At 38.3% G+C, this 288358-nt stretch overlaps 14 protein-coding genes, 4 long non-coding RNA genes and 4 other non-coding genes across 26 annotated transcripts; 14 read left to right on the top strand and 8 right to left on the bottom strand.

The window, feature by feature from the left end:
* The first annotated feature begins 7786 nt into the window (after positions 1-7786).
* On the top strand, positions 7787-14666 carry LOC120464188 (uncharacterized). The gene is made up of 3 exons (XM_039653543.2): positions 7787-7874; positions 9894-11261; positions 11480-14666. Exons 2-3 carry the CDS (start codon positions 10179-10181, stop codon positions 11774-11776), a joined length of 1380 nt encoding a protein of 459 aa, XP_039509477.2. The 5' UTR covers positions 7787-7874; positions 9894-10178; the 3' UTR covers positions 11777-14666.
* Positions 14667-16946: 2280 nt separating this feature from the next.
* Positions 16947-32019, bottom strand: bmp7a (bone morphogenetic protein 7a). The gene is made up of 7 exons (XM_039653623.2): positions 31440-32019; positions 26911-27103; positions 23163-23305; positions 22304-22519; positions 22046-22122; positions 21846-21956; positions 16947-19673 (listed from the first exon to the last, which is right to left on the bottom strand). The coding sequence occupies exons 1-7, from the start codon at positions 31834-31836 to the stop codon at positions 19524-19526; spliced, it is 1287 nt and encodes a 428-aa protein (XP_039509557.2). The 5' UTR covers positions 31837-32019; the 3' UTR covers positions 16947-19523.
* A 3778-nt stretch (positions 32020-35797) lies between these two features.
* LOC120464247 (uncharacterized) lies at positions 35798-37573 on the top strand. Its single transcript, XR_005618650.2, has 7 exons — positions 35798-35874; positions 36148-36199; positions 36402-36474; positions 36686-36756; positions 36966-37034; positions 37254-37323; positions 37415-37573. It is a non-coding gene; the product is annotated as an uncharacterized LOC120464247 (long non-coding RNA).
* On the top strand, positions 36237-36332 carry LOC120464263 (small nucleolar SNORD12/SNORD106). Its single transcript, XR_005618656.2, has one exon. It is a non-coding gene; the product is annotated as a small nucleolar SNORD12/SNORD106 (small nucleolar RNA).
* LOC148970106 (uncharacterized) lies at positions 36392-36939 on the bottom strand. Its single transcript, XR_016148549.1, has 2 exons — positions 36803-36939; positions 36392-36522 (listed from the first exon to the last, which is right to left on the bottom strand). It is a non-coding gene; the product is annotated as an uncharacterized LOC148970106 (long non-coding RNA).
* On the top strand, positions 36522-36610 carry LOC120464261 (small nucleolar SNORD12/SNORD106). Its single transcript, XR_005618654.1, has one exon. It is a non-coding gene; the product is annotated as a small nucleolar SNORD12/SNORD106 (small nucleolar RNA).
* LOC120464262 (small nucleolar SNORD12/SNORD106) lies at positions 36802-36899 on the top strand. The gene has a single exon (XR_005618655.2). It is a non-coding gene; the product is annotated as a small nucleolar SNORD12/SNORD106 (small nucleolar RNA).
* LOC120464260 (small nucleolar SNORD12/SNORD106) lies at positions 37083-37174 on the top strand. The gene has a single exon (XR_005618653.2). It is a non-coding gene; the product is annotated as a small nucleolar SNORD12/SNORD106 (small nucleolar RNA).
* Positions 37574-39068: 1495 nt separating the features above from the next.
* smim7 (small integral membrane protein 7) lies at positions 39069-40267 on the bottom strand. The gene is made up of 5 exons (XM_039653624.2): positions 40143-40267; positions 39958-39999; positions 39817-39875; positions 39417-39507; positions 39069-39300 (listed from the first exon to the last, which is right to left on the bottom strand). The coding sequence occupies exons 1-5, from the start codon at positions 40166-40168 to the stop codon at positions 39285-39287; spliced, it is 234 nt and encodes a 77-aa protein (XP_039509558.1). The 5' UTR covers positions 40169-40267; the 3' UTR covers positions 39069-39284.
* Positions 40268-43021: 2754 nt separating this feature from the next.
* On the top strand, positions 43022-70850 carry tmem38a (transmembrane protein 38A). Its single transcript, XM_039653500.2, has 6 exons — positions 43022-43330; positions 49788-49944; positions 50788-50972; positions 51100-51187; positions 51440-51557; positions 69532-70850. Exons 1-6 carry the CDS (start codon positions 43207-43209, stop codon positions 69736-69738), a joined length of 879 nt encoding a protein of 292 aa, XP_039509434.1. The 5' UTR covers positions 43022-43206; the 3' UTR covers positions 69739-70850.
* LOC120470387 (uncharacterized) lies at positions 55808-62930 on the top strand. Its single transcript, XM_089125150.1, has 2 exons — positions 55808-58237; positions 60219-62930. The coding sequence occupies exons 1-2, from the start codon at positions 58163-58165 to the stop codon at positions 62115-62117; spliced, it is 1974 nt and encodes a 657-aa protein (XP_088981276.1). The 5' UTR covers positions 55808-58162; the 3' UTR covers positions 62118-62930.
* Positions 64166-67248, bottom strand: LOC120483749 (uncharacterized). The gene is made up of 4 exons (XR_016148488.1): positions 65860-67248; positions 65311-65689; positions 65101-65205; positions 64166-64837 (listed from the first exon to the last, which is right to left on the bottom strand). It is a non-coding gene; the product is annotated as an uncharacterized LOC120483749 (long non-coding RNA).
* Positions 70851-71596: 746 nt separating the features above from the next.
* Positions 71597-95387, top strand: thop1 (thimet oligopeptidase 1). Its single transcript, XM_039653622.2, has 13 exons — positions 71597-71727; positions 72803-73009; positions 75015-75163; positions 75452-75559; positions 75655-75757; positions 77233-77393; positions 78461-78596; positions 81230-81596; positions 91504-91705; positions 91793-91979; positions 94263-94391; positions 94843-94979; positions 95063-95387. Exons 1-13 carry the CDS (start codon positions 71715-71717, stop codon positions 95222-95224), a joined length of 2061 nt encoding a protein of 686 aa, XP_039509556.1. The 5' UTR covers positions 71597-71714; the 3' UTR covers positions 95225-95387.
* A 142-nt stretch (positions 95388-95529) lies between these two features.
* nwd1 (NACHT and WD repeat domain containing 1) lies at positions 95530-124280 on the top strand. Its single transcript, XM_039653616.2, has 19 exons — positions 95530-97397; positions 97961-98046; positions 99916-100032; positions 101342-101696; positions 103114-104380; positions 110187-110390; positions 110701-110860; positions 110970-111087; positions 111798-111962; positions 112535-112732; positions 112858-112980; positions 113701-113903; positions 114223-114483; positions 114559-114649; positions 115691-115839; positions 115908-116181; positions 118339-118892; positions 122827-122932; positions 123418-124280. Exons 1-19 carry the CDS (start codon positions 97280-97282, stop codon positions 123726-123728), a joined length of 4860 nt encoding a protein of 1619 aa, XP_039509550.2. The 5' UTR covers positions 95530-97279; the 3' UTR covers positions 123729-124280.
* A 441-nt stretch (positions 124281-124721) lies between these two features.
* On the bottom strand, positions 124722-133304 carry LOC120464242 (tetraspanin-33). Of its 3 annotated transcripts, none has more exons than XM_089125253.1 (8): positions 133183-133304; positions 130683-130740; positions 129868-129992; positions 129481-129555; positions 129279-129374; positions 127258-127386; positions 126294-126455; positions 124722-124932 (listed from the first exon to the last, which is right to left on the bottom strand). In XM_089125253.1, the coding sequence occupies exons 1-8, from the start codon at positions 133240-133242 to the stop codon at positions 124822-124824; spliced, it is 816 nt and encodes a 271-aa protein (XP_088981379.1). In that variant the 5' UTR covers positions 133243-133304; the 3' UTR covers positions 124722-124821. The 3 variants fall into 3 exon arrangements, with proteins under 3 accessions (XP_088981379.1, XP_039509553.2, XP_039509552.1); XM_039653619.2 differs by lacking the exon at positions 133183-133304 and adding an exon at positions 131410-131511; XM_039653618.2 differs by lacking the exon at positions 133183-133304 and adding an exon at positions 130943-131151.
* On the top strand, positions 131487-138048 carry reep6 (receptor accessory protein 6). Its single transcript, XM_039653620.2, has 7 exons — positions 131487-131763; positions 132503-132596; positions 132756-132894; positions 133220-133388; positions 137206-137282; positions 137397-137420; positions 137654-138048. Exons 1-6 carry the CDS (start codon positions 131637-131639, stop codon positions 137415-137417), a joined length of 627 nt encoding a protein of 208 aa, XP_039509554.1. The 5' UTR covers positions 131487-131636; the 3' UTR covers positions 137418-137420; positions 137654-138048.
* A 1162-nt stretch (positions 138049-139210) lies between these two features.
* c21h19orf25 (chromosome 21 C19orf25 homolog) lies at positions 139211-151536 on the top strand. Of its 2 annotated transcripts, none has more exons than XM_039653579.2 (2): positions 139211-139541; positions 151004-151536. In XM_039653579.2, the coding sequence occupies exons 1-2, from the start codon at positions 139400-139402 to the stop codon at positions 151204-151206; spliced, it is 345 nt and encodes a 114-aa protein (XP_039509513.2). In that variant the 5' UTR covers positions 139211-139399; the 3' UTR covers positions 151207-151536. The 2 variants fall into 2 exon arrangements, with proteins under 2 accessions (XP_039509513.2, XP_039509514.2); XM_039653580.2 differs by having other exon boundaries at positions 139213-139541; positions 151019-151536.
* Positions 151537-152339: 803 nt separating this feature from the next.
* Positions 152340-207031, bottom strand: apc2 (APC regulator of WNT signaling pathway 2). The gene is made up of 15 exons (XM_039653578.2): positions 206931-207031; positions 193186-193344; positions 181963-182053; positions 174452-174716; positions 171855-171963; positions 171227-171340; positions 170768-170863; positions 163151-163240; positions 161782-162163; positions 161588-161686; positions 161362-161501; positions 160985-161062; positions 159776-159892; positions 159424-159638; positions 152340-159340 (listed from the first exon to the last, which is right to left on the bottom strand). Exons 2-15 carry the CDS (start codon positions 193327-193329, stop codon positions 153754-153756), a joined length of 7527 nt encoding a protein of 2508 aa, XP_039509512.2. The 5' UTR covers positions 193330-193344; positions 206931-207031; the 3' UTR covers positions 152340-153753.
* Positions 207032-210510: 3479 nt separating this feature from the next.
* Positions 210511-221440, top strand: diras1a (DIRAS family GTPase 1a). Of its 2 annotated transcripts, none has more exons than XM_089124875.1 (2): positions 210511-210713; positions 219319-221440. In XM_089124875.1, the coding sequence occupies exon 2, from the start codon at positions 219366-219368 to the stop codon at positions 219951-219953; it is 588 nt and encodes a 195-aa protein (XP_088981001.1). In that variant the 5' UTR covers positions 210511-210713; positions 219319-219365; the 3' UTR covers positions 219954-221440. The 2 variants fall into 2 exon arrangements, with proteins under 2 accessions (XP_088981001.1, XP_039509561.1); XM_039653627.2 differs by having other exon boundaries at positions 210517-210800.
* A 2689-nt stretch (positions 221441-224129) lies between these two features.
* On the top strand, positions 224130-228137 carry LOC120486654 (uncharacterized). The gene is made up of 4 exons (XR_016148380.1): positions 224130-224582; positions 225186-225254; positions 225636-225736; positions 226420-228137. It is a non-coding gene; the product is annotated as an uncharacterized LOC120486654 (long non-coding RNA).
* Positions 228138-253051: 24914 nt separating this feature from the next.
* On the bottom strand, positions 253052-259790 carry ifi30b (IFI30 lysosomal thiol reductase b). The gene is made up of 7 exons (XM_039653626.2): positions 259632-259790; positions 258574-258762; positions 258429-258497; positions 253891-253980; positions 253414-253566; positions 253244-253312; positions 253052-253140 (listed from the first exon to the last, which is right to left on the bottom strand). The coding sequence occupies exons 1-7, from the start codon at positions 259770-259772 to the stop codon at positions 253081-253083; spliced, it is 771 nt and encodes a 256-aa protein (XP_039509560.2). The 5' UTR covers positions 259773-259790; the 3' UTR covers positions 253052-253080.
* A 4450-nt stretch (positions 259791-264240) lies between these two features.
* Positions 264241-286346, bottom strand: vtg3 (vitellogenin 3, phosvitinless). The gene is made up of 27 exons (XM_039653628.2): positions 286289-286346; positions 286056-286076; positions 285705-285856; positions 285310-285561; positions 285053-285214; positions 284810-284958; positions 284575-284725; positions 284332-284489; positions 284090-284255; positions 283881-284006; positions 283550-283768; positions 275846-276063; positions 275661-275758; positions 273282-273403; positions 273118-273201; positions 272917-273033; positions 272617-272806; positions 272440-272527; positions 269132-269317; positions 268906-269041; positions 268648-268801; positions 268444-268550; positions 267719-267928; positions 267490-267635; positions 265204-265342; positions 265010-265090; positions 264241-264927 (listed from the first exon to the last, which is right to left on the bottom strand). Exons 1-26 carry the CDS (start codon positions 286326-286328, stop codon positions 265013-265015), a joined length of 3669 nt encoding a protein of 1222 aa, XP_039509562.2. The 5' UTR covers positions 286329-286346; the 3' UTR covers positions 264241-264927; positions 265010-265012.
* Positions 286347-288358: the final 2012 nt, after the last annotated feature.

The following is a 288358-nucleotide window of genomic DNA, read 5'->3' on the forward strand; positions in this document are numbered from 1 at the left end:
CTCCAGCATCTTTTATTCACCTTGATCCATTCTATGACTTCCTCCCTTGTGAACTTCTGAATGGCTGGGCACTTGTTCAAGAAATGTTCCGAACTTTCACAATATGGGCAATACTGCTTTATCTTGCCTCTCCCTTTGAGATCTGAGGGACTCCGACCTTCTCGCTTTGTGGTCTTACTATCTCCAAAGCTCTCCACCCCATGTAACACGGTAGCCGATGATCTATTGTGTCGCTTCTCAGCTTTGTGGCTCAGTGACCCGTGGACTCGGGTCTCAGATGAGACGTCATAACTCTGACACCACGACTCATACTGGAGCCACTCTGCCAAGTCAAGCAGAGTATGAGTACAGCCAGGTCGGTGGAACATCTGACGGCAGAAATTTGCCCTCGATTCAGGCGGAAGTTTCGAGAGTAGCCGTGCAACGTGTGAGCCGCATCTTAGCTCAACTTCTCCATCAGAGCCCAGGGTCTTTAACATGCCCACTAGTGACTGAACATGCAAAGCAAACTTCTCGAATGCTGCTGTATCTCCCCGTCTGACCTCTGGTGAGCCTATGACAGCAGCAATTCTCTTTAAGGCGACCTGATGTGGCTGACCGAACTTCTCATTCAATGCGGCCATTGTATCGGAGAACGGCATCGGCGAATTGATGTACGAGTCAGCTATAAGGCAGGCCTCCTCCAACCTCAGATGATCCACAAGAACCTGATATTTGAAGAGCTCAGTGGCATCCATAGGCAACAGATTTTTTAGGGCGAGCTTCAGGCGGGAGAATTCCATGGGGTCCCTGTGGATGAAGAGGGGAATTTACGGGGTTGGCCCATGGTATTCCTTTTCCTTCTCCATAGCTAATGAAGGCCGATAGGGTGCATCCTGAGAGGGGGTACGATGTCTCATATGAGGCCTTGGTATGTATTTAGATGGAGGCCCAGATTTAGCCGAGTCCATGACAGGAGGAGAGTTGATCCCTGGTGAGTAATATTGCGACCAGTGAGTTGGAGGCTGAGTATCATGAAGCTTCCAAGCTAGTGGTCTCTTAGGGGTTGAAGACAGATGACTTCTAGTTGCTGAGTTAGATGCAGCACTGTCTCGGAGTAGTTGGAGTTCCTTCATAATTTTATCTATCATAGTGACCATCTGTGTCTCCTCACCCTCCGGAGGCATTGGCGGTGGTTCAGCAGATGGCCATGGTGGAGGAGGTAGCCAGTTGTCATCCTCTTGGTTGGAAAGTGATCCTTTAGAGGAGGGGGTGGCACTGGCTACAATTCTTGTCGTGTCCTCTGCAGTGTCTTGACTGGGGCCACAGGCGAATGTGTTTCCCTCTGGATCCCCCAAAGCTGTGCACGACCGATCTGCCTGCTATCTTCTGGTCGGCATAATGATGTATTCTCTCTACGCATCTCATTCAGCTCATTTCCATCCTCTGCATAGGGTGTTAGAGTGTCTGTCCACTCCACACGTCGGCCAGTTGAACGCGTATCATAGCTGGGAGAATACTCTTCATCATGCTCACTAATATCTGTGTCCCATTGAACCTGACGAGGGGACTTTGTGACATGTGCATTTTCCTCAGGCGTCATCATAACTGCTCCCTCATGATGAGAGCTCCACCCCTCTAGCCCATGCATATGCTGTAACAAACTTGTACGAGGTGGAACACGTTCAAACAAACAAACAAATAAAAGATATGCTCTAACAAACAATGCTTTTCATTATCTCAATCACATTCATGACAACATAAATAGCATTAAAACTACTGGCTTCCCTCAAACTTCAACACAGTGTTTCCTTTAAATACAGTAGAACATAAACCATAAAGCTACACAGCTTACATGATTACACTTTACTGGATGATAACTCAAATACTGCTATACTTCACATTAGCATCCATTTGTGTGTCGTCACTCTCTTAACTTCTCTATTCAGTAAACAACAATCAACTTAACTCGAGTAACATAGTGAAATTTACAAACTCACTTTCTCTCTGGACGCACACAACTTCATCACTCGAAGGAACACAACGACGATCTTAAAACGGCATTCAGTAAGGGAATTTCACTGCTCGTTCTCACTGAAGATAATGGTTGATACCAGACTGAATCACACGCACACTGCGCTCTGAGGTAATTCACCGAACGAGCTGCATTCCGCCAAAATAAGAGTCCCCGCGAACGGGAAGAGAGCGCTCTTATATATTCACGTCAGAAATTAGTGTCATTAGTGAGACTTTCTCTGAGGCCTTTTACCCCACCCACACACAGGGCAAAAGGCTGGGGGTAAAAAGCACACAGTGTTTATACAAATACTAGCTAAAATAATGTTTTTAGTGATGTCTAAGCTAAAGCTAAAACTAACAAAGTTTGTACTATTTTCGGTTTATTTTGGTAAATAAAATAATAAATTTGTGTTTAATAATTATACTGTAATTAAAATTGTTAATATAAAAATATATTATTTAGTCTCATAATCATTTAATTCAGATTTATAGTAGTAACATTCAATTACATTTTATTATGTGAAATGATTCATATAAATAGGGTGATTATCTCTATAAAGGGGACATACAACTTGATATTTGCAACTTGATATTTGCCTGATTTTTACCGTCTGATTCTAACCATGTCATGTCAACAAATGGATAAGTCAGCCAACTGTTTATTATCATGTTGATTATTGTGCCTTTAGCTCCAACCCTTTTACCCCAAATACCATACTTTTACATATTCTTCTGTTATTGAAAAACTGTTGCTTTAATTATCTTGAAAAAAAAAATCATTAACAACCCAGATAGCAAACTGACATTGAATCAACGTGGAAATATGACATTGAAACAACGTTGATCTGACATTGTTTTGCTCATCGAATTAACGTTGAACCAACGTCAGACGCGTCATTCTTTCAAAACTAACGGAAAATCAACTTGAAATCAACGCGTTGTTTCAACGTTATGAAAGCAAACCAATTTTCGATTTTCATTTAGCTTTGAAGAATGCCGCGTCTGACGTTGGTTCAACGTTAATTCGAGGAGCAAAATCAACGTTGTTTCAATGTCATGAGAGACGTCGTTTCCACGTTGATTCAATGTCAGTTTGCTGTCTGGGAAGACTAATCATTTCCATTGGAGGAAAACAAAATCAAAAGAGCCTTTAGCCCTGTTGAGCTACCTATGTGTTTCCTGTGCTTTAAACCTTGACTGGGCCTGTAAGCAACTACCAAGTAAGCATCTACTTGGCAACCACCAAGAACTTCCTGGCAATCGCATTAGCAATTGCTTAAAACACCTGCCATATAGCAACATGCTAATAACTACTGCGATCACCCTCACAATCACACAGCAACATCCTGGAAACCACCCAGAAACAGCATATCCACATAATAAACAAGCATTCACAACACCTTATCAAGTGCATAGCAACACCCTTGTACTGACACACAAAACCCTAGCAACCAGATAGCAAACTGCTAACACCAATTCAAAACAGCTTAGCAACTGTATATAGTGGTGGGCAGATCAAGGCTTCGTGAAGCAAAGAAACAGTTGAACCAAATGTGCCATATTATGTCGAGGCTTTGAATTGAACATTATTGTTTTATAGAGCTGCTTTTCCTCAGAATTGAATTCTGTTTGCATAATTGATCATCACCTGTTTGCTTGTTACCGTAGAGCTACTTTATGAAACAATTTACAATACTGTATAACAATGTAGTACCACTTTACTTGAAGGGGTGTTCATAAGACTGACATGACACCTTCATTACCATGACATAACATATGTCTTGAATATGTCTTTTTTTGATAGGTTTATGCATGTTTATGACAACTGACATTAGGTGTCTTTCGCTCAATAATGACATTTTGAATGTAAATATGACACTGTTTAAGATGTCTTTTGTTATGACATCTTGACATAAACCAATACACCATAACCTGTCAGTGGGATTATCGGGTGATGAACGCTTGCCAGTCTGTTAGTATGAAAGAGCCAACAACGCATCACAGACGCTCGCAGACGCCTCGCAGACCCAGAAAAAATCTAGCATGCTAGATATCCAGAGCTGTCGCACGCCTCAACCTCATGTGATGTCATGAGCTACAGCCAATCAGAGCAAGGCATGGGTTGAGGTCACCGGGTAAATTTTATTTATTAATTTATTTTTTGCGTTTTTTTCTCAGAGCAAATAATCCCGCAAACAGTTTGCAGCACTAGTTTCTGACGTCAATATTCGCGTGTTGTAATCTTCGACTTCTTCACTGCGGGTATTGGCGCTCGTGCTGTTTCGCGTCATTTCCGGTTCGTTTTATCGCGTGATTTTTCATGACAAAATGTGGTTTGTAGACGAGATAGAATTGTTGACAGAGTAGTGCATTACCTCCTGTTGCGGATCAATCATGTTGTGTTGTGTGGTGTGAACAGCTCAACAACTTGAACACTCCTGATTCCACAGAGAGCAAGTCATGTAGTGTTAACTGCACAGTTCGGCTCGACGTTTTAAAATCATGTAGTGTGAACTAGGCTTTAAGCGGTTCAGTGCACATTATTAACGAGAAGAAACTCGTTTACTCCAACCACTGCTCTGCATTCTGCTACTTTTTTCTTTTCTTTAAATTTGTTCTGCCATGTCTGTGTAAATCAGTTGAGGCAGCCGACTAAAACCAGAGACTATTTATATAGAGACATGCCACTTCCTCAATGCTTAATACAAATGTAGAAAACCCGTAACACCAAAGATGGCAGTTGTATGCACATGTCCCGCCCCTCCCGCTGGACAGCCAATCGTCTGCTTTTAACAGTCAAGCCGGGAAACATTTATCTATATAAATGTTTGCCTTTATATAGATATTTATCTATATAAATTATTTATTTATTTATTTATTTATTTAGAACAGGGACAGTGCATATTCATAAACATTTCTGTCAATATGCCAGAATTAGCCTAAAGGCTATTTTTCATCCGCAGTCCCTAGACAGTTGGTAAGAGTCACCCTAAAAAAAGAAAATAAATTACATAGTTCATAGCACTAAATAAAAATTAAAATACATTTAGTAAAATATCTATTATGTTAGCATATATACTCTCAACACATCAAAACAACAATCGGACAAACATCACGTAAAAAAACACGACAACACATAAGGAAAAAAGTCAACAGTGTGCAACGAGAGCATGTGTAGAAATAGGCTAATGTTGGCAGATCTGATGATCAATAAGCCATTTTCTTAACTGAATTTTAAATGAACTATACGTGTTTATATTTCTGATAGTTATGGGGGTGAGGTTCCACTCAGCAGCAGCTTGAACAGAAAAAGCAGTATGACCAAATACACTTTTCCTAAAGGGAATGATACAATCTCCCCTAGCTGCACCTCTGGTCCTGCGGGAATCAGCTGTTCGAGTATTGACAAACTGTTGGAGGGGAGGGGAAGATAAACCATGAATAATTTTATAAATAAGGCATAGATTTGAGTATTTAACCAAATTATCCCAACTGAGCAATCTATATTTTTGTAATATTGGACAATGATGAGAAATACATGGCTTCTTATCCAGAGTTTTAACAGTTCGTTTGTAAAGTGATTGCAGAGATTTCAAAGATGTACTACTAGCTTGTGGCTACGGGTAGACAGTAAGTGATGTGTGAGAAAATCATAGAATGCATGTACATTTTTGCTGCCTGTGTGGACATTTGATGACGAATGTGTCTAAAGTTACTGAGACTTAATTCTATTACAGACCATTTTTACATGTGATGAGAATGATAACTTTGAATCAATTAAAACTCCCAGATATTTGTATTCTGACACAATCTGCAATTTTTCCCCTGAAACAAAAATGTCTGGCTCAACACTGAAGTTTTTGTGGGACTTAGTAAAAAACATTGCTACTGTTTTTGATGTATTCAGCTGCAGGCAGGAGTGTTTCAACCAAGCTGTGGTGCTATCCATGGCGTTAGTGAGCTTCTCTACCACCTGAGCGATATTCCTACCGTGTGCATAAACTACGGTGTCATCAGCATACATCTGCACAAAAACATCAGGACAAGCAAGTGGGAGGTCATATAAATGGAGAATAACAGGGGCCCTAAATTAGATCCCTGAGGTAGACCGGTGGACAGACTCAAGGCCGTCGATTTAGATGATTGAACTCTGACACATTGGGAACGGTCAGTGAGACTCAACCCATTTGAGTGCATCTGAGGAAAAATTCAAATTACATAGTTTTGTCAGTAATATTTTATAGTTAACGGTATCAAAAGCCTCCCTGAGATCCAGAAATACTGCTCCAACAACCCCACCTTGATCTAACAGAGCTCTTATATTTTCAGTAAAAAAACAAGTCGCAGTCTCAGTGGAGTATTTTGCTCTAAAGCCAAACTGCATAGGGTGGAGAGCATAGGGAGTGGTGTTTAGATGGTTAATAATTTGTTTTGCAATCAGTTTCTCGGCAATCTTAGACACTGTGGGCAATATACTTATGGGCCTGTAGTTTGACATGGAATGAGGATCTCCACTTTTAAAAACTGGAATAACAACAGCTGGTTTCCACATGCTTGGGAACAGATTTTGAGAAATGGACAGATTAATAATTTTGGTGATGGGGGGTGTAACTGACGCACTTAAAGCCTTGAGCATCACCGTATCCATATCAAAAATATCTTTGCAACTTGATGGTCTGAGCGATTTAATGGTCTGTGATACTTCTTGTTCTGTTATATTAAATATATTAAAAACTGATTGACTTGTGTCTATTGGCGGAGTTAATACGTTCTCAGGTGTAAAACAGCTTGCTATGTTAGCCACAGAATCAATAAAATGGTGATTAGAATCACAGAATCAGTAAAATGGAGCGAGCGGGCGCGCGCACACACTGTGTTTCAAACTGTGCAGCGCGCGACAGAGAGGGAGAGAACCCTTGCGCATGCGTAGTAAAAGTATAGCCTGTGGGAAAAAACGGCATTTTAAACCTTATTTTAGGGCAAAGTCATCAAACTTTTTCAGCGATTTTTATCATATTTTACTTCTGTTTCTATACATGCTGTTTTATGTCACGGTGACCAGTGGAAGTGCAGTTCTGACTCTCTGCCCATTCATTTACAACGCATTCTCACCCCAAGGCGTCACCTTTGACCATGCTTCAATATTTGACATTTTAGGCGCCCTTTAGCGTCACTTACATGACGCGATCCTACGGCGTCATCTAACTGACGCTAAAGGAAAGCGTCTGTTAGAGGACGCGGTTAGGTTTAGGTGTGGGGTGGGGGTAGGGTACACGCGATCCTAGGGCGTCATCTAACTGACGCTAAAGGGCGCCTAAAGCGTCAGATATTGAAGCATGTCCAAATGCTTCCCAAGGCGTCAGTTAAGTGACGCCTTGGGGGTGAGAATGGGCTGTCATTTAGATAGGAGCCTGGTCTTGTTTGTCCGAAATAGCTGCCTGGATGCGTTGCCAAGATGGCGGCTGGGTGGCATGACTTGCCTAAAAGGACTTTGCTAAAACTATTCCTTATTCTTCACAACAGCTTTTAGGCTGCTATCTTAATCGTTATCAAACTTTTTGATTATGTACCATAAGTCTGTATTGCAATTAAACTCGTATGTCATTCATACTATGACAAGGAAAAAAAAACTGCTCTAAAGAGAACTAATGCCTCCCACCCAACATTCATGCTTTAAAAATGTATTTTGGAGAGAGAGAGCGAGAGAGAGAGAGCAAGCTTCAGCGTCAGACAGAGATGAGAGGAGAGTGGGAGAGACTGAGAGAGAGTAGGAGGAATGAAAATAAGAGTTTATATGCAAGTCAGCATCACAACTGGGTGCACAGCATTTCATCAGCACAAGCCCTTCTGTTACGTAAAGCAAGGGGTGTCTAGAGGTAAGATAAATCTTTAATAATGTTGTTTTGGCTGCAGTGGTACTTCTTTTATTCATGAGAAATCATTATATACAGTCAGAAATTAGCACTGTAAAATGTTGTTTCGTAAAAGTTAATTTGAATTTGCAGTAATATAAATATATTTAAGCACAAGTTGTTGTTTTAAACTATTTTAGAAAAATGTTTTAATTTAATTTAATTTAATTTTTCATATCATTTCATAACACTTTTGGTTTCATAAGTCAGCCTACATTATTTAATTTGCATTTAACGCACAGTTGCATGTTTAGCTTTACAAAAGCAAGGGTATATTTTGGTTGTGTGCTGTCCTTGCTATGTAGATGGGACACCTTAAATATCTATACATATATTTTACAGATACTCTAGAATTCCTCTTGAACTGTTTGAAATCAGCATAGAATATATAAATAATGCTGTAGATAAATGACAGAACTGATAAAGATTATTTTAGATCATTCAGTTGTTTATGTAATTCTGAATATTTTTTAGCACCATTTCCATGATACATATTCACTTTTGCATGTAAAAATCAGCTGTTAGTTGTCCTATCCCGTAATGAGCAATTCCTGTATTTGCATATCCCTCATTCAAATAAGCTCTTTGGTGCTGATGTTTTGTATAGTATTGCCTGAGAGAGTGTAATTGAAAAATGGTCTCTTTATGTGTTAAAGTATATGTATAGATTGAGGGTTATAAATATTGAATGACAGTATTAGTCATTTCATTTGAATATAGCTATTTGAATAGGTAAATACCTCTTTCAACAGTTCATTCATCAGGTGATAATATGTGGTAAGTATAATGTCTTTCTGACCGTGTGGGAATTGAAACCTTTCATAAGTTCAACATTTGGGTTCAAAATCAAAGGAAAAGGACCGATTGTATCCCATTCAGAAATTAGATCAAACAAATATTTAGTTGTTCTTGATTCATTTCATACCAAAACAAGTATGTGTTTTTAAACCTTAGTTGTCAGTTATTTCACTTTTAACTCTTGCAGCAGTCCAACAATTATGGAAAATGTGTTGCCATAGAAAAGCCCTGACGGGGGGGCAGACAGAAGTTTGTAGGCTAAAAGCTGGTGTGAGGATCGTCTGGTGCTGAATGCTGTTATTAGTGTACCATTAAGTTTTCACATTGTTAGTGAAGAGGCACTTGTAAAGTATAGAGCACTGTTTCCACAGCGTTACACTTGGATAAAAAAAGAAATTATCTTTACAGTTAAAGGAGGTAGAAACATTAAGACGGAGCCATGCAATAGAGTAGTTTTGTTTTCTAATCAAAACCATGAAGTAATATAATGCACTTTTTAACTAATCTGATGTATTTCTGAGTTAAACAGGATGTTCAGAGATAGAATAATGTAAGAAAATGTTCTTAAATGATTAAATAATGAAAAATAGTTGGGAGTCTGGTGTTTGGAGGGAGGAATTACAAAATAAACTGTAGTTACTCAATCTTTTAGAGGAAGATCTAGTTATTACATTTTAATAAAAGTCGAGAAAAGTCATTTTTAATTTGAACTAACATGCTCTGATGAATCATGAGACGATGCATTAAGACAGTAAAAAGGGTCACATTTGATTGTATATTGAATTTAAAGTCATTTTTGTTTGTTTTCATTTGCTGATATAACATTGGTCTTCTTAGACTTTATACTGACATACAGTATATTGACGTGAATGCGACATTACACAAAATCAAAAATTGCCATTGTCATTGCTATTGTAGAAAATGTGCTAATCGCATGCGTATAATAATGCGACGAATAAAGTGTGTATTTAGTAAACGTGGGGTGCCCATTTGGTTATCTTAATGTTAAATGTAAACTTTGAAAAGAATGTGCCTCCTAAAATTATAAGATAGAAAACTTCACAATGTACTGCATATTTAAGTTTAAAAAGGTTATTTACAGAGGTTTAAAAAAAATAAAAAAAAATTAAGACATGTATCTGTTGCCTAAATATGTTTTTTTTTTTGGTTGTTTTGTTTTTTCAGAAATTTCAGAAAAACAGTTCTCCAGTCAGTGTGATGCCATAAGTCTCCTTTAATAACTAAATCAATGTACCCATCACAACAACACAAAGAACTATCAAAACGTTGAATGCTAAAGGCTGATGCCCCAAGATTCTGAAAACATCTTCCCCATAAGAAAATTTACACCAAACAATTTGGAAACCAAGTTAATTTCTCCACAACCACTAATCAAGACATTTAAAGAGAGAAAGAGGAGGACAACAGATCATTTATTTTGAATGTGATACTGCAATCTTTGTTGTGCTCATGGCAAGAAATACAAGTTCCTCCTCAGTGTTAGGTAAATGGAATTCTGTTCCAAATTCCAATGAACAGTCATCTGAACACGTTTTTAAAACCCCCTCACCCTTTTGGAATCAGGAATTACTATTCAGAAGACCTAGACATGTACGGGAATCCACACCTGACATTGTCACAGATGCATTTAACTTGTATAATTACAGGTGTGATTTAGGCTCTGTGACTCCTGACCTCTCCTGTGTTATTGGCGCGAATCAGATCCACTCTTCACTGAGTCAGAACTCTACTAGCAGCAGATATCTGCCGCCTTCATCACAATTACTCGTGACTGACCCAAATACGCTGCATAGTATTGGAAGGGATACTTCATACTGGACTTATTTAACTCCAGGAGTAAGACATGGACTTGTCAAAGGTTTCAGTAAGCTGCCTAATCCACAAGTCGACCCATTGGCTTCATATTTATGTACAGGGGTTGTTAGGGACGTTCTAAGAAGAGACATTTCAAATGAGGAAGTCAAACTGTGCATGCAAAATGAGAGATCAAAGTATTCACATTGGTACCACGAACCACAAAGTCAAAGAATCTGCTCTAAAAGAGACAGTGAAAGACATTATGTGAAAAACAACCCACGTCTAGGTTCGCTACTGTACACAGATTCGAATAAAAAATATCTTAAACAAAACACAGAGTACAACCATCATCAACCGCTTGATTTGAACTGTTCTACTCATGTGGCGCTTGAGGGATCAAAGTGGCAAGGAGAAAGTCAAACAAGAGAGGAGCTCCCCCTACTGGTCTGGAGAGGAGATGCAGAAAAACACAATCCCCTATCGAACACCATCACACACTCTACATCCTCCTCTTCTGCCCTATGCATTCTCCGTCGCTTCATAGAAGGCTCTTTGGTGGAGCTTGAGGGTGGTCGACTGAAGCGGGTGGAGGATTTAAGGACAGAAGATTTGGAGCAGTGTGCTCAATTACATCCTGAGCTGATGCTGAAACGTTTCACTGTGTTAAAGATCACACCTTCACACACACCTGCGCTGTCTTTTTTGCATGTGGAAATTGAGCATGACCACTTGCAGGTAAGCACACACATGGAGAGAAAATATTCCTGATATGCTGAACATTAAGTCTTACTTTTCCAACCGATTTCTCTGAAACACAAAATATGTGTTCTGCCAAGGATCTCTTTTTTTAGAACAATAAAATGAAAAGACATAAGGAGTAAAATATTATATTTCATTATAATGTCCTTTTCAGGTGAACTATTCTTTAAAATATATTTAAAACATGTCTGCAGTTGTCTCTGGAGGTGAGTGAAGGGCTGCCTTTCTTCGTGTGTGGGCAAGGCTGGTCCTCCTGTAACCCTCAACACACAAGTCAATCCTGCAGACTACAATGCCGCCAACTACGGGTGGGTGACGTTTGCTTGGCATTGACACATATGCCCGCCTCTTCACCGCAACCTACCAATCAGGGCGTAACTGAAGGGGGTGGAAATCATGTCCCGAAGTGTAATGCCGAAAAGAAGCCCACATCAAGAAAGAGACACTTCACAGCTCCTGAGCTCAGAGAAATTTCCAAAATCAAAGATTGAGCACCTAAAGTCTGAATTATATATTATTGAATAATAACAAAGTTTTTTTTTGTTGTTGTTTTCAAAATTACAGACTTATAGTCAAATTTACATTTGGCAGATGCTTTTATCCAAAGTAACTTACATTGCATTTCAAAGCACACATTTTCACATTCCTATCACTTCTCAGTTCTTGCTTTCCCTGGGAATCAAACCCATGACCTTGGTGTTGCAAACGCCAAGTTTTTACTGTTTGAGCTACAGTATATACACAGAAACTAATGCTACCAAATCAAATACTACCAAACAAAAGTTTGGCGTCAGTAAGATTTATGGCCACACTTTATATGACGTTTACTATAAATTTATATATATATATATATATATATATATATATATATATATATAAAAAGATTGAGTTCATGCTGTATAGCAAAACGCAAACGCTTTTACATAGCGTAAGGTTAGGGACAGGTTTGGTTTGGGTGGGTTTAAAGTGTCTTTCTGTCCCTCCATTGAAAATGTATGTATGGTATACTGTCCTTGTCCAGACAGGAAATAGTCAAAATGACATCATCAAAGTAGTCCATGTGACTACAGTGGGTTAGTTAGAATTTTTTGAAGCATCGAAAATTCATTTTGGTTCAAAAATAACAAAAACTATACGACTTTATTCAGCATTGTACTGTTTTCCGGTTCTGTTGTCAAGCCGTGTTCAGTGACGCTTCTGACGTGTATCTGCGCCCAAGCTTCTTTTAGCTGAGGGACACGCACACTGTAAACAAAATCTTCACAAACATGTGTAAGGATTTCGACACAGAGAAAGACTTGCATTTTATTGCCCAGCCATTTTTTTAACCCAAAAACACGGACGCACCAGACACACGTCACTCCATACTCGTGAACGCGGATTGACAACAGAACTGGAAGACAATACAATGCTGAATAAAGTCATAGTTTTTGTTATTTTTGGACCAAAATGTATTTTCGATGCTTCAAAACATTCTAACTAACCCAATGGTGGTGTCACATGGACTACTGTTCATGTTCCGAAGATGAACAGAGGTCTTACAGACTTCGAACGACATGAGGGTGAGTCATTATGACATAAATTTAATTTTTTGGGTGAACTTACCCTTTAAGAGTGGGGTAAGGGTTAAGGGAAGGGTCAACAGTGTAATTATAGCAAGGCTGTAACCATGTCTTAAAATGTTTTGCATTAAAGGGTACATATCATGCTTTTAAATCATTCATTTTTATATATAAATCATACCGTTGTGGTCTATATAAAACATAACTGCAATGCTTGGGTCTGAATTCCTCATTATTATAGCTCCACAAGCCCCTTTTCTACCCCTTTTCTGATGTGCGTCTTTGAGCGACCCGTTTCAAAGCGGCCCCTTTAAATAAAAATGAGATGCGTCATACCCCGCCCGCTCTCCAGGTCGATGAGTTCACGGTCGGTTCAACTCCCCCGTTCGGCCATTATTGTAGTTTGATTAGAGATATACGATTATATACGATACCTTCAAAGAACATTTTTATTCACACGTTAATAAAATGTCAACAACAGAAGACTTGTCCATCAAGCCTTACATATTCGAGCCAGAGCGAGCGAGTTGATAAAGACGACGACGAACCTGCAGAACAACCTCTTCATCATACGGATGTATTGGTATGTGAGTTAACTGTTTTGTGTTATTAGTGAAAGTCGACTATTTCTCTTGTTAAAACAAGCACACGGACAAGATAAATGACTACGGTCTAATCTTACCACAAAAAAAATCTGTATTGACAATATGATACGTTTAGAAAAGCATCAGAAAACAACGCAGCTAAATGACCATTGATGAAACTCAAGAACAATAATACTGCAGACGTGTAACGTTACTTCAAAACAAAAACAAAGAAAGACAAAGGTACTGCTAAACCATGACCACCATGTGTTTTGAGAAAGTAAAGTACTTTATTTTTATCGAAATGCTCTGTTCGTCATCTCCAAAAATAGAAGGAATTTACCTCTCATTCAGATGAAGTCAATTGGCAAATCCTTCTTTATACTGGCGGAGGTTGTTGAAGTGGGAATCCTTGAAGTGCTTCAGCTCACCCAACAACCGAACATTTTGACTAGCCCTCTCGTAACTTCCGCATCATTGAGCTCGGACTACAAAATCGGAGCGAGAAATAATAATGGCGGATTGCTCGAAGTTTTGGACCGGTAGTCAATGTCCTTATTTGTCAGTTCTGCTGCAAATACGGTGACGTGATAATTCAAAAAACGTCATAGAAAACAGAAAAATCTGAACAGGTTGAAATATATGACCAAAACAGAATATAAAGATATAAACAAAGCACCTGAAGAGAATAATTTCATCTTTTCTGTACTTATTAACACTCCAAATATACAACAAAATGCATTTAAGGGCTAAAAAAGTGGATTTTGCATGATATGTCCCCTTTAAAATAGTAAAAGATTTATTTTCTCTTCACATTAATTTAGGAATTATATAAATAAAAAACATTTTCCATTCAAAACAGTCATATTTGTGAAAATCACTGGATGTCACTGTCAGTTGTTTAACATTTCAATCATAAACCAGTTGACATGTATTAAATAATTTTCTATTTACATATTAAATTTACTCTTTTTTGAGACTTCTTGCTGTAAACTCCACCTACTTTGATTTGATTGGCCATTTCAAACATTTTGTCATTGATGAACACTGAGGCAGACAAACTATAAATGTACCATTTAAACCTTTGTCATCATAACAACATACAGAGTGCTGCGCAATGGAGTGCAGCAGAGCAGAGCAAGAATTTCAAATATTGGATAATAAAAAGAAACGTTTTCTTGAGCCAAATCAGCATATTAGAAATTAGAGTTGTGGCTGCTAAAAATTTATCCCAGGGATGAAGTACAATTTAAAGAATACTATAGAACATATATTTTTTTTTTCACAATATTTCACAATATTTTGTGAGCATATACTTCTTTCAACAAAGATTTAAAAAAAGAAAATCTTATCAATCCCAAAAGTTTTGAGCTGTAGTGTATTTAGTTAGGCAACGACACGCAAATCGGACCTTCTTACAACTACCACAGTACAATAACAAAGTAGGGTATTACAATAGTTATTTTTATGTTTTGCAGTGTATCATTTCTCATAAGCTCATTGGTATAAAGGGTATCTTAAAAAAGGGAAAAAATCAAAGAGTCCAATATCAGATGTCACAGTTTTTTAAGATGCATTGGTAGATGCATTTTTAACATTGGTATAAAGGGCATCTTAAAAAAAACTGCGATATCTGATATTGGACTCTTTGATTTTTCCCTTTTTTTATATTGGACTTAATTTATTAGCTTATAAATGTGTTAGCTTGGTGGTAATATGCTGGTGTACTCCTAAAAGCCGACCAAATAAACTGCATATTTAAGCATACGCACAAATATTTCAACAGTGTATACATTGTTTTTTATTTTATTTTTTTGTGCACAATAAAATGCTCAGAATGGGATCCTTTCTGCATTTTATAGCATGTATATATATGCAACCCACAGATGTTTATAATAACATGGGGAAAACTATCTGTTATCTTTTCCGTTCAGACACACAACTTCACAAGATAACTGGATGCCACTTGCTGAATTAAAATTGCAATATAATGAGGGCATGGAACAATATAGTAGCATACTGCCGTTTGAAAGATTGGCATAATGCTTGTACACACTTTAGTTGTATACACTAAAGATAGGTAGAAAATAGGTGTATGGAATATACTTGTGTTCCTTTCTGAGCAAAGGAGTCCATATAATTCCTAATGCCTAATACCCCATCAGTAGAATCCCTCTGATAAAACATCTGATTTCATATTTACATTTACATTGTTTGATTAATGTGAAGTTACTTTGTGATTTTTTTTGTATTGCAATTTTCATAATGATAAAACATATTTCCTGAACAACATTAAAAAAAATAAAAATATGGCATATAAAATGTATTTCAGTTCTCCGAACATCTGGTTTCGAAAGTCATCTTTTCCATCACTGGAGACTCTCTTTAACGAACCGCTACAATGTAGTATTGTATCGAGGTTATTAAGAACAGCTGCACGGGTCACATTTTCATCTGCCAAAATCTATCACACCTGCTCCTCTTTAGACAGTTTTATTCATTTCATTTTATCATTTGATTTATTCCGAATGTTCAGATCATAACCAAATGCTCTCCCCTGATACCGCCCACCTGCTGGCTTGGCCACTCTTCACAGAAGAGGACGAGCTAAGTGATGACTCGGATACTGCAGGTGGACACATCCTGCAATGCTGACACATGAGTCACATGAGTTGCCAGACATACACACACACACATGCGCACACTATCTTTGGTGGGACTCTCCATAGATGTAATGGTTTTTATACTGCACAAACTGTATATTCTGTACCCTTACACTAGACTAACTCCTAGACCCATCACACAACACTTTCTGCATTTTTACATTTTCAAAAAACACTCATTCTGTATGATATACTATAAGCATGTTTGAGACAAACACGAGTCTATGTGGACATCATATGCATAATTGTTTTTATCCTAAGCTAATGAGTCTTTCTATTATTAATCATCATTAGGTTATCATAAGGTATTTATTGTGGTTCAACGTGTTAATGAGTTGGTGTTGTGCAAGATCTTATCAGAAATCTATCCCCGATGACCCCAAAAAAGCTTCCCTCCAACTGTTTTTTTTATGTGCATTCTATTTAATTTCTAGAAATTACATTTACCTTTTTATTCTTAATTAAGATATTTTGGCTAATGAATGTGTTTTAGATGACATTTTCTAGAACTATTTTATATTCTATCATTTTTAAATCAGTGTACAATGTATGATGAGCAAGCACATTGAAAAAAGCAAATGCATGACTTAAAAGAAATTATAAAAATTATATAAATGTAGCTATAACTGTTATGCATAGGTCTTAATGAGTCTAAATAGTAATACTTAAAAAGTATAGTAGAGCTATAATTCATTATAAGCATGGTCTTCATATAAAGTGTTACCAACATTTCCTTTTCTTTGTTAGCCTTTGGCCTACTTGCTTAGCATAGAGCCCTAACTGGTTAAGAAAAGTCCTTTTGTTTAGCCAATTCAAGAGATTGTGATAATGTGCTAATATTTTTATTCAGGTATATTGAGAGGATCTTGATTGACGCTCTTATGACACTGGATTCATCAACAACAGGATGAGGGTCAGAACAAAACAAATACACATATTGAGACAGAAATTTAGCATGAGAACCTATTCTATGCTCAAAGTCATTTAAAGGGGGGGTTGACTGCTTTTTTGATTTTAAATAGTGTGTAATGTTGCTGTTGGTGCATGAACAGAATCTGCAAAGTTGCAGCGCTGAAAGTTCAGTGTAAGCAGAGATATCGTCTTTCAAAAATCAGGAAGTATATTGCCTACAAAAACGACTCGATTGGGACTACAGCTGGGTTATGGTACGTCACTAACCCACACATTTGCATCAACCCCTCCCTCAGAATATGCAGAAAATGGCATGCGCATATTTCTGAGGCACGTCGACTCGTCGAGTGTGTTGTTCACGCAGCTGTCAGGTCTTCTGTGTTTCGTGCTTCCCATGGACGCTATACTTCCTCAACAATGGATACAATTTATGTTTGATTATGTTCCTGAAAATGACGATCGTAATCTAGCTCTCTGTGCTGCGCATTTTACGGAAGACAGCCTCCAGAATCTCCACGAGTTCAACACCGGATTCAACAAGAAACTGTTACTAAAACATGAAGCAGTTCCAACTTTAAAACAAGATGCAGCAGTTTTTGGGCCACAACCTGTAAGTAGGCTAAGACTTCATCATTTTAAATGTATTTGCATGTATAATTCCAGGCGTAGCCTTGTGTTTTATTTTTTTCAAATGCCAGCGCTGGCTTTATAGCCACTACTAGTTAGCCTATATGCTATTTTGTGTCTACGACAAACGCGTACAAACATTATGGACCTGAATTTTCTATAAGTACTAATGTTTTAAACGTATTTTTCATGTATATATGCTTTATGACGTTATTTTCGATTTGATCAAGAACGTAAACTTGCCAACGCTGTTTGTGTTTAACATTAGTAGCCAGTCAGTTGCTATTGTTGCCAGTCAGATGCTATTGTGTAAAACAAACGTGTATAAAGTTAAAAAATGTAGCAAATTATCATTCAGAAACGTTTAGTAAGAGCCGTGTGTGGTGAGAGTTTCTGTTTGACTCTCTTCATCGCCGCTTTCTCGGCCTGATTCTGCCTCAAACTGATACTGCAGTTCGATGCATATTTACATCTGGACCGGAGCTCATGACACACATGTTCCGCCCGTAAAGGTAATGGGCGTTAACCTTGCGGACAACAGTTTAGCCAATCACAACACACCGGACCAAACTAACCAATCTGAGCCCACTACGTGTTTCTGAGGGAGTGTTTTCATAGACTCAGGAAGTCAACCGCTCGTTCAAGGACAGATGAGAGCGCGGCTGACAATAAAGGTGAAGTTTATGAAAAATAAGACTTTTAAAAAAAGAAAAACCACGAATACATGTTATATTGCACCCCATAAATACAATCATGCAAAGAAAAAAAGCAGTCAACCCCCCCTTTAAATATATTCACTCGAAATCAATTGCCAGTGGAGTTAAAATATGAAAATATGAGCTTGACTGAAGCACCTAAAAGGCCAAATCAGGGCACATTTTTTTAATGACAGGAACTGATAACTGCTGAGAGAAAACATGTGTTGTTTCATGTATGCGATGAAACCAAAGTGACTCCAAGTCAAAATTGAATTTCATATTTTCCGCAGTCCTGTTTAATTGAGTGCTGAACATATGGTTTGTTGAGTGTCCTGAAATAGTGCAATTGTGTGAAGAGTGAAAATATTGCTTTGTCTCATTGTAACAGACACCCAGAACTTATATTTCTAACTCAACTATCTTGTGCTGAAATACAGTGGAGGCTAAAAGACTGCGACCACAAGGAATTTCTGTGAATTAACATCTCATTTAAACTGAGTTTTGATGTAGAATTAAAAATAAATATTTAAGATTTAAGCACACTTTTTCAAATCATGCCGAAAGAGTTTTTCATTCAACTTTTTACTCACATTGTTATGCTTTTAATATATTTTTTAAAGAAAATGAAACATTAAAAAATAAAATCATTTTCATTTCACCAAAACACAAACATTTTCACTAGTGGTCTCAGATATTTTGATAAGGTTAGTCATGGCAGGATTTTTGCAGAAATTACTTAAGTGAATTATATACACAAAACATACCAAAGCGTGTAAAAGTGTTTTTTTTTTTTTTTTTTTTTTTTGTATTTACAACTGTATAGAGCAATGTGCTTAAATCAATTGCATCTTCCCTGATCAGTCTGGTTAAATCTGCGAGGCCAGTTTTTTTTCTCTGTATCCGCTCATGTCCTCTTTGATACTCCAAACTTGGCTTTCTATACAGAAATGAAAGCCAGAAGGCCCCACACTTGACTCAGCTTTGGTCAACCTCAAACAATTCCAGGAGTTTTGAGTCTTACATGAAAATGAATGCTTTGAGTCTTCTAACAGAAAAGTCCAGAAAGTTTTGATCCAGTAATGAGTCTCTTTCCTCACTGGGCACCTGATAGTCTCAACAAAAAAAACCAAGTATTTGCGTCCTGTTTTTTTCCATACTTTATGAATCCCTCCGGCATGGGCAGAAGTAGTGATTAGTGGCATCCACAGGCTCTGACGACCATGTTGCGGTACTTTTTCAATATTACATTGGAACTGTCATCGAAGTACAAAACGGAAATTCCGTGCAGCTGAGTTGGAGCGCAGCAGGGCTTCGGGACTGTTTCTGGGTTTATGAAATGGACCTAGAAAGACCAGAGAAATTAATTATTTTAAGTGTTTTTGTTTTTTTATAATAACTGCAGAGCATAAGTATAGAAATGTTTAAAATAATAAATGAATAAAATTTTTATTAATAATGTCCATCTCCTATACAGAGCTCCAAAGAGAGCTCTGCAAAGTTAAAGGAGTAGTTCATTAAAAAAAAAAAAAAAAAAAAAAAAAACTTTTGCTGATAATTTACTCACCCCCATGTCATCCAAGATGTCCATGTCTTTCTTTCTTCTGTCGAAAAGAAATTAAGGTTTTTGATGAAATCATTCCAGGATTTTCTCCATATAATGGACTTCAATGGGAACCAAATGGTTCAAGGTCCAAATGAGAGTTTCAGTGCAGCTTCAAAGGGCTTTAAACAACACCAGACTATGAATAAGGGTCTTATCTAGCAAAACGATCGCTCATTTAAAAAATAAATGAAAAAGTTTAAGTTTAATAAGCTCACATGCTCGCCTTGCTCTGTTCTGTGATGAGGGTTCGTAACTCTCCTGTTCAAACTCGTTCATCAAAATGAACAAATCTTTTTTCGAGTCATGACTCGAAGGGTCCTAGACAAGACCCTTATTCATCGTCTGGTGTCGTTTAAAGCCCTTTGAAACTCTCATTTGGACCTTGAATGTCCAAAGTCCATTATATGGAGAAAATCCTGAAATGTTTTCATCAAAAACCTCAATTTCTTTTCGACTGAAGAAAGAAAGACATGGACATCTTGGATGACATGGGGGTGAGTTAATTATCAGCAAAAGTTTTTTTTAAAAAGTGAACTACTCCTTTAAGGGCTTAATTAAAGCAGCACTATGCAGGATTTCCGTTTTTGGGGGTGGGGGTGGAGAAGCCCAACATTCAACCTGAAAATAGTCATATAACCATTGCAATAACTACGAAGCTATTCAGTTAAGGTAAAAAAAAATGCATAGTGCTGCTTTAAGGGCACTGCTCTTAACCCCAAGTCATTGTCATTCTAAACCCCACTTTTAACCTCAGGTAGAGGAATGTTTCACACTTGTAATTTAGAAGTAGGGTTAACACCACTTTTTACCTGGAGTTATGAAACACTGCTCCAGAGCAGGGAGCTGCTTCGTCCAATCAATGACACTGATACATCAAATATGCAAATCAGAATGTTCACCCAAGGTTTAGGATTTTACAGTGTGAAATCATGCCATTAAGATTAATTATTAACCCTGGGTTAATTGTGAGCAGTGTGGAACGTGAAGCAAGATAACCCATGATTCCGTTTAACTGGGGTTTAGAACTATTTGAAGTGTGAAACGCCCTTTAGAATACCTTGGCTCACAAATTTTCTACTAGTGAGGTTTGATGTTATTGACGTGTCTCCATATTTTAGTTCAGCTTTATGTACTTGAGTTGATCGTTTGATTTGAGAGTGAATAACCACTTAAATTTTGGCTCAGATTCGGACCCTATTGATTCTCATTGTATGGACAAAAACAGCCGAAACATTCGAAAATCATCATGTAAGACAGACAATTATATGCGACTGAAATAACACCAATGTTGTAGTCGAGACCACCTCACTCGAGTCCGAGTCGAGACCGAGACCAGAGAGAGTCGAGTCCGAGTCAAGACCGAGTCCATAGAGAGTCGAGTCCGAGTCGAGTCCGAGACCAGAGACAGTCGAGTTCGAGTCGAGACCAGTGAGGGTTTATTACCTAATTTACTTTTAAATTTACTTAGAGTTTAAAAAATATGATCAGTTTAGGATAAAAAGGCCACATAGTAGGTGGTGTTAAAAGTAATTTTATTACAATTTGTTATGCGCAGTTGCGCACTAGAAAATCACAAATCACTGGGCGTGTCAATCAATTTAAAGAAATATTTTATTAACATACATTAATAATCATGAAAAATATTTTTGAATTGAACTCGAGTGGACTCGGGAATAAGTCCGAGTCCTAAAAAAAATTTTTTTCGAGTACGAGTCAATTCCGAGTCCAAATGCACACCAGAGTCCATGACAAGACCAAGACCATTAAAATGGTCTCGAGACCGAGTCCGAGACGAGTCCGAGTCTCGAGTACTACAACACTGAATAACACGTTGATCATTAAATGATGACATAATGTTTGGGTTAACCATTCATTTAAAAAAAAAAAAAAAAAGATGATTGTGGGACTTACCAGTGTCTGTACAATAGCATGGTTTGTGGCGTTCATATAAGAGTTCAAAGGAAACACACATTCTCCTTCACAGTAGTACGCAGCATAACCCTCTGGAGCAATGATCCAGTCCTGGAAATGCAAGAAAGATGAGAAAAATTTAGATGAGACAAAGGCATACAATAAAAGAGTAGTCTGAAACACTTAGCTCATCACACTACCTGCCATCCCAGATCTCTGAAGCTCACATAGAGTTCATGCTTTTTGCAGCCTTGTTTGGGATCTACGCTGGCACCGTCTGCATAGAACAGGAGGAAGGATAATTAAATGTAGCACATTTGTGTGTTAATAAACAGGGCTAGGTAGTATGATGGTATACTGTATGTTGGATGGTAGAAATAAATTAATAAAATGCATAAGGCTGAAAAATGACAACAATGAACAAACACAAGATAACATTTTATTGTAAAAAGTGTCACCTGTGGCTTCAGCTGTCTTTAAAGCCACCTGGCTGGGTGCAACACCAGGTTTGGGGTTTTTAGAACGGTGGTTACCCCTCGGTTTGTTTCCTGATGCTGAGCGAACACTACGGAGATGGATTCCTGACGCTTTCAAAAACGCCACCAAAAATGGCTGTTTATTCTGAGGTCCACTGCTGCCCACCAGACCTGCTCTCCTTGGATTCATTCTCTCACCTACAGAGGGCGAAATGAGTTGCATAATGACTTTAAGATACATATGCTTATGAGTTCTCATGTTACAATATTCTGTTTTGGTTGTTCAGAACAACACCCTGATGTTTTCAGACATTTATTTTTTAAAATATCTTCGTTTGTCTTTCACAGCTGAAAGAAATGCGTACAGGTTTGGTTTGACATGATGGTGAATAAATGACAGCTTATGCAACTACCACTTTCAAGCCCCAGAAAGGTAGAAAAGACATTGGAGATTAAGACAAGAAATTGGAGATGATTTTTTTGTAAATAAAATGGTGAATTATTTATGTTTTATTGCGCAAGCAATACACTCATATCGCTTCATAAAATTGAGGTTAAAATACTGGAGTCAAATGGATTCCTTTTTTGATGCCCTTACTACCTTTCTGTGGATTGAAAGTGATATTTGCATAGGAAATTGAAGATATTTCTCAGATTTCATTACAAAGATCTTACAATGGTTTGAAACAACATGAGGGTGATTATTAACAACAGGACAATCATTAATGACAGAATTTTCCTTTTTTGATCAACCATCCCTTTAATTGCCATTCATGGTAGGGTGGTAGTTTGGCAGGTTATGTTATATACTCCTATGCTATAAATATTTGAAGTTACCTACCATATGCACTTTCCAGAGAAAGCTGCAGTCCCAAGTTTTGACCAGGTTTTATGACCCAGTGGTTACTGGTGACTGTGAGGTCAAATACCAGCCATCCTTCTTCTGCCGCCCATACGACTCGCGAGTCCAGCAGGTACAGCTCCCTAAGCAGGGTCAAAAGAGGTCATCTATGAGTCAATAGTTCTATACTACGATTGAAAAAAGTATAAATGATGACTGAAACAATAAAAAAACACATGTTGCTATGCAGCTTCTAGAATGTTCTGGGCAGTCCAAGTCTTCAAGACCCCATATATGACATATAGGGAGAAAAATAAGAAATTGTGGCTTTGAATTAATAATTTGTTCCTATAACTAATTAATTTGTTTCCTTATTTTAGATAAATTGTGGCTTCTAAGGGCCCTTTCACACCTACCTTGTTTGGTCCGGACTTTCAGACTTTTCAGTTTGGTCCGAAATCCAAATCAAAATTACAGGTGTGAAACCTACCCCACACCATGGTCCAACCAAACAGATGAAATTTAGTCCAACGAAAAGAGGTAGTCTCAGTCCGGATCAAACAGAACAAAGGTTTGGTTTGTTTCTAGTGTGAAAGCATTTCTGTGTGGTTCGGACGGTCAGACCTTTTACAGGAAGTTCTGGTGGTTCCCACATAGCCGGAAAAATGAGCTGTGGTAGCACATGGGGACTTGGGGAGAGGAGGAGATGAGGTTTTTAATTGAAGTATGGTCTGATGACATAAAAAGTCAACTTGAAGTCTTCTCCACCTTTGCTGCCGGAGACAATAAAATGGACGTTCATCTGGCGAATATGAACTAGCGTTGTGTAAAGTTGGTGTTGCAGGTATTTGTGCCATAAAAATAACAATATAGTTGCAACGATATGCGTCTGTTCATTCATGTTGTCAAAGTTACCTACCGAATTACAAAACCAATCAATGTCAAGATGCAGCCCACATAGATGATGATGACAGGACGCAAGTATGTTGAGTAATGTTCTTAAGTGCGCTCACATAATTGCAGTGTGAAACCAAACCAAAATTTTCTGAAAGTTTAAAATGTATCAAAACGTGAACTTTGGTGCGGACTTTCAGGTGTGAAAACGCAATAATTTGTAGCCACAATATCTTTTTTTGTCATGCGATGGGCGCTGTCAGTAGTAGTAATCCACCCCCAAATTTCCCCCTAGTCCCTAGATATGACTTGAATCTGGCCCCTCGTTCAGTAATAGTCTATGGGAGTATTCGTCTGTTTGATTGTCTGCCAGGTGAAAATTAAAAGTCAGAATTTTTAGTATTAGTAGTAGTAGTAGTAAAGTAGCACACCAATTCTCAACAAGTCACATGAAGTTTAATCTTTATGAGTAAGTTTTTTGAAATTACTAACCCATATTAAGACCAATCACCACTAACTACAGACATAGAATGATTAGACCTTCTAATTTATGTAGTGGATTTAAATTGTCTATATTTATAGTAAAGGTGGGGTTACATAAGTGAAATTTCACAGGCAAAATAGGCCCATTCATTGTCTACAGTCAATAGCGTACCCTGCCAAATATTACACAGCCCATTCTCACCCCCAAGGCGTCACTTAACTGACGCCTTGGGAAGCATTTGGACATGCTTCAATATCTGACGCTTTAGGCGCCCTTTAGCGTCATTAAGATGACGCCCTAGGATCGCGTGTACCCTACCCCCACCCCACACCTAAACCTAATCGCGTCCTCTAACAGACGCTTTCCTTTAGCGTCAGTTAGATGACGCCGTAGGATCGCGTCATGTAAGTGACACTAAAGGGCGCCTAAAACGTCAAATATTGAAGCATGGTCAAAGGTGACGCCTTGGGGTGAGAATGCGTTGTATTACAGCATAAACCCAGCATAAATTCCATGTTAGTCCATATTTATTCTGAGTAGAGCTGGTAGCGCTGATCTAGGACCAGCATAGTCATGTTGTTCTCAAGCAAAACTGAGCTGGTGTAGCTGGTCAACAGGTACTCCTGCTTTCCTCTGCTGTTGACCAGCAAACCAGCATCACATGCAGGTCCTAGCATGCAAAACAAACCTTATGCTGGTGACAAGAAATGCTGGATTTTTCAGTGCGGTAGAAATGTGCGAAGCATAACCCACACACAGGTAACTTTAAAACCATGCAGCTTCATAGAGCGAATCTGCGAGACCATTCAACCGTTATGAAATCTGCCCGAAATTTGCCAGACGATGGTAAATGGGGCCACACCTTAAATATCTCAATGAGACTGTCACAGCGGTGTAGTTTAAATGTAAAGCATGATTCATAATGTAGTCGAATAGGAGCATCATTAGCATTAATATCATGATTCCTTCATGAGGTTTTCTTTGCAGACAAGGAATGAGGACCTGAAATGCCATCTCATGCCAGAACTTGTTATCCTTCTCAAATAAAGATAACACAAAATAAGCTCTATTACATGAGATAAGACCTTGAGGTCTGGCTCATATGACCCATAAATTCAAAAACAACAGACGCTGCACAGGCAACAACATGTTTCCAAGACAGCTCAAAGTTCTCTCTTATTAAATGTGGCGTTCCTTAAAAGACATCAGATTGTCCTCTGGTGATGAAAACAGGGTGCTTCTGGATGGATCTTCTGAACAATGACTTGACTTACAGGTAGGATTTCAGACCTTGAGGGCATCAGGAGACTAGGTGTCTAGTCGCCTTGCTGTCTGCGCGCATCAACGAGGTGAACCGTCTCTGCATAACAATGGGAGAGGTGCAGGAAGGATGATTCACAATGGGTGGTCTACACAGGGAATGTGTGCATCGGGGGTGGATAATGCTTCAGTGTGCATGTAATTTAGGACAAGCAATGGAGATCTCAAGAGAGAGAGAGTCTGTCTGAGCATGTCTCACCTGGAGGACCTCTTTAGGTTTGTTACTTTATGGACACAATCAGAACTTTCCATAGAGGTGTGATCAAGGATGAGGGAATGAAGGGGAAATCATTTTGAGGAATGGGGTGTTTCTCCAGATGTCTGAGGCGAAGAACCTCCCCTCCACCGAGGACTTTGCATCTCGATAATTGACAGTAATAGCTTTGTAATGGCGGGGGCCCTCACTGCTTGTTAGTGGCCACACCGTAAATCAGATAGAGGAATTCTGTGGGAGCCCTGGCACTAGACATGTACCGTTGGGCAGACAAATCAGTGTGTGTGTGTGTGTGTGTGCGCGTAGGTCCATTCCTCCCACATTTAGGCTTAAAAAGTGTGAGTGGTGGCATATGTTCAATTTCAGACATTTCACTGTATTTTTTATTATGACTAGAGGCCGTAAGACACTGCCCAATTAAAAACCCAACCAACTTCAACATAGCATTTGCTTTCACATGTCTGAAGAATTATATCCTTTCCTCATAACTGACACAATAAATAACAAAACCATTAAAGGCCCAGGGAAAACAGATGCACATCCAAATTGCCCATTTTACTTCCAATATATTTTACAATAGAACAGATTTTCAATAAAAGAACGAGACGTGACATTATCCATTGGTAATTGATTGGATCATGTAAGTGAGTGTTACATTCCACAATGGAACAGAAAGTTGGAGGAATTTGTAAAGTCAGTCGAAAAAGAAAGCAGTTTGAAAGAAGGAGCATTTTGAAATATCACGCACTGTTGAATCATGCACAATTGAACAAGGAATGTTCTAGGCAATGTCATGGACTGAATGGCCAAATACAATGTGTTTTATAGTTACATACCTTTTGGGCTGCTGCCGAAGCACCTGGAACACACTGACACGGAATGTCTCATTTTCATAACGCTCGTGCACAAAGTCCTTGTAGATGCGGAACTCTGCAGCAGTCAGGGTTTCTCCCGCCGGGATGCGGGAGAGGTCAAAGCGGAACTCTCTACGGTGCTGATGATATAAATGGAGGTCTTCATCTTCATCCACTTCAGAAAGAGGGAGATGATTGAGTAAATGGAAGTTAATTTTGTATGAAATGTAATTTAACTGTCCTTCAAGATCAAAAAAGCAATTCTATTTTAATTTAGCTGCACAAAAAACATACAATAATCTGTTATTAATATTATCTATTTTAAGACAATAAAAAAGTCACAGTTAGGTGGATATAAATATTATTTGAAACAAAAAACATTATCTAATTGGTCAACTTCTATTTGTCACAGTCCACATTCATTTCAGTAATGTTATTAACCGATATTTTGCATAGAATATATCTATGTAAAACGTCAAAATCTGTCCTGAGTTGGTAAAAACTCAAGTTGGTTTGGTCTCAATGCAAACTACAGGCTTTTGTCTCATTCGACTTCACAGTGCCGCTGCCCACTAATGAGTACACACACTCACACCACAGCATAAGTCACCATACCCAGACTTCATTCTGTCAGAAACACAGTCGAGTCACACTGAACGCTTACACTTGATTGCCTCAGCCACATCACTGTGTCCAAAAAAGAAATGTTTGCTTCCATAAGCCAGTGATTGATCTGGGCGCTGGGTACCCTGGGGAGTGAAGCTGGGGGAGAAACCACATGCCCTGCACCCACCCACCATAGACTTCAATCACACACATGTGCCAACCACAAGAAAAGCTCTGTTAAGAGCCTGGCCCGGAAACCAACGGTGCCCCACATATACATATACGTAATGGATACACATGCACGTTCAGATGGTGTATTGGTGGCTCAGATGGAGACTCCTTGGCATGCTAACCTGAGAGACCTGTTAACTGTGGTAAATTAATCTAATTCCGGATAAGGAAGAGGTCTTGTGGAGCATCTGGCTTGTTCCAAATATTCTAGACATGGTTGACCACATCTGGGACAAGGTTGTTACTATCCTGTTGAAAAGACCACCATATCACCAGCATATGTTGGGTTGTGGAAGCTGGAATCAAATCGCTTCACCAAATTTGATTCCTGGTCACCATTCCAGCATAACCTACAATTCAGTTCCAAGCTAAAATTTTCAGTGGGGTAGGCATTTTCTTCTTTTGTTGGCAATTGTCATCTGAATAAAAATCATATGAATTAAGTCTTAACGCCTGTGTTGTTTCCTCCCAGCCCAAACTCAGCTGAGGCCATCCACAGAATTTCCAGTCTGATGGTGGCATGAGCAGAACATTTCCTGGAGGTATTGTGGTGTTTTTACAATGCTAACCAATTTTGTCATCCTTGATTACCGCCCCTCCACTAACTCCAAGGTTTTTAAGTGACCTCCAGCAGGTATGTAGGGAATAAGTCATGATGATTCCTCATCTTTTCATGCACATCCTGTCTGTGAGTTTGTGAAGCTTTTGAAGCATTTGTGTCTTTACATCTCACTATTTTGCAAGAGCACAGTTACTGGTAAAGCACTCTGAGAGGAAGAACTCTGAGCTATGTGCATAATCAAAATAGCGAGTCATTTGGTTTACCGCCATTAAACAGTGGAAAGAAAAACATGGGTATTTTATGGAGGTAATAATTGCTTGTATAAGGCTTGGTGCATTTATGTGAAATACCATATGATGCAATGATCTGCTCTCAGATATACATGCTGCACCATGTGCTGTGTTCTGAGCACATGAATAAGGGCCAATTCACTTGGCAGAACAAACCGTTTTAATTGTTATAATCTCTGTTGAGCAAAAACAATTACACTTGCGGATGCAGATGCAAACCTTTTCAGTTGTGGGATATGTGCGCTATCAATCAGTTAAAGGTTTAATCAAATGTATACATGACAATCAATCACAATTAAAAGATGATTAAATTATTGCATAAACTTTACAAACAGTGGCTTTAGAAGTTAACAAGAGAACATTCTATTGTCTCAATACTAGGCTAAATGCTAAATATCAGACAATGACAAATGTGTTTTCTTCTGAGATGGCTGAAAAACTAATTGGGGGTTTAATCGGCTTTTTGATACCGTGGCAAAAAAATCTGAGGTAAGATCTGCTTACTTTCTTCAAAATCAGCTTATGAACATAAACAGGTGGATTTGTCCGCTGCTTGTTGTACGAGCTTCTACGGTGCAGGGAATTTGGATTAACAATTCCCATAACGGACAACTGTTCATTTTTGTTTGGTTATGATAATCTTGGTCAACTTTTTATATTAAATATAAACTGACTAGGTGTCTGCTGTCAAACAGTTAATTTAATGACATTTTGGCTTAAAAAACATGCCAGTCTAAATGTACCAGGCCAAATAAGTGCTAAAGATCTTATTTTGTTAAGAAAGGTTGGGGAGGATTTTTACATTTTCATTAGGAGCATCACTGTCTGCGTCAAACTTCCAAGTGAAACACGCAAACATGGAAAATGGGAGTCATTTTAACCACAAGCTGCTCTATGAGGTCACAGCCAGGTTGCTGGAAAACCACAAGTTCTTTGTAAATTAAAACTAGAAATAGAACGTTTGGAAAGCAAACTTTGATGTTAGCTTGACAACGCATTGTAACTTATAGATTTTTAGCTTGTATTTTATTGCTTTTTATTAGGCCCATTCCAACCAGTTTTACAAGACAGACAAGAACAGAAGAGTGTCCGAATTATCAACACATTCATATTTTAGATAGTTGGATTAAACATTGTGCAGTTTGAAGATAGGTGTGAAGTTTGAAGGTTGTTATACAATCCTTGTGTGCTTATACTCTTTGGTAGTTTGAAGAGAGATTTCAGGTTTGAAGGGATGCATGTCTAGGGAGGTTGTGGTTACTTGACAGGCTGTTTGCTTAGTAGTTGCCAGGGCCTTTAAAGGTGTTTCCTAGGGTGATTCCTAGGTAGTTGCAAAGATTGCTGCATGGCTGCTAAAAGGTGCTCTGAGTAGTTGCTAAGGTGTTCTGGGTGGGTACCAGGGTGAAATTATTCTTTAGAAAGAAAACGCCATGTGCTACACCAGCCCGATCTCCCCGTCCAACGCTGATTCCAAAAACATCATACACCTGCCCACTCAATAAATGTCATTGTAAATTGAAATTAATTTAATGAAATTCTAGCACATTGGAATACTGTTTCCCTTGTCCAAGGGAAACAAAGACACGAATTGGGTTTAAGAAATGTTCAAGGAAGTCCCTGACCGGATCTTGCCCTTTTGGCCTTTATAAATACACGATCGGCAAATACATCAATTCACACAACTGCATTAATGCCCACATCTCGGATTAAAATTAAAGCCCTGCATTTCAAGTATTCAGCATCTCTTTCGACCACACACATACACACTTTTCACACAAACTAAGAGGTCTAGTCTTGAAAGCAAGAGTGTTTAGATGATGTATGTGACCCTCCATGTCTACTGCCCTCAGCACTCTCCAAAAAATGCCTCCCTAAATCCTAGTCATGCGAAACAAAGCCCCATTAAACCCCATGTCTCAGAGCTTTGAGAATATTCTGTGGAAATTGGATATGCGGTTGCTGCCGTACATTTAACTGATGAATAAGTCAAGAAAGTAAAAAAAATGTTACTACATTTACTTACTATATTAATAACAGCACATTTTGCATAATTACAAGTAACTAACCATAAACCAACCCCTAACCATATATCTATAGTAAGTACAGGTAGTTAATTCATTTCACGGAGTACGAACAATGTAAATACCTTAACATAAAGAGTCTCCCCCAAATAATTATCTCTCTGAAATGGAATTATTGCATAACACATTATTTGTATGAAAAATGAAAGCTGCTATCCCAGATTTGGGCATTCATTTGCTGAGCACATTAAATATTGAGAATATTTAAGACATTTAAGATTTGAACTAAACACATAGGCCAATGTATATCTAAATATAGTTTAGAATATGAAAATTAAATTAATTAAATTAAATTAAATTATAGTATTTTCGCAACAAATGATCAAATAATCCCTTTTTTTTTTTTTTTTTTTTTACAATTTTTACTATAAAACACGTTCAGGTTCAAAGAAAAACAACTTTTTTGTCATCTCTACAGAGTTTTCACGAACCCACTACAACCAAAATGGTTCTTGATATAAAAAGGGGTTCTTTGTTTGACCTAAAAAAAACATAAAAAATAAAAATAAACAGTAAATTATGGAATCAGCAATAATCAGAACCCTAAGAATCCTCTTTTCTAAACTGATTAAATTACAATATGATAACTGATGTGATATTTACTCTACTAAGTTACAGGATTTGTGTTTTGCTATCAAATTCCTTTAGCAATCCATAGGCACTTTAAAAAAAACAAACAAAAAAAAAACATGTTTTTAATAAGTTATGTGTCTTAAAGATGATGTATCATAAGATGCTTACCCAGATTGACAAAGCTCATCACCATGTCGGCATCACTGAGAAAACGACTGTCCTGTTGGGTCATCATCGGGGGTCCCGGGGTCGTGTACGCCGGCTCATAAGAGTACGCAATCCCGCTGCGTCGATCTCCGTCCTCCAGGATGGCGTTATACAAATCCAGCATGAACATGGGAGCTGCGGTGTGTCTCTCGAGCAGGAGCGGACGGGGCCGGTGCGGCAGCCCGAGGATGGAGAGAATCTCCCGCTGCATCTCTCTGCGCTCCTGGCTCTTCAGCCGCCGCTGGATGAAGCTGGACTGAATGTCATTCTCCAGGGTGAAGTTAGCTTGCATTGCGTCCGCGAGCACACTGCAACCACACGCCACTATCAAAGTGTAGATCAGCTGCACTGGAATCATAGTGAATAACTTCTCCTTGAATATAATGAATAATAAGGTTGACTTGAAGTCTTGCTACTTCAATCGATTAGGCTATATCATAAAGTTGAATTGATTTTAATTCTGAATGTGTTGAATAATCCAGACGGAGATAAATCCAACATGATCTGTAATGTTGCATTGATGGTCTCTGCTGATGTCTACAGGCTTTAAATAGCCCGCTGAAGCTCGTGGGTGGGGCGCGCTCACATGGGCTGTCTTTTAGTAAACAACATCATAAACATAAGAATACTATACTTTGGTGAAAATGAAGTCCTCCTGATTAGTACAGGCACATTTCTATAGCCAATACGTTGTTATAATTAGGGTACGCTTGCCCTCCATAAAAAGCAATCAAACAATTAAAATAGCCTAAATGTCTTTTGGTTTGTTTTTGTTTTTTTTTAAAGAAAAATGCTCTGCTTATGTGACTATTTTCCCAACCTAAAAAAAGCAACTTTGTATAAAATATTTGGCTAACCCAAAATTCTGTAATAATTTACTCACCTTCAAGTTGTTCTAAACCTGTGTCAAGTTCTTTCTTCTGCTGAATGTGGGTAACCAATTTCTTGTCCCAACTTTCCCATTGACTTGTATAGAAAAAAAAGTCAGTGGGGGAGATTTTCAAAATATCTCATGTAGTGTTCAGCAGAAGAAAGAACTTCATGTGGGTTTAGAACAACTTGAGGTTGTGTAAATAATGTCAGAATTCTCGTTTTTGGCAGAACTATCCCTTTAACAATAGTTGGGTGGAGGATGTATCTTAATAAGTACCTTTTTTTGCTCACCGATACAAACTGCTGGCCTTTGATTTGCTGTTGACAACTCTTTGTATAATCATTTTTTTCCTTTAGACCCAAAAAAACTAAATGTGGTTCACAAATGTGTCACAAGTAATGGGATTTAGTTAATATGGAGAACTCGGCAACCATTGATTTCTTCAAAATACCAGTACATTTATTGTTACAATAAAACTGTTTATTATTTCACAGTGGTAACCACAGCTGTGGTATTTTATTGGAAAGGAAACTATTTGTAAATGTAGCTATCGCTTGCTCAGTGCCATAACAGAATTCTGCTTTATTTATTTCCTCGAGGTTAATAATTGCAGCCATGTCCATCTGAGCACACACTTACCACCTGACCTGCTCAATGAAAACACCCAGCACATCCTTGACTGTAGCCTGCCACAGGGCACGATGTTACATTCCGTCCGCCTTAATCTCTGTCCGATTAGGGAACGAGTCATGACTGGACCCTGTTGGGGATTCTGAACGTCTGAATGACAGCTTCAGCATGGTGATCTGCCGTATTGCTGACCACCTGCTGTGGTCCGGGCCTCTTTTCCCTATGAGCAGCCCGGAGACACCAGTCTGGCAACCAGCACCACCCTCCTGCTGTGTTTCCAGTCTGCGTGCACCCGCCAGCCTGAGCCAAAAGGTCAAACGAGTCCCACACCCTGGTTAGCTCATTCGTGCACTGCCCATGCTGAAAGGCACCAGTGATCTCACCAGCAACTCTCTTTGTCCTACGATTAGTCCTTCCCAGACACTTTTCCTCAGCAGACCTGGGTGAGAGATGATGGTTGGGGGGGCTTGTGATGAGGGTGGCCCCCTAAGGTTAGCCTACTCATTGAGCCCCAGAAAAGAACAGGCCAACCCATACAAATTGCTGCAGACATCCATGATTTTTTCACTGTAAAAAACAAATCTGTCTCTCTTTGAAGCTGCCTCTCCTCTTTTTGGGATCATAATATGTAGTCTATTTAAAGGAGTAGGATCTGCTGTGTGTTTTTTAAATGTAAACTGTCAGGAAACAATTACATTGCTCATTCGGATTCGTCATGAGAATAACAAGACATCGACTTCATTCAACATGATTTAACCCTGTAAATCCTGACATGTGAAATAATAGCCCGAAAATCAGACTGTTTGTTTTTAATTCAATCTTTAGGCCTTTATGACTAGCATAATATAGGAGAATAGAGCTTATACTCATTCATTAGTACATCCATAAGTAGGACAAACACTTTTAGCCGGAGTCACAAACTGAGCAAATATAAACAATTGACTATGATTTTTCTAAAAAATATATGTAGCTGTAGCTATGGATCAAGTAAACCCAAGTAAAAACAGTAAAGATTTCACAGAAAAGAGACACATCATGACCTGATGTCTTTGCAACTAAAAAAGTCTTTTGCTAAAAAAAGTATCATGACAGAAGGCAGAACACATTGTAGGCTATAAAACAGGTTTTTCAGCAAAGTTTAATCATGTTGATGATTGAAAATACAACTAGAGTTTTTGTGAAATGGTTTTTAGTGCTTAAAGTTCAAAGGAATTGAGTAAATTAAATAGCCAGCCACAACATGCATTTTCTTGTTATCTTTTCATTTTGGTCCGTGGTTTTCTTCTGATTCTACCAATTAGCCCTTGGGAGTTTAAGATCTTGATTCCTAAACAAGCCAGAAAGAACATTAAGCTAATAACCCAAAAACGGGAACAAAGAAGCGTACTCAAAGAAAGCAATTGACAGGTGGGTTCTGCTCAAAAAAGCCACTATTCAACTGCAAAAAGCCACTATTTAAACCATTTTAAACATATTTGGAACAGCTATTCAACCTGTTGCACTATTCAATTGATTATGTTAACATAGGCCTATAGTCTACTAGTATTGTTTCATTTTTTTTTTGATTAATCACTTCTGCTTTAAATTGCAAGTTACTTGGATAAACACACGTTTTTTAATCTATATCAAGTGTAAATTAATTTTTTTTTAAATTTTCCTTAGCCTGATTGATCATTTTTAGCAAGACTAAAAGCACACACGTTTTGAAGGGATGTTTTGCACAAGAGACAAATGGGGGAAGGGGTCTTTTAATGTCAGTTGATGATGGGAGATAATCCTACGACTGGTAATTCACGACTTTAGTTTCTTTGTGATTAAACAAAGAGCTAGGGGCCGCTCTATGTATGTACTCAGCTAACAAAACACAAGATATGTGCTAATGTAATCACACAAATAGGCGCTAATTGCCTACAGTGAGCGTGCAGTTTTGTGCGTCTCAAAGTGTGACCGCAATATGCCCACCCCATAGGCTACAATAACATGACGAAATAGGCTAATAATACTGTAATAGCAATAGTAGCCTAATAATAATAAGAATACTATGATAATAAATAAAACATAAAAATACAAAGATCAATATTATTTAAATATAGGTTTATTTATTATTAATACTATAATAATAATGTTGTGAACATCAAAAGGCTCGAAATATTTTTGGGTGAATGTCACTTCGTTTATGTTTAGCATTTTTTTTAAGCTGACATTCTACAATGTAAATGAATATGTATTTTACAGAGTCTGATTTTAGTAACCTCTAATAACCTCATAAGATGGGCACTTTTAAAAGGAAAGCGAATTTACCAATTTAGCCTATACTGCCACCTTCCGGAGAGAATATGGTAAAACAAGGAGATGAGTCGTCAACTAGCCATTTCAAGCCATTTTTTAAATCTAAAGTATGTTTCGAAATATTCCTGGTTGTTCAAAATAATTTTACGTTATCTTGAAATGGGGGGAAATTTGAAAATTAATTTTGTTCTTGTAAGTGACATTTGTGATTTTTATAGAAATCATTTTCAACCATCTAAATTAAAAAGGGATTAAAAAAACTCTTAAAACAAGAGTTGCCTATTATTGCATACTGCAATTCATGATCATGGTCAATCCAATCTAGGGATTATCTTCAGGCATATCTACATGTACATAGGTACATTTATTCTAAAGAAATAACAACACAATGACATGTAAAAAAGGACCCATGTTGTTGTTGTTGTTTTTTTTGTTGTTTTTTTTTTGCGTGTAATGTTATATAAAAATATAGCCTTCGGATTTATCGTTTTTTTTTTATCTTTAAACAGTCTATCACTGCAAAAGTGCGCATGCGCACGACCACTGACTATATAATGCGTGGTCGCCTGCTCGCTCTTCCCAGTTCCTTCTTCTTTCTGCAGGGTAAGCAGTGTACTTCTATTTATCTACGAGTAGTGTTTAAAAAAATGCTAATTTGTATAAAGTTATTGAAAAATACGCGTTGTGCTTGAATTGTATGGGTTTAAAAACGGAAATTAAGGGTTTTTGTATAGTTTAGGCTCTGACCACGTGGCTGGAACACGTGTTGCTAATGTGAGGGCTTCTTATTTTAGTTACTTTGTAGCAGACTATGTGTAATTGCCGAATGACCTATTTCCCCAATATTTGACTCACTTCATTTTGTTTGTTTCACAGTATGTGGGCTGTTGGGAAATTGAGCTTTGTTCCATCGCATACTCCGATCTTGGTGAGTTCAGATTCACCCTAGACTCTTCTTTAAAATCTTTGGTAGCCATGATGACTAATCTTTTTTCCCCAGCAGATCGACTCTGTTGACTTAAAAAATAAAACAATTAAGCCAAATTAACTGAGCAACCAGACTGTTGTAACAACGAGACTAAAGTTTTTGTTATGGTGGTTACTGACCTTTACTACTTCCTTTCCCATAGACCATGCTAAAACCTAATGGATAACCTCCATTCCCCAGGCTTTGTTTCATGAGTCCTACACAATCTCAAATGGGTAAGGTTGAACTTGTTCTTGGGACACTATGTCTGTGTTTGCCATTACCTGGTGCACATGATGACTGATCTTTTTTCCCCAGCAGATCGACTGTGTTGACTTCATTTTAAAAAATAAATAAGCCAAGTGAACTGAGCAACCAGACAGTTACAAGAACAATATATTTAATGTTTATTAAGGCAATTTATCTTTACTCCTCCCTTCTCCACAGATCATGCTTGGACCAAATGGATAACCTTTTGATCTGGCTTAATTTCTTAAGTCCTACACACTCTCAAACAGGTAATGTAATTAGGCTGTACATGTTGTTTGAGTGTTTGTCATTTACCTGGTGTACATGATGACTGATCTTTTTTCCCCAGCAGATCGACTCTGTTGACTTAATTTTATAAGAAAAAATAAGCCAAATTATCTGAGCAACCAGACAGTTTTCAAGAACCATACATTTAATGTTTATTAAGTCAATTCACCTTTACCACTCTTCTCCACAGATCATGATTGGACCAAATGGATGAAACCAGTTGAGCTGTCTTAATTTCACAAGTCCTATACTCAAACAGGTAATGTAAGGCTGAACATGTTCTCAAAACACTGTCTGCTATTTACCTGGTGCACTGTGATGACTGATCTTTTTTCCCCAGCAGATCGATAGTGTTGACCCTTGCTCTAACCTTTAAGCCAATTTGTCTGAAGCTCCACCAGATTTTTTTTTTTTGGCATACAAAGTTCGAGGTGCATTTCTTGTTCTTTATACTTTTTGTTTTTGTCCCTTTCAAAAGCTCAAAGTAGGTAATTCAAGAGGACCTTTACATGAGTGAACTTTGGATGGCAACATGCGAGGCAGTTGAGGTGGGTTTTCCTATAATTTGTTTATGTATATCAAGAGTGGGAAAGAAATGGCTTCAATTTTAGGGTCTTATATTTTCTTGTACTCTTCTAGGGCTTTGAGAGATTTGTACCCCGATGGCCCATCAGTGCCGAACCTACACGGAGAAGTGGGTGAAGTGTGTAATGGCTCTCTCTGCCAAGCAGCCCATGTTTACCATTGAGGGAGGAAAAAAAAAAACCTTTTCACCAATAAACCGGAACCATCAGCTTTGCTTGTTTTTGGTAGACTTTCTCTCATGCTCTTATGAATGTGCCATGTTATAACTGTCAATTGAATGAATTTAATGATTTATGACCTAGAGCACAGGGTCTGTACAAGGTACCTGAATGTTACTTTGAAATTTAAGTCCTTGAAGACTCTTTGGAAATAGCCATATTTATGAAGAGGTGCTTAAAGTGCTACACCTTGTTAAATACTATATATATGAAATGTCATTGTTAGAAAAACATACAATCTTTCATGCAAAATGAACACTACACCCTCCCCAAACCCTTTTCTCAATATGATGTATACCAACCCAACATAATATAAAATATTTGAAGAGTTCAGATGCAAAAGCCTCTAAGTGCCATTTGAAATTTTCCTCTAAAATTATCATTTTTATCAAGCTTATATATTTAAGTTCAGTGATTTCACTTAAATGGCAATGATAATTACCTATTAATTGTTATTTAAGTAAAATTACTGAACTTAAATATATAAGTTTCATAAAAATCATCATTAAAGAAGAAAATTTCAAATGGCATTTAGAGGCTTTTGCATCTGAACTCTTCATTTATTGAACAATGATGGCCATTATACAATTTGTATATAATATATTGAATGTTATATTTAGTTTTCTGTAGTTTGGGTTCTTAAATAAATACTCGTATACTAAAGATGTGGTTTGATAAGTGTGTCTCTGATTATAGTCTTCGAAGAAAAAATTAAAAGTATTTGAAAGTCTATAATTTCTTTTTACACTATTTGTATGAACTCTATGCCACATGTAAGTTTCATGGCCATTACAAGGTAAATACTTTCTAATTGATCCAAATGATGATCAACATGCAATTACATTCTTTGACTGTAAAATGGTATGTAGGCTAAAACTGTATGAAACTGGTAGGAATTCAAAGAGTTCAGTAAGATCCTATGGACTGATGCTTCTGCAAACTAACAGTGTTCACAGTCTGGAATGTGGTTGTTTGTGAAAGGAATTGTGTGTGTTGTGCTGGCTTCGTCACATCATGCTACTTCAACTTCACAATATAGGAACAAAACTTAAATCTACGATTTAATCAATTCTATTGTCATATATGGTCTCATATTTAAAAAATCTTTTAGTGTGGGTCAGTTAACATGATACTCCAGATCAATATTTATTCCTAACCTGAATGCAACGTGCTTCTGCATTTAGCACTGACATTTTCAGAGCAGAATTGAATTTTTTTGTTGGTTTTTAAATTGTTCATTCATATTAATCAAGCAGTAGCTTTTAAGAGGTGTAATTTATTGTTTCAATTCATCATCAGAAAGCCTTTATCTCCCATACAGAGATTTTACATTATTAGACTGCACATTAATTTAAACCTAACTCTTATTGGGTAAAATACCTCTATATAATTATACGTCTATATAATTCTATACCTGACTGTGAGAAGGCTGTTCTAACTCTTCTCTGTAGTGCGCTGCTGTTATAAACTGTACTCTTTTCTTTAACAAACACTAATTACCATGTGCCCTGTCCTCATTTGATTAACGAAAAGTAAAAGCAATAATAATCATACACACTTTTGTACAAAATATACAGATGCCTGGTGAGACTATGTATAATAACTAAAGACATTCTACACCATTACAAAATAACCATTACATGAGATCTGCCCAATAATTATAATTTGTTTGTGTCCGTAGATATCCTCAGTGTAACAGCCATGTATTATGATCCAAATAACCTAAAAAAAATGAAAAGAACACTATTACATAGTAACAACTCTCCAGAAAACAGCTTTTAATTTTGCATAAACATGATTTTTTTTTAACAGCATGAAAGTAGGATGTCGATACTTACACAATCATGCAAAACATGATGAAAATGTTCCAAAGGGCTATGAATATGCGAAAGTACCGCAGACTCAGCAAAAACTCTCTAATGTTGTCACCTAAATACAAAAAATACATGATAAGTCAAACATAATCCAGGGCTACTTGAAAAATAAAAATTATGGAGGCAAAAATGCAGCATTTATCTATTTTAATTTATATCATAATATTCTAGTCTTTACAAGTTGTAAAGACTAGAATATAAATTACAACATGGACCACTCAACACTGTTGTTGTTGTTGTTTAACGTAATTTATACAAAGGGAAATCAATTTAAAAAAAATAAATAAAACTATAGTTGACACTGGATAATGACAAAAAAGGAAGCATTTTAATATCAGTGAATTAATATGGGTTTTGCAGTTACCAGTACTGGATGATCCAGATTCATCGCCAAAGCCTTGAGACTGTGTTTCCCTCTTCTTTCTGCGCAAAGACACCGAACCAAACAGTTACTAAGCAATCCTCGAAACTAAAACTGTCAGATAGCTTTTGTGACTTTACTTACAGTTTAAAGTTGAGCACAGCGCCAGCGTTCATGAGCAGAGTGCTGATAACGTAAGATGTGTGACGTGGACAGGAAAACAAACAGCTGTTACACAGTGACACTCATATACTAGACATATGAACATCACAAATAAATTTCTATTTCATAAAAACGTTTACAGCATTATTAAAACCAGTGACATTTACCCCACAATTAAAAGATCCCCGATCATTTTGGTCGACTATATCCGCCTCGGTTCGTCCCCTTCTTCTTCGATCTTTGTATAAAAGTAGAGTAGAAGTCAGTAGATCATCATCTCCACCTGTCGGCTGAAATAGAACACGACAATTCTGTTCCTGAGCACTCCGATATGCAAAAACTGCATGCATCCTCCTCACCTCAGCCCCTGCCCATGATGAACCTCCTGATGGATAGAGGGTAGTTATATAAACCCTGTTACAAACACCAAAAACGAGCCTATTTTTTTTTTTACAGTCGATTTTAATGTTACTAACAAATTTTTAGGTTTTATGGTTAATAAATCAGCATTTCAATGATGGCAACTCCTGAATAATTTTCATGTTAATGGATTTGTTGGTGGTGGTTGGCAGAAATCAAACTGTGGAAAAAAATCGACCTGGTAACAGGCATACACCTAGATAACACTTTATATGTGATGTTTACATCTTGAAGACATATTTTTAAGAGTGTTTGCTCATCTGCAATACGTCTATAGGACGTTTCCTGTCAGATGTTTAGAAGATGTCAATTTAACATGCATTCTAAATCATTACATCTTAAAGACATCTTCTAAACGTCTATTTGACATCTGACAGGAAAACGTAGACGTATTGTAGATGAGCAAACACTCTTAAAAATATGTCTTCCTGATGTAAACATCACATCAAATAGACTTGTGTTATCTGGGAAGGCTAAATAAATCCCAAAGCAGATCTAGACAGGTGGAGCTGGGGGAGGTGGGGGTTTCAGAGGAGCTCTAACAGCGCGCTGCAGGAGTTTACAGCTGCCACTCAACCAGACTATTTAAAGGAGCTGTATGTAAGATTTTTTTCAAATGATCATAAAATGGCCCTGATATGTCCCTAGACAATAATAAATCATGTTCATTTTAAATACTTATATCACTGACAACAGTAGTCCAGCCAGGATATTGTCATTTAAAGGGTAACTAAACCCCAGCCTGGTCAGAGCCTGACTCCACCCACTGGCAATATTTGAAAAATGCTGAAAATGTGGGCAGACCCCAGCGGAGATAGAGGGGACGAAATAGATGCTAAAACACTCTATCCTGATCGTTTTCAATACTCGCAATTCCAACTTCTGACTCACTACAGTGGTTTTGACGAAACAAGCTGTTTGTTATACTGCCAAGGGCGTAGCTCGTGTCAAGAGGCGGCAGTGGCTCATGTAGATTGTCTACAAACCGAAAGGTTGGTGGTTCAATTCTCAGTTCCACCTGACCAAGTGTCGAGGTGTCCATGAGCAAGACACCTAACCCCAGCTGCTCTCGATGAGCTGGATGGCGCCTTGCATGGCTGACACCGCCGTCAGTGTATGAATGGGTGAATGTGAGGCAATATGTAAAGCGCTTTGGTGGCCATTTCTTTTCTATGAAAGCGCTATATAAATGCAGTCCATTTACCATTTACCAAGAGCGTGGTGAGCTGAAACGTACGAAGAACCGCTAACATCCAATAGGAAAATTCAATTGCAGTAGCCACCGTTCAACCTGAAGAGGGCTGCACTAAGACGTTTTTACCATAGGATCCATATACAGGCTAGATGTCTCATGGCGGAGTCTTTATCGACATCACTGGCGGCCATCTTCTCACAGACAGGCTTTCTGGTGGGCTCTGTGGTATCTGATGTAAGAAATACTCTTATCTCGTTGAAATCTTGACGGATTTACAAACGGTTTGGTTTCTTACAAACGTTATTAACGTGGCTATAATTCTGGATGATTATTTATTTATACACTTATTATTCATACATATGCAGTATCATAACTACATCTCTGACGTTTATAACAAACCAGACCATTTGAAAATCGTTAGAAAATTGAGCAAGTTACGGTGATTTAAAAAGTACATGCACCATTAAAACAATGCTACGAGTGAGCGAGCTGCCTCTGACAAGATGGCCGCCAGGTGCTGACGTCGACCTCCATTGGCCAGCAGCGTGGACGAGATATCTAGCCTTTATATGGATATCTATGGTTTTTACACCTATATAGAAATAAAACACTTTATACACAAATGTCAAAAAGTTACTTGAATCAATGACTGGTATTAATAAAGAGCCATTCTTACAGATCATTAACTAAAAAAGTTGGTTTAGGGTTTAGTTACTCTTTAAAAAGTGAAGTTGCAGCCCTTATCTGGTGTTGTTATGTTGTGTTTTGGTCTGATGCTCCACCCTCCACCTATCTACCAATCACGAAGTCAGTAGTGTTGCGGCATTCGGGTTGCCAGCTCTGCTCTAGTCTGCTCCCACATCTATATGGAATCTGAACCCTAATATTATTTTTCCAAACTGGGGGTTTAAAATTATTATTACATAATGATGAACATCCCTATATCAAATGTTCCCTTTTTAGGCAAATGTTATTAGCTTGTGTCCATCATCTTTAAAAACAATTTTACACCTCACTCTTATATAATTCAGAATAATAAGGACCTACTACAAACATAAATCTCCTTTCTTTGATCGTTGTTTAAAAATTGAAATATTTTTGTAAAGCATGGAATTCCTGCAGTTCCAAGGAGTTCGTGTGCTTTTAAAGGATTTTCTTTTTTTGCCTTTTTGTAACCTCAGTGGATTTGTGTAAGACATTAAATAGTGCCTTAATTCTTCATCCAAATAAAAACAAACAATAAGAATATTCGAGTCTTGTTTCAGGAGGAGTCTGTTTCATCTCATATGTAATTTCTTAATGGCACTTAATCTGGACTGAGAGACTAAAGGACTTGAAATATTAATGTATAATGTATTATGTTATGACAATGATGAAAATGGATGTTAATGTTCTTCCGAAATGGCTTGATAATCGATTCGGCGCGCGCATGTCGCGGTCATCCAGTAAGTGGCAGTACCTCCTCCGCGCGAGCAGTGTCCGTGTGTGTTGATTTCACCTCAACAGTGCGCCTGAGCTTGCTGTGTATTAATAGGCATCTGCGTTTGAGTGAACCCTTTCACTCGTGCACACGGCGAGTCTCTTGAAGATCTGTTCATGCGGTAGGGTCGAACATCATGGAAGTGCTAGATGTCCTTAATCTGGGCGAAATTGCCCAGTATTTCTCGAAAATGGCGATGTTTCCAGTATTTGATCTCGCTTATTATATCGTGTCAATACTCTACCTCAAATATGAAACAGGTAAGTTTAATTGTTGTTTAGAGAAAACAGCAGAATATTGCTCTAGAGCTTTATTATGACGATTTGTTTTATGCATTTACATTAGGCTACTTGGATCAATAGAGCTATGGCATGGACTAATAATGAATTAACAGCGTTAATATGAAACAATTCTCAAGGCTAATTATTGTTTTCAACAGGTGTTACTATGTCTCAGGGTTCATTGTAACTCTGACATTGTTTTTGCAATAGAATGGCATAACAGTCCTGTTCGTCCGTATTCATTTGATCCTTGTCTCTACGTCTCAATCAGTATTTTCTCTATGGTGAAGAGTTGTCCCACTCTCGAAGAGCCTCCTCGAAACACGATAGAGTCCGTGCGCATTCCACTGCGAGTCTCACTGCAATAAATAGAAGCGCCGTAAATAGACAGCAGCAGAGAAGACAGAACGAAGCCCAGTAAATTTGTTAAGCAAATTCATGTTGCTTATGGTCGTTTTACTACGACTTTGTAATTCCTATTATTCTCAATAATGATTCTCTACCTGGACTTAAAAAAGTAGTAATATTTCTGGTAGGCTTAAATAATATTTCATTATGGTAATGAAAATATGTGTTTTATGTTAATAAGAACGTGCTTTGTGGCATTGCAATTATGAGATTTTTTAAGTTTTGAGTTGCATTTTGCATTATGGTAATGAGAATGAGATATTTTTTTATGCGAATTGGGGGAAATGTGCTTAACTGTTATTCATCTTGAGGTGACATTTTGACTAGTGCAGTTAACACATTAGAAACACACCAGTAATAGTTATGGGTGAGATTTATTTTTCCATGCCTCAATATAATGATGAAAACAGAGTAGCCTAATAGTCGATCAGTGATCACCACAACTTGCCATCACTTAAAATGGTATCATATTGTCAGATATACCTGGGTTATATAATATAATGCTCTCATACATGCAATTCACAAACTTGTGATAAAGCACCATAGAATTGCACCATGAAGCAACAGGAAGAATTTGATATATTGTATGCATACAACACCACTTTGTCCATACATTAGCCAGTTGCTAGCTGAAGCCTGTCAGCTGTTTGTGAATGTTGGATGTCATGACGTGAAACAGGCCTGCAGTTTGAGACGAACAAAAAGCTTTAGGCTTCTGTTTATTTTTAGGCCACATTTGAGAGGATCATTTTTCATTCAAAATGCCTGTTGGGTGTGTAACAAGTAACAACCCAAGCTACACCTGTTCTGTGCGATGTGTTCATCCCTGGAGATTAAAGAGGGGTGGTGTGGACCCCAAAGTCTTGATATACAGCATGTCTTAGTGGTGTCAGAAATCATGTGGTAAACCCTGCACTGCTTTAGAGATGAATGTTTTTGATGGGATACACTGTAAAACAATTATTGTAATTTTAATGGTAAAAGATTGTACTCATTTAACAGTAAAAATCTTAGGGATATTTCACCCAAAAATGAAGAATGTTGTTAACCAAACAGTTGATGGGCCCCATTGACTTCCATAGTATTTTTTCCCCATATAATGGAAGTCAGTGGGGCCCATCAACTGTTTGGTTACTGACATTCTTCAAAATATTTTCTTTTGTGAACTATCCCTTTAATCACTTAACAGTAAGTTCTCTTACTCTGTACAGTTAAAATCTGTTATAGACCATATATATGGGAAATTTCATTGAATTTACAGTTGAATTAGTTTTTGGGTGTGAAAAATTACAAATGTTCTTACAATTTTTAGTGAAAAGGTGGTTGTCAGTAATTTGGTATTGTAATATTAATGAAATAACTGTAATTTATATTTAGATAAAGCTTAAAATGTTGCTACTGTATTTTTTATGGTTAAGTTCAGACAACCAAAGCTGCAAATTTGTTATCGTAAATTTAATAGACATTTTGTTTTACATTGACTAAAAGGCTACCTACAGTGGGCTCCCAAAGTCTGAGACTGTTACAAGATGAAGAAGAAAATGAAGATGGACGACACGATTATAAAACATAAATAAGGTTTTATTCAACTAAACTAACACAAATAACAACTGACACATGAACAAGGAGGAACTTAAGTACACAGTGGTGACGAGCTAAATGATGAGCAGCTGAGATGAATGGTTAGTGTCCATGGAAAACGTTGAGTGGGAGGAAACAAAGAAAAAGACAAAGAATGACCCCCCCCCCCCCTCTCCCAGTAGGCGTGACCTTGTGCTGTAATAATAGAAGTTAAGGTGAGATTGAGGGGGCTTTGGAGGTGGCCGAGGTGATGACGCAAGGAAGGAGACGGTGAAGGGATGGTGATATCCGGACATAGACGAGACCCCGGCGGCGATTATGGTAGACGTCTGAAGGAACAGACCCAGAGTCCAGAGACGACAGCCCCCAGCAGAGTGTAGGGAGGAGCCAAGGTGGAATAGAGGCTGCGGGACAACCGACGGAGGCGTAGCCGATGAATCCCTGGGCGAAGACAAAGAGCCGGCACAGGAGGCCTGGGCGATGCCACAGCGACAAGCTTCTGAAGTGGAGCCAGATTACCCAAGGACTGAGGCGGTTCCGGTGTGATGGAGGACCGATGCTGTCAGAAAAAAAGGTACGAAAGCTGTCACTGGGACGGTACCTTTTCAAAAGGTACACTTTTGTACCTAAAGGGTGCACATTGGTACCTTCATGGTACACTTTTGTACCTAAAGGGTGCATATTGGTACCTTCATGGTACAATATGCACCCCTTTGGTACAAAAGTGTACCTTTTTGAAAAGGTACCGCCCCAGTGACAGCTTTCGTACCTTTTTTTCTGACAGTGTACCTTCAGGAAAGGAGCATAGTGGTGGATGCTTAGTGGTGGAGGAACAGGGCATAGTGGACGATCCTTAAGTCTGTGGTGGAGGTGGAGTGACAACTGACCAATGGGGAGCCGGTGGGACGAGGGAACCCAGTGGAGCCAAGGTGGAGCCGACAGATCGAAGGAACGAGGTGATCAGAAGCTGGAGACGGAGCCACAAGATCCACTTGCTCAGGCATTAATGGTGGTTGCTCGACCTGAGGCTCGACGTTACAGCATGGAATTCCACGATATAGCGAAAAGCTGCAACCCTCCAGCAGAGGTGGGGCTGTAGGATTGTCTGAGAAAGTCGGTGACAGAGGCAAAGACAAACCTGTCAAGTATCCTGTTTTGGCCGGGAAAGTCCCGTATTTACCCTTCTTTCCCGCCGTCCTCCCGTATTAGTATTTTCCTGTAAATCTCCCGTATATTAACCTGCGTTATTAAAATATAATAATACCCCGGGCGAAGTAAAAAAAAAAACATTCCCAATCTGAGCTCTGTCACTAGTCTTGCGATAACTTCAGGTACTGTAGGTGACGGTTGTCGCGAGGTCAGATGAGTGACAATGTGGGGGAAACAAAGAGGAGCAGGGTGGGGGACAGTCACGCGTTTTGTAACTGCGCCTTTAGCATCTCACACGGGGGAAGGAATGTATGTTACCACGAGAAAGGGTGTTTAGCATGGTAGCCTACGAAAGATTGTTACCGAGAATAGGATGACGCTAGACAACAGAACTGTTTGCTCTACTCTCATGTAAAATGAACCACTGTGGCCCAGCCCACACACTCCTTCCAAAACAGTCTTAAAGAATGCAAAGTCTGCAACAAATTTGTACAATAACTCACTAAAAGAGTAAAGAAAAGTTATGTGAAATGAAAAGAAAAACTGTAAAAGAAAAGCAATATGAAATGAAAAGAATGTGTGGAATGAAAATAAAATGTAAATGTAAAGAGTAAAGACAAGCAATGTTAAATGAAAAGAAAATGTGCAAATAAGCATTTAACCCTCTGGGGTTGTTGGTTGTTCCAAGAGTCACACTCGGGGTGTTTGGGTCCAAATGGACCCAAGGTGGGATTCATATTAAAAAAAAAAAATCATATAATATTTTATAATATTTTTTCTTTTCTTTTTTGGTGTTTTGAGAAAATTTCAAAAATAAAAAAAATATTTAATTAGTATTAATGCAATAATTATGACAAAATTTCCCCCCATTGAACATAATAGAAAAAAATATGAAATATATATATATATATATATATATATATATATATATATATATATATATATATATATATATAATTTTTTTAAAAGCTGTATTTCATTTTAGAGTCAAGCCTAGGCCTCATAAAAGCAATTTTTGAAATGAGATGGATGCCAACTGGTGGACAAACTGAGCATTTTAAAAATGCAAAACACATGTATAATCAGATTTTTTTGGTGTGTTTGTGTATAAAAGTGTGTTTGTGTATATCTGGATGTGTCTGTTTTGCACTCTTGATGTTTTATAGATTCACTGTTCTGCCCTACAAAGCAAAAAGGCAGTAACTGCAGTTTTGGAAAAGCATTAATTATTACAATTTTTATGACATTCAAGGCATCCCTTGTTATGTGACAAAACATCTTATCTTAAATGTGTCTCGTTTTAGAGAAAAATGGTAGTCGTTTGTACAATAACTGCAAAAAGCCCTAGCAAAAGTCATTTTTCTCAGTTCTGCACTCTGCGTAGTTACTGCCTTTTTGCTTTGTAGGGCAGTAGTTCTGTTATGTGCTTTTTTCAAGATCGTGGCTGATTTGTAGATTGTATGCACAAAAAAACTCACTATTTTCACATTTTTGCCAATTTCCCATTCATTTTACATAAATGGACCCGAACACCCCAAGTGTGACTATTTTTTTTTTTTACAACCACTTAGACTATTCACATCCTGTGCCTAATTTTTTTGGGTGTTCAAATACCAAATACCAACAAAGTCACCAAATTTCGGACCATTCCGAGGAAGCTGTGATTTAAAAAAAAAAATATTTAAATTCTTCGGGTCCATTTGGGCCGAACAACCCCAGAGGGTTAAATAAATGCTCTTCATAGGCTCTATAGGCTACCCTCATATATACCATATATATATATAGTATGTGTGTGTGTGTGTGTTTTCATTTAGGCTATAACACCTTAAAATGTAAGGGATACTAGAGCTTGGTTGGGCTGGTGGGACTGCTCGCAGTGGGCGCCGGAAAATTTCCCTAATTTTCAAAACCAAAAATTGACAGGTATGCTTTAAGAGTTTGAAGGTAATATATAGTCCAGGCAGGTTCTTGTGCAATAGTGACGAGGGTTCAGGGCAAATTGATAAATCACAGTTCACATATTTCATAGTGCTGTCTAGAAACAGCGATGATGCGTCGTGGTGGGCGGTATCTCTCCGTCTACGGGGGGCTCACACTATTCCTCCGTGTTTGCCGGCTGTGTTTTGGACCGAGGGTAGACACTCTGTATGGGACAGACAGATGATGGTGTCCCTCCAGTTTAGTCCAGGGGTATCTGGGAGGTCTATGGGGTGGTAATAGTTAGACCCCATCCAGAGTAAAGACTCTGGTCTTGTCGCTGAAGGGGCTGGTGATGGCAAGACGACAGAAGTGTTCAGTAAAATTTAAAAGATACAGGCTCTCTCGAGCAATCACAGCGAATTTGGCTGCATCATCCATTTTTAGTCAGTTGTTATGTTACAAGATGAAAAAGAAAGATGAATGATGAACGACAGGATTATAAAACATAAATAAGGTTTTATTAAACTATAGGCAGCAGGCGTAACAGTGTGCACTAACACAAATAACAACTGACAACTGAAGCGTGAACAAGGAGGAACTTAAGTACACAGTGGTGACAAACTAAACGATAAGCAGCTGAGATGAACGTTTAGCCGAACGGGTCCAGCAGATATCTCTGACGGAGACCACTGAAACACTACAATTTTTCATTTTTCTCATTTCTAATCAAAACCATATATTTTTAATATACGTTATTAGCTATAAACAATTTGAATGAAGTGTTATTTTCTAAGAATTTTTATGTATTCTGATGGATTTTCTAAAACTCTTTGGTTTGTTTGTGTATCAACTTCATACGTTTATTCAAAACCTGATCGATGTTATCCAAAATGTATTGATTTTTTGTGAGAAGTTCACCCCAAAATTAAATTGTTCTCTTTATTTACTCACACTCATGGTGTTTTTAAATCTTTTTTGGAGTATGGTGAACTTTTCGGTGCAATTACAGAACTGTGAACAGGGTCTGAGACTTCCAGGCTCTAATAAGAACAAAGTATCCTAAAAGTATCATAAGTCAATTTTTTTTGATGAATCAGTTAATGCAGTTTTTTTTTTTTTTTTTTGGCTCAACTGATCCATTGATCCAGTTCACTGCAAGGGAAAGTTTTCACTGAATAACTATCAATTTGGGTCTGTTCACAGAAAACTATAACTTGGCAAACAAGTCATATGACCCCTTTTATAAAGTTTTTCTTTCACTTTTTAAATTAAAGTCAAAAGAGTTTTAGACTTGGACCTTACTATATATAAATGAATACATGTTAAGTGCTGAAAAGTGAAAGTGTGAAATTCATATGTCATGGTCTGTGTTGATCAGGTGCTGTGGAAGTGTCCCGTAGAAGCCCAGTGGCCTCATGGCTTTGTGCAATGCTCTACTGTTTTGGGAGCTACATACTTGCAGACATCATGCTTGGTGTGTCTCCCATCGACTATTTCCATAACAACAGTCACATCCTCCTGGCCTCAGCTGTGTGGTGAGGATCTTTGAAATGGTTCAGTGCATGTCCACTTTGAAGTTACCTCGAAGATCATTTCAAGAACGTTAAGACAGACCTTGATATAAAATTAAAATTGTGCTTTTGCATCATTAACATGTTAACAACTTATTTTAAACGTCAAAACTCATTGTAATAAGTTATCTTACAGAATCTTACATCACAATATGCATACTTTTAAATTGTAGTATTTCACAAAATTGTTGGAAATGTAACAAAAATGTTATCATTGACTAAAATTATAAGTTTTATTTTTTTTTTACCATGTCTATTTTTGATAACCCAATGAATGAAATATCTGATTTGATATTAACTTTTCAAAGTGCTAAGAGAAAATATAATTTTATCAAACAAATAGTCCTTACTATACATTCTGATTGGATTAGACACAACTGACACACACTTACACTCTATATTAATGTGCTAAATTGCCAAGAATCTGTAAACAACTAAACTCCTTTGATTTACATCCTTTAATAACTGCTTTGTCCACATCTTGACTTATTTGGGATATGTCCCACTCTATTATTTCCACATTTACTCCATGTTTCTTCATTGATAACATGTGCAAGTAACGAAAAGCAGGTCTATAGACTAATAGCTGCATGAATATATTAAAATATATAGCAAAACATTGACCAGCTAACACTTTTCTTCCAGTTCCATGGCAAGATATATACCATCATACCGCACAACCCCATTCACTACCTAGTTCATACTTTTATGAAATCCTCTTGCCAACATGAGAAACTGTAAACAACAGGGTTGTTGTGTGAGTATCTATTTATCAGAACGTGTTTTTTTATCTCTCTCTTTTTTCAGGTACTTGATTTTCTTCTGCCCTCTTAACCTGTTCTACAAATGTGTGGCGTTTCTGCCTGTGAAACTCGTGCTGGTGGCCTTGAAAGAAGTGGTCCGGACTCGCAAAATCGCTGCTGGAGTCCATCACGCTCACCATGCGTATCACCATGGCTGGCTGATCATGGTCATTACTGGTTATGTCAAGGGTAAGTATCTTATATCTCCAGAGGGATTTATTTTTGGGGGTCACATAACACTTCCATAAGACCCGTTAAAAACTCTTGCTTGGGAGATCTGTGGCGCTCTGCTGATTGTTTCTGTTAATACTCACAGGGTCAGGGGTCGCTCTCATGTCCAATTTCGAGCAGCTGTTGCGAGGAGTCTGGAAGCCAGAGACCAATGAAGTTCTCAACATGTCATTGTGAGTGGTCTGTTCACTAGTGGAAACCTTTGGTGGTACACAAAAGAGAGTGTTTGGAAAGTCATCTCTTTCTACTGACTTGTTATAGTGAGCATATGTGTTTCAACGAAATTTTGTTTTAATAAAACAGAATAAAGGTAGTTCATATGCCTTTTTAAGTCATCATTCCAGGTCAATGAAATTATGAGAAAGAGCTGTTTATGTTTTAAATGAATGATTAGTATAAAAGTTGTATTATCTTGTATTTTTCAGCCCTACCAAGGCCAGTCTTTATGGAGCCATTCTGTTCACACTTCAGGAGGCTAACTTACTCCCTGTGTCAAAGAGCATGCTCATCTGCCTCTTCACACTCTTCATGGCCACATCCAAGGTAATATTCAGCCTCTTTAAGAGAAATTCAGTCAATGAGACAGAACATTGTCAATACCCGCACAGCCAAAGACTATAGATATCCAAAGACGGTGCACTTATTGGCGGAATGCACCCCTCCTTCTAAATGCATCATTGCGTTAGAAGCTCTGGTTCCTATAGAGACCGGAGACTCGCGCTAAGAACTGCATGTGCGCATTGGCTGGTCTAGGCTGAAGACCAGCCAATGTCTCTTTTTTTTACGCAATTTGAGCTTCAGAAATAGGGATGGGACGATAACCGGTTTCGCGATAAACCACGATAAAATATACTGAAGGTTAGTATTATCGTTTAAAATGTAATTATCATTAAAACCGTGTTTGATTATCGCGATTTTAATAACTCACTGTAACCTGTCGGCCAGTCTGACGCAGCCACGCGCTGCACGCAATGTTTACTATTCGAGAAGGAATGGCGGAAGGCAGTGACCGTGCTTGGAAGATTCAGCCTTTTAAGAGGACCAAATCTGGAGTTTGGTCATATTTAGGCTTTTACAAAAGTCCTGAGGGAAACTTGATCGAGGATAGTCACCCTGTCACCCTGAAACACTTAAAATCTGCCGAGCCGTCTTCTTGTGTAACCATCACCCGCTGTTGTATAGCGAACGCAAGGCAAGTTAACTTTGACTTCAATACCGAAACTAGGTTTGGGAAACAATTGGGCACGAAATGTTGTTTTGAGTTTAAACATTTTATGTCACTCACTTGAAATAGAAGTGAAGCTTCCGCAAAGAAAATTTTGCAGCAAGTGTCTTTGAGCCGACGAACGAACATCTTCAAATAAAATTATTATTAAGAGTGACGTTTTAAGGGATAGCAATGTATAGATACATAACGTATTACACCGATTTTATTTTTACCACATAATTACGGTGACATATTGAATTGATAATGAGTTTAGCTAATGTTTTAAATCTTACCCGTTTATAAATTCATTTAGTAAAACAATCGTCCAGACAAGATGATCACACCAATATTATCAAACTCTGTAAACAATAAATCAACTCTGATTTCATTTTCAAAACAATCAAAAACTGGAGACGCAAGACGGCCGCCAAGTTGTATTTGAATGAAACGAGCGCGTGTCCGTTGTGATATTGATGTGCGCTGTGTAATAATGCGTTGCTATTGACGACGGGCATCAGGGCCTGAAATTAACTTTTTCGGCCACCGGCCACTGTGGCAGGTGGATTTAAAAATTCACCTGCCACAGAGACTTTTTACCAGCCACTTTTTTTTTTTGCCTCATACTTTGCCTCAGCCAAAAAATGGCTGGTAAAAAGAACAATATTGTGAAATTCCTGTTTTATTTTTTTCACCTTTATATAAAGTATATATATTATTTCAAAATTTCACAATATTGTTCTTTCACTTGTAAGAATACACATTTAAGTGCTGTCAAGTAATAATAATAACTCTAAGAACATACATTTAAAAAAAAAAATCTTTTTATTCATTGATTTTGATACTCACACAACATATAGGCCTATAGGCTATATAGTATATAACCTACTCAACAGATAGACCTACCGCAGCTCGTATGTAAACAAATCACACGCGGCTGTGTTGATGGCTGATTTAGTCACGTAGACAGATCCTGACAGCTTTTAGTTACAGCGTTCAGGAACCGTTAACTATGAACTAAATTCATATTGTTATTACTGGTAAAGTTACCGGGTACCGGATATTTTCTCACTGGTTCCCAACTCCCAACATGCACAGTTGCACACCCACACACACATCTGTGCAACTGTCATTGTACTGAAGGCTACGTCAGCGTTACATTATCTCATCCCATCTCACCAACAGTTTAATACTCGCACATCCAAACGTAGTCAGAAAAGGACCTCGTCTTCTTCTGATCGCATGAACGTTCCGAAACAACAGTCGCTGTCATAAATCAGCCGCTCACGAACCTTGCCATTGCCGCCAATTGTCCACTTGTATTAAAATGTCTTCTTTTACTTTTCTTTTTCTCATCCTCATATTTTTGTTGGTTGTTTGTTTCAGCTGGCCTCTTTACCCCAGTAATGTGCCACCACATTTTAGCTAAAGTCAAACGCAATGGCGAACTTAGTTGAAATGTAAAAATCCTAATGAATCACTCAATTCTCATTGGCTACCTGCCAATGTGGCAGGTAGATTGACAGTGTTACCCGCCAATAGAAAAATTCACCCGCATTTGGCAGGTGGTCGGGTGTTAATTTCAGGCCCTGACGGGCATTATAAAGAAGGAAATGCCATAGAATAGAATCTTGCTTAAAAAAAAACTGCATAGAGCTGCTTGTTTATTTGTTGTTTGTTGATTTTCATTCATAAAACTTGTTGAAATGTTTTCAGTGTGAGCATCAGTTCTTTTTTAACACTTTATATTTATATTTTATATTTTTACACTTTATATTTTGAACACTTTATATCTAAATTTAAGAAAACCGTGATAATATTGATAATCGCGATAATTTTGGACACTATAATCGTGATATGAAGTTTTCATACCGTCCTATCCCTATTTAGAAACAACATCTGTTGGACAGTTCATGTCAGATTTTGCTGATGATTTCAAATATGTTATTTAATTGGGAGTTCAGCAAGCAGTTTTTGAGATTTCAGGATTCCCCCATTCAAATTGATCTTGGATTGGTCTTGGTTGCCTGAAATAGCTGCCCGGAGGCATTGCAAATATGGCCGCTAAGTGAACAGACTTTCCCTGAAAGGGACTTTTGCCCACTCATTCAATTTGGTTAAATAGATGCAGTATATTTAAGTATATTGTTGAAATCCATCTTCTAAAAAACGAATAAAGAAAAGCAACAATTTTTTAGTCCTCTGAACTATTATCCTAAGCTACTCTACTCTTTGAATTTGAATCTAAATTCCTTTATTCACCGAATGCCAATAGATGGTCAAGGCAAATGTCTTGTTCGGCAGTTTAATCTGTCATTATTATCGTTTTTTATTTATCATACTGTTGTATTGTACTTAATATGAAATGAACTCTGCTTTGCAAAATAGTCTCTCGCATAGATGGGAAGTCAGTTGTTCCAAACTATATGCTGATATTTTTTGAATGGAACGTAAAAAGAAACAATTTGTTGCAGCTCTTTTCCGTAAAATGAGGAGAACGTTTTTTTTCTCTTTTTCTTTTTTTCTATATTGATTTTCATTTATTACATACAAACACACACCAGAACCCCCTCGAGCGTAAGTGACGAAGAAAAAGCATATATCAGGGCTCAACAATAAGAAGTGCCTGATGGCCCAGGGCCAGAGTAAACATTGTTAAACATTAAAACTGTTAAGTGGGAAAAGTCAGTTAAATGAAAAAAAAATTACAAATTCACAGATTTTTTTGAATTTGGGCTCTGCGTTTTCAAAATGCGATGTCATCCCTAGACACTGCAAAAGATACAAGACACAAGCGCAACGGTTAAAGACGTCCGTCTAGCATGTGTTTAGGTGAACAACAATGGAAAAGTAGCGCAACAGTATGTTGGATTAGGTCTTAAAGTGACAGCAGCCTAATATTCCTGTGTTTTTCAAACAACAAGACAAAGAAAAAAATTGCTCACTGCTCTTGACTGAATATCTTTTGTAACTTTAATAAGGATTAATCCATATTTAATTTATACAGACTATGCAGTGTTATTTTACATTTGATTACTTTATACAATTTTTGTACCTGAAAACTATTAAACAATCTTGAAAAACTTGAAAAGCACTTTTGATTTAATTTATGTTTGTTCTTTTACTTTTGATTTAATTTATGTTTGTTCTTTTGTATTTATTATATTATATTATATTATATCTTATATTATATAATAAGAATATTTTAAATAAATAAGTTAGAATAGATATTCTTTGTGCCACCTTATTTATTAAGGTTATGGGTCAAAAACACCCAAAATAAATAAATAACTATTTTATTTAATTTTCTTTAGCACTTTTTTTTTGTGGTGGTGCCGCTGGCCCAGTAGAAAAAAATCCTTACTATCAAGTCCTATATATGAAGAGTTCAGATGCAAAAGCCTCTAAATGCCATTTGAAATTTTCTTCTTTGATGATGATTTTTATCAAACTTGTATATTTAAGTTCAGTAATTTCACTTGAATAACAATTAATAGGTAATTATCATTGCCATTTAAGTGAAATTACTGAACTTAAATATACAAGCTTGATAAAAATGATCATTCTAGAAGAAAATTTCAAATGGCACTTAGAGGCTTTTGCATCTAAACTCTTCATATATACCCCAGGTAGCCAAAACGATCCGATAATGGCCTATATACGGAAGAAATAACTCGGCCCGGTTGTGTTTGCCAGACTCGGGGTGGACGCAGGATGAATGACACCCCAGAATCATCCCAAATACACTGGCCCAGGTCCTGGTGCCAAAACTGCAAGCAGTGGGCCACAATCAGGCCAACAAGAATTGAACACTTTCCTCAGTACAGGCCGGAGTCTGGGAACTAATGCTGCGTTCACGTGCTATGGAAAATAGGATATTTTCCACTTGTGAACTGGTATTTACCAGTGTGTTGCGTTCAAGTGCTTTTGTTGTCATAATGTGGTAAAAAGATGGAGATCCAGACCTGTTATTTAGCTAAAACTATTTTAGATTGCTTAAGTCATCTGCAACAGAAAGAAAATGATTTATCGAAACTCAAAAGGTAAATAATATGCTAATATATTTTCTAGATCATGAATAGTATATATTTTTACCATTCACGACTCTCGCGGTGGTCTCCGCCTTTTTGAAAAGTTCAAAGGTTATCTCATCTCGGCAACTCGTCCATCAAAATATTCTACGAGTTGCCCAGTGGAAAATACCACATGAGGGGGTGTTCATGTGCATTTTCCACGTCGGCTTTTGGTATTTACCATAATTACCATAGCACATGAACGCAGCATAAAACTGAGTTAACACCGCTGGCATTGGGACACAATCACGTCTGCAAAAATGGCACACTAAGCCGGAACTGGTCAGAGACTGGATACTGAAACTCATGGGCGAGGCTAGCCCCTTTTTAGGGGTGCTTCAGCACCCCTAAAAAGGAGCTCAGCACCCCTAAAACTTGGAGCAAGAAATGTTGTTATTCTAAAAATTTTGTTCGTCTTTGACACGGTTAAATAATGTCCAAAACATACTCAGTAGTTTGTGGTTTAAAATGAAATGAAAATGAAAATATTTCTCTTCTTCTATGTTACTTATTTGTACCTGCACCGCTCAGCACGGCCGTCATCCAGCGCGAAACACACGCAGAGTTATGAGAAGAATCCGGGCCTTAGGTAGTTTTGTGAATCAACTGAGACGCTCCAGAGCTGTGTCTCACACTTTTTTTCCTTTCAGTTGTTCCGATTCCGAAACCATGTCGGTGAGTACTGGAGTCAGCATCCTGAATCACCATGGTACAACTATAAGTGTTTATTTTCGGACTGTTTTAGTCTAGCGGGCCGGTCGGAAAAAATCTATACATTGCAAGTTCGCCATGCGCCCAAGTATGGAAGCTTGTTTCCGCCACTGAATAAAAAAATAAAATAAATAATTGCGACTTTTTATCTCACAATTCTGACTTTTTTTCTCACAATTGCGAGATAAAAAGTCCGAATTGCGTGATATAAAGTCGCAATTGCGAGTTATAAAGTCAGAATTGCGAGATATAAAGTCAGAATTGCGAGATATAAAGTCAGAATTGCGTGATATAAAGTCAGAATTGCGAGATATAAAGTCAGAATTGTGAGATATAAAGTCAGAATTGCGTGATATAAAGTCGCAATTGCGAGATAAAAAGTCCGAATTGCGAGATATAAAGTCGCAATTGCGAGTTATAAAGTCAGAATTGCGTGATATAAAGTCAGAATTGCGAGATATAAAGTCAGAATTGTGTGATATAAAGTCAGAATTGCGAGATATAAAGTCGCAATTGCGAGATAAAAAGTCCGAATTGCGAGATATAAAGTCGCAATTGCGAGTTATAAAGTCAGAATTGCGAGATATAAAGTCAGAATTGCGTGATATAAAGTCGCAATTGCGAGATTTAAACTCACAATTCTGACTTTTTTTTGGCGCAATTGATATAAACTTTGACCTTTCTCGTAATTGGGATGGAAGTATGCCACGAGTTGAGACCACCAGAGTCTTCCGTTTCATCGTCAAAGACAGAGCATGGATGGACATTTTCCGATGACAAGGTACGATCATACTCTTTGACATGATAGTCATTTAAGATGTTTATCATGTGTTAATAAAATACGTTGGGCAAGTATAAAATGTGACTTTTCGTAACGTGCACGTGCTAAGGTTGTCTATTACGTTTAGCCTTCTTTTGCATTTTAGTGTTGGTTTTATGTTTACAAATAGTTATTTAATATCCTGTATTTGTCATTGTACCAAAACTGTTTTGCATCAGGACAGGAGCTTTTTGCTTTGTCATGCACAGCACATTTTGACCATAGAGATCGCCTACAGATTGGTTTTATGGCTTACATACATGGTTTAGGCTAATGTTGGCCTAACTTGCCAGCCTCAGTTTGCTCTCATTATTCATTTCTGTTAAACTATCATAACAGGATGGACGATTTTATCATTTTTCTGAGGGAGAGGAACATTCCAGAAACCACCATACAAAGGCTGGAGGAGGACAAGGTAATATTTAACCAAGAAATGAATAAATTAAAGGAATAGTTTACCCCAAAATGAAAATTCTCAGTATTTAGAGGAAGTGACCATTTTAAGCCCATTTAGGCCTACTTACAGGATTATTTCTTTCTTAGATTATTTAATGTTTATTTTATTTTAAAAAAAAATGTGTATTTTTTTTTACATTTAAATGTGTATACCATATATTTTTTCGGGTGTTCAGATTAACAAAAGTGATTCTAGATGTGTGAATTAATCACCATTAATCTAATCGTTCAATATACAATTATACCTTGTAGGAAATAAAATGTTAAAATATCTGTCATTCGTTTACGATGTGGCAGCTCTTTACTACTTTATTAGCCTTTGACCTGACCCATTTAATGACCCCTTTAATACCTAATTCAGTAAATGGTAAAACTACTTGTACTAGAAATCTGTTTGTTTATGATAATTAGTTAAAATAAAATGGTAACACTTTTACAATAAGGTTCATTAGTTAACATTAGTAAATGCATTAGCTAACATGAACTAACGATGAGCAATGCATTAGTTACAGTGTTTATAAATCTTTGTTAATGTTAGTTAATACAAATACAGCTGTTCATTGTGTGTTCATGTTAGTTCACAGTCCATTAACTAATGTTAACTAATACAACCTTTGATTTTAATAACGTATTAGTAAATGTTGGAATTAATATTAACTAAGATTAATAAATGCTGAAGAAGTATTGTTCACATATTGAACATGTTAACTAATGTAGTTAACTAATGTTAACTAATGAACCTTTTTGTAAAGTGTTACCAATAAAATGATTGTAAATACCAGTTTGCTATGTCAAGCTTTATGACATACTGTTTTTGTACAGCTAAAATAACTGGAAATGGAAGACTCAACACATCAAATTTACTAAAGGCAGAGCCGTTCTTGCATTTAAAATAATGTGGATACTACTGTGGGGAAGTTAATCTATTGTAAAAGCACTGAAAAGCACCTAAAAACATGCTAGAACAAACCTATGATGATTTTTTTTTTCTACTGATACTAACAAGCCTATAGCATTTTCTGCTCAGAAAGGCTTAAATGCTCAATTGTGTGTGAGATGACATAATGACAAAATGGCAAATGCAAAAATGGCTCAGACTGTTTTTTTGTTTGTTTTTTTTTTTAGTAAAATGTTCCGTTTGTACAAACAATTTCTTGAATGCAGGGATAATACAAGTATGATTAACCCAGACCTAAGCTGCTTACTTGCCATTAACATGCGGTCTCCGTGATCTGATCAGGCAGATCGGATCATTAGCCAGTCAGGACATGCCACGTTTTTTCACATAAGTAACCTCTGTATCTGGATATCTGATCGGATTTCTGTTTCCGGCATAATATCTAAATTAGGTCTGTGGCATGACACCAGGTTAAGAGTAAAGATGATACAAATGTACCAATTGCTTTCACTCACTCACTTTACTTTCCTGCGCAATCTCCAGTCTTAGATCAAATTAAGTTTTTTAATGAAGGAATAGAGTTTAACTTGATCATACAAAAATAACTGATCATGTTAATCATCATCTGGGTTTAAGGTTATAGCCTGCAATGACTATATTGACAGAAATGGGAGATTGATAAACATGCTGAAACAATACAAACATTCAACATTTAAAACATAAAAAAATTCAGATTTCGATTATTCATCTGGCATGCAGCTCTTCATTAAGATCTCATGACTGACTGATTCTGCAGGCGATCACCTCGTTCAGATAATGTTGCACAATTAAATTGAAAAATGACACCCATAGTATCATGTAAGTCCAATAAACTGAGATCCGATCACAATGCGTCCTCGACTACTTCCGAACCTGGACACGCTGATAACACTTGTCTTTTCAATGTAAACGCAGCCCTAGATGCTTGTATGAATTGTATGAATATAAGCAACATTTTGTTTTGTTTATTGTACTGAATACTGAAAAATGTGTTTATTTGCAGATTGATGTCAGTGTCCTACTGCTAATGACTGATGACCAGATGAGAAGCTATTTTCCTTCATATGGAGACAGACTGGCAGTTTTGGGATTTTGTAGGAGGAAAGAAACTGAGCCAACTTGCAGGAAGTCAAAGCTGTTTGAGCGCCTCAAATCAAAACTTAGCAAAAGACAAAAAATTGACAATTCACAAACTGAAAACCATGCAACTAGAACAAACATCTCTCAGCGTACTGAAAGAAAAGTTGAGATTGGGTGGATGCACTATGATGGACAGGGCTTTGTTCAAATGAGAGCAAAAAAAGGAGGGGGAACAAGGAAGTTGAGTGTGCCAAAAGACTGGAAAAGGAAAGAACTGATTGAGGAGGCAATTCGTTTGTTTTTCCCGGATGAAAAAAATTCTCATGGAAGTGTTTCTGAGTTTGAATTGGATCTAACAAATTATCAGGAAGTGTCACTAGATCATGAAACTACAGTGGGGGAAATGTATAATGCATCCAAACTCACAATGATGAGGTTCTACCTCACAACAAGAAAGGTCGCGAGGGAAGTGGAAGCAGAAAGTGGAGTGGAAATATCAGATTCAGACACAATAGAGGACTTGCACAGAAATAATCAGGATCAAAATCTTCCCACTTCTTCCAGAAGAATGAATGACCTCTTTCAAGCTTCAGACACAGATTTAATTTTTGTGGAAAATACAGACAACAACGACACATCTCCCTTACATTCCGCAGAGGATGTAAATTTGACAGATGATCTGAATGTCGCTTTTCAAAGTTCATCAATGACCTCACTGGATTATTTTGATTCAAGCGATGTAGTGACAGTTTTCACTGGAGAAGTCACTGAAATAAATGAACAATCCTTAGATGACACTTTGCCTCTGAGCCCGGAACCCATAGTTCCTGACAAAAAAATTCTTGTTGTTCATCGTGGACAGATATTTTCAGAACTTATTGCACATTTCTGTGATGAAACCCTTGCACACACACAGAGTGCTGTAGAAGTGAAGTTGCTCCTCCCAAATGGACAGTTTGAGATGGGCCATGACTTCGGTGGAGTGTTCAGAGATTGCCTATCAGAATTTTGGCAGGAATTTTATGATCAATGCACACTGGGAAACAATTTTAAAGTTCCCTTTCTTCGGCATGATTTTGGGAAAGAAAAGTGGGAAAGTGTTGCCCGAATAATTCTGTTTGGCTGGAAGAAAGAGAAGTATCTTCCAATAAAACTGGCACCTGTCATCTTGGAGCAAGCAATACAAGGATCTGTCAAAAGTGATCTGATTGACAACTTTTTAAAGTATGTCTCAGAAAATGAGTGTGCTGTCTTAGAAAGTTGCAGAACAGACTTCTGTAGTGCAGACCAGGAGGAATTGATCGAGATCTTGGACAACTACAGTTGTCGTAGAATTCCAACAGAAGAAAACTTTGTGCAAGTTTTGCAAGAACTGGCTCACAAGACTCTCATTCAAGAGCCTGCTTATGTTCTTGAACAGTGGATGAGCATACTTGGACCTCTGAGGAAGGACCTTCAGGAAATTGAAAATGTGTATTGTGCACTACAACCAACAGTGAGGAAAATTGTGCGATCTCTCAAATTCCCTGAAGCAATGAATGCACACCAAAAGGACATTTCAAAGCATTTGACAGCTTACTTGCGGGAGTGTGATGCCAAACGACTGTCTCTGTTTCTGAGATTTTGTACAGGATCAGATTTGTTTATAGATAAAACTATAACAGTTGATTTCACAGACCTTAAAGGGTTTGAGAGAAGACCAGTGTCACACACCTGTGGCTGTTTCCTGAGGCTGTCAGTACACTATGACAACTATCCAGATTTCCGATCTGAAATGAACAAAATTCTTGAAAGCAATGTCTGGGTAATGGACATAATTTAGCTGCACTGGCACATACATTGGAAAATGTCAGAAACTGTTTATGGCCAGCTCATATCCTATTTTGCATGGGTCAGTCTTCATACACTTAAAATTTATTATACACGTGTATGCATGGAGTAAAACATTCACTTTAATTTGAATGGTTATTCACTTTAAATTACAGGTTACACTTAGTTGTTGGATGTCGAACAAACTTTTTTTCTGAAGATTTATTTTGATTATGACTTTCAATAGTGAAAACGTAATTATTTAGTTGCAACCTACTGTTTGCGTTAAATTTCACGGGTTGTTCATGTCAACTCGTCAGTCAGATGGCTTTGAACTGTTAATTAGTTAATGGTTCATTCTTCATACATTTACTCGAAAAATTAGAATATCAAAAGTTCATTTATTTCAGTAATTCAACTTAAAGGGTTAGTTCACCCAAAAATGAAAATTAAGTCATTAATTACTCACCCCCATGCTGTACCAACCCCGTAAGACCTTCGTTCGTCTTCGGAACACAAATGAAGATATTTTTGATTAAATTTGAGAGCTGTATAACTACCACATTGGCTCCTAAGGGACTGGCTCTTGACGGCCCAGAAAGTCAATGAAGAAAATGTTTAAATATCCCAAGTGACTACCGTGGCTCAACTATATGTTTATCAAGCGACGCGAATACTTTTTGTGCGAAAAAACAAACAAAAATAACGAGTTTATTCGACTATTTCTTTTCTTCCTTGTAGGCCAGAACGAGACTTCCTTAGATTTCCACGACGCATGCGCGAGAATTGCGATCTGAAGTAGTGTAAGCTGGTGTATTCAGATCGCAATTCTCGCGTATGCGTCATGGAAATCTAAGGAAGTCTCGTTCTGGCCTACAAGGAAGAAAAGAAATAGTCGAATAAACTCGTTATTTTTGTTTGTTTTTTCGCACAAAAAGTATTCGCGTCGCTTGATAAACATATAGTTGAGCCACGGTAGTCACTTGGGATATTTAAACATTTTCTTCATTGACTATCTGGGCCGTCAAGAGGCAGTCCTTTAGGAGCCAATGTGGTAGTTATACAGCTCTCAAATTTAATCAAAAATATCTTCATTTGTGTTCCGAAGACGAACGAAGGTCTTACGGGGTTGGTACAGCATGGGGGTGAGTAATTAATGACTTAATTTTCATTTTTGGGTGAACTAACCCTTTAAAAGGTGAAACTATAGACTCATTACCTGCAAAGTGTGATATTTCAAGCCTTTATTTGTTATAATTGTGATGATTATGGATTACAGCTTATGAAAACCCCAAATTCAAAATTAGAATATTGTGAAAAGGTTTTCATAAGCTGTAAGCCATAATCATCACAATTATAACAAATAAAGGCTTGAAATATCACACTTTGCATGTAATGAGTCAAGTTGAATTACTGAAATAAATTAACTTTTGATATTCTATTTTTTCAAGTTTCACCTGTACTCTACATTTATTTATACATAAAGTAAAACATTCTCTTTGTTTACTTCCTTAGTTGTTGCTGGTTATGTTTAAATTCAAACAACCTTTTTTTATTATGTTTTTGATCATTTATTTTATATTTTGTTAATGAATTTCAATAGTGAAAGATATCACATAGGTGCAACCTACTGTTCATGTTACCTTTTCAGTCAGATACTGTAGATGGCTTTGAACACTTATACAGTGTTCATAATTTAACTTTGTGCTTGTATACAAAAGGGTGTCACATTATTGTGAACCTTTAGTACATGCTATAGGTTAAACTGTTTTGTGAAATTGTTTTATAGAAATTGTTTTACTGTGGTTTGTATTATTCTTACTTGTACCACATGTTGTCATGTTTGGTTAACCACTATGCATAAAATACCAACACAATCTGCATACATGGTGCCAATGTTTTTTGTGCATTAAAGATGGAGTGACTTCCACAAACCAATAAATAATGCACAATAAAGTTTGCAATTGTGACTGTCTTTTTTAAAGAATATTCCAAATTCTGAACTTTTAAAATCTATTTCAGTTGTAGCTCTCTATAGAGGCACACAAAACAGAAAAGCCGATGTACCATGTAAAATTAGTACAACCATTTAGGTTCATCGTGAGTGTTAAATGATTTAGAGAACACACAGCACTGCCATTCTGAGAAGAAAGTTTAAGGTTTTGTTTTGAGCAATGTACCACAACAAGGTTACAGTTAATAATCTAAATACCATAAGAAATTCAGTTCTTAATAATTTATTTCAGGGATAATACAAATAACATCAATTTACCTATAAACCCATTTTTGTTCATATTTTCAGTCCCCTGCCCCTTTAAAGTCTTGAAAGTCAATGTTAAACAGAAGAGAAATCCATCAAATTTGAACAGTTTCAAGCCATAAATACATTAGTTTTTAGGTTCAAAACATTGTCTTGACTTGTCCATCTAAAAAGGCTTGCTGCACTTCATTTGTATTCAAGTTTGAAGTATTGACAGTATAATGCAATGCAATAAATCATGCATGTAAATTACTGTGGCTGGAAAAATAAAATAAAAAATAAGGCAAACTTTTTACAATTGTTTGAAAAAAATTCTAAGTGTTATAATTACATCTATGCCTCTTATTCTGATGGTTGTGCTTTTGCCATGTTATAACTCTGAAAATAAACAGATAACAAGATATCAATTTCACAGCATGCTAGAAGCTCCAGTGAAGCCGTTGATACTCTGTTGCCTCATGAATGGCTGTGACCTAATAAAAAAATTAAACAAAAAAAAAAAAAAAAACGTTAAATATTTAAGGGACAACTTTAAATATCCTGAGTGTCAGTGTAACAAAGTAATTTAAGTAAAATGTCAAAGGAATAAGAGAAATATTATTTTTATTTAGAAATATAATAATTATTATTATTATTATTAATGATTAAGACTTGCTTTTAATTAATTAGTACACCCAGCCTAGCCAATTTGAGGCAAATCCTGTTCCTTGCAGAACTCTGCAAATGTTCTTCTTACCTCAGAGTGAACTTCAAGGAGATGGGCGTGTGCCACTCCAGTGTTCTCTCTAGTGGTCCAAGGGGGGTAGGAAGAGTAATGTGGTGCTAAGGCTGCAATTCAACACTTACAGACACAGGTGTAAATTTCAAATTTCAAGTTCAAGTTTCAAGTTTTATTCCAATTTAAATATTTTGGTCATCTGAAATACTAAAACAATTGAAACAATACCTTCACAGCTTATAGTGATGTTTATTAATTTAGAATGGTGAATCTAGTCCTCAGCGTCCAGTCCTTGAAGGATCAATTCGCGAAGCTGGAGGTAAAGGTCTGTAATTTCATAAACATCATCTGACATGACAAGGTTATGCTCAGTCATGAGTTCTACACACAGTTGAAAGACATCCTCGTCACAAGGATAGTCTTTAAATAAACACTCCTCTTGGCAAATATTCAGTTTTGTTTGTTCAATTGGATGCAAGAAATTCTGCACTCCATATAAGCTGGGAACAGCAAACATTATTGAAGGTCGACCACTGGGAGCACGTGGGTTGTGAGTTGGCCGTATCCTGTGGGAATTCCAGGCACTGACAATTTCATCAAGCTCTTCCTTCATAAAACAAAAAGGAAATATAAAAGGATATATATTATATATATAATATTGTCTTGTCAAATTAATTAACAAAATTATGTCATTATACGTCAAAAGTTATAATCCAAATTCAATAGGCCATACTCTCTATAACTGATAGTGAACAAAATTGAATAAAATAGGCCTACCTGAATAAAATGTTGGAAGCAAAACTGGATGAGAGATTTATCAATGAAAGTGTCAACAAAATGTCCGTCTTCTTTTAATTGTTCAAAAAGATCCATCCAAAACTGTATGCACTGGCTTCTCAAAGTGGACCACCATCGTTCAATTCTCTGGTTCCCAGTGCTTGGACCAAGAGTGACACATTCTGCACTTGCAGTGTTTCTGAAAAATGTTTGCATCTCTGCTATATGAGTATTTTCAGTTCCGTGGTCAATGCGAATTCTTTGTGGAAATCCGTTATTCTCAGCAACAGCATGTACAAAATAACCTGCAATTACTCGTGGGTCATTGTTCGTTTTGTATGCTTCAAGCCAGATCATTTTTCTGGAAAATCCATCAATGCATCCGTTTATACATATTCCGTAAGGTTTTAATTTGTCGTACCCGTCAATATGCCAAACATAATTTGGCCCGCGACTGTTATATACGCGTCTGCGTAGACGACCATGAGCACGTAGATCAACTCCTTGTCCATCTAACAGTCTCATCAACTGACGGACAGTTTCTCTGTCAGTAATAATTCCGGACAACCAACATTTCTGGTGCATCCATCGATAACCATGTTGCCGTCCCGATGTCTGAAGCTGCTGGTGTATAAAATGTGCCACTTCAGCCTCGTCCGTTTTGTTGCGTCTCCGCCACAACTGATTCCTGCATAATGTTCTCTCAAGAGTCCGGAGACTAAGCTTAATGTTGTGTGATTCCTCCAATAAAATCAAGATTTCTCTATTTGTGAAACCGAGGCGAAAATAATCCTCTATAATCTTTTCCATTCTAAATGCTATAAAATTATATGTTCAGCGTCCCGTGTTTGACTTGAGTGGTGAATGAAATGCGAGCAAAGTCAAAATTACGAGTTTATACCTCACAATTTTGACTTTTTATCTCACAAACCTGACTTTATAACTCGCAATTGCGACTTTATATCACGCAATTCTGACTTTTTATCTCGCAATTCTGACTTTATAACTCGCAATTGCGACTTTATATCTCGCAATTCTGACTTTTTATCTCGCAATTGCGACTTTATATCACGCAATTCTGACTTTATAACTCGCAATTGCGACTTTATATCTCGCAATTCTGACTTTTTATCTCGCAATTGCGACTTTATATCACGCAATTCTGACTTTATATCTCGCAATTCTGACTTTATATCACGCAATTCTGACTTTATATCTCGCAATTCTGACTTTATATCTCGCAATTCTGACTTTATAACTCGCAATTGCGACTTTATATCACGCAATTCGGACTTTTTATCTCGCAATTGTGAGAAAAAAAGTCAGAATTGTGAGATAAAAAGTCGCAATTATTTATTTTATTTTTTTATTCAGTGGCGGAAACAAGCTTCCATACCCAAGCGAGGGGGAAGAAAAAAATGTTGTTTTTTTTTTTTTTGCATTTTCGATAACGGAGCGTATATTTGCAGTAAGTGCCTGTCTTTCTAGTAAATAGATGCACGTCACAGAGTAAGTACAGTGGCGTAGGTCGTAGTGCGTGAGTGATGTGCTTGAAAGCACCCGACCTGAGTTCGATTCCGCCTTTTGCAGAACTCTCTCTTCTCCCTTTTCCCAACACATATAGATGTAAAATGTATAACCTAACATAAAGGGCTCTAGTGTTATATTTTGCCAACAAACTAAAATCGAATCCATGATATGGCTTTGTGCCTATATAAAACAGCACAAGACTTTAAGAATAGGCATCCAATTTTGCTGGGTGATTTAAAGAAAAGTGTGCACTTTGCTCACGCGATAAGCATGGTTATATCTGGTATTTTCTCCTATATACAAACTTAAGGGTTTATTTCTTGCAAGGTTAGAAATATGACAAAAGTATTTTAATTTTCCTATAGTATAATGTTGACTAAAATATACTTTTGAAATGTTCATTTTCACATATAGTACATTTATAGGCTATATGGATTTTACATCATATTGGAATAATTATATAAATCATTTTTACATTATTATAATAATTGTTTGGCATCCTAAAAAACCATTGATAATGTAATGCAGACTGAGACTCATAATTAAAAAGATGCTTGTGCCCTGTTTATTGTCCTGGTACAAATCAATGCTTTTTCTTTGTTCAATGAGCAGTTCATGGGTTGAAGCTCTTAATTTTGATCTCTCAAAGGGCACGAGATTGATGCATTTAACCTTAAAATTTACAAAATTTTCTAGCGGGGGAGCATGCCCCCGAACCCCCCTAGAGGAACAGAGTCCACCCAACATAGTTTTACAAATTTGTTAATATCTTTAATAAACTAGTAACTACCAATGAAAATTAGCTCTTTTAGCTAACTCGGGTACATTTTAATTGTTCTAGTATTGATTAATGTGTACACTGTCCCCCTTACAAATAAGCAAACAAATAAAATGAAGAGAGAGAGGGAGCGTATATAGGTGTAAAATGTGGGTGGTGGCAGTGGGGTCACTGGGTGCTCAGCACCCCTAAAGCTCTGACCCTAGAATCGCCCCTGCTGAAACTGAGCCGACACTGGGCCACAATCACGCGAGCAAAAATGATACACTTAGCCGGTACTGGTCTGAGTATTGTTTGCTAAATTAAAAAAAATATCCTTGCACTTAATCTTATACAGAATTAAAAAAACATTTTTGTGTGATTTTGTGCTCTGTATAACTCCTAAAATATGTGCACTTTTGGAACAGGTACAATTTGTTTGCTTTTGGGCCCGCTCTTTTCTCCCTGCCCTTTACAAACACTCCATCTGATGCACTGTACTTGCATTTCTTCAAGAATAAAAAAAAAAAGATCAAGTAAAGTCAAGTCAGATTGTTTCAAAGCAGCTTTACAGTGGAAATTAATTCAAAAAAGATTGTTTTGGCTGTACAGATCAATCGCAATACTATAGACTGTTACTGATCCGGTTTTTTCTTTTAATGTCAACAAAAGCCTTAGTTTTCTTTGACATCTTTACACTGCAAAGTTGGAACAGAAGTTGCACCTGACATGGCATTAATGCGTATTTACACAGTTCATGTAGATGTATTTAAACAAAATAAATGTGCTGGCTGCCTGGGAGATGTATGTGTGTATGTATGTATATATTTAAAACAAAATGAAAGTACAATCCAATAATCATAAAACAGTAATTAAACAAAACAACCCTGAGCCAAATCCCCCTAAATAGACTGAGGAGAATATATTTTCTCCAATTTAACTTCACCCATCAAATACAATCTCAAAATGACATAATCATGAGCAAATAATGACAACATTTCCATTAAGCCTTTGGACTTCCAACTCTAGGTATTAAAATTCTTCTCTTTCAATCGTGAACTTTGGAATGCAGCCAATTTCGCATTAGCTTGCATTTCCTGTATTTGCATGCTTATGAATTGAAGTCAACAGAACAAAAAGTGTAGTATGACCGTCCTACAGTACACACACCATAGTGTACCCAAGTATATTACAAAAAAAGTATATTTTTGTGCTAGCAACTGAATAGCAATGCCATGGCAACCACCCCCACACCATCTATTAGGTCTTTGACTTTTTGCTCAGGCATACACCACTCACATTTTACTGAGAAAATCTAATAATAACTGAGACATTTCTTATTTCATTACTCAAGAACATTTCCTATTGTTTTATTAATTATACAGGTGTTTATGACGGCCCGACACTCTCACGGATCTCCGTTCGCCCTCATTGAGTCCTGGGTGTGCCACTTGCTATTCGGATCCCCCCTTGGTATTGAAGATGATCACCACCACCCCGCACCAGCCGCTTCTGCACCCCTGTCTCCCGCCAAAACCAAGGAGGAACTGAGTGAAGGAACCCGCAAGAGGAAGTCGAAGAAAGCCGAGTAAAGTTAACACAAAATCATCAACCCAACCTGTGACATGACAGAGCTCCCCGCCTCTGCTTGATGAGAAAGGAGGGAATTTGATGTTAAACAATGCAAGTTTCTCTTTTAATGGTGCTTTTAAATGACAGACATACATAGGGACTCTGTATATAGATTCCTCCTCTTTGCCAACATCTGTGTCTTTATTTATTTTCTCAATGTTTTCCATCATTGAAGCCCCATTTACCCAATGCATCTGATAATGTGCAGTATGTCAAGAACAGATGAATGAATGAATGGCATGAGATGAGAGTTTGAGTTCAGGCTTCACTGAATGGTCTGTCCAAATAACTTGATGAGACTCGTAGTTCACCGCCGGTTGACCCCATTTCGACAGCACACTGCTGCTTTTTACATCTAGTGGCACTGAAAAAAATATATTTTCAAGAAATAAATTAAAATAAAATATTTTTCAGCCAAAAGCACATGTTGTTTCAAATTCTTCCAATTGTTTCTGCTTCTGCATTTGGAAAAATGTTGGGTTTGTATGACTTAAATCTTGGTTAAATCCACACTGTGAACGAAGTGGTTAGATCACTGCCTAATGAGAATGCAAAAGACTATTTAAACACAGAAGGAGGTCCGGTCTTTATCTACAATTGTGTCCTCTTCAATAGCCCACTACTGCATCAGTCAAGGTCACTGACCTCACTGTTGTTACTCTCACATACACAACCTGTTAAATAATGTGAGATCTATTATCCATCTATCGAGTATCTGATATCAGTTCTGACAGGCTTTTACGTAAATGGTTTAACCAGTAAATTCACACCTCGCCAGCAGATGGCCACAGAACCACAGAGATTATAGTCAGTGTCAGGTCAAATCATGTTTATTTATAGAGCATTTCACAATTTCATTTCAAAGCGTCGCAGAGATTTTTAAATATGATGCATTGTTTTTAGACCCTGGCCTAGTGACCATCAAAGTCTTTGTGTATATCTACTCTGTTCTTTCATGAATTTTCTAAATATTTTCTAGATTAGGGCTGTGGATAATGACTACTTTAATCATTCAAATAATGGACAAATGCATAAACATACTTTTCAAGAAAACTTTACAGTCCTATAAGAGGAAAATTGTTTGGGGTGGTGGGAAGGAGGCTGTTAAATATATATATTTACAATTCTGGTGAATGAATATATATATATATATATATATATATATATTCATTCACCGGTATTGTTTGTTTTAATGTCCCTTTGTATAATAAAATGCATTTGAAAAGTAGCAAAAATAAATCGTGATGGCATAAAAAAGTTTCCAATTCATTCAGTTTGAGCTTCATTTAGCCAATTAAAAATAAATAAATAAATAAAAATTTAAAAAAAAATTGAACTCCTTCAGCTAGGCGTAATAGATAAATCAACCCCTAGGATAGGCTATTATGCGTAAAAGCTGACGAAACCATAGAAACCCATAAACTCATGGCACAGAATTTCAGAAATGTTCATTACAAAATGATGAATTCATGTTTAGGTCAATTAAAACATGCAAGATAATAGATTAGGTAGCCTATAAGTTCTTCCTTTAATAGGCTATTTCATATTTCATATCAGTTGAGCAGGATATTAGTTTTGATTGTGCAATTTTAAGTTAAATCTAGTGTAGGCTAATTGAGTTAAATCTAGTGTAATTGAGTTTAGATAGATATAGATAGATAGATAGATAGATAGATAGATAGATAGATAGATAGATAGATAGATAGATAGATAGATAGATAGATAGATAGATAGATAGATAGATAGATAGATAGATAGATAGATAGATAGATAGATAGATAGATAGATAGATCTGTTTATCATAAGGTTGCAGTCTCTGACCAATCGTGAGGTCCGCAGAGAGTCATGTGACCGGAGCAGGAAGAGTGACTGAGCGGCTATTGTAGGTTCTTTGAATCGTCGCTGATACACACGCGGTGTTCTGACTTAGTGGAAAATGGCACCTACAGGTAAGTTAGCTACGCTAATCCTCAGGAGCACATATTAAACCGCTAGAATACAAGAAACTGATCATATCTGTCTGCTATTTAAACGAAGCTTAAGTAAAACCGACGTGATGTTTTTCGCTTATTAGCGCAGTGTGCTAGTATTCGGTGGGTCAGCTGTGAAGTTCGGTCAGCTGGTGCCGCTCGCCATCCGGTTCCGACAAGTGAAAACACACGCCTTTCGTCCCACAATGATATGACAGGGCCCATATTTCATATTGCTGGAGACTCCTTTATCTTCATGGTTACTCCTTTCACAAACATATAACGTTACCCTCAATATTCTTCTAACGCTCATACGCTATTTATAATGCAGGCTCAACTTAATTAGATGTCATGTTCAAGTAGAGCAAGGTTAGCTGGTTAACCTTTAAACTCTCGCACACCCTTAACAATATGATTCACAAAAACTGTAACGAGCAGATATCAGTGTGTATTTAGCGCGAAATGGGAACTTATGGAAAGGTCTTTAAGAATTTCTGTATCAAAAATATAGATTCTGTATATATTGTTTTGTTAAACAATATAATGGAGTCCTAACCTAAAATGTTAAATCATTTACCTTTTTAACAATTTGTTAATTGATATGTTATTTCAGGAACAATACATTGTGATTTATTAAAAGAACACCTTTTCAGGTCCACACATTTAAAGGGTTAGTTCACCCAAAAATGAAAATTCTGTCAGTATTTACTCAGCCTCATGTTGTTCCAAACCTCTATGTGTTTATTTGTTCTGCTGAACGCAAAGGAAGATATTTTTGGAGGAATGTTTTAATCAAACAGATCTCATTCCCCATTGACTAGTAGGAAAAAATGCATACTATGCTAGTCAATGGGGAATGAAATCTGTTTGATTAAAACATTCATCCATATATCTTCCTTTGTGTTCAGCAGAACAAATAGAGGTTTGGAACAACATGAGGGTGAGTAAATACTGACAGAATTTTCATTTTTGGGTGAACTAACCCTTTACGTTTAATAAGATAACTCATACTTTTGTATTATACAATCTAAGCATTGTCATCTCCATTGTTCAGGTGAAGTTGTGTTTGGCTCTGGGGATCGGGTGTGTGATGTCAACCGTTTTCGCTGGGACCTCACTCCTGACCTGATCCACCAGCTTACTGAAGAACTTATTGCCAAAACCAAAAAGGTGTATGACACGGTTGGCGCCCTGGACGTGGCCAGTGTCAGCTATGAGAACACCCTGAAGGCCCTCGCTGATGTGGAAGTAGAGTATACAGGTAGAAATCAATTTAAATGTTATTATAAAATATTCTCTCATTATAAAATAAATATTGTTTTGCCTAAAAAAAATAATAAAGCCTGGGACCAAGTGTTGTCCACAAATTGATGTTAATATGATGTAACACTTACTTTACACAACATTTACTGATATTTCACTAATAAATAAAACATTTACTGACACAACACTTCTGTTATTTGGTTATTCGGTTGTTTTTGGTTTCAGATTATGTTTGCCCTAATAGTTCAGCCCAGAGGCGACATTTACAAAGTAATATATACCAGGTTTTTCTATCCATCTATCTACATTTGAAAGCTCCATAGAAAAAAAAAGTCTGAGTTTGCAGAAAGCTGTGTTCAGTGGTACCATTCAGCACTTTTTGCATAATGACACGCCGACCAGCCTGTGCGCTTTCCGCTGCGGTTCACCATTGTTAAGGTGTTAAATTAGCTGAATTTGAATTCCATTTAAACTAATTATAAATGGCCCCTTTCATTTCTTTTGCTTTTGCTTTTTCTTTACATTGTTTATAGATGTATATAATGTTGATGTTATGTTGAATTTACTATGCATATAATCAGAATCGGTTGATAAAGGAAATTGTTTTCACTATAAATCACCTGTAATTCAAACCAAGGTTGCCAGGTCCGTGCTTTTCCCCAACACCGAACAGTTGTAGCACACCTCCCATAAAATAATAATAATAATTGCAAAGAGCTTTGTTACTTCTGATAAAAAAACAAAGTCTCTGCTTTCAAATTCTCTCCAGTTTGTCATGAAATTCTAACAATAAATTGCTTTCCCTTCACTTTAATTCAAGTTATAACATGAGAAATTTCACTTAACCTTGTATTTATCTCAGGAAAGTTAACCAATGTTTACAATTTAGTTTGCTATAAAAAAAAACTCTAGAGAATAGCTTACTTATTGTTAAATATAAATTTTCGCTTGAATATAGCTGTCGTGAATACAAGTGCCAACTGTATACAAGTGCCAACCTTATGTGCCAACTGAGTTGTATACAAACATTTCAACTTGTATTTTTGTATTTATTATATATGAAAATTAATAGCCTATATATGATAAAAAGAACCTCTAATATTATAGTACTGTACCAAATGAGAGTGTTGCCTGTATAGTTTGAGCATTTGTTGGTAGAGATTTTGTTCCTTTAAAAAGTATTGGTGAAGAAATTTAGTATTTGTGCTGTTTGTCGATATGACAAGTTTTATTTTACGGTATGAGTAATGTTATTTCACAATAACTATATATATATATATACGCTTTAGTTATTTTTGCTTTAAATAGTTTTTGAATACAAATTATTGATACCACTGAAATGTCATAAATCTTATCAATTTCACGATCACAAAAAAAATGAATACTAGCCTAACTCACATAAGTAAAAACTATAAAGCTCACTGAAGACAGGTAAACAGTCAGAGATAAATTAGTAAAATATGAACAAATAAACCAATTATAAGCAATAGGGCAAAAAACTACTCGCTTGCATGTATGTACATACAAATTAAATAGTCCTACCTTCAACCATAAGATAGAAATAATACAGAAATTGTAAGTAACCAAATGTACAAAAGCACTGCAGAGTCTTCACTGTGTAAACTAAATATAAATAGATTTATAATAGATGTATGTACGTATATAACATACTTATTAAAGTTGCAAAAGTGATTCAGTCAAGAGCAATGAGATTGTCTGATTAAAATTAAATGACAGACAGCAGCGGGTTTATCAGGCTGATAGGACACTCTCTAAGACGGGCATTTTGACACATGCGAGTGTGTATTTGACTGTTCAAGCCCAAAAAGGCGCCAAAAACAACACCTCTTTCACTGCTTTCTGCGCTTGAAGGATTTAAAATCACTAGTTTTAAGGCTTAATGCATTCAAATAATAAGCTTTCATGACAGTGCAGCACAGGAATGGATAGAGAGACGATAGGCCAACATTATTTAAATTGACAGGTTTTTTTTTTTTTTGCAGTCCAGCGGAACATGCTGGATTTCCCTCAGCATGTGTCGCCCTGTAAGGACGTCCGCACGGCCAGCACCGAAGCCGATAAGAAGCTGTCAGAGTTTGATGTGGAGATGAGTATGAGGGAGGATGTTTATCAGAGAATCGTGGCTCTAGAGGTGAGCAGGGACTGAGCACTAGCACATGTCTCTCAGGAACTAAACGCTAGTATCTCTCAGGGACTGAACTAAGCCCTGAGGAAACCTGACTTAACCAAATAAGTCACATATTAGTGTGTTGATCCACCAGCATGTGCATAATTTTATGAGCCATGAATGATATAAAAACAGGTAAAGATGGTGTAAGTGTAGAACACCTTCTCTAAACCTCTCATCATCCCCTAGATTTTATAAAAAAAAATGTATAGTTTTATTTTTGTTTTCTTCTCATTTTTTGTGTTTTAACAGGAGAAGCTATCAGATGAGAGTTTGACACCCGAGGCCAAACGTTACATGGAGAGACTCATAAAGCTTGGGAAGAGAAATGGCCTCCATCTTCCCAAAGAGACGCAGGAGGTCAGATACTAGCATCTAACTTTCAGTTTTGTATGTAACAGTAGCGCAAACACTCTCTTCTAGCCTGTAACTGAGATTTGTTTTCCCTGTAACAGGAGATCAAAAAGATCAAGAAAAAAATGAGCAATCTGTGTATCGATTTCAACAAACACCTGAATGAAGATACGACTTGCCTGTATTACTCTCGAGAGGAGCTCGGTGAGTGGGCAGAGTACTTTCCTTTCAGAGAGACACTGAAGATCAGATTTAGTGCCTTTATAAGGCAGTTATGGTCAATGGTGTAATGCAACTGTGGGTGTAAATAATTAAATAATAATAAATAATTTGTTACATTTATATAGACCAACGCCACTTTTGCGTCATCGAAGGGTAACGCCCCCTTTTGGGGGAAAACACCTCTATACTGTCTATGGGAAAACAAACGGATTCCCATGAGAACAGAACTCGCACTAGATCTGCAAAGTTTCTTGATAGCAAAAATGGCACAAACTTAAAGAAGCTAACGTTACTGAATACGGGGTTACAGAGGTGTCCCTTTGAAATGGTCGAAAACTGGATTAATGACCCCACACAGCGGCCAAATATGGACTATTCAGACATCTAACGTTACAACTATCTCGTGGAATCACCAAGTAAGCACGTAGCTAGCCTTTTTTTTCATTAACACTCACAGTATGACAAACTAGACGATGAATGGATCATATTTAACTTGATTTAAGCTATTGACATAGTCTAATAAGGTAACGTTAGCTGCTAACAGCTAGTCTTTCTAATAGCTAGTCGACAACAAAACTGTCAATAGCTTAAATCAAGTTAAATATGATCCAAGTGACATGGCCTCATCGTCTAGTAGTTTGTAATAGGCTACTGTGAGTGTGTAAATGATAAATAAATAAAAAAGGCTACTTACTTGGTGATTCCACGAGATAGTGGTAACGTTAGATGTCTGAATAGTCCATATTTGGCCGCTGTGTGGGGTCATTAATCCAGTTTTCGACCATTTCAAAGGGAAACCTCTGTAACCCCGTATTCAGTAACGTTAGCTTCTTTAAGTTTGTGCCATTTTTGCTATCAAGAAACTTTGCAGATCTAGTGCGAGTTCTGTTCTCATGGGAATCCGTTTGTTTTCCCATAGACAGTATAGAGGTGTTTTCCCCCAAAAGGGGGCGTTACCCTTCGATGACGCAAAAGTGGCGTTGGTCTATAGCGCTTTTTCTGGGACCTCAGTGCACTTCATATATGGAAGGGGGAATCTCTTTTTGAATTGTTTATAACATAGGTTACCCTAAATGCAAAACACTGTATTTTGCAATGTGCAACTTCAAAGCTAGTTTAAAAGTTAAAAGTTACTATGCCAACACTTAGGGAAATGTATTCAGTATTTTTTATTGCGTTTTAATTGATTTGATATTCATTTTCTCACTTTGTTTGCTCTGAATCTGAGCATTAGTAAAGGGCATTCAAAGTAATTTTCCATGTCAGAAAGACGTGACAAAATTTAACAGAGCTGAATTTGGCATGCTAATTAGGTGACGACTAAAAAAACAAACTATATTGAAGGTATTTTAAGAGTGCATTAGGTGCATCATTACTGTTCCAAAAGAAAATAAATTATCCACAAGGAATCTGTGAACAATTTATTTACATAGATGATTTTCTTTTTTTTTTTTTAGGTGGGCTACCTGAGGATTTCCTTAACTCTCTGGAGAAGGATGAGTCTGGAAAACTGAAGCTCACTCTGAAGTATCCTCATTATTTTTCCACCATGAAGAAGTGCTATGTCCCAGAGACACGGAAGAAGTTAGAGGAGGCTTTCAACTCGCGCTGCAAAGAGGTCAGACATCCCAGAAATCACCTGTAACCATAATTAGAATGCTACCTGAAAACACTGGTGATGCTTTAAAATAATGTTAAGGGAGTGTTCGTTTTTTATTTAAGGCACTACTGGAGGAGTTTTATAGGAGATATATATAGTAAAAATAGACTTGACCCTCCCTTCACCAGAAATACATTTTTTCTATGACCCTCCAAAAAGATTGTGCATGAAAAAGGCATGACCCTCACCGGTAATTTATTGATGACTGGTTTGCGCTTGATGAAGATTTTCAGATATCTCTATGCTTAGTAGACCAAACAGTCATTAAAATGGATCCTGTACAGTGCAACATGTACTGTATATATGAAAAGATTGGTCTGTGCGATGAATACATGTCTCACTGTAGCATGCATGCAATCCAGTTTTGTAAACTCTGTTACTTGTGTTTGTTTTCAGACATGATAACAGTCATTTTATACTTGTGCTTATGCGATATCACGATTTTTGATCGTGGATGATTTAATGTCTCCACATTCTGCTTTTGATGAAATATGGTACTATCGTACTACAGCGCTGCAGAGCCAGGTGAAAATATAAACAAGACAGTCCCAAAAATGTACAACATGACGTACATTCACGTCACATGTTAATGCAGGGGTAGAGTTACGCTCACAGGGCACTGCACCTATTCGCAATCACAAAAGTTAATTATTTGCTCGTACTTTAAAGCTTTGCCAGGTAAACATTTCATTGTCGTTCTGTTCTGACATGATGCATTTTTTTTGAGCGCGTACGCCTGAAGTGTTCGCATGTGCACTTTCAAACAGCGCCAAACTGGACTATTTTTGCGTCTGATTTTTGTTGGGTCAGACCAATCTTCTAGCGATATTGGGCGGGGGGGAGTAGGGAGAGCTACATCCTCCCCCTACTCCCCCTAGACTAGAAAAAGTTGGATGACCCTCCCCTCAACAAAGAATAAAAGACATGAGCCTCCCTTATTTTCCTCCAGTGGTCCATTCCATAAATACCGAACAAGTCCCTAATGTATCATTTTAATAATGTTATTATAATGATTCCCCTGATAGGAGAACTCTGGCATTCTGAAGGAGCTTGTAGAGTTGCGCTCCAAGAAGAGCAGCCTGCTGGGATTCAGCACTCATGCAGACTTTGTGCTTGAGATGAACATGGCCAAGACCTCCAAGAAGGTTGCAACTTTCCTCGGTAAGGACTGCTGTCTTTACACAGAAATAGAAAATAGAAGCTGAAATTAAAACAGAGCTAAATTCTAATAAAATGCTGTTATACTCAGTTAAAGCAAACATTTGAGAAAATCTATTTATTTATTGTAGTAATTTTTTTTGGAATGCATTTTTCATTTTCAAATATATATAAAAAAAAAAAACAGACACAAAGTTAATTTATTTATTTATTTTTTTAAATTATCTTTTTTTTCAACAACAGTGTATTTGGTAACACCACAATAAGGTTCTATTAGTTAACGTTGGTTAATGCACTAACTAACAATGATAAATAAATGTATAACCGTTCTTATTAACTAAAGTTAACAAAGATTAATAAATAAACAACTTCCAGGTCTATTAAATAATATTAAAAATCATACATTTTAAAATCTTCCTGGTCCACTGACATTTGTTACGACATAACTTTTTAACTCCACAATAAGTAAATCCACTTCGCTAGCTAATTACTATTCAACAGCAATGCAATAGAAATACACAGAGCTACCGCAGTTCAAACACAATATTCTAAAGATGACTGTGCGCCTGTTTGTCTGCTGCATAAGGTTTATAGTTAATAGGGCTGGGTATTGAGACAAATTTCACAATGGGCTATATGCACGCATAAGTTCCGCATTTGACGTAAGGATGCTCGTCCATTTCCGGTTGTGTAGATTAAAGCGGAGGAAAACCGGAGAAAACGGGATTATGGCAGAGTCTTCAATATTTACTGTCCTCCCGTCTTTGAAACGAAACGTACATACGTTTAGATGTAATTTTGTATATAGTTATGTTTATTTAATATAATTTTAAAAAGAAGCATAAACACAACGAGGGGTGTCTGTTTTATCTGTTTTTGTGACTAACGTTTCATTAGTATAACCATGGAGTATAAAATTCAATATAAATTCTCGGTATTGCATTGGATTCTATGATCGGCGGAAGTTATCGAGCATCCTTAATCCTTCACCGGAAATAACGCCGTGCATAGAGCCCATTCGATTCGATTTCGATTCACAAGCTTGCAATTCGATTCGATTTCGATTACGATTCGATATCGATTATTTTGGATATCAGTTACAATAAATGGCATTTTTTCTCAAGGGAATCAAATCTCTTAACTAATGCTGTAAACTATAGGAGTCTAGTTGTAGCCTAATAGGCTTCATTAGCCTATGGTAATAATGAATGAATCACTTAAATTAAACTTTTACTTATTTTTATAATAAGAAGATTATATGAAATATAAACATTTAAATGGTGGCTGTCAGAAAAAACTTGCCAGATTTATTCAAATATGAAGGTAATAATGAATGAATCACTTAAATTACACTTTTATTTATTTTTATAATAAGAAGATTATATGAAATATAAACATTTAAATGGTGGCTATATATTTAGCAAAATGCTCCTCTCTGTAGTTATTTTTTCTAGCTGACTAACGAGTTGATGTGGGTTTTCTGAGGTAAATATGACGATACATTGATTACAAGCTGTTTAACTGACGTCTTTCCACGGTTGAAACGCTGATTGAGCGAATCAATGTGACATGATACGAATTTCGATAAGTTGTACTCTATCTTTTAACACACTTTCAGACGCTCATTCATGTTTATTTCGCGCTGTAACTGGTATTATTAAGCCGGAAGAGAGATCAGCGCTGCTGCTTCTCTTGAGCTGCGCCAGAGCGATCTCACGCCACAGCGCCAAAACCTATTTATGTTTTTGAATTTCTAAAGAAAATGGACGTAATTTGAAAATTGAGACTTTGCTTCATATCAATAGTAACAAAGGACAAATATTACTGCGATTTTTTTTTTTGATGCGCGCAGCCGCGATACAATATCCCATTCATTCAAATGAAACAGGATGAATAATCGATTCTTGAGACTTAAGAATCGATATCGGTTCGTAAAAATGAGAATCGATTAATATCGAGAAATCGATATTTATCACCCAGCCCTAATAGTTAACTAATGTTAACAAATCGAACCTTATTGCAAAGTGTTAATTTAGTATATACAGGGGTTGGACAATGAAACTGAAACACTGGCCAATGTTGGAGGTTTCACATATATATGCCTGGCGGCCAATCTTCATAGTGAAGCATGGGTGGATCAGTGATGGTTTGAGCTCCAATATCATGACAATCCTGATTGTATTTGATGGACACGACACTGCCGAGGACTACCAAACCCTTCTGGAGGATCATGAGCACCTGATGCTCAAACCGTGTATCAGCATGATCATGCACCAACACACTCATCAAGACTTGTGACAGAAGGGTTTGATGAAGATGAAAGTGACGTTGAACATCTCCCATGGTCTGACAGTCACCAGATCTGAATATTATTGAGGTGTTTTGGAGGAGCGAGTCCACCAGCATCATATAGTGACCTGGACACTGTTCTGGAAGAGGAACGGCTCATAATCCCTCTGGTCACTGTGAAGGACTTCTATCTGTCAATTGGTGCTGTATTTGGATGCAAAATGAGGCCCTCACCATTATAACAAATTATTGTGTTGTAAAACCAGGTTTTTCAGTTTCATTGTCCAACCCCTGTAGTTGTGCAATTGTGTGTAACCCTTTGTTCATTTTCCCCCTGCACACTTTAGAGGATCTGGCTCGTAAACTGAAGCCCCTGGGTGAGGAAGAGAGGGCTGTTATTCTGAAGCTGAAGGAACAGGAGAGTCAGAAGAGGAATTTGCCCTTCACTGGAGAACTCCATGCCTGGGACACACGCTACTACATGACCCAGGTGGAGGAGACCCAGTATGCAGTGGATCAGAACCAGCTAAAGGAGTATTTCCCGATGGAGGTGGTTACCAAGGGCCTTCTGGACATCTATCAGGAGCTGCTCAATCTCACCTTTGAGCAGGTGGAGGGAGCAGCTGTCTGGCATGATGATGTGACGCTGTACTGTGTTAAAGACCGCTCCTCTGGACAGGTGGTGGGCCAGTTTTATCTGGATCTTTTCCCCAGGTAAGCACTCATACCTAGTTTCTACTGAAATTGTCCTGGTGGGGATCTGAACATCTTTCATTCTTAAGAATACAACTCTTCTTAACTGCTATCTTATTCTTTATAAAAATATGTATTCGTAAAAATAGTTTGTTTTCTTAAGATTATTTTCCTAAGAATTGTAAATAACTTTAAATCCTCAAAGATAAGATATTGGGTTGTCAAATATATACATATTTGTAATATTTGTAGTAATATGTATGAGTGCGCATCGCAAGAATTCCAGTCAACTCGCTCCGTGTCCAATTAAAACAAAAATAATTCACATGCACCGTTTTCTTGATGTAAATTCTTCCTTTAATCCAACTCGTTAATAAATAAAACAAAGAAAAGAAACCAGATATAGTCTTAAATCCTAAATATCACGGATGCGGTAAAGAAAACTGTGCGACTCCACTCTATTTTCTCTACAGAACGCACAACCGCTTCACTTCCCGTCGCAATTCTTAAAGGGCCAGAGTACAATTTTTACACATACCAAATTTCAAGGTAAATATAAAGAATATTTGTCTAATTAGTACACACAAAGAAAGAAAGTTACAATAAAAACACAAATATTAAAATACTGAAATACAACGCATAATATGAAATAATTGTCACTGAACAAAAGCAAAATTAGGCTCCTACATTACCGACCTCTAATTGTTCTCAAACTCTTTGAAACAATTACTTAAATTTAAACAGAAGGAGCCGTATTACTTCAATATCTTTAGTGAATTATTAAAGTCCAAAGTAAGGCAAATTTGGTTTTCAAAAATGTATTGCCTTCACTATTTACATTCTGCCTCCTGCAACAGACAAAGTTTTGTTATGGGTCTTTCAAAAATGTTAGTTTTGGTCTTAATGCGGACTTGTCGGACGAGACCTTTCTTATCAGGAATGGTTTCAATGACCCTTGCTAATACCCATGAATTCCTGGGGGCGGAGTCATCAACTACCAGAACAATATCTCCAACAGAGAAGTTTCTTGTCTTGTTGTTCCACTTTTGTCTCTGTTGCAACTGTGGCAAGTATTCTCGACACCAACGTTTCCAGAATAGATCCGAAACATATTGAACCTGTCTCCATCTGCGCCGAGAATACAGGTCATCCTTATCAAACAGTCCTGGAGGCAACGATGGCTGTGACTTAAGTAACAACAAGTGGTTTGGAGTCAAAGCTTCCAAATCATTTACATCACTTGATGCTGCTGTGATTGGACGACTGTTGATTATAGCCTCTGCTTCACAGAAAACAGTTTGAAGGCATTCCTCATCAAGAACTTGTTCTCTAATTGTAGCATTAAGAATCTTTCTTATTGAGCGTATCAATCTCTCCCATGCCCCGCCATGGTGAGATCCAGTGGGAGGATTGAAAACCCACTTAATTCCTTGCTGACTGAGATGGTCTTCAATCTTTTGGCTGTTCAGTTTTTCAATGGATTGCCTTAACTCACGTTCAGCACCTACAAAATTGGTCCCATTGTCTGACCTGAGAACCTTTACTTGTCCTCTTCTGGCTACAAACCGACGTATAGCATTTAGACAGGAATCAGTGTCTAGTGAAGAAGCAACTTCGATGTGCACTGCACGGATTGCTAAGCAAGTGAATATAACGCCATATTTCTTGACAAGGGTTCTTCCACGTTTAACCATGAATGGTCCAAAATAATCTACACCTACTCTGGTAAAAGGTGGATCATCTGGCAATACCCTGTCTGATGGTAAGTCTGCCATTATTTGTTTTCCTGTTGAGGAATGTAAACGGCGACAAATAACACATCTTGCCAGCATTTTTCTGATTGCAGACTTTGCACCAGGTATCCAGTATTTTTGTTGCAGTGTTGAAATCATGTGATTTCTACCACCATGTCCTGTTTTCTCATGAACATTCTGGAGGATTAAGTTGGTGACATGAAGATCCTTTGGTATAAGCATAGGTTGCTTACTTTCTTCTGGCATAGCAGCATTGCTAAGTCTTCCACCGACATGTAAAACTCCATTATGCAACTGGGGGTTTAACCTGTAGATCGAACTGCCTCTCTTTGTCGCATGTCCACTTTGCAGTGCTGAAATTTCTTCAGAGAACTTCTCTCTTTGACAGAATTTCACTATTTCAAGCTCAGCCTCCTTCAAATCATCAACAGAAATGTTGCTTCCTTTCCATTTAGCTTTAAAATCTAGCATCTTTTTGTCCACAATCTGCTTGCTTTTACCTGAGTTGCTTAAAGTCTCTGCAGCAGTAAGAGTCTTTCTCCTTTGCACAAGTTCCAACAGCATGTTTTTCAATTTTAGCATCCACGCTACAATGCGCTGAAGCTTTATCCAAGAGGAGAAATGATTCATCAGTTGTCTAACTGAACTGTTATTGTGTTGAGCTTGTATTGAATTGACCAACACTGACCTCTTGATCTCTGGATCATCTGCAGATATCATCATTTGATCCATGTTCTTTGGCCACTCATCAGTGAATTCGTAAAGAAATTCTGGGCCTGAAATCCAATTTTCATTCAGCAAGAAAGTGTTAACCTTCTGCCCTCTGGAGGCGCAATCTGCTGGATTTGATGCAGTATCAACATGATTCCATTGTTCAATCTTTGACATTTTCAGAATATTTGTGACTCTGTTTGCCACGAATGTTTTGAATCTTGTGCTCTCGTTTCTGAGATATTTAAGCACAACTGTGCTATCTGTCCAGTAGACTGAAGGTTTAAGCTTCATTTGTAGTTCTCCTTGTAACATCAGATCCATTTTTGTTGCAACTGTCGCAGCTGTCAGTTCCATTCGTGGAATTGTAGGTCTTTTTAGAGGGGCAACCCTAGCCTTCCCCATCATCAATGCACAGTGCACATGATCCTGTTGGTTACGTAGAAGAAGATAACTTGCTGTACCATACGCATCCTCACTCGCATCTGCGAAGTGATGTAGCTGTGCCTCGACAGCTTCTCCAAACCCTGCTGGTCGAATGCACCTATTCACCTTGAACTCTTCAAGTTGATGAATCCCATCGAGCCAGTCTGTCCAACTTTGCTTTACTTGCTCTGGAAGATCATCATCCCATCCTATTTTCAGTCTGCATAATTCCTGCAGGATCCTCTTTGCTGGTAGAACTACAGGTGCAAGAAACCCCAATGGATCATAAATAGAGCTGACAATCGAGAGCAATCCTCTTCGAGTGAATGGACGATCTTTAATGACTATTTTGAATTGAAATGTGTCTGACTCAACATTCCAATGGATGCCCAATGCTCTTTCCACCGGCAGTGTTTCTTGATCAAGATCCAAGTTTTTCACTCCATCAGCCCGTTCATTATCAGGGATAGCTGTTAAAACAGCACGACTGTTGCTTGTCCACTTCACCAGACGGAAACCTCCTTTGGAACATATTGCTCGTAGACCTTGATACAGCTCTATTGCTTGTGTCTCAGTGGCTGTGGACTTTAAACAGTCATCTACGTAAAAATTTCGTTGAACAGCATCAACAACATCAGCTTTGAATAATGCACTATGATCTTCAGCACACTTCCTCAAAGCAAAGCAGGCGCAGCTGGGCGAAGAAGTAGCGCCAAACAAATGGACAACCATTTTGTGTTCCACCAAGTCACCATTATAATCTCCGTGAGGCCACCACAAGAATCTTAAAAGATTTGAATCCTCTTCATGGACACGAACCTGGTGGAACATAGCTTCCACATCTGCCATAATAGCGATACTTTCCTGTCTGAATCTTGTAATGACACCGACAAGATTACTTGTGAGGTTAGGGCCTTGTAAAAGTTGTTGGTTCAACGACATCCCTTGAAAAGATGCCCCACAATCGAAAACAACTCTCAGTTTTTGTTTGACGGGATGGTACACCCCATGATGAGGTATGTACCATATGTTGTCATCTGTTTGCTTGTGATTGTCTTCTGTCAGCTTAACAGCATAGTCATTTCTGATGAGACTGTTCATGAAAGATGTATACTCTGTGTGGAACTCAGGATTTCTGATGAATTTTCTTTTCAAATTCAGAGCCCGTTGTTCAGCAATCACTCGATTATTTGGCATCCGAGTAGTCTTGTTCTTCAAAGGTAGGCACAAGCTGTAATGACCATCTACAAGTTTAGCTGACTCAGACATCATTTTCATAAATTGGTGGTCTTCCTTGGACATTTCCAACTGATCATCCCTTTCTGCTTCAGGAAAATCCTGCTTGAATTGCTGTTGCCACAAGTCTTCTAATCTGGCTACTGATATGCGATTTACGGATACTTGAACATTCCTTCCTTTTCTTGTGATGTCATTACTGTTCCTGAGGGGTCCATTAACTGTCCAGCCCAACTTGGTTCTTACCGCAAAAGGTCCATTGTCTTTACTACTAATAACCTGCCAAGGCTCCATGACTTCAGGCACATTAGATCCTATTAGCAATCCGATTTCTGCTTCGATGCTAGGTAGACAAACCTCTTTAAGATATGGCCATCTCTCCAAATCCTTTTGCTGTGGAATGTTCCCCTTGTGAACTGGAATTGTTCTTTGTGTGAAAACATCTGGAAGTTGAATGAACATATCACCATCTAGCCTGCTAATCTCCAACCCAGACACTATGTGAGTTCTGACTTGTTTTTCATCTCCCATTGTTCTCAGAAGTATATCAGTCTTCCTTCCATTCACATTCAGTTCAGACATCAAAGCTTCAGTACAGAAAGTATCTGAACTTCCTGGGTCGAGAAAGGCGTACGTTTTGACCAGATGCGTACCTTTCGTTGTCTTGACCTGTACAGGAACAATTGACAAAGTACAGTCATTCTCACAAAAATCAATGACTCCACTGTTGTCCTTTTCTGCACAAATTAATGCACTTGTAACAGACTGTCTATCACAGTTATCCGTTCTATCTTCCTGAGGACGTGCGATTTCCTTTGGTTTCATATGCAGTATGGTTGGATGAGGCAAAGAACATTCACTGCAGCTAAGTCTTTCTTTGCATTGTTTACTCATGTGACCATGCTTTAAACAGCCAAAACACAAGCCCTTACTTCGCAGAAAGTCAATTTTCTCCTGATGTGTCTTGCTTCTCAAACTTCTACACGATTCCAGGTTGTGCTGCAGTCCTTTACAAAGAAGACATGATTTTTTCTGATTGCTTGGATGGTTATTTTGTGATCTTTGAAATGAAAGTCTTTCGCCATCTTCAACCTTTCTATCAATTGGTACGGCACTAGTCGTGAAGACCCTTTTGGTAACAGCCCTTTTGTAAACACTTGCTTCTGTATGTAGCTTATCTTGTCCTTTTGTTGTAGAACTATCCTTTATGTCTCCAAACACAGGATGAAGAGAAATCTTCGCTTGCTTGCTAATGAAATCAACTAAATCTTTGAACTTCACTCTAGCATTTTGCTTCTCTTGTTTTTCACATGCCACAGATCGCCATTTTTCTCTTAACTTGTATGGAAGTTTCACCACAATGGCTCTGAGATTTGCTGCGTTATCCATCTCTTCCATGTAAGTTATATCTGACATTGCATTGCAACATCCTGACAGAAACAATGAAAAGGAGTGAAGTGCTTCTCCGTCTTCATGTTTGATAGAGGGCCAATGTAGAGCTTTGTTCATATATGCTACTGCAATCTGATACTCATTTCCAAAATGCTCTCTCAGAAGCTGCTTTGCCTTAAGATAGCCTTCAGCTGGGTTCATATGTAGACAACTACGAATCAATTCCTTTGGTTTTCCGGTTGTGTACTGTTCCATGAAGTACAAGCGATCCTTATCATATTCAGTACGATCCTCAACACCATGTTCGAAGGCCCGAATGAACAGCTTATAATCAAGAGGATCTCCTTTGAAAATGGGTATGTCAATCGAAGGAAGCATAGACATCTTTTGATGCTTCACTAAGCACTCAGTGATATTGGCTTGCCGCTCCATGACATTACATAATGTATCAACCATGTCCCCCTCTCTACTTGAAGAAAGCTCTCTTGGGATGGTGTCATTAGTTGACTGAGGCCATAGAGGCTGAAACACATTATCCAGCAGACTTTCTTGTTTCAGTTCATCTTCTTGAGCAGTTATACTACCTGACTCCAGATCTATTTCGTTGTGACATACAGATGAAGATCGACTGCTTTCATATTGCTTAATGACTTTCATTTTTGCATCAGATGCTGCAAGGGCCACTTCTAACTCAAATTCCTCCTTTTTAGCCTTTATTTCAGCTTCTTGTCGTTCAATAGCTTGTTTCTTCTTCAATGCAGCATGTTTAACAAGTAGTGCAGCTCTTTCTACTTCAGCGGATATGCGTGCAGAAGAAGTTGTAGAAGTTGTAGATCTGCCATCTGATCCATGTTTCCTATGCTTCTTACTTGAAGTCACTGACACAGAAGAAATGCTATCCTCAGGATTAACTTCTAGATCACACTGTTTTGATTGCTCAGCATTTTCTGCAACCTGTTTCATCCACTTGTTGACTGAATTAATAAATCTTTCACATGTTGAGACTCTTGGTTCAAACCATGTATGCTGGTCCTTTGCATAATCTTCATCAGACATACATTCCTCAATAGCATGATTCAACTGACAGAAATCTTTATGCAAATCTTTGTATTCCGTTTCTAATTTGGTTCGAACAGCATCAAAATGTGCAGCATCATCCATTAATTGTTCGATTTCCTTAGATTTACTTATGAGCTGAGCTAGTTTAGTTTTCCTTGATTGCACAAGTCTTTGCAACTTTTCTTCCTTTGCTTTCTCAGTCATTTTTATTGACCTTTTAGTACGAGTACAATCCTCAGTTTTCTTCATAGTATCCTCTTTTAAGCTTCAACATCAAATGAAGTCATTGTACTCACATTTTATATCGAACTGTTCAGTCACGTTTCAATTTTTACCTCAGAAATCTTCCTGAATTGAATAGCGCCGTTAGATTGCATGTAGATAATCACGCTAGGGCTGCAACAACTAATCGATAAAATCGATTATAATCGATTATGAAAATCGTTGTCAACGAATGTCATTATCGATTAGTTGGTCTGATTACGTCACGGGGATTGTTTACATGGAACATGCGCTTCTTACATGCGCTTCATGAGGCGCACATGCAGTCTCTCTCCCTCGCCGCTCTACCCTGTCTCGCGCGCGCAACACGGACAGTTTGGAGCACATTATCTTCTGTCTCGCATGCGCACTCTTGATTCAGTGAGTTTGAACTAATTTGCGGTCATCAGGAAACCGCTATCAATATGCAGCACAGGAAAATCATTCACCTTTCGGTAAATTAGCCGTTTTGAAACCAAAATAGGTGACCTACGTTAATCGTGTATACTTTATGAAGCCATACTATAGTATAATGTGAGATAGAAATGTATATTTAAGTCATTAAATTCAAGTTAACCTAAGCTTTTCCCTCCACTGCGGCTGTCAGTCATTCTCTATTCGGTGTTCAAACAGCGCGTCGCGTTACAACAGTTAACATGATGATCTCTTTCCAAGATGATTCAATGTTATTATTATAATTGATCCGTAGATAAAGGTCTATGATGGTTTTTCTATCTTGCTAGACTTTTATTGCTGTAACTTAATCACTTTCTACTGAGTGTCTGTTAGATCACAACACTAGTCGGCGCAGTATAATTGTTCTTCACGTGCACAGTAGCCTAACTGAAATTTAAAACTGTTAAAAGAAAAGGCTTAATAAACTATTGCATAGATACTGTATAATACACCGTCAATATGTCTTTCTCTTTCCTTGGTGCTTTTAACTTTAATGCGGCGGACACTGAAGAGCTGCGCGCCGCCCTGTGACTCCGTGTTGCTTCAAGCGAAGCGCATCATTCAGCGCTCGCGATGCGCATTTGCACTCTGTGCAGCTCTTTCATGATCATGTCATAATACTTTTGCGCAATGAAAGCTTATTAATAGCCTTTCTTGTTCTGTCCTATCTATTATATTTTGCTTCCTCACTAAACAGCTGTGCTTTACATTTAAAACAGTGGTGCATCTGATTTTTACGATGTTTTTCATGAATGTATAACAACAATACAAAGAGCAATGTGTACGTTTTACCAGAGTTAGTGCTACACTTATTGTCTCTTATTTGTTCCCCACTAAGGAATGTTTTTTTCACTAAATGTTTAGATTTTATAAAATTATTGTGCACTTGTGATATTTCTAGGTTAAGTTTTGCTGAGTTATCCACTAATCTAGTTTACAATAGCATTTTTGTCATAGGTTATGGTCATATATTTTTTTTTTATTTCTTGTTTTTCTTTATAATGAAGTTATCTGTATTAAGTAGATTGTTTAACACACAAAAGAGTGTGGTTTTTAGGGTTTTATTTTGTTATAATAAACAAAAAATGAAATATAATTTTTTATTCGATTAATCGATTAATCGAAAAAATAATCGTCCGATTAATCGATTATCAAAATAATCGTTAGTTGCAGCCCTAAATCACGCACATCTGAGGTAATCCTTGCAATTCCTTTTCCAACGAAACTCCACTTGGCATACACTTCAAGATCCATTGTTCCTTTTAACATCTTCGTGTCAAAAACGTCCTTATCCATCTGGAGTAAGTTTTCTTTACTAATATGAGTGCGCATCGCAAGAATTCCAGTCAACTCGCTCCGTGTTCAATTAAAACAAAAATAATTCACATGCACCGTTTTCTTGATGTAAATTCTTCCTTTAATCCAACTCGTTAATAAATAAAACAAAGAAAAGAAACCAGATATAGTCTTAAATCCTAAATATCACGGATGCGGTAAAGAAAACTGTGCGACTCCACTCTATTTTCTCTACAGAACGCACAACCGCTTCACTTCCCGTCGCAATTCTTAAAGGGCCAGAGTACAATTTTTACACATACCAAATTTCAAGGTAAATATAAAGAATATTTGTCTAATTAGTACACACAAAGAAAGAAAGTTACAATAAAAACACAAATATTAAAATACTGAAATACAACGCATAATATGAAATAATTGTCACTGAACAAAAGCAAAATTAGGCTCCTACAATATGTTTTATTACTAGAAATAAGGATGTGCTCTAGTATTGCTCTGAATTGACACCAATTATCAATAATGTAAAGAATGCTTGGTCATGGTTCTGTGGTGTAACTTTTTGCAGAATTCAAAATTCAGTAACCACTCTACAAAACTCAAACGTGACTAAAACGTCATGTTTTAGTCACCTTAGAGCCATTTTTAGTTTGGCATTGTCGCGTTATCATCATAAAAAAAGTGCGCCAACGAAATAATTTCATTATCGTTGACGTTGAAATTTAATAATGCACCAAAAAAAAAAAAAAAATATATATATATATACCAAAACACAAGGATGCATCGAGAGGTGACTTGTGTGGACTTGAGACAGCCAGGTATCCCAGAATACATCTCTCACTAATCAGACTGCATCAATAGCAGAGGAGAACCTGCAAAATTTAAAAATACTACTGTAATTGTCTCACGAAATGTAGTTTTAGGATTTTTCAGGTGAGAAAGTAGTTGTTTAAAGCTCAAATCTGAGAATCCGGGAAAAGTTGACACCATTATGACTACATGTTTTCTTAGAAGTACTAAAGAAAGGTGTTTATGGGATTTGAACTGTTCCTACCTGTTTGACTTTTCCTACCTACCTGACAAGGGAAGATGTTTCCTCTAGGTAACTTCTTCTACTTCATAGGCTGCCAAGTTTTATTGAAATCCCATTTTACTAGCGGTGAAGTGTCCCTTTAAGTTATTTCTTAAGCAGCTTTGGTGAAACTGGCCCCTGTATCCTGAGGTTGGACAGGCAGCTTCAGTGTAGTATTTCTGAGATTTAAAACCCATTTATATCCTGAGCGCAGAGCTTCAGTGGCAGTTCAGCTAGATCAGTCGCTAATTCTCCATTATCTCTATAGGGAGGGCAAGTACGGCCATGCTGCATGCTTTGGCATGCAGCCCGGCTGTTTGCTCCCGGACGGGACCAGGCAAATGGCTGTGGCTGCCATGGTGGCCAATTTCAGCAAGCCCACCGCTGACGCTCCATCCCTGCTGCAGCACGACGAAGTGGAAACGTACTTCCATGAGTTTGGACATGTGATGCACCAGCTTTGTGCTCAGGTCTGAATCGAGGCTTTCAGTGTCATTTAGGTTGCATCTTATTTGCAGTGTGTTGAAGATTAAATATGGATGTACTTTTTTGTTCAGACCAACTTTGCAATGTTCAGCGGGACTCACGTTGAGAGGGATTTCGTGGAAGCTCCGTCTCAGATGTTAGAGAATTGGGTCTGGGAGAAGGAGCCACTGCAGCGCATGTCCAAGCACTACAAAACAGGAAACCCCATTCCAGAGGAGCTTCTGGACAAACTTATCAAGTCCAGACTTGCTAACACAGGTGACCATAGACGAAACAAACAGTCATTTTCACAGACGACTTGAACTGATCAACTAGCTACAAGTAACAATTTATCACACACTTTTCTAGTCGTATTTTGAAAATTTCTGTTTTCACACTTGGTCCATTGTGACTCATCAGTCCGGGCTTACTTGATTTCTCCATTCTCGAATTGGATGCCTATGTACAAATTAGGGGTGTGAATCTTCATTGGTCCCATGATTAAATTTGATTACGATTATCGTATCACTCATTCGATATAATGATGCGTTGCATCCTCAATTTTCAGTATAACTGCACATGACTACATTTTCGTCAATTAAGTCCAAAGGAAAATGTGACCCTGGACCACAAAACCAGTCAATTTTGAGATTGAGCTGAATGAACAAGCTTTCCATTGATGTGTGGTTTGTTAGGATATGACAATATTTGGCCAACATACAACTATTTGAAAATCTGGAATCTGAGGGTGGGAAAAAAATATAAACATTGAGAAAGTCACCTTTAAAGGGTTAGTTCACCCAAAAATGAAAATTCTGTCAGTATTTACTCACCCTCATGTTGTTCCAACCCCGTAAGGGAACACAAATTAAGATATTTAAGATCACTCCTGCATACTAGTCCATAGGCTTCTTGAGGGAATGACTTGCTGTCCTCAAAGTTATTTAAGACATCGTTAAAATAGTCCAAGTGACTACAGGGGCTCAATCTTAAGTTTATCAAACGACAAGAACACTTTTGTGCGCAAAAAAACCAACAAAAATAACGACTTTATTTCAACTATTCGTTTATTTTTAGTTTAATGGCGTAAGCTTCTGTTATTGTACGTCACACACATGACCAGCATCGGCCAATAGTAAGCCTACGTGTGACGTAGCTTTACGCAATCACACTACGTTAACTGACTACAGGCCCATGGAGAAGGAAGTGAATAGTTGAAATAAAGTCGTTATTTTTGTTTGTTTTTGCGCACAAAAAGTGTTCTCGTCGCTTGATAAAGTTAAAATTGAGCCACTGTAGTCACTTGGACTATTTTAACGATGTCTTTAATAACTTTGAGGACAGCAAGTCATTCCCTCAAGAAGCCTATGGACTAGTATGCAGGAGTGATCTTAATATCTTAAATATCTTAATTTGTGTTCCGAAGATGAACGAAGGTCTTACGGGGTTGGAACAACATGAGGGTGAGTAAATACTGACAGAATTTTCATTTTTGGGTGAACTAACCCTTTAAAGTTATCCATTAATGTTCGCGATTGTGCTGCATTAACTCACAAAAATAAATGTTTTATATATTTAGGGTAGGAAATTTACAAAATATCTTCATAGAACATGATCTGTACTTTGATCATGATCTTGAGATTTTTGGCATAAAAGAGAAATCGATAATTTTGATCCATTCAATGTATTGTTGGCTATTGCCACAAATATACCCATGCTACTTGTGGCTGGTTTTGTGATCCAGGGTCACATATTGTCTTTGTAAGCTGTTTATTTTAAGATATTTTAGATTTAGTCTGAGAGTTTTCTGTCCCTGCATTGAAAATGTATGTACAGTATACTGGCCTTGTCCAGACAGGAAATAAAGACTTCATCAAAGTAGTCCATGTGACATCAGTGGGTTAGTTTGAATTTTTTGAAGCATCGAACATACATTTTGGTCCATAAATAACAAAAACTACGACTTTATTTATTTTCAGCATTGAATGGTCTTCCGGTTCTGTTGTGGATCCGCGTGCAGTGACGCTGCTGACGTGTGCCTGGTGTGTCCATGTATTCGGGTTCAAATAAATATGGCTGGGCAAAATGCAGGTCTTCCTCTGTGTCAAAATCCTTAGACATGTTTGCGCAGATTTTACAGCTTTTTGTCTAAGCTCAGGCATACCAGATACATGTCATACAACTATAACCCACTGATGTCACATGGACTACTTTTTTTGATGTTTGATGATTTCCTTTCTGGACAAGGACAGTATACCGTACATAGATTTTCAATGGCGGGAAAGGAAACTCTCAGACTAAATCTGAATATCTTAAACTGTGGTCCAAAAATAAACGGAGGTCTTGCGGGCTTGGAACTGCATGACGGTGAGACATAAATGACAATTTTCATTTTTGGGTGGGTGAATTAATCCTTTAAGCTAATCCTGTACTGCGTTTATTTTCGTCTTTCTGGTGAGATTGCTGTGGAAAAATGCCATCCAATATTCACAGATTTCAATATCTGAGATCTTTTAATTGTATCCTGTTAATAGTATTTAAACTGTCCTCCTTGTTTTTCAGGGTTGTTTAACTTGAGGCAGATTGTTCTGGCTAAGGTGGACCAGGCTTTGCACACTAAGAATGGGCTCGACGCGGCTGAGGAGTATGCCAAACTCTGCCTGGACATTCTGGGAATTCCTGCTTCACCAGGTAAAATGAGATTTGGGACACGGCAATATATAATACAACTTTTTTCACAAAATGAACGCACTTAGGAATTACTAGTTAATTGTACATATTATTACCACTTGGAATGAGGATAAGAACTTCATAATATGACACAATTTGACTTTTTTATTTTATTTAATTTTTTTACTTCTGAGTGTGATGGGCATAAAGGGATGATCAACCAGAATGTATTTTTTATCCTTAATAATACAAAGCAATATTTACTTATAAAGCAATATTTACTTGTGTTAAATATCACAAAATACTCTATATTTATGCCATTCACGGTAATGTATACATTGTAATTTAATTTAATAGCAAAATTGGCACAAAATGTTATAATGAATATTTGTGAACATCATCTCTGTATTATAACTGAATGCAATTATTATTATCTCATTATTAATACCTCATTACCCCCGTGCTCTTACAGGGACAAACATGCCTGCTACCTTCGGTCACCTGGCTGGAGGATATGATGCTCAGTACTACGGTTATCTGTGGAGTGAAGTCTTTTCCATGGACATGTTCTACGCCCGTTTCAAACAAGAAGGCATCATGGACCCTAAGGTTAGCCTAACCTCCAGTGCTTGTGAGTCCTGTGCATAATATGCCTTTTGCATGTCTGCTCATGTTTCTGTGTTGTTCAACAGGTGGGTCTGGACTATAGAAGGTGTATTCTGAAGCCTGGAGGCTCTGAGGATGCTGTTGACATGCTGAAGAAGTTCTTGGGAAGAGAACCCAAGCAGGATGCATTCCTCCTAAGCAAAGGACTCACGGCTGATCTGGAGTCCGGGACGCCCTGTGCCTGCTGACAGACTGATACCTCCTAAACAAATCCCAAAAAGCTCCTTCACTAATCATGCTTTCTCCCAACCCTGCACTTATGCAAAGAGCTTTCACTATGGATGTTTGAAGCATTGGTTTAAAATTGAAAATTGTACTGAAATATGTCAACAAAAAAATCTCCAAATGACACTCTTGTTGCGTTTTAACTGTTTTCTACGGAGCTTAATGAATCCCCTATGGAAAATGCCAAGGCACTGCTTCAGTGCACTCATAACATATAATTTGGCACACACGGGATACCAGTCACATGATTCACAACAGATCCCTAGGAAAGTATTAGCTTAATATTTGACGAATTTCACCTAAAATCTAAAGAATTAAAAACAAAAGAATATATTTTACATTAAGTAAATTAAGACAGATTAAGCACATTTGTCCCCATGAATAAATACATATGTATATATATTCTTACAAACACAGAATTAATAAATACAGTGGTGGCAAATATCATTAGAACAATACGTTTTTTTTAAAAAATGTTTTAAAAGAAAACTTCTATTCACCGAGGCTTCATTAATTTGATCCAAAATACAGCAAAAACAGTAATATTGTGAAATATTTTTACAATTTAAATTAACTTTTTTTATTTGAATATATTTTAAAATGTAATTTATTCCTGTGATTATAACTGAATTTTCAGCATCATTACTCCAGGCTTCAGTGTCACATGATCCTTCAGAAATCATTCTAATATGCTGATTTGATGCTAAAAAAACACTTATTATTATTATCAGTTTTTAAAGCAGTTGTGCACATTTCTTTTCAGGATTCTTTGAATAGAATGTTCAAAAGAACAGCATGTACCTGAAATGGAAAGCTTTTGCAACATATTAATGATACTGAAAATTTAGCTTTACCAACACACAAATACATTTCAGTTACAAATATATTCAAATAGAAAACAGCTACTTTAAATTGTAAAAATATTTCACAAAATTACTGTTTTTGCTGTATTTTGGATCAAATAGCCTAAATGAAGGCTTGTTGAGCAGAAGAGACTTCTTTTAAAACATTAAAAATCTTACCGTTCTAATAATTTCGGCCACAACTGTATATCATGTATAATATAAATTGTAATTAATTATTAATATAACAATAAATGTGATGGTAGTATTTTACTGCCTGCGTTGTATTATTTTAAATAACAAATAATAATTATTGCAAAAAGAAAATGCAGCTTTTTGAGATTTAAAATATAATCCAACTAAAATCATAGCAGATCTTGTTCCACATTTAATGTAATATTAAAAATCATATAAGAATGAAAAGACCTTTGTTTTTCATGGTAACATACTACATGAATTGCACAATTTTGCCTGGGGCAAAGTAAGTTTTGGTCATGATTCAAAGCATCAACCCTGACACCCGATTCCTTGGTGAGCCTAGACCTTGGTTATTCTCTCCCGAGACTGAAGGGTTCTGTGCACATTAGAGAAGCTAGAAACAAACAACACGGAGTAACAATTGACAGATGCCGAGGTTTAGTTAGCAGTGCAATAAAATCACCTGCTCCTGTGGGAGCATGCTCAGTTTATCAGGTTCACGTAAACACTTGTCATTTTAAATCATGTTATATTTATTGGAAAAGAGGCAAAAGGATTCCAAGGATCTTAAACTTAATCAGAAATGAAAAGCAACAGTAAATGGAGTCTTACACTTTAGGTTAATTAAAGGTGTGGCAGCTGCTCACGGTCTCCAGGGTCCGGGTCGTAAACACTGTCTCTCTTGGCCTTCCTGATCTCAGTGGATAAAATGACGGGTACAGAGGAGAACAAACAAATGTGCTAGAGTGCTTCGCAACTGAGCGGTTTTCTTTTCCTTATAGTGGAATACTGTGTAAAACGAATTTTCCATCTAGGGTCACAATTAATATTCGCTTTTCGAACTAAGCAGTGATGCTCAGTAGTCCTGGAGCACATTCAATGCTGTATTTTTGAGGGGGGTCTCTAAGATTTGGGTGGGTTATGAGGACAAGAGTGCAGGCGATCATACTCTGGATTTATTGAGGTGTGTTGGTCAGGATGGCTGTGGTGGAGATGAGCAAAACTCTTGGATTGGAGGCGCTACGGGGACAGAGCGCTGATGATCTACAACCTGTTTCCAGAATGGTGCGAGTGTTCATCAGCTCCACACACTCAGGTAAGGCTTGCACTTGTTTTAGTCAGACCCTTAACTCTGATTTTTTTTAACACTCTTGTGTGCATGTATATGTGTGTGTATGTATATATATATATATATATATATATATGCACATTTATATATATATGTGTGTGTGTGTGTATGTGTATATATAAATGTATGTGTATATATATGAAGAGTTCAGATGCAAAAGCCTCTAAGTGCAATTTGAAATTTTCTTCTTTAATGATGATTTTTATCAAACTTGTATATTTAAGTTCAGTAATTTCTCTAAAATAGCAATTAATAGGTAATTATCATTGCCATTTAAGTGAAATCACTGAACTTAAATATACAAGCTTGATAAAAATGATCATTCTAGAAGAAAATTTCAAATGGCACTTAGAGGCTTTTGCATCTGAACTCTTCATATATATATATATATATATATATATATATATATATATATATATATATGCACATTTACACACAGTATACTATAATCAAGTTTACACTTGAATATTAAATATCACAAAATAAACTCCTTCAGACCTGCCATTAATAAAGTACATTTTATTTGACAGACATGAAAAATGAGCGAAATGCATTCTGGGAAAAGGCTTATTCTGAGTTGCAGGCCCACTGCCAAAGTTTGGGTCTCGTCTTTGAGGTTTGTGTTTTGTAAATGTTGTGTAGATTAATTATCAATCAATCAATCAATCAATCAAATTTCTTTATTCAGTCATGATGTTATTATAGACACGACAATAATCTCCACTACAACAAAATAATAACATTCATTACTGAATAGGAGCATAAAGAAGACATAGTCTTATAAATTAATGCCCCTTTTTTCAATTATCTAAGCTTATACAAAACAGATGGCTCGCCATTTTTTTTTCTTCCGTTCCCCTTCCTTTCTATATATATATATATATATATATATATATATATATATATATATATATAAATAAATATATACATACATATATATACATACACACACATATTTCTTCAGTATTATTTCACATCCCAGCAATTAACAATTACCAATTTAGAAAAAAACAAAAAACAACAAAAAAACAAAACAAAAAACAAACAAAAAAAATACAACATTATTTCTTATGCTTCATTTCCTTCGTATTTTTCAAGTACATATTTTTTGTACATTTTATTGAATTGAACAATCGAGTTACATGATTTTTGACCTCTATCCAAAGAGTTCCATAAACTAATCCCAGTTACAAGGAACCCCTTTTGTTTTTTTTGAGGTACGTGAATATGGTACACTAAAATTGCCTTTTCTTCTGTTGTTATTGTCTGTGATTAACATGAATTTATTTTTAATATGTGTTGGTACTAAATTATTTTTCACTCTCCACATAATTTTTAGTATTTTGAAACTGACCAACTCTTTAAATTTCAAAGTCTGCAGTTTTATAAACACTTTATTTGTGTGGTCTCGTGCACCTTGGTTAGCCACAATTCTTATGGCTTTCTTCTGGAGTACAAACAACTTGTCTGTATAACTGTTGCATGCATTACCCCACACTTCAGTACAATATGTTAAATATGGAACAACTAAGGTTAAGTATAGAAGCTGTAATGAAGCTTCATCTAATATATGTTTAACATTATATAGAATACCAATATTCTTACTAATTTTACCTTTGATATATTCTATATGAGGCTTCCAGCTAAGTTTACTGTCTAGGACAACCCCCAAAAATTTGATTTCTGGAACACATTCGATGTTTACTTTCTCAATATTTAATTTTGTACCTTCTTTTTTTCCCGTATTTCCAAAAACCATATAATTTGTCTTATCCCAGTTTAAAGACAGTTTGTTACAATCAAACCATTTCTTTAATTTTGACATTTCCCTTTCAGTAGTGGTCATTAATTCATTAATATCTGTCCCGGACTTGAATACCGTTGTGTCATCAGCAAATAACAAAAAATTCATCTCTTTAGAAGCTTCAAAAATATCATTAATAAATAAAATAAAAAGTTTAGGGCCAATTACAGAACCCTGGGGAATTCCGCATACAACAGTTCTACAATCTGAGTTATGGTTTTTAAATTGAACATATTGGCTTCTGTTACTTAAATAACTTTCAAGCCATTTATATATCTGACCCCTTAGTCCGTAGTATTGTAATTTTGTCAACAATAGTTTATGGTTAACAGTATCAAATGCTTTCTGTAAGTCCAGGAAAATACTTACAAGATACTGGTTTTTTTCTATTGTGGCAAGAATTTCATCCGTTAAATGAATTAATGCAAGGGTTGTCGATCTATTCGATCGGAATCCATATTGATAATCAAAAAGTAAATTGTTTTTTTCCAAGAATAGATCTAATTTATAAGTAAACCATTTTTCAATTATTTTAGAAAACTTTTGGGTTATTTTGGGTTATAATTATGGTGGGAATGGATTTTTTATTTCTATATATATATATATATATATATATATATATATTAATATATCCACCAAAGAGAATAATATTTCTTTTGTTATTATGAATTTTTCTCACAGTTAGTGGATCTCAGGTGTGGAGTGCTTGACACCATCGCAGATGATCATTTGACAACGGAACTGTCCATTAAAGAAATTGAAACCTGTCAGAGAATATCAGTTGGGCCGACTTTTATTGTAAGTGTCACCAGCAACATTAAAGAGCCCCTATCATAGCATTTGAAATGTTCCTATTTTTGTTTTGGGAGTTCCCAAAAACAGTTTAACGTGCATGCAAGGATAAAAACACTTTATTTGTCTTATAATATGCATTTATTTTTAACTGATTTGCTCAACGACTCCCAAATGATTCGTTCGACGATTCATTTTCCCAAACACCTCCTTTGAGTGACGCTAATCTGCGGCGATTGGTCAAATGACCCAGTCAGTTATTATTGGTAAACCGTAGGCAGAGATTGTCGGCAACGGAACGCCCATAACCAGGATTATAGCTTGTCAAGTGTTGAAAATTGTATATAGTGTTTGAACAAACGTGTCAGAAAAAGTGCACTTTCCGCACAGTCCCTTACTCGCGTCTCCGTCAAGAGTGAGCTTTCCCGGCGAAACTCGCATTGTGGCGGCTTTTGAGGGGCAGTGCTTATTATATAGAGCGAAGTCATATTTGGGTTAGTCGTTTAGGAGGTAATTGCCATTTTTCAATGAATGTCTGGTGAATATCAAAAACAAAACTAACTTTACCCCCGCTTAGAAACGTTAAATTGTGCATGCTACAGAAAACATAACAGCAAACATTATTAATAATACTTACAGATTGTGATTCAGAGGAGGACGAACCTGATCCATATACACTGGATACTGTGCACCTTCAGGAACAACCGGCTTGCGAATCCACATTTGAATTAATTTATGTTTTTGAATGATTCGTCATTAAAATGATGAGAACACAAGGTTCGGGCTATACTGTTGTGGTATCGTTGCAAATATGAACTCTAACCACTGATTCTTCAATGAAAACAAGTGGCTGAACTGTCTTTGCAATGCAGAACACAGCGTCTCCTCGACATGATGCGATTCAGCTGAAGTATTTGAATGTGTTCTAGACTTCAAGTTTACACTTCCGTGTGAGCGCGCAGTTGTTGGGAGCGGCCAATGAGCTAATGTTTTGTATCTACGTCACGACGAAACAGCTAATGACTCGTTTCAAAAACAATTCATTTCATAGACTCAGAGTCGACTCTCACTTTTGAAAGACAGTAACTTTATATACGGTGCACTTTCAGATATAAATCTTTGCAGGATGTTTTCATTCCCTTAGAGCTATAGTCCACACTACAAGAAAAGTCATTTTCAAAAATCAATGATAGGTGCTCTTTAATAAATTGTATTCAGTCTTTGCCATTTAACACATTTAGGTCACCATGCTTGTTTTGGTTCTCATTTAAAATAAAAAAAGTATAACGTTGTATCTCTGCTTTGTTTTTGTCAGGCTCTGCTCGGTAATCAGTACGGCCATCGCCCCATCCCATACATTATACCAGAAACGGAGTTTGAGTCGCTGGTATCAAAACTCTCCAAAGATTCAGAGAGTTTAATGCTCCTTAACCAATGGTTCTCCAAAGACAGTAACTCAGTCCCACCCACATATATTTTCCAGCCAATCACAGCTCACTATCCTCATTACAATGACAGGGGTCCTGAGAGCGGAAAGTTGCGTGATAATGATGTCATATCCTGGAATCTGACAGAGTCACGACTGCTGCAGGCTCTCCGCACCGCTGCCCAACAGGCTGAGAGAGACGGGGATATCACCGTTGACCACAAGCACAAGTTTTTCAAATCTGGTGAGAGATTATAAAATTTCCCAGGAATAGGGTGTAGATTTGGGTCATTTTGTTTTTCAGTCCAGACCTGTATGACTGACAGACTTTAGCGGAACACACACAGATTCTAAAATACATTTCTGAATATTTTTTTATTCATACAGTAAAAGTCACTGGGTTCCAAAACAACACAGAGTTTCCAATACACTGACTTTCATTGTATAATTTTTTTTTATATAGTTTTTTTGTGTTCTGCAGAAGAAATAAATGCATACAGGTTTGGAGTGTCATGAGGGTGAGTTAGTATTCAAGGAGCTTCATTTTGTTCATTTTGTATGTGGATTTGTGATTTTTACAACATTGTAACCAAACAGGGTGTTACTACTTGGGTGTTAGTTTTAGAATTTTTTTTTTTTTTTTTTTTTGTATTTGGTAAAATCAAATGTTAACTGGGTTGTAAAACGTGGGACATGACAAAACATTATTAAATAAAAGATGTTAGATTGTAGTTTATCTAACAATTCTAAAAAAAAAAAAAATAAGAAAAAAAAACAGTATTTCAACTGACAAAATGTCCCAGATGACGCAATGGAAAGAGTCGTCTTAGTTGAATGAGTCCTGTCCTAGTTTTTTCGGTAACACTTTAAGGTAAGGGTGCATGAATTATCATGAATTCATGTATAAATTAATGCATGAATTATGCATTCATTCATGCATTAATATCTCATGAATCATCAGGAACTAACATGAGTTCAATTTTTTTCATTCATGACTTCATGAATGAACAACACCTTAATTATAACATTAATTAAGGTGAGTACATCATCATGAATTATGATTTATTATGCATGATCATGATGTTTCCTTTGTTCACAGTTATGCCACAATTAATAGCAAATTGTTCATCAGTTTTTCAAAGGACCTAGTCCCCACTTTAGTTGAGGGGCCACACACATGATGAAGTCATTGATAGATAATGCTTAGTTAATAATGACTTGTATTTGATTAACAGAATTTGTCTTCTATCAGCTATGATTGCTCTATTTTGGTGTCTGTACAATACAGTAGTCATCATTAATTAAGCATTATTCTATTAATGACTTCATCATGTGTGTGGCCCCTTAACTAAAGTGGTGACTGGACAAAGAACAAAAAAAAACCCATCATGATCATGCTTAATAAATCATAATTCATGATGATGTGCTCATCTTAGTTAGTGTATTAATTAAGGTGTTGTTCATTCATGAAGACATGAATGAAGAATACTGAACTTGTGTTAGTTCCTGATGATTCATGAGAAATTAATGCATGAATGAATGCATAGTTCATGCATTAATTTATACATGAATTCATGATAATTCATGTACCCTTACCGTAAAGTGTTACCGATTTTTCTTTTATTTGAATGATTATTATGTTGTTTGTGTATGTTTCATAGTCTTAGAGTATGAAATGGAGCACGGCTTTCTCAAGACTCAAGGCGAGGCATCAGCTGTGCTTTTTATTCGTGAACTGCCTCGACTCAGTAAAAGAGAATGCAAGAAAAACTTTGGAAAGTTTCTTCTGGACGTCACAGCTGACGGCTTGCTTGACACAGAAGCACGGGAGCTCTTGGCAGACCTGAAGCAACGCATCTGCAACACAGATCGCCTCCAACCTCTCCGCATGGAGCTCAGCAAAGGAGCTATGAACCCGAGCCGCAAAGAACACAAGGAATATCTGAGAAACCTGTGTGAGCAGGTATCATCTCAAATGAAGAAACTAATCGGCAGGAACGCTCTGCAAGCGTCAGGTTATAGCACAGTAGATCCAGGATGGTCCTGGTTGAAACAGGAGCTCTTTCATCACACCATGCTGAGCGAGGAGAAGTGTTCTGTGTTTAAAGGGAGGGACAGCATTCTTGGAAAGATCTGCATCACCATGTGGGAGTCCACTAACTCTTGCCATGAACCTCTTCTGGTTCATGGACCTTCAGGGGTTGGTAAAACAGCTCTGCTTTGCAAACTGGCACAGGAAATGCGAGGTGTTGATAATCGGGGAATTGTGGTGCTGAGGTTGCTGGGAACATCTCCACTCAGCTCAGATGTTGACTCTGTTCTCAGAGGTGTATGTCTTCAAGTGTGTGGAGCTTCAGGGTTGCAGTTTCCCCACCCGCATATTGCCAACTCGCATGAAGAGCTAGTTCGGTTTTTCCATTCCACGCTGGAAGACGTGTCAAAGCAAGGAGACACGCTTCTACTCATTCTAGACGCAGTGGACCAGCTGTTAGAGGCAAACAAGTCTCTTAATCTAGATTGGATACCTAAAGCGATCCCACCTAATGTACACATTGTGCTCTCTACTTCTGATGACTGTGTTGAGAAATGTAAATCTTTGGTTTCAGCAGAGCAAAACATCTTTAGAGTGGAACTTCTCACAGACGTTCAAGGGAAAGACGTCATCGATGCCTACATGGGCGCAGCTGGACGCAAGCTGAACTCAGAACAGTTGGACACCATCTTACACAGCTTCCAGGAAAGCGGAAGCCCTTTGCATCTGAAACTCATGCTAGACATTGCTAAACAGTGGTCCTCCTGGACCTCCATGTCTAGTTCTCACCTGGGCATCTCTGCACAGGAGGTGATGACACAGTTTTTGCAATCACTTGAGGAGAATAATGGGAAGAAACTAGTTAGTCATGCTTTGAGCTTCATATTGTTATCAAGGTAAGTCGTATACTTTTTAATGATAGATGAGGATGCTTTGGGTTAATTGATGGCATATTTACACTACTGTGCTGTCTTGCCTCCAAAGTTTGTGTAAAAATGCATAAAAGATTAACAAAAATATGCCAAAGTCGTATCCGTAAATAAATAGGGAAAACGATGAAAAATGAGCGCAACTAGATCGCTGCACAAATTCCACCGCCAAGATGTAGCAACGAGGCACTTAATATCCATGCTCATCCGGTCCTCAGGGGAAGGAATCTGCTCATAAGACTCGGGCAACAAACATTTTCATTCACTAGAGAGCAGACAAACCAACCCGATCTCACGACCAAGTCGTACGAATTCGACGAATGATTAAAAAGTGGCTAATTCGTAACAATTCATACGACCTCACTCGTGCGAATCAATAGGATTTTGCTAAATCGTACATATTTTACGAATTGGCCAATTCGTATGAATTCGTACGAATGACCTACCCCTTACCCCGCCCCTAAACCTAACCATCACGTGGGTTTAGACAAATCGTACGAATTAGTACGAGTGAGGTCGTACGAATTAGCACGAATTAGACACTTTTTAATCATGCGTCGAATTCGTACGAATTGGTCGTGAGATAGTGTTGGACAAACACATAGGCTTAATTTGCAGGTGAGACATATCCCCACCACATTTAGCCAGGGTCGATATTGTCCCCATAGATATCCATAATAAAGGGTAGATGTCTCTGCTGGCCAATGGCGTTCGACGTCCACACCTGGTGGCCTTCTTGTCACAGGCAGCTCACTCACTTGTAACGTTGTGTTTTAATAGTACATGTACTTTTTAAATAACCATAACCTGATCAAATTTCTACCGATTTTTAAACGGTTTGGTTTGTTATAAACATCAGAGATGTAATTATGACACTGCATACTTATGGATAATAAGTGTGTAAATAAATAATCATCCAGAACAGACTGATCTCATGAAGTAGCATGTGTATGACACGCCAATTCGTAATTCCATTTTTGGTGTGCTATCAAGATGCATAATCGCTTTTCAGCGTGTTTATGAACGCCGATGACTTAACGTTATTACTGTATAGATAAATATATGACTTACCTCAACCCCGTCCCTAAACCTGGCATTTTTGAGTGTTCCCTTACCATCCTAGGAAAAAAAAGGTCGCTCCCCAGATGTAGATCTACATTTTGCTTCGTTTCGCGTGGACATTTGACAGCGTGTACAGACACGCGGAATCTCTCGGACGTTAATGGCGTAGACATACACGCAGATAGGTCAAAATGCGTAGAGACAACACACCACTTGACTAGAAAGTGGCGTGTATGTTTACGCAAAAGTCATGATGTCATGTTGTCCAGAATTATAGCCACATCAATAGCGTTTGTAATAAACCAAACCGTTTGTAAGTCTCTTAAGATTTCAACGATATAAGAGTACTTGAAGAGTTCAAAAGCCTCTAAGTGCCATTTGAAATTTTCTTCTAGAATGATCATTTTTATCAAGCTTGTATATATAACTTCAGTAATTTCATTTAAATGACAATTAATAGGTAATCTTCATTGCCAGTTAAGTGAAATGGGGTGGTGATGGCACAGTGGATAAGACGCATGCCTTTGTTGTGAGAGTACCCGAGTTGGAATCCACTGTGAGACACCAATGTGTCCCTGACACTTAACCTCTAGTTGCTCCAGAGGTGTAAATGAATAAATGTAAATGTAAATGTAGACAGCTGGAACCACAATTTGACTATTCCACTAACGGCATCCACTTTCTCATCAATATAGCATCTTTGATGGTGGGTGAGGAGATTCCCCCTTTCTATGTAAAGACTTTTGAGTCTAGAGAAAAGAGCTATATTTAACAAATTAATTGTTAATCTATGAGAAAGTATGCCTGGGGCACACTCACACTTTCCTGTTCTAGAACAATTAAATCAATGGAGCAAGAGTACGATCTTTTAATTTATCAGCAATTAATTTATCAAGAGACCATAGAGAATGTAACTGCACACGCCGAGAAAACCTCAGGATACTTCAGAACACTGTTATCACCAGCATGAGCAATGAGCATTACAGACACAACTTCAGATGGCACATTAGGACAACTCCATACACTACATCCAGCTAAATAATTTCCTAAAATGAAGGTTACATCAAGAATTAGAAGAGATGGATGAACACCCACTATCACATCACCTATCACCAATTCTGATTTCAAGTCAACTCTGTGTAACAGAACCTCCATAATTCCCATTTCACAAGTGGTCTAAAGTTCACCCAGTTCTTGAACGGACTTCACTTTGGCAGGAAAGTTCCATATCCATTCTTGTCAGGAATTACCATCAGGCTTTGAACAGAAGTTACCCGAAATTAACCCAACAGGTTTTGGATTAGACTTCCTTTCAAGAATAGGACAGTTTGTAATCAAATGATCAGGAGCTTTGAGGAGAACAACAAAAACATACTCTATCACCAAACGAAACAATGGGCTTACTACTGAGTGTTGAAGTGGAACAGCACGTGTTTTATCAAATGTTTTCTGCCCACTTTAAGAAAACACGTTTCAGCGTCCGACTTTTTCACAGAAAGGAGGAACCATTCTCTGGTTTTGGTCCACTTCAAATAGAGGCAGCAGCAGTAGTTTTAACTCTCACTTCTAACTCCATCCACTTTAAAGCAAACTGATTTTGCATTTTTTTTTAAATGTTTTCTTTTAGTGCCAATTCTTTTATCCGAACGGCAGCCACCTCTTCTGCCACACTAGTATTTTCCAAGGGCATTGCTAACACACCCAACTCAATAAGACTGCATTTCAGGATGTTACGCAGGGTTTCTTTTACGTTCTTATGCCTAGAAGATATTTCGACATTATAAGAATTTGCAATAACTGCTATTTTGTTTACGATAAGAGCAGTTCTTCAGATAGAGACTCCCAAAAAACATCCACTACTGATGCCATTTTGACGCACTTACTGTATGATCACACACTTACTCACAATAGTGAAAACACAAACACTACCATTTACCCTGAAAATTGTACAAGAGATTAGACCACTCTCACTTAAAGGAGAACTCCAGCGAACAATGAACCTTTGGTCTAATAAAACATCGGTACCTAGTCGATCGTTCTCTGAGATTTGTTTTCATGATAATCGAATGTAAAGAATTTTATCTCTAAAAACTGTTTAGCGTATAATGCTAGTAATGGGGGCATTGACTAAGTAAAAAGAAATCGCTAGTTTATACCACTAACAAGGCTCAAAATAGCCCCACACTAACACAGTAACATAATGAGTGTCCATACATGCAAAACGAAGCATTGAGAACTTTGTAAGAGTACAGACCGTTTAATAAGAAGATGCGTTATAAAGACATTTCACTTTATGTATACACAGCAGGAGCCATCTTAAAAAAGTCTCGATAAGTCGATCCCCGAACGCCGTTCATACAGTTCAGAAGTTCGCTGAACTTCATACAGTTCAGCTCACTCAGCACGACGTTCGTGGTTTGACTTATCGAGACTTATTTTCTAAGATGGCTTCTGTCTGTATACATGAAGTGAATTGTCTTTATAACGTATCTTCTTATTAAACGGTCTGTACTCTTATAAAGATCTCAATGCTTCGTTTTGCGTGTATGGACCCTCATTATGTTACTGTGTTAGTGTGGGGCTATTTTGAGCCTTGTTAGTGGTATAAACTAGCGATTTCTTTTGACTTAGTCAATGCCCCCATTACTAGTATTATACGCTAAACAGTTTTTAGAAATAAAACTCTTTACATTCGATTATCATGAAAACAAATCTCAGAGAACGATTGACTATGTACTGATGTTTTATTAGACCAAAGGTTCATTGTTCGCCGGAGTTCTCCTTTAAGATCACCAATTCACCCAACTTAACAGTATATGAACTAAATTTTATTTACCCTATTTAAACGTTAATTTTATACCCTAGTCTTCAGTGGCGTTAGGGGCTTGGGGCAACTTTAAACACTGAATTCATGAACACCTGCGCACTTATCCAATTGACGGACAAGAATTTGCAGATAGCGACGAGGATAGAGACAAAGATTTGCAGATAAGTGAACTGAAGCATACCCCCACTCTGAATAGCCATTATTAAACATAAAACACAAAATAACAAAGTAGCAGGTCCAAACCTACCTGGCAACTACAAAAACTATACTTACATGGGAGCACATTAGATACTTCCACACGAAAATAACAGAAACGTAATAGTTTTGGACGAGCCCTCAATTATGTTCACAGTCATAACATAGAAGAGGGTCCACACAAAAGGCTCAGTCCATTTGGGATTTTATTTACGAACAATAATCATACTGTAAGATGTGGGAGCAAATGAACTCTGGTAACAAACATTTCCAACCACTAGAGAGCAGACAAACCATTAAGAAAGGAAAAAAATAACCAGTCAAACTACATGCACATGTAACAGTTGCGTTAAATATACATTCAAGCATGTTCGCTTGTTGTGCAAGAACCAATAAGGTACATTCTTGTGTTACGCAGAATGTTTGAGCTTCAGCAAGAGGTTTGTTCTTGGGCATCAACCATAGTTATATTCGCTCATAATTTGTGAATAAAAGACTAAATTCATGACTAACTTTGTGTCTTCAGAAAATTTGGACTAAACCACTCAATTCATATATGGATTATGAACTTTTTGAAGCGTCAAAGTAGTAGTTTCGTAGGTGTCTATGGAGGGACAGAAAGCTAGCTGTAAGATTTCATCAAAAAGATCGGTAACACTTTACAATACGGGTGCATTAATATGCATTAATTTATGCTTAGCTAATGCACAGAAGAACTAAACCATGAATTAATGATTACTGCATCAGCAAATAATAAAGAGTCTATAAAATTAATAGATTAAGTAATACAATTAATTGCTATTAATTCAATGTGTCATTGTGTATTAATTCCTTAACATATTTTATTAACTAATATTGTAAATTAATGTGTTAATTACCATAATTAATCAAAGCTATGCATTTTAACTTCCAGTTGTCTGCTTTAATTAATCATTAGCTAATGATTTGCAAAGGTATCATTATGTTATGACTTTACTTGATGGGCCACATCATTATTAACTAGTCATTTAGTAATTGTAATAATTTGCACATGAATTTGCACTAACAATGAAGTAATTAATCATGTATTAATGCATATTAGTGTACCTGTCATATTATCTGGAAGTTGAAATACAAGGCTTTGGCTCATTCTGGTAATTTACATATTAATGAACACTATCAGTTACAAAAATGAGTTATTGTGTAATTAATCCACAGTTACATATTTAATTAATAACAATTCATGTATGAATTAATACACTAACCTTACAGACTCTTAATTAGTTCCTAATGTGGTAATCATTAATGAATGGCTTAAATAATCATTAGTTACACATTAATTCAGTATTATCTGTGCATTAGTTGAGCATGAAATAATGCTTATTAGTGCACCCGTATTGTAAAGTGTTACCAAAAGATCTTCATTTGTGTTCTGAAGATACACGAAAGTCTTATAGGTTTGGAATAACATGAGGGTGAATAATTAATGACAGAATTTTCAGTTTTGGGTGAACTATACCTTTAAGTAGCTTCTGTGCCACATTAAGAAACTGCATAAATACACTTGTTGTGGTATATTGGCAGCTTTAGATGAGTCAAACACTACTAGCCTTAATAATCAGAAGGTCTAAATCGTATTTTTGACATTTCACACAGTAACAGAATTCTAAGTTTTGAAATGTAATTATTTGCCTTTCACATATTCAACAGACATGGACTATCAGAGGCAGAGTTACAAGATGTCTTATCATTAGATAATGACGTTCTGGCCGAGATCTATAAGTACCGGCTTCCTCCAAGCCACACACTCTTGCGGTTCCCACGTCTTCATTGGTCACGTCTCCGACATGACCTGAGAGATCATCTGGCGGAGAGATGGGAAGGGGGTGTTATTCTACTGGGTTTCGCTCACAGGTAAAGGTTTGCTTAGACCTTTTTGTTGGTTGCCGACATTTTCAATTTTTCTAAAACACAATCAGTCTCATTGAAATGTAATGTTTTCTTTCCTGATTGCATAAATGGAATGGATAAAAAATCAGGCAGGGAAAAGTTTCAAAAACATAACTACTTTTGAATGAATGAGCTAACTGACCAATGATAACCAGTCGAAACATGACCCATTGACAATCTCTAGTCTGCAAGTGCACAGCCCTCTAGGAAAAAATCCTAGTGCTCCCTATGCCCATTTTATCAGTGTTCTCATTTTAGCCTTTACTTTTCTTAGGCAGTTCACAGAGCTGGTAAGAAAGAGATATTTGTCACGTGAGGTGAAAACTGGCATGCACTCCATCCTTGCCGAGTATTTCTCAGGAAAGTGGAGTAACGGGAAGCTCAGGCCTATTCTTCTGCCCTCGCTAACCACACTGCTAAATGCTGACAGAAAGGTATTGATTCAAGGTCACAAAATCAGCATGGTCAAATTTGTTTTAGATGTAAGCAACCTATATATTAGAAAAAATAAAAATTGGTGGTAAAACATGCTATATTTTCAAGGTACCACTCCAGCCCTTGTGGTTTACTGGAGAAATGGCCAATTTACGGAAGCTTCATGAACTGCCACATCACCTCGCTCATGCAGGCGAATGGGAGGAGCTACGCCAATCAGTGCTCGGTGAGATTTGAAAATGTTTACACTTTATTTCTATGGTCCACTTTAAATATTCTACTAACTAAAGGTATCTGCAACTACAAGTCAACTAACTAACTATAAATAACTTCTATACGCAATAATGTCAACTAGCAGTCATTAGAGTGTTAGTAGACTGTTTGCTTAATATGCTAGCACTTTGTATAGTCCCTCAACAGACATTCTATATGCAACTTTGCAACTACATGTCAACTTATTCTACTAACTTGAACCCTAACACTTAACCCAACAGTCTTGTAACAGTCTACTTCAGTTTACTAAAACCCTAATGAGAGTTAGTGGAATCTCTATAGTGGACCATCAAAATAAAGTGTGAGCTTGGATAGCAATAGATAGAAGGTGATGGAGGACAAAAACTGGTGACCATGGTGGAACATTCATTCCATTCCTGTAGAGAATATTAGATTTAATAAATAAAAAAAATAAAAAAAATTATTTGGGTAATATAATATATATGTGGAAAAAAATGGTCAAATCTTTTGTATTTTCTCTCAATTTTCCCTAAAGAAATTAATGGGTAGATGCTTACTGTATAGTAACCCTCCCTATACTGTTATCCCATCCCCACTAAATCTCATCCCTACTAAATGACCAACTGACAACTGTTCTTTGTATTGTGTTCTATGTTCTATGTCTAAATATATGAAAAGATAATTGTCCATTTATTTTCACAGGCAGTCTGGATTGGTTGCGTTGTAAAACTCAGCAGTGTGGCGTGAGCTGTATTATTCAGGACCTGTCGCTTTGCACTGATCTCACAGAATGTCTTGAGATACAAATGCTGAAAGAAACATTTCTGCTGATTAAGCCCTCATTAGATTTTAGTGATGGCCATGTTGGTAAGTATGGGGCTTCCATAGGCTGTGTCTCACCAATTATATTTATTTAATATATGGAAATAAGAATCTATTTGTAAAGCAATATTAAGCTTGTTGGTTTTAAAATTCACAAGTTTAAATATGGCTATTCATTTTTCAGTTTTTAGAGCACTCTTAAAGGGACAGTTCACCCCAAAATGAATATTTTGTCAACTACTCACCCTCAAGTTTGAGTTTCTTTCTTCTGCTGAACACAAAAGAAAGTATTTTAAAGAATATTGGTAATAGTAGTAGTTGGTATTGGGAGCAGTTGTTCCAAATCTGTATGCATTTCTTTAATATAAATGCAATATAAATGATGACAGAATTTTCATTTTTGAGTGAATTATCCCTTTAAATCCTCCATAAATATTGTTAGTGTGAGAATTTTTCCTTTTAGGCACAGGAAAACCAATCACACCAATTCATAATCCTTCCACATTCCATTTTGATATAGTTCAAGAAACATCTAAAGCATAATTTTAAAAATTTAACTAGTCTATATGTATGTTTTTTAACCTGATACATTTTTTTAAATCTTACTCTTTTATAAGATCCCTCACATTTGGTCACAGAGATCTTCACCAGGCTGCAGGGCCTTGCTGATCTCTACCCCTCTATGATTGGTCAGTTGTGCTCTCAGTGCGTGGACTGGTTTGGATCCTGTACTGACCCAGTGCTTGTGCCCAAATGCAGCTTTTTTCAGGCCCCTGGGGGCCCACTAAAGGGCACCCTCACAGGGTTCACTAAAGGTGACGCCATATAAAGGAGCTCAATCTTGCTTTTGTTAAAGTAAAACTAAACTTTCCAGGCATGCTATTGCTAATGGGCTTAATGGGATGTCAATGCATTGTGTGTGTTTTCTTGACTTTTAAAGGGGTAAAGACTGTCGTGGTATGCTCAAAGAGGGAGCTGCTGGTAGCGGGGTCAGAGGATGGGCTGATCATAGTCTGGAGTCTAAGCCATCTAGGAACTCTTCATACTCTTTCTGGACACACGGGTTGGTTTTTAGCATTGTAAAAGAAACAGGGCGTCACAAATCAGGGGATGTGGGAGAAATGGCTCACCCACTTTTTCCAAACCTATAATGAAAGTGAGGAAATCTGGGCCTAACTAAAGATTTTAAAGTAACGTTTCAATAATTTCATGACATGTTCATATACTTAAGATTCTATGATGCCAGTTAGTGATCACATGGCAACCATGCAAGTGATTAGATGCAATATTTAACCTTTTTTAAGTGTTTTATTTTGACTTTGTAACTAGACTTTAAAGTGGACTCAAACCAGTTTAATTGTGATAGTTCACATCACATCCACACTGGTGTTTTAGAAATAATAAAAATAATTATTATTATTATTTTAACTCTAATTACAAAAATACTGTAGAAAAGGCGACACATATTACATATGTAATTATTGTAAAATAATTTTATATTGTATTCACTATAAGTTACAATACTGATATTTATGTAAATTCATTTTCGTTCATTAAGGTTTTTCACTTTCAAATGTTCAAACTCTTTAAGCTGCAAACATTTTAAATGATCAGGCTTTTTTAATTTTATTTCACAGCTGAAATGCTGTAAACTTCTCAAATAAAGTGAACCTAAACCTGAAGGTTCAAGTGAACCTGAAGTGAATTAACATGCTTTAGAGTGAACACTGTTCAAGTAACCCTTGGTTCAGACTTGATCTTAAACTTCTCTTTCTTTGTGTAGCTGGGGTGCTGTCCCTGAAGATGATGGATAAAACCAATAACTGTCTGTCTACTGCACTCGATGGCACACTAAGAAAATGGTGTCTGATAAGTGGACAACAGCTTTTCTGCATCGCTGATGCAGTGTCTGTCCAAACACACACCCCTGCACATGTCTATTTGATTGAAGAAAGGAAGATTATAATAACCAACCCAAACAGCCTAGTATGACAAATTAATATCATTTTTTTTTTTTCTTAAAGGAAATGTTTAAAATGGAAATTAGGTCATTATTCACTCACCCTCATATCGCACCAATCCCGGTTTTGGAAAGGAGAAATTAAAAATAATCTTCATGCATATTTTTTACACCTTGTGTTCTTCTGTAGAAAACAGATGTGAAGGTTATTTAAAAAAAAAAACTCTTTTTGAGTTGACAAATCAATAATGACCACATTTTTATTTTTGTGTTCCTTTTAATAGTAAATATAACTGTTGAATGTTGTTTGTTTATAGGTTTTTGTTCCCATCCTTTTATTTCTAGGTTAAAGCTTGGAACTTGGACACTGCCGAGCCCCTGTATGAGGTGACCGCAGAGGTTTGTTCTGTTCTTGGTGTTGTGGGAGATGCCGTAGCATGCATATGCAGTGAGGGGACACTCTGTTTTTATGACATATCCACTGGCGTGCAGAATTCCCAGACCCCCCTACCCTGCTCTTTTGGACACCGCAATATCACCTGCTCTCTGACACTCACCAAATACCCCAAGATACTCATTGCTTTTGGGGAAGGCCGTCTACATTCGGTATGTACCTTGTTTCTGGAAAGACCGAGCAAAATGTAGAATTTCAGCTTTATTCGAAGGAGTTTGTGTGTGCAGGTATGGAGCCAAGGAATTGAGTCTGTGGTTGATCTTCCCACTCCAGCTTTGTTCCTCAGAACATCTGAGGATGAAAAACTGATTTTTGCAGGTGCTTTTACACACTGTCTGGTTATCTTTTCTCATTTATGAATTACTCTTGAAGTGTGCACCACTAATGTAAAACAGCCCCCTCATTCTTCCATTAATCATCCATTACCATTTGTCGAGCCTGAATGTTGGGTCACTTAGTGTTTCGATTGAAACAAGGCCATATCCCAAATGGAAACTTAAGCCCTTGCAGTCTTCGTTGAGTCCACACTTTCGTGACGTATAAATATCGGGGTAGAAGTTTGTGGTGGAGATTGCTTCAGTGCGGGTTAGCAACAGAAAAAAAAATGACAAATGGGACACCCTATGTACTTGTGGACTTGACCATTGCAAGTCTGCAAAACCACAAGTGCACAAGAATTGTGCCATTTGGGACATGGCCAAAAGACCATGTTTACACTTATCAGGAAATCAAAATATGAATAGCTGAATTGTTCTTCAGATTAAAATATCAATTATCCCCTTCTCTGTGAAGACAACTTTCAGAGATTGACACGGCACCACATTGCGTAAAATTACACAAACAATACGCATTAAAAAATTAAACACAAAATTACACATTGAAGTATATTATGTATTTATTTTCATATGTATAATTAAGATACATCTGTGTATAAGCAGTTTTATTTTATATTAGCATATATTTGAGTAATTAAATTAATAATATTATATGGAATAACCGAATGGATAGCGGTGTTCCAGGTTTTGTCTAACTGTACTATCACTAGTGTGGTATGAAGTTTTGATATTTTGTCTATTTAGTCTGGACCAAATTTTGGTATTTATTTTCTTATAAATTAAAGGAAATTTTTGTTTGATCATTTTTTTTTTTTTTTACAAAAATATATTGGTAACAGCGTTGAATAGCTGAGTTTGATGGTTGTAGAATCAGAGCCCTCCTTGGGTTGCGCACACAATATGGTGTTAAAATGCTTGTATTGTCTGTGTGTAATGATGTTAAATGAGACGTTATCTTTTCAGAGAATATCAATTTGTGCCGATAAACTTCTTGCTGATCTACTACTTTTGTTTCTTGTTGAAGGATGTGACAGAACATTGTGTGTATTCCTTGTGACACTGACTTCAATGCATAAGGTTCTGGATCTTCAACATGATGCGACTGTCCTGTGCGTGGTCTCGAGCAGTGAAGGTAGCAAAATCATCACAAGTGCCCAGGATCGGATTATACGGGTCAGTTTAATCCCTCTCTTCCCAAACGGGTGTCTTGAATGTAAGTTGATCATCTTGTACTCTTCAAGGTGTGGGGTGTAACTACAGGAGCCCTGCTGGACTGGATCGGTGTGGTGGATTCTGCTGTGTCTACTTTGGCTGTACATCAGAGCACTGTTATCTCTGCCTCTGTTATTGTCAACCAGCTCAAAGTATGGCAGCTGGACTACAACAATAAGCACAGGAGCAAGTGTTTCATCCCAGCATACTGCCCCCTAGTGGTCCTGTCGAAAGACGGTGATACTCTATTTTATGTCAAGGAGGGAAATAAAACAGAAGTTTTCACCTGGAGCTGTTCAGAAGGTGAAACGTAATAAGAGGATATTGGTTTTCATTATTGTAATTATGTGCAAGATCTTAAAGGGTTAGTTCACCCAAAAATGAAAATCTCTCAAGTTGTTCCAAAGGTGTAAGACATTCTTTCATCTTTGTAACACAAATTAAGATTTTCTTTAAATGAAATCTGAGAGATTTCTGTCCCTCCAGCTACGCATCCACCACTTTGATGCTTCAAAAAGTTCATAAAGAGATTGTAAAACTAATCCATATGGATTGAGCGGTTTAGTCCAAATTTTCTAGCCTGGTTAAAACCAGACCATTCTCATTTGTATTTGGGTTATGGTCTGCCAAAGCGTCATAGACAAATAAATTTCCAGAGGGGCGTCGCCAACGGACGTAAAAACCAATCAGAGCGATGAAAGAGATGACGTATGCAGAGTGGTGGAGAAACATCTCAGAGTGTTGTACTTTGCTCGGTTTTTAACAAAAAGGAAACGTACAAACCGCTTAAAACAGACGCGATAGATGATTCGGACGAGTGATGTTCGATGGCGGCATCCATCTTTGTAATGTAGGCTACAAAATCTACTTCAAAATCCCAGCGTAGTCCTCATCGTGTAAAGCCCGCCCCAACGTTTCTGATTGGTGACTCGATTTCGACGGATTGGAAATGGGCTTGAATGAGCTCTTTGCCAGACTAAGGCTGTGTCTGAAATCTCCCACTACTCACTATATAGTGGACTATATAGTGAGCTCGCCATTTTGTAGTGCTGTCCGAATGTATAGTGATGATTGTTATACCCTATATAGTCCACTCAATGTATCCCAGAATGCATTTTGAAAAGTAGTGTACAACCGATGGTCACTAACCCAAGCCCTACATACCATCATGCATTGAGCTGATCGTAAAAATGGCGGACGGGCGACAGCAATGACGTAATCAATGGCGCCGAGAGACGATCGAGTAGTGTCCGAAAGTGGTGTTTCTATTACGCTGGTGAGCTCATATATAGTGCTCTACTCCCTATGCCCTACATAGGTAGGGAGTTTGAGTGGAGATTTCGGACACAGCCTAACTTTTTAGAACAAATCTAAATTTACCGGAAGTTGTCTAGGTTTTCCCAGGCTACAAATTTCTTGTGGACACGATCACTTTATATGATAAAGATATTGAATTTAAGATTTTATTCATATACAAAGATTCGGCAACTAACACATCAGATAAACAGAAGCTCAAGCATCTTCCGCAAAAACCAATGAGGTTCATTCTCATGTTACACAGCACATTTAAAGGGATACTCCCCCCAAAAATGAAAATTCTGTCATCATTTACTCACCCTCAAGTTGTTGCAAACCTGTATGAGTTTCTTTCTTCTGCTGAACACAAAGGAAGATATTTTGAAGAACGATTGGAACCAAACAGTTTTTTGGCACCTTTGACTTCGATATAGAAAAAAAAAAAAAAAATCTATGGAAGTCCATGGTGCCACAGTTCCAATCGCTCTTCAAAATATCTTCCTTTGTGTTCAGCAAGAAGAAAGAAACTCATACAGGTTTGCAACAACATGATGGTGAATAAATGATGACAGAATTTTTATTTTGGGTGGAGTATCCATTTAAACTTCTGCAAGAACCAATGAGGTTCATTCTCAAATGAAGATCTTTTTTATGAAATCGGAGCTTTCTCTCCCTCCATTGACAACTACCACTTTGGTACTTAAACAGTTCACAAAGAGATCATAAAAACTAATTCTAATGCATTGAGCTTCCACAAGAGGCTTGTTCTCGCACGTCAAGCAGGTTCGGTTGAGTTTTATGTTCGCTGATCCATGTTTATATGTGAATAAATGCCTAAATTTAATCTTTTTATCATATTATTAGATTGTCTTATCATAAAAATTAGACTAAACCGCTCAATGCATTAGAATTAGTTTAATGATCTCTTTGTGAACTGTTTAAGTACCAAAGTGGTAGTTGTAGCTGTCAATGGAGGGAGAGAAAGCTCAGATTTCATCAAAAAGATCTTCATTTGTGTTCCGTAGATTAACGAAAATCTTGCGGCTTTGGAATGACTTGAGGGAAAGTAGTTTATAAATTTTAATTTTTGGGTGAACAATCCCTTTAAAAGTATTACGTTCCTAAAAAAAATATTTTGCCAAAGTTCACATTAACATTTCACAGGTCTACGGACAGAGAGTATGGACGTGTCCTCAGAAGTGTGCTGTATGGAATTGGCCCAGCAGAAAAAACTACTCTTCTGTGGACTGCGGACTGGGACCATCCTTATTTACCCATTGGACTTTGCCCAAGAAACCCTGTGCGTGCCACCACCAGAAAGCCTACCGACAGTTCGCAGCATAGCTATCAGTCCGCGGGAGGACAAAATGGCTGTGGCATATGAGGATGCGGTCTGTCTGTTTGAGATTACAGAAAGGGACAGTTTCCCCAGTGTGGAAGGTCCATTTCAGAGGTACTCCTTGTGCTTACTGCATTCCCCAATCTCCGCCATGGTTCTGCTGTCCGACTCCAGGTTGCTCTATGGGACCTTTGGTGGTGAAGTTGTAATCTATGACTTTAAAAGCGCCACAACAGCCGAGCTGGATCACCATGGGGCAGCCATAACCTGCATCACCATGAGCAACTGGGACATGCAAGCGCTGATTGCCTCTCAAGACTGTGTCCAGAAGTTGTGGAATCTGAGTCCCGTCTTTCTGAATCACACCATGGAGTACAAGGTGAGGATTCACAGTTTGCTGTGATTTAAGCTTTTTTGGGTACTGTCCTGTTATCCAGACCCCACGATGGCCTACCCCTAAACCTACCCGTCACTGGGGTTGAGACCAATCAGGGACAATGGCCTACCCCTAACCCCGCCCCTAAACCTACCCGTCACTGGGGTTAAAACCAATCAGGGACGATGGCCTACCCCTAATCCCGCCCCTGAACCTACCCGTCACTGGGGTTAAGACCAATCAGGGATGACTATAGTTCCTAAATGATATATGGTGGTATCTGGACCCCACGATGGCTTACCCCTAACCCCGCCCCTAAACCTACCCGTCACTGGGGTTAAGACCAATCAGGAATGACTATAGTTCCTAAATGGTATATGGTGGGGTCCGGATACCAGGAACGTACCCTTTTTTGAATTGAGCCAAGGAATTTAATTTGCCAATGTTTGGGTCTATTTTTATTCTGTTAACAATTAATTTAAATAGTTTTGTTGTTACTGCTAACAATGTGATACTTGAATAAGCATTAGAAAATAAATACTACTGACAAATATTAGTACAAGGTAAAATAGTCTATTAAATAATTTGCCCGTGTTTTGGTCTTTTTTTTAACTGATTTTTTTGTAATCATGTTGCAAGCAAACAGTATGATGCTTGAATAAGCATAAAAATGCAGACTACTCACAAAATACTACAAACCCAATTCCATAAAAGTTGGGACACTGTACAAATTGTGAATAAAAACAGAATGCAATGATGTGGAAGTTTCAAATTTCAATATTATATTTAGAATAGAACATAGATGACATATCAAATGTTTAAACTGAGAAAATGCATAATTTTAAGGGAAAATTAAGTTGATTTTAAATTTCATGGCATCAACACATCTCAAAAAAGTTGGGACAAGGCCATTTTTACCACTGTGTGGCATCCCCTCTTCTTTTAATAACAGTTTGCAAACGTCTGGGGACTGAGGAGACAAGTTGCTCAAGTTTAGGAATAGGAATGTTATCCCATTCTTGTCTAATAAAGGCTTCTAGCTGCTCAACTGTCTTAGGTCTTCTTTGTTGCATCTTCCTCTTTATGATGCGCCAAATGTTTTCTATGGGTGAAAGATCTGGACTGCAGGCTGGCCATTTCAGTACCCGGATCCTTCTTCTACGCAGCCATGATGTTGTAATTGATGCAGTATGTGGTTTGGCATTGTCTTGTTGGAAAATACAAGGTCTTCCCTGAAAGAGACGATGTCTGGATGGGAGCATATGTTGTTCTAGAACTTGGATATACCTTTCAGCATTGATGGTGCCTTTCCAGATGTGTAAGCTGCCCATGCCACACGCACTCATGCAACCCTATACCATCAGAGATGCAGGCTTCTGAACTGAGCGCTGATAACAACTTGGGTTGTCCTTGTCCTCTTTAGTCCGGATGACATGGCGTCCCAGTTTTCCAAAAAGAACTTCAAATTTTGATTCATCTGACCACAGAACAGTTTTCTGTCCACTTTAAATGAGCCTTGGCCCAGAGAAAACGCCTGCGCTTCTGGTTCCCGTTTAGATATGGCTTCTTTTTTGACCTATAGAGCTTTAGCCGGCAACGGTGAATGGCACGGTGGATTGTGTTCACTGACAATGTTTTCTGGAAGTATTCTTGAGCCCATGTTGCGATTTCCATTACAGTAGCATTCCTGTGTGTGATGCAGTGCCGTCTAAAGGCCCGAAGATCACGGGCATTCAGTATGGTTTTCCGGCCTTGACCCTTACGTACAGAGATTGTTCCAGATTCTCTGAATCTTTGGATGATATTATGCACTGTAGATGATGATAACTTCAAACTCTTTGCAATTTTTCTCTGAGAAACTCCTTTCTGATATTGCTCCACTATTTTTTGCCTCAGCATTGGGGGAATTGGTGATCCTCTGCCCATCTTGACTTCTGAGAGACACTGCCACTCTGAGAGGCTCTTTTTATACCCAATCATGTTGCCAATTGACCTAATAATTTGCAAATTGGTCCTCCAGCTATTCCTTATATGTACATTTAACTTTTCTGGCCTCTTATTGCTACCTGTCCCAACTTTTTTGGAATTTGTAGCTCTCATGAAATCCAAAGGGAGCCAATATTTGGCATGGCAATTCAAAATGTCTCACTTTCAACATTTGATATGTTATTTATATTGTATTCTAAATATAATATTGAAATTTGAAACTTCCACATCATTGCATTCTGTTTTTATTCACAATTTGTACAGTGTCCCAACTTTTATGGAATTGGGTTTGTATGTAAAATAGTATATTTAAATATTTTTGAACTATAATTTCTTTGTGGTTGGGTCTATTTTAGCTCAGTTTTACTGAAGATAGTTTGCATCAGCAGAAGTCAGCTTCAAGACTCACAAGGAGTTTTGTAGGCCACCTCGCTTACAGTTACAAAGATCACTGCAGTTATACCATTCACCAAGGTCTAAGCTATACGTCCTTTTCATTATGTGAACATTGACGGATCTGACTGTGACAAAAGTAATGCTCTCTATCAGGATGTGCTACCAACACATACAAAGTTTAAAGGGATAGTTCACTTTGAAATTAATTTTGGATATGTTTTAGCTTACCTCAAGGGCATCCAAGATGTAGGTGTCTTTGTTTCCACAGTATTTTCAATTTTGATATTTTTAGGTCAAACCTTGTCTGTCAGTCATATAATGGGGTCCACTTAAAGAGCATGCACAGAGAAGTCCAAATTAAACATGTTTTAATGACTCCTAAATGTAAGTACATATTGATGGCCTAAAACACGAAACGAGCGGTTTATGTGAGAAAACGAACAGTATTTATATCATTTTTACCTCTTGTAACCACAACCATGTCCAAGTGATCTGAGGGCGTGGGCGCTTTGGGCCGGAAGTGATCTCTCACGCGGTTGCGAAAAAAATTCAATGTTGTCTGTTGATATATCGAAATCGTCTTCCATTGCGATTTCCTGTATGTAAATATGTTTAGATCTTCACAGTGAAGGGTAACACTTAGCAAATCTCTGTGTAAACAATGAGTGACGTATACGCGCGAGAGGTCACTTCCGGGCCTTTCCGGTGCTTGCGCAGACAGAAGCACAGAAGACAGACATGACTATGATTACAAGAGGTAAAAACAATATAAATACTGTTCGTTTCTCAAACAAACCGCTCGTTTCGTGTCTTAGGCCATCAATGTGTGCTTACATTTATGAGTCATTAAATCATGTTTAATTTGGACTTCTCTGTGCATGCTCTTTGAGGTGAGCCCCATAAACCTCCATTATATGACTGACAGACAAGAACGGTTTGACCTAAAAATATCAAAATTGAAAATATTGTGGAAACAAAAACACCTACATCTTGGATGCCCTTAAGGTAAGCAAAAACATATCAAAAATTAATTTCAAAGTGAACTATCCCTAGTATTTGTTTCAGCATTGTGTGTGCAATCAGCACTGTGATTAACATGACTGAAATGCATTTTTTTTCACCAAGTGCCTTATTCAATTGACTTCTCCATTAAAGATACTTTAGTGTTACATTACATAAAATATATTTTAAAATCCAGTTTTTAATATAAAATGTATCATATTTTCCAGGCAGAATATCTAACAGTTCTTAAAACAATATACATTTACCTGGGAAGCAATACTGAATAAGTTAAGACATGTTTTCAGAGAATGTATACGTCATACATTGTTTTCATTTTCCCTGTTCCCATTTTACACTTAATTTTACAGTATACAGAAGTTCCTAGTTATTACATGGTTATTGTAAAGTGGGACAAACTATATCATAGTGTTATTTCTACTAGAAATCAAGTCAACAAGAACTAATTAACTATTTTGTGAATGTGACATATTATTCTGCCAATAAACAACTGCTGTGTATCATTAAAATGTTGTGTTCTTTTTTCATCCTCAAGGGTTTTTATTTTGAAGGCGTCCTTTGTGCCGTCTTCTCACTAAATGATAAATATGTCTTCACTGGATCCTTGGACAAAACCATCAAAGTCTGGGATGTCTCTAGTGGTGAGGACTGTTCAGTGCAAACTTGCAATTAATCAAGCGTAGCCTCAGTTCTGGCAGGTTTGTCAAGCTTCCATCAGCTGACTCTCAGCTGATCCACATCTACCTATAGGAATACGATGCCTATCACAGCATCCATATATAAGCTCCTTCAGTATTATCAGCAGCTATTGCATTTCTCGGGAGCTAATTAGCATCCTCCATCCCCAGCTCCTCCTCTCGTCCAGTCAGCACCTTCTGATTCCCGTTGAAACAGAATAAATTCTCAAATTATGTTGTATTTTAAAATCTTGTATTAATGATATCTGCAATACATTAATATTTGTTCTGGTTCTTTTGCTCTCATTTAAGTGAGTTCTTGCCCAGAACAGAACCATACCGCAATCCCAACTGTATGCTAATTGTCAATCGTATTTGAGGATATGGTCCTGACAGAAATGTCTTGCATGTCTTGTTTCAGTTGCTTGATTTTTGTCATTTCGTTACAGGTTGTTTGCTATACATTCAGTACGTCTACTCTCCAGTCATAAAGATGATGCCACACACGGATGGATTTGTAGCCGTGTCCCAGCACGGATCTATCATCAAAGAAGGCTTCCGCTGTCCAGACAGCCTCAAACCTGGATACAACCCCCTCTGTAACTTCCGAGCACATTACCAAGTCACCTCTCGGGAGAAAAGCCTGAATGCTCCACACACCGAGATCAAGATGGTGCCGGATTTTAACCCTGCTCAATTCAATTTCATCGGCATCGGTTTGATGAAAACTAAACCATCTAACACGTGTGTTCTCTTCTAAGTCTTCTAAGTACATTCAGCGCGCCACTAATGTACAGATTTAGGCTTTACTACGGTGGCCGAGAGAGCTCAATGCGCTGCAACTGAAGCAAAGACTGTGTCCCAATTCGCCTACTTATACTACGCCCTTTTTGTGAAGAAAAAGTACATCATTTTGAGTGTGTAGCAAAAGAACAGGCAAGCTTTGGGACATACTACTCTTTCACGTGCATCCGTTCAACGGAAACTGCCCTTTCAATCATCTCGTCACAGTTACAATCTTCCATTCAATATAATTTCTTACCATTTTCTGTATTTGTGTTGTGTTTTTGCAGTGCATTTCTGTATTTGGTGGTGTTGTGAAACTGATGAAGATGTTTTCTTATTTGCATGCGTTTTCTTCAGTTGCAGTGCGTTGAGATCTCTCGGCCACAACACTTTACACTCTCTGTAATTACTTAGCAATTAAGCAACAATAACCGTGTAATTACATAAATTATTTGAGAATAAAAAATAAATACTATTTAGTAATTTTTATAGTATTTAATCTATTTTACAAGTCTTGTGCAAAAAGTAAAACCGTGTGTAAATGTCAGCAAACTCAGCATGTTGTAAAATATATTTTATTAACATTACAGATAATACGGTAACAGTTTACAATACGGTTTCATTGGTAACGTTAATTAATGCATGTTAACTAACATGAACCAACAATGAACAATTATTTATTAATATTTGTTAAGGTTAGTTAATAAAAAAAGTCCATTGTTCATGTTAGTTCACAGTATATTAATTAATGTTGAAAAATACAACTTTTGATTTTAATAATGTATTAGTAAATAATGAAATTAACATTAACTAAGATTAATAAATGCTTTAGAAGTATTGTTTATTCTTAGTTCATGTTAAACTAAATCAGTACTAGCATAAAACAATCGAACACATTTTTCTTTGTTTATATTATCAGTAACACTTTACAATAAAGGTTCATTAATCACAGCTTTTGGCTTAGTACTCACAGTATAATAAAGAGAATTATCACAGCCTTTGCATCTAATTTGTAACATGTTATAACTTGGTATTTGAATTCCGTCAAAGTGGGCGTATAAAACCAGTCAAGACTTTCTGTTGCAACAAAGGTTTTGGATCCTGTTAGAATTCCTCCTCTTCTGTTGAACGGTTCTGATTTGACAGAGCTGTACTGAAGCCAGTGACATCATACATATCTGAAGAACAGACAACTCATTTATGATCCTCAATGCAAAGAGCTTGTTCGTTTTGTCTTTCTCCACATGAATTTAGCGTATTATACCCACACATGTTATGATAAAGGTCAGAGATAATATTTATATGGTTGTATTGTAGTGGCTCAATGTATGTTTTAATGTGATGTGGCTGCTCATGAATAATTATGTCCTGTATTAGAGATTATTATTGTTATTTTTTAAGAGATTCATTCAAAATGTAATTCATACATACAGTGGGATTCAAAAGACTTTTTTTCCACAACAAAATAGCAACTGGGCAGAAACGTTTGCATGAATTTTGGAATTTCTTTTGGCATGCCCTCTTTTGCTGTACTTACAGCAGGATCTCAAGCTGTATGTACTTTACATTTTGGGGCAAAACCTGATGATCCACGTCATCCTGATTTTATGAATGTTCTAAGAAGCATGAGCAAATCTGAGGGAATAGATTTTTGGGTCCCAATGTACTATTTTTAGTTTTTATTCCATAACATCTAGAGGAATGTATCATCTATACAATCTATATTTTTTAAAGTAAGAATTTGTTTCTGTGTAATTTCTTTGTGTGAGGGAATTAAATATAGCAAGTGAATGTAGATGTATGTTAATAATAATAAAATATATATTCTATAATACTTAATATTTGATCAAATTTGCTATTGTTACAGACAAATAAATAACAGTAGATTTACCATCTGTGTTTTGCTGAAATTTATTCTTCCACATACAGACAATCTCGCCCTAATATATTTTGAAATTAATATGATGTGCTATAAAAAATAAATAAATAAATGGAACAAATCAAATTACACAGTGCCATGTAAAGATAATGACTAATATAAACTATAAATCAACGGAGCGTTAGGATCTACTTACCTGCATGTGGAAGTCAATTAGAACTTCACCCTCCACTCTTTCAGTGTGGCAAATTTATATTTATCTATGGCTCTTGTTTTGAAAATGTACGAATTTAGCTACATTTGAAAGACTCTCTCTAGCCGCATGTGTACAGTATATATGTATTTATATATGTCTGTCTTTCTCTACCTTTAGCATTGACCATACACAAGCATAACATACTAAAGTGATACTGACAGCTAATTAGATGAAAAAGAACAACAGTTGATTGTAACTGCTTTTAGACAATAAAATAAATATATAAAAATAAATATAAATACATATATAAAATAAAATAAATAAATAAATATAAATATAAAATAAATATATATTTTAGTACATTTTTGAGGTGGCTCACAGCAAGACTTGATTTCATGCATGGAGAAGTTACTAAATGCATGCATTTAAAATAAAGTTGAAAGGACTTTTTGTGTGCGCCTCACCTCAAGGAACAGTAGGATGAGGGTCATCACTCCGACCAGCAGAAGGTTCTGTTTTCCCCACCAGACGATCTCATCAAGACAACCAGTGGTGTAGATGAGCCGACTGGCCACACTTTTCTTCATCTTTTGGGTCTCATAGCCACACATAGAGTTGAACACAGTCTACACATAAAAGAACAGACACTCTTTATAGTGTAGATTAGAAAGTGGACAGCTTTTCATGCTCGTCGAATTTTATTAAAAATAATTTCAAATTTACTATATCGCTGACACAATACAGTGGGTTTTAACCCCTGCACGAAATCTCTTTCCCACTGCTCCACATAACTGTATATAAAATACAAAAAGTTTTAATAGACCGCTACTAATAATTTGGTAACTCTTTAAAATAAGGTTCCATCTGTTAACATGAACTAACAATGAACATCTACAGCATTTATTAATCTTAGTTAATGTTAATTTTATATCTTTACTCATATTATTAAAATCAAAAGTGTATCTGTTAATATTATTTAATGTACCTGAGCTGACATCATATTTTCATGTTATCACTGTGAAGTTGCCTTGATACAATCTGTATTGTAAAAACAAACCGCTATATAAATAGAGGTGACATGACCGTATTTTCATGAACAAAGATGAGTCAATTCTGTAATAAATGTATAGTTCATTGTTAGGTAATGGTACAATGCATAAACCTATGTACACTAACCTTAACCTCAACAAACCTTATGCAAATATGCAAAATAAGACCAAAATTCAGAATGTAAATTTTCAATTGACATCACGGCTGTTCATTAAATTTTTAATCCTCGACATTCTAACAGTCTAGGTCAAAGAGACATTATCAAGCAAGTGTTTAAAATTTCTTAAAAAGTAAAAAAAAAAAAAATGCATTTACTAAATATGGATAGAACAATGAAGGCCTCTACAATAAGTGTTTCAGGATTTGACACAACCTGACCTCATTCTTTAGCCGTATGCAGCAGGAGAAGGGCACTCCGTAGGCCTCCAGACTGGGATTTTGGTCTGATGAGTTGAAGTACATGTTTTTAGACCAGTCTAAAAAAGAATCCACCCCACAGCACTTGAACTACAGGACAAAAAAAGACCAACAGTGTGATCTTTGACATTTGCATTTTCATGCACCAGCCTATCAAGCTTAACTACATAAACTACTGTTCAAAAGTTTGTCAGTAATTATTATTTTTAAAGAAATTAATACTTCAATTTGAGTAAGGATGCATGAATTTGATCAAAAGTGTAAAAACAAAACGCTACAAAAGATTTCTGTCAAATATACAGTATGCTGTTATTTTGAACATTCTATTTAATCAAAGAATGTATAGTATAATCCTAAACTTTTGCGATTTTCCCTTTATTTTACTGACGACTGCTTCTCAAATCTCTGAGTTAAATCGAGGATTCGCAAACCGCTTTCTCTTGAAAGATGGTGTTTAAAATACTTGGATATGTGTTTGATATTCTGTAGATCTCCTGCTAACGGCTAACTTATGTTATCACTGTCTTACTAAAATACTTCTGCTAAGCAGCTGTGGGCCACTATTACCTAAAACTGTGTCTAGTACTGCAGATTATCTGTCGTTCTCACTACTTTGAGGAAATATTATGGAGAAAGATTTGTTTTACCAACGTTTTTGTTACATCAGTCGTGCACTCGGCTAATGTATACATTGCATACATCCACTGTTATGATACAGTTTCCATGTGTTCACTCTGCAATATATTAGAAAAATACTCTTTGAATAAGTACAAGTAATCGGTTTGTTGATGGGCATGCACTTGTTGATTTAATATTGTGTTCAGGTAGTGACAAATTTGTGGAGAAGGAAAATATTCCAGCATTTTCTGAAAATACAATATGGGAAATAACTGCACAATTACTAGAAAAGTGTACCTTGGATATTCTACATTTTGCATTGTGGGAAAAATTTGTGGGGGAAAAACAAAAAAATTTCAAGATGTTTCCAACTCTTTTGCATCAATTCTGTAGTAATTCCTGTAGGATTATTAGGAACACCTGTTCAATTTCTCACGGAGGAACGTATGATCCATGATTCCACACTAGCGGGCTGCGTTGTGCAAGAGGGCGGTGTGGCCCGAGGAAATACAGTATCATCTGGGCTTCACTCTACACTATAACCCTCAGGTCACACTGGCCACCAGCCAAAGTATCACCTCTCTGTCAGAAGGGACATATTGGGGTGTGGCAGGGGGGACTCTACCTCTACGGAGGTCATTGAATCTCGACAACATAATTTGAGATTTTAGTCTGATTCAAGAGCACTCAGAAGGCCAAATACTGACTGAACGAGAAGAGGAGCTGGGGATGGATGATGGTAATCAGCTGACGAGAAATATGACAGTTGCTGATAATACTAAAGGAGCTTATATATGGATGCTGTGATAGATAGGCATCGTATTCCTATTGGTAGATGTGGATCGCTCAGCTGATGCGAGCTTGACAAACAAAGAACTCGAAGCTAGCTATGTTTGCAAGCTTCTTTTATAACTAGAGATGAATGATTATGGCGAATACTGTGAATACCTGACTCTTTGGCAACTTTTGCATAGATTCCAACAGCAATTAGGACAGCACTGAACACTTTTAACATAACAACAATCATTTGTTTAAAATATCTACAAATACGCTTGATCGGTTTTCAACATTGATAAGAATTTTTTTCTTGAGCAAATCCACATATTACAAATTTTCATTTAGGATCATATGACACTAAAGGCTGCTGAAAATTCAGCTTTGCCATTGCTTAAAAAAAAATTAATTTGAAATATATTACTAAACAAAATAGTTATTTTATTTTAAATTTTAACAATACTTTATCTTACTATACATCTGTGTTTTTTGAACAAATAAATGCATCCTCTGTGAGCAAGAGAGACTTCTTTTAAAAACATCTTATGAAGCTCAAATTTGAAAAGGTATATGAAAACAAATTCTTCTACCTTTTTCTGTACAAAATCAATAACATTTTCCAAGTCCTGATCATCCCGATAGCGCACAATCGCCTTCACCATCAGCTGCTCTGTCCTCTCTTGAACCTACAAGTTTTGAAAGTAATCATTTTAAAACATCATCTTATTTCTCCAAGAAATGTCCAATGGTCCAAATATAAAGTTTTAGTTGGTACCAGTGTAAATTATTTACCTTTTCAGAGAACAAAAGGCCCATCACAGCGGCTGTCACTTGCAGCAGCAAAATGGCCAGCAAAATTCCTACAAACTGTACAAATATGATTTATTTGTAAAAAATTAAAAATCTGGAAAAAAAAAACTATAGGTAAAAAAGGGTAAGTTGTCACAATGGGCACTGAGTCTAATTACTGACTAACTTGAGAAGAATATTTTTTAATACCATGTAAAATACTGTCTTGAAATTATCATCCATCCATCCAAGATTTTGAAATGTTCAAAGTACAATGTAATCTTTCCACAGCTACTGAGATAAAGCCTTTGTAACAACTTCCTCATGTCATAAATATCTATCTATCTATATATATATATATATATATATATATATGTGTGTGTGTCTGACCATGTTGAGCAGCAAGGAGATGTTGCGCAGAGCTCCGAAACAGCCAAAAAACGTGATGGTAAACAAGAGAGAACCCACAATGATCAGCAACAGCGCTGGATCTGCCATCAGTGTGTCCACTACATCTGTCAAACATTAGTAAAGAAAATATAAAGTAACACAAAATGTAGAAGTACACGGTAGGAAACACACATATTTTTCTTTCTTTTTCTTTTTTTTCTGTTTACAATTATCTATAGACCATTTCACAAGATGTAAACAACACTGGTCCAGAAGCACTTCCTGTTTCAGTTTTTTAACACTACATAAAAGCTGGGATAAAATACAACCGACAGAACATTTAAAACTGAATCAAAAAGTTAAACAAACATCTTTAAGATGTTTCCTTTACATGTGAAATAAAGAAAACAGTTACAAACTGAAGCAGGAAGTGCTTCTGGACCAGTGTTGTTTACATCTTGTGAAATGGTCTATAATAGGCTGCAGCAAGCTAACCTTTTCAACACTTTAGTCATCCTTTTTTGCCTTCATTAGATGAGTTAAAAAACGTTTTACATTACTTTACCTTGCCTTAATTTAAGGTGGTTGCACGGTATGTTACAAATTACATTTAAAACTATGATATTTCATTTAGTCTCAATTTAATGTGCCACTGTGGTCATGGAAACTATAATATTTATCAAACAGTTGCAAAATATGCATCTATAAACTTGTTGGAATATAAGCATCATATAGGCCTAATGTAAAATTTGTAAATGTTTGCAAGCTTATTTTTTAACTAGAGATTAATGAATATGGCGATAATGTTTAAATACCTGACTCTTTGGCAACTTTTGCATAGATTCCAACAGCAATCAGGACAGCACTGAACACCTTTAACACAACAACACTAATTTATTTAAAACATCTGCAATACAAACACAATTCCATATGAAACAAAGCCAAAATCAGGATTTGGACAAATACAACATACAGTAAGCAAACAGTTAACAAATAATATAACACGAATACTTATGCAAGTTGTCACGTTCGCTCTAAAAATCAGCAGAAATACATTTACAAGTCATGCTCTTACCCAAAAGATGTAGCAACACACAAACAAAGTGTACTTCACGGCTCTGAATGTTTTCTTTCTTTTAGTGTTCATGTTATCCCTCTGTGTCATTGAAAAGGCAAATGCAACTTGTATAGTGCTTCAGGTTATCTCCACTCGGTTTCACCATAACGACGTGTAAGTGCTTGTCTGCTCAATATATTCACATACCTGTCTGTCTATGCTTATCCAGTATCATATTCCTTTGTTGGAAATAACTGACACACAATGCCAAGTGAGCAGGGACCCCAAGCGGTTACAAGTTACAACTGCTCAGTACTCGGATGTATCCATAGATCATTTGTAGCCAAATAATCAGTTGTAACACCTTCACCCAACCAAACTAAACTGCATAGCATTTGATAGCATATTGATTTTTCTTTCACAAATATCATACTCTAGATTCATTTCAGTTACATTTTAAAAGTTAAGTGATACATTTAACCTACTTTCTCCGTCGTGTAATGATGTAGACAATCACAAGTAATTGGTCTCCTTGCTGTCAGTCAGGAGTGTTCATCCTCCCCACAGACACGTCACTAGTCCGACAGACTGACAGTAAGCGGATTGAGTCTGTTCAGTCAGCGAAACTGCAGATAGGACGAAATACCATCCATGTTCTCAATCATACACCTCTATTAAATTGCATAACGTGACGCTTTCTTTTTAAGCCACGATGTTTGCCATTTTGACTAAGATAAAAGAACGCATTGAAGCTTTTTTGAACGAGAAGAATGTAGTTACTGACTGTCTCAATAAAATCGAAGAAAAAACAGGTATCAAGAAACGGTACTTAGCTCTCGGTAAGTCCTAGTTTTATCTGAAGTCTTCATGTTTTATTAACGCCTAAAGTGTTTTCTGCGAATAATGACGTGTTTTGTGTTAGCTGTAATGTAACAGGTGGACACACGGGTCAGTTAGGGTGTGAAATGACAAATATCACTGCTAAAGAGAAATAAAAGACTAAACAATTAAGTTGGCTAAAAAAAAACCTCAATAACAAATAGTAGCCTATAGGGCTATGAATAATATTTTATAATATATCAAATATATTGTCGGATATTTCTCGCCCCTTATCATCACACAATTTGTGCGAAAAAGTATTAGGGCAATAGGCACTTGATGACATTGAGTTGTTTCCTTTTGTTTTCATTGAAAGAATTTATTGAAATGAATTGCAATTTAATTAAAAAAACATTATTATTATTATTATTATTATTAATATTATTAATGGTTTCTAAATGGGCAGATATTCTCTGACGTAGGCCTATAGCCTGGACACATTTCCTAACACTATTACAGGGTCCGTCTTACTAAAGTAATTACATGCAACTAACCCTAAAAACACACCGTAATCCTAACCCCACCTCTAGCCTATATCTAATTCGTATTACTCCGTAGGCCTACTTAAATCATTACTGTACGCGGATATTTTTGTGTAAGTGTAACCAAAATTGCTCCTTAAAGTAAATACACCTTCCTAAAACACACAGTAGACTACTGGTATTTCACCTTCATCCCTCAACATTTTTCTCTCAACAGGTGCTACAGCTGTGACTGGAGCATATTTATTATTTGGATATGGTGCTTCTCTACTTTGTAATCTGATTGGTTTTGTTTATCCTGCATATTTCTCGTGAGTTATGTTTTAAGGTATTTCACAAATCAATACTTACCTAAGCTGATAGTTTATTATGTATTTCAAATAACGTATTTGAGTTTGGATGCAGTATGGTGTTTGGATGCAATATACTTGCATATATTTTCAATTATTTTCTATTTACATACTTTGTAGTATCAAAGCCATAGAAAGTCCTGATAAGGAGGATGACACACAATGGCTGACATACTGGGTAATCTACGGCATCTTCAGTGTGGGTGAATTCTTCTCTGACATCTTCCTCTACTGGTTTCCTTTCTACTATGTATGTAAGGTAGGTCATGCTTTCTCAGACTAATATCCGATTTAAGAGGATAAATTATTACCGGCTTCTTTCTGCTAATTGGCAAAAGACTCCAGATAATGAGATGAAGTGTCATTTGAGATTATTCTTTGTTTATTCTTTGTTCAACCCCTTGTGGACAAGCATACGGAGATTGATTTTCTGGTTGTTTTACGATTTCTATGATTCTTAACTCGTTTCTGATTTCTTAACTTTAATAGGGACAAATCTACAGCCATGTTAGTGATGATTTCTCACACTAGATAACCCATTACTTACTCTAACTTGCTCTTTTTTTGTCTTTTCTGCTGTAAAGTGCCTGTTTCTGTTATGGTGCATGGCTCCGGTCTCCTGGAATGGTTCTCAGATTCTATACAGGCGTGTGGTGCGGCCATTTTTCCTGAAGCATGAAGCCAAAGTAGACGGGATGGTCAATGATATAAGTGGAAAGGCCATGGCAGCAGCTGAAAACGTCACAAGAGAGGGTATACAACATAAGACTGTCAGGTTTTTGAACTGTTTCAAAACACCATTCATTTCCAGAATTTTATCATCAAAGAATAACATCTAATGCATTTTAAGTGTATGCTACGAAATGGCCGCACTGTGAGGTAAAATTCATCATCAGCATAGAATGCACGCACCATTTTATTAATCCCACATACTTTGTACGCTCAGCTCACGCATGAACCTTAACATTTTTTGTACTAATAAGTGGTGTTGTTGTCAAGACCCTCTAAACTAAGACTTTGAGGGGTTGAAACCAAGACAAGACCAAGACCATATTCGTGTAAGCAGGTTATGCGACATGCCCTGATATGTTTGAGGTGTAAGTAAGCGGATAACCTCAACTTTCAGTTCCAAAAACAGAGGTAACTTTTAGAGTATGCAGAACATAACCTGCTCCGGAGCAGGATCTGTTCCAGGGTTAGTTCCAGGTGTTCAGCACATGCACCTATTGATGAGGCTCCAGTGGGCGTGATGGATTGTGCCAATATTATATATAGGCCTATATAGTTATCTTGATATATAAAGCACTCTTAAAACAAGGTATTGTTGATTTTATTTTAAAACACTATATAATTCTCATCTTGTGGAAGCAAAATAACTAAACAAAAAAACGAACTAATTATCATCAAACAAACTATAGTTCTTATTCACAGCGATATGCACTAAGTATGTAAATCAGTATTTAACGAAAGAAGAAGAAATATGTAATATTCCACACTTTTTCTTAGCGTCCGTTTCCATGGTGACTCATTGATTCATCGCTCTGTTGAGAATGTCTTGTGTGTCAACCTGGCTGAACTTACCCCCGGACGCGTTTTTGAAATGCGCATACCTCGAGTAAGCAAGGTTTGGTTTAATCAATCGAGAGTTCAGGATATGTTTGACCGTAAATAATCATACTTTCGATTACGATTTTATACAAGTACTTTTTTGCAATCATGTCTGGAATTTTGTGGGCATTAGTATTAATTTTGGTGAAATTTAAAAGTTATTGATTGCATTTGAAACAGGAAGTTCTCTTACGAGAGGTTCTCTCGTATTGCGTTAGCTAGCTTACGCTACGGGAAAGATTCAACTTTTCTGAGAAGTTGAAGCCAAAAAATTATCCTTTAATTTTGTATCCATTTTCAACGCAGTCAGAGAATGTCTAATTGAAGAGAATTGGCACTGGCTGGTTACTTCCGGGTTCTGGACTGGCTGCAGTAACACGTCTCTGTCCATGCTGGGGCGCTCGCGGTGGAGTGCAGAATGAATGGGAGTCAATGGGGTTTCACCCCCATAAATCCACTTTTCTCAGGATGTAATTTTTTGTCAAGTAAAGTTGCATTCAAAAGGGAGGGCTAAGATAATACACTCACTGAAATTTGCATTTTTAAGTTCACTTATCTGTTCTAAAAATCCGTTCAAAAATGTGATGACGTCACACAATAGCAGAATGCTAGCGTGTTCCGGCCAACAACGGTCTAACCTGTAAGAAATCAAAAGGACATAAGTACTCGTTCATTCGACTTTTGGCCTATAATCTATATTGAACTTGCGGAATCAACAATAAAATCTATGTTAATTTAACGACAAGGAGGTGAAAGAGACACTTTTAGCCGTTTAGCCCCATAGACTCCCATTCATTCTGCTCTCGCCCGTGTGGTATCACCTCCAGTGGAATTCTAATGGAACTGCAACCAAGATGATACACAACGGGGCTAATAGGAAGTGCCAAGGCTCTCCGTTAGACGGGCTCTGACGCAGTTCAACTGCAGCAGACCATGAGCGGGCTAGCTAGCAGCTCATTGGTTCGCTCAGGGAGAACTGCTACAGCCAATGAGGGAACTCAGTTGAACTCGTGGCCAATGAGAAGCTGACACGCTCTCATTGCATCAAAGTGAGTCTATAAATAGTTGAGTTTCCCGCTGTTTTCCGGTTTTCATTGAATGAAGCGAGAACGCTAGTAGCGCAAGCACGGCCGGGAATGCAATACTCGTTCCCTCATCTAGAGAGAACCGAGGTTACGTTAGGTAACCGATTTGTTTTACATCAAATCACATTAAAGATGTTACAAAATAAATGATGTTAACTTTCAATTTAGTGATATCCCCACAGTTGGGGTCTTTACAGGTCTTGAGATGAAATCCAGAAGTTTTAGCCTGACAAGCCAGACCCACATCAAGATGTTGGGTCTGGGAACACACCATTGTCAGGGTTCAATCCGAGAGGCGGAATGAACGGTTGTCTTTAAAACTCCCTCTGTATGCAATAGGATAGCGCTGCAACCAACCAGAGCAATGAAGAAGGTGACGTAGTCCGAGCGACGGACTTCAGCGCCGTTCTTTGTTTTTTTTTTTCTCAAAGAAAAGCTCCAACTTCCAGAGTCGCGGCCAAAGCCGATTTGAAAGACCGCTGTTCGCCATTAGCAGCAGCAGCCATCTTTGTTTTCAAGTAGCAGGGAATTCGGAAAAAAATCCGTCACAACTCTGCCGTCATTATGTCAAGCCCGCCCACCAACTCTTTACACGATGTGATTGGCCTGACTAGAGTTTGTTTTTTCCAGCTCGCAAGCCAACGGAGAGTTGCTAGACGGCACTGGCTGCAAAATAAAATTTGCTGCTGCTAGGGTGCGTCCACATTTTTAGCCTACAAATTCTTCTTAGTCTGAGACCAAGACTAAACCAAGTACATTCGCAGTTGTTCTGCAGTCGAAAAATTCAGAACAACGGCAAACTACTGGAGATGGCAACAACAATAGAAGTTCATGTTGATGAGCACTTGTGTGAGGGGAGTAAAGACATACCCGCAACTCTAGTTTAAATGAGTAAAGGCATTTTTATTGACCATGACTACTGGAGAGAAAGAGCACAGACATGGACAAGGATGAAATTTTTTCCATTCTCTAGTGTGCATGTGTAGAGCTTCTGTGTCCATGCTATCAAACAAACAGAGTATATGTTGAAAGGCTATGGGTTCAAGTCAAAACAGGCCAACAGTACCATTTGGCTGTCCACCTAATATTCAAATAAACCTTCAGAAAAATTGACAAGATGTAAAATACTACATGCTGGTTGTAAATTGGTAGTCTACCATTATCTTACAAAGGCCAATACTGATGCTGCTCTATATGATACATAATTCAGTTTAATGACAGCAAATGCAAAATTTCTCCAATTAAAAAAAGAAATCTTATTTTTGGCAATATTTTTTTCTAAATTCACAGACGCACACACACTCCTGTTAATCCACCAAATGGAGGTGGTTATTTTGGTAATTGATTAATCTCAAAAAGCACATATATCAGCCAAGGAGTCATTGTGAAACCTCTACATTTCCAGATCACACCTAATGTAAACTTTGAAACAAATAATAATAATAATAAATATAATATTGAAACTTAATCAAAATATAACTGCTGTTCAGCTGTTATTGGCCAGCTTTGTATTTCATAAAATAACACATGGATTGATTCTGTTCAGTTATCTACAGATTACAGCAAGACAAATACCAATCTGCAGGTTACATTCCAAATATAGAGACTAGAAACAAACCGATTTAGACAGATCAGACCCGTTTAGTACATTATGTAATATACTATAAACGTGTAATTGTCGAATAATTTGAACAAGCATTACTTTATTATAAAAAGTTAGATTCTGTTCCAATTTAAAAGTGAATTAATTAGTTTTAATTACAGCCCTGATTGAACTCATTGTTTGCATAGATTAATGTAAATGTCATTTTTGTTATCATATTTTTCTCATCTGTTTAAGTTTTCACTTGTTCTATCCATCAATCTTTCTGTTGCAGTCCTTTACACTCTCGCGAGAAACCGGACTGTTGGCCCAGCTGAACCTGATGCCAAAAGACTGCCCAGTTCTGTTCCTGTATGTTATGATATTGTTAATAAACCAAAAAGATACACATTTTTCCATTCTCTGGTTTTCTGCACATTAATCAATCTTTCTATACTGTCTCTCCTTTCATGTCTCTGAATGTAGCCTGAACCCACTGTTGATTAGATGGTAAGTTTTTAGTTTGTGTCTGTGTGTGTGCATGTATAAATGAGGTTTAATGTTTATACTCTCTCTCTCTCTCTCTCTCTCTCTCTCTCTCTCTCTCTCTCTCTCTCTCTCTCTCTCTCTCTCTCTCTCTCTCTCTCTCTCTCTCTCTCTCTCTCTCTATATATATATATATATATATTACATGAAGAAAATATTTATTTTCTTATTATAAATATGTATTTTTTAAAATACAGGTAGCCAGAGTGGTCTGAGGAGACAAATCACTTGACACAACATGCAAGAAATGCGGCATCATGTTGAAGACTTAACATGACAGCAGTATCATAGATTCAATGTAAAGGCCTCAATGAGTGAATTGTAATTCATCTTCATCTGCATGATTTTCAGGCACCCATTGTCAGGAGTGCTTGGACTTTAATAATTTGGTATATTTATTTATATTTCTAAACTGTAAATGTCCTGAACACTTATTTACGTCAGTTATGTTTTGCTCACTGCAAATATACATTTCTAGCGGTGGTTTAAATGTCTTTGGCATTTAAATGTAGCCAATTACAAATGTAGACAATTCAAAAGAAATGATTGTATTTGCGGTTTTCTCTGCAACAATTTATGTTGTATTTATGGCATTGGGATTTTGCAATCTTAATATTAGTATGATAAAATATGTAAGACTTCAAACTCAATAAATTGGTTTTGTACTATACATTTGACATCAACTTAATTCCTTAAAGTAAACTGAATTAAATGTGTCCAACTATTTAGTTTTGAGATTTGTTGAGATTGTTAACTCAAATACTTGTAAATAACGAAACAGAAATTATTCTGTTACATACATGCTCATCATTTTTTTTCTTTTAAGAAACATAACAATATCTATTCTAGTAATAATAATAAGATATTGTGAAATTTTTGGTTAACCAGAGTGGGGATGATTCCCAGGGATTTCTGTGAGTTAAATGAAAAGCTTATTAAATCATAAAATATCTAATAAAAATAATAATAAAAAAATAAACAATCAAAATAAAACACCTAATAAAAAAGATTTTCATTTTGCTTATTTGCATGGCATGTTGGGGAATCCCTGCATTGCATGTAAATATGAAATATGTGAATTTGCAGATTTTATTATAACGCCACGTGTTTGAAAGACAAAAGCCTTCCAAAGACAGTAATACATGGTTAAATGACTCATTGAGTGATGATTCAAATAATAATTATGTTTGTCAGGAGCTGATCAGATATGCAGGGTTGAGACAACACTTCTTAAAAATTAAATGATTTCTGTAAATCCAGTGATCAAATGCTATCTGGGTCTCAGTTTTCAGAGATAGACATGACTAGTTGGTCTGTGCGTGCGCAATTCCACAAACCTGGAAGACCTTCTGATTGTATTTATAGATTTCTAATTTTAGAAAGGACAATTTAAAAGATAAAAAATAAGTAGCAAGGTTGAAATATGAATAATTTACCGCCATTGTGAGAATAACATTATAAAAAAAGTAAAAGGCTACGAGAATGTTATGACATAATGTAATCTAATTATGTAAATGTTTGAATTTGATTAAGTAATCAAGATTACATGTAGGCTACCGGTAGTTACCGTGGACCCCTCTCGTTTTATTTATTTGTGCATTACAGTTTATGTGTTGCTGTAAATTGATTTGAACATGAAATGACATTTATTATTATTAATAGATTATTTTTCAGTGTTATTTCAATTGTTAAAATGCTAATTATTTTCAAACGCTGTTTTACTCCGAGTCAACAGATGGCGACAATCATCAAAAAAAAAAAAAAAAAAAAATCCGAAACGTCATCCTCTGACGTGTCAGCACTAGATTCCGTAGTAAACAGTTTACAATTGAAATATGTTGTTTAGTCATTTACAATGTACAGTTTCCTCATCAACATGAACACTAAAGCTCTATAAAAATCATTGGTGCTTTAAAACTAGAGCTGGTGTGTTTCCAATCAGGATGAATTTTGGTTCCAAAGGCAAGAAGCGGATGGTTCTGCCGAGCCGACCCGATCCGCCGACAGTGGAGCAAATCATGGAGGATGTAAACCGAGCCTATCTCAATGATCCAGTGTTCACTGTTTTACACGAATCTGCTGAAGGTAAGTTGGGCAATCGGACAGACGAGAATATATCAGCGCAGTGGCTTTAAACACAGTTGAGTGCAGATCTAGCTATTAAAAGCACAGAGTTCCATACAGCAACACAGTGAAAGTAACGTTATCTGAACAAGAAGTTAGTTTTTAGACCCCACATTAAAAACAAACAAACAAACAAACGCATTTCGCATCGCAAATGCAGATGAACAATTGACCTGACTTGGCCATATCATAGCTCTGTATATTATTTTATCACTTGCCTTTAGCGCTATTTTACTTTTTAGACTAAATTATTTTTTTATTAATTACGTTGTATCATGAATCGTTCTCGTATATTTTTTTCAGTGTCCCCATTTGAAGGGACGTGGGAAAGTAACCCTTAGGATGATTTAAATACTAATCACTTTGGTAAAAATAATGGTGTGTATGTGTGTGTGTCCCTTACTACCTAACCATATTTTAAAATTTGTACTCAGAAGTGTTTTTGGATTGTTTGCTCACCTGCTAAACGACTGCGGTAAAGCAAGTAACGTTTGACATTCGGCTACTCATAAACTCTCTGAGTCTGCGCATTTCATGTTTTCTACCCAAACCAACTCAGATATGCAAACAAATGTCATTTTCATTGCACAATAATTAATTTCAACCAATAAAATATGTATTAATTAGTCCTATAAATCAGTTAAACAGTTTATGACATTATGATATCAAACTAATGGTAATCTGGTATTATTATTATTATTATTTTTTATCATGTAAGGCAAATATACCTTTTATTGCAAGGCTCTGTTTTTGGAATTAGCTTTACACATATTTATAATAATTTTTTGACAAATCCATGTAAATCCATTACACTACAACACTGTTTGGCCTCAGAATATTATTGCCTGTAATGCACAAGGCTTGTTTTCTTGATTATTCAACTGATATTTATTTTTTATCATTTTTTTATAGGCCTAATGCTTATTTTTTCAGATGATAAATATGGTATTTTTATATACTATACTAAGCATCTTTTGCAGCGATTTCTGTGAGCACATTAGTGAACACCCCAGACCACTCGGAGTTTCACGTCTTTGTAAACTAAAGTTGGTAACGCTTAATTTTACAGTACAGTACTTACAGTGTACTTACCTAGAAAGTACTGGCTAATACAAGGTAAGTACATGGAACAGGGGTAGATTCAGGGTTAGTACTAGTTATTACCCTGTAATTGTAGTTACTAAAATAAGTACATAGTATTTACATGGGTAACTGGACTGTAAAAGGAAGCGTTACCCTAAAGTTTTATGCGTTTTATGAAGGATTGTTTCTTTGCACCGATGCTACCATTATAGAGGTGTGGGAGTGCTACCACAGAAACTGAAAATTCTCAGGACAGCAGCATCTGTCTAAAAAAACAATCTTAACCATTCTATTTAATCAGAAAATAGGGCTTTAATTGTAAAATACCGAACTTGTCCTTTAAAATCGTGCTTCTTTCACTTACGGAATATTGTTCGCATACGCCCCTCTCTTAACTTTGGAGATGCGGAAACTGTTATACATGCTTTTATAACCTCCAGATTAGATTGTAACTCCCTATATAGCGGCCTACCTACCAACGCTATACATCGCCTTCAAATGGTACAAAACTCTGCTGCTCGAGCCTTTACATCGAAAAAACAAAAAACAAAAAAAAAAAACTGCACATCACTCGAATCCTTTCCCAACTTCACTGGCTTCCTGTGGTCAATCGCATCCAGTTTAAATTGTTCATCTTAGTTTATAAAGCCTGTCATCATAGCCCTGGACCTAAATATCTTGCTGAGTTAGTGCAACCATATGTTCCTGCTTGGACCCTCAGATCCATCATTGATAATCTGCTTGTTGTACCCAGGTATAAACTATCTACTGGGTGGAAGGGCTTTTAGTGTTTTCGGCCCTAATCTTCGTGCCACCTTCGTCTTGATCTTCGTGCCACCCCTAACCTACCGACCTTCAAATCTCAGTTTAAAACTCATATATTCAAACTGTTATTCATTCTCTGTTATTCTTTTTTCACTTCTTTGTTACATCCTTTCCGTTTTCTTTACCTATCTAATCTATTCATTATTGTTGTCTCCATCTGCTTTTCTGCTTGTTTGTTATAACTATTGCCTGTCTCTTGTCTGTCTACTGTTTGTATTATTTTGTGAAGCTACCTTGGGTTCTTCAAGGATGCAACTCAGTCCAGCCCAGTTCATTCAATATGGGGCAAGCAGAGAAGCGACCAAACAGTATAACTCGACCTAGGACGGTGCCACAGAATAAAACGTGCTTTTTTTTAAGCGTGTAAAATGGATAACTATATTGTATGGTGGAATACAACAGCAAGTGCTTGGGAGCACTTCGACTCGGCGCAGTAATATCATCACTGAAAAGTCCTCTCTCACTCTCCGGAGTGATGATATTCGGATACTCTTCCAGAGTGATGATGGGGCAGTAACTCTGTAGTGTATCATAATGTAGTGTACTTTAAATAGCATTAAAAAAATGTCAGAATAGTCGGTTCTGCTTTTGTTCATTAACATCTAGCGACTGAATGTACCGGTGTTCTGTCGATTTTTGCTGCCTTGTCGAAAAATGCTACTGTAGCGCGAATTGATCACAGAATGCCGATTAAAGTCGTATGTGTAACCGCTAAGCTTAAAACAGCCGAGGGTTATGCAGAGGGTTGAAGTGGGCTATAGTTGACGCGCTTACCGTGGTCGATTTGGCTTGATTGAATAATGCAACAAAGCTTAAAGTTCGGTTTTCTTCTCTGTTGTGAGAGATTTATTGGATTTACACAAGGATTTCCTTTTCCATAACGGAACAGTATTCCATCTTCACCAACACTTTCACATAACAAAACATTCAACCACAGCCTCGGTGGCGGTCAAAAACTAGTTTGCCCTTTTCCCTCTGGCACACCTGTCCTTGATTACAGCTAACCTCCTAAGTAGATGAGCCCCAATTCATGTGCCATAACCCTAGTGCCACCTAATGGCCAAACCTGGACATAAACATTGAAATGGCTCCTACAACACCGGCCCCCAATTGGAATGGTTAACAAACATTACAATTCAAAACAAACCAAATTAAGGAGCCATCACCAACCTGACATAACATATTATCCAACATTTGTTACAAGAGTTCACACACATTAACACTGAAAATTGCCCATTTAACCTGCAGCCTCAAGCAAAAGGCAGAGCTTTGTAACAGGACGTTGAATGACACTTGACTTTGTTTGTAGACTCACTGAACGCACAAATCCCTTTTTATCCTGGAAAGCTTCCAACACTCTTCCTAGTGGCCAAGAACCTCGTGGGGCAGTAGGATCCATAATAACGACAATATCTCCAGGCTTCAGGTTTCTCCTGATTTCATTCCATTTTTGCCTCTCTTGCAGCAAAGGTAAATACTCCCGTATCCAACGTTTCCAAAAAAGTTCAGCAATATACTGGACTTGCTTCCATCTCCTTTTTAAATACAAGTCATGTGGCTCAAACAATCCTGGCGGCAATGATGGATTTCCTTTCATCAGAAGAATGTGGTTGGGAGTAAGTGGCTCCAAATCATTTGGATCATCTGAGAGTTTGGTGATAGGCCGATCATTTAGGATGGCTTCAGCTTCACACATAACTGTATGAAGCCCATCATCGTTCAGGGTCTGCTGTTGAAGAACTGAACTTAAAATCCTTCTCACCATGCGGATAACACGCTCCCAAACTCCACCATGATGTGAACCTGCTGGAGGATTAAAGCTCCACTTAACTCCCCTTTGCCGTAGAACTCTCTGAATTTTTCCATGATCCAAAGCTGTGAGAGCCTCTCTTAGTTCTCGCTCTGCTCCTATAAAGTTGGTTCCATTATCAGATATAATATGAGAAACTTGACCCCTTCTACAGATGAAACGTCGCAGAGCATTGATACATGCATCAGTGTTCAAAGAGTCAGCCACTTCGAGATGGATTGCTCTGCTTGCCAAGCAGGTTAGTATCACGCCATAGCGCTTGTCTGTACCACGTCCTTTCCTCACTGTAATTGGGCCAAAATAATCAATGCCAACGTTAGTAAATGGTGGTTTGTCAGGAAGAATCCTTTCCTCTGGCAAATCTGCCATTTTTTGCTCCTGCATCTTTCCATTATATTTCTTGCAACAGAAACATTCTGCAATGACCTTTCTTACAGCGGAGTTGGCGCTAGTGACCCAATACTTCTTCTGTAGTGTTGATAGCGTGTGATTCCGTCCACTATGGCCCTGCTGCTGATGAATGTGCTTGAGGATGAGAGTGGCCACATTTTGATCCTTGGCGAGGATTATTGGATGTTTAATCGACTCTGGCAAAGAACCTTTAGTCAGCCGCCCTCCAACTCTGAGAAGCCCATCATCCAAGCGCGGATCCAACCTATGGATTGTACTACGCCTGCTCACTGTAGATTTCCCAGCTGACAACATGGCGATTTCCTCTCCAAATCTCTGTTGCTGACAGTATCGAATGATAGCCAGCTCAGCTCCCATAAGGTCATCTATGGACAAATTTTGCCCTCCAGGCTTGTCCTTTAACCCTTGCCTCCTCCGTGACACATTATTGTCTGTAGTCTGCTTACCAGCAACAGCAGATTTCTGCTCCCTCCTCCTGCAGCATTTTTCCAACAGGATGGTTTTCCATTTAAGTAACCAGGCTACTGCCACCTTGAGCTTACTCCAACTTGAGAAGTAAGTCAGTAACCGGTTTGTGGCATCAGGTAGGCCATCCACAGCCACAACATTCACTGTGACTTCCTTCTTGACCTCCTGATCATTTGTCATGACTACCACATTTGTTGTCCAGTTAGCTTCTGGTTTACGCAAAAAACTTGGACCCTCTATCCACCTACGGCCATGAATAAAGTCTCCAGCCCTCACTCCTCTGGATGCCTCATCCGCTGGATTTTCCTTGGAACTGATGTATCGCCATTGTGAAGTTTTAGTGGCTCCTCTTATAGTCGAAACCCTGTTGGCCACAAATGTATGAAAACGTTTATCCTCGTTTTTTATATACTTCAACACAGACGTACTGTCGGTCCAAAAAATGGACTGCTGCAACTGGAATCTCAGCTCAGCCTTCAACAGCAGATCAACACGAATGGCAAGCACAGCAGCAGTCAGCTCCAGGCGAGGAATAGTAACAGTCTTTAAAGGTGTAACCCTGGCCTTGCCCATCAGGAATGCAACATGAATATCATTTCCTTCATTCAGCATCCTGAGATATGTGACTGCACCATATCCTGTTTCACTGGCATCTGCAAAGTGATGCAGCTGAGCATGTCTTGATTGTCCAAAGCCCTTGGGCTTAATACACCGATCAACCTTAAACTCAGACAGCATATCCAATTCCTCCAACCACCTGAACCACCGTTGCAAGATGTCTTGTGGCACAGTCTCATCCCATCCATAATTTCTTCTGCAAAGTTCTTGTAGCATGATTTTGGCAGGCAACACCACAGGTGCAACAAAGCCAAGAGGATCGTACACCGAACTAGCCACTGACAACATTCCTCTCCTGGTGACTGGCCTCTGCTGGATCTCCATTTTGAACTTGAACGAATCACTCTCAACGCACCATTGCAAGCCAAGAGCTCTCTCAAGAGGAAGTTTGTCTCTATCCAGATTCAGTTCAGTCAGATCTTTAGCTCTGTATTCCTCTGGAATAGTCTGCAGGGTGGTGCGACTGTTACTAATCCATTTCATCAGAGTGAATCCTCCTGCCTGACAGAGAGTAATTAAATTTTTGACCATAAAGGCAGCTTCTTCATCAGAGGACATGCTCTTCAAACAATCGTCCACATAAAAGTTCTCCTTTACTGTTTGAAGAACTTTGGCTGGAAATTCAGATTGATTATCAGCTGCTGTTTTTCTCAGAGCAAAGCTAGCACAACTCGGGGAGGACACAGCACCGAACAGATGGACAGTCATGCGAAACTCAGCTACCTCCTTGCTGAGATCTCCCTCTGGCCACCATACAAAGCGCAGGAAGTCTCTATCCTCCTTTGCAACTCTGACCTGATGGAACATTGCCTGTATGTCACCCATAACTGCTACAGGTTCCAGCCTAAACCTGAGCAGGACACCAAGCAATGTACTGGTCAAATTAGGACCTTGCAAGAGCTGCTGGTTCAAAGATGTTCCCTTAAAGGTTGCGCCACAGTCAAACACCACCCGCAGACTCCTCTTCTTGGGGTGACATACACCATGGTGCGGGAGATACCACACCCTACCACTATTGTGATCCAACTGCTGATCTGGAACTTGCTCTGCGTAGCCCAGACTGATCACTCTGCTGAGGTTCATTTTGTATTCCTCATAAAACTCTTTGTTATTAAGGAACCTCCTTTTCAGCCCGAGCAACCTTTGCTTTACTACCGAGAAGTTGTTGGGCAGAGAAACATTGTTCCTTTTAAAGGGCAGCTTCAAACTGTAATGACCATCGTCCAGTGTTGCAGAATTTTCCATAATTTCCATGAACTTGATGTCTTCTACTGAAGGGCCTTTGTCCTCTGTAGCTCTTTCATTGAAATCATGATTGTACTGGCTGTGTAGCATTTCTTCCAATCGTCTCACAGAAATCCTGTTGACAACTACTGAAGAGGCCTCTGTTTCCAAACTGCTGTCATTAGACTGCAAAGGGCCATTAAGGACCCACCCCAATACCGTCTTAATTGCATATGGTCCTCCCCCTTGGCTGTTTATGACCTCCCAAGGTTCCAATATCCTGGGAGCATTGCTTCCAATCAATAGGTCGACATTAACCTCTAAGCTGGGAATCTGTACTTTTGCCAGATATGACCATTTTGACAACTCTTCTTTAGAGACAATACTGTCTGCACTTACAGGCATTTTCTTCTGCGTGAGGACTTCTGGTAGCTTATAGAAAACATTACTATCCATACCAGACACCTCCAAGTCCGACAATAAATTTGCTGGCACGACCCTTTCCTGTCCCATGGTCTGTAACAGAAAATGTGTTCGTTTACCAGACAACCCAAGCCTTTGCATGAGATGTTCCGAACAGAAAGTGGCTGAACTGCCGGGGTCCAGAAATGCATAAGTTTGTACTACTCTGCCTCCTTTGATAGATTTGACTTGGACTGGCAAGATGGAAAGGAGGCAGCGATCACTTCCGACCCCTACACGGCCACAGGCTTCTTTAGATGCTGTGGTGTTAGGTCTCACAAGCTCCTTAGATCGCTCCATGTATGCATTGGCTTTGTCTCTCCTGTCAACATGAAGCACACTAGGATGTGCTTGACCGCAAATCCCACAGGTTGCACGCTTTCCACAACTGCGACTCATGTGCCCAGCACATAAACAGCCAAAGCAAAGCTCTTTCTCTTTTAGAAAGGTTATTTTATCCTGGTGCTTCTTCCCTTTGAACTGTTGACATTCCTCCAAAGAGTGACTTTGCGAACAACACACACAAATTGATCTAATAGTAGAACCATTTTCTGGCAAGACAGTCTTTCTCTCTCCAAAGCCCCTTGCTGAATGTACAGGGGCAATAGTGGTGTCAAAACTGTTTCCTTTAAATCTTGTGCCTGGCTGCGACTTCAGCCCAATGACCTTAGCACCACCTGTTCCTGGTGCTGAGTCCCGAATATCGCCAAAGAAAGGGTCTGACAGAATATGGACATGTTTCTCAATGAATGCCACCAAATCCTTGAACAGAGCTCTGCGGTCAGATGTATGCATTATGTTATGTGCCACCGACCTCCATTGCTCCCTCAGCTTGATTGGGAGCTTGGACGTGACTGTTCTCATGTTGCTTCTTGTCATGTCTAACTCCTGCATATGTTGTATGTTCTCCATGACATTACAGCATGAGCGCAGAAAAAGTGAATAGGCCTGCAGTGCATTGACATCTTCTGCCCTTATAGACGGCCACGCAAAAACCCTTTCCATATATGCAGAGGCAACCTTATACTCGTTGCCAAAGTGTTGTTTAAGCAGCTCCTTTGCTTTAACATAACCTAGATCAGCTGCCATGTGCAGGCAGCTTCGTACCAATTCCCGTGGCTGTCCTCTCGTGAATTGTTCCAGGTAATATAAACAATCACTTTGACTAACCTTATCCTCCACTACCTGCTCAAATGCTCGCATAAATGAAATATATTGAAGAGGATCCCCATCAAATAAGGGAATCTCTCTTGCAGGCAATAACATGAAGCGCTGCTGTTGGACCAATGCAGTAGTTATTTCGTTTTGCCTTTCCATTATGGAACAGATGTTCCCCCGCTGCTGTTCCTCTAATGGCTGAGCATTGAATGAGTGGGGTCCCAAACTTTGTGGTGGTACAATATGATGACCGTCCTTTTGAGAACCAATCCTTTGGTTTAGCCCAGCCTGGCTTTGTTGACTAGACTGCTGTGTTAGCCTAGCTGTAGGTTGTGGATTGCCAATTGGCAATGCCCAATCCTGGCCCTGCTGTGCTTGGTGGTGGTTTACAGGCCTGTATTCCTTTGCCATAGGATTGAGCGCAGTAACATTTGCTGGTCTTTTGCTTTTACTCATATAAGAACTCATTCCATTAGATGTGGTACTGATGTCAGAGGCAGAGGCCAGCACTTCCAGTTTGGCATTGGAGGCAGCTAGCATAGCTTCCAGCTCAAGTTGCTCTCTTCTCCTTTTTAGTTGTTGCTCCTGTTCCTCCAATGCATGCCGTTCCTTTAAAGATGCAGCCTGAGCAAGCAGTGCAGCTCTTTCTGCCTTTTCCTTTATTCTTGCAGAGTTAGTAGATTTTCCACTACGAGAACTCCTCCTGCTTGATTGCTTGCTAGAAACATTTGAGATACTGTCCTCTGGCCTGATATCATCATTATTCTGCTCATGCCTTTTACCTTTTTGAGAACCTTTTTCATCCCCACATTCATTACCTTTATTACCTTTTTTTAATTGAATAGCATTTAACCAGCGGTTTACCTCAGACAGCATTTCATCATTGCAAATCATTTTTGCTTTGAACCAAATATCATGTTTTTCCCTTTCACCCTCAGGTAATATGACCAGCAAGGAATCATGAACACATTTTGCATCATCACACAAATCAACAAGAGCACTCATTGTACATTGTACACCTTCTTTATCACTTATTTGCATAAGCTCTTTGATTTTCTCCCTTAGCTTAGAAGCCTTATTTAATTTAGCCTTCCTATCATTTTGCAGTCTTTCCAGCCTTTGTTCAAATGCCTTTGCAGTTAATGTTACAACACGTTTTTCCTTTTCTTTTAACACACCCGGACCATCTGCTTTACTGTTACATTCAGCTGATTGCGCAACCGCCTCAGCAGCTGACACGTCTTTTTCAAGTAAACTCATAGTGCACTTGAACGTCACCACGTAATCAATTGTCAATGTAATTTGTTGTCAATACAAAGTTACCGTTCAGTTCTTTCTTTACCAATGCATTGGATTTTTTACGCCCGGGTAATTATAATAGTGTGCACACAACTCATGAATGGCCATTCAATTACTTTGTAGCGCTACAACATACCTTACGTGGGGCGCCTTGTAGATGAAGAACCGTTTCACGATGTCCTCACATTGGTGAATGATGAAAGAAGTTTATCGTTGTCCTCAAACAGTTGCATAGATTGGTTCCGTGCTGGCTGAGCACCGCCGCGTCACATCACCGATGCTGGGCTGAGCGGGTAATCTCCCCGCTGACTCCGTTTCAGCCTGTCCTCTCGCCGGGTTCCGATGTGTAACACAGCCGGGCACGATGAGTAGCTTTCAGATGTCCCCTTTCCAGCGTCCACTCCGCATGTCTTTAACGGTGGACATCTAACTCCACACGCGACGATCTTCCCGCTTCATAAAAGCTAGTTTTTGACTTTATGTAACCGCTAAGCTTAAAACAGCCGAGGGTTATGCAGAGGGTTGAAGTGGGCTATAGTTGACGCGCTTACCGTGGTCGATTTGGCTTGATTGAATAATGCAACAAAGCTTAAAGTTCGGTTTTCTTCTCTGTTGTGAGAGATTTATTGGATTTACACAAGGATTTCCTTTTCCATAACGGAACAGTATTCCATCTTCACCAACACTTTCACATAACAAAACATTCAACCACAGCCTCGGTGGCGGTCAAAAACTAGTTTGCCCTTTTCCCTCTGGCACACCTGTCCTTGATTACAGCTAACCTCCTAAGTAGATGAGCCCCAATTCATGTGCCATAACCCTAGTGCCACCTAATGGCCAAACCTGGACATAAACATTGAAATGGCTCCTACAGTATGAAATACAATTCTAATACAATTCTAAGTTATGAGTAGCTACTGTATACTGTAGACTACTGTTTTTATTTTTAAAACGGTGTGAAAAGTAAAAATGATCATAAAATATTCATCTTTGACTTGTCAAAGTAGCTACACCTTTTCTTATAGTAACTGAAACTTTCAGTTATTCCTTTTCAGCTGGCTGACCGTACAAATATTCATATGGTAGTAAGCATTTTTTAAAGGGAAATTATACATTATAACAGGAAAATGTACCTTTTGTAAAAAAAAATTAAAAAATAAATAAAAAAAACTGTGAGTCTGCACATGCACATAACCGGTAAGTAGGACATCTCGATGGGTAGCATGAATTGTCAGAACACCGGTATTTGTCTAAAGCTAAAAATTGGAGTCTGTGCCCATCATACACTACACCTTTTTTTTTTCTGTCAAAGCAGTCAACTCTGACTAGCATCTGCTGACTTGGTATGACTTTCAAACACAAAACTCACGCAAATCATATCTATTTAACGTTTTGACAAACGTTTTGATGGTTGGGTTTCACAGTGGAGCTTCATGCTTACTTTTTCTTAAGTTTTCTTACGAAACGGATCATCAAAATTGATATAAAATCGCCAACGTTGTCTCATGAGATCAGGTTGGACTTTCGGGAATTGCCGCCAATTCAGTGTATTCCAGCCATTACTGAACTACAAGTTATCATACCAAGTGACGTCGGCCTCGAAATGAAACAAGTTTTGTTTAATGAAATCTACCCTTATTCAAAGAATCATGCAAGAAAACATGATTGCACTCTAAAATGTATTGGGGAGCATATTAGAGATCTTCTCGATTTCATTGTCCTTTGAAGAGAACCTGAACCAATTTCCTTATAATAATTTTGCTGGTCCACCTGGTAAGGTTAATGCCATTCATAATGTGCGTTGTGTTTGATCACCTGGTAATGTTAATTAGAGTTATGTTAGAAAGGTTATATGTCTGTTTTTTTTTTTTTTTTAGTTGCTGTCTTTGTTACTTGTTTCAAACTGCTAATTTTCTAGGAAAATAATAGTTATAATAATAAATAATGAATGATTATTACAGAATTGTGAATTGCTACCATTATTTGTATTGTACATATGTATTAGCTAGTGTGACTGCACCTTTGCATGCATGATGGTAACATTTGTCCTGACCACTGACTTTAGGGTGTCATCTTTCAGATTTTCAGAAGTCCAGTTCCAGCAACAGTGAAGTGGAGGTGAGATACCTGCAGAGCAGACGCTACATAGAACTGCATGAGCGATTGCAAGAGGAACGTGGCCATCTTTCTCGGCGGAGAGATGAGCTGCGTGCGGCTGGAGAGTCTTTGGAGCACAGTGTGATGGAGGTGAAGAAGAGTGCACAGTGACAACTGACCCCTGCAGAACATGAACTTGAGATTTGCTAATTCATTAGTTGATCGCTGGACATCGCAATAAAACAAATTAAGATTAAAATCAGTAGGAGAATACAAAGTGTTCTTCCTATTGGAAATTAGGTGTTTATTTAATGATTTGTTTGTGATATTTTTGGCTGTTTTGTTTGTTATAAATCTACTTGGTCAATGTTAATATGTGCTATGTGTGTTTAATATAATTATTCAGGCAATCTAATAAGGTGTGCAGTCTTTATTTTACATTATTTAATGGAATTTGTATCTAAATTTTCACAATACAAGATTTCTTGTTTTTTTGATGAATGGAATATTTCATTATTTACAGATTACACTACAGACAGTACAACCTGGTGAGCATATTGGTAACTGTACATCAACTTCTTCACAGCTTATTTGCATTTGAATTAAATTAGCTGTCTTAAATAGCCTAAGGTTCTTTGTACATGTACAATCATTCAGTTTAAAATGTTTATGAGGTTAAGATCTCACCACCCTTAAAGCTTTGGTGTGTAATTTAAGCTGAGATGAATGGTTTCAGATGGCGAATTAGCATCACATCTGCATAAATTAACTGATAAATAAATTCATATCCATCAATCAATGAACTGATTGTGTTTTAACACATTTGTGATAAGGGTGTTCTGTTGTAACATTTATTGGTCCACTCTTGTTATTGAACTGAAATTTAATTTAGGTCTATTAGCAATCTTTGATAATGAAAGATATAAGAAAAAACAGAACATACAAAAGTATGGCTTGGTAAAACTTAGGGAATTAAACGATATTGTATGTATATATAAACTAAGGATAAGTTAAGCAGTAGGCAGTTAGTTGAGGTATATCGTACGCGATGGTCAGAAATAAGGTAGTCCTGACCCAAACTATGTGTTGTGTGAATGTTAAAACACAGCAATGTTTGGAAGTCATTGTAGTTAAAGGTACGGTGAAATGACTTTGATGTCTGTGCATATTTAGTTGGATGTAAGTATTTACCATTGAATAAATCACAGTTCGACTTGGAAAAATAAAGTACATACACATTTTTATGAGAAGGTTTATTTGACCCCTAGCCACAACTGTATACTGTAACTGTTAGTCTACACAATATTCTATGAACATTCTCAACCCAATTCATGCTTTGCTATCCCTAATTGTAAATTTGAGTTTAGCATTGCATCATGTTGATTTATCCAGTCAGACATTAAATCTTTAATCTGGGAACACCAGTTTGTATCAGCACTCACAGCACATCTGAATTTGAAATCCAATTCTCTTTATCATTCTCAGAATTTCCAAAGTCTGATGTATGATCAGTGACTTTGCTTTTAAGACAGAATCCATGTTTTCTGACTAAAAGAGACAAATTAAGTGAAGCTGCTATATCACAGTAAAACTAAGTCCATGTAAACACTGCATCTCACCAAATAAGACAAACACTTTTTGTGCTGGCTAACACAATATTTGCTTGTGTATTTGAAGTTTGGCAATGGGCTTTGGTTGAATGGAAGCCATTTTAAACATCAGTCTAAAACATCAGTCCCACTAACTGTTAATAGCAAGTATTTATCTCAAACCACAAAGTTGCTACTCATTAGCTTGCTTTTAAATACTTAAAGCATAACGTAACTGTACACAATATGACATTATGAAAGCATTCAGTGAGTAGGAATATGTACAGCCACTTAATTGTATTACATTTGCTGAACACTCGACAGTTACAACAATCTTATATTCAAAAATGCAAGTGGTTGGAGATTCATGGTTCTACAGATAGTCTGTCATTTCCATTGAAGAAAGAAACTGCAAAGTCAACATCACGTGTTTACAGTGGACAAGTGAGCATGCTATTTGTAGCAATGGTAGGGTTACAATTTGCCTTTTGGGAAGCATTAGACTACAGTTTGAAGTCAGTATTTACAACAGTATCACTAAGTATCCATGACGATTACGTAGACATTTTGTGCAGATTTGACCTATTGTAGCAATATTTACCTGCATTAATAATAAGTGAAGGCAAAAGGCTGTTTTAACCTGTCAATGTGGCGTAAAGGCATGTGCATACATGGTTCTCATGTGAGAATACAACAGTCTTTTCCGGTTTGCAGGTGGCACATGGTCTTCTAAAGTGTTTGTCACTGTTTTTCAGAGAATAGTTTGCATATTGTTCTGAATGCGGGCCATAATTAGTAACACACTCCGAGGCAGTCTTTCTCATGTTTGATTAATTATCCAAGTAGCACAAGCAATGATTAATATCACTGTACAAAAATATATAAAAAAAAAGAATGAAAAAAAGTGTTGTGAATCCAGTGAGATTCTATAGTTTATGGCTAATTGTTCACATCCAAATATTTTTTTTTCTTTCTTTCGTTTTTCTTCAAATAAGTAAATCTTCTGATGCGTTGGCAAGCACAGGACTCATTAAATATCTGAGGTAAAGAGAACAATATCCATTACCACCTGAGTTTTTACAGCATCAGGAGCATAGTACTTTGTCAAGGATGGAACAGATTGCAGGTTTTATGCTTCATGTTTTTCCCCTGTCTTTTCAGGCATTGGCGTTGCTTGACCCTGTGTCTGTGGAGAGCAACAGACCATGGGGCTGGGGATGTAGTTGAAAGGGGTAACTCTGACGGCTTTACTAGGGGAGCTCTGTCGGAAATGGCCAACACCACCACTGTGGGTACTTTCCACTGACTGAAAGGTGGAGGATGATGCTGTGCTGTAGTTTTTTAGAGATCCATCTGAATCCCCATCTTGTAGGGCATTCCCAAAGGCCATGCTTAATTTTCTGGCAAGGGCCATCTTTGTGGCCTCCTCGGCAATGCCAAGACCCTTTCCAATTGTGGGAGAGGTGCTAGAGTTAATTTTGTTGGCTGAGTAGTCCTCAGTTTGAACAGTTGCGTCACTTGTTTTCCGTGATGCCAGAGTAATAGTAGGCAGTTTTCCTGGTAGTGGTGGCGGCGGCGGCATCTGTTTGGTGCCATCCGGTGAAGGTAACAGAGGTAATGCGGTGGGTGGAAGGGTGCTCTTTAATATCTGGGGAACATCCTCATCACGAATCCTTCTCCAGGTCACTTTGTCAGCGTTACGTGATCCAACCTTCTGCTGCTTCTGATTTGTGTTCCTTTCACTTTTAGCTCGTCCACTTGAGTCAGAGGATGAAGAGCGAAGAGAGGAGCGGCTGGTGACACGACTCAAGACATTTATGCTTGGTGAGGAAGAATATCTTTTGAAGGTATCGTCCCTTTTTTCTCTTGGCTTTGGTCCAGGCTTATTTCTCTGTGAGGCCCTGTGAGGACTTTCTGAGCTTGTTCGTCTACCTGGACGTTTCACATCAACGTCTCTGTCAATGGAGGTGGCTCTTGATAGAGCCATGCCCTGTCTGAGAACCCCCTGTTCCTGAACTTGGCTTTGTCCTTGAGTCAAAGGGATTCTTCTAGGACCTTGAACTGCTTCCTTGAGCTCCTGACAACGAGAAGAACATAAGAAAACTGCTGGGGCCCCTGGACCTGCTCTACGAGGTGAGACATGTTGTGATGTTGGGACAGAACGTGAAGAAGCATCACGTCTTGAGACTTTTGGCGATTCTTTGATGAATGTCAATTGTCTGAGAAAGCCATTACGATCTGATTCACCACTACTTGAATGAGTAGATGTCATGCGAACCAAATCCAACCGGTTTGCTGGTAGGATTCTTTTCCCTGACATCTGTGTATTTTGTCTGCTGATGCTACTGGGCTGGCTGGTTACTAAAGGTGAAATGTTTCTTGTTTGCCTCAATGGATTCTGCATGAATGGTATCCTGACAGGGGATTTCTGTGTTTTTCTGTCAATAGGAGATTTAGAATATTGATTGATGTTTGAAGTGCTCTTGTCCGGTGGACTGCATGGTGCTGATGCCACCTTCTTTTGACCTTGTTTAATGCATTGCGTTGGGGAGGTTACTTTTTTCTGAGGTTGCCTGGAAGGTGTTGAACTTTGAGATGATCCTGAAGATGAGCTCTTAGGTATCCTGGCAGGTGGAGTTGAGCTTCTTTTGGGCAATGAAAACTGAGTGTCTATGGGGTTGCCCAGTCTGTGAAGACTTCTTGACCTGTGTTGAGCTAAATTTGGATTTTTAGGGGCATCTGCTTTTGGTATATTTTTATTAGGTGGTGGTCTTTGAGAGAGAGTTGTCTCTTTCTTGGGTGTGTATATCACCGTTCTACCCCGAAAGACCATAGGCATGTTTGGAACAGGTTTACGAGGGGCAAAATCAAGTGGTTTGTTAGCCTTTTTGTCATCTTTGTATACCTTCTTTTCTTTAGGAGTAAAGCTTGAATCAGACATAAATGACAGAACGGATTCAGACTCTGACGAGGGTTCTTGGGACTTTGAAGCTTGTAATTTGGTAATGATTGTATTTGCCCCTTCTTGTATTGCTCTCCATTCAACACTATTGAGATCAGAGTCTTTGTCGGATGCCATTTCATCACTGTCTAGGTCAATTTCAGGGCTCCAATCCTCTGTTGTTTTCTGAAGTGTAGTTTTCTGCTTGTGCTTTTTCTCAGCTTTTCTTTTTCTGGCAGTCTGCTTTTTCTTGTGTTGAGGCATAGCAGATGTTATGCATTTTATCAAAAGATCATCTTCTGAGTCCATGCTGACTGAACTTGGTGAGCTGTTCTCTTCAAGCTGGTTGAGGTCTTGCTGTGATTTAGGAGGGCACTGAAGCTTGGATGTTTTATTGTGTCTATTCCTTATCCACGTATGCTGAGTTTTTTCATGATGTTCCTCAAATTCTGCATCACTCAAAGAGCTAAGGGAGGAACTCAATGAGTAACATGGAGGTGCTTCTTCTAAAACTAGATTTTGCTTGATTCTATGAAAACCCTTTTGGCGGGACTGGTAAGTGTTGACTTGATCTTGTATATTAGTATTACGTATAACATTAGTCTTGCTTGATTCATAATGTTGTTTCCGTCCAGTCCTATTCATCACTGCATCCTGTCCATCCATTTTATGGCATATAGCCACTTCTGTAGTTGTCGGGTGATGCCGAGAGTGAAAGGATAAAGTGTTTTCCTGTGCATGACTCCGAGAGCATGTTTTCTGATTTTGGTATACCTCTGTGCTTTGTTTTCTCATGGGAATATCTAACTGTGGCATGCTTTTTGACATATTCTGCCCTTGCTTTTGAATTTGTCTAACTGGAGACTGGCTTTGAATCCTTTGCTGGGTCATTTTTGCTGCCATCTCTTTACTCTGTATAAGTAATCTCTGAGTGGGCACCATATGTCTGATTGTTTTGTTCAGTTGGTTTGCAACTGTATAAGACTGACATGTTATTTTAGTTGGTTTGTGGAAGCGAGAGAACATGCGTAGGTCTTCAATTCTCTTTGCCTCGATATCAACAAGCTCTTGTGTTTCTTTGTTTCTTCGCCAGTCTTTTATTCCTTTGGTTCTGACTGGATATTGGAGAGTTTCATCGCTCAGGGAAGTGGTGCTTGAGAAATTGACGGGTGTACCTTCAGCCGAGTCAGTGTAAGACGAATCATCATGATATATTTCTTTTGAAGACTTTCCAAGCTTTTGTCCAGTAAACATGTGACTGTTTTTATTCTGCAGCACCATATACACTGGTAATTGCACAGATTTCCGCGTATGCATGTTGAGAACTTGGTTTGAGAGGTTGGGCATCACAGTGGGCCTTACCTTCTTAAACCTGGAAGGCATGGCAGAATTAATGCACTCTTTGAGAATTTCAATGTCATCATCTGAGTTGCCTTCACTGTATTGGTCTTGGTCATCCATATCATCTTCATTTTCAGAATCTTCTGGATCATTGTCTTGTTGGTTTAGCAAAGGAGTAAGTTTGAGCTCCACATCTTTCTGAACATAGTGTTCATGAAGAGGGAGGGCACTCAGACTAGAAGCACATGAGAAATTCTCAATTGGTTTTTCCACAGTGAAATAGATCATTGTGTCCAAATCAGGAGGTAGGTTAAACCTTTCTTTAAAGTCTGTGATTTCCATAAATTTGCGCAAACTACTTTCCCACTGGCTTCCAACACCACTAAGCGCCTGTGTCTCTGGTCCACTTGATTCTGCGCAGCACGGAGTTTTGCTGCGACTCGGGGGCATTGTTTGTCCTGGGCTGTCTGGTAAGTCACTAGGGCTAACAGTTCCACTTATCATTTCACTACATGGATCACTCTGAATAGAGCTAGCAATTGAAGGAGATTCAAAGCTGCCAAGTGAGCTCACTGAACTACAGCGGCTCATTACAAGAGGTGTTTCGTGAATGTAATTATCTGAAGAGCTGGATGGTGTCCTGTCCTCAATAATTATTGGGGACACTCCTCTAAGGAACCTCTTCTCGTTTTTGATTGTACTAGGGATATCAGTTGGATCAGAGCTGCTTATTTTCTGATCAGTAACTAATAACTGACTGTCACTCAAGTCATCAAGTGTCTCATTCTCATCCTCTTCATCTTTTCTCTCAACATTCACATCTTCCACCTCTATGATTTCTAATGAGGAGTCACTCTCTAGCTCGTTTTCAGTCTGACTCTGCCCATCAAGTGCTCCATCCCCTGAAGATAAAGAAGACAGAGAACTGCAGCGAGAGAAGCATATTGGAGTGTTCTCTACAGAATACTTCTGAGGGGTCTCCAGCTGTCCTATTGTGGGACTTCTCGCAGAGCAAATTGGGGAAAACTTGCTAATACTTCCACCAGTCATCACTGTTGGAACCCAAGCTTGCCTACGCATTGCTTGAGCTGCCTGAACATTAATTGCAGTCTTTGCAACGCCAAACTTGGCAACACTCTGGATCAGTGGAACATGCTGATAAGAGGGAGACAACTTGACGGTTGGTATACTGCCATCCGACGACACCTTGGTTGATACAGTTGCAGGTGTTGATATAAAAGGTTCTTGACTCTTCTCTGTATCTGTGGAACCTAAATCGGGTAAAATAGCATCTTTGTTTGTCTCAAAATCTCTTTCAGGGATCTCATTTTGACATATGACTCTTGAAATGTGTACTCCACTGTTCAATGTTTCCTCATGAGCTACCTTAAGATCAAGCTTATTTGGACGTCGTTGTTCTGTTGGTCGTGCAGAGGTGTGAGTCTGTTCCTGACTGCCACAATAGCCATCGCTGGTGCTTCCACTGTTAAGGCTGTCATTGGATAAACTTGAGTTGGCTGTTTTAAGACGCAAGAAGGCATGTGCTCTACTGAGACGCTCTTTAGGTGAAAAAGAGCTGGTATCAGAGAGATGACAAGGCGAACATGAAATGGCTCGCGCTTCGTGAAGCTCATCTGGCCCATAATTCCAATCCACAAAATGATCTTCTGAACTGAGGCTGAAGCTGTCCTCTGATGATGTATGCATGGTAATGTCTTCCACCAGTTTGTCAATTTTAGCCACTGTGTTGGTGATCTTCTTGGCTAATTTCTCAGCAGCTACAGTCACTTCATCATCAGGAGGTTGTGACCTTTTATTGTCAGTTTGAAAGGTTTCAATGTCTTGTTCAGGTTCCCCTTCTTGCTTACGTGGCTGAGTATTCAGGAAGTTTGAGTTGTTCAAGAACATGGAGAGCATGGAGAAGGTTCCCGTGTCCAAGCTGGCTGACGTATTAGGTGCCTCATCATCATCAAAACAACCAGAATCTGAGGCATAGTCTTTTGCTAGGCTTTCGATGTGCCTCAATGGTTTGTTTATACTTTGATGCTTGAAACTTTGCTTCTCGATTGAATCAAATGTTTCTGCCAGATGCTTCGCATCTAATTCCGCCTCTAATGCTTTCTGTTTCCTCATGTAGAGGGATGGCATGCAGGATCCTGGGGATATAACAGCAGTATCTTTATATTTGAGTGGACGATTTGTGAGGAGGTTTCGCAGAGCTGCAGCACTTCCCATGGCTATCATTTTGTGCTTTGAGTGGATGAGATTGCGCAGCATGCTTACTGCTCCCAGATCCCACAGCAATTCCTGGTCCTTCGGACTACGTGCAGACAGGTTCCAGAGGGTTCCACATGCATTACTTACAATGGTAAGACTGTGAGATCGCAAGTGCTGCAGCAGAGTCTGAAGGCAGTTATGATCCCTGAGGATTTGCCTGGAATAGGAAAACAGGAAGAACTTAAGTGATGTCATTGATACTTTGACTGCTTCATTTGTGAATGTGAATAAACATGATACCTGAAATCATCTCGGGTAGCAATAAGACTGGACACATTACGCAGGATGCCTCCACCACTCTCAATAATGGCCAGTGAGTTGGTTTGGCATCGATAAGTCAAAGTGCTAACCAAAAAGCCAAGAGCACCGTCAACAGAACAAATTGCCACCTTATTCTCAGTGCTGTGTGCTGACAAATTCCACAGTGCACTTAACACACTCTTTAAGGTGGATTCCTGTGGGGAAGACCATATAAAATCACTTATTACTTACTGAGCCGTATTAAAGCACAAATTTCACTAGTTAAATGGGTAAATCAGTTATCTTCACTTTTATGTAAACTTGGTAGTAAATAAAAGGTATTTGATTGTACCTTTGTCGCCTGCAATGCACATGCCATAAGTGCTGACACACTGCCGACATCTCTCAAAGTCCTTTTACTGTTGATATCAGCACGCCATGACAAGTTCCTCAGTATACTTGACACTACCTAAAAGTAATGACAGATCACAGAGATGACGTGGGCCAAATAATTATAATTTAGAGAAGTAAAAAATAGTAGGGCTGGGTATTGAGACAAATTTCACAATTCGATTCGATTTCGATTCACAAGCTTGCAATTCGATTCGATTTCGATTACGATTCGATTCAATATCGATTATTTTGGATATCAGTTACAATAAATGGCAATTTTTCTCAAGGGAATCAAATCTCTTAAATGCTGTAAACTATGGTCTATAAATATAGTCTAGTTGTAGCCTACTAGGCTTCATTAGCCTAATATGAAGGTAACAATTAACTGTTTTGTAGCTATACAAACACTTAAATTACACTTTTATTTATTTTTATAATAAGAAGATTATATGAAATATAAACATTTAAATGGTGGCTGTCATAAAAACTTGCCAGATGTATTCAAATATGCATTAAATATTGAAGAACACTAACGAGTGTGGACTAATGAGTTTATGTGCGTTTTTTCTGAGGTAAATATGACGATAGGCTACATGACATTGATAACAAGCTGTTTAACTGACGTCTTTCCACGGTTGAAACGCAGATTGAGCGAATCAATGTGACATGATACGGATTTCGATAAGTTGTACTCTATCTTTTAACACACTTTCAGGTGCTCATTCATCTTTATTTCGCGCTGTGACCGGTATTATTAACCCGGAAGAGAGATCAGCGCTGCTGCTTCTCTGGAGCTGCGCCAGAGCGATCTCACGCCACAGCGCCAAAACGCTATTTATGTTTTTGAATTCCTAAAGAAAATGGACGTAATTTGAAAATTGAGACTTTGTTTCATATCAATAGTAACAAAGGACAAAGATTATTGCGCTTTGTTGGATGCGTGCAGCCGCGATACAATGTCTCATTCATAAATGAAACAGGATGACTAATCGATTCTTGAGATTTAAGAATCGATATCGGTTTGTAAAAATGAGAATTGATTAATATCGAGAAATCGATATTTATTACCCAGCCCTAAAAAATAGTGATAGTAAAAACTCTGTTATTATATTCTTCTGTTCTTAAAGTTCATCTAATGGTTAGCTATTTGGAAAAGTAACTTATGCACCTGCTGTAATTCCTCATTATCAGATCCAAGCTGTGCAACAATGGCTTGAAGACAGTTTTTCTTTGAGCAAAGAGTAGCCTGAAAAAGTAAATAAAAAGGATTTTGTCAACCTCACAAGAAGACAAGCTTAAAAAAGCCTGCCTGTGTCATACAGTCTGGTACTGAATTTATGCATTATCATAATTGCAAAATTAACTTACCATTGATCATCACATTTATATTTTGTTTAATTATTTAGCAATATTTAATTTTGGATACATTTCAGTAAAAACATGTATGACCAATGTGGCAATAACTTAATATTGGGCACTGATTGTATAAGTATAGGAATGAAATGACCCCATTCCATACTTGTATGCAATAATTTGAACATTTACCTTATTTACGACATCTCCATATGTAAGGTTAGTGAGTGCCATTCCTGCGTAACGCCGGAGGGCCATATTGATTGGCTCATTCTGCATGCCATACAGTTCCTGGTCCAGCTGCATTAGCTCTGCAATGGCTTGCAGCCCCCCTAAAAGATACACATTTTCAGTGTTTTTAACCACATTATACACTCTATTGCTCTTTGGTCTATTTAGATAAACTCTATTCCCATACCTAGTTCATTCATTGCCCTGCGGTACTCTTCCTCAAAAGATAACTTCATTATTGAGCACAAGGCCTGGCATATCTGGGGATCCACTGGCTCAGGGATTTCTGACGATATCAAACAAAATTTATAATTATGTTAATCATTGTATATCATTGTAACAATATTTATGATTTTTTTTTTTTACTTAACCAGGGCTCACCTGTAGTTTTGCCACCACCAGGTGAAGGGGTACTTAGATGATTCTCTATCCAGTCCCAGCCATTCTCGCAGTGTGAGCGGATTTGCTCTAGTACATGAAGAACTCTCATCTCACGTCGAGCTTGGCCCTCATCTGGCTGTGAGTACACAATGTTGTGAAGGGCAGCACTGGCTCTGGAACGGGCTTCCCGACTATAGCCTCCTGCCCCAGCTGCCTCCCCGGTGCCTCCCTCATGTAGTATTTGCACAAGCAGTGGGACGCAGCCAGACTTGCGCATAGCAATGCAGCTTTCCTGTGAGCTTGACATTGCCAAAAGGGTACGGGACATCTCTTCCCGATCTCTAGAGGCCAGCATGGAGAGTAGCCAAAATACCATCTCCACCTGCAATCCAAACAGTATATATGAGACATATGAAGAGTTCAGATGCAAAAGCCTCTAAGTGCCATTTGAAATTTTCTTCTAGAATGATAATTTTTATCAAACTTGTATATTTAAGTTCAGCGATTTCACTTAAATGGCAATGATAATTACCTATTAATTGTTATTTAAGTGAAATTACTAAACTTAAATATACAAGTTTGATAAAAAAATCATCATTAAAGAAGAAAATTTCAAATGGCATTTAGAGGCTTTTGCATCTGAACTCTTCATATATTATCTTACAGTTCATTATTGCTCTAATGTTGTACAATAGTCTTTTACAATATTGCACATAAAATCGTTATGTTTACTGTATATAAGGGTCGGAAATAAAATAAATGGCGGGGATGCTGAAAATTATTTTAATATGCAGAACTGTTTCCCAATCATAGCAGGGGGCATTTACTTCCACACCTATCAAAATAGAGTGTTTCAAAGAGAGGGTCAACAGGATAGAAAATAGCCTGTTGGTTTTGATGTAAAAATCTTGCTAACATTATAAGTGAACATCAGAGATATTTATGTTTTGTTTTTTTTTTAAATATGGTTCAAGGCCCCTTTAAAGTAAAAATTTCTTCAAACGGCTCCTATTTAGGGTCGCACAGGGTTGCTGGAGGCTATTTCAGGGCCGAAAGCAGGAAACACACTGGATGGATTGAAGGCCAGTTCAGCACAAGGCTAGTACTCACAGATATTTTCAAACTCACACCTATGATTAATTTAGTGTCTACCTATCCTTTGGTGAGGCAACTGTGCTGCAACTAAATTTATTTCAATGCATTTATTCAAGTATGAAGTGCAAATGCATAGACCAGTAGTCTATATTTATGTTTATAGAAATCAAATATTGCCCCTTAGTAAAATAAATTCGGAAACACACTGTAAGCTGGTTTATAGTTGTTTTTGATAAAAAAAAAAACACACACACACACACAACAAAGGTCTTACTTTGCTCCCTGTTTCTGCAGAAGCTTCCAAAGCACCAGTGTTTCCAGTATCCATGTCAGGGACAGATGTTTTTGGGAGGCACTCAGTGTTCTATGAACACAGAGAGTATGCTTTATTATTTGTTCCAATTTTGTACATTTGGTTTACATTTCTGACTTACCACATTCATATTTATTAAAGCAGCAAAGTAAATATGTGCTTTTGTAAGAATGATCCACACATATTGATAGGGTGTATATTCTTCGCAATAAAGTACCAAATACCTTTTGAAGATACAATAGCAATCTTTTTTTTTTCCTGTTTAAAATCTGTTTCAGTTTGATTGAGCATTTGCACACCCTCTGCATGTGGAGAGTGAATCACCACTAATGGCAAAGCACTTGATTCATTATTGCATGCTCAAACCCATCACTATGGCAACGTTTGGCACCAGTGCTATAAATGCAATCCCTAGACAACTAGACTACATACACGGATACAGATATAGCTCAAATTATCTTCTAGAGTTTTCAGAATACAATTTTGTAGATTTTAATGCAAGTAGTATTCAGTTATTTTTTTTTTTTTTACCTAAATGCTTTAATAGGCTACTTAAAATAAGCTTTAATGTCCTTAAATACAATCATTAATTGTAAACATGAATTCATTTACAAAATAAACATTTTAATTTATTATTATTACTATTATTATTATTTTATTTTACACTATATTTTATTTTTATTTTATTATATTTTAATTTTATTTTATATTTTATATTATATTTTATTTTACATTTTACAGTATATTTTATTTTACAGTATATAGCAAGGCGGCTACCAAAAGCCAAAAATACATGTGAAACATACAGGGCGCAAAGCTGTAATTTAGACAAAAAGGTGCCTAAAATAAAATATTGTTTTGGGAAGCAGGGAGTGAGAACGTGATTGCTAATGAGCGTCACCTGCGCACCGCACCAGTCTCGCATTTCTCACGGAGGTGATGACATGTGAAGGACGAGAGAGGTCCAAGCCTGGACATTATGTTATGTTTTATTGTTTTGTTTATGTGTGTGCGGCAGTCATCCACACGGGGCTGCCGCTTTTACTTTCGTTTTGTGTTTATTCATAATTAAAGTGTTAAAACCATAGGTGTCATTTACGGGGGGGGACGGGTGGGACCAGGGGCGCAACTACCCAGTTTCAGAGGGGTATGCAGCAACAATTTTAGCGCCCCACCCCCCCCCCCCCCCCAAAAAAAAAAAAAAAAGGAAAAATAAATGTAATGTAAGTGTGCTGTGTAATAAGTGAGTAGGAAGAAATGAGAGCTAACAGAAAAAAATAAGTGCAAAATTGTCGTTTATTAACACAATTATAGCTACTCCACCTTGATGAACCCCCCACCCCCCCCCCCCCCCCCCAAAGAAAACTATAAGCTCCATTGGAACAGCAATACCAGTGTTTCTCACAGGATTTTAGGTAAAACTGTGGTAGGTGGACCTCTGTTTCTCTAGGGGGGTTCGGGGGCACGCTCCCCCGTAAGAAAATTTTGCGTTCTGTAATGTTAAATTCAGCAGTCTGGTGCACTTTGAGAGTTCAAAATTAAAAGCTCCAACCCATATTCAGGGTGCAAATTAAACAGAGAAAAATTTGAACCTCTTTTAGTTAGTGTCTGTCTACATTACACTACTAGGCCTACATAATAATAGTTATAATATTAATCCCATGATAGGCCTAATAGCCATAAAGGCTATTGTAAAACAAATGCACAGAAAAATAAAGGAAACTTTCATAATTAGTTTTGCACTAATTTCTATAGTTGAAAGATATAAGCGCATAATGACTTCATGGGCCAGTGTGTCAGAAAAAAAAACTAAAGCTGACTTTTTTTGACCAATGCATTACACCAGCACAGCGCCGCCAATTAAGCAAAAAACAAAACAAAAACAAACAACAAACAAATGGGCCGCCGATGTATGAGTTTTGTGGGCCGTTAAAACAAATAAATTAAAAAAGGATGAAATGTATTGGCTGAAAAGCACGTCGGCCCAGCGGGAATCTCCCGGTAGTCCCGATGGCCCAACGCGTTCTCATCCCAAAGCGCCATATAGGACGCTTTTGCAAAAGCGTAAATATCCAACGCACATGGCACCCTTTAACGTCTAATGAGACGCTTCGGTTAGGGTTAAGTTTAGGTAAGGTGTAGGGTAAGGGTTAGACCACTAGGGGGCGCCTTCTGCCCAAATATATCTGCGTCCCATTTCACGTTAAAGGGTGCCATGTGCGTTGGATATTTACGCTTTTGCAAAAGCGTCCTATATGGCGCTTTGGGATGAGAACGGCTCGATGGCCATGCCTGGATGTCACATTTTAAATCCTACCTGTTGGCTTTCAGCAATGCATGCAGTTATTTAGCTGCTGTCGCATCAGTTGACATGCCATCTCCTTTTCTCTCTTTCTTTTTCTATTTTTAGCCCCACAGCATTTTGTTTTATCCATCTTTTTCGACGACAACTCCTGCTCGCTCAGCGCTCACGGCGCCCCCGCCCGCTCGCGATATTACCCGCCCCCTGAGGGCGCCTACTCTAGCCTGGCTGTTAGTCATCTAAAATTTTATATAACATTGAAGGAATGCAGAAATTAGATTTTCTAGATTTAGAAACGCACAACGGCAGCTACATATAGAAATACAATATAGCCTATATAATTTTTTTTTTTTTTTTTTTTTTTTTTTTTACCATCGCTTTGGCGCCCCCCATTGTGCTGCGCCCCTATGCGCCGCATGTAGCGCATACCCACTTTTTGCGCCACTGGGTGGGACATGTCCCCACCACTTTTTGCCAGGGTCGATTTTGTTCCCACCACTTTTGAAACATCTTGCTGTACCAATACAAATAAAACATCTCCAGTTAACAGCATTCGTTTAATTTGTTTGTTAAATAACAGGCGATCTAGCACTGAAATGTGTTGTCTTCTCTCGGAAACACGCTTCAATCCGTTGCGGAGATTCGTTCCGGTGAAATCACAAATCAAACTGCACACAAACGTGTCCCGGTTTCTCTGGGTTGGGTTCTAATCCGCTCTCGTATATTTTTTTCCCTCATCAAAACATACAACCACTGATAAACATTATATCAATTCAACCACTGATAAACATCATTGGTTTTGATGAGGGGAAAAAAAAAACTATACGAAACTATCAACACTATCTCACGACCAACTCGTACGAATTCGACGCATGATTAAAAAGTGGCTAATTCGTACTAATTCGTACGACCTCACTCGTACTAATTCAAACGATTTGTCTAAACCCACGTGATGGTTAGGTTTAGGGACGGGGTAAGGGGTAGGTCATTCGTACGAATTCATACGAATTGGCCAATTCGTAAAATATGTACGATTTAGCAAAATCGTATTAATTCGTACGAGTGAGGTCATATGAATTGTTACGAATTAGCCACTTTTTAATCATTCGTCGAATTCGTACGACTTGGTCGTGAGATCGGGTTGAAACTATACATATGCAATAAAGGGCTTATACACTCTACTCACTATACTCGGACATTGTGCTCATTTTTATGGTAACACTTTATTTTACGACCCGCAAACAACTGTGTAAGTACACCGAAATTACGGTGTACGTTTCTGTAATTATAGTGTACTTCCGTGTAAGGGAACAATATGTTAAGTTTGGGGTAATAAAGGGGTAACAAGCAGATATACAACCTGCAAATAACTTCGTAAGTACACTGAAATTACGGTGTATATTTCTGTAATTATGGTGTACTTCAGTGTTGGTATAAGGGAACAATATGTTAAGTTTGGGGTAATAAGGGGGTAACAAGCAGATGTACAAGCAAATTATTTAATTAGTTAAAAAATAACAGGTACCTATATTCTGTTAAAATATTCCAGGCAAAGTTTGTACGTCTGTTTTTTATAAAATGTATCACATTTCTGGCAAAACATGTTCAGGATAAATTTTGACATCTGTTGAAAATTAAACATATATATATATATATATATATATGTATTGGCTTTTCTCACTAGATTACTAGAAAAGTCAAAATAATTTGTTTCTGCTATGATTTTAATTTAGACCGTAACATGTGGTAAACTTACCTTATTCCATTGAATTGCAATGACACTTAAATGTCAGGGCAAATATACTGTGTAATTAAAACGTTTTTTTTTTTGTTTTTGTTTTTTGTTGTTGTTTTGTTTTCTTGATAACAGTACCTTTCTCTGTAATTACATTGCAAAAAGTGTTGTTTCGTTTTACTACATAGTAAGTAGCGTTTGTTACCCCCTTGTTCTGCGTAGTTACGTGTAACTCCTGCGGGCTGTAAATTAAAGTGGTGCTTGTTACCCCTTTATTACCCCAAACTTAAAATATTGTTCCCTTATACTTAGACGGAAGTACACTATAATTACAGAAACGTACACCGTAATTTCGGTGTACTTACACAGTTGTTTGCGGGTCGTAAAATAAAGTGTTACCATTTTTATTTATATACATCAGGAAGCTACAGGACATCGTCTTTCAAAACATGAACTCGAAAGAGAAAAAAAGAATGAATGCATCATTGTACCTAGCACTTTTGAAAATGCCCTTCTGAATACGTCTCTGTCCCCCAGCACATTTCAAACCAAACTGACGCCCATGGTTAAAACGTTCGCCGGTTCCCGCCTCCTTCTTTGCATAACAAATAACCTGGTTACAATTGTTTCTTAGCATATAGGTTTGGTATGCTGAACTATTTGCATAATCCACATACTTCGACATGAATTCATAGTTTTGATGACAAATATTCTAAAATGTGCAAAATAGTAAAACATGTAGAATGAGTTGAAAAGTGTATAGTGTAGGTCCCTTAAAAAGCTTTACTCATTGCACACAGAATAAATGGCAAGTTTAGCAACCTTGTACTGTAGGTTTCATTATATCCTGACTTTATCATTTTAGATTTCTCAGCATCATTAAACAGTACGTAGTTCTCAAGAGCTCATTGTCAGTCTGGTGCAGTATTGAGCAGACATGACTATGCTGCGGTGGGAATCCTTTAGTCCCAGAGAGCTATGCTTTAAATTACAGCGTCACACTTGCCAACCATCCCAGATACTGAGCAGCCAATAGGAGGCAGCTTGCAGAGGGCAAACCCCCTTTTTTTTTTTTTTTTTTTTTTTCCATAGCAACATTCGGTACCAGCCTGTTCTGAGAGATAGGGCCAGGTGAGATTCAGTATAAATGAATTCTTTGCAGTATAAAAAAATTCTAGAAGAATAACACCTTTCATGAGCTGAGTAGCCATTGCAGAAAACCCATATCAAACCTGTGTCACATTTACATCAGTTAAACACTGAATTACAAATTCTATTTAATGACCATAAATATTAAAAATAATATTTTATGTAGCAGAGCAGTCATGCTACACTACAGTGGAAACCACATACATTTCTGAATAATTATTTAAGTCAAATTAATGCTAACTGCAATCTATATTTTTTATTATTACTTTCACTTTTAGCCCTGTAATATAATATACACTCACCTAAAATATTATTAGGAACACCTGTTTAATTTCTCATTAATGCAATTATCTAATCAACCAATCAATCACATGGCAGTTACTTCAATGCATTTAGGGGTGTGGTCCTGGTCAAGCCAATCTCCTGAACTCCAAACTGAATGTCAGAATGGGAAAGAAAGGTGATTTAAGCTATTTTAAGCTGGGCATGGTTGTTGGTGCCAGACGGGCCGGTCTGAGTATTTCGCAATCTGTTCAGTTTACTGGGATTTTCATGCATGACCATTTCTAGGGTTTACAAAGAATGGTGTGAAAAGGGAAAAAAAAATCCAGTATGCGGCAGAACTGTGGGGAAAAATACCTTGTTGATGCTAGAGGTCAAAGGAGAATGGGTCAAAGGAGAATTGGCCGACTGATTCAAGCTGATAGAAGAGCAACTTTGACTGAAATAACCACTTGTTACAACCGAGGTATGAAGCAAAGCATTTGTGAACCCACAACACACACAACCTTAATGCAGATGGGCTACAACAACAGAAGAGTACCACAGAGTACCATTCATCTCCACAACAAATAGGAAAAAGAGGCTACAATTTGCAAGAGCTCACCAAAATTGGACAGTTGAAGACTGAAAAAATGTTGCCTGGTCTGATAAGTCTCGATTTCTGTTGAGACATTCAGATAGTAGAGTCAGAATTTGGTGTAAAGAGAATGAGATCCATCATGCCTTGTTATCACTGTGCAGGCTGGTGGTGGTGATGTAATGGTGTGGGGGATGTTTTCTTGGCACACTTTAGGCCCCTTGGTGCCAATTGGGCATCGTTTAAATGCAACGGCCTACCCGAGCAATGTTTCTGACCATGTCAATCCCTTTATGGCCCATGCACCTCTGATGGCTACTTCCAGCAGGATAATGCACCATGTCACAAATCCCCAATCATTTCAAATTGGTTTCTTGAGCATGAAAATGAGTTCACTGTACTAAAATGGCCTCCACAGTCACCAGATCTCAACCCAATAGAGCATCTTTGGGATGTGGTAGAACGGGAGCATTGTGCCCTGGATGTTCATCCCACAAATCTTCATCAACTGCAAAATGCTATCCAATCAATATGGGACAACATTTCTAAAGAATGCTTTCAGCACCTTGTTGAATCAATGCCACGTAGTTCTGAAGGTGAAAGGTATGGTGTTCCTAATAATCCTTTAGGTGAGTGTACATCGGCATGCTGTTATGCAATTACTTTTTACATCCTCAATCCATTACTTGTGTGCTCTTAATGTCACATTTTTATTCAGACTTTTCCAGCATGCTGGTTCAGTCAACATTGTTTTCTGTGGCTTTGTGTTGCCCCTGGTAATGGCAAACCCTCAGTAGTTTACAGCATCTATAAATTGTTCTGTGAAAATGCCACTATTGAGAGATTAAAAAACAGTGTAGAAACGTATTTGTATCATTTGTATTTTACCAAATAAATAACCAGAATTAAGCCATCAAAGTGTTATTTCTTTCTATCAATAATGAGTGTGACCCTGAAAAGTTCCTGTCTTCACTGAAGTATTATAAATTACAAATTATTGTTAAGTTTATAGAAAATTATGAAAAAACATTTTTAAGATTTCTAGTTTTAATGTCAAGGGTTGGAACTATTAAATATAATGTATTAAATATATATATATATATATATATATATATATATATATATATATATATATATTTAAAATGAACAATATAAATTCATCAGAACAGTTGATGTGATACTTAATACCTTGGGACATTGTTTTATGGTTGCATGTCAGTTAAAATTCCTACACTTGACTTTGATTTAGCAGAAAAAAACTGCTTCGCTTATTTAAAGTTATTAAAAAAAATCCTGTAATTTCAGCCTTTAAAATAATGCTTTTTATATATTTAAATCTCCAGACAAATATTTGAATATCTGAATTTTATTAACACTAAAAATATCAAAATTAATTGTATTTCAGAAAATGAAAACATTCATTGAAGAAGAGCTCTCTTTATTGTCTCTATCATTTGCTTTTTTTTAAGTATTTTTGAACAATTTAATATGTACTAGTGGCATATCTTTGATCATTTAAGGAATATGTGTCACCTGAGTCTCTGGTAGAGCACTCTTCTCTTGAGGACCACGCGAGCTCTGGGCGTCATGAAGCTCTTTCTCCAGCTGCTCTAACCGAGCAACACGGATCTGTACGCAGAAACACATGCAGCGATTAATGATACAACATCTGCAACATTCTAATGGTTTGATAGCAATACTTTGAAGGCTATTTTTTACAGCATATAATCTCTGCTACAAAACCCAGTTTAGCCATACAGTTCATCCAACATGTTTTTTTTTGTTTGGTTTTTTTTCTGATAAAGCTGGTTGACCAAGGGTGTATTGCTGGTTAAGGAGGTTTTAGAAGCCTGGTTGGGGACACAGTGAGTGATAGATTTGCAGTTGATAAAAGCGTAACCCCGTTGTGACTGACACGTGACACTTAAGCTGGATTTACAGCTGGATCTTTGTAGATGGAAACATGGCATTTAATCTATAATCTGTTCTTACTTGTGTTCTCTGCACCATCTCGTCACTGGTCCCGAAACGTTCCTCCATCACGGAACGCAATTGCTGAGCTTCAAACTCTAGCTGCTGACGAATGAAATCCACCTGCAAGGAGAACTGTGAAGCACAGAAAAATGCACAGATAATGAACTGCACACATACCATGTTCATTATTTTAAGAACAAAAACAAATTTCTAAAGACATGACATATATTACAGACTGAAACTAATCTATGATTCTATACAAAGCATTTATTTTATAAAAAAAGAGCAGCATAAACATTCTGATGAACTTCCCCTGTTGTATTAAATGGAAAAAAAGACCATTTCAAGTCAATTCTGGTTTGGAACAATACCGGTTTAAGGTTAGCTGCATGTAATTATGCATGTAATATTACTGTTATTACTATATGTACAATTTTGGCTGAACTAGCCCTTTAAGAATCATAGCTGTTATTTCAAACTAGACAAGGGCATTACCTGAAATCTTCCTGAAATCTACCAGTAATCTGATTACCAAAAATCTACATTTAGGACAGTCTGTGGTTATTAGCAGCAAAACCAGGTGACCTCATTTTTGGCTACAGATGCACACAGTCCTATCAGTGAGCAAGATGTTTAGGTTGCTTACCGTATCGAGCCGTGGCAGTTCAGCCAATCTCTGAGACAAACCCTGCAGCTGTGAGTAATACCATCGCCGCTCTCTTTCCTCTTTTTCTATTTCACTCAGCAACATGGACCTACAACACACAAAACACATTCCTAAAGCCTGTGTGCATTTAAATGGAATAGACCATAGCCCACATGATGTTGAACTAGTTGAACTGAAATTCTTACATTTTTTTTTATTATTATTATTTTTATAAAACATTTAGGAAAAAAAAAAATTGGGCATATAAAATTTGTTTTATGCTCCTTCCCCAAGTATTTTAGAAGTTACACTCACTTTATTAGGTACACCTGTTCAACTAATATGCACATCTAAACAGCCAATCACATGACAGCACTGAATCCATTTAGGCATGTAGACATGTGCTGTGTCCCAATTCTCCTACTTATACTATGCCCTAAAAGTATGAACTGTTTTTGTGAAGAGTGTGTATCAGAAGAGAAGACAAGTTTTAGGACAAATTACTTCTGTCAATATAGCATCTTTAGTTATGTTACATGCATTTTGTCACTGTTTAAACAGCCCTGTCAGTTATCTTGTCAAATTGATCTTATAAATTTAATTTAATTTCCAACCATTTCGGAGAGAAGTGTATTGATCCGCAGATTGTAGATCTTTGATTTGGAGAACTCTTTAAATGTGTTTGCAATTTGCATAATGAAAGTTTATGACCAAACGTATCATTACAAAAGTCCTGTTGCTGATTAAATATAAGGTGGAAAACAGTGAATAAATATATTTTGGTCAGGTTAGATACTGATAATTAATCACTCAAACCCACACCTGACTCGCGCATTCGCCATGTTTGTAGTTTTTAAAGGGGTGGTTGTTTATGATTTCACTATTCTACTCTTTGAGCATAAACAACATCTGCAAAGTTACGACGCTCAAAGTTCAAAGCAAAGGGAGATATTTGCTTTTAAAGAAATTGCTTTTTAAGGACTACAAAAAACGGCTGGTAGGGACTACACAAGCTTCCTCCTGGGTTAGTGACATCACTAACCTCACAATTTGCATAAACCTGGCCCCGAGAACACAATTTATAGATGATCAAGACAGAATATGAGTCTCTTGAGTCTCCATCTCTATCTGATTTTGAACATGATTTGAAGATAAAAGGTTATAAGTTTTTGAAATTGTCATTGCATGTGTGTGTGAGGTAAAAGGACACAAGCTCTTCAAGCTCCACCCCCCTGTGGTGAGAGCAGCAGCTCATTTGCATTTAAAGGGACATACACAAAAACGGAGCGTTTTGCTCACACACAAAAAGTGACGATTTTAACATGCTATCTAAAAATATATGTGGGGTATTTTGAGCTACAACTTACACACTCTGGGGACATCAGAGATTTATTTTACATCTTTTGAAAAGAGCATTATACCATAGCATTATTTTAAGTACAGTTAATTCATATTTGTAGTTCTAAATGAATCCTCGTCCAATATGCGAAGGGTTGTAAGCAATATTAGCTGTTAGTGTGCACGGATCTGCACTTTGGATTTTAACCAAAAAAAGTAGACCATCTGGGTATCTTTGGAATACACATTTCAATATAATATGATTTGAGAAACACTAATTCTAATTTCAAATATTTACAATGGATAGTATCCGAATGGGATGCAGCAATGGTCAAGATGATCTGCTGAAGTTCAAACTGAGCATCAGACTGAGGAAGAAAGGTGATTTAAGTGACTTTAAATGTGGTATGGTTGTTGGTGCCACACGGGTTGGTCTGAGTATTTCAGAACGAGCAGATCTACTGGTGTTTTCACACAGATGGTCCGAAAAACTTCATGTGGGTTAAAATGCCTTGTTGATGCCAGAGGTCAAGAGGAAATGGCCAGACTGGTTTGAGCAGAATGAGCCCCTTTGGGCCCCTTAGTACCAGTTGAGCACTGTTTAAATGTCACAGCCTATCTGAGTATTGTTGCTGACTATGTCCATCCCTTTATGATCATAGTGTAGCCATATTGTGATGGCTACTTCCTACAGAATAACGCACCATGTAACAAAGCTCAAATCATCTCAAACTGGTTTCTTGAACATGACAATTAGTTAAATATACTCAAATGACCTCTACAGTCACCAGATCTCAATCCAATAGAGCACAGTTGGGATGTGATGGGATTTGGTTGGATGTACAGCTGCAACGGCATGATGCTATCATGTTAATATCGACCAAAGTCTAGGAGGAATATTTCAAAAAACTTGTTGAATCTGTCACGAAGAGTTGAGGAAAAAGTGACTCCAAATACCAAGGTGTGCCTAATAAAGTGGCCGTGAGTATGCATTTGAAATGTCTTTCCCTTTATTTCTCTTATGTTCATGAATAATCTTGCATTCATGGGTAAATCCAAACTATTATCCAGTTACTCGAGAATGAGAGCACCAATTTCCTATATTACCACTTACTATTTCCACTACTAGCAACAGCAAGTAATTATGGATCATGAATGGGACCTAAACTAAATTCCACTGGCTTTTACAGGGGACTAACCCTTTAAGGAAAAGAACATTTTGATTAAACCAGACCAGTCTTAAGATGTGATGATCTCACCTCTCTTTACAGAGTTCCTCTAAGTGCTGGGCAGTGACACGGCCTTCTCCAATTGCCTGATGAGGGTGTCCGAGGTGCATGGCCGTGCCTTCTCCTGATGCAGATGAAGACTGGCGGGACGGTGGACAGACGGGACTCCTGGCTCTGCTGAGGCCCAGTCTCTCCTCGCCTTCCCCTACCTGGCTAGCCATCGTCTCCGGAAACACACGCAGGTTGTGAGGCTGATACTTGAGCTCATAGTAGTTGGTCAAGTCCATATGCAGCTCTGTAAAAAAGAAAAAAATGGCAAAGCTTTTTATAATTTTCGTTTAGTACTTGTGGATTTGTATTTGTGGATTACTAAGCTGTATTCAGCTGTATCAGTAGTAGCTTACTTTGAAAAGAGTGGTACAGGAAACAATATCTACTGTACATATTTTACTATGATAGTCTTCTGTCTCTAATAGGGCTGATTTGACAATTTTTCGATCTTCATCTTTAATGAATCCCAATCTCATGTGTGCCCAATGTTTTCTATACAATAATCGTCTTGTAAAATCCTTGCACTTTCTTTTAATAAAAAAATTAAGTCAATTTTCAAACTGTCAATTTTATAATGAAAATTCAAACAATAGATGTTGTTAAAGCGTTAAATGTTGTTAAGGTGGTGTGACATATCAAACAAAAAATTTTGTTAAAGCGTTAAGGTGTTGTTAAGGTGGTGTGACATATCGCTGTAGCTGCTCCAGTTTAAACTTCAGTGCAGAGCGCACATGAACTGACCATCTCTTCCTGTTTATAATTAGTTACTATTTGTGACAGGCCTCCTCTTCTTCAAGAGTCATCCTGCTGAGGCCTCCATGCAAACAGCTTCATCATTGCAGGTAGAGCTAGAAAAGTGGCCTCTCTCTCATAATAGAGGGTTGTTCTTTACGCCGCCTTCACACTGGCAGTTGAAATCAGCTCCGATGCGGCTGCGAAACGACCGGAAGTCATTCATTTCCTATGGAGATTCGCAGACCGCACGCGAATGGGTCCGAAACGGGTCCGACCGAGTGCGGTGCGAAGAAAACCGTGTCCGTTGGTCATCCAGATGCGTTCAAAAAATTTGAACTCGTGCCAAAAGCTACGGACGGTTCCTATCCGACAATTCCAGCGGAAGTTGAGCGTTGCTATGGTACTGACAACCAAACCTGAATTATTAACTTTTAATAAAATAAATAATGATTTTATAACGAAAAGTTGTCATGTCATTTTTTATTTTCATGACTTTCTAACGTCTATAAGGGCAGTTAATACAATTAAATTGAAGGTAGATATTGAACTATTGACCACTATTTCACATTTTTTTAGCCGACCTGACGTGTCAACATCCTCAGCAACTTTCCTCACGCAGCATAACCCTCATCAGAGAGATCATACAGAACTGACAGAATCAAACTTTAATCTCTCTGCCATTTTTGTTCTACCCGCGTCCGACGCTTTTCACTGTGTAGTACGACGTCCGTTGGGAACGTATTGCGTATTACGAAGCTGATTTCAACTGCCAGTGTGAAGGCGGCGTTAGGCCCTTCGCTCCCTGAGCTCTGTGTTGGATATGTCTAAGCCAAGCTTTTTTTCACACGGTAAGAAGAAACACTAGAACCTCTCTGGTCTGAGTTACCTCTGCTGATCTAAGTTACCTTGCTAATAAATAGTGTTTCACTATAGTTTGGATATGTACAGGGGTTGGACAATGAAACTGAAACACTGGCCAATGTTGGAGGTTTCACATCTATATGCCTGGCGGCCAATCTTCAGAGTGAAGCACGGGTGGATCAGTGATGGTTTGAGCTCCAATATCATGACAATCCTGATTGTATTTGATGGACACGACACTACCAAACCCTTCTGGAGGATCATGAGCACCTGATGCTCAAACCGTGTATCAGCATGATCATGCACCAACACACACAGCAAGACTTGTGACAGAAGGGTTTGATGAAGATGAAAGTGACATCTCCCATGGTCTTCACAGTCACCAGATCTGAATATTATTGAGGTGTTTTGGAGGAGCGAGTCCACCAGCATCATATAGTGACCTGGACACTGTTCTGGAAGAGGAATGGCTCATAATCCCTCTGGTCACTGTGAAGGACTTCTATCTGTCAATTGGTGCTGTATTTGGATGCAAAATGAGGCCCTCACCATTCTAACAAATTATTGTGTAGTAAAACCAGGTGTTTCAGTTTTTTTGTCCAACCCCTGTATATCCTCTACAGAGGTTATGGCTCATTTGAATGAATGCTGGACGAGTCATTTACTCGGCCGTATAAGAGATTCTGTTAAGATTCCCTATAAATTAATTGATAATTCCTTTTGAGTTTTTGGGGCCCTTAAATACATATTATTATATATTATTATACCTAAGTTGTCTTAAAGATATCAGTGGATAACACAAGCTACTAAACCTCGACTTTAGAGGAAATCCCACCGTCATTTCCCCTGTTGTGATGGACAATCAGCCAGTTGAACTAGTGCAGCAGTACAAATATCTTGGGACTTTAATTGACAGTAAACTGTGCTTTGAGTCCCAGGTTGATGCTGTGTGTAAAAGAGCACATCAGCGCATACACTTTCTTCGCAAGCTTCGCATTTTTAATGTTGACACTGTTTTTATGGAAATATTTTATTCCTGTTTTATTGAATCAGTTCTCACTTTCTCTTTTATCTGTTGGCACGGATCACTTTCTATTAAACAGAAAAATTGCATGCAAGGTAGTGTGAAGGCTTGCAATAAAATTGTTGGCACACCCTTAAATGACCTACATGACCTGTATAAGGTCAGGTCCTTGAAGAAGGTGAGAGCCATTCTGGCTGACCCTAGTCATCCCTTGTGGGATGAATTTACGTTGCTGCCATCCGGGCGCAGATATAGTCTGATATGATGCAGAACAAACAGGAAAAAAAAGGTAATTTATCCCGACTGTTATCACAATTATTAAAAAATTTAAATTATGTTTTTCTGTGGTTGTGTTTATTGTTTTTGCATGATTTATATACTGCTTCTGTGACTGCTGGCTGTAATTTAAATTGGCCCTCAGGGATAATTATGTTACCTTGAACCTTGAAGTGATAATAGCTATACGCCATTTAACCATGCGAAGTCACATGTCCTATTCATCATGTTTATGTTTTTGTCCGCTTGACAGGACAATACAAATTGTTGTCAAGTCACATTTATTTATATAGCGCTTTTCACAATACAGATTGTATCAAAGCAGCTTCACAGTGATAACATGAAAGTAGCACAACACAGATCAACAACATTGCTAAACACTAAATAACCCCAACTGAGCAAGCTCAAAGCAAGCCAAAAGCAAGGCGACAGTGGCAAGGAACCAAACTCCATCAGATTGGATGGAGAAAAAACCTTGGGAGAACCCAGGCTCAGTCGGGGGCCAGTTCTCCTCTGGCTTACATTCATATTGTTTAAATATAAATATTAAATATAAATATTGTTTATGAATGTTGTATCTTGTATTAGAGGCAGTTCAAATTTGTGCTTTGAGTACAATTCTCTCATACTGACCACTGGATGTTCAACATGGCACCTCATGGCAAATAGTTCTCTAAGGATTTAAGAATTAAAATTGTAGCTCTCCACAAAGATGGCCTAGGCTATAAGAAGATTGGTAACACCCTGAAACTGAGTTACAGTACAGGCCAGGATCACACAGAGGTTTCCTAAGATGGGTTCCACTTGGAACAGGCCTTGCAAGTCCTCATGCTATGCAGAAGCTGGCTTCAAAAAACAGACGCATGATTGGGGCCAGCATTCCTTTAGAGGTTGCAGAAGTGGAAGGTCAGCTTGTCAGTGCTCAAACAATTCACATTCACGCAGCACACTGCAACAAGTCGGTTTGCATGGACGTCGTCCCAGACGGAAGCCTCTTTTGAAGCTGGCAAGCTCACAAGAAATCTGTTTTTTGAAAGCAACCTGTCCAAGAGCATGAATTACTGGAACCATGTTCTGTGGTCTGATGAGACTGAGTTAAACATGTTTGGCTCAGATGGTGTCCAGATTTTGTAGCGATGCCCTGGTGAGGAGTACCAAGATAATTGTCTTTCCTACAGTCAAGCATGGTGGTGGTAGCATCATAGTCTGGGACTGCATGAGAGCTGCTGGTACTGGAAAGCTGCGCTTCATTGAGGAAAACATGGATTCCAATATGTACTGTGCCATTTTAAAGCAGAACAAGATGCCCTCCCTTCAGAAACTGTGCTGAACGGCATGATAACTGCCCCAAACACCGCCAAGTGCCAACTGCCTTGCTGAGGAAGCTGAAGTTGTAGATGATGGGTAGGGTTGGGTACCGAAACTCGGTGCCAATAGGGAACCGGTTCTGACGTAAACGGTAGTAACCAGACTGAATTAGAATGAACATTTCGGTGCCTGATTTCGATACCTGAGTCTGTAGCATTAGGCGCACACATGCAGTCTCTCGCTGTCTCCCTCTCCCTCTCCGACGTGCGCGCACTATACAGTTTATTGAAGCACTGTCTTATCTGTCTTGCACCCGCGCTCTTGCTCGCTCGCTCTAGATTCGAGATTTGAACTAATTTGCGATCATCCGGGAGCCGTTATCAATATGCGAGAGACTCACGGAACGTCTGCTGATAGCGAGGGGATTAAACACACGTGAAATGTACACATGAAATGTTTGGCTGCATTTCACGTGTAAAATTTTGCGTCAGAATAACAACTGTCTATGGATATAGAAGAATCACCATTCGCGCCGCGCTGACGCTCACGTCGTCATATTATATTAGCGCGCACATCATCTGCTCCTCAGAGTTCTATGCCGAAAAAAGAAACTTGTCGGCAGCGTGAGATATTTGGCAGCGAACGCTCGTTCCCTATTCAGAGAACATGGGTTACACAGAGACGTTCTCTTTCATATACTCAAGCTGCGTATAAGACGCAGTGGGAACGAAATATCAAACTGGCTAAGAGCCTAACTAAATGACAAGATAACTTAGCCTACATGACTAGTTAAAGCAGACAAAACATGGAAACCTGTAGCCATGTTGATATTATATTACCCTGGTAGTAATCTCTATTAATCTCTAGTATAATTACATTGTTTAATATAATATTGTTTTATTTGATATTATGTCAATATGAACTTTTATTTTATATTGGTTTATTTATTATTACCATATGTTACTATTGTAAGTTAATATTGTGTCCAGTTTGGCCCTGTAAATAAAGGGGTTTTATTATTTTTTGACAAAGTGTGTGCGGTATTGTTTTCTTAAGTACCGTTCCAAGAACCGTTTAGGCACCGGAACCATTTAAAAAATACCGAGTAGGTACTGGTATCGGATAAAACCCGATACCCAACCCTAATGATGAGGTGGCCAAGTATTTCTCCAGACCTGAAACCTATTGAGCACCTGTGGGGCATCCTAAAGCGGAAGGTGGAGAAGTGTTTAACATCCAGCAGCTCTGTCATTATGGATGAGTGGAAGACGATCCCAGCAACAACATGTGCAGCTCTGGTGAAATCCGTGCCCAGGAGGATTAAGGCAGTGCTAGATAACAATGGTGCTCACACATAATATTGACACTTTGGACACCGTTTTGACATTTTCACTAAGGGTGCACTCACTTTGCTTGCCAGCTATTTTGACAAAAATGGCTGTGTGTTGAGTTATTTTCAGAAGACAGTAAATATATGCTGCAGCATCACAATGACTACTCAAAAATATCTCCAATATATCCAATTGTGGCGAGGGGGGCGTGGTTTTGTGAAGTCAGTACCGAGAGAGGAATGCGGTGAGTAAGTACGTAAAGTGCAGATGATGAACACCTTTGTCTGATTGCAGTGATTGGCATGGAGAGACAGCATATAAGCCGCGGTGAAAGAGAGGTCGGGTGAGAGAGGACTCAGGACTTGTGACTAAAAGTGCAAGTCCCAGTCCCGCCGACCCTGTCTTCTTCTTCACCCACCCACACATCCATCGAACCTTGCTACACTGGTGGCGAAACCCGGGAAGAAGAAGAACACCGCTGCCATGCAGTCCCCGCCAGGAACGTCATTTGCAGACATTATCCAATCGCTCGCGGGTCTTCGCAGGGAGCAACATCAAGCACTGCTGGCCGTAAAGCAGGAGCAGCGTTTCCAGCTGCTTCTCCAAGGCCAGCAAGAAGACCGCAAGCTGTTCCGGAGCTGGCTCGACCGGGAGATTCAGGGCGTCCCCCCTCCAGCTACGACCTCAGCCACGCCCCTGCCTCTTAATAAAATGGGACCCCAGGATGATCCGGAGGCTTTCCTGGACCTGTTTGAGAGGTCGGCAGAGGCCCGGGGATGGCCCATAACGGACTCATCCCGTTTTTGTCAGGGGAGTCGCAGATAGGCGTCCACCAACTGCCAGTCCAGAATCTACTGGTCTATGAAGATCTGAGGTGCGCCATCCTTCAGCGGGTCGGCCGGACCCCTGAACAACATTGACAAAGGTTTAGAGCTTTGAAGAGTACAGTTGACCATTCGTCATGGGACAGCTCCGGGACTCCTGCCGCACATGGCTCATGGCCGATGGAGGCGACGTCGAGAACGTCATCAACCAGGTGGAGCAGTTCATCTTCAAACTGCCCAAGAAGACAGTGCAGTGGTTCCAGTGCCAACGCCCAACGTCGCTGGACCAGGCCATCCAACTGGCGCAGGACCACATGGTGATATAGTCTATTTCATTTCTATAGTATTTCCCTTGAGAAGATATAACAGATCTGACTCAGAACTAGTTCTCTGTTCCCATTCCGATATTTCAGAATGAGGTTTATAAATGTAGAATTCAATTCAATTCAAAATTGCTTTATTGGCATGACTGTACATCATACAATATTGCCAAACAATATTGAATGTAGAAAATCATGTGCACTCTAATAATGTCAATCAATTTCTGCAGAAATTGGTCATTTGATAAGGTCTTTAACTAAGCTGAAATAACAGACAAATACAGTCTGTTTAAATAATAATAATAATAAAAAAAACATGAACAGTTGTATATTTTCATGTCTTGAATGCTCAGTGACCCAAAAACAAAACTAAATCACTAACATAATGGCTTCAATAGAAGAAAATAAACCTTTAATGAGATTCTGTGGCATGGCCTCGAGAGAGATTCACATCAGAAATCCCAAGAACTTTGTGTTTAACTGAAATCATTTAGAGGAATGATTATTTATTTTTTATGATTTGTGTAAAAGACTGTGTAACTTAAAAATTAGACCAAATCAATTGTAAAATCAATTCCTGTATAATTCTGTGATATTGTATAGAAGTTATTCAAATAAATACTTTGCAAAATATCTTGAACATTTATCAAAAACAAAATTAAATAACTGAGGAATAACACACACACACACACACATATATATATATATATATATATATATATATATATATATAGTATACTGTATATACAAATGCTACAGATAAATGAACTGTGACAGCAATGTAGAGAAGTGTATAAATTTCCTCCAGTACCTTTGAGCTGGTCCAGTACATCAGTTCTGCCTGAAGAGGCAAGAGTTCCAGCTTCCTGCTCCAGTTTGCTTTGCAGCTGCCTCAGAACCTCCTATTATAGAAAAAATAAAAATAAAAATAAATGCATAAATGAGCAGTCATTGTTTGCCTGTGGAGCCCAGTTTAGCGAAAACTAACGTGTATATTTTAAAGTAAAAAGAGACGCTTCTCTCATTTTGAGTAACCGAATGACCTCATCTTTATAATGTATCAGCTCTGTTTGAATAGAGAACAGACTGAGAGATTGAAAATTGTTTGGCAAGGATTACGCATGTGGGCCACAGTGGAATCATGGGATATTGAATATTTATCAAGTATAATCTCATGAAAGCAGTTGTTGAATCCGTTTCAATCAATGGTTTAGCTGTAATTTTAAGATATATGAAGAGTTCAGATGCAAAAGCCTCTAAATGCCATTTGAAATTTTCTTCTTTAATGATGATTTTTATCAAAGTTGTATATTTAAGTTCAGTAATTTCACTTAAATAACTATTAATAGGTAATTATCATTTCTATTTAAGTGAAATTACTGAACTTAAATATACAACTTTGATAAAAATCATCATTAAAGAAGAAAATTTTAAAGAAGAAAATTTCAAATGGCATTTAGAGGCTTTTGCATCTGAACTCTTCATATAGAGGTTCACCCAAATATTAAAATTCTGTCATTATTTACGGTAACACTTTACTTGAAGGGTTGTGCAAAAGACTGACACCTGCATAACCATGACATGACATATGTCTTGAATATGAAGTAATCTTTATGCATGTTTATGACAACTGTCATTAAGTGTCTTTCGCTCAGTAATGACATTTTGAATGCAAATATGATATTTTTTAACCCTCTGATGGTCCTCAGTCACTTCTGACCGAATCATTTTCTGTTTTGAATTATTAAAAATCACAGCTTCATTGGAAGGTTATGATACTTGCTGACTTTTTTTGGCATTTGGTATGTGAATACAAAAACAAATTGAGGTCATGATCCGAGCATGCTAAGTGGTCATAAAAAAGATAGTCACACTCGTGGTCTTCGGTCAGAAATGACTGACCCATAGGAAATGAATGTGAAATTTACAAAAAAAAAATGAATTTTTGTTTGTACAATCTACAAATCGGCCACGATTCTTAAAAGAAGTATACCGCAGTAAAGGGGTGACACTCTACAACATCAAGAGTGCAAAAAATTTACCCCCCGCCCCCCCACACACACACACATACAAACACACTTTTATACACATAAACACAAATAAATTCAGACTACAAAAAATCTGTTTTGAATTTTTAAAAATCACAGCTTCATCAGAATGTTACGAAACTTGGTGACATTTCTGGCATGGTATGTGAACACAAAAAAAAATTGAGTTCATGATCCGAGCATGCTAAGTGGTCGTAAAAAATGTGTCACGATTTTGGTCTTTGGTCAAAAATGACCCCCATAGCATAGGAAATGAATGGGAAATTGACAAAAACACAAAAATTCACATTTATTTATTTATTTATTTATTTTTTATTTTAATAAGAAATAGTTTTTGAGATTGTTTCAATTATATATTCAAATCCATCAAAAAAAAGTGTTCATAAACAGCTGGGGAATTCACATGCCTCTCCATAGAGAGCTGTACATGTCATAGTTACACCATGATTCTACGCTTTTTCTCTATACTGTAATCAGATGTTGCTAATTTTCTTCAAAAAATGTTTTTTTCTGAAGCGTAGACTCTATATTAAACAAAAATACTGCATTAATATTTAAAAAAAATATATATATATTTATATATATATATATATACACACAAATAGACCCTAAATATTGCATAAATATTAATAAATTCAATCAAATTGTCTCAAAATACTAAATTAAAAAGAATAAATATTATAGAGCAAAAATAAACATCATAACCTGTCTTTGTCATGACAACTTGACATAAAATTAAGTTAAACTGTCATGTGGTTGGTTTTGTCATTGTTAAATGTTGTGGCCGGGGTTCGGGCTGGCATCCAGGCTAGTTTCGAACTGCCAACAAACTCCAAATTAATTTCATCTTGCCCTGATTTTGTTTGAAATTGCATTCTACAGAATTGCTTCTATAGAACACAAAAGAAGATATTTTGAAAATTGTCAGGGTTCTGTCACTTCGGTCTGTTTATTCTTGATTTGGTGCCAGAGCTTTAACACTCCTGTTGTCATGCGGAGCATGGTATTCAGATCCCGGCACTTTGGTCTAGTTTGGTTTTGGTTCTGTGTTGGGAAATTTTTTAATTGTGAGTTTTTTTGAGAGCTTTTGAGCTGAATCATAAAAACCTCTGGTTGGCCATTGTGTTTACACGCTCATCTGATATGTCTGTGATTGGCTACAATGATCAATGCTCCCGTCTGAACATGTTTACATTTACATGTTTTTGAAGCGCTGATCATTGTAACCAATCACAGATATATCCGATGAGAGCGTGTGTAAACTGGGCAATCAGAGGTGTTTATGATTCCGCTCAACAGCGCTCAAAGCGTCACATTTTTTACATTTTAGTACTTCGGTACCAATACCGAAGTTCGGTACCAATACTTCGGTACCAATACCGAAGTTTGTACTTTTTGAAAACTCTAGTTTGTCTTCTGTTGTTCTTCGGTCTTGTTGTGTGAGCGTGCGGTTTTGACGCTCATGCCGTACATTCTTCTGTCTGCATGTGATGTTGTGTTCTGTGTTCATGCGGTTTGTATTTATATTGGCCGCACTATAGCCCCCCCCCCCCCCCATTTCTAGTCAGGAAAGTAACCAGAGGAGTGCGAGGAGACGTGTGGTGGAGGTTTGCTGAAAACTGTCTAGAAACATAATTAAGTCGACTGTGTATATACAGTATATGGGTCTCCACTCATTTTGCTAATTGGGTAGACATGTTGATTACTGATTGTTGAAAGCTGGTTGGAATGACGTGATGATTGGAATGACGTGATGATTGATAGATAATTTGAATGTGTTCCTCTCGAATAACAAAATAGAGTTCACACTTACAAATAATCTGATCAGAGTAAAGTAGTATGCGCATTTGGCATGCTGTCTGAGGGGAGGGCTCCGAGCTCGAATTTGGCCCGAACACATAGTACTCCCCCAAAATTGCCAAATGAACAACGAACAACCTACCAAAATAATGCGAAGTTCGAGGCCGATGGTGCGGGTAGATAACACTGCTGCGGCAGTGGAGAAATAAGCCAGAAAAACAGAGCTCCTGCGAGAGCTTAGGTGACATTACTGCTGTGGCAGTGGAGAAAATAAGAGAAACAGAGCTCCTGTGGGAGCAGAGGTGACATCACTGCTGCGACAGTGACGAAACTTACCTAGAGATATTGGGCTCCTGGGGGAGCTTAGGGGACATTAATACTATGGCAGGGGAGAATTTTCCAAAGAAACTGAGCTCCAGAAGGAGCGGGGGTGTAACACTGCTCAATAATGTATTATGACTTAATGCATAATGGATATATTCAACATGTTTTATATATATATGTGGCGAGCAGGACGAGGTCGAGGGACGTAAGACAATGGCATAAGGCCGGTGGCGTGATTTATGATGAATGACACATGTAAGACGCAAGACGAAAAACTCTTATCTCTCATGAAGGAGCTGAAGCATAAAGGAGGAGCGACGACTGTGAAAATCAAGAGAGGAACAGGCCTGAACTTATGTTGTGTTTTGTTTTATTATATGTGACAGCAGTCGTCCGCGAGGGGCTGCTGTCTTTTACTTTTGTTTTGTTTTTGTTTTATTTTATGTCATTAAACTTGTTGATTTTACGTTCCTGCCTCCTTCTTCCCACAACATCTGACCTTGTTACACTGGTGCCGAAACCCGGGAAGAAGGAGGAACTCGCTGTGAAAGAGTCCTCGCCGCTGTGGAGAATCCACAGTGCCATCGAGCAAGGTGAGCAGAGTCCATTACCATGGACGCTTGAGACAGTGCGCTGGAGTGAGTTGCCGGGGGGACAGTCGAGCTCGGTACCGGCTGCCTTGGTGCTGGAGGGGCGGCTGCTGTCCGTGAGGGAGCAGAGGAGTCCCCGCCAGAGGCCAGAGCCCACTGCCATGCAATGATGGAGAGGAGCAGGGAATGGGGGACTCCTGCCAACTGACCGAACACGGAGGAGCCATAACCGTCCACCAGGCGCCGTCTACTGAGGGCTATCCAGCACCACCACCTAGGCACCGCGGAGAAGATCGCCCCTGGTGGAGGACCAGATGGCAGTCCGTTGTGGGAACCGGACTCGCCTCGTCTGTCCATGAGAATGGTGGCATGATTAATGATGAATGACACCTGTGAGACACACCAGTCTCGTATCTCTCATGGAGGAGCGGAAGCATAAACAGGCAACAGGCCTGAACCTATGTTGTGTTCCCTTTCGAAAGGGAACTCGTACTCAGTGTTGGTCAAGTTACTTGGAAATAGTAATTAGTTACTGATTACTTCTCTAAGAAAGTAATCCAATTACTTTACTGATTACTTATTTTCAAAAGTAATTAGTTACTTTACTAGTTACTTTACTAAGTTACTTTTCAAAAACATGATGCACGACCTGAATACGCTAAAGCATAGACCTTTCAGCCTAATTCTATTCTATTCCATCATCTAAAATGTAATCAAATTAAACATTTTCTTTTTTTAAACTTGTTTTATTTCTTTCAATATTTTAACTTTATGCACATTGCATCGATCAAAAATTAAATTAAATGCAACAGTCTCAGACTAGAAGAAAATTGTTGAACATTTAAACCTATTTTCTACACATTCCACCATATTTTAATGAAATAAAGACAGCCCTTCTTAATAGACAGTTAATATACATTTGTACATATTCCAGCATATAAAATAAATATGTTTTGTAAAAATACAGCAACAAAATCATGAAAGTCGCTCCTGACTATATTACAAATTATTAACACTTACGTCTTTTAACAGTAAAGTGCAGAGAGGAGCAAAAATTTGTTTAATCGAAACAGAAAATGCTGTTGCATGCCGTATTTTGGCTTCAAGTTTTTTTCAGTTTTTTTCTTTCTTTCGGAGTTAAACAGTGGTTATGTCCCATCAGCATGTAGCCGCAGCGGTCATGTCAGATGGGGGTTCAGGTTTCACATTCCTGTACCAGCTTGCTGCTTTAGTTAACCGTGTGAGGCTGTCTCGTGACATGCTTGCTCAGATTTGAGGTAGAATTTAGACATTCTCCAACGGGGGTCCTGTTTCCAGATCAGGATGCTCTCTGCATAGTACGCAAGTCTCTCTCTCGCTCTCCTCATCGTGCGCGTGATACGAAGTTTGGACTTTGGAACACAGTCTCGCATGCGCGCTCGCTCTAGATTCCGGGAGATTTTAACTAATTTGCGGTATAACTAGTCTATCACAAATGTGGCTCAACGGTTAGATTTATAGATATAGTCATCTTTCAGGCATTTGACCGACGGGATTGACACTTCAGCGCGAGAAATCGGGGGTGTGTCGTGTGAGCGTGTGAGAGAGTTGGCAGCTCGGCTGTTCTCTCCCGCGCTCTAGTTGTCTCTCACTGATGTCGCGGCGCTCATACATCATTGTTATTCACGCACGACTCATTGACTAAACAAAATCGCGGTTAACTAACGCAGTAACGCAGGCTGTTTACGGGGAAGTAACGGTAATCTAATTACTGTTTATTCAATTGTAATCCCTTACTTTACTCGTTACTAGAAAAAAGTAATTGCATTACAGTAACGCGTTACATGTAACGTGTTACTGCCCATCAGTGCTCGTACTGCGTGGAATGATGCTTTGGGGAACACCTCAGGTGTGACAGGTGTCTGAAATCACTATCAAATTATGGCAATCACATTGACCAGCGACAGCCCGTGAATCATTAACGTGAATGATAAACGTGCGACCTGCAAGTATGTAAGGATGCCTTGCAAACATGACAAATCATCTATTCGTCTTCAGGGACAGTCTGTTTGTAAACACAACAAGAACGATAAGAGAAAATGAAACGTAGAGTGAAGGCCAGGGCCTGAAGTTAATTTTTTCGGCCACCGGCCACTGTGGCAGGTGGATTTAAAAATTCACCTGCCACAGAGACTTTTTACCAGCCATTTTTTTTTTTTGCCTCATAAACGTAAAAAAAAAAAAAACCCGGGAATTTCACAATATTGTTCTTTAACTTGTAAGAACACACATTTAAGTGCTGTCAAGTAATAATAACTCTAATAACATACATTTAAAAAAAAAAATCTTTTTATTCATTGATTTTGACAGACACACGCACACAACATATATAGTATAGGCTATAATATACTCAACAGAAAGACCTACCGCAGCTCGTAAACAAATCACACGCGGCTGTGTTGATGGCGGATTTAGTCACGTACAGGTCTTACTCTTAACAGCTTTTAGTTACAGCGTTCAGGAGCGATTAAATATGAACTAAATTAATACTGTTATTACTGATAAAATTACCGGGTACCGGACATTTTCTCACCGGTTCCCAACTCCCAACATGCACAGTTGCACACGCACACACATCTGTGCAACTGTCATTGTACTTTAACCTACAACAGCGACGCATTACATTATCTCATCCCATCTCATCAACAGTTTAATACTCGCACACGTAGTCAGAAAAAGAGCCTCATCTTCTTTCTGATCGCATGAACGTTACGAAACAACAGTCGCTGTCATAAATCAGCCGCTCACGAACCTTGCCATTGCCGCCGATTGTTTTTCTCATCCTCATCTTTTTGTTGGCTGTTTGTTTTGTTTCAGCTGGCCTCTTTACCCCAGTAATGTGCCGCCACATTTTAGCTAAAGTCCAACGCAATAGTGGACTTCGTTGAAATGTAAAAATCCTAATGAATCACTCAATTCTCATTGGCAACCTGCCAATGTGGCAGGTAGATTGACAATGTGACCCGCCAATAGCAAAATTCACCCGCATTTGGCAGGTGGTCGGGTGTTAATTTCAGGCCCTGGTGAAGGCCGATTGCTTTCAGAAGTGTGCCGACCCGTGCCCAAGGTTCTTGACAACGGGAGACACACACGAACTGTGTGTTATCTGTCTGGGTGAAGAGCACGCACGGAAGGTTCTTGAGGGAGCCCTCGATGCGAACTGTGAGCGTTTTTCTCTGAAAACCCTCCACTCTTGTCTGGCCCTCTTCTCGAGTGAAGAAGGTTCAGCGTCTGGACCTCGTTCAGGTCCCGCTCGTGCAGAGGCAGAGCTGCGACTTGCATCATGGAGCTCCCAGATGGAGCTCGTCGATCACCTTGAGAGGGCTGTAAACCTCTCAGATGATCCGGCGACTGACGAGGGCGATCTGCAGGTCGATGATGATGATTTCTCGCCGACTGTTCCTGCAGATAGTGCTCTTCAGGACGAGCAGGAGATGGCTGAATAGGTCGATAATCAGGAAGATCCTAAACCCCCTCAGCCACCCTGCCCCGTGTATGCAGAGCTGGTGGATGTTATGGGGCACGCTGCCAGCAGACTTCAACTGCCATGGCAACGTGAGAGACAGTTCGCGGCAGGCTCGATGATCGTTTTCTACCCAGCCAATGGGTAGTAGGCTTTAAACAGGCATCCTCGGAGTCCCAACATTGTGGGACATACTTTATAGACGCTACCACGTAGCAAGCCATATTTACTTTTTTTTGCAAAATTGACAACTTTAACATGCTATATAACATATATGTGGGGTATTTTGAGCTAAAACTTCACACACACACTCTGGGGACATTAGAATTTATTTTACATCTTGTGAAAAGGACATTATACCACCCCTTTAAAATGTTAAATAACTGCTTTCTTTTTTAAAATGTAATTTATTTCTGGGATGTCTGAATTTTTATATTAGAAATCATTCTAATGTGCTCATTTGGTACTTAGTCAATTTCTTAGTTGTGATTAATGTTAAAAACATTTATGCTGCTTAACTTTTTTCTTGGAAACTGTGATATATTGTGTGTTTTTTTTCAGGATTCTTTGAGGAATAGAAAGTCTGGGGAAGAAAAACAGCAATTTATTTGAAATTCAATTTTAATGAAATGTCTAGACTGTCACTTTTGATCAATTTAATGCATACTCTAATGCAAAAACAAAAAACAAAAAGAAAAATCTTACTGACCCCAAATTTATGAAAGGTACAGTGTAAATACGATGCACATTGTATTTGTCTCCAAAGCAGTTAAACTGACAAATCAGACATGATCTGCAATATTTAATATTTAGTATTTCTTCATCTGATGAATTACAATGCTATCTTCAGTGGATTTATTTGGTTTGTTGGTTTGATTTCTTTCACAGAATCGCTTATTATGAATATGATAGGGGTAAAAAGACACTCCTGTTTTACTGGAACTCGAAAGCTGAACCGACATCACTCTCACTCTCATCAAACATTCTGCAATTTAAGACTTAGGGTCAATAATAATATAAGCTCCATGGTCTAATGGTTGCTTTTTCTGCTCAACTGAGAACTGTAATGAGCAACAGTGATTTAAAATGTTCTCAGATATCATTTAGCTCAGAGATGCTGGACATTCATAATTAGAATCTACCAACTACCCACAAACCTCTTACAATACAACTTTAATTTAGAAGAACGTCCTGTTACTTTATTCACTACAGTAAAAGACCTGTGTGTTACATTTGACCACAACTTGTCTTTCGAAAATCATATTCAATATATTACAGCCTTTTTCCACCTTAGAAACATTGCTAAGCTATGTAACATGATATATGTTTCTGATGCAGGAAAGTTAATTCATGCATTCATGACCTCAAGACTAGATTACAGTAATGCTTTATTAGCTGGTTGTCCTGCATCCTCAATAAACAAGCTACAGTTAGTGCAAAATGCAGCTAGAGTTCTAGGTCAAGAAAATATGATCATAACACCAATTTTAACATCTCTACACCAATTTTATTATCTCCACAGTTCCGTTTCAATTACAAAGTATTACTACTGTCCTATAAATCCCTAAATGGTCTAGCACCTGTGTATTTAATGGACCCATTACCCTACAATCCATCGCGTTCTTTAAGATCACTAAATTTGAGGCTTCTGGTCATTCCTAGGATATCTCCATTAAAGTATCTCCACATAAGTCCACTAAAGGAGGGAGGGTGTTCTCACATTTAGCTCCAAAACTCTGGAATAGCCTTCCTGATATTGTTCGAGGCTCAGACTCACTGTTTCAGTTTAAAACTAGATTAAAGATTCATCTCTTTAGCCAAGCATTCACATAATGCTTACCTTTTATACCACTGTTGAATCAGATCGAATGCATTAATATTATGAATGGCCGATATGCTAATTATTTCCCATCTACTTTTCTGCTTTTATCAAATAGCGTTCGTCAGTTTGTATCCGGCCTCTCACGGAGACTTCAGATGCCCCAACACCTGAAGAGTTGCGAAGACTAACTAACTGTATTTTTCTATGTACATTTCTGAAATGCACTTTCTGTAAAGCTGGTTTGAAACAATATGTATTGTGAAAAGCGCTATACAAATAAATTTGAATTGAATTGAATGGAATCTTCAGATATTTTGTGGAAAGTAGGTCATGAGTGATACAAATGCGTGCAATAGAGACTCGCTCTCGCCAAACAGATATACAACACAACCAGTGTTGGGGAGTAGTTAACTACAAGTAGCGACGCTACTAACTTAACTACATTTTTCAGTAGCTTGGCAGTAGCTCAGTTGCTTTTTAAACAGTGTAGCTTTTCCAGTAGCTAATTACTTTTTGCATCAAGTAGCGGTGTAGCGCGAGCATCGCGTTTCTCCAGCCTGCGCAAATCAGCGCGATACAAGGATATTCTTCTTCTTGTTAGATTACAAACTCATTTTTTGGCATTACCGCCACCTGCTGTTTAATCACGCGTCTTGCGGCTAACGGTTCACTGACGTGCAGAAGTGTGTTGACACACCCATATTATGATTATCCATGATGGAGCAAGACATGACGGCAGATTTGGAGAATGGAGAAACAACTAACGTTAATTATTACCCATGGCCTTATTTGTCCAAGTTCAATCGATATTTTTGAGAAAATGTTCTACATGCAATTTACGTTGGATGTATATTTTGTTCTTGCAATGTCGTAGGCTATTTGTAGCAATTTTGCACTTTAGACAAACAATCTGAGATATGTGAGTGTTGTGTGTGTGTAATAAAACAATACTCTTTAAAATCATAATTGTATTGCATTATTTTAAACACTAAATATTTTACTTAAAACATTCCTTAGACACTTATTCAGTTATTTATAATATACGTTGTTCAAAAAAAGCAAAAGTAGTTTCAATGTAGCTAGCTACATTTTGATAGTAACTTGTAGTGTAGCTAACTACTTTTCCAAACGGGTAGCTTGTCCGTAGTTTAACTACTTTAACTTATGAGTAGCTTAGCTTGTCAAACTACAGTTTCAGAGTAGCTTCCCCAACACTGAACACACCGCTCTACATGACCAACAGTATTATAAAACATCTTGTACTTCACATAGAAAATAACAACAATCACAAATACGGAACAGACAATATTCCAAATGAATAAACTTGAGTCACAACTATTTTTTGAGGTTTAGACTGTTTTACAGTGAGTTAAAAAAATTCAAATATTCAAAGTCCCAAAATCACATGTATTGTCAACAAGAACCGACAAGAGACTAAACTAAACAGGGGGTATATATAAAACTAAACAAGTAAAAAAAAAATTCTACCACATTTTAATTCGCAAAAACATCTAATTTAGCCATTCTTAGGTTGGCTTTCAAAAGCTTTTTGTTTAAACAATTCAAAATGTCAACTTATGCCAGAGGACTACTGTATAATGCGCGTATAATAAGAACAAGAACAAGAACATTTAATAGTTTGGAAAAGTAATAAAAACAGTGCAGAGATTAAATTGCTTAGTTATTATTTTGTTTGGTGCCACTAATGGTCCACACACACTGCACCATTATGTGCATTATTCTGAAACATTATCGTGACGGTCTGTAACAATTTCAGTTTTATGATCTCTTTAAATTCAGAAGCAGATCCACCACGCCCAGAATCAAAACTGTAGTATTGGGCCTGACTCAGGTGTACAGGCCATGTTCATAATTGGTCAGACCAAGCCTCCTTGTGGAGCCAAGGCTGTCAGTTAAATAATTTAGTGATATTCTGAGCTTCACTCACCTTCATGTCAGAGGTTTCATTCTCCAGCTTGGACAGGTGGTGTGAGTTGTCCTGAAGCTCACGACGCAGGTGAGAGTTCTCCTTACGAAGATCCTCCACCTGCCGCACCAGCTGGTCATAGGAGGCTGTTGGGTATGACATCATCACTCGATTGAATCCCTGAGAAGGTCAGAGGGCAGGGGTTAAAGTTAATGCACTCATAATCATGTCTCTAAGTTTATTATGAAATCATTGCATACAGTTGGTTTGCAGTTAACCATACATTGCAGCATCCTTGGAGAGCAAGAATGTAGTAGTTATTTCTATAACAAATTGTATTGAGCCCTTGTGTCTCGTTTGATCTCCATGCTGAGGCAGAGAGATCATAAGGGAAACTACCTTAGATTTCAGCTAGGTTGTGGTACTGAGCTACAGGCTCTCATAGAGCCTTCTTGTCACTCCTGGGTTGGGAACGTTGTTAGGCCTCCTTTCGCTATCGGGAGTCATTTTGTTAGAGACCTTGACTAACCTGAGCTCCACTTAAACCAGAACATACTAGGCCTATATTATTAGTATTATGTGGTTCTACTCCTCTCGCTTTAGAGATGCATCATGGTAGCCTCCGTTCTTGGAGCTCCATTCAGTGACAATGTTCTCTTAAAAAAATTATCAGGAATACAAAACCATTGAGCTCTGCCCATGGGCTGAGTATCTTTTTTGACTTTTTTGCCCTGCAGGGAAGGGTGGAAGGGATAAGCCCGGAATTACTCTGATAGGGTATGCAGCTCGGCTTTGGCCGTAGGGAATTAGTCATGACGGTTACTGGTGTGTACCTCAGGGATGGGGACTCCTTCCCTGAGTCTTAGACTTTAATGACAGCTGATAAGACACTCATTTCTTCAGCATGGCAGAGTGTGCATTTTGTTCCCTAAAGTGTCCTCTAGGACAGTGTTCTTCAACCCTGCTCCTGAAGAACCCCCAACACTGCACATTTTCTTTGTCTCCCTAATCAAACACACTTGATTCATCTCATCAGCTTATTATCCCATGGGTTGAATAGGGAGACAAATAAAATGTGCAGTGTTGGGGGTCCTTCAGGAGCAGGGTTGAAGAACACTGCTCTAGGGGATACAGTGTGAGTTTCTATTCGAAAGGGAACATCTAGGGTTACGCATGTAACCATGGTTCCCTGAGAAGGGGAACGAGACACTGCGTAAACATTAAACTATTTAAAGTAGTATTTATAGTAAGTACATAAAACTAAACGCTTGTTAGTTTGTTTTTAGTTCTATCCTGAAAACTCTACTTTCTGATTTTCTGATTTTTTTTCTCTCTCTCTTTCTTCCTTTTCTTTTTAATGTACTTAGTAATATTATGGTATATGTATAGGGCTATGGACCATCTTGTGTATGTGTCCTGAATAAAGATTATCTATCTATCTATCTATCTATCTATCTATCTATCTATCTATCTATCTATCTATCTATCTATCTATCTATCTATCTATCTATCTATCTATCTATCTATCTATAGCTAATTTAGCTTTTGTTTATGACGAAATTAAATTGTAAAAAAGCAACAACTAAATATATGTCTAAATATAGTACATTGATTATATATCTTACTGATCTTTTTATAATAAATATTTTTTTCATTGAATGTTTTTGTTTTTTGAAAACAGATATTTCAAATCAATTGAGAATTATTATTATTATTATTGTTTTATTTTTTTTTCAGTGTACACACCTATCCATGACTAGCCTATCAGTTCTAAACACCTTGATCAAGATGGACAACCAGGTTTAATGTAGATCCATCATCTGTCAGTTCAATTAATCAAGAATGTCAGACAATTTGCGCCAGCTAGTACCAGGATGACAATCCAAAAACGGAGCAGCTTTGAAGCAGTTAGAATTATACTTTTTTTTATTTGCCCCTTATACAAATTGAAATCAGTCAGGAAGGAAATGTGAGGGCAATACAGATGTTTGCCTTCTTTTCCTCCACAGAAGCACTTGCAGGAATTTAAATAAATTACCCTCAAGCCAAAAAAAAAAAAAAAACCTCTCTGATTGCTGAGGTCAGGGGTCATGAACTCTCAGAAACATTTCATACTGCTGGCAGCTAATGCCCCAAAGGTTAAGTAATCATCTGCCAAATTTACTTAAACCTATGTAATATTTAATCAGTGATAACTTGAGGGAGGCCAGCCCAGGCATGAATGTATTTCATGTGGGACTTCCAGACAGATTGTCTACTATTAAAGAGAAAAACAAGATTCAGCCTAAAGAAAAAAATTACATTCATAACATTGGATCTAGAAATGCATTTTTTTACAAATGGCTATTTTTTTTCTGAGGCAACACTTTCCAACAGTGATTCAAACAGTAAAAAGTCACAATGTATAGTGTAAGACAGTGTAAGATAAATGGTGTGCCATATGCTTTTAACCAGGAAGCTGTGGTAAACGTCAAATGGAACATGAATTGTTTCACCACAAATCTAAATATAAAGTTGAATATATACTGTAGTATGTCCAACTCTATCCGCATACATACTGTATATTCACGTAGCAATTGTATAGAGCGAATCTCAGCTGCTTGATTGCTTGTACAGTCTCAAAATATAAACTATATCACCCACCTCTAACCTGCTTAATGCAACATGAAGTAATGTACATTAACATCATGATTTTCTGTAAAGCTGAAACTGTGTATTGTGAAAAGCAATATTCACATAAATTTGACTAAAAGTTATTTGACATAAATTCATTTACATTCAACCTCAAAAAACAAATACTGAATTTTGTATACCATAGATTTGAAAAATCCAAACCCATCGTCTGGAATATACAATGAAAGCAAGGTCTGTCTTAAAGCTATTGGATGACCAAGTTCCAAAAATCGTCACCAAGCCATCTGTCAGTATGAGGAGAGCTTCCTTGCGGTTGATATGACAGGTTTTTATTATTCACGGCTGTGTTAATTCTCTCTGTGACTGGTGCCAGTAGCTCCTCCAACCCTTTTTGACCATCCCCCACTATAGACCAGATCAGGAACACGTTAAACATTCTTGTGTCTCCCACTCTCTCTCTGTCCCTTGTTTTCAGGTCTCTTTTTCTATGCTCATGTCTTTCCAGAGATAAAATACATGCACATACCCTAAGCACTTCCCCGATTTACAGTATGTTTTACTGCATGGTGTGTTGTCATGTTTGTAGCTTATAGTTGAGGAAGAAAACAAATGCTAGGGAAGGTTTCAACCTCAAACATCTGAATACACATTAAAGTAGGGTCTACACTAGTGTGATAATATAAACATCAACCAAATACAGATAATACCACTAAAATGGCCTGACACAGCTTAACACAGCCAAACACACCTTAAAGTCCCCCTATGGGCTATATGCACGCATTAGTTCCGCATTTGACGTAAGGATGCTCGTCCATTTCCGGTTGTGTAGATTAAAGCGGAGGAAAACCGGAGAAAACGGGATTATGGCAGAGTCTTCAATATTTACTGTCCTCCCGTCTTTGAAACGAAACGTACATACGTTTAGATGTAATTTTATATATAGTTATGTTTATTTAATATAATTTTAAAAAGAAGGATAAACACAACGAGGGGTGTCTGTTTTATCTGTTTTTGTGACTAACGTTTCATTAGTATAACCATGGAGTATAAAATTCAATATAAATTCTCGGTATTGCATTGGACTCTATGATCGGCGGAAGTTATCGAGCATCCCTAATGCTTCACCGGAAATAACGCCGTGCATAGAGCCCATTATGCTATTTTAAAGGCTCCTACAACAGGGTTACATGCATACAAAACAGTTTAATTTTCTAATAATATACAGTATATTGCACATCACCAATTTTTCAATAGCTGCTTTTCCACTGTCGGGCCAAAAACGGGCATTCTAGTACATGCCAGGGCCAGTCACGTTTCCACTGTCACTTGAGCTTGACGAGGGTTTTTTGGCTCACCGTCAAGAGAGGGCAGTGTCGCGGATTATTTCATATACCAGCTAACATCAGCATTAAAGAATTTTAAAATCACTTTCAGACTGCAGTGTTTGAAATAACTTCTGTTTATTATCTGATGTGAATTCTGATTACCACATGAGGAAGAAATATTTATATGCAATGCAAAAGACAAATGCAAAGGCAAAATAGGCAAGACCGCTTGAAGAAATCAGATAAATCATACACAACCACAGACAGAGAGATATAGCCCATCGTGACGGCAGCGCCAGAGCCATAACCTGAGCCCAACATCACCCTGGAAGTCTGAACCCAATAGAAAGATATATAACTCCACCTCTGCCCATTGACCAGTCGGCTCCACATTGGCTCCTTGCCCACTCGGCTCAACCTGGGACCGTCGTCCTTGTGGTTCTACCGAGCATCCTTGACCCTCTGGCTCTGCTTTAGTCAGTCATCGCTCTGCCTACACCATGGACTTTGCCTGAGACTCATCCCCCCACCCCGTCAGGCTCCGTCAGGCTCTGCCTTCCCTTTGGCTCCAACTTGGCCCTCAGTCACACCGGCTCCACCTCAGTCCTCCGGCACTCTGGCTCCACCTCGGCTGCTCATCACCCGGCTCAACCCTGTCTCCTCCCTCTATTGTCTCTGCCATGGTGTTTAGTAGGGCTGGGTATTGAGACAAATTTCACAATTCGATTCGATTTCGATTCACAAGCTTGCAATTCGATTTCGATTCGATTCAATATTGATTATTTTGGATATCAGTTACAATAAATGGCAAATTTTCTCAAGGAAATTAAATCTCTTAACTAATGCTGTAATCTATGGGAGTCTAGTTGTAGCCTACTAGGCTTCATTACCCTAATATGAAGGTAACAATTAACTGTTTTGTAGCTATACACTTAAATTACACTTTAATTTATTTTTATAATAAGAAGATTATATGAAATATAAACATTTATATGGTGGCTGTCATAAAAACTTGCCAGATTTATTCAAATATGCATTAAATATTGAAGAACATTAAGATTATAATGCATTTATGGTGTATAGATTTAGCAAAATGCTCCTCTCTAGAGTTATTTTTTCTAGCTGACTAACGAGTATATGTGGGTTCCCTGAGGTAAATATGACGATACATGACATTGATTACAAGCTGTTTAACTGACGTCTTTCCATGGTTGAAACGCTGATTGAGCGAATCAATGTGACATGATACAGATTTCGATAAGTTGTACTCTATCTTTTAACACACTTTCAGATGCTCATACATGTTTATTTCGCGCTGTAACTGGTATTATTAAGCCGGAAGAGAGATCAGCGCTGCTGCTTCTCTTGAGCTGCGCCAGAGCGATCTCAAGCCACAGCGCCAAAACATTATTTATGTTTTTGAATTTCTAAAGAAAATGGACGTAATTTGAAAATTGAGACTTTGTTTCATATTAATGGTAACAAAGGACAAAGATTATTGCGATCTTTTGGATGCGCGCAGCCGAGATACAATGTTCCATTCATTCAAATGAAACAGGATGACTAATCGATTCTTGAGATTTAAGAATCGATATTGGTTCATAAAAATGAGAATCGATTAATATCGAGAAATCGATATTTATTACCCAGCTCTAGTGTTTAGCTTTGCACCCACCTCAAGAGCGAACACCCTCCCTCCTCACTTGGACCTGTTTCCCTAGTTAGTTTCCATGGTTACTGATTATGTTACACACCTGTTTCAGTTTCTGTTGATTAGCTACCCTGTGTATTTATAGTCCTCAGTTCTTGGTTTGTTGTTGTCAACCATGGTTGTACATTCCTGTATTTCTTGGTTTCTCCTACGTGTTCTGTGTTGGATTTTAGATTTCTTAAAGGGATACTCCACTTTTTTTTTGGAAATAGGCTCATTTTACAACTCCCCCATAGTTAAACAGTTGATTTTTACTGTTTTCGAATCCATTCAGCCATTTTTCTGATATTTTGAAGAATATCAGTAACCAGATAGTTTCCGGTCTCATCATAGACTAGAAACTGTCTGGGTTACTGACATTCTTCTAAATATCAGAAAATCGACTGAATGGATTCGAAAATGGTAAAACTCAACTGTTTAACTCTGGGGGACTTGTAAAATGAGCCTATTTCCCTTTAAAGACTTTATGTTTGATACTCTCCTATGCTGTTCGATTTATGCAACCTCCCATGACAAACACAATTTAAGATACTCATACACAGCTTAAAGGACATTATATAGCTCAACACATTTTAACATACCCTATACAGCTTAACAAAATGTAATGGGAAGGCCAATACAAGTGTAACATTGAAACATAACATCCACAAACTACTGAATTATTTTTATCTATATTATTTTTGTATTTTTGAACATGGTGTCAGCCCCTAGCAGTTATTTAAGCTGTTTAAAAACAGTCGGTTTCACTGCTTGAATTTATTTATTTATTAACTTGTCATTTTTATTTATTATCATAATCATAAACATACTGGTGTGTAGTGCAAATAGATTAGCAGTACATATATGAAATACCAAGGCATTCACATCAGTCACGACTATCCTCTAATTGTCTAAATTAAGTCTCTGTAATTGTGCTCTAATAGCCCTCCATTAGTCAGATAAAGATTTACTCACAAACAAACTGCTGCGTTCTCCAGACCGAACAGATCCCAGTTCCAGCCAGCATTAAACTACATTAACAAAGCTGGCCAGACCCCAGGACACTCAACCAGACCTCTCTGGAGAACCACATGCCATTGCACGCTTGGGTGAGGTCTATCTAAGGACGGGTTGGATTATGTAAAGATCATGCACAGCCCCAAAATCAATAAATTAAAATTTAGACTAACAGATCAATGGAGAAAACCAATTTACCGGGAACACGATGGCCAGAGCAGTGGTTGAATTCGACACAATTGCTTTTAGATTATGAGGACACAGTGAACACAGTATCTGTCTGTAATTTCAACAGGGTTTGGACATAATTAATTATTCTGGACAGCACAGGAGACCCTAAATTAAAAGTGTGTGATTGGTATGATATAAAAAGAGAGGGGGGAGAGAACCGAAGATTGGAGAGATGTTTAAGCACAGCTGGTTCATCTTTTTCATTTGGATAGTCCAGACAAATAGGCTAAATGCATGAGCAATTGGGCACCATGCAGAGATATTAGATGTTTCTGTATTTTAATTGGCTCCTAGAGGTGTTTCAATAACTGTTAAATGAATGATGCAAGGAGAGGAAATGGCGATTCCTCGTTTAAAAAAATAAATAAATCTTTGCTGCTTTCTGTGCTCTGCTCTATATGCTGCAGTGAATGCTGGGTAATCTGCTCAAAGATCTATCCCTTGAGGAAAATAACTGAAAGAGTGTTAGTGAGCTGCCAATGAGGTGCAGCAGTTCTAGACAGTTGCCATGGCAACACCCTATCCCTGATCTCTTTGGAAGGGAATGCTCTAAAAATCACAGCATCTGATTCTTCATTGTGACTAGACATAAAGTGATACCCAAACATACAGTTTGTCTGTTCCTCAGATCTTCATCTGTAGAGTACACCTTCCCTGGGCTACATGGGAAAAGCATTTTGAGGGCCTGAAATAGTCTAATGGTGCAGCTTTTGTTTAGAAAAAACAAAAGACATTAGACCGAAATAAGGGAGCTGTTGTACTTTTGTACTTTAAACAGTATATATTTAATGACACAAGGCCATAGGAAATTATCTTTTGAATTAGAGAATTGAAAAAAAAAATAAAAGAAAAAAAATGTGAGTGGCTCACACATGTGACTGTGTCCTAAAGTCCTCCCTAACTGTGATATAACAAGAACCAGAGGCTCTTCACTCATGAACACACAAAAGCAGACAAACACATTAACAGCGCAAATGACGGGAAGGTCAGCAAACAGCATCACTGAAACAAAGTAATTTATCAATCTACTATAAAATATAATATAATATAATATAATATAATTCTTTCAGTATCAAGATGGTGTTAGTCTCTTAGGTTCTTTGCATTTGCTAGTCAAGTGGTAGATGCACAGTGTTTTTATTTTTTTATTTTTATTTTTTTTCACTGAATATGACTATACCTTACGATACCAAAAAGACATGTCAAATGCATTTATGTGCATCCAACAGACGACTAGAAAACTCAAGGAATCTATATTATATATAGACAGAACAGAGATGATCTAATTATATAAAGCATTTTAACATTTTATTTATTAAACCCCATTCTAATCTAGTGGTCTGATTATTTCTTACATTTAAGAAATTAAGTAATATTGGAAGCATTGAGCAGAGGGTTTCTGATACGATGGACAAAAGTAGGGCACAAGCAGCGGGATTGAGAACAAAGAAGATGGAGGATGCTTACACTCCTCCCCCCTCCCTGACCACATCTCACAACAACCATTCACTTCTAGACTGTCTGGTTACCAAGGAAACAGCACCTGCAAAGGAAGGCACCATGCCTGAGAATACCATATCTGATCCAGCAGTGTTTGTTAAGAGACAACGTTATACAGACTGTAATGCTGTACTGTGGACAGTTTGTATAAAATGGTGGCTGCAAATTCAGGCAATTCATCCATCTTCCATAAGGGGGATAGTCAGTCATTTCATTGAGTGTATAGTTTTGGAATATTCCAAAACAAATACCCCTTTTCCACGGCTTTAAAATTTTAAGGAAGACATTTTTTTTAAAGCTGATCCTGTGTTGGCGTTCTCTGCATGAGAGCCAGTCACCATGCAAAAAAAAAAAAAACCCTCAATCTGCAGTGTGTTTATAAAATAAGGTAACTTAATTATTCAGATGTCCAAGGGTCTAATATTAATGACTTATCACAATTTAATCTAATGGTAAGCAAAATATTGCAGGACAGGAGAGGTGCCAAAAGAAATATGCAACCATACATTTTTTTTTTGACAAAAAACACTACTGAAACCTTCATGATATGCTCCATATCATTAATTCCAAACATCCCCAAAGACTAGAATATTGCATTGAATCTCTGAAAATGTGCAACTATGAATGAATATTGTATTATGACCAGGGTTGTGTGAAACTAAACAAAGCACAGACAAGTTTCTCCTGATCCTCAAAGGTGAAGTTCTCTCACATCTTTCAACAGAAATGTATCAATTTATGGTAAGCACAACATGACTAAACTTTCCTTGAAATCAGCTTCGACATTATACTTAACATACTTGACATATATGCTGAGAAAAAAACAAATATTACACATCAGACCTTCTATTTATAAACAGAAATTAAAAAAAGCTTTCCAGCTGTTGGACCACACCCCCAAAAACCAAAAAAAAAAAAAAGGTCTCAATTACGACTGTAATCATGGTTCCCTGAGTAGGGTAACGAAACATTGCATCTTGGACTGACGCTATGGGGAACGTCATCAGGGTGATGGTATTTGCAGCACATGATTGAAGCAACAATTTTATTGGCCAATGACAGTCCATGACATCATTACCGGAGTGCCCATGAGTATAAGAGAAATGCAGTGGTGGAATGTAACAAAGTACAAATACTTTGTTACTTTACTTAAGTACATTTTTCACGTATCTTTACTTTACTTAAGTAGAATAAATAGTGCATACTTTTTACTTTTACTTCGTTACATTTTGCAGCAATTATTATACTTTCTACTCCACTACATTTCTACAACTTCTGTTACTTTTTTATTACATTTTCTGATCAGTTTTTCCCCTGCCAAAACGTAATCTGACCGTCCGTTCGTTGCACGTTTGTCTCACCAGTGACGTTTGGTTGCCATAGATATAACAACCCGGTCACACTAAATGCGTCTCGCACGCAGTGCGTTTGGTTTATAGTGCAATTCATACGCGAAAATTAGTTTTTACGTGCATAGGAAACGCACCGTGTGTAATACGTTTGGTTAGGACTATGGCAAGCCAAGAGGTTCAGAATTACACCATAAATGAATCGCGTTTACTGCCATAGTTATTAACATATAGTAAGGATAAGCATGATGTGTATATTGCCTAATTGCAAGCTTGTTTCAGAAATGGTGACAACATTTTTTTTCCATCATTATTGAACATCATTATATGAGTATTAGGTTGAATGAGTTAGAATTAAATGTTTTATTAATCATTAGAAAATAGACATTAAGAAAATTAATTATGCAAGTACTTTTACTTTTAATACTTAAAGTACATTTAAAATCAGGTACTTTTTACTTTTTACTTAAGTATGGTTGTCATTGTGTTACTTCTACTTTTAATAAAGTAAATATTTATCTGGTTATTTGTACTTTTACTTAAGTACTGAGATTCAGTACTTCCTCCACCACTGGAGAAATGTACATTATCAACTTCTTTGTCTGAAGACAACGTGCACGCAGGCAGGCATGAGGCATGCAACAAGATGCAGTGTTTAGTTATAAAATATCCTCACTCGTGCAAATATCCTCGCTCGTGCAATCCCCCCACATTCTAATAACATAGAATATTGGAAAGGATAGATACGAGCTGAATATAGTTTCCTCCATGACTTCTACGTGAAGGTCAGGAAGGAAGTAATACTATGAGAATTATGATTATTGCCCGCCAGGAATGCCCCTACATCAAATCCAATCTAGTAGCGACACGGGCCATAAATTCCGACACAGAATATGTGGTGCTGGCAGGCTGAGAGGGCTCAATACAGGCGATATACTCCACCTCTTAAACCGCATTTGCCTCTTTTTGTCTGGATGGTGCCATCAGCATGCTATACTATCTGCTTTAGAGACAGCACAGATCCAACAGTTAGCTTGAAATGCTTACTAACGAACATCAAAGAGCCATAGCTTTTTCAAATTCCTCGACTAGCGCAATTTGCGATTCTCGCGACTCCAACCTCCATTGTGCCTTGGCTACATCAGGGCCCAAGCCACGTTGTGCAGACGCTTGTCCCTCATCTCTCGAGAATGAAGTTAAAGGGCACCTATTATGCCCCTTTTTAGAAGATGTAATATTGGTCTCGGTTGTCCGCAGAATGTATTTGTGAAGTTTCAGCTCAAAATACCCCACAGTTAATTTATTATAACCATTTGAAAATGTCATTTTGGGGCCTGTTTGAAAATGAGCTGTTTTGAGGCATGCAACTTTAATGCAAATGAGCTGCATATCCCCGCCCTGCCTTTGGATGAGGGCGTCACTTGAAACCTATGGCTATGGCAGTCGGTCTAAGCAGAAGGGGAGAGTGAGAGACGCGCTATTTTGTCTGTCATTCAGCGTACGTTTGAATCGGAATAAATAAATAATACGAAGAGACTCCGGCAGAATAAACACAAATGAGAATGGACCAGTACGTCTCGGTATGGTTATTTGATACATTTATGTACTTTAGCGTTGTAATCGCGTCCTCTTTGGAACTATGGTGGAGCAACACACACACACAGACACACAAACACTAACGCTGGCGCATTTTTTTTAAACTAACGTTACATACACATTCTGTGATAAAGTTTGCTATGTAACTTACAAGCGAAATTACATATATGCGAGGGACCTGTGGCGTCATGTTTACTTGTCATACGGGTGCTTCTGTGGCAAATGTGAGAAGATGGCTAACTTACAGAACAAGAACATATATGCGGTTTTTAATACAATATCTTTAAAAATAAATATATTTATAAACGTGTGGTTACACACTATACAAACAAGGTTTAAATTATATACACAGACATCTTACGACGACAACAACTTTAGACGCATTTGTTATTGAATTGGCTGACATCGACTTAAAAGACTATTTGCTCAAAAATCATAAAATACACTTACTGTTACTGGATGTGACGGTGGATCGCAAACAGTAGATGACGATCCACACTTGAGGATTAACTTTTAAGCCACAACAACAGGATTAACCCACGAGTCCACGACAGAACACTTAAGTTATGTTTCCAAGAGACATTACCGGCTGTCGTTGAAACAATGGAAGATGATGTGTTCAGATCACGAGGGCGGAGTCTAGGCCACAGCCACACTGTCAATCAAACCCCTTGTTCACTTTCTACGTCACAAAGAGCTGAATCTCAGAACAGCTCGTTCTGAGACAGTGCATATGATTTATTGAGATTGTAAAAAAAACACTGGGTGGATTTTATCATTCTAGGGTGGTTTTGCTCACACACTGCCAACACACATTTATGTTCAAACACCATGTAAAAGTGAATTTTCCATAATAGGTGCCCTTTAAGTGTGAATAAAACTTCCTCATTATAAATTACTCACAATGGTCACATTCAAAACTCCTCACCCAAAAACCAAATGCACAAATCATGTGTCCTCAAGTGTCCAAAAACTGGGACACAGAGGCACACACTTCCTGAAACACTTGTCTGAGTTTTCCATACGAAATAATCTTCACAAACGCTACTAAAAACAAATGGCTACAGAAGACAAAAAAAAAAACCTGATGATGACGTACATTATACTCTGGTAATCATGTCATGGACTGTCGTTGGTTGATTTACACACAGACAGACACCTTCGACCCAAGATGCAGTGTTATATATATATATATATATATATATACATTCAAATGCCAAAACTGAACTGGCCTATATTTTCAGTTTTAATGTAGCCTCTGTGCAAACATCCTCTAGTTAGTTCATGAAGCACCACCATCTTGTGTCTGAATAGCCAGCAAGGTTTTACTAGGAATAACATCTCATAATGGTTTCCAGTTTCTGTTATTCTCACATTACATTACATAATATTCTCACAACACAAGAGAGTCTGTTTTGCAATGTCACATATTATTACAGGTCAACCGGGAAATCGTGGTCAGTGGCAGCATTCAGCTAATAATAATAATATTTTAGAATAATGATGTGTCCATATAATATATAATACATTCATGCTAAATAGCTATGCTCATTTTCATCTCTTAGTGGTCTCTATGAAATTCTTTTAGATCAATATTTCATGTCCATGTGTTTATTACACCAGGGAAATGTACAGTCAGTTGGTCATTAGAAAAATAATAAACCTATCTATCTATCTATCTATCTATCTATCTATCTATCTATCTATCTATCTATCTATCTATCTATCTATCTATCTATCTATCTATCTATCTATCTCTAATAAACCACGATTTTATTATAAATGGTTTTACTTAGCTCTGATGTTCACTGAGCCAAGTCTGATTCAGAGTCTGATTTAGGTTGAAAACCAGTTTACGAAAAAGACTACTCACACTCAATTTTCTTTGTGCTCATGCAAAATTCAAGGTGATGGAGGCTGAAACACATTTACACAAGATCATTACCTTACTTTTATGGGCATCGAATGGCTTCAAATGACTAATAAGAAGCTTATATCATAACTTGAACAAGAAAATGGCCCTCGGATTTGTGATTTTTAAAACACATGACTCGGGTAGAGCAGAATCAGATCTTTGACGTTTTATTGTTGACCTTGGTCGTGATATTTTAGCTACGATAGCCAATCAGAGAGAACATCTTTGTTCGTTTTTAGATCCCTTAATTACGTATATTTTATCAGGCAGTCCAATTTAATCCTATTTAGGCATTAAATCGTAAGATTCGTGGGAAAACGCTTCTAGTGAGCAGTCCTCTTCGGCGCCCTCATAAATATTCTCATCAGGACCTCACCACACGTCTCACGGACACACATTTCACCGTTGCATTTAACGCACAAATACACGCGAACATGCATGTGCTGTGATCTATCTGTCATCCATGCTTTAATATTTACGCTAATAGATTTCATTTGTTTAAATCTTACCTCATGTTCAGCAGCGTTGGTGGTGTTTATTGGGCGTGGAGGCGCTGCTGTCTTTCTCTGAGGGGATGATGATGCCCTGCATTCAGTGATGCTGCGCGCTCTGATGTCACGCCACTCTCTCTCTCCCTCTCCCTCTCCCTCCCACACACGCATACGCCTTTCTCCTTATTTTTATTTATTTATTTTATCGCAAACGTAAATATTGGCAGGAAAATATGTCAAAATCTATGTCAATTTTTTATATACATATCATACATAGCCTACATACATAAATAAATAAACAAAGGAACACATATTCAATGGCTCATTAATGCAATATTCGAATCACTTTCAATGGCTTATTAATGCAATAATCTAATCAATCAACCAATCAAGTGGCAGTTATTTCAATACATTTAGGGGTGTGGTCCTGGTCAAGACAATCCCCTGAACTCCAAACTGAATGTCAGAATGGGAATAAAGGTGATTTAAAGGGATAGTTCACTTTGAAATTAATTTTTGATGTTTTAGCTTACCTCAAGGGCATAGGTGTCTTGTTTCCACAGTATTTTCAATTTTGACATTTTTCCGTCAAACTGGTGTTGTCTGTCAGTCATATAATGCAGTTTTAGGGGGTCCACCTCAAAGAGCATGCACAGAGAAGTCAAAATTAAACATGATTTAACAACTCGTGAATGTAAGTATACATTGATGGCCTAAGACACGAAACGAGGGTTTTGTGTGAGAAAACGGACAGTATTTATATAGTTTTTACCTATTGTTAACTGAACCGTCTCCAGACGTTTCGCTGGAAGTGATCTCTCGCACGTCTATATGTCTAAACATATTTAGATATACGGGAAATCACAATGGAAGACGATTTCGATATATCTAAATATGTTTAGTGGAAGGTAAAACTTCCGAAATCTCCGTGTAAACGATGCGTGACGTAGACGCGCGAGAGATCACTTCCGGCGTAACATCTGGAAACGGTTCAGTTCGGTTCAGTTGGACATCTGATTAAGTTTTGATTTTTTATCTGTTGGTATTTGACGTTCCAGTAGTGTCAGTTATCAGTTTTCAAACATTCCATGAGATAAAAAAGTACCCCATGTGTAAAATTAAATACTGTGCTGTATCTTTAATCCTGTGGGCCTAATGTTCTGCCAGAGGTCCTGGACATTTTGTTCAGATACATGGCGTCATGGATTCAAGCAAATACCAACAGATATACAGTAACGTCAAAACCTGACAGCCTGTGCTAGAAATCACACAAGGATACTGTAAAAGCAATTGTCATCTATATAATGAAGGTGCATTGTGAATGAAAGGTTAGACTTTTTTCTTCAAAAAATTAATATATTTTTCATTAATGCCAGATGGAGGAAAGTTGTGACATATATATATATATATATATATATATAAACATACAGCACCAGTCAATATTTTGGAATCATTACTATTTTAAATGTTTTCATGAAAAATACAGAAACACAGTATATTGTGAACTATTATTACTATTTAAAATAATGGTTTTCTATTTTAATATAATTTAAACATAATTTATTTGATGCAAAGTTTAATCAGCCATTACTCCAGTCTTCAGTGTCTTCAGAAATCATCCTAATATATATATATATATATATATATATATATATATGAAGAGTTCAGATGCAAAAGCCTCTAAGTGCCATTTGAAATTTTCTTCTAGAATGATCATTTTTATCAAGCTTGTATATTTAAGTTCAGTAATTTCACTTAAATGGCAATGATAATTACCTATTAATTGTTATTTAAGTGAAATTAATGAACTTAAATATACAAGTTTGATAAAAATCATCATTAAAGAAGAACATTTCAAATGGCATTTAGAGGCTTTTGCATCTGAACTCTTCATATATATATATATATATATATATATATATATATATATGAAACCTTTGATACTTTTTTCAAGATTTGTTGATGAAAAAAAGTTTAAAAGAACAGCATTTATTCCAAATATAAATCCTTTCTAACAATATAAATCTTCACTATCAATTGTATTAATTTAACAGATTATTTCTGAATAAAAGTATTTCTTTCAAAAAAAGAAAGAAATGACTGACTGACTCAAAACTAGATTTTTTTTATTCATCAAAGAATCCTGAAAAAAGTATCACTAAAATATTAAGCAGCACAACTGTTTCCAACGTTGACCATAAATCATCATATTATAATGATTTCTAAAGGATGTGACACTGAAGACTGGAGTAATGGCTGATGAAAATTCAGGTTTGCATCACATAGAAAAACAAATATTTTAAACTGTACCAATATTTCACAATTTTATTGTTTTTTTTCTCTGTATTTTTCGGTATAACTAAATTCAGGCTTAATGAGCTTAAATAGATTTTTTTCAAAAACATTAAAAATAGTAACTTTTGTAATAACTTTTGACATGTACTCTATGTATAAATATAACTACACAACTATTCAAAGGTTTTGTAGGATGGCATTTTACTGTTATCTTGGACTATGGCGAGGCCTACATAACTAGTTAGGAAGACTATATGGGAAAATCGTTAACGGTAGGCTAGTTTAAAAAACAACAACAACTAAATAACACATTTATAATGGTTAATGTGATACGGAAATATGTGTGCAGCACTCTCTTTAAAAAAATTCTGTCACTATCTTGTAAGATGCTAATATTAAAATAGATTTCATTTTTGGCAAGCATTTTACATTCAAACATCATGATCATCATGGAATATGCAATTGATTCTTATGAGGATTAAGATATATAAAAAATATTGTAAATAAATTAGTCAGTAGTTTTATAAAAAGTCAGTAGTCTTTTTGCAAAAGAGTATTGTGTTGGCTAGTTTAAACGGCATGCCATAAAATAATTATATTTTAGTGTTGGATTGAAAACAATGATTTCGAATTAGAGTTAAGGGAAGAAACCATTTAATGTGTGATGCCAATGAGTAAAATTGAGTAGGGACAACTTCATGTACTTGAGGTATAGACCTACATTACATGCTTGTTCATTATCTATGTACATCAAATTTATCCAACACTGCTGTTAAATGATTGTTTTGTCGGTTCATCAGAAAACCATTGGAGGGAGACAAATACTAATACACTACTGAACAAAAGCGATCATCCTGACGACAAAATGAGCACACTTTATACGTGTGAGTCTGTTGTTCTTGTTTACACTTATCGCAAGTTAAATGCGTCACTGCGTAATTCATACAACATGATTACATCCGCAGGTCTATATGGCACCTGATCCAATCTCAAAATAATGTGTTAGTGATGATTTAACCTTATAATAACCATATATAACCACATAGTGGCGTTTATAGACTATAGGGTATCATAATTTTAGAATGTGTATTTCTTATAAAAGACTATTTTCTTTTAGATATTTCATTTTTATTCCGTTTTTTTTTCATCATTCCAGCGCCTCCATCCATGCCCAGTGTGTCCCTTGAAGGACAAAATAGTGTTTTATTAATAACACCCCCATATAGTGACGGAACAATGTTGTATGATCAACATGGCGTGAATAGAGAACAGTTTAACGGTATAGCAGGTGGGTTTTTTGTTCTCTTCGTGTAACGGGACACAGGACGCGGGGGTGAGCCACATATCGCGTGCTTGCGTGCGTCAGAGAAGACGTGGTAGGACAGCTGGAGCGCGCGCAACCGCCCGCCCGCCCGAAGAGCAATAACAGCATTTTCAGCGACATCACTCGATTTACGCCATGCAAATAACACGAGAAAATGAAACGGGACTGGTACGACAGAGAATGTAAGACATTTGTCGTGTATCTGATCTTCTTATGCTTCCTATAATTTATGACTAACAAGATTTGGGACGTTGCAACACAGTCGCCAGGTAAGAATACATTGCTTTTAGTATCTATATATACATATACTAGTTTTAATATGTAAAGCGTTTAGACAAATGCGGCTTTCGTGTATCGATAATACGCTAATGTCTTTCACGCGCGTCCTTGTAGAATTTCGTGTGACGGACCGCAATAGCATCTTTAGGCGCACAGCAACGTAATGACTCTGAGGAGCCTTTATGATTCATTGCCTGTGCCCGCGAACGATACTCTTTTGACGACAAAGCGATTGTCGACTTCACGCGTAGCTACTCTTTCTTTTTGTAAATACATTCGTTCACTGCGAATGTATGTGAAATAAGCTCGGATCGGATGATGTATTTGTTTCCTTGTGAATGTGAACGCGTTATGTGATTTAGTTGAACAAAATTCTAAATAGCGTGTGGTGTTATCCACGGCCTCTCGTTGCTTCAAAATGCTTGTATATTCATGTTGCATGGCCTATTTATGTGCTTTATTACCCAACTGTCTGAGATAAAATAACAGGATGCCTGTTTTGAATGTTGCCTAATTACAGCTTTGCGCACAATATTATCGCCAGTTGAAGCAGCGCGTTGATTAAGAGATGCAGACCATCTCAGTTCAGCATTCCATCAGAGATTTCAAGAACTCGGGATCGAGCTTGAGTTTGAGTTGGTGGGCTGTGGTATTTTTAGACATCACATGCGATAGACGTTTGCACGTCTCTTGTAGCCCTCACCTCAGGGGAAATAGCTGTGGATATGAAGTATTTTTATTTATTTATTTATTTATTTTTGCGAAAAATGCACATAATCAGTGTCCACCAGTGCATTATGTTGTGTATACATATTAAAGGAAATCAAAACTTTTCTTAGATTACATATTTTCCATTCACTATAAATAGTTTCAGGTGTATGAATTGGCTGCAGTGAGTGACGTAAATTAAACCCACTGTTTGCCAGTTGGTTACTAGGGTAACTGACAGAAAGATGACATGCAACATCAGAACTCCTTTTTATATTTTTTTCTAGCCTATTTTTTTTTTTGGCCCAATCTGTCTTCTTCTCATTCTTGATTTTGCTCATTCTCTCAATCACCCTATACATGCCCCTAGAGGTCTGTTTCCACAGTAACCGGATTCCCAGAGTCCCCAAAACATGCACAACTGAGAGGTCCCTAAGTGGCTCAAGGAGAATCTCTTATACAGCTTAGGTGTTCAAAGGCCTGATGTATACTGGCATCATGCAAACTGGTACAAACCAGCAAAAAACTAATGCTATATAATCCACTGCCTGAGTGGGTACCGTGCACCCTTAGCCAACCAAGCAGACACAATGCTTTATAAAATGGAGACACCAATATTCAATAGATATATTTATTGACTTTAATATGAGTAAAGGTCTATTCACAGATGGCATAACTGCTTAATATGCTTGTAATACACAGAATGTTATAGTGTATTGGTGTGGATTTTAATGATCATTATAGTTATCTTTATAGTTAACATTTTTGTGTGAATGGGCTTTACGGAAGCCTTAAAGCACTTGTACGGAAGCCTGTTTCTGACACATAAGAAAATTGAAATTATTACAAACTAAATGTACAAACAAAAATGTTACCACACTTGGTCATATTCATGTGAGGAAAAGTAAAAAAAAATGACATTAATACTCATAATAATAATATGATTAAATCAAATTATGTCATGACAATGACAAATCAAAAACTTGAACTATCCTGCTTCACTTGTAGAGTACAATGGGGCTAAAGGCACACCTTAAAAAAATAGCTTTTACCTACTCCCATGATTGCAGTAAAAATACACATGCTTGCTTTGAATATTTATGGAGCAACAGATTTTGTGTGAAAAAATTGATAAATGTGTGATAAATTTAAAAATCGTATTAATGTGCGATGGCTTTAATGCCTTTCACACACGGGGTAAAATTCTCACCAGCACGGGGCTAAAGGCACTGCAGAATTGATACAAATACTTTAACTTAGTTAAAATACTATGTTTTTAATAATGTCTAACTTGTTACTTGTTCGAAACATTCACAAGAATTAATTTTTGTTTAATAAATATACTGGCATTAAAATATAAAAAAATATTTAAAAAAGTAAAGATTCTGAAAGCATTGAAGGAGATCCCATCATAATACAAAAGTAACAATAAATTATATTTTACTATATGGTATTTTATATATATATATATATATATATATATACATTCACCTAAAGGATTATTTAGAACACCATACGAATACTGCGTTTGACCCCCTTTCGCCTTCAGAACTGCCTTTATTCTATGTGGCATTGATTCAACAAGGTGCTGGAAGCATTTTTTTTTAGAAATGTTGGCCCATATTGATATGATAGCATCTTGCAGTTGATGGAGATTTGTGGGAAGCTCCTGTTCCACCACATCCCAAAGATGCTCTATTGGGTTGAGATCTGGTGATTCTGGGGGCCATTTTAGTACAGTGATCTCATTGTCATGTTCAAGAAACCAATTTGAAATGATTCAAGCTTTGTGACATGGTTCATTATCCTACTGGAAGTAGCCATCAGAGGATGGGTACATGGTGGCCATAAAGGGATGGACATGGTCAGAAACAATGCTCAGGTAGGCCGTGGGATTTAAACGATGCCCAATTGGCACTAAAAGCCTAAAGTGTGCCAAGAAAACATTCCCACACCATTACACCACCAGCACCAGCCTGCACAGTGGTAACAAGGCATGATGGATCCATGTTTTCATTCTGTTTACGCCAAATTCTGACTCTACCATCTGAATGTCTCCACAGAAATCGAGACTCATCAGACTAGGCAACATTTTTCCAGTCTTCAACTGTCCAATTTTTGTGAGCTCTTGCAAATTATAGCCTCTTTTTCCTATTTGTAGTGGAGATGAGTGGTAACCGGTGGGGTCTTCTGCTGTTGTTGCCCATCCGCCTCAAGTTTGTGTGTGTTGTGGCTTCACAAATGCTCTGCAGCATACCTTGTTTGTAACGAGTGGTTTTTTCAGTCAAAGTTGCTCTTCTATCAGCTTCAATCAGTCGGCCCATTCTCCTCTGACCTCTAGCATCAACAAGGCATTTTCCCAGTAACTGAGCATATTGTGAAATACTCAGACCGGCCCGTCTGGCACCAACAACCATGCCACACTCAAAATTGCTTAAATCACTTTTCTTTCCCAATCTGACATTCAGTTTGGAGTTCAGGATATTGCCTTGACCAGGACCACACCCCTAAATGCATTGAAGCAACTGCTATGTGATTGGTTGATTAGATAATTGCATTAATGAGAAATTGAACAGGTGTTCCTATTAATCCTTTAAGTGAGTGTATATCCTGCATGAGTGAATGCTACTGCTGAAACAAACATGTGCTACTGCTGAAACATGCACATAAATACAGAAAATAATAGTGTGTAAGCTGCTGCAAGGAACCTATAGGCAGAACCCCCTAACAGATCTAGACAGGTGGTGCTTTGGGAGGTGGAGGGCTAGGAAAATTCCTGTGGTGGAAATAAATAGGTTGAGTAGTTAGAACAAACAGATTGATTGGTCAAAGTGGTCAGCTTTAAGAGAACCAATCAGCTGCTCAGAAGAGTTTTATGACTGAACTATGGATATATAGCTGACCCACACGGAACCATCAAACTCATTCAAAATCTGATACTTTTCTTTGTTCTCAAACCAACCCGGTCTCACCCCAAGACGTCATATAACTGACGTTTTGGGACGTCTTTTGACCATACGTCAATATTCGCCTTTTTAGGGCCCGTTTTCGGTAGATGAGGTTATGGGATCCTAACTCTACCCCATACCTAAACCTAACCCTAAACCTAGCCCGTCACCTAACTGACGTTAAAGGTAAAGCGTCAGTTGTATGACGGCCCGGGATCGCCATCTACCGACGTTTAAGGGGGCCCTAAAAAGGCTGATATTGACGTATGGTCAAAATACGTCCCAAAACGTCAGTTATATGACTTTTTGGGATGAGACTGTGTTACTCAAACAGCACATTGCATCTCTCACAGTTCTGTGCATTACTCCAGTGGACAAAATTGAATAACACTCTATATAAATTGTCTGTCAATTTTACTAGGAGGGAAAAATGTATTTTTAGTTTATGAAAGCATATCTTTGGTTCCATACACATAGAAAAACATTGTCTTAAATATTCAAAACTTGCTCCACATATTTTATGCAGCTAGAAAACCAAATGGAACGTCTTTAGTAAAAGTAATCTTTAGAAATCTGTTAATCTGAATGATAGTTATCGTTACTACTAATTCAGAAGAATGGCTGAGTTTTACTCTGGGTCTGAAGTAGATGTATGACCCACAGAGTATTCAAGCTCTTAAAAATTCAGACAGGTTCTCTGTTAATCAGACCACATTTGTCTTGTGTGTGTTTACAAAAGTCCATCTTGTAAAAATTAGGCATTTAGTTAAATCTCTATGAGGCTGTCAGGAAGTGTCTTAAAGGCTGCAGGAATTCAGTAAGACGGCAGAAATATCTGGTGTGAACTTGCTTTCCACAGGAGACTGAGTCCAACGGCTGCTTCACAGCAAGATAAATGAGTCATTAATAGATGACCTTGATGCTGATGGCAGCAGAGACCATCCTACTCAATTCACAAAGGCACAAAGTCGTACAGTGGCATACACTAATGTACACACACATGCGCACATTTTTCTTTTGTCAGGCAACCCTGTTACCAGTGATGTCATGTGTAGATCTCATGAACAATATGAAGCACATCATATTATAGACCTAAATGAAAATAAAGAAATAAGAAAAATATATTGTGCTTTAAACACACTAAAAAAAAGGGGTTGGGGGGGGGGGGGGTTTGACTGCTTTTTTTTCTTTGCATGATTGTGTTTATGGGGTGCAATATAACATGTATTCGTGGTTTTTCTTTTTTAAAAAGTCTTATTTTTCATAAACTTCACCTTTATTGTCAGCCGCGCTCTCATCTGTCCTTGAACGAGCGGTTGACTTCCTGAGTCTATGAAACCGCTCCCTCAGAAACACGTAGTCGGCTCAGATTGGTTAGTTTGGGCCGGTGAGTTGTGATTGGCTAAACTGTAGCTCACGTTGTCCGGAAGGTTAACACCCATTACCTTTACCGGCGTAACGTGCACGTCATGAGCTCCGGTCCAGATGTAAATAATGATGTCGAACTGCAGTATCAGTTTGAGCCAGAGTCAGGCCGAGAAAGCGGCGATGAAGAGAGTCAAACAGAAACTCACCACACACGGCTCTTACTAAACGTTTCTGAATGATAATTTGCTACATTTTTTTACTTTATACACGTTTGTTTTAAACAATAGCATCTGACTGGCAACAATAGCAACTGACTGGCTACTAATGTTAAACACAAACAGCGTTGGCATTAGTTTACGTTCTTGATCAAATCGAAAATAACGTCATAAAGCATATACATGAAAAATAGGTACATTCACAACATTAGTACTTATACAAAGTTTAGGTCCATAATGTTTGTACGCGTTTTTCGTAGACACAAAATAGCAGAGGTGGGGACAAGTCACACATGGTCAAGTCCAAGCAAGTCTCAAGTCTTAACCATCAAGTCTCGAGTCAAGTCTCAAGTCGCAGTTCAGATAAATCAAGCAAGTCAAGTCAAGTCAAGGGTTCACCCTAAGCAAGTCAAGTCAAGTCCTGATAAGTTTCAAGTAAAGTCAAGTCACACTACTAAAATAAATAGAGGTACATTTTTTCGATACATATTTATTTTTGCACAGAAAAGATGAACTTTTATACATATATTATGTATCTTACATTTGCTATATTAATCATATGCATATCTGTGCTACATTAATATCTGAAAATAAAATAAAATTGTGTTGTTTACACAAAACGTTCAGAGTCTAAGATGTATCGATTCTAAGATGTATAATCCAATCTGTCTAATTCAAATTAATTGAAACGGTCTAAAATGTATGAAATCTAAAATGTAATATCTTATATCTTATATAAATGTAAAATATAAAATCTGAAATGTATGAGAATATAAAATGCAATTATATAAAATATGTTAATAAATATAAAATATGTTAATATGTTATATTAACATATTTAAAATATGTTTAAAATAAATATAAAATAAAAATGGTAATATGTTATATTAACATATTTTATATTTAATAAATATTACATATTAAATAATATTATGTATATTATATATTAAATTTACATAAATATTAACAAATGATTGTTTTAATTATGGAATTCTCCATAATTAACTCCTAAACTTCAGTAGAGAACAATTCTTTGTAAGGAAGGAGGGGTTTCTTTATTGTACATTTATTTGCATGTAGTATGTAGCATATGGTTTGCGTTGCTTTAAATTGGTCAGTACAGCGCTGACTATTGAGTGTCGCTAGGAAACACGTCCGCGCTGCGCTGACGAATCGGCTGCGCGGCTCGGATCATTGAACCGTGCAGATGACATGTCTGCGCGGCACGAGCTCTGTAAAGCCCCGCTGTCTCGTCCCACTTTTGGTTTGTTTGGCTTCCCATATCTCTGCCGTGCACACGCCGCACGCTATGTATGTTATACGCGCAGTATCTCGCTCTAGATTCCGGGAGATTTTAACTCATTTGCGGGCATCAGGGAGACGCTATCAATATGCGTGAGACTCCCGGAACCTCCGTTTGGCGCGGTTTGAATTGAGCAGCGTAAAGGCACAGATGCCGATATATTGATGCTGACGTCATAATATATATTTTAATTAACTGTATTGCTGTTTGTTTATTATGTGTTCAAGTCATTGTCGAGTCTTCCACTTCAAGTCAAGTCAAGTCTCAAGTAACTTGTTCTCAAGTCAAAGTCAAGTCAAGTCATTTTTGTACTTTAATCAAGCAAGTCACAAGTCCTGAAAATTGTGACTCGAGTCAGACTCGAGTCAAGTCATGTGACTCGAGTCCCCCACCTCTGCAAAATAGCATAACTAGTTGCCTAGTGGCTATAAAGCCAGCGCTAGCATTTGAAAAAAAAAAAATATAAAAAACAAGGCTACGTCTGGAATTATACATGAAAATACATTTAAAATGATGAAGTCTTAGCCTACTTACAGGTTGTGGCCCAAAAACTGCTGCCTCTTGTTTTAAAGTTGGAACTGCTTCATGTTTTAGTAACAGTTTCTTGTTGAATCCGGCATTGAATTTGTGGAGATTCTGGAAACTGTCTTCCGTAAAATGCTAAGAACAGAGAGCTAGATTACGATCGTCATTTTCAGGAACATAATCAAACATAAATTGTATCCATTGTTGACGAAGTACAGCATCCGTGGGAAGCTCGAACACAGAAGACCTGACAGCTGGTGAACATAACACACTCGACGAGTCACAGAAATATAGTCATGCCCTTTTCTGCATTTTCCGGTGGGAGGGGTTGATGCAAATGTATTGGTTAGTGACGTCTAAAACCCAGCTGTAGTCCCAATCAAGTCGTTTTTGTAGGCAATTATACTTCCTGATTTTTAAAAGACGATATCTCTGCTTACACTGAACTTTCAGCACTGCAACTTTGCAGATACTGTTCATGCACCAACAGCAACATTACACACTATTTAAAATCAAAAAAGTGAAATCGCAATCAACCCCCCCATTTAAGATAACTAAGACAATTTTTTAGGAATTTGTTTTCATGTAGGTGAAATGTGTCATGTCTGTGCTTCTAGCATCAAACTATTAACACTTCCCACCATACATGGACACTATTGATTATGTTGATGTTGCTATATTGTGCTAGTCTGGGTGCTCAAACAAACAGATCCATGTGTTGATAGTGCTACAGAGCCATTGGTGGAATTAGCCCACAAATGGTTTACCTTAAATCTCTGCGTGCTAAGCTGGGATGGGGAAAAAACCCAAATGACTTTGAATTTCCCCCCAAAACTCTCATTGCCCTAATGCAAAATTACATTGTGGTAGTACCTCTTGTACTGGTTTCCTAGGGTAAAATGTGACCATAAATAAATAAAACAATGAATAAAATGTAACGATTATTAAGTGTGTGAGTAGTGGTGAAGCATAGCAATTTAAAATGATTTATTTTTTAAATGGTATGTTTAATCATCAATTAATAATTAGTGAATAAAACTAAATAAATTGCATTAAGTGGCTTTATATGTCCATTACACTATCAACACTTTCGTATATATTATTGATTTTAAAAACTGATTTATTGGTTATCTGTCCATTTTCCTTCGTTATTTGTCTGCATGGACAAAATCCACTATAGGATGATATTCAAACAGACGGTGTAGTAATGTAGTAGGTCAGTTGAAGATGTACCAGTCCTATTCTTCCTTTCCTTGCTGATAGATTGATTGTAATAGACTGAAAGTTTTATTATTATTGTATAAATTTTTTTTTTCTGATTTGATGTTTGGAAATGAGAATGTTTGCAGAATCTCTATTCATTTGTGTTTGAATGTTCCCCTCAGAAGGCATTTATATCAGATACACTTCTTATGTAAATGAATCCTTTTTCCTTTTTCAGATCTCAGGGAATAATTGAGTCTTAAACGCCACATACCCCGATAAACCATGCCAGAGCAGAGTAATGATTACCGGGTGGTGGTCTTTGGAGCAGGGGGAGTGGGAAAGAGCTCCCTGGTTCTGCGCTTCGTTAAGGGCACCTTCAGGGACACCTACATACCGACAGTGGAGGACACATACCGCCAGGTCATCAGCTGCGACAAGAGTGTATGCACTCTGGAGATCACCGACACCACTGGCAGCCACCAGTTCCCTGCTATGCAGCGTCTGTCCATCTCCAAGGGCCATGCCTTCATCTTGGTCTACTCCATCACCAGCAGGCAGTCGCTGGAGGAGCTGAAGCCCATCTACCAGCAAGTGCTGGCCATCAAAGGTAACGTGGAGAACATCCCCATTATGCTTGTGGGTAACAAGAGCGATGAGACCCAGCGTGAGGTGGAGACCAAGGAGGGCGAAGCTCAGGCCAACATCTGGAAATGTGCGTTCATGGAAACATCAGCCAAGACCAACTCCAACGTGAAGGAGCTTTTTCAGGAGCTCCTGAACCTGGATAAGAAGCGGGATATGAGTCTGAACATGCGCTCCAGCAAGCAAAGACGTGCAGACAAGCTGAAGGCGAAGTGCAGTGTGATGTAGGAAGCTGGATCCATGGTTGCATCACTCAACGCGTAACTGACTCCTTGATAATGTATATAAGTCCCTCACCTTAAAGGAACAGAATGCCCAAAAATGAAACTCTGTCATCATGATTTACTCTTCCTCCTGCCATTTTAAACCTAATGCCTTATTTCTCCCAGAGAATACAAAAGGATATGTTTTTTTTTTAAATAATTGTACTGACCATGCAAACAAAAATCTCACTGAAATGGTCAATTTGACTTGTGAGGTGTATTCCAAGTCTTATTATTGAAGTCAAATTATATCATACAGTATATTAACTGCCATAAGTTGAACTGGATCAACTGATTCTTTGAAAAAAACAAACTAGTTGTTCACGGATTAGATATCATTACATATTGCATTAACAAGCCAAATTGACCCGGGGTGAATGTAAAACATTTTAGTGAATACAAATGTAAATTAAGCCTTTTTTTTTCCACACAAATCAATTGAATGGCATTATAAGACTTGGAATTCAGAAAACTAGTCATATGGACCAAATTTATGAAACTTTCATGGCTCTTTTGCACCTTTTTGATTCTTATATTTCCTTTTTTTTGTGTGTGTTCAATGGAAGAAAGACAAGCACGTTTGGAATGACACGAGGGTGAGTTAAAAAGATGACAGAACTTTCATTTTTGGGTGAACTCTCCCTTTAACTATAGATTCCTCTCAGTCTTAATCAGGTAATCTTTAGTGTGCATCCAAACCTTCGATCGTCTCCCTTCCCCTGAATGTTCTGACTCCTGTAGTGAGTCTGTGTACAAGACTATAAGAGCTGACACATGAAGCAGGGAGGACATCCCACAATTCTCACACATGCTCTCTCGACTGCTTTCTGTGGACTTTTTATTGAATTCAAGACAGACCAAATTATCAATGTGACCATTTTTATGTCTGGCTGTGGCTTGAATGGTACGGTGTTGAATGCAGACATAAATGTCTTGAGCTGGTTATGCACTGTACGGAATTCTCGTCCAAAGATGGAAAAGGCATGGACACAGCTAAAGAGGCGACACTATCTGCTCTTCCAAATTACATAGCAGCACAAAAGCCTTTCACAAATCGGAATTACAATTCGGGATGAAGGACATTCTTAGTTAACCGGCTTGCCAGTGATGTAACCTGGTATAACAGAGTAAAGTGCATAATGCATGTTTGATGATATAAACTACCTTCATATTAAATGTGATTGAGATATTTTCATCGAGAACAGAGCTATACCTTATTGAAGCACAGTGAATAAGTCCTAAATGTGATCATTTCTAAAAGCTTTATTTTCGTTCTTTTTTTGTGGGGGGTGGGGGTGTCGATTGGTGCTTTGTTTTACTCTGTTATGTTTTTCAAGTGTTGATGGCACTTGAAAACCTTAATATATGCATTTCATCATCTAACTGAAAACATATATCCTGTATGTGAAATCTATGTGTATTATCAGCACTAATGAAAGCCCCTGTACAGCCCCTGTTTTTCTGTCGGTGTGTCGATATTTCCTCTGATAATTTAATGCCATTTGCTTTAGCAATACATAATATAAAAGCACTTTTAGAATCTTGAGCACATTCAAAACACAGAGCATTAACCTTTACAAAAATGTTCCTGTCAAACACTCTGCGTTTACAACTTTACTGCAGATACAGTGTTTATTCAATAAATATTATGTGAGGGACCAGAAAAATAAAGAAGCACAAACAAAAGGGAAATAATTACTGCTTGTTTTTTTGTTTGCTTTTGTGGCTTTGAACATCTATGTACAGTATCCAGTGGCTCAAAAAAGTATTTAGACTTACCAATGCAAATGCACTGAATTAATATGCAAAATATTAAATCAAGTGTCATCTGGAAGCACATGATGCTAGAGCTTTTCTTAGAACTATTGGCACTTTTCTGAGCCGTTTCAGAACGATCTCAAAGCATTACAGGATGTATGAACTCAGTTCATTGTATAGAAAAGCATTATCAGATTTATCATTTATTTACAATTTAAACTCTTATGACATGTTTTGCTTGAAAAGTATGTTTGTCCTAAATTTGATCTCTTTCTAGCAAATGCTTTGATATTTATTTACTTTGAAACAAAAGACATTCCTAAATTTTTAACTGTGACTTAAATGTCAAAATACTTTTTGGGGCCACTGTAAATGAGATTGCAGGACTTGACTCACTATAATTATTTTTAGGTGAAAAGTATTTTTTAACAGTGATGTGAACTCTGGACACTTACTATCACTGCAGTTCATGATGCATAATATGTAAAAAGAGCATCTGAACATCTGCTTAGTCATGGTGTATCTCTGAAGATTCAACAGAAATAAAATAAATAATGAGCAGATGAATTAAAAGCATAGATTTTTGTGTGAGGAAGCTTCTGGGTTGGGCTACTGTCAGAACATCATTGGATGCAAGACTTCAGCTTCAACAAGTAAGGCTATAGATTTGTCATTTCACCACAAATGGCTGCAAAAACACCACAAACGAATCATGAAAGTGGCCCATTATTTTCGAAGTTCTTCCGAAGTTGCATAACAACAAGGATAGAAAAGCAGAGCATGCTCAAAGATTAGTTCAATGTAAGCCCAACAGTTCACTGAAATGTACAGTTATTCACATCTTAACATGTTTGTAAAATACTCCTTACATTGAAGCAATAATTTAAAATTAAATTAAAAATTTCACCCCAAAATGAAAACTCTGTCATCATTTACTCACCCTTATGTTGTTCCAAGCCTGTGTGACTTACTCCCTTCTTTGGAACACAAAATAAGATTTTGAAGAATGTTGGTAAACAACTTTTTTTTTGTGACCATTAGCCGTGTTTCCACTGTCGTTCCAAAAGTGAGTGTGCCAGGGTCAGTTGCGTTTCCACTGTCACTTCTGGGGCTTGTCAGGGCTTCCTCTGGGTCAAGGGTTTTTGGTCCGTCGAAAACCTTGGTCCAAAGCTAGCCAACTGGGGCTTGAGAAGTGGTCATGAACAAAGGCATGGTTTCCCTCAGGAGATGGTCAACACCTGTCACAGTCCTTCGTCTGCACCATCCTGTCTGCGTCTCCAGCACTACACTTCCCATGATCCTCTTGTCTGCACACCTGAACTCACTCCCTCATCAGCCTCCCGTTCAGCGTCCTGTTCATCTGTTTCACCTGTCATTATGTTTGATTCTTCCGTGTATTTAGTTCCCTCAGTTTCATTCTGTCTTTGTCGGTCAATGTTTAATGTTACTTGGTGTTACCCTGTCTTCCTGCCTGTATTTATATTGAATTATTAGTAAATCTGTATATTGGAGCTTTTTGGACTCAGCCTGTCCTTCTGCCTGCACCCACACCCGTGACAACACCATTGCTCATTTCCAATGATATTATATTTCAGGCTACCAGCTACAGTAACTTTCAGCTCAAAACTCACTTTCAGACACCAGTGAGTTATTGAATGATCCGATGGGAATTATGATCAACGTATGAAGAAAATGTATGTGATAAGGCTACCCTGCAAACATGCCCCTGCGGGGCCGACGCTGGCTTTTTGTGGGCACAGTGGGCTAGGGCCAGCCCACGCCAAACCTAAACAGGCCCAGTGCAGGTTGCCCAGACGAGGCCCACAGCTTTGGGCTCACTGCGGGCTATCAGTGAGCAGCCCACACTAGCGGGCTGCCCACATTAAGCCCATGATGGCCAACTGTGGGCCATCCCATTCGGGCCCATGAGCAGGTTTTGCACCTTTGGGCCCATGCGGGTTTAGTTTAGGTAGCCCACATTTAGATTTGCCCACATGCCCACAATGTCGTCAGTACGTCCTCTAATCATAATAACTTGGTAATTTTAATTCTCTTAAAAAAAAAAAAAAAAAATATATATATATATATATATATATATATATATATATATTAAGAGAATAAGAAAGCACTAATAATATATATATATATATATATATATATATATAAAGAGAATAAGAAAGCACTAATAACTTGGTAATTTTAATTCTCTTAAAAAAAAATTAAACAATTTAAATATATATATATATATATATATATATATTTAAATTGTTTAAAAATGTTTTATTTTTTTTAAGATATATATATATATATATATATATATATATATATATATATATATATATATATATATATATAAGAGAATAAGAAAGCACTCTTTATATAAAGATGGTAATGAAATTACGGGCCTGTTGCAGTTTCATTCCACACTTTATGTTACATATTTATATTACACGTTGCTCTTTATATTACATGTAGGCCTTTATATAATACAGATGTCATGAAATTGCTTTACAATAAAAGTAAAAGCAAAATGGTATTAAAAAGCATAATTGTCAACTGAATGGGTCATAGAACTACACAATGAGTTTAAATTCATTATATAAAATTAAAGATATTTTAAATTGTTAAATGTTATAATTCTAGATGTTTATTTAAATGCTGCGTGCCTTTTGACGTGTTCTATGGTTTCAATATGGGCGTACGTGCGCGAGTCGCATTCAAATCTGATTCAAAGACAGGAGCGCGCGCGAGCAGATGGAAACCATGGAAACGAGGAAACCCATCAACTGACAAACAGCAAACTAGCGTCTCTCACTGTTGTTTTCTCTGCTTTCAGGTAAGTCTAGTTACCAAAATCACACAAATAATACATACAAACCTTCCTGATATATGTCTTACGTGTAATTGATACACTTCTGTTGAATATTTACTTTATAGAAATAGTTTTGTGTCTTCGATAAAGTCCGTTAGCATCTGACTGAACCGTTTTCAGAAGAGCTAACGTTAAGTTGTTTACGTTACAATTGAGCTCTTGTTTTACATAAGTGTGGGTTTTTAACCACATTTTTGTGTTGATAACAGTTTTTGATAGTTTTGTTTTGCTGGTAATTTGTCAATGGGTGATTGGAAGTTAGCTAAGTTAATTTATTTAACCTTGAAAGAATTCATTGTAACGTAGGCTACTTAATGACGTCATTTACAAATATTGGTAATAAGTGATTTCAGAAGGAACAGGAAAAAAACACAACAAAGGGGAATTATTGTTTAATCATGATAATTATTTCATATGCATTATTGCACAATATATTAACTTAAGATTTTTTATGTATATTCTTTAGCTATGCTCTAGCTTGCTTCCTTGTATTAAACCCTTTGTTCTATTGTAAATTCAATGTAATATTGTTGGCTCTGTGACACATTGCATGTTATTTTCTTGAAGATCATCATAGATGTCCTGCTGCACCCCCTGGGGTCCAAGACAATCTCCACGGCTATGACCTCGACTATAGTAAGCAAAACTTCATACATACTGTTTAATTGTTGTGGGTCTGTAGGATTTATGATTTTGAATGAAGTCTCTCACTTTAAATTCATTAACTACAGTTTTTTTCAGTGACATTGTACTTGAGAAGCTAAATAATAGGTGGCAAATATAATGTTATAATAGTCATAGTTATAATAATTCAGGATAATAGTCATGGGTATATATATATATATATATATATATATATATATATATATATTATTTTTTTATTTTATTTTTTCTCTGGGTGTGTTTTTAATTATGTTGGCCAATGAGACACCATACTGTCCAACTCAAAGCTATTTTTTTATGTATGTTTGACTGATAAATACTGAAATTCTTTTTACTTTCAAATGCTGAATTCAGGGGGTTATGGCTGTGCTCTTGTTACCAGATGAGATATCATTTGATCCTGTGATTCTTCAGGACAAGATCTTGATGCCATCCACACCCAGTACATGACGAAGGTGAGTTTCACAATAGCTATATCACCATCACAAACCAAGAGGCCAAACACAACAGGCCTTCATCCATATGAACTCACCCATATGTAGGAATAGGTTCCGAAACCCGGTATTAAACATTAAACGGGCCCTGGGGCCAAATTAAGGAAGACTGCAGTATCGATAAGCTCAGATGTTATCAGTTCTGCTGACGGTACTGAAGAAATTACACACACACTATTTATTATAGACATTATCTTGTGTCATTGTCATGTGTTTTTCAGGCTGGTTGTTTGTCATTTTGTAAGAGTAGAGAGAGGCTGTACCTCAGTGAAGACTTATTTTACATTAGATAATTCAATTTCCGTACCTGATAAGTTAGATTTTCCGAAAAAACTTCATGCACTGCTTATTTCAATTGTATTTTTCTTCTATTGAATTTATCAATACTTGTAATTTGTTATCATTTTCAATGCAGATTCACTCAATAATCTCTTGAAATTTGTTTTTATATCGCAATATATATAGCAGCGGATAAACAAAATATTTTATTTAAGGTTTTTAGTATTGTGCAGCTCTAATATTGAGCATTTAACCTGATTGAACCTGGAATTGTTATAATAACCTGGAATAATTTGTGATACCAGATGTATGATTATGTATGATAGATTTTGAACTGTATTTTTTTTTTTTTTTTTTTTTTGCAGGTTTTCTGGGATCCACAGTGGAAGGCATCAAGGCGTGAGATGTTGGCTGGACAGATGTACCTGTACACCACACCGACCTCTGCTTTTACATGGATGGCGGATTACTATCATGTTCTGTAAAGGTTTCATTATAGCAAAACAGAGCACCTGTGACAGTGGAATCTGTAGGTGTAACGTAGTCAGTTAAAAGTAGTCAGGTGTAAAGTAGTCACAGAGAGAACGTTTTTTTTTTTTAAGTTTCAAACTTTTTTCTCTTTCACAAAAAACACTGCAGTTACAGCTTTTCAAATTCTTCATTGGAGGTGTACAAATAATTTTCTTTTTTTCAAATCACAAAAAGGGCTGTGCAAAAATTAATTGCAATTAATCGCATCCAAAATAAAAGTCTGTGTTTACATAATATATTTGTGTGTGCTGTATATAATTATTTTGTATATATAAATACCTATGCATGCATGTATATATTTAAGAATTATTTGCACTTAAATTCTGTGTATATATATATATGAATACATAATCTATATTATATAAATATAAATATTTTATATATGAATAACACATTTTCTTACATGCATGTGTGTGTATTTATATATACAATATAGGGCTGTGTAACGATTAATTGCATCAAAAATAAAAGTTTGTGTTTACATGATATATGTCTGTATAATTATTTTGTATATATAAATACACACATATGCATGTATATATTTAAGAAAAATGTGTTATTGATATATCAAAGATTTATATTTATGTATAATATTAATTTTGTATAAACATATATACAGTACAAACATGCAAATATTTCTTAAATATATACATGCATGTGTGTGTATTTATATATACAAAATAATTATACACACTACACAAACGTATATAATTTATGTGAGCACAAACTTTTATTTTGGATGCGATTAATCGTTTCACAGCCCTAATACAAAATAATTATATACAGCACACACAAATATATTATGTAAACACAGACTTTTATTTTGAATGCGATTAATCGCAATTAACTTTTGCACAGCCCTGTAAGAATTGTATGCTGACATTTAAGGCACGGCCACACGGGGTTTGAGCATATGTGACTGTGAATGAAAAGTGAAGTGTGACCACATGAGAATAGCCAAACAGTATAGATGATTCACAAAATTATACACCAAGAAATGTGCATAATTGGCCAAAATGTTACTGTTTATCAACAAAAATATGACCCTATGAGTTTGGTAATTTTTAGAATAGGATTTGTGCACCTGCAATGAAGAATTTAACTGATGTTTTGTGTAACTGATGTGTTGTGTTTGTGAGAGAGAGAAAGCAAAGAAAAAGAGGTTTGCAACTCATAAAACATTTTCTCGAAGACTAAAAATCTACAAATTGCACTGTTATAGGGACTCTGTTTAGCTTCAATATTACTAGATATAATACAGTGTCAATCTTATTAACTACTATTTATTTTGTATAAAATCATATACAGTATACAGGTAAAAAATTTGGAAACATTTTGGAAGAAGTCTATTCTGCTTATCAAGCTTGCATTTATTTGCATTTATTTAAACAAAAAAAAAACAGTAATATTGTGAAATTTTATCATAATGTAAAACAGCTGTTTTCTATGTTTCTGTTTTTTATGTGAATATATAATAGTGTAATTATATTATATATAATAACCTGAATTTAATGTTTTATGTTTTGTAATTAATAAATACATTGATTTGAAATCCCTTTGACTTCTGTACATTTGTGAAAATACAGAAATTAGTTATGTGGTGACTGCATTCAGATGTATAGAATAATTGTTTTTCCCAAAGACTTATAGTTATATTAGCCAAAAAGTATTTATAGTGAAACAGATTAATTGTGAACTAGATCTATTGTTGTAGATGCCCTGTGTGTGCGGTGCGGGCCCTGTGTGGGCTTAGTGAGGGCTTCCTTGAGGCTAAGTGAGGGCTGCCCATGCAGGGCCAACGTTTTGTGGGCCCAGTGTGCGGGCCCTGTGTGGGTTTAGTGAGGGCTAAGTGAGGGCTGCCCATGCAGGCCCAACGTTTTGCCAATGAGCAAATTCTCATGGGCCCTGCGCTAGCAGCCTGCAGGGGGCCCTTAGGCTAGCCCTAAGTGGGCCCGGACAGGGCCAGTGCAGGCTTGTTTGCAGGGTATGTGCTAACCATTGACATAATAAATAGGCTACATACATGGAAAATACCAGGACTGCTCGAAGAACATAGACAAATCATGTATGATATTAATCGTGTATTTATTTGATTCATGTTTTATCTGTCTCTTTTGCCTGTGCATTTGTCGATAGGCCTACCAGATTTATGCATCCGGATGTCATAAACATGCACTCCAGTTAACTCGTATAACTCAAACCTCCTGTTTGCTTCTCATGAGCTCCCTCTGTTGCTCTGGCTGAAATAATAATTGTATAGTGAGATGGTAGAGATCACTCAAACCTCCTCAGATCGCATATTTTTGTGGAAAATTGAAATAAATGCTCACTCTTTCGAAAGAAATGTGATGTAAACAGGATATTTTATCATTATTTATCTAGCTGCATAAGCCTTTGGACTTAATAACTAGTGTAAATTAATGTGTTAATTACCAAAATTAGTCAACACTATGCACTTCAACTTCCAGTTGTCTGCTTTAATTAATCATTAGCTAATGATTTGCAAAGCTATCATTATGTTATGGCTTTACTTGTTTAGGCACATGACTATTAACTAATTGTTAAGTAATATGTCATTATAGTTAATGGTTTGTCATCCCCACAAGGTTTGTGGGGCAGTTGCACATGCAGTGAGTGTAATGTCAGAAAGTGTTTGAAGGATGGGTAAGCTGGGCCGCACACAAATATCAGCACACCGGAATCTGAAATGCTGTTACACCGTGTTTAAACTGGACAAGACCATTACAGCTGTTTATGTTGCCCCCTTGGACAATAACGACGACAATCAGTTCTTTTCTGTAGATTTATTTGCTCCGGTTGTTTTCTCTTTTGTTTCTGTGACAGATTTTTGAGCTCAATTTTTACATGAACAACAACATGCGTGAACTGCGCTTTTTTTTACACTTCTTCTCTCACTTTTTCGAACCGGTCTTCTCAACCCACAGCGCCCCCAACAGTATACATATTTTCTGAGGCTTTCTACATTTATACTGTTAACATTATATTAGTACAGATTATGTACAATAAACAAACAAAAAACAAATTTAACAATTATTTGAGGTCATTACACCCTCCCCCACTAAAAAAAATAAAATGTTACAAAACATTTTTAATTTACTATCTCCGGGCAAATATTGAAAATGTAAGTTCCAATAACAGTGTAATGTACATGCTTTCTCACAGCTTAACGTCTCAGGTTACAACTGTAACCTATGTTCCCTGAGAACAGGGAACGAGACAATACGTCGAATGACGCTATGGGGGAACGCCTCAGGCGTGACGGGTGTCTGAAATCAAATATCAACTCACAGTAATCAGGTTGACCGGCGACAGCCCGTGCATCATCAGCTTGAATGATGAGCGCGTCAATCTGGATGTATAAGAAGGGCGCCTTGAAACCGTGACAACATCCTATCGTCTGAAGGGACTGTTGCAGGCAGGCCCCGAGGCATGGCAACGAGACGTATTGTCTCGTTCCCTGTTCTCAGGGAACATAGGTTACAGTTGTAACCTGAGACGTTCCCTTTCGAAGGGAACTCAACAATACGTCGAATGACGCTATGGGGAACGAAATACCCACTCCGCCATGCTGAGGGGAGTGCATGCCGAAAGGCAGTGACAACTGTCAGAACCAGTAACACTGAAACCACTCACCCTATGTTACATCGGGCTGTCAGTGACAGCACTCCCTACCGGTCATAGCCCAAGCTAATGAACCAAGAAAAACCAGAACGTAATAACGTGAGTAAATCAGGGCCAGCTCAAAGGCTTTAGGACCACAACTTCAAAATAGAAGGGGTCCCTTCTAGGGAGTGTGGCTAGGGGGCCAAAGAGACCCCCAGCCAGTCACTATTCAGGAGAACACTCCTCCTGAAATGCCCCCAGGCTGGCCTGGTGATCTGTACTAAGACACACAGTCTGGCCATAGCCTGTCCGTCCAAGACAGAGCCTCTGGAAATTGCCTAGAAAAGGCATCCAAAAACTGAAGGCCCGCGAAGCTGGCGGAAACCATCGAGTTTCGGATCACAGAGACGGGATCCTCCGGAGAGTGTGACTCAACCTCGAACCAATGGGAATCGTACACTCAATCCACGAGTTTCCACCCAGTGCTCGCTTTTGAGCACTGAGGAAGTAAGAGAGGGATCAAAAATCAGGAAGGTCAAAGAGACCTAAGACCTGATGACCCCATGTGTGGGGAGCTCCGATACATGAGGGCTCATGTCAGGAAGGCCGTACGTTGTGCGGCCTGAAACCCAACGACCACAGCATGTGGAAGCTCATCCTTCAGGAAAGCCAGAGGCTAGAAACCTGACAGACCCACAATGTTGGGCTACCTCGAAAAAGGTCTAATCAGACCTAAAACCACAGTTGTGGGAGATAGCTTGAACAAGGGAAGTGCCTGTCGTAATGTATTGCGACAAAGACACATCTACAGTGGGACCCAAAGTGAAGAACCGGAGTCTGAACCACATAAGAAGGGACCGAAGCATACCGCGCGTGACCCTCACCATATGAAATGGATTTTAAAAACTGCACAAGACATCTCGTCAGGTGACTTACCACAATAATAGGTGAAGTATGGGTTTGTGTACTTCACTCTGAATTCAGGAAGGCCTGTTGAGGCCTGTAACCTGGCGTCCACAGTGTGTGGGAGCTCATGGCCAGGAAGGCCTGGTAAGGCCTGTAACCTGGCGACCACAGTATGCGGGAGCTCGTAACCTGGCGACCACAGTATGTGGGAGCTCATAACCAGGAAGGCCTAGTGAGGCCTGTAACCTGGCGACCACATCCGGTGGGAGCTCGTACTCAGGAAGGTCAGTGAGACCCAGCCTGGTGTACCTGAAAAACCACACCAAGTGGGAGCTACTTCCAGAAGTTAGCTCTTAAGAACTCTTAAAGTGGGACCCGAGGAAAGACCGGGGTCTGAGCCACATAAGAAGGGACCGAAGCATACTGCGCGTGACCCTCACCATAAGAAATGGATTTTAAAAAGTGCACAGGACATCTCGTCGGGTGACTTACCACAATAATAGGTGAAGTATGGGTTTGTGTACTTCACTCTGAATTCAGGAAGGCCTGGTGAGGCCTGTAACCCAGCAACCACAATATGTGGGAGCTCATAACCAGGAAGGCCTGTTGAGGCCTGTAACCTGGCGACCACAGTGTGTGGGAGCTCATGACCAGGAAGGCCTGGTAAGGCCTGTAACCTGGCGACCACATTGGGTGGGAGCTCGTACTCAGGAAGGTCAGTGAGACCCAGCCTGGTGACCACAACCTGTGGGAGCTTACTCCACCAAGTGGAAGCTACTTCTTCCAGAAGTTAGCCAGAGAAGGGCGTCCCTGTAGCCAGTGACAGGACGCCACTTAAAGTGGGACCCAAGGGAAGACCGGGGTCTGAGCCACATAAGAAGGGACCGAAGCATACCACGCGTGACCCTTACCATACAAAATGGATTTTAGAAAGTACACAAGACATCCCGTCATGTGATTTACCACAATAATAGGTGAAGTAGGGGTTAGTGTACTTCACTCTGAATTCAGAAAGGCCGAACTTGAGGCCTGTAACCTGGCAGCCACAACAAGTGGGAACCCATAATCAGGAAGGCCTGACAAGGCCTAACACCCGATAGTCCCAATGCATGGGGAGCTCACATTCAGGAAGGCCGCTGAGGCCTGCAGCCTGACATGTGAAGACTCACCACTACAACTTAGCGACCACGAAAAGTGGGGGTTTCACATTCAGGAAGGCCTGGCGAAGCCTGCAACCTGACATGTGACAACTCACAACCAGGAAGGCCAATGAAGCCTGAAGCCTGGTGACCACAGAGTGGGAGCAAAGTGCTCAGGGAAGGTGGTGAGGCTGTAGTCTGGCTACCGCATCATGTGGGAGCCCACATTCAGGAAGGCTGGGTGAGGCCTGTAAACTGACTACCACAGTATATGGGAACTTATAACCAGGAAGGCCCCTTTGAGGCCTGTAACCTAGCAACCACAATGTGTGGGAGCTCATCACCAGGAAGGCCTGGTGAGGCCTATAACCTGACCACCACAGAAAGTGGGAACTCATAACCAGGAAGGCCCCTTTGAGGTCTGTAACCTAGCAACCACAATGTGTGGGAGCTCATAACCAGGAAGGCCTGGTGAGGCCTGTAACCTGGCGACCACAATGTGTGGGAGCTCATAACCAGGAAGGCCTGGTGAGGCCTTTAACCTGGCGACCACAGTACGTGAGAGCTCGTATCCTGGTGACCACAGTATGTGGGAGCTCATAACCAGGAAGGCCTGGTGAGGCCTGTAACCTGGCGACCACAGTATGTGGGAGCTCATAACCAGGAAGGCCTGGTGAGGCCTGTAACCTGGCGACCACAGTATGTGGGAGCTCATACCCAGGAAGGCCTGGTGAGGCCTGTAACCTGGCGACCACAATGTGTGGGAGCTCATAACCAGGAAGGCCTGGTGAGGCCTTTAACCTGGCAACCACAGTATGTGGGAGCTCATAACCAGGAAGGCCTGGTGAAGCCTGTAACCCAGCGACCACAGCATGTGGGAGCTCATAACCAGGAAGGCCTGGTGAGGCCTGTAACCCGGTGACCACAATCAGTGGGAGCTCATAACCAGGAAGGCCTGGTGAGGCCTGTAACCTGGCAACCACCGTATGTGGGAGCTCCCACAGATGTCTCTCCGTGGCCACCATAGCACCGACAGAACAGCAGCTTGCTTGGTGGCCTGGAGTCCCGCAACAGATCGGTCTGGTAGGCCTGAGGACCACAAGGGCGTGCAGAACCGCACCTGCCTGACCTGCTGCCGTGTACGCTCTGTCATTCAAGCATGAAGATGTCTTGAGCAGCTTGGATGACAGGGTCAGAGCTCTTAGTGAAGAGGACCAACCAGAGACGAGATAGTTAGCCAACGTCTCGTCCACTGGCGGCCTCGACACTTATCCGTTCTCCACGGCTCCCTCCACAGCAGCGAAACTAGCCCGCTGATGCAGATAGAGACGTGAGGAGAACGGATTCTTCCATACCCTCTCGATCCCAGCGTGGAGATCGGAAACGAATGGAAGGCTCATCCGGGCTGGTGGCTTATGGGTGGGGAGGAACCAGCCATCCAAAATACCATGAGCGGGTTCCTCCCAGACGCGCCTCCACTGCAACAGCAATCTGTCTGAGGCGCGCCCCATAATGTCAACCAGCTCAGCGTACACTGGGCAGGAGGGCTGAAATGATTCGGTCTCAACCAAACTGACATCCTTTTCTATGTATATATATATATATATATATATATATATATATATATATATATATATATTACAGCCAACTCCTGCCCTGCCCAAAGAGAACAGTTACAGATTCACCAAAGAGAGAGAGCGCTCATTTTCTCTCTTCTTAGATGTTCAACATTAATCTGTAACTCACCCTCGTCAGCTGGTAGATCATCCGCGAGGTTAACGCCCCTCTCCCGATAATCTGCCAGCTCCATCTGAAAGCTCCACGAGCTCAACCGCCACTGAGCCTCAGCCCGAGCGGGAACCGGAACCGCGGGGTTCAGATGCCGCGCCCACTTCCCTCGAGAAGTGGGTCAGACGAGAGCAGAGAGTTCTGAAAGGAAAAACTCTCAGTTCGCGCAAAAAACTCCCTCGAGAGCTTCCCGCGAATGCTCTTCTCTCAGGCAGAACACGCACAGATCGTGTGAATCCTCCGGTGTCAAATATCTGGACACAAGTCGGCACACTCGCGCAAAGTGTTTCTCCACGTCTCTGCGCGTTTAATCGTTGATACTATCACACAGACAAACAGTCCCTGAAGACGAAAAGATGTTGTCACGGTTTCAAGGCGCCCTTCTTATACATCCAGATTGACGCGCTCATCATTCAAGCTGATGATGCACGGGCTGTCGCCGGTCAACCTGATTACTGTGAGTTGATATTTGATTTCAGACACCCGTCACGCCTGAGGCGTTCCCCCATAGCGTCATTCGACGTATTGTTGAGTTCCCTTCGAAAGGGAACAACATATTTTACTTCCAAACTACTTTGACATAATTGCAATTATCTAAACTTTTAGATCTGATGCATGTTGAAAAGGTGTCTTGTCTTTAGGTTCGCTGGTGGGCCCCCCAGAACGTCCTGTAATGACAAGTGGACACAACCACATACACCTCCACAATGTATTTAACACATTTTAAATGTCAATTCAGCAATGCATTAATTTCTTAATGTTTTCTCAGTCTACCCAATATTCCTTTAGACTGCACAACCTATTACTCTACTGTAGCCTATTGCCTTTTTTTACGACTGTAGACTTACAATACCCATAACTGTTTATAACTCACTTAACAAAAATATTTTACCTTGAACATAACTATTTCAACTCTCACTAGTATTACTTAATATGAAGGATACAGATTAGCTCACTGGTCTAAGTGTGGGCTCACCCAGGGTGTCATATGTGTATAGATTCCTAGGTCGCCTGGTTCTGGCAGAAGTTCTCTTCATAAGTTCTAATGTCACGTCACAATCTTCATGCCTCATAGGTTCTGATGCCTCATCACTATCTTCATGCTCGGCTTCTCCAATGAATCCTTCCTCCAACACCTGCTCCCCTTGAAGATCTCCCAGCACTTCTTCATCGGATTTCTCTGAGTCAGGTAGGTTTACGGATTCGTCACCAATTTCTTCGATGTCAAGTTCCTTTTCAGGTTTCCTGTTTCTCTCCTCTCTTCCAGGGTGAAATTCTGCCGCACATGGATCTAATTCTGTTCCTGTTCTCCATATTGGAATCCACAAGTCAACCTCCTCGTCACTGGAACTGTCAGTGTTTCCATGGTGAGTATTTTGTGGTGATTGTCCTTCCTGTTTCGATCTGTTCCTCTGACATCCTTTTCTTTCCAAACGAACATCGGCTGTTCTCGGCTCATCCACCAGATACGGACAAGGTAATAGAAGGTTCCGGTGCAACACTCTATCCTTTCCTGTCGTATCCAATGGTCCAACAACGTACACCGGTCCATCTCCTCCTCTCCTTTCCTTCACCACATACGTTTGTTTTTCCCAGAACGCTCGCAGTTTTCCTGGGCCTCCTCTTTCTGACAGGTTCCTCACCAACACATGATCACCGGGCTCCAAGACAGAACTCCATGCCTTCCGATTGTAATTTCTCTGCCCCTTTGCAGCAGCCTTCTTCATGTTCTTCTTTGCGATATCATATGCTTCTTGCATAGACCTTTTCCACTTTTCAGCATAGTCGGCATGAGACTGGGTGTCCTTTACTTGCTTTGTGGGGAACACAAGATCAATTGGAAGAACTGGCTCTCGTCCAAAAAGAAGAAAGAATGGGGAAAATCCTGTTGACTCATGTACCGTGGAATTATAGGCGTGGACAACTTTGTTAAGGTGTTCTGCCCAATTCAACTTCTTCGTCTCCTCTAAGGTCCTCAGCATCCCCAACAGTGTCCTATTGAACCTCTCTGCTGGGTTAGCTTGGGGATGGTAGGGGGTTGTACGTGAATGCCTAATCCCACAATAACTCTGTAGCTTTTGGAACAGGCTGTTCTCAAACTCCCTCCCCTGGTCATGATGGATCTTTGCGGGGAAACCATAACGCATGATGAAGTCTTCAAAGATCTTCCGGGCTGCTGTCTTTCCAGACTTGTTTCTGGTGGCGTATGCCTGAGCAAACTTCGAAAAATGGTCTATGACCACCAGAATGTACTCTGCTCCCCCTCTACTCTTCTCCAGGTGCAGGTAATCAATCGAGATCATCTCAAATGGAGCTGTTGTCTCAATGCTCTTGATTGGGGTTCTGGTAATCCGGTTTGGTTTCTTTTGTCTTAGACATCGACACACTCTTGTGACATAATGCTCTATCTCCTCTCTCATTCTTGGCCAGAAGAAACGTGCACGAGCTGCTGCCACCATACGTTCAGCACCCAGGTGGGCCATGTCTTCATGCAGGTACTTGTATATCATACTTTTCAAGTTTTCTGGGACAACTAACTGAGTTCTGGTCATTATCTTCCTTTGCAGGATACCTTCCTCATTAATCTGCAGGCGATGCCATTCTCGCAAGAGTCGTCTCACAGGTTCTGGTTCCATCAATTTGTCTTTGTGTTTGAGGTAAATTTGTTTCTGTTTCAGATCCAGTACTCGGCTGATGACTGGATCACTCAGCTGAGCACTCCTGATATCCTGAGATGTTAGCCGCTGACTGTCCACTGATCCACCCTTCAGCTCTTCCGGTAAGACATCTATGTTGCAGGTGATTGCAGATATCCAGTCCACTTCTCCACGTCGTTGTGCTTTCAGAACTTCCCCGATTGATCCCAGAACTTCCGGCTCACACTCCTGAGTACATTCTCTGACTGTGACTTCAATGGGCACTGGTCTCCGTGATAAGAAGTCTGCATCTCGATTTGCCGTCCCTGGTCTATACTTCAGAGTGAAACGATAGTCTGCCAGCTCAGAAACCCACCGTTGCCCCGCTGCGTTAAGCTTTGCCGTTTTCATGACATATGTCAACGGGTTGTTATCACTGTAGACAACGAAATGCGGTGCATGAAACAGGTAATCCCGGAAACGCTCTGTGATCGCCCATTTGAGTCCCAGGAACTCCAACTTCCCAGAATGCAGCTTGTAGTTCCTTTCGGCCGGGCTCAAAGTCCGAGATCCATAACCAACTACGCGGAGTTTACCTCCCTGTCGTTGATACAATACAGCTCCTAGCCCTTCTTCTGACGCATCGACATGAAGGACAAATGGCTTTTCAAAGTCTGGATATGCCATAATGGGTGGGCTTGACAACTCTGTAATCAGCTTCTCCAGCGCTTCCTGATGTCTCCCTGTCCACTCTACTGGCTGTGATGGAGGTGCTTGCGAGGAGTTCCCTCTTTTTCCGGGGCCTTTCCTTTTGCACGTGTTGGACTTTGTCAATAGTTCATATAAAGGCTTGGCTATTCTGGCAAAATCAGCGATGTATGATCTGTAATAACCAAGGAAACCCATGAGCTTCCTCACCTCACGGACAGTGCTAGGTGTTTCCCACTTTAGTGCTTGCACAGCCTCTTTTTCTTTGGGGTTCATGCTGTACCCATGTTCAGAGATGATGCGGCCCACATAGCAGACTTCCCGCTTAAAAAGGTCACACTTCTTTGGCCTTAGCTTGATCCCACACTGCTGCTGTCGCTGTAGCACTTTCTTCAAGTCCTCTAGGTGCTGGTCGAAATCCTTGCTGAAGACTAACACATCATCAAGATAGGGAACACAGATATCATCCCTTAACTCTCCTAGACACTCTTCCATGTATCTCTGAAAGGTGGCGGGTGCATTTGTGAGGCCAAAAGGTATCCGCACCCACTCATAGAGCCCCCAGGGTGTTATGAATGCCGTGTATGCCCTACTGTCTTTGCTCATGAAGCCCTGATGATAGGCTTTACCCTGATCCAGCACAGTGAACCAGGAGTTCCCCCCTAAATTTTCCAGTATCTCTTGGATTCGTGGGATGGGATGTCGGTCAGGGTGTGTCTTCTCGTTGAGCAGCCTGTAGTCCACACATAGACGCAAGCTCCCATCCTTCTTTCTCACACACACAACTGGCGAGGAATAGGAGGATGTTGACTTTTGAATCCACCCCTGACTCAGCAGATTCTGTATGTGGGTCTTCACCTCTTGATATAGGGGTCGTGGTATTGCATTGTACGTCTTTTGTACAGGGATTTTGTCTTTCAAACAAATGTCCATTCTGAGGTCCGGAATACATCCAGTGTCCCAGTCATCCTTAGCAAACGCTCCACTATTCTCTCTCAACAGCTGTCTCACACGTTCCTGTTGTTCTCCAGGTAAGTGACTGAGGTCCACTGGCGGGTCCCATCCTTCACTCTCCTGAACTGTAGGTTGGGTCTCTGGCGGTACGTCATTGTCACCTTGTGCTAGCTGAGATTGGAATTCAGACGGAGACGGCGACTTCACTTCCAGTTGATGAATGGCATCCACTGCATGCAGCCACCCCAGGACAGTCCGTGCTGTAAGTGTCACCTCTTCTCCTGTGGTATTTTCCACCATCACTGTAATGTTATCATCCTCATTCAGAGGCATCTGAATAAGCTGTTTGTTTACCTTTATGCCTGCAGGCCAGGGTGCTTCCAAATTGGGTTCCAACATTACGTGTGTTCCAAGGGTAACCGTCTTATTGAGCTTGCCACAACTGACGTTCACTCTCGCGTATCTTGGAAGAATAATGGATTTTCGTCCAAGTCTTGCAATATGACACCCGCTGCTGTTTTTGCGTTTCTTCAGGAGTGACAGAACGGCTTTTGCTTTCCTAGGGCTAACTTCCAGGGATGAACTCAGTGTGTTTACAAGGGAACTCAAAGGAATCTGCTGTGCTGCATTAGCTTGGACCAGTTCCTCAATCACATTAAAGCCGATTATGGGTTTCTCCAATTCACTGGATGCAATGAGAATTGGTGCCATCAGGTGTGTGCCCCTTCCTTCAGTCTCAGTGTTTCCAGACAGACAAAACTCCACTTCCATCCAGCCTTCATATGGGATGCTTGTCCCATTCGCTGCTGTCAGGTTGAGTTCTCCCTCCTCCAGCAGCTCTCTCACTGGTCTCACCTCTGCGTCAGGAAGGTGTCTTTTCTTCCACTCCGAGCCCACAATTGAAACCTGTGACCCCGTGTCCCAAAGCACTGATGTTATGACACCTCCGAGAGAACATTGCACCAAGCATCTGCGTCCCACCAAACTGGCTGTTTTCTCCTGTTTGTTCGACCACGGTCCTTCAGATAAGCAACCTCTTGGTAAGTTTTCAATAATGTGTGATGTAATCTCAATCTTGCTTGACGTTACATTGTTCACAGTTCGTTTTCGACAACCCGCTGCCCAGTGCTCACTGCTGCCACACTTGTAACAGTGTTCACACCCTCCCTCTGAGTTAGACTGTTCACATTGGTTACAACGCCTGGTGGTTGGTCGAACAGGTGGAAATTGGTTGCGAGGGAATCTCTGGTTACTGTTTCTAGTCATCTGAGGTCGTGATGTTTGAGCAAGGCTCGCTACTTGAGACGTCAGGTTCTGAATTGCCTCACAGATCACTTTGTCTCGAGCATCCAGCTTTTCCATCAGGTTGTTAGGCTTTGGAGCTTTCTCTTTTTTCATCCTGACATCTTGTTCAGCATGTGCCTGTTCCTCTTCCATAACTGTGGCCACTTTGGCTATTTTTGGTCGAGTGGTTGAGAACTTGGTTTTTCTTTCTAGCTCAAGACTATACGACATGTTCATTTTCTCCAACAGCACTTCATCTTCCACCCGTGGGTTTTCCAGGTAGGGTTTTAGATCTGTTCGTACGCTGTCATCATGAAGGCCAGTCAGAACTGTCTGCAAAAACTGATTCTGGATTAGTTCGTGATTATATCTTAATCCTGCCTTTACATTTTCAGATGCTGATAAAACCCTCTGCCTGAGATCCATGGCTCGAACTAAGAACTGGATCGGCGTTTCTTTGGGTTCTTGAACTGCACGTGTGAGTGAGTGATACAATTCAGTTGCATCCTTTTCAATAAAATGTGCTCTGAGAATTTGTTTGAGAGCAGGCAATGTTAAGTCTGTCCTACTCTCCAGGTAACTTCTCAAACTGACACCTGGGATGATGGCTTGAATGACTGCCTCAACAATTTCTCCCTCATCATAACCCTTTTTGCAGGCCCTGTGAATCTGTCTGTCCAGGCTGGTGAAGTTTAATTTGTCCCTCTGGCCCGGTTCACCTATTTGCCCAATTATTTTGAGTTCTTTTTTATACACTGGATGCACTAGCGTGACATTTTCTCCTGAAACTGATGAATTTTGCAGTTTTCTGTCTGTTCTGGCATACAGTGATTGTGTTGCAGTGTTTTCCACAGGTTTTTCTGATGCAATTCCACTAACGCCCACAGAGTGGCGCTCCAGGTCAACTTTTCGCTGCACCTCGTTGGTTGCTTCAACCCCTACACTGGATGAGCTCTCGGTTTCCTCTTCGTCAACACTTCTCAAACTTTCAATCTTTTCCTTTGTCTCTAACAACATAGACAGTCCTTCATCTTCGAGTGAAACAACATCATCTCCCTCTAAATGCTGCAGAATGCGTCTTCTCAGCGCGCGAGGCGTGTGTGTCTCATCCTCCCCCACATTTAGCATTAACATTTCACACAAACTTCTCAGTTGCGAAGCAGATAACTCGAGTAATTTACTCTCTATTTCATCCAGCGTAGCTTCCCACACAGGCAACATTATGGCCACTCACTGAACAGATTAACTTAACTCACGTTCGCAGATTGCAGTTATTTTTCCGCCGTTTCAAAGTCCACTTTCTCCGTGAATCGCGGCTCGTTCTCAGCTCGCGCTGCACTCGCGGCTCGTTTCATCACTTGCTGCTTTCTTCTTCCCGAAATCCGTCACAACCGAGCAGAAACACCAATTTTATGTTGCCCCCTTGGACAATAACGACGACAATCAGTTCTTTTCTGTAGATTTATTTGCTCCGGTTGTTTTCTCTTTTGTTTCTGTGACAGATTTTTGAGCTCAATTTTTACATGAACAACAACATGCGTGAACTGCGCTTTTTTTTACACTTCTTCTCTCACTTTTTCGAACCGGTCTTCTCAACCCACAGCGCCCCCAACAGTATACATATTTTCTGAGGCTTTCTACATTTATACTGTTAACATTATATTAGTACAGATTATGTACAATAAACAAACAAAAAACAAATTTAACAATTATTTGAGGTCATTACATTTACACTGGATATGGCAGACCATTGCAAGTGTAGTGTATCTGGACTGTGTCAGTTTGGACTCATTCAATTCTACATGTAAAAAGGCCTTTAACCCTTTGACTCTCATCCATAACTCTCTCTTCTGGCACCACCGAGTCTGCGTTAAAATTGCCATTGACAACTTTATGGCATGCAAATGTTCACACACAGCCATGGGTTTGAGCCTCAAAGAGATCAACATCTCTTCTGAGCAATGCCAGGTGGCCAAGAAAAGTTCACTCCAAAAACGCACACACACAAACAGACATTCCTTCATTAAAATCTATAAAGTAACAATTCTGAAAAAGGTACAATATATCCTTATATACCAATGTGTTCTGTTTTCATTTTAGTATAATTATGACTTTATAGTTGCGTTAGTTGAACTCTAAATGCCTAAATTCAAGTTATTGGAATAAATCTCTGTTGTTGTACGTGCCAAACACATCTTTCTTGGTATCTATGTAAACGGTTTGTCTTAGCTGAATCTATGGATTTTAATGTTTTACCATCGCTGTAGGAGACTGACCACGTTTCTGTCACTGCCATAAACTATGCAAATGAGCTGCGCTGACAGGACCAAGAAAAAGTTTCCCTCTCGAAATCCTCAAAGGAGATTGGCCGTTCACCCCAAAAGAGGTGTAAACTCCGGTTTCCTCAAAAGGATGGAATGCCAGTTCCTCCTTGTCTTCAGTCTTTTTCACTTTCTTCAAGATCTTCTATTCAGTCCGTTAGTTTAGTTTTTCTTTTGTTTTCCGTTTTGTATTCTACTTTGTTCATTTCCACAGACTAGTGACATGAACTTAGCCTGAATTATTTTTCTTTGAGTAACTTCACTTCAAGAGACTTTCAAATCCGACGGTCCAGAAGAACCACATACACACAAGGACACTCTCACGCAGCCTTGTTCAGCAACATAAGAGAACCATATGCTAGTATTCATGTAATCAAGCTTTAATGCATTTATGATTCAATATCTAAGTTCTCTGAGAAAGTATCGGTGTGAAATTGCCATACTGTTGACAACTTCCTTTTCTTTCACTTTCCTTTTCTTTCAGTGTTTTGTTGTTTTAGTCTTTTTTATTTACTGTGTAATTTTAGTCACCTGTATACATAGTTTTCCTTTATTAAATACATTATATTCATTTGATCGAATGTCTCGTGTGCATTTCAAAGTCCATTTAATGTTGCAATCAAGCTGCAGTGCTTTAAAATTTGTCGATACTTAAAGAGCCCCTATCATGGATTTTTTAAAATGACTGTTCATATGGTGTGGAATATAGCTCTAAGGGAATGAAAACATCCTGCAAAGATTTATATCTGAAAGTGCACCGTATATAAAGTTATTGTCTTTCAAAGTGAGAGTCGACTCTGAGTCTATAAAATGAATTGTTTTTGAAACGAGTCATTAGCTGTTACATCGTGATGTAGAGAGGTCATTGGCCGCGCGCAGACGGAAGTGTAAACTTGAAGTCTACACATTCAAATACTTCATCATAGCATCATGTCGAGAAGACGCTGTGTTCTACAATGTAAAGAAAGTTCACCCACTTTGTTTTCATTTACCAGGGACGAGCATGTGAAGAATCGGTGGTTAGAGTTCATATTTGCAACGATATCACAACAGTATAGCCCGATTGTGTTCTCATCATTTTAATTACGAATCGTTCAAAAACATAAATGAATTCAAATGTGGATTTGCAAGCGGTTGTTCCTGAAGGAGGGCTCAGTAACGTACTTACCCAGTCTATATGGATCAGCTTCCTCCTATGAATCACAACCTGTAAGTATTATTAATAATTGTTGCTTTTATGGGTTTTGAACGGTTTTGTAGCGTCAGGCGTGAGGAGGGAAGGCGCAATAAGTATGTGTGTGCGTGTGTGTGTGTGTGTGTAAGTTACGCTCAGCGCAGCTTCTAGGTAGCCTATGTGAAATGTAGGCTTTCACGCAGCTCCAGCTGGCGTGATGGACCGACGACGGGGGCGGCCGCGACCTCTAGGTGCCGGACGAGTTGGATGAGCCGAATGGAAGTCTTGAAGGAGGGCAGGATCCAGAATGTCGTCCCGAGGAACCCAGCATCTTTCTTCGGCCCCGAAGCCTTCCCAGTCCACGAGGTATTCCAGCCGCCCCCCCTCCCCCCGTCATTGGGAGTCCAGAATCTTGTGGACCTGGTAAATACTGTCATTCTCGGGGTCCGCCGGAGGAGGAGGAGGTACATCTTCAGTACCAGACCCTGGGGAAGGAGGAAGAAGAGGATTATTGTAGGGTTTGATTTGATTTGCCTCTGTATGGCGAATGGACGTATGTATCTGGATCTCAGCTTATGTCGGAGATGGATGTCACGGGTTGAGAGCCAGACCTGGCTCCTATGTCTCTGAACAGCCCGCTGGAGATGTACATGGGCTGAGTCCCAGAACCTCTCGCTCATCTGGAACCAATGATGGACTGCTGGAACGTTGAAGGGTTCTCCATTCCAGGGGAATAGTGGTGGTTGGTAGCCGAGTATGCACTGAAAGGGAGTGAGACCAGTAGAAGATTGACGAAGGGAATTCTGTGCATACTCGGCCCAGGGAAGATAACGGCTCCAGCAGTCCTGATGGTCGTGGCAGTATGACCGCAGGTATCTCCCGATCTCCTGAATCTTCCGCTCAGTCTGGCCGCTGGACTGGGGATGGTATCCGGAGGTTAAGCTTACGGAGACCCCTAACAGGTTGAAGAAAGCTTTCTACACGCAGGAGATGAACTGAGGGCCACGGTCAGATAATGTCTTCAGGGATGCCAAAGTGTCGGAAGATTTGGTGGAAGAGAGTTTCTGCGGTCTTGAAGGCTGTGGGTAGACCGGCCAAGGGGATCAGTTTGCAGGCTTTGGAGAACCGGTCTACTACCATCAGGATGCAGGTATAGAAATCAGATACAGGTAGGTCGGTGACGAAATCCACCCCTAGGTGTGACCAGGGTCGTGTGGGCACAGGTAGGGGTACTAGCTTTCCCTCCGGAAGGCGGCGTGGAACCTTGGCCATGGCACAGACTGAGCATCCCTTGACGTACCGGGAGACATCCCGGGTCATATTTGGCCACCAATAATGTTGTTGGATGAGCGAGAGGGTTTGGTGGCTGCCTGGGTGTCCAGAGCCCGGAGATGTATGAACTGAGTCCATGAGGGACAGACGGAGCCGCGTGGGTACGTAGACCCGTCCCTCAGGACCTCAGGACCTTCAGATTGGGTGGCTTCGGCGATATGGTCATCCAAACTCCACTGGACGGGGCTGATGACTAAGGCTAGAGGGAGGATAGTTTCAGGAACCGATGGGCAGGAATCTGGGTGAAACTGACTAGACAGAGCGTCTGCCTTGGTGTGCTTGGGTCCTGGGCGATAGGTGACTTTGAAATGGAAACGGGTGAAGAAGAGCGCCCAGCGGGCCTGATGGGTATTCAATCTTCTGGCTTCACGTAAGTATTCGAGGTTACGGTGATCAGTGATGACGATGAAAGGATGCTTGGCTCCTTCCAGCCAGGGCCTCCACTCTTCCAAAGCGAGCTTGATAGCGAGCAGTTCTCGGTTACCGGAGTCATAATTTTGCTGCGCCGGGGACAGTTTTTTGGAAAAGAAGGCGCATGGATGGAGTCGGAGTGGAGTCCCCTGCCACTGTGAGAGGACTGCTCCTACCCCAGTGGTGGAGGCGTCGACTTCAACGAGGAATGGGAGCTCAGGATCTGGAAGGACGAGGGTAGGAGCAGAAGGCGTTGGTTGCCTGAGTGGTCCGGGACAGAGACTTGGCCCCGCATTTGAGGAGAGAAGTAATGGGAGCGCTGATCTGACTGAAACCATTGATAAAACGACGGTAGAAGTTGGCGAATCCCAGGAATTGGTCCTTCTTACCGACGAATAAGAAGAAGAAGCTGGATGCGGCAGGGGACGTAGATGGACGGATATAGCCTTGTTGTAGCGCCTCCTCGATGTACTCCTCCATGGCCTTCTGTTCCGGGATGGACAATGGGTAGATCTTACCATGCGGTAGTACCGCCCCAGGCAGCAGGTCAATCGCACAGTCCCATGGCCGGTGAGGTGGAAGGGTGGTTGCCAGCTGCTTGTTAAAGACATCCTGGAACGCCCGGTAAGGAGTGGGGATCTCAGGTGGGTTCTCGACTGGTGGAATCTCGACGGAGGTGGAAGCAAGGGGAACCGGAGATGAAGGAGCAGAAGATGAACGTGAGGACTTCTTGTGGGTTGTAGCATGTTTGTTGGTCTGGTCTTCTGTCAGGGATCAGAAGACACAGACTGGTGAGTTAAACAGGTTTATTGCAAATGTGAACAATGGAGAATGGCAGGTGAGTAAATGGGTTGAAGAATATTGAAGGTATCTTGAAACAGTCTGTAATTAGAGTTTCTTATCTGAAGCAGGATGAATGGAATCGGCAGGCTGATGGCAGACGGAACACAGAGGAACATGAACAGGACTGGAGAGCAGGATGACGAAGGATCTGAAGACGGACTGGAATCAGGTAGGTATCGGGTAAGTAGTCTTTAATAGTGGTGGGAGTCTGATGTTGTATGTGTCGATGAGACCAGACAACTGAGGAAGTGAATGGGTGAGTCTTTTATAGTGCTGGTGAATGAAATGGGGATTGGGTGCAGGTGGCGGTGACAGGTGATGATGATTAGAAATCCGGGGATGCCGATCGGGTGGGCGGAGTGATGGAGTCTGGCACTGAAGCAGGTGTATCCGTGACAATAACGGTTGCAAAGGAATTTTTATTTTTACTTTACAAAAAAGCTTTTAAAATATGTGTGTATATCTGTGTGTCTCAACATTAAAACTTTGGACCCTACGTTACCTAACCATACCTAACATTTATGAAACTTTTCTTTATGAAAATTGAAACATAACATAAAACTATTTGTATACAGTGTGACTGATGAAAGAAAAATATCTTTCCTTCATGTTCTTCTTTATCTTTATTTATTTATTTATTTATTTTTTATAGTTTTCAGCTCATTGTTCTTTTCTCATTTGTATTCTGATGACATTGAACATATTGTTTTGTATATTGTATACAAATTGTATGTCATAAATATGTAATCTCTGTATGTTTTGCAAAATACTTAGTAGAATTTCGAAAGTAGAATTTTAAGCTGTAAACACCCAGCACGTCCCAGCCGGGTTCGTCACTTATTTGGTTCCCCTGGAAACACTTTAAGATGTGGTCTCTGTTATTTGCAGCGCGCTTCTGTATTTGTGTTGTGTGCTTTTTGGCTTCAACTCTCTCCGTTGAAATCAACGGGGTCGCTGTGTCCATTTCTTTTATTGTCTATGGTGCTTTTGCGGTGCGTTTCTGTATTTGAGTTGTGTTGTGAGTATTTGGAGCTCACATGTGTTCTGAAACTGATGTTTTCATTTTTAACAAAAATTATGTTTGTTTTTTTGTTTCCACAAAAATATGTATTTTTAACTACTCAAGTTACTAGGTTACAAAGTACTTTTTTTTTTTTTTACCCCAAATGAGGCAATGTTAGAAATATGGAGCACTAAACACTCTCATTTAATTTCTGTTTCATTCATTCTCGAAGCCAGAGGGCACCCTAGTCTACAATTGAGATTCATAGGCGTATACAGGAAATCCCTTATATGGATATCATCAGATATCACTACAGCTGAATATACATCATATAGAGGCTTTCAGCAGTGACAACATAAACAAACAGTACTGCGCATGTGCATTATTCTGGCCCAAACTTAACTTCCGGCAGACTTGCGGAGACAATCCATAACAAGTAAATAACCTAGTAGCTGGTATTTCTTGCCAGTCAAAGAAAATTAATTTTACCTGGCCGAACTGAAATGTGACACTACCAGACCCGTTGAACAAAAATTGGAGACAAGATGTTTTTCTACCGACGTGTCTGATTTACCGCAGTGTTAAAAAAACTGTGGCGAGCGCAACGGGGTTTAATAAGGCTAACATAGCTCTCCTTATTAGCTAGGCTTCATACATGCTTGCTAACCTTTTTTAAGGTGGGTCTCCACATTGACAGCATGTTGGATAGATCTGTGCAGCGCTGTTTATGATACTAACCATTCAATACACAGACTGGTCCGCTGTCAATGTGTTTGCGAGAGAGAGAGAGCATGCGAATATGCACTGCACGCAACAACTCTGCAGTCAATTACAACTTTTCCCATCTTAAATTGTTAAAAACACGGAAATCAATATGTGGCGGTCAGTGCTAATAATGTGGTCGGCTGCCACTAATAAATGTATGGGAAACACAAACACTGTACCGCTTATCACAAAATTGTGCTTGCTCCCTACCCAGATAGCAAACCGACATTGAATCAACGTGGAAACAACGTCTCTCATGACATTGAAACAACGTTGATTTTGCTCATCGAATTAACGTTGAACCAACGTCAGACGCGGCATTCTTCAAAGCTAAATGAAAATCGAAAATTGGTTTGCTTTCATAACGTTGAAACAACGCGTTGATTTCAAGTTGATTTTCCGTTAGTTTTGAAAGAATGACGCGTCTGACGTTGGTTCAACATTAATTCGATGAGCAAAACAATGTCAGATCAACGTTGTTTCGATGTCATATTTCCACGTTGATTCAATGTCAGTTTGCTATCTGGGTAGGTCAGGTTGCACCCCACAGCTCAACAACCTGCTCATCACCTTAACTTTTACTGCATTTGTAGTCAATGCCATATTATCCAGTAAACACTAATAAACGAACAGAACGGAAGTTAACTTTGGGCCAGCTCATCACCATGGCAACGCGTCTGATGAAAGCGTCTATAGACCCCTTTTCAATTGGTAAACATGGTGACGTTTTCATGTGGGCAGAGCTTAGGTGGAGGCAGAACGATCGCTCTGGCCGCTTCACTAACACTAGTTAGCAAGTATTGTTAGCTTGTTTTTAAACAATGACTGGAGAAAATCCGATTTTATCTTAATGTGTAAGGTCACTCACTGTCCAGTACCGTGATTGCTATTTCCAAAAGTTATTTTAACGGACAGCACCAGATTGGCTGACCCGTAGCCTTCACACGCTCACTCAAGTCAATGCATGGACGATCTGACAGGATTAAGGTTACCTCGGTTGAGTGGCCTGACTTCTACACCTACCTTATAGTGAAACCGATCGTAAAGAGAAACTGAGGGCATATAGATCTTTAGATGCCTATAACTAAGCGCTGAATGGTCCTGTACAAGACTTGTGTGTACGATCTGCAGTTCTGCCGAGCCAGCGCAGAGACGACAACAATGTTAAAGAGTTACATTAGGTGTGATTTTAATCATGTGAATATTTTCTAGAAATAAAAATTCCAGATACAGCATATTCATTTTTCATCAATTCTTGCACCAAACAACACAACAAGATGACATTTAATAATAATAAAAGTAATTTAAGCTCCTTATTATGTAGCCGAATCTGTGCTGGTTTCGTTTGCATTGGCCGCCTCCAGTTTTCACTTTAGGCTTGTTCGACTTCATGCAGCTCTGCGCAGACCGATCGGCGACTGACTTGAAACAATGCATGCCGGTTAGAAATTTTGTCCGACTTGATGCAGCGCTGACTCCACGTGATTGTGACATATGCCATCAAAGTACCGCGAGAGCGATACGAGAGTAGCCGGAGGACTCAGCCAGCGCCGCTTCTAAAGAGCGGCTGCACGAGCTCTGATGATGTCACAGCTGTTCCACGATTCGCCGGATTCACCGCATGACAACGATCACGTGCGTTTCGTGTTTATTCTCACACGTTTAGTTCCACTAAAGCTCACAAATCAGTATGTTATAACAGTAAACACTCTTTTCATGTAGTCGCAATGTTATATTGTGTCATGTTTATCATGTTTATCAAAATAAAACTGATTAAAAAACGTTGATTCCACGTCATTGATTATAGGCTTATTTTGAACTTTATTCTAGTTCAAACAGATGCTGTATGAAGCAGTAAAGTATTGAATGAAAATGTGTCTGAAATATCTGAAATATCTGTTTATTTGGCAAATGTTGCATTTATTTCACTTCAGCTGTGGTATAACCATGCAAACACCACGTGAGCCGTCACTACGGGAACCAGAAATTGTTCGACTTCACGTCTCCGTTTGCAGCTCCTCCCCGCCTGCACGCGGCTGTTCTCGCCGATCGGTTGCATCCAGCCGCAGGCGATGTCGAACACACCTTTTGTTTCGCCTCAAACTAGCGCAAAAAGGGGTATATAGACGCCCGATCGACCGCTACTGCCTATTGGCACGGACGAGAATTGGAGCCGCCATCTTAAACCGGTCATCCGCTCCACTCAGTGTAATCTGAATGGCAGGTGATATGAGCTGTCAGCGCATTAAATTAATCGTATCTCACTGAATACTGAACTGATTTTCACACGTTTTTTTTTTTCTGCAAAGGTCATTCATGTAGCTATGATACAGGACACATGGTTCGGCGTATTTCAATATCCATAGTAGGTTTAACAGTAATATAATATTCTGATATAAGATATAAAGTGACCAGACACAATATGTGTGATGAAGGATATAATATATTTTATAAATCACACACTATAAATATAATAAAGAAGCAGAAACAGATAGTAGCAGTAAAGTAAGATATTTTGAAGTAAAGTAAGTTGAAGAAACAATTTATGATTTGTGACATGCACATACACACAAATAGACACACGCACACACACCCACACACACTCTCTCTCTCTCTCTCTCTCTCTCTCTCTCTCTCTCTCTCTCTCTCTCTCTCTCTCTCACACACACACACTTCCGGTGCGATTGTTGAGTGAGTGTGTGCGGAGCGGTGTGAGCGTGGTGCAGACTGATGTGAGTGAAGTTTTCTTTTTTTTTCTCTCTCCTCTTTTCTGCTTGGTTTATTTTTATTTTTTAGTTTTGATGGTTTGATTTTGAGGGTTTGTTGTCTGATTTGATATTAGTTTTTGTTAGTTTAGTTTGAGGGCCATGTGCCATCCGTTTTTTGGAGGCATGTCGGCCCAGAAAACGCAGGGTTTGAGTTCACTCACTAGACGCCATTCGATTAAAGTGGCATCGGCGGTGAGCGTCGAAGAATGTTGCTTTGACAATATTTCTTTAATTAGAGATACTGTATTATAAAGGCTTCCAAATTATTTAATATCAATTGTGGTTTGTTGTCTTTAGACCAAGAGAAAACTTTCGACTGGATTGAGCATGCTTATTTATGGGACGTTTTAGAGGCTTTTGGTTTTAATGAAAAGTTTTCAAACATGATTAAAATTCTTTATGGTGACATTGAGAGTGTTATTAAGTTTAATGGTGGCTTATGTCCTCCATTCGAGGTCAGTAGATGTATTAGACAAGGTTGTACATTATCTGGAATGTTATATTCTCTTGCTATTGTACCACTTCTACAAAAAATCAGGAAGAATTTAGATGCTTTAAGGGTACCATTGTGTGATGTTAATTTTTGTATATCAGCTTATGCTGACAACCTAATAATAATGATTAATAGACAAAGTGACATTCATGTTTTATCTACATTGATTGAAGACTTTGGAAAATGGTCCTCTGCAAAAGTAAACTGGAAAAAAAGTGAGGCATTTTTACTGGGGGACTGGAATGATGGGAAACCAATTCTTCCCGAAGGTCCGTGTTGGAATAGGTGGGGTTTGAAATATCTTGAAGTTTTTTTAGGAGATGATAATGTCATTCAAAAAAAATTGGGATGGGTAATTACAAAAAGTGAAAGGTCGTTTAGACAAATGGAAGTGGATTCTACCCAACTTGTCTAATAGGGGATGAACACTTTTTGTAAATAATTTGGTTGCTTCACTCTTGTGGCACAGATTGGTTTGCGTTGATCCTCCAGCGAAATTGATGGCTGAAATTCAAGCAGTTTTTGTGATTTTTTTTGGGACAAGCTTCATTGGATTCCGCAGAGTATTTTATTTTTGCCCAAAGAAGAAGGGGGCCAAGGATTGGTACATCTCCATGGCAGGATTGCAGCTTTCCGGCTGCATTTTTTACAAAGACTTCTTGATGGACCGATGAATGTCAGTTGGAGGGCGATAAGTTGTGTTTTATTAAGAACTGTTGGAAAACTTGGAATGGAAAAATCTCTTTTTTTTAATGGACCCGAAGTGCTTGGATCTTTCGAAATTGTCATCATTTTATCAGCAGCTTTTCAAGATCTGGAGTTTTTTTTTTTTGGTATTTAAAGATCTGAAAATTTTCATTCCATTTTTTGGTTGCTTAATGAACCCTTGATTTGTAATGCAAGAGTGGATCTGTCTGCATCCAACTTTTTACCAGCATTCAATAAGACTTTACAAAACTCAGGAATTTTTGTTTTAAAACAATTACTGGGTTTAAATGGACCTCACTTTAAGAATGTAGAAGCTGCCTCAGCGAAATTGGGAATCAGATCTGTTCGTTCAGTAACTCGATTTGTGAATAAGTTAAAAGAATGTTGTACGGATGAAGAAACAATGATGTTAGATGATTTCTTTTCAGGAACTTGCGTCACTGACAGTGAAGATCCCTTTCCATGTTTGTTGATTCAACCAAATGTCGAAGAGTATTCTGGGTGTTTCTTTCAACAAAATAGCGTTTCTTCTGTTGATTTTTTTCTCATGTGCGGGGAAAGAGTTGTATAGAATGTGTGTGCTCATTCTCAATAAAAAGACACTTGATAAGCGAGTTGATACCCCTTGGCGTTCTGTTTTAAAAATAGGTGATGAGGTAAGACCCGAATGGAGAGTTTTGTACAAGCCACCATTATCGAAAAGAACAGGGGACAGTGCAGTGGAGAATCCTGCATGGGGCAATTGCGGTGAATTCTTTTGTTTCAATTTTGGATTCAAAGAATAACTCAGGTTGTACTTTTTGTTCTCAAAAAGAGACTGTGTTCATTCATAAAGACTCCTTCATGTTCATGACAGGTGTTATGTCATGTTTATGACATTGTCACGACAGTCTTATGCACACCCCTTTAAATAAAGTGTTACCATATATTTTATAATATGTAAAAAATAATTTGAATATACTGCACTATTTTTTTCTTAGCAGAAGCTCAAAATAATCTGCAAATACTAATTACAAGTATCATAAATGTAAAATTTTATTGTTAACAGTACCAAAAATTAAGTAGGTAGCCTACCTCAAGTACCATGCCCAATAAAAGTAGTCTAACATTTTTAGACAGTTTTTAGACAAACAAAAATATTCTATCTTTTGTTTTTAATTAATTAATTAAATTAATTTTAATTTAATTAATAAGTTTCTGCAGCCTGAAAGCACTTAACTACTGTGTGTTAAATTAAAGGTTAAGCCTTCCATTTCGTTTTTCTTTGGACACAGGCTTTTGAATGCCTTTTTTTTTTTGCTGAGGAAAAAAAAAATTATCTAACACTGTCCTCTGCTGGTGAAAAGAGGCATGTTGCAGTAATTAAAAATATCGGAAAAAATGGCCCAATAGGAATGTGCCGAGCTTAGCCTCACAGTTAAATAAATGTCTACATGCCTTTAAAGATTTGTACATGATGTGATTTAGATCACAAGTGGTGTGTCTGTTTATGCAAAAGCCATGATGTCATGTTGGAAAAAAGGTGGGTGTGACCAGATATGGTTAAGACTGTCGATATTATAATATTTTTATTTTATTTTACCACAAACAGCATCTTATACTGTATAGATTTGTATTGTGTAACACTCCTCCCCTCCACTAGCAAAAGCTTCGGTCCAATTTTTTCAGAGCTCCAGTGCAGACTGGTGGCATAATTCCCTGTAAGAGAAGTACGCAAGGTTGTTAATTAAGCCTTGTTATTGAGAATGTAAAGTTCTTGAGAAATCATAAATAGTAAATGTGAAAAGACACATTAACATACTTTGTACAAGCTGCATACAAGGTTGAAGAGAGTGGACATAGCCTTATCTTCCCATTCACTAGTATATTCCTGAGGAAGAAAACACATATAGATATCAAAAACTCAACTTGAACCATTAGTGTCTTTTAGTACAAAGATTAGTGCAAATGCTCTGCTCTAGAAGGCCTCACCCCATTGAAGGTGATCCAGGGCACATGGGTATGTGCAGGTTTAAGCGCTTGCGTCTTCACTCCATTCTGATGCATCAAACTGCGTCCAAGCTCTCCTCTGGTACAGGACTCTATGGTCCCCCATTTAACAAATGGTGCATGGAGCTGCAAACACTAGCAAACAAAACAACAACAAAAAATTATATATATATATATATATATGCACACTGAACAAAATTATAATTTATTGTACTTTTGTTTTTGCCCCCATTTTTCATGAGGTGAACTCAGATAGAAGACTTTTTATATGTACACAAAAGGCCTATTTCTCTCAAATATTGTTCACAGAGCGAGAGAGAGAGAGAGAGAGAGAGAGAGAGAGAGAGAGAGAGAGAGAGAGAGAGAGAGAGAGAGAGAGAGAGAGAGAGAGAGAGAGAGAGAGAGAGAGAAAAGGAATCCTGTAATGAGGGACAGTAATATTGGCTCAAAAATGCTTACAGGTTTGGCAGATTTGAGTACATCTGCTGACGACTCCATGCAGTAAATGACAGGAAATGCTGCATGACTGGCTGAATATAAAACACATGCCTATGAAAAAGAGAAGAAATATAAACATGGTGTTTTGTGTAACTCTGACATCTTTATTCACAAACAAAACCTAGCCTTGCTGTCTCTGCTGCCTTCACAGGGAGTAATATTAATGTTAGCATGTTGTTATATTATAGCATGTTATTTTGAACTTAAAAGCAATAGAACATTTAACATTTAACAATGCAAGCAGATAATCCATATTTTTCATCTCCATGTTTGTTTTTTTTCAAAGACAACTTCATGAAATGAACATTGTTTGCCTTAAAACTAGAGGCAAACATTTCTACTTGGGCAAATATATGTCATACAAAAATTGCAATGAGATGCACATAATATCCCAACACACAAATCTCAAACAATGATCATCAATTTTAATTCAGTTCATTTTTTAACTTTGAGTATTTTTTTTTTTTTAACTTTGAACCATATGAGAGCTAAATAACAGTGATAATATCAGCACTAGCATAAGGCAGTAAATGCAAAGCAATTTTTAATAATAGGCTAGTTACATTTTTTTTTCAAGCTTAAAAGCTGGGATCTGGCACAACATTTTTCAATGTAAAATTGTATATACATTTTGCCAGTTGGATACATCAGCTGTCAGCAAAATATTTGGTAACACTTTATTTTACGACCCGCAAACAACTGTGTAAGTAGGCTACACTGAAATTACGGTGTACGTTTCTGTAATTATAGTGTACTTCCGTGTAAGGGAACAATATGTTAAGTTTGGGGTAAAAAAGGGGCAACAAGCAGATATACAAACTGCAAATAACTTCGTAAGTACACTGAAATTACGGTGTAGTTTTCTGTAATTATAGTGTACTTCAGTGTAGGTATAAAGGAACAATATGTTAAGTTTGGAGTAATGAAGGAGTAACAAGCAGATATACAAGCAAATTATTTAATTAGTTAAAAATAACAGGTACCTATTCTGTTAATATATTCCAGGCAAAAATTGTAAGTCTGTTGTTTATAAAATGTATTACATTTCTGGCAAAATATGTTCTTGTGCAATGTTACAGGGTAATTTTTACATCTGTTGGTTAAAAATTAAACACACACACACACACACACACACACACACACACACACACACACACACACACACACACACACATACATATATATATATATATATATATATATATATATATATATATATATATATATATATGAAGAGTTCAGATGCAAAAGCCTCTAAATGCCATTTGAAATTTTCTTCTAGAATGGTCATTTTAATCAAGATTGTATATTTAAGTTCAGTAATTTCACTTAAATGGCAATTACTAGGTAATCTTCATTGCCATTTAAGTGAAATTACTGAACTTAAATATACAAGCTTGATAAAAATGTTCATTTTAGAAGAAAATTTCAAATGGCACTTAGAGGCTTTTGCATCTGAACTCTTCATATATATATATATATATATATATATATATATATATATATACTATGATAAAATTACATTTATTGGCTTTTCTTACTAGATTACTTAATGTTAAGTCAAAATAATTAGTTTTTGTTATGATTTGAATTTAGACCGTACCATGTGGTAATTAGTACTTACCTTATCCCATTGAATTGCAATGACACTTAAATGTCAGGGCAAATATACTGCGTAATTAAAATGTTTTTTTTTTGCTTTTTGATAACAGTACCTTTCTCTGTAATTACAGTGCAAATAGTGTTGTTTCGTATTGCTACATAATAAGTAGCATTTGTTACCCCCTTGTTCTGTGTAGTTACAGGGTAAGTGTAACTCCTGCGGGCTGTAAATTAAATGGGGGGGGGGGTTGACTGCGATTTCACTTTTTTGATTTTAAATAGTGTGTAATGTTGCTGTTGGTGCATGAACAGTATCTGCAAAGTTGCAGCGCTGAAAGTTCAGTGTAAGCAGAGATATCGTCTTTATAAAATCAGGAAGTATAATTGCCTACAAAAACGACTCGATTGGAACTACAGCTGGGTTTTAGACGTCATTAACCAATACATTTGCATCAACCCTCCCTCCGGAATATGCAGAAAAAGACATGCGCATATTTCAGCAGCTCCAGCTCATCGAGTGTGTTGTTCCCGCAGCTGTCTGGTCTTTTGTATTCGAACTTCCCACAGACGCTGTACTTCGTCAACAATGGATACAATTTATGTTTGATTATGTTCCTGAAAATGACGTATCGTAATCTAGCTCTCTGTGCTGCGCATTTTACGGAAGACAGCTTCCAGAATCTCCACGGATTCAACACCGGATTACCAGAAACTGTTACTAAAACGTGAAGCAGTTCCAACTTTAAAACCAGAGGCAGCAGTTGTTGGGCCACAACCTGTAAGTAGGCTAAGACTTCATCATTTTAAATGTATTTGCATGTATAATACCAGACGTAGCCTTGTTTTATTTTTTTCAAATGCCAGTGCTGGCTTTATAGCCACTATAGGCTACTAGTAAGGCTATTGTGTCTACGACAAACACGTAAAAACATTATGGACCTGAATTTTGTATAAGTACTAATGTTGTAAATGTATTTTTCAAATATGCTTTATGACGTTATTTTCGATTTGATCAAGAACGTAAACTTGCCAACGCTGTTTGTGTTTAACATTAGTAGCCAGTCAGTTGCTATTGTTGCCAGTCAGATGCTATTGTGTAAAACAAACGTGCATAAAGTTAAAATATGTAGCAAATCATATCATTCAGAAACGTTTAGTAAGAGCCGTGTGTGGTGATGTTCTGTGTACTCTCTTCAACGCCGCTTTCTCGGTCTGATTCTGCCTCAAACTGATACTGCAGTTCGACATCATATTTACATCTGGACCGGAGCTCATGACGTGCAGGTTTCGCCCGTAAATGTAATGGGCGTTAACCTTCCGGACAACGTGAGCGACAGTTTAGCCAATCACAACACACCGGCCCAAACTGACCAATCTGAGCCCACTGCCTGTTTCTGAGGGAGTGGTTTCATAGAATCAGGAAGTCAACCGCTCGTTCGAGGACAGAGGAGAGCGCGGCTGACAATAAAGGTAAAGTTTATGAAAAATAAGACTTTTAAAAAAAGAAAAACACGATTAAATGTTATATTTAAAGTGGTGCTTGTTACCCGTTTATTACCCAAAACTTAACATATTGTTCCCTTATACCTACACGGAAGTACACTATAATTACAGAAACGTACACCGTAATTTCAGTGTACTTACGCAGTTGTTTGCGGGTCGTAAAATAAAGTGTTACCAAATGTTTTTCTAAAAAAAGTAAAAATAACTTGACCAAAGATTTAGTAGGATTAGTAGGAGCAAAGTCCTTTTAGGCAAGTCATGCCACATGGCCACCAACTTGGCAACGCCTCCGGGCAGCGATTTCGGACTAACAAGACCAGGCTCCTATCTACAGTAAATGAATGGGCTATGGGCAGACTCAGAACTGCACTTTCACTGGTCACCGGGACATAAAAACTGCTTGTATAGAAACAGTAATAAAATTATAAAAAAAAATCACTAATAAAGTTTGATGAATTTGTCCCAAAATAAGGTTTAAAATGCCTTTTTCCCTACAGGTTATACTTTTACCACGTATGCACAAAGGTTCTCACGCTCTCTGTCGTGTGCACGCTACTGCTCGCTTACTCTAGATTCCAGGAGATTTTAACTAATTTGCGGTCATCAGGGAGCCGCTATCAATCTGTGGAGACTTGGAATGTCTGATGTTTACACAACTAACACATATCAAATCTGCCACCTTTTCAAACAGTAACATATTTTCCGCTGTCGCAAACCTCAACTGTGCGCATGCGTCGGTGGAACCAAACAAAAGGCTTAAATATTTCCCGGCTTGACTGTTAAAAGCAGACGATTGGCTTTTGCGGCTGCGGGAGGGGCAGGGCATGTGCATACAACCACCTTACTAGTCATTAAACTAATCATTGCTTTGCATTCAATAGCTTGATGTCATGTCATGAAGTTATCATTGAAAATCAAACATGGAGATGAAAAACAAGGACTGTAACTGCTTGCAATGCTAAATGCTAAACATTCCATAGTTGCCTTGACAAGACTTTTTAAGTAAAAAGACAACCGGTTGCTTATTAGACGAACAGACATATTTAGGTTGTATTTAATTGGAGGGAATTAGTTAAGTTAACTTAAAAAATTAATATGATAGGTTGCCTTCATTTTTTTTTAAAGTTAGCTCAACTTTGCAATTCCTGCTTTCCATTCCCAAATTTAACGGCATTAAAAAAATATAATTAAAATTCACATCCTACAATTTATATTTAAGACTTTTTATGACTTTGATTGATTAAACTGAATTTAAGACTTTTTGACAGGAACCCTGTTTAAACTGAATACACAAAATTATTTTGCTTTTCTGCCAGCTTGAAAAAAACAACATTTTCTTAAGCTTGTTGCAGCTCACTAGGTTTTGGGGCATCTGTATTATCCCACAAACTCACCTCAACCATATTAGCGTAGCACTCTGGTTCTCCATGCTGACATGAGAATGAATTCTCTTCAGGAAGCTCCTAAAATGTCAAGTTAATCATCATAATCAAATTCAAGCAACATCAAGTAACTCTTATGAAATGTCAAACATGTTACCTTAGCATTGCCAAAAGGCACCAGGTTGACATTCATTATATCTTTCAGTAAAATCCAAGTTGGGAAGAGATGTTCTGTTAGGAACGCTCTGCAGCCTGGACACAGGGCCTCGTAGTAGAGAGATATCTCTACGGGAGGAACCAATGGGTCTGGCCGGGTCGCGTTCAGTTCCATACATTGTTTCTGCACCTACCACAAACAATACATTTCAAATCATGGAAAATAATGGAATAGAAACATGGTGTGGCAACATTAAAGAAAAAAAAATCGGGTCGTAAAATAAAGTGTTACCAAAAAATCTTCACATTGTCACAATATGGCAAGGCTTCACTCATGCAATGTGACTTTAGTGTGAATCCAGTTAAAAAAACTAGACTACATGCATTTTGTCAGTTAACCCCTTATAACACACAACTGTCACCCAGATTCACATTAGTCAATTTCACAGTTTCCCAAACTGGGATTTCCCCCAGGGCTTCTTGAGTTGATAAAAAAGCGAATTAATAATACAAATTATTAAAATTAAAATATTAATATAATTAATCACATTAATCACAATCACATAACCGTAAACATGCAAATGTGTGTATTTTAATTTGTATTTTAATTTGGAAGATACAGTTGAGACATAAGGAGGTTCATTAAATGATGCAAACCGGTAAACCTTGTGGCCCATTTAATTGGAAGCTGTTTGTTCAAAAGCATGACAGTAATTTACAGGCACAAAGACGTCTTTGAAAGTGATGCTGAACATATGTTCTTTTTAAGACCAGTTTATTTTGTGCCATAGTGCATAAAAGTCAATATTCTAAATGGTCATCAAACTGCAAATAAATACCAGTAATTATATTGCAAGTTAAAACAGATGAATAATTTTGCAAAGTAAGTCCCCCTAAAACATGTTTTAAGTAAAAAGTTTACCCTGCCTTGAGATGAATCAACATTATGTTCTGTAGATGTTGTATGTTCCAAAACTCAAATTGGGCTACAGAGATGTCATTATCATTTAAAGTTGAAAAAAAAAAATGTTTCAAGACTTGAATCAATCTTTTACTTACCCCACATTCTATGGCGATCTCCAGAGACCTGCACCATTGGGATGGAGGGTATCCACATGAAGGCTTTGGGTGAGATTTACTCTGGATTTCATAAACACTGAGGAATATGACATGAAATACACAAAGCATCCGAGTGTTCATTTTGTAGGTATTTAGAGAGTCACTGAGCTTTCTTTGAGAGGTATGAGAGCTTGTTTGCACTCTCCTCCCATCAAAATAACCTCAGAGCTCCAATTATCTGTGAGCCGCTGCAGCTGAAAAGACAGAATACTCACTGACCTCAAATCAGCAATGAAAAGCTGCAGTGATCAAAGGCGGCTCAGAACTGAGATCAGTGATGTGCCTTTGTAAACATTGCAATAAAAAATAACTATACTAAATATAACTTTATTAACTTTATCTAAATAAAATATCTGAATATCACTTAAACTATACCAAAATAAATACCGGAAACTCCAACAGTTCATTTTGTCAAAAAACAAAAACAAAACACTTTTTGAAACTTAATATTTGTGTTAAATTTCAATTACTACTCAACTCAATGTCATTATATTTAATTTTTGTGATGTGGGATAGTGCATCACAGAATCCATAAGATGCCAGAAGTGCACATGAACAAATTAAATTTGTCTGAAGAAGATACACAGGCATAGCCGGAGCATGATAATGTGACGCTGCGTAGAGGATCAGCCTGTTGCAGCACAGACATCCTGTAAAGGTGGGGTTAGGGAATAAATCTGAAGTTATAATTTTGGGCCTATTGGGCAGATAGTTATTTAAAGGGTTAGTTCACCCAAAAATGAAAATTCTGTCAGTATTTACTCACCCTCATGTTGTTCCAAACCTCTATGTGTTTATTTGTTCTGCTGAACACAGGAAGATATTTGGAAGAATGTTTTAATCAAACAAATCTCATTCTCCATTGACTACCATAGGGTCTTACATCTGGGTGTAATTTTTGTTCAGCACTTACATCTGATGCTCATATGAAGTATGTGGTGAAAAGCTGCCTTTACCAGTTAAGGATTATTGCAAAAATGATTTTTTTTTTAATGTCAGATGCTGATCTTAAATGTTCAATACTAAATACTTAAAAATATTTTGTTTCATGAAAGAATTTGAAAAATCCTTCAATTAAATTGTATTGTAATTCTGTTTGTAATTATTTTCCTTTTTTTCAGTGAAAACTTGTCAATATTTCTTTTAATCTGCTTCCGCGACAGCACGCACACTTGTAATAAATACTAAGCTGAAACAATAGGAGAACTGGATATTAACTCTTTCCCCGCCAGCGTTTTAAAAAAAAGTTGCCAGCCACCGCCAGGGTTTTTGACGATTTTCGCTAAAGTTGAATGCCCCCGCTGAATATTTTCTTCCATGAATATATGAAGATGATGTATATAAAAATAAAGATCTGAGCCTCTGCTTTTAGGCAAAAAAAACGTTTTTATTTTATCTTCATCTGTTCTTTTTTTATTGCCTCTTGAACAGAGGTAGGTTTTGTCAAAAACACAACATTTTGGACAAAAAACTGAGAAAAAGGTGTTTTTATCAAACAAGTGCATTTAAAAGCAGAATACATTCAGATGTTGTTTCCTTCATATATAAAACTTTCCAAAATAAATTAAAAACATAAAATAAATGTAAAATATATCAAATTTCCCAGGATGTAAGGGAAATGTAACTTTTGCAATAAAACTTCTGCCTCTGCCTCTCTGTGTTCTACCTATGAATAATTGGAATTACAATAAACAGGCCTAGACACACACACACACACACACACACACACACACACACACACACACACACACACACACACACACACACACACACACACACACACACACACACACACACACAAATACATATTACAATGTGGTAAATGTGCACAAAGAGAGAAATAATTTGACAATTACACCTTCATATTTAGACAGCCACACATAAATGCCTGCACACACACGTATATTATAGTGTCATAATATTATACGATCTATCTGCGGCACGTCCATGGCTAGCATGAACATGTGCATCTCTCTCACTGACTACTTCGTCCCGATCAGATTCAGAATTATCAAATAAAGAGTGATCGGACTCCGAGTCCATTAACCTCCAGTACTTCAGCCATATACCTCTGCATTGTCTGTCTGATACATTCTCACTACTCCACTGTTTGAGACGATTGCAATCTGTTTCTCTAAACAAAGAGTTGCGCAATCATTCAGGACATGCGCGCAGGTCTTCCTTACCGTATACCACCTAAAACACGGATACCCGGAAAATTCCGTGTTTGGCGCAGATGCGTTTTTTCATTAAACACGGAAAATTCCGTGTTTGGCGGGGAAAGAGTTAAAGGGTTAGTTCACCCAAAAATGAAAATTAAGTCATTAATTACTCACCCCCATCCTGTACCAACCCCGTAAGACCTTCGTTCATCTTCGGAACACAAATAAAGATATTTTTGATTTAATCTGAGAGCTGGATCACTCCTCCATAGACTTCCTAAGGGACTGGCTCTTGACGGCGCATAAAGTCATTAAAGAAAATGTTCAAATATTCCATGTGCCTACAATTATAAGTTTATTATAAGTCTGTCCAATTATAAGTTTATCAAGCGACGAGACTACTTTTTGTGCGAAAAAAACATAAATAACGACTTTATTCGACTATTACAATACTTCCTTATGGGCGCATGCGCGAGAACTGAGACGAGGACGTTCTCCTTCGACTACTTCTTGTTACCGGCTGCTCACCGCTTAGGAGTATTACCGCCCCCTATCGTATAAGATGATGTGCTGATATAGCTGGAAGCGCAAAACTTTCTTTTCAATTAGCGTATTTTCCGCACTATAAGGTGCACTTAAAAGCCTTTAATCTTCTCAAAAAACGACAGTGCTGTGCGCCTTATAATCCGGAGCGCTTATATATATGGATCATCATCTTATACGGTAGGGGGCGGTAAAACTCCTAAGCGGTAAACAGCCGTTAACAAGAAGTAGTCGAAGGAGAACGTCCTCCTCGTCTCAGTTCTCGCACATGCGCCCATAAGGAAGTATTGGAATAGTCGAATAAAGTTGTTATTTATGGTTTTTTCGTACAAAAAGTAGTCTCGTCGCTTGATAAACTTATAATTGAGCCGCTGTAGGCACATGGAATATTTGAACATTTTCTTTAATGACTTTATGGGCCGTCAAGAGCCAGTCCCTTAGGCAGTCTATGGAGGAGTGATCCAGCTCTCAGAATCAATAAAAAATATCTTCATTTGTGTTCCGAAGATGGTCGAAGGTCTTACGGGGTTGGTACAGCATGGGGGTGAGTAATTAATGACTTAATTTTCATTTTTGGGTTAACTAACCCTTTAAGAAGAAATCTACGCGCACTTATCATCTCCACAGTCTGACCGTTTGTCCTGTATTAACATATATTTTTGTATATGTGACATGAACTCTGGTGGTGATATGCATAAGAATAACTTCGACATTAAAGGTGCATTGCGCAACATTTTATGTTAAAAATACCTGTTTTTCTAACCCATACATGCTGAAACAATTGCCTGATGGGCTGAATGAGCCCTTCTCTGATCACTGTGATTGCCTCTATAATCCTGTACAGTAAAATAAATGAGAGAGATTCGGGACGGACTTTGAGACTGGGCGTGACGTCATGCGCGTTCATAACCTGGCTAATATGTCTGGCAGGTTTGTGTATTCGCCACCATTCTCCATATCAGCAAAGACAACTCGAGCGACAAAAGTAGAAGATGGATTCAAAGAGATCGGCTTGTAGTCCATTCCAAACCCTAACACAAACTCCACGTAAGATAAAGAAAATAAAACTTTTGTCTAGTGCCACCAAAAGGGCAAAATTGGAGTCAGACAGGCATCGGAATAAGATGAGAGTCAACATCGGGAAGGCTTTCAACAAATGGAGAGATGTCCGGTCTGTTCTAGGGCTCAAACATGATCCTCAGTTGCATTTTTTTCTTGATAAAACGGTAAGATATAGTCTCTAATGTCTGATACGGCCAATATATGACAACAAATGATGATCCGTAAAATGTGTAATGCTTTAGTGTAAGCTGGATAATTTTGCAGTTTCGCTTGTTGCCAGAGGGGCATAGTTCTGCAAAAACTCAGAGAATTGCACTATGCACCTTTAAGGAAAGTTTTATGTTTGTAGGTTAAGCACATGCTTAGTACTGTGATAAGGTTTAGAGAAATTGTCACAAATGAAAATGAAATTTGGTGATGTAGAATTTAAAATAAAAACGGTTGATATGTAAAATATTTAACTGTATCTTGTAGAATAGAATGTGCAGAATAGAATGTGTGTAGTTTTAAATATTGTGTTTCATCTAATGTTGATGATGTATGACAAATTATATATTGACTCTAGGCATAGGGCTCCACTTAGGACAAGATAAGAGCAAGAGCATGAGTAAAGTGCAGCTTTATACTGATTGGTAATCTGCACTGTGTTTTATACCTCTTAAAGTATTAGTTCACTTTAAAAAAATGCAGCATATATGTCCTTACAATATTCAATTGGTATATTAATTACAGGTACCTATTCCATATGGGAAGTAAAATGAAAAATGTAGAATTTGCACAAGCATGTTAATTGCACTTTAATTAAAATATTGACTAAGCTGACTAATACAGTTTGTTTGCATTGATATCATCATCAAAATCAACAGTTGCATGCAAAACAGCAATAGCACACTTCCATGTGTAATTGTAACTAGCAAGGAGACTGCCACAGTGCCACTATACATTTGCATGTACACGCATGTAAAACATACAGCACATAACGTTTTATAAGTTTTGAATCCCATCCTTGAGCTAATCACAAGCATCCTTCTTCATCCTTTAGCTAAGATATCCCTGGAACCTGGGAGGAGAGGTCGCTGATGCTCTACAGGTAAATATAACCCACTCTAGGCTAGAATATAATGATGAACTCACTATGGCAAGCCGTTTTAAAATTTAATCATTTTAACCTACTAGTCTCTATTTTCATGCTACTAGTACTTATTTTTTAGATACTAGTATCTAATCCATTAAGTACTAGTACTTATTCATTAGCTACTAGTGCTTATTCTTTAGATACTAGTACTTGTTCATTAGTACTTATTCATTAGATACTAGTACCTTTTTATTAGATAGTCTTACTGCATGCTGTATTTATTGTTGCATAATTCTAAAGTATTAATTTTAGCATATATATTTGAATATCCAAATCAAATGTCCATTTTCCATGTTGTGAATATGGTATCCCAGAAGTCCTCTTCGACATCAGCCTGTGAAGTGAAAAGTATTAAGATGCTGAATTTGCACAAATACACAAGAACAGATTTTATTATCTTTAGTTTATAAATTAACCTGTTAGGTGGACATGGTGAGGTTCACAGCTTCAAACCCCACAAGTTCGATTGGTGAGGGAAGTGTCTTTTTGTAAGTTCGCTAGAGAGGGCAAAGTAAAAAAAAATAATAATAATAATTCAGCCTACAGAAGCAGAAAGGCAATAAGATATATTTTAAATTGAAACATATGGAATGTTTTATATGACAGCAACCTCTGGAATTTTCACTCTCAAGTCAAAGGTCTCTGGCGAGAGTGCTACAACAGTGACAGCTGCCTGGTTTTCTGGATTTTTCTCATATTTCTGGTAGAAACCCAGAATGTAAGATATGCCAGGCACATACTCTTGAATTCTGAGGGAAATTTATGTGAAAATGGAAAAATACATATTAAAGGCATGAGATTTGAAATCTTATAATATATAAATATGGAGCTAATTATGTGCCAAAATTAAACAAACAAATTCAGCATTTTGCTGAAACAAACTCGATCTGCTTTGTAAAGGAAAACTCGACTCGCAAACAAACAGAAAGCAATTTGCAAAAACAAAGGTCAATTTCAGTGAAAATGCAGTGGAGTAACCAATATTGTCTTTTACAAATAAATAATTGATCCTTGTATTTGTGATAATATATCACAAATAAACACAAACCATCCAATAAATTGCACGTAACCTTTAAACAAATACCACATCTAGTGCATACAAATGCGTATCTGTTATGATTGTGAGATCTCTCGGCTCGATTTTCTCACAAATGTGTCCAGGCAGATTTTTTCACAAATGCGGATGAGTAACTTCCTCTTCTAAAACAGTAGATGGCGCTAAAATATGTTTTTTTTATTATTATTATTTATAATAAACACCTTGAGGTTTTCTTTTGCAAAATGTTTATTACAAGACCACTGGGCCTTTAAAATTGTTGAGGACAAAATGCCACATGGTAATTAAATCTGTGATTTTACACAGATATGAGACTATGAGAATGACAGACTCGTTCAGTGTAGGCATAATTACTAATTTAACCATTTTTCAGAAAAAATGTAAAAAGCAACATGCTGGCAGAGCTTTCAGCTTAGATTCCCAGAGAGAGTGAACTTCACACATGAATGTTATGTACATTGTATTGGCCTATTTTCAATAAAAAATTGTGAAATTAGCCAACATTTTATTATTTTGTCTATTTTTTTTTCGGCCAATTAACATTTCTGTCTTAAAACAGCTGTCAATTATGAAATGTTTAGCTATGGTACTTGCATCTTATCTCACACTTTATGACCATTAACAAATTATCTTAATGCTGTGCAATATCCTTGCTGCACTCAAGTCGAGTTAATGCTATATTTGGTAATAATTTCACAACCTTTATTATACACACTGATGAAAAATGCATCATCTCACCAGTAAGCCAAGTCACCAAAAAAATAGTCACCTTTATACAAATAAAAATATAAAAATAATTGTGTACTATAAATACATGAGGGGAGGTACTGGCACAATTTCACTGTAGTATGTCAGTCTTACCAATAGTAACCTTCTACAAGCTTTGGAAAATGTCTTTTTTTTAGGTAAAAGTACTTTTAAATAATAAATGATATGCTATGTTTACCGCAGTTGGTGGAATTGCCCTGTGGAAATGCGTCAAAGGATTCTCAGGTATAAATATGCAGCTATAACGCACGTAGGTGATTTTGAATTCATATTCATGTCGATATACAATGGTTACATACTGTTAAAACGAATCCTGCTATTGATATCTTTGTGAGACTGCTGATCATAGAACAGTGTAAAGGGAAAACAATTGAATGTGAATACCGAACCTAACTTTACCACAGTAACTCATGAATGCCCTTGGCGCCAGCCCTGGAGAGAAGTGTTACTTAGTGCTAATGTGCATTTCTGTCTAGATACGTAAACAAACTTTAGCAAAGGAAAACCTCAAGATTTTTATTATAGATAAAGTAAGACAAAAACTTTTCCCTCAGCAGGATAGGCAAAGGCAAGCACGTTTCAAATCAGTGCGTCTCCCGGGAGACTAGACCTAAATTAACCCCATATTTTTTGTGCCATACTGTCTTAGAAGAAGAAGTTACTAATTTGTGAGAAAATCTGCCTTGACACATTTGTAAGAAAATTGAGCCAAAAGATCTCATAAAAAAGTGTCTCACAATCATAACAGACAGATATGCATTTGTATGCACTAGATTTGGTATTTGTTCAAAGGCAGTGAATTTGTAGGATGGTTTGTATTTATTTATGAAATATTATCAAGGATCCTTTATTTATATTTGTAAAATACAATATTGGTTACTCCACTGCATTTTCGCTCAAATTGACCTGTTTTTACAAATTGCGTTCTGTTTGTTTGCGAGTTGAGTTTTCCTTTGTAAAGCAGATCAAGTATGTTTGCAAAATGCTGGATTTGTTTGTTTAATTTTGGCATATGATTCGCTCCATAATATAGTAATCTCAAGCTGTGCATTGATATTTCAGGACATTCACCTTTGACCAATTATTGTGAACACCGAGGGCAGGGCTCCCCAGTTGATCTTGGTGTATATGGAAGGTTTAGACTCCGGCTGGCACTCTGAGGACACCCTCATAGATACATCATATGTCTGACACTCTGCACCCCATTTCAGATGGGCCTAAAAACACAGGACAAAAATCAGTGAGGCAGTGAGATATGGAAACTAATGAGAATAAGTTGCATGATAAAAAAGTACTTTACCTTTACTGATGAATGAGTCTTATCTACGTTTGCATTGGCACATACTTTCCAGTTTGCTAGTTCACCAACTTCAGAGACAATCATTTCAAGATCGTCTCTTTGGGCTGTTGGCAGATAAAAGGCTACACCTTCATAGCCCAGCGGTTTTGCCGATGGACTTAGACCAAGTGCTTTTACTGTGACTACAGGCTCTGGAGTGGAATCAAGAGCCTACAACATGAAGAAAATGGCAGAGCTTAAATAAGCTGACTAAGCAATCCCTAGATAGTTACTCTCTACAGTAGATATAGTTAGAATATTAAACTGTTAACATTAATCATAGTCTTACAGTCAAATTTCTTTTCAATTTTTTGTTTTGTTTTGTTTTGTTTTGTTTAGTTTTTTTTTTTTTTTACCACAAATAAGGATTTCATCTGGATTCTTTGGAATAACTGAAACTTAAATTCATTTACCAGCAGTTTTACAATATAATTCTCAGGGTGGACTGAATGAAAACTTTCACACAGTGTATATCATGCAGCACATTTACAGTGTGTACAATTGTAAGCAAGTCTTTCATCTGTCTGTCCAAGTATACACAACATGCAGGGAAGGAACTGAATAGATTGTGTTCTCCACAGGTGTTCTCATCTCTTGTGTTGTACATAGAGGAAAATGTAAAATAAAATGGCTGCACATTTATTCTCAGTTCACTACTGGGATTGATTCAGCCACTAAAACAGTACCTCGAATACTCTGCGGCTGAGATCCATCATTTCTCTGACCCTTGGAGAGTGTTTTCTGCCTGCAGTGACCTGAATCTGAATTTTTTCAATGGGATTTTCACCCTTTGCTTTGGAAAAAAAAAAACAGCAACAAGCTATTTAATGGAGTCCTTAAATATTACTTTTGCATTATATCAATAATTAATTAATGCAAGGTACTGGTACCTGGTTCTAGTTGATATGAAAAGCGGGTATGTCCCAAGAAGTAATATAAAGGATATTCATGAAGGTAATGTGATCGTTTGGCTTCTGCCTCCATACAGATCGCAGTTCCATAAATCGTGGCCTCAGCACATTGCCTGAATTTCATCTCAGTGTCCTCAGTCGACCATAGAAAAATACAGTTGCTTAGACCACAGGATACGCTAAACATCATTTTTATTTAGTGTTCTGTGTTAGTCTAGTTCTAGAGGGCTGCTATACCTGTTCATCCCTTGAAGTTGGTAAAATTGATGTGGCCAGTGGCAAACCCTGCCGGTAGTTTGTCTCAGGCATCATGGGAGAAATTTTGGAAAAGGATGGATCTTCGATGTTTCTCAAAACAGCAAACACATTAGAACTGTTTGATGAAGAGGAAGAAATCGTTAGGATATTTGGTAGCACTTTATTGAATAATACAATGGTGCGGTAGAAATGTTGGGAAACGTACTTGACTGAAAATAACTCGGTGGCTGTTTTCTTCGGAGTCAAGTTCATTTCATACTTTTGCTCTTTCACGTTTATTTTCAAGTCAAATGCCCATGGCAGGTTATTTATTGTCTTACTCTTCAACTCAACACCACACTGGAAAAGATCTGTGTTGATTCCATGGAAGACAAAATGATCCTTTGTCACTCTGAAGACAGGAGGAAAGTCAACTTTAAGCAGAGAAACAATGAAAAATAAAGAAATAATTCACCCCCCAATATTTTTTTTATTATTTAGTCACCCTTATGTGAATTTAACAACAGAAAAGAGGGGCTATAATATTCTTCACAAAGTGCATAGGATATTATTTTGCAAAAGAAAGAAAGTCATTCAATTTAAATTTTAACATGCCTAGTGATCCAGTAACCTTTCCCTAATTAAAACATATTTTAATCAAAGAAATGAAAAGCACTTTGGGGATGTTTCAAATCATACACACTGACCAGAAATGTCCGGTTACGGATGTAACCCTCGTGCCCTTTCGTTGTCACTCCGAGTTACATCGGATGACGACAAATGGGGTTTCACTTAGAAAGCCTACCCACTTTGAGTACCATATTACAAAACGAGCCAATGCAAAGGAATGTCATGGGTCTGCAGAATTTGCATGGAGCAAGTCTGCCCCACCTCATTGGTATAAAAGGAGGATGCCGACAATGTGCAGATATGTTTTTGCTTCAGAGCTAAGTTTTTTCTTCACTCCACAAGCCTCTTCTAAAATGTCAGCTTTACAAACAAGCAAGATTCCCCGGTGTTGGTGTGACACTTCCTCTCATAAAAGAGCTTGTACATGGCATGTCTATTTAAGAATGCCTCGCCCATGCACTTCTGGTTGCAGTAGACTTGTGTCCGACTTGTGAGCATGAATGCTTTCTAGTGTGTTTGGGCATTGATCAATGATGAATGACTCACTACGGTCGAGACTTAATGATCTTGCAAGAGTGAGAGTCCCCTCATCCACACCCCAATCTACTTCCTCTATATCTAGAGCTAGTACTACGGCTGGTGGCCAGGGTGGCGCTACAGAGGAGGATACAATGTCTGTCGCTTCATCACAAGGTGGGCAAGATTCATTGAGTGAAGACTCTGCAGCGCTGCCACCTACGGGTGTGCAGTCGTTCGCCGAGCCTGATCCCGAGATGACGGCCATGCTTTCCCGGGCAGACCCCTCCACCCTGTCCGCAGCGCTTGTACCTGGACGATTGGTTTTTGGGTGTCCCAAATACCTTTCTTCATGGACATGCACAATGAGATCTCGAAGTCCTGAAAGAACCCCATTTCTTCCCGCAACCGCTCACTGATCTCACCCGCCTATCCTCCCCTCGATGAAGCAGATGCCCGTGGGTACACTGGGCTCCCCCCGGTTGAACGCTCTGTTGTGATGCAACTGTGTCCTTTTTCTCAGCAGTTTTTCTCGTGGCGAGCCTAAGCACCCATCCAAAGCCACATTGGTGGCAAAGTCTTACAGAGATGGACAGGCGCTGCTTCTCTGCATGCTATGGCCATTCAAGAGGTCTACCAGGCCCAGATACTCAGAAACATGCACAAGGGTAGGACAGACCCAGGGTTCTTTGATGAGTTGTGCGCCGCCACTGCCACAGAGACCCCGTGGCTAGCTGTGTGCCAGTGCGTACGTGCCGAGTGTACCCTCGTCAGGGAGTAAAACAGGTCACAATGGGATGAGTCGTTGGAGGCAAACAGGTCTACCTGCGCATCCCCGAACTGATGCTAAACCGACTGGGGATTGATTCTCCATTCTCCAGGAAAAGGCTGAAGCTCATGGGCTGCACAGTTCAGGTCTCTTGGGATTTAAATGGCTCGAAGCGACCTCAGATGCTTCTGACTCCATAGGAGGAGGTGGCTGGCGAGTTGCGACATATGGTGGGAACAGACCACCTTGTCGGTTTATAAAGGCCAATGTCCCGGTATTGACTGATAGGCCTAGTACGTGCTGGTTCTTGAGCAACGGTGCAGAGTGAGATGTACTGACAGAAACTCTAAGCAATTGCAATCGACAAAGCTGCTGGGGGGGGCAGCATGTCCATTGCACATGGCACCCCAACCCGTGGTGGAGGCATCTGTTGAGACAACAAGGGCACCCCGGCCCGTAGAAAGCTGAGGTTTGTCCACGAGGTGACGGTCTGACGGCAGGTCGGAGTTACTAGTACTCGGAGCGTGCCTTGTTGCCGTGCACCTCAGGACTCGATCTCAAAGCCAGAGCTGAAGTGGCCTCATATGAAGCAATCCCAGCGGTGTTGCTGCGGCTGCGGATGCCATGTGCAAGGCCGACTGCAAATTACAAAATTTTAACACCTGTGTCAGGTGTTTAAATTTTGTAATTTGCAGTCGGCCTTGCATATCGCATCCGAAACCTCAGTGTGCAGATCCGGGAGCAAAGGAAGGCTCACCAGAGCTGACCTGACAGGAATCCCTCATCTAGACAACCACAAGTGATTTTCTGTTTCAGACCAGACCAGCCTCGCCTTAATCTGGTGGTAGCTAAAGTCATAAACTCCATAAGGTCATCATATGCTAGGATAGGCTAGGATATGAGGAGATGTAGATAAGATATCTGCTTCCATCTCTAGTTTATCTTAACTTGAGGCGAGCATTCTCTCAATCAATCCGGAATAAGCCACAGAGCGGGATCCCAAATCAGCCATTAGAGCAACAGAGAAAGAGGGAACCCCCTTTCAAGCTCCTTCACTAGCTCCATGGGTGATTCCCATGATTACGGCCACCAAACTGATGTGCTGAGACTTGACTACCATCGCTCGCAAAGACAGCAAAAATGGAAGCAAAGCTTTCTTAGTGGAAACTGGCCACATTGAGTACATCCAGCACCCTGGAGTACTGAATGTGCATGCTCCACGCCCAGACAAAAAACACACACACATTGTGTTCATCACCTGGCATTATAAAATATAAATTTTAAATTGTCTGCTTTTGGTCTTGCCATTTCTTTCTCATACAAGTGGCTTCCTGAAAACAATTAAGTTAATTACGTGTTTGCAGGAACCCTATTTATACACTCGGGCACGGGTATTGGTGTGAAGTTACACCAGGTTCCATGAGGACTCGTCCCCATAGCATCAACAACTTAGCGTTGATTTCCACCAAAAGGAAGCAATTGCTTGATGTTGCTACATCCACACCACTGGGTGTCAGTGTCCAAGTTTAAGATAACTGTCACATCAGCCTGCCTAACATAAACCCAGAACTACTGAGTGCACCTTTAAAGAATCACAGCTGAAAACATTTTATAATTACCCAACAAAGCCATCTGTATGCAGAGAAATGTCTGAGCTTAGCAGCTCACCCAGATGTTCCTTGGGAGGAGGATTAATTTCAGCTTTAGCTGTAGACATAGAATGTGTTAATATTTTGTATTTAGCTCCATATTTTCCAGTATTAACAGAAGTCTAATGGAAAACTGACAATAATCACCTTTCATTGTAAAACCATTTACCATGGAATAATATTTGCTGATTTCAACTGGGAGACCCAGACAAGTTGGCTGTATGAATCGAGCTTCATAGACAAGGTGAGGCTTGGTCCAGTGCCAGGAAGTCCCTCTTTGAACATCCTGAATCTTTTCCCAAACTTTACTCTCCTTCCCTGCAGAAGGACTAAGTGACTGAGGAGCAGAAAAGAATGCTTCATGTTTCGATTATATTTACACAAATTAAGAATCACCAAGAAAAATAGGTCTCTAACTCCTGTTACAAAATGCAGATGGTGAAATACCTTAATGATGCTCTGAATGGATTCTCCGCTTACATCCATTAAAAAGGCCTCCTGTCCAAACAGGCGTATATATGCCGTCAGAAGTCTGTCTTTCGGTAGGTTTTGCCAGTCAGTGAGCTTTAAATGATCAGAGCATAACCATTAACATAATGCTTGACATAAGTTAGACATTTAATAAATCCTGAGACTGAAAATTCTCACAATTTTCATTATAGAGGCAAAATCTGTGATTTGAGGGAATTTTCCTGCAAATAGCTCTTGGATTCCATCTGTGTGAACACCGAGCTGAAAACATTCAAAATATTTAATATGAATATATTGTATACATCAGATTACACTGAATTTTATAGATTTGGTTTGATTACCTCAAGAAGTTGCATTATTCTACCAATGAAATGAATTTTCCCCTTTATCATAAGTTTTGAGGGTATGGGACTTTCATTTTTCAGCATGTAAACATCAGTGGATGTCCCAAACAAAAAGTCATCTGAGGAGACAAGAAACAGCATCAGACCATCCCCAGCACCACAAAAGGCTGTTCTACAAAGTTATCAATTAAAGGCCTGGTTCTCATACGAGAGGTTCTCTCGTATTGCGTTTCTTCTCGAGATATTGAAGCCAAAAAATTATCCTTAATTTTGTATTCATTTTCAACGCAGTGCAGCAGGGGGGTAGCCTGACTTCGTCATACTCATATTCAAGAAAGAATATGAGTCTGAAACTCCTCCATTGGGCTTTGATTATGAGGTGTGTCGTAACCGAACCAGGACAAAAAAAAAACAAAAACCTCTGCACTCAATTGGATAGTCGGTAGACCTACCAACCAATCAGAGCAACGCATAAGTCAAGTCCTTTGCATAGCGCAGTTTTCAAATACAGAACGTAGCCTACTTTATTTATTTTAGAAGTTAAATAACGAGTGCTACTTCTTTTACTTACTTCTCGATGAGTGCCACCAAAGGAGAAACCACAACGACCACAGGCTTTTCATTACATTCCATCTTCTTAACGACCGTCAGAGCCAGCTGATGAGTTACACTTTTCCCGAATCATGTAGGAAGGACACCAAAAATATCTTTCCGATCGACAAATGCCTTGATTGCAGTTCTTTGTTTGTTCTCAATTCTCCAGCTGCAGTCATCTTTGACAAGCGCACTTTGATGACGTGAGGATTACGTTACTGAAGACCACCTGTCAATCATCGTATAAAGCCCGCCCTAGCAATTTGATTGGCCCGATGATTTCTGAACCGATCATAATTACTCCTCAATGGATAGAGTCCAGACCGAACTTCCCGTCCAAAAAATTTTCTGGGCGGTGTTCATAGGCTGCTCTGCGGAAACTGCGCAGCCTACCAGCGAGCCCAATGTGACGTCACGTCCAATCGAGGGTGCTCGCGCCCTCAGCACCTCCTAGCCCGGCAGAATGGGCGTGGCTTAGCGTATATAAGCAGGGCTCGGAGGCTGTTTCTCTGGTTTTCATCTCTTCAGCACGCATTGCTGGATCTTGAGAAGCTGTGTCGCTGTCAAAACAGTGCTAGGACAGTGACTGAGGAAGCCGGCCGTCTTCGCCATCTTCAGCTTTCCGAAGCAAGCTACACTATCCAACGACGTATCCTTTTATTATTGCTAAAACTAAGCATCTAAAAGACCACGGGACGTCTTTTTAAAGGAGACGTGCTCTTCCCCTCTCACCGGGAGGATGTTAGCACTGCGAGGAGCTGAATGATGACCCTGCGGCCTTGACTCGAAGCATTCCACGACGAAGCTGTCTCTCCACCCTTTGTATGGCCATGCAGAAAGCGCCGTTCTCAAAGGCCTCTGGAGCCCCTGGCCGCTGCGACGCGCTCGCCAGATTCCCTCCCTCAAGCCTCACCCTCCCCCTCTCATTGACGCGAAGTTACAGCTCACGAGCCGCATTGCCCTCGTGCTGAATGGGTACGCGCCGCTGACAATTGTTCTAACTGCGGCTAGCTTTCTTTACATTACAAGAAAGCTACCCCGCTCCCAAGCATCACCGGCGAAATGAGGAAATAGTGTGTTAGTCTCGTAGAGGCCGGACTAATCTCCAATTTCTCAAACATTTCTCAGCTCCTTTTAGTTCGAGCTGGTTATGTCAATATGGCAGCGCTGAGCCTGTTATATAACACGCCGACACACAAAACTGTGAAGCTGTCTTATCTGCTCGCGCTAAGTAAAGCTTGTGTCTTCTGAACCTGTGGCTCCGAGGCAAAACACACAGTTTTCGCACCAGAGAATATCGCACTCGCAATCGCTCGCGTGCCTACTAGCAAGCGCTAACATGCAATTCGCCAGTGGTATTAAGCACACGTCATGAAGTGCCTCATGCCGGCCAGTTTATGAACGTGAGTCCCGTGCCAGCTCACGAGCGCCCATGCTTACAAACATACGCACGGCTCAAATTTAAGGATAATTTGTTGGCTTCAATATCTCGAGAAGATGATGATGAAGGTTTTCCGTAGCCTAAGCTAAACTTACCCAATACTCGTTCCCTCATCTAGAGAGAACCGAGGTATGTTAGATAACCGATTCGTTTCACAGACAGGGCTTAGATTAAGTCAGGTTTAGGCCTTAATTAAATTATGACATTTAAGTAACTTTTTTAAACATGCCATAGAAAAAAAAACATTACTAGTGTGCATCTTGAGACAAAACAATGGCACTAAAATATTGCTAGGGTTAAACCTTGTCTGTGAAACTTTGGGGGAAGAGTTGTAAACCCACCATGGAACCAGTCAAAATGCATGCTCTTGCTATAGCGATAACTCAGGTGGCCAAGTCTGCGGGTAAGAATCTTCATGGCAATGTTACAGGCAGTAGATCTGTTTAGAAGAAGCAAAGGAATGAGGACAATTCAGATGCTTTGAAAGGAGTTGAGCATAACACTTTAGACAATTCAGCATGCTTACAGATTTTGATTATCAGGGGTGCGGGACATGGCAATTCCTTTGAGCAGAGAGTAGGAGAAGCTGGCAACCTGCAGGTCATTCTCCTCCAAGAGGACCTCAGTTATCACTGAGATCAGAGCTATGGAGGGCTTGGTCTCTAGAAGCACCATGCAGGCCAGCATGCGGATTTCAGCAGGAAGAGTTTTTTGTACAAATAGGTTCAAGACAATGTCCTGTACCTGCAAACATACAAGACATAGTCACGTAGAGATATGGTCTGCATCTGCTGAAAGGGTTCCTAGCTAGTGGAGACCTGTGTCCATCAACACCCTCAAAGCTTGCACAGTACTATGCCTCCTTGTGGGATCAAATTTTTTTTCTGGGTAACGTTTGGCAGTTTTGATATATATGCTGTTGAATGTTTGGTTATCACATTAGCTTACTTGTGCATAAACAACTTCTATCTGATCCTTCTGATTTACTCAGACTTAGTTCTCCATTTATTTTTGAATCCAGAGATGCTGTACTGTTTCAGAAGATATGTAACAGCGCCCCCTACCATATAATAGTCAAAACATGGATTGCCGGAAGTCATCAGTGGCTGGAAAGCATTTAATCATAAATGACAGAAAATCTTGTCAATGGCAGGGAAAGAGTTAAGCTATGTGAGGTTGAATGGGGCTTATATGTGGGCAGGAATTTTCAGGTATCTCCAGAGATGTTTGACTGGGTTCTGATCTGCGCAGTGGCTGGGCAACTTAAGGACAATTACTAGTTAAAGTGAATATAAAAACTCTTTAAATTGCACATTGACATATAAAATTGGCACACTATCATCTTATGAATAATTTAATGATACATTTTAATATTATCTACCTTTAAGAGATCATGTAATCTATCAGATGTGATGACAAATTCAGATGTTGTTAGAAAAACGTTTGCTTTTATACAAGGCTTTTTTCCCATGCAGAAGTTGTGCCGCATGCTTGAATTGGATACAATTTAAGAAATATGTCCAATGACAAAAAAATGCTTTGAAATGAATGCTTTTATCAATACTCGCAATGTGATCTATTTGCTAAAGTGTCCTTGCCAAAAGATACATATGGGAAAATAATCACAACAATTTAAATCTCAGATTAATGAATATAAATCAGGTATTAGGCAATACATATCTTCTCCAGTGGCTAGACATTTCAATTAACTAAAAGAGATGATATAAAAAAAATAATTACTGAAACGAAAAGAGCTTTTTCTGAAGGTGAATTAATAGCTCGGCATTTATCTGCATTCAGCTATTCTTTTGCCTTGACCAGTGTGCAGACCCTGCCGCTGAGAAACACACCCACACCAATGCATCACCGGTAGGATGCTATTCCATAGCTTATGAGTGGTGCCTGGTTTCATCCAGACATTTTGCCTGGAACTGATTTTCATTAAACCATAGAAAGGTGTTTCTCACAGTCCGAGTCCTATTTTTACGATCTAAGGGGATGGTCTAAAGCGCACAGTGCAAGTGTACTTTAGACATGTCTGAATCCACTTTTGTTTGTTTAACGAAAGGAAAAATGAAGAGTTCAGATGCAAAAACCTCTAAATGCCATTTGAAATTTTCTTCTTTAATGATGATTTTTATCAAACTTGTATATTTAAGTTCAGTAATTTTACTTAAATGGCAATGATAATTACCTATTAATTGTTATTTAAGTGAAATTACTGAACTTAAATCATCATTAAAGAAGAAAATTTCAAATGGCATTTAGAGGCTTTTGCATCTGAACTCTTCAAATGTTGTCTAAAAGGGTTGTCCCCATTCTCTTTAATGAGCGTAACGTGAAATAAACCAACCAGAGTCTCATCTCATATTTCCTTTAAAAGCCCTTTAGACCAGGTTTTTGTTGGTCAGTGGTGCAGTCTATTTTAGTTTCCTCAAAATAGCAACGAGCCAACAATGCGACTGAACAGATCAATGACCAAAGAGTGTAAAGACCAGCGACTCCACCGAGCAAGGACACCGACAAGGCACTTGAGTATTACATTCTCTTGTTTATTTATTGTTGTTTTCCTTTCTCTTCTACAACTTTTCATCACATCTTTCTGTTTGTGAGCTCCTTTACACTATGTGTTTTCAAATCCCTACTATTACTCACATACGTAAATCAAATGTCACACGTCAGAGGCGGTACAATCCTAACAATCTTCGTACCCTTCCGCTGTCTTCTAATACTTTATTCTCTTTTACTATTGGTCTCTGGAACTGCCAGTCCGCTGTTAACAAAGCTGATTTCATTACAATTTTTCAAGTCATTCAGGTCTCAGTCTATTGGCCCTGACTGAGACGTGGATCAGAGCAGAGGACATTGTCACACCTGCTGCCCTCTCCACTAACTTCACTTTCTCACACACCCCCTGTCTGACCGGAAGGGGTGGTGGTACTGGTCTGCTCATCTCAAATGACTGGAAATTTGTTACTTTAGCACCTCCATTTGACAACAGCTCATTTAAATCACATTCAATTACCATCACTAGTCCTATTAAAATCCATTTCGTATAGTTGTATATCGTCCCCCAGGTAAACTTGGCAGTTTCTTGGAGGAGCTTGACGTGCTACTCTCATCCTTCCCTGAAGATGGTACTCCTCTTGTAATTCTTGGCGACTTCAACATACACCTAGAAAAACCTTAGGCTGCCAATTTCCACACCCTGCTTGCATCATTCAACCTCAAACGAGTATCTACTGTGGCTACTCACAAATCAGGTAACCAATTGGACCTTATCTTATTCCTCCAGGCCCGCCCACGCCGCTCCCTCTTTACTGCTAAAATGGCTTACTATCACAACAAGTTGTACCCACACTCACACACATCATAAACACCTCTCTTCACACTGGTACCTTTCCCACAGCTTTTAAGCAGGCTCGAGTAACCCCACTGCTTAAGAAACCCAACCTAAATCCAGCACATCTAAAAAAGTTACAGACGGGTATCTCTTCTTCCATTAGTCGCGAAAACACTTGAAAGAGTTATTTTCAACCAGATCTCCTTCTTTCTTACACAGAACAACCACTTGGACAACAATCAGTCTGGTTTCAAAAGCAGACACTCAACTGAGACTGCCCTGCTCTCAGTAATTGAAGCTCTGAGACTGGCAAGAGCAGCTTCCAAATCCTCAGTCCTCATCCTGCTGGATCTGTCTGCTTTTGACACAGTTAACCACCAGATCCTCCTGTCAATCCTAAATATGAAGGGCATCTCGGGAACTGCACTCCAATAGTTCGAGTCTTACCTCTCAGGTAGGTCTTTTAGGGTGTCGTGGAGAGGTGTGGCATCTGAGATCCAACATCTAGCTACTAGGGTGCCTCAGGGCTCAGTGCTTGGACCACTCCTGTTCTCCATCTACATGACATCACTAGGTTCTGTGATTCAGAAGCATGGCTTTTCCTATCATTGCTGATGACATGCAACTCTACCTCTCATTCCAGCCTGACGATCCAACAGTAGCTCTTATCTCAGGCTGCCTGACACGCATTTCTGGCTGGATGAAGGACCACCACCTTCAACTAAACCTTGCAAAGACAGAGCTACTTGTGATCCCGGCCAACCCAACACTTCATCACAACTTCTCCATTAAGCTAGGCTCATCATCCATAACTCCATCAAGGTCAGCTAGAATTGATGATCAGTTGAAATTCACAGACCACATTGCTAGAACTGCCAAGTCCTGCAGATTTGCCTTGCACAACATCAGGAGGATCAGGCCCTTCCTTACAGAGCTTGCTACACAACTCCTTGACCAAGCACTTGTTTTATCCAGACTGGACTATTGTAATGCTCTCCTGGCTGGTCTTCCAGCTTGCTCTGACAAACCTCTACAATTGATCCTGAATGCTGCAGCCAGAGTAGTCGAACAACCACTGCCACTGCTCCCTCTTACCTAAACTCATTACTTCAGACTTATGTTCCATAAAGAAACTTACGCTCTGCTAGCGAATGTCGTCTTGTGGTACCATCTCAAAGAGGCACAAAATCTCTTACTCGGACCTTTACCATGACTGTTCCCTGCTGGTGGAATGATCTGCCTAACTCAACCAGAGCTTCTGAGTCAGTAGCCACTTTAAAGAAACAGCTGAAGGAGTATCTTTTTCGGTAGCACTTGATTTAGTAGCACTAACACTTTCTCTTCTCTTCTCTTAAGGGGGGCGGGGGGGGGGGGGGGTTGATTGCGATTTCACTTTTTTCATTTTAAATAGTAAAATTTAATTGTAATTTAAGTTCATTGTAATGTTGCTGTTGGTGCATGAACAGTATCTTAAAATAAAATGGGGTCACTGTGTTTCTGCCCCTTTTGGGGTCAGGAACGGGGTCAGACAAGGTGGAATTCTCTCCCCTTTTCTTTTTAATATGTATGTTGATGAGCTCTCTGTCTGCTTGAATCTGTGTAACACTGGGTGTATGATAGGTAACACCTTAGTGAATCATATCATGTACGCGGATGATCTTGTTGTCTTCAGTCCTAGCAGTGCTGGCCTTCAACAGCTTCTTAATGTTTGCTCTGAATATGGAATTGCTCATGACATGAAATTTAATACAGACAAGAGTGCGGTGATGATTTGCAGAACTAAGGATGATAAATGTCAAATGTTTCCTACTTTTAAATTGGCAGGTAATTCCTTGATAGTTTTGAGCAAATATAAGTATCTTGGGCATTTTATTACAGACCAGTTGAAGGATGACCTTGACGTTTATAGGCAATGCCGCTCTTTATATGCTCAGGCGAATAGTTTGGCTCGCAAGTTTGGTGGATGCACAGATAGAGTGAAAGTTGCTTTGTTCAGAGCTTACTGCACTCCTCTCTACACTGCCCACTTGTGGTCTAGTTTCAGCAAAGCCAGCTTGCATAAAATTCAGGTAGCTTACAATGATGCTTTGAGAATTCTGCTGAGAAGACCACGCTGGTGTAGCGCCAGTGAGATGTTTGTGGCGGCAGGTGTTAATACCCTGCAAGCCACATTGAGAAATTTCATGTACAAATTTATATGTCGGTTGAATAACTCAGAGAATTATATAATTGTGGCTTTGACCAATATCAAATTTAGCACTACACGGTATGTGTCTAAGTTATGGAAGCATTGGTATAGTTGTCTCCTTTGAAGTATGTATTTTATTGTGTGTATTGTCTTATTTGTCTGTCTTTTTTATCTGGACCGGTGAGTCTTTAATAAAGTTTATTATTATTAGTATCTGCAAAGTTGCAGCGCTGAAAGTTCAATGTAAGCAGAGATATCGTCTTTTAAAAATCAGGAAGTTTAATGCCTACAAAAACAACTCGATTAGGACTACAGCTGGGTTTTAGACATCACTAACCCGTACATTTACATCAACCTCTCCCTCCGGAAAACGCAAAAAAGGGCATGGCCGTATTTCTGCGGCTCGTAGAGTGTGTTATGTTCACCCAGCTGTCAGGTCTTATGTGTTCGAGCTTCCCACAGACGCTGTACTTCGTCAACAATGGATACAATTTATGTTTGATTATTTTCCTGAAAATGACGATCGTTATCTAGCTCTCTGTGCTGCGCATTTTACGAGAGACAGCTTCAAGAATCTCCACGAATTCAATGCCGGATTCAACAAGAAACTGTTACTAAAACATGAAGGAGTTTCAACTTTAAAACCAGAAGCAGCAGTTGTTAGGCCACAACCTGTAAGTAGGCTAAGACTTAATCATTATAAATGTATTTGCATGTATAATTTCAGACGTAGCCTTGTGTTCTAGTTTTATCAAATGCCAGCGCTGGCTTTATAGCCACTAGGCTAGTTATGCTATTTTGTGTCTACGACAAAAGCGTACAAACATTATGAACCTGAATTTTGTATAAGTACTAACGTTTTAAAGGTATTTTTTATGTATATATTAGAGCCAGACCGGTATATCGGCAGGCCGATATTATCGGCCGATATTAGGCATTTCTATATATTCTAACTATCGGCATCGGCAGTTATAATGGCCGATAAATGAATATTTAAAAAAATAAATAAAAATGGATGAAACACGCTTCAACCAAGTCATGTTGGAGTGTTGGAGTTGTATAAGTTTGTCCACCAGAGGGCACTCTATACCATCACTGGCCTGTTGGCAACACTCGTTTATAACGCGCAACACATTCAAGCTAACCACAAAGCTAGCTGATGCCACTATCATCAATGGAATTTAATGAGCTTTGTTAATTAATTAATGAGCTTTGGTTCCTCTTCTGTTCTGTAGCGACAATAAAAGAAACAAGTTTATTTTTAAAATGAATTATCATATTATTTTAATTAAAACATAATCCTAATGTTAGGGAAATCTGTTTATGTTTTGTTGAGCGTTCATGAAAAAAATTAAATAAAAAATATCGGCCGATATATCGGAATATCGGATTTTAAAACCAACAAATATTTGTATCGGTATCGGCCTTCAGAATCCTTTATCGGTCGGGCTCTAGTATATATTCTTTATGACGTTATTTTCGATTTGATCAAGAACGTAAACGTGCCAACGCTGTTTGTGTTTAACATTAGTAGCCAGTCAGTTGCTATTGTTGCCAGTCAGATGCTATTGTGTAAAACAAATGTGCATAAAGTTAAAAAATGTAGCAAATTATCATTCAGAAACGTTTAGTAAGAGCCGTGTGTGGTGAGGTTCTGCTTGACTCTCTTCATCGCGGCTTTCTCGGTCTGATTCTGCCTCAAACTGATACTGCAGTTCGACACATATTTACATCTGGACCGGAGCTCATGACATGCACGTTACGCCGATAAAGGTAATGGGCATTAACCTTCCGGACAACGTGAGCGACAGTTTAGCCAATCACAACACACCGGCCCAAACTAACCAATCTGAGCCCACTACGTGTTTCTGAGGGAGCGGTTTCATAGAATCAGGAAGTCAACTGCTCGTTCGAGTACAGAGGAGAGCGCGGCTGACAATAAAGGTGAAGTTCATGAAAAATAAGACTTTTAAAAAAAGAAAAATCACGAATACATGTTATATTGCACCCCATAAACACAATCATGCAAAGAAAAAAAGCAGTCAACCCCCCCTTTAAGAATTATGTAGGCCACTGTGCTCTTGGGAACCTTCAATGCCCAGCATTTTCAGAAACTTGAAATGTGGCTTGGTTTTTGCTGTGATGTGCATCAGCTGTCAGACCTTAAAGGTGGGTTCCTTTTCAAATCATGTCTAACAAAATGTTTCAGGTGGACTCTAATAAAAGTGTAGACATGGTCCATATAAACGTGAGGCACCTGAGCTAAATTTCAAGTTTCTGAATACTGTTATCAATGAGATATTTCAGGTTTTTTTTTGTCTTCTGTTAAATACATTTATCTTTGTCACTGTCTAATTTTAGCTTGATTAGTTGGGGACACTTAATATTATTTATTTGTCTGTACTGAGACTTTTGGAATAAAAACTGCACCTTTTCTACAGTCATTACTGTTTTATACAGGGATTCTTTACAACAGAGTTAAACTAATATAATATTTAGTCTTTACACAGTTATTGAACAAAACTGAATCAACACTGAACTGACCGTAACTGAACAATGACACTATTTTATTTTTAGAGCTGCTGTAGGAAGAATCGAACTTTATTTGCATCATTGAATCATTATTTTTGTTTATAAAGCTCCTGTGAAACAATCTAAAAGCACTATGAAAATACAAGTGACTTGACTTGAGTACTTACACTGTGGGGGTCCCTGTTTGCAAGCAGTCTGAATGCCTGGACTGCAGCACCCTGTACTCTGGTTGGAAGTTTTTCAGCTGCAGGTGAGTAGCCTGGAAGGAACTTTAGTAGAGTCTTGATGCTGGAGGGATGAGCTGCATTTCCCAAGGCCTTTAGTGCAAGGACCATGTCTTCCTCAGAGTTTTTACTAAGGCTACTTGCAGCCATATCCAGTAATGGCTGGACAACAAAGGACATGAAAAAAGGTAAATATCAGAGAAATGAGTTATGTAAGAAATACATAAACTAGCAGATTATAAAATATGAAATTAGAAGTGGGAGACAAATATACCTGCACCACAGTGACGGGGCAGGGATCAGTATACACACAGTATCTGTATAACAGTGATCCATATGCCAAAACCACAGTGTTCCACAGGAGAGTTGGGGATTTACTGAAAGGAATTGTCAAGAACTCCTGGAAAGCAGAACACAGTATCAGAAGGCCAGTAAAATGCCATTAATGAATGTAACAAAAAATTCTCTTGGTCACTGACTCACCTGAGCTAATGCCACTGGCACAGGGTCAGCAGACAAGTGGTTAAATGCCACTACAAGTGCCTGTCCAGCCTCATTCGCTGTAATGTCTCCTACTTTGAATCTGGTCTCAAGGAATTTGAGGATCCTCTCATCTGTTGCCTCCACAACCATGTCCAGGAACCACCTCCTGAAGACCAAAAAAGAAGAGTCTGTGGAAGAAGTTCTTGGATTGTATAGTATTTAGAGGGGTGTAAAGAAAATACCTGTGCTCATCATTTCCTGAGACCTGCTTCCATATCTGCTCTAGATTTTCAAGTGTTGCCACACGTAGCAACTGGATTAGATTCAGAACATCCGTGCTGCTAGCGCTGTCCACGTGATATATGTTAGCCTGAGCTAAGCGCTTAATTAAATCTAAAATCTGTGGAATACAGAACAATTAAAAATGTTCACGCGTTAATCTAGTATATGGTTGAATATTTATGTGTATAATCTTGGAGATTTGCCTTTGGCACTGGGTCATTCAGGTTGATCATCACAACAGGAATTGGTTTAAGGTTCTTCTCTGTCTTGTACATTAAGTTGCCTCTGCTTTGCACCTGTCCAGTCATTACTTTGTCAGCTGTGTCTGAAACTTTGAGTAGCTCAATGTTCCGTCTGCAGAAGGGAACACAATAAATGTCATGCAAAATCAGCAGTCTTGTAACAATTGGTTAGCTAATGACTATATAAAGCACTTACAATGCCAACATTCGAGAGTTTCCTCCCTTTACATTGAATGGAGTGAAATATTGGCGCTCCTGAGAGGATGCTTTAGTGATCAGTCCGCCATCTGCTGTGGACTTCACGGTGTATGAGTGTTTCACTGTGGAAACAACACTCTCACCCCTCTGTAAATTCAAACAGCAGTCAGATCAGTTCAAGGTTGAACGTTCAGATTTTTTATTTTTTAAGATTTTAACTGAAATTAAAGGAAACACACACCTGTTTGCTAAGTTTGTCTTCAGGGGCGTGAGCCATACCGCGGTACAAAGCAGCTGGCTGTTGACAGTTTTTGATATCAACCATTTGGGTCACCATCAACTCTTTGGCATTGGAGTCCTCTTCAACGATGTAACTGCTCTGACATACACCATGAATTCCCAACTAAAGACATAATAAAATACATTTTGTATTTTCATGAGGTCATTCTCTTATTAATGGCTGTTTTGTTCTATTAACATGGAGATTTCATACGGTACCTCCACCAGTTCATAAAAACTTTGTGTGGTTTTGACTGTGACTTGCAGAAATCCAAGGATCCCCCTCACAATATTTACAACTGCGTTCGAGACCCCAGGTGCTGTCCGAATGTCAGTAATTTGTCCCTTGGAGAATTCAAAAACGATTGGCTGGCTGAACTCGGCAGATAGACGCTTAGTAAGCTTTTCGGAAGGGCTAAATACACTTTTCCCAGGGATGCCATTGAAGTCTTCAAAGTCTACATTTGAAATCTTTAAAGGAAAAGCACATTTTATAGAATGATTAGACATTATATAGTTATCATTAATATGCACTGAGTCAAGAATAAATATATCATACATAGTTTAGAATAGATTCAAAAATATTGCTGGAATTGGAGCAAAAGTGTTAGTACCTGAAGGACAAATGTTTGTGGCGATTCACCAATGATTTTAAAAGTGCACCTCAGCTTCAGCGCTGACTCAGCCAGGTCTGGCATTTCCTGTCCCACTCGTACCATTCCCTCATATTTATATTCATATGTTTTTTTAGCGTTCAAGAAAGGCTCTAAAATGTTGGCCATTGAGACATAATGAAACAGTATGTATCAGAGTCCCAATATTTAAACTTGTTGTTAAAATATTTATCATTTATAAATTATTTATAGACATATACATCACATATAATAATACAAACAATAATATAGTATATCTTAGAATCAAGAGGCAATCTTTGTAGGTTTTTGTACAGTATTTTGTTTACTTACCATAATTGTCAGTCTCGCTGGCTAATGGAGGGAAAGAAAAACTTTATTATTCTCCTTTAAACAATAAAGTACAAGTTTAATGGGAAAATATGAATTTCAAAATAATAGTTAAACATGCAGTATCATTACCACACTCTGCATTGAATCTGGCTTAATATATATATATATATATATATATATATATATATATATATATATATATATTTTTTTTTTTTTTTTTTTTTTGTACTCACCAGCCAGGGCTACCAGGAGACAGAGATACAACTGCCACATGATTTAGTCCAGATGTGGTATCAGTCACACCGTCTTTTATAGGGTGCTCTGACTCCCTCCTACTCACTTATCTGATGCAGTTAGTGAGGTAGAGTGACCCTGTGGTATTGATAATACAGTCCTACAATATCGTAATCATCTGCAGATAAAAAGTTTTCATATTTAGGACCTAAACTCTGAAACAGTCTTCCTAGATTGTTCGGAAATCAGGCACACTTCAAATCTAGTTTTATCAGTTTAAATCTAGACTAAAACGCAGCTCTTTAACCTGGCATTCTCATAGCACATTATCAATTTCAATTCAAATCATGTAAAATTATTATTAGGCTGCAAAAATTTGGTCAGCTGGAACCGGGAACACTTCCCAAAACACCTGATGTACTTATTACATCATAAGAAACATGGCATCTATGCCACATATTAGTCTCTCTGTCTCTCTGTTTATCCAGATGTTTACTAGTCAGCAGGATCCGGGCCATCCAGATATGATGAAGGATCTGCACCTAGATATGACCACAACACAGCCCTGAAGTGTCAACAGAGACTGTATCAAAATAACTAAATTACTAAAATGAAATGTAAATGTAATTATGCAAGCCAGACAAATAATTGGCAATCTCACTTTGTAAAGAAAACCTTCACAAAGTAGTCATTTTCATCACATTTATAGTATGCATGTTAAGTACATTTATAACCTATTTATTTACTTTATGGAAAATTTTATGTAATGGACAATTATTTTGTAAATGCCAGTCTGTGAGAATGAAACACACTGGTTTGTGTTGTAGAAATAGTTTGAGTAAACAGAACTAGGGGACAAAGGTGTGAGACAGGTCAATGTGATCACAGACAGTGTCATCATAACCTATTAGGAGAGCATGTGACCTGCTAAACAAATTTCATTTATTTATTTTGTCTGACTGCTTTAAAATGGCTTTTTTTTACATAAAAAACATAACATTTTTTTTTTTTAAATGACTCATAAAAAAGGACAATTTAAATATAATTTCTCTCACCCAGCCTAAAAAAAAACTATCATTCTTGGCATGTTTGGCCATTTGGTGAAGCTGATTTCTGTACAGCATATAGTCTATATCTTATAGGTGTGGGGCACTTCACACTTCATTTTTATTTTGTATGGTTGTTCGAATGGACAGCAGTCTATTTGTAATAGTTGTGCCTTGATGTTTTCTAAAGCACCAGTATTTACGGGGTTAATGCAAAGAGATTAGGAAGTGCTGTGAGAAAATATAATTGCTGCATAGGCCGCTATGCCTGTTGTTATGGTTGTTCTGCGTTCTGAATTAAAGCTTTCAACGAAGAGCTCCATTGTAAAGACATTAAAGCAGTTTGATAAATTAGTTTGCGATCAAACATTCAAAATCTCCTCCATATGTAGCTGGTATATAAGCAGTAGAAGGTCAAACTAATGAAACATAATTTACATATCTTCGTTGATTGTTTGATATACAAGGGAGGCTAGGACTCCCTTGATGAGCTGCCACAATTTTTTTTATTTCAGTATAAATAAACACACATAAATGGAATTATCGTAATTAGGGGTCATTTCCTATTCTAAAATCTTTTTGTAAAATTATTCCTTATAATTTCCTGTGACAGAAAAGGCATTAGTTTAACCATTTACAGATACTCATGCCATTCAAAATCTCCAAGACTTTTGTTCACCTTCACACAACACTAAGAAACACATTTTAATATATATTAATGTCCATGATAGTAAATTATGCCACGATTTTCTAAATATCTGAGGTCAATTTAAATATGTGGCATTCTTAAAGGTGCATTGTGCAACATTTCATGTTAAAAATAGCCGTTTTCTAACCCATGCATGCTTAAACACTTGAGTGATGGGCTGAATGAGCCCTTCTCTGATCACTGAGATCGCCTCTATAATCTTGTACAGTGAAATAAATAAGAGGGATTCGGGCTCGAATTTGAGACTGGGCGTGACGTCATGCGCGTTCACACTCGCCTGGCTATGACTGACTGGCAGGTTAGGTTTATGTATT

The sequence above is a fragment of the Pimephales promelas genome, chromosome 21 (assembly GCF_988280905.1).
Source record: "Pimephales promelas chromosome 21, fPimPro1.hap1.1, whole genome shotgun sequence".
NCBI lineage: Eukaryota > Metazoa > Chordata > Actinopteri > Cypriniformes > Leuciscidae > Pimephales > Pimephales promelas.

What these genes read in the sequence shown, in the direction of transcription:
- diras1a (XM_089124875.1), top strand. Translation starts at nt 219,366, where the DNA reads ATGCCAGAGCAGAGTAATGATTACCGGGTGGTGGTCTTTGGAGCAGGG.
- nwd1 (XM_039653616.2), top strand. Translation starts at nt 97,280, where the DNA reads ATGGCTGTGGTGGAGATGAGCAAAACTCTTGGATTGGAGGCGCTACGG. An exon ending in CCTCACAGGGTTCACTAAAG is followed by an intron (nt 112,733 to 112,857) that starts GTGACGCCATAT and finishes TGACTTTTAAAG; the next exon opens with GGGTAAAGACTGTCGTGGTA. An exon ending in TAACCAACCCAAACAGCCTA is followed by an intron (nt 113,904 to 114,222) that starts GTATGACAAATT and finishes TTTTATTTCTAG; the next exon opens with GTTAAAGCTTGGAACTTGGA.
- c21h19orf25 (XM_039653579.2), top strand. Translation starts at nt 139,400, where the DNA reads ATGAATTTTGGTTCCAAAGGCAAGAAGCGGATGGTTCTGCCGAGCCGA. An exon ending in TTTACACGAATCTGCTGAAG is followed by an intron (nt 139,542 to 151,003) that starts GTAAGTTGGGCA and finishes CACTGACTTTAG; the next exon opens with GGTGTCATCTTTCAGATTTT.
- ifi30b (XM_039653626.2), bottom strand. Translation starts at nt 259,772, where the DNA reads ATGAACACTCGGATGCTTTGTGTATTTCATGTCATATTCCTCAGTGTT. An exon ending in TGCCTTTTGGCAATGCTAAG is followed by an intron (nt 258,498 to 258,573) that starts GTAACATGTTTG and finishes TTGACATTTTAG; the next exon opens with GAGCTTCCTGAAGAGAATTC. An exon ending in TTGTATGCAGCTTGTACAAA is followed by an intron (nt 253,141 to 253,243) that starts GTATGTTAATGT and finishes CTTCTCTTACAG; the next exon opens with GGAATTATGCCACCAGTCTG.
- apc2 (XM_039653578.2), bottom strand. Translation starts at nt 193,329, where the DNA reads ATGATGTCATACCCAACAGCCTCCTATGACCAGCTGGTGCGGCAGGTG. An exon ending in AACTGCCACGGCTCGATACG is followed by an intron (nt 171,341 to 171,854) that starts GTAAGCAACCTA and finishes TGTGCTTCACAG; the next exon opens with TTCTCCTTGCAGGTGGATTT. An exon ending in ATGGAGATGTCGTAAATAAG is followed by an intron (nt 161,063 to 161,361) that starts GTAAATGTTCAA and finishes TTACTTTTTCAG; the next exon opens with GCTACTCTTTGCTCAAAGAA.
- LOC120464188 (XM_039653543.2), top strand. Translation starts at nt 10,179, where the DNA reads ATGGCAAGAAATACAAGTTCCTCCTCAGTGTTAGGTAAATGGAATTCT. An exon ending in TTGAGCATGACCACTTGCAG is followed by an intron (nt 11,262 to 11,479) that starts GTAAGCACACAC and finishes ACATGTCTGCAG; the next exon opens with TTGTCTCTGGAGGTGAGTGA.
- bmp7a (XM_039653623.2), bottom strand. Translation starts at nt 31,836, where the DNA reads ATGATTCCAGTGCAGCTGATCTACACTTTGATAGTGGCGTGTGGTTGC. An exon ending in GATGAGCTTTGTCAATCTGG is followed by an intron (nt 27,104 to 31,439) that starts GTAAGCATCTTA and finishes CTCTTTCTGAAG; the next exon opens with TGGATGAAGATGAAGACCTC. An exon ending in TCAGAGATCTGGGATGGCAG is followed by an intron (nt 21,957 to 22,045) that starts GTAGTGTGATGA and finishes TTGCATTTCCAG; the next exon opens with GACTGGATCATTGCTCCAGA.
- LOC120470387 (XM_089125150.1), top strand. Translation starts at nt 58,163, where the DNA reads ATGGACGATTTTATCATTTTTCTGAGGGAGAGGAACATTCCAGAAACC. An exon ending in AAAGGCTGGAGGAGGACAAG is followed by an intron (nt 58,238 to 60,218) that starts GTAATATTTAAC and finishes GTTTATTTGCAG; the next exon opens with ATTGATGTCAGTGTCCTACT.
- tmem38a (XM_039653500.2), top strand. Translation starts at nt 43,207, where the DNA reads ATGGAAGTGCTAGATGTCCTTAATCTGGGCGAAATTGCCCAGTATTTC. An exon ending in CTACCTCAAATATGAAACAG is followed by an intron (nt 43,331 to 49,787) that starts GTAAGTTTAATT and finishes TGTGTTGATCAG; the next exon opens with GTGCTGTGGAAGTGTCCCGT. An exon ending in CTCCTGGCCTCAGCTGTGTG is followed by an intron (nt 49,945 to 50,787) that starts GTGAGGATCTTT and finishes CTCTTTTTTCAG; the next exon opens with GTACTTGATTTTCTTCTGCC.
- smim7 (XM_039653624.2), bottom strand. Translation starts at nt 40,168, where the DNA reads ATGATCGGGGATCTTTTAATTGTGGG. An exon ending in GGGGATCTTTTAATTGTGGG is followed by an intron (nt 40,000 to 40,142) that starts GTAAATGTCACT and finishes TTACGTTATCAG; the next exon opens with CACTCTGCTCATGAACGCTG. An exon ending in ATCTGGATCATCCAGTACTG is followed by an intron (nt 39,508 to 39,816) that starts GTAACTGCAAAA and finishes TTTTGTATTTAG; the next exon opens with GTGACAACATTAGAGAGTTT.
- vtg3 (XM_039653628.2), bottom strand. Translation starts at nt 286,328, where the DNA reads ATGTGGCAGTTGTATCTCTGTCTCCTGGTAGCCCTGGCTG. An exon ending in AAGACAAACTTAGCAAACAG is followed by an intron (nt 284,959 to 285,052) that starts GTGTGTGTTTCC and finishes TTGAATTTACAG; the next exon opens with AGGGGTGAGAGTGTTGTTTC. An exon ending in TGCCAGTGGCATTAGCTCAG is followed by an intron (nt 284,007 to 284,089) that starts GTGAGTCAGTGA and finishes TCTGCTTTCCAG; the next exon opens with GAGTTCTTGACAATTCCTTT.
- reep6 (XM_039653620.2), top strand. Translation starts at nt 131,637, where the DNA reads ATGTTTGCCATTTTGACTAAGATAAAAGAACGCATTGAAGCTTTTTTG. An exon ending in TGAAAACGTCACAAGAGAGG is followed by an intron (nt 133,389 to 137,205) that starts GTATACAACATA and finishes TTTCTGTTGCAG; the next exon opens with TCCTTTACACTCTCGCGAGA. An exon ending in GACTGCCCAGTTCTGTTCCT is followed by an intron (nt 137,283 to 137,396) that starts GTATGTTATGAT and finishes CTCTGAATGTAG; the next exon opens with CCTGAACCCACTGTTGATTA.
- LOC120464242 (XM_039653618.2), bottom strand. Translation starts at nt 131,032, where the DNA reads ATGACACAGAGGGATAACATGAACACTAAAAGAAAGAAAACATTCAGA. An exon ending in TGTGTTGCTACATCTTTTGG is followed by an intron (nt 130,741 to 130,942) that starts GTAAGAGCATGA and finishes GTTGTGTTAAAG; the next exon opens with GTGTTCAGTGCTGTCCTGAT. An exon ending in GCATACGGCTAAAGAATGAG is followed by an intron (nt 126,456 to 127,257) that starts GTCAGGTTGTGT and finishes TTTTATGTGTAG; the next exon opens with ACTGTGTTCAACTCTATGTG.
- thop1 (XM_039653622.2), top strand. An exon ending in TTACTCTCGAGAGGAGCTCG is followed by an intron (nt 75,758 to 77,232) that starts GTGAGTGGGCAG and finishes TTTTTTTTTTAG; the next exon opens with GTGGGCTACCTGAGGATTTC. An exon ending in TCAACTCGCGCTGCAAAGAG is followed by an intron (nt 77,394 to 78,460) that starts GTCAGACATCCC and finishes TTCCCCTGATAG; the next exon opens with GAGAACTCTGGCATTCTGAA.